The 236,833-nt window shown below is 43.2% G+C and overlaps 1 protein-coding gene across 6 annotated transcripts; it reads left to right on the plus strand.

The window, feature by feature from the left end:
* Window positions 1-10,774: 10,774 nt before the first annotated feature.
* LOC311517326 (uncharacterized protein) lies at window positions 10,775-160,422 on the plus strand. Of its 6 annotated transcripts, none has more exons than XR_014710663.1 (3): window positions 10,775-10,922; window positions 57,273-57,352; window positions 159,791-160,422. XR_014710663.1 is itself a non-coding variant. In XM_084622053.1 (3 exons), the coding sequence occupies exons 1-3, from the start codon at window positions 13,024-13,026 to the stop codon at window positions 159,952-159,954; spliced, it is 435 nt and encodes a 144-aa protein (XP_084478179.1). In that variant the 5' UTR covers window positions 13,005-13,023; the 3' UTR covers window positions 159,955-160,422. The 6 variants fall into 6 exon arrangements, 1 of the variants encoding a protein (XP_084478179.1); XR_014710665.1 differs by lacking the exon at window positions 10,775-10,922 and adding an exon at window positions 13,005-13,216; XM_084622053.1 differs by lacking the exons at window positions 10,775-10,922; window positions 57,273-57,352 and adding exons at window positions 13,005-13,216; window positions 94,421-94,498.
* The last annotated feature ends 76,411 nt before the right edge of the window (window positions 160,423-236,833 follow it).

The following is a 236,833-nucleotide window of genomic DNA, read 5'->3' on the forward strand; positions in this document are numbered from 1 at the left end:
ACTCAAGCAGCTCAATCTATTTAGCTTAACAAAAAGAAGGTTAAGGAGTGATTTGATTACAGACTGTAAGTACCTAAATGGAGAACATATATTTAATAATGGGTTCTTCAGTCTAACAATAAAAGTATAACACAACCCAATGGTGGAAGTTGAAGCTAGAGAAATTCAGACTGGAAATAAGTTGTAAATTTTTAACAGTCAGAGTAATTAACCATTGGAACAATTTGCCAAGGGTCTTGGTGAATTCACCATCACTGGTAATTTTTAAATCAAGTTTGGATATTTCTCTATACTCTAGGAAAAATTCTGGGGGGGGGGGGGGAGTTCTATGGCCAGTATTGTACAGGAGGTCAGACTCGATGATCACAGTGGTCCCTTCTGGCCTTGGAATCTATGAATCTATGGACCATTGCCGGTGGGTGTAGTTGGGAGGGTGCAAGGAGACTTTCCCCTTTGTTGCATATTCTGCACAAGGACCAGGAATAATCACAGTCTATTTCCTCCCTGTGCCCCAAAGAGGATGCAGCCATGTCCCCGAGCCCCTGTGCCAGCGAGCAAAGTTGACTGACTGCAGAGAGGGGAGCACACTGCTCCATCCCAAGGGGTGGGTTTGTGTATGCCCTGCATGTCAGGGAATTTGGGGAGGGATTGTGCCTTCTGGCTTTATTGCTTTTTGAACAACTCCCTTTGGAGCAGTGTGACTCTTCCTCAGTGACCTATTGTCAGTAAAGATCTCATGGCACTTTTGGCCGGAATAGATGGATTAGTTTGGTGACCTGGACAAATTCTTTCTCAAGTACTCGCAGAGGCAGCCTGTTTCTTGGATAGGTCACAGGACGGGGAGGCAGGAGACCTCCGAGCTCCTCCTCTGCCTTGCTGTGTGACCTTCAGCAAACTAACCTCTCTCTGCCTTATTTTCCCATAGGTGAAATGAAGATGATGATACTCAAAGTGCTTTGACACTTACTGATGCAAATGCTATAAGTGCTACGTGATATTAGCCTGCCTACCTCAACATTGTCATGGTGGTGTCACTCATAAAAGCTTTTCTTCCCCCAGGTGTTCCTTGGGACTCTCTCTCTGAAGCCCAGTGAGATACCAGGGCCAACTCTGCTCACTTTGAGCTCTCACATGATCACAACCTCAGGTGGTATTAGGAGGTTGAGGTGTTAAATTAAAGTCTTAGCTAGCATATACTGTGGCTCTCTTTGTCACAGAAAGAGAAATGATATAATGTGTCGGTGCTTCAGGCCAAACTTATCCCTGGTCATTCATCCTTTCATAACTTCAATGAAATTTCTTCAGGGGTGAATTTAGCTCCCAAATCTCCACTGTCCTCTATCCAGACTTTTCTCCTAGGATCAATTCAGTGCATGCTTCCCATTTTACCCTATTCATACTATTTAGTTTTATACAACTTTATGAAGAAATTCTCACTGCATTTTGCCCAGTAATTTTGTTGTCTTTTGGATAACGTTTGTGTATGCATGTGTTGTTTTTACCTATTCATGAAAACAAATCCAACCTAAACTACTCTGTTTGGGGGCCAACTTTTTGATTTACAGACAAAATAATTTCAAAATGTATTTTTAAACCACAGCTCCAAATGGTCCATAAATATGAGATAAACAGTTGTATCTAAACAGAGGGCAGAAGAAAAAGAGCATGAATGAATTAAAACACAGGTTAGTGAACACATCACTTTGATGTGCTCTCTTGATCCATAAAGATACCTTCCCTTTTCCTCAAATGGTAAAATTGGCTGCCAAATTAGGCAACCAGCTAATCTGATAACCTCTCTTTAGCAGGGTCTCTTTTTCCATGCAGCTGGCCATGTCAGGATGACATCTTCTGCAGTACTTGTTTCTAAACATTAGCATGCCACAAAAAGAACATGAAAAGAGAGAAAAGATGTCTAAGAGACTGTGACTTAGGAGATCTGGATTTGATTCCAGACTCTGTAACAGATTTTCCATGAGACTTTGGCCAAGTCACTTGGTGTCTCTGTGCCCCAATTCCTCACCTGTAATATGGGAATAATAACACTTCTTTTCACCTACCTTGTGTATTTAGATGATAAGCTCTCTGGGGCACAGACAGCCTCTTACTATGTATTTACACAATGCCTAGCACAATAGAGCCCCAATCTCAGCTGGAGAATTTGACCACTACTTTAATACAAAGAATAAATTATAATAATAAGGAAGAGTGATGCACACAATTTGGGAAAAGACTCTACTATTTTTTCCCTTAAAGTCCCTCACTGTTGGCAGGGCATTTTAATCCTGCCAGGAAATTTTACAAATGTCGGTGTCTGCAATTCTGCACAACATGAGTTAACTCCCAAATGGACACACATATCCCTGGCAATTCTGCACAGCATGAGTTAACTCCCAAATGGACACACATATCCCTGGCATACTTCTGAGTGGCTGGATGGCAACAAGGACTGAAAAGTAATCCTAGGAAGTAGTCATTTACAGAACTTGAAAGACTTGTTTATGTTTTTAGCCAGGACTGCCATTCTGCCAATCCACCTGGCTATCATCCATCAGCTACAGACAGTCAATCAACTTTGGATGAGAAACTTCTTTGGCATTGCTTACTACGTTGCTTTGGAGTGCCTCAGACCTATTTTGTTTTTATTAATCTTGTCAAAATGTCAAAGTCAGGTTCCCTGTTTACAAGCTCTGAATTGCTCAAAGTACATCGTCCATACAGTCTCTCACCCGTCCAGTGTTGGCAATGCAAATGCAACAGCCTGTACTTTTCCCCTTAAACATGGTCCTTCAACACAAGAAGTTAGATGAGTTGGTTATGAGTCCCCCAGGGGAGTTCGGAGGGATTAGGAGATGGAGGTGCCTGTGTTTTATATGGCTTTGATAAATGTTCTAAGTGAAAGAAGTTTGTCAGAAGTGAGCTAGTTTTGCAATCTAAATATCCGTGACCCTTTAAACATGAAAGTTTATAGCGTCAGTTTTTCCCTAGATGCTACAGTATATCTGGTGCTTTCCAAATAACCTTGTTTTGGGTTGACAGGCCCAATCCTGCATGGTGTTTATCACCCTAAATTCCCATGGGATGCTCCAGATCTTAAAATATCAGATCCTAAGACTGATCTTTGCATCTTTTTTTTTCTTGATTAAAAAATACAATTTCTGGTTCCAGCAAAGCAATACAGCTTAATTATCTGTGATATTAGTCTTCTCAGCTTACAGGAGATATTCTATATCCATGAAAGGGCCACTTCTTCTTGCTTAGGAATGCCACACTCCATCATGTTTGGGGACTAATTGATGGCGGCACAGAGTCATGTCAATCATTCTCACAGAAAATCTTGCAGAAGGGAAAAGCTCATTTTGCAAAACTTGACATGTTTCAACTGTCCTCTGTCCTGGGAAGCTGTGACTCTGAAAAAGATCGGGGGGTCATGGTGAATAATCAGCTGAACATGAGCTTCCAGTGTGACGCTGTGGCCACAAGAGCTAATGTGATCCTGGGACGCATAAACAGGGGGATCTGGCTTAGAGGGGTTATTTTACCTCTGTATCTGGCACTGGAATACTGTGTCCAGCTCTGGTGCCAACAATTCAAAAAGCTGTTAATAAATTGGAGAGGGTTTAAAGAAGAACTATGAGAATGATTAAAGGGATGGAAAACCTGCCTTATAGTAATAGACTCAAGGAGCTCAATCTATTTACCTTAACAAGAGATGGTTAAGGGGCGGACTTGATTATAGTCTGTAAGTACCTATATGGGGAACAAATATTTAATATTGGGCTCTTCAATCTAGCAAGAAAGGTATAACACAATTCAATGGCTAGAAGTTAAAGCTAGACAAATTCAGACTGGAAATAAGGTGTAAATATTTTAGCAGTGAGAGTTAACCACTGGAACAATTTGCCCAGGGTCATGGTGGATTCCCCATCAGTGACAATTTTTAAATCAAGATTGAATGTTTTTCTAACAGATCTTCTCTGGGAATTATTTTTGGGAAGTTCTATGGCCTGTGCTATACAGGAGGTCAGACTAGATGATCACAGTGGTCTCTTCTGGCCACAGAATCTATAAATCCATGAACATGTGGAAAACATGGTGTGACCAGATATTTGGAAAGCAAACCCTGAGATACCTGCCACCATAAATGGGATTGAAGTGAGAGCTGGGGATGGGCAAGTATTTTTCTTCTACCATAATGTCCCGGTCTTTTTTCCCAAATCCAAACTTTTCTTCTCCATCTCACTCTCCCAGTTACTTCTCTGTCCCACATAACGTACCTATTCCCCACTCCTCCCACCTTAAAAGACTACTAGGCTAGCTACTGGCTTCAGAGTAGCAGCCATGTTAGTCTGTATCAGCAAAAAGGATGAGGAGTACTTGCAGCACCTTAGAGACTAACAAATTTACTTAAGGTGCCACAAGTACTCCTCGTTCTTTAGGCTAGCTACTGTGGCTGTTTTGCTATGGTTTTTGCTGATGTCATTGCAACATCTCACTCATTTTCTGCTGTTTCTGGGGCTGGCTGGGCCTATGCTGGGCCCCAATGAACTGTCAATCTGCCTGCTGCTTTTTCTTTACACTTACAACTCTGCCATGCTCTGCATTGCTGGGCCTCCCAGGTTGCACTAGTAATCCGCAGTATGCGAGCCAGCCCAGTGCAGTGAAGAAGAGGTCAACAGGGAGAGAAGCAGAGCATTCAGACTCAATCCAGGCATAGCTGGTACCAAAATACGCAGAGAATTAATGGAAAGTTACAGCTGCAACAGAAGTGGGTGAGTGAAGGATGGAGTAGGGCATATGCAGAGGGTAACCAGACACCTCACCAGATCTACTGAAACTGAAACAAGTCCCTGGTGTCATTAAAACAATCAGATGCACTGAAACTATCCCCCAAAAGTGGGACATCATGGTTGCACCAGGAAAACCTAAGACATTACCATGTTGTTTGTGTGTGTGTGCCAGGAAACTGTTGATATAATTGAATAGTCACTGTCAAGAATACACCCAAATATTAATAGGGTATTGTCCTATTAAACCAATATGTTTCTACTCCCAGGCACTAGGCAAGAAAAATAAATTCAGCTGTTCCAGTTGTCAAAAATGTCAATGCTCCCAAAATCCACCCCTATTTGGGGGTTGGGGGGAAGAGGGGTTATTATCCCACTTTTTTCCTTTTAAATCCATTTTTATACAAAGAATGATGTGCCTATTTTTTCGCTACACTAGGGGAAGGAGGGAAGATTGCTAACAAAGTGTCCAAGAAACTCTGCCTTTAGAATGAGAGTTTGAAATAAAAACCCCAAAACAAAAGGCCAAATGCATTATATGTCTTTAGTTCTACTTTTTTATTTTAAAAAAAGTGTGTCTGGCCTTTTATGTGTTTTCTCAATTCTGTGTACGTACTTTAAACAGATGGTCTGAGCACAGTCAAAGTAGAAGGTGCTTTAATGAGTTGTAGCCTGCCGATTATATATAATGGAAACAGGGCATATTTCTTTGCAAAAGTTACCTAGACTACCTTCAGGTTGGTTTCTCTTTGCCATATTAGAATGGCTATAAGGTGAAAAGCTTTAAAAGCTGCCTTCAAATTATCATGACAAAGGAACAATAAACATAGGGCATATTTCATATCTCTCCCTGCCTGTTTTTCATTAGGCAGACAAGATTTTTTCAAAAGTCATTTTGCAAACCTTTGCTTTTCCTTGTAACCAAGCAGCAAGGGCAAAATACATGTAGTTTGTAATGTTTCACCCAGGCAACTTTAGATCTTGTTCACATGAGACCTGTATGTAGAAACATGAGTCAACTAGATCCTTTTCTTAAAAAGATAATGAACTGCTATCATTCAGCCTTTGTATTTCCCTGATTACTGCTTATTATGCTTTAGTGAGAGCCTGAGTTCTTCCTCAATATTTTTATCTCATAATAATGTGAATGTTAGGCATACTGGGCTGGATCTACCTGAGCACCTGCAACTCCCATTGACTTCACTGGGAACTGCAGATGCTCAGCACCTCTCAGGCCTGTTATGGTAGAAATACGAATACTCATTTTAGCTAAAATAAAATCCCTGACTGTGCAGGCAGACACCATGCTGCAGCAGCAACATCCACAGGCTGGGAACCAGGGAAAACGCCTGCTGCCGGGGAAACCCACTTCTGATCAACCTGCAGGGGTCTTTGCCGTGTTGCAAATGTTACGTCCTGCCCCAAGGCTCCAAGGTTTTCCCTAGAGGTCCTATCTGGCTGTAAGATAGGAAACTGAGGCATGACTTCACCCAATTGAGCCTTAATCAGTTTTCACCTTTATTTATTAATTTTCACTCACAATCATTGTCACTTACAGTTTCTGATTATATACATATGATAGATAATAAAATAGATAAGATGGAACAGATAGAGGCCCAAGTTACCTTATTCCAGGATAGTAGGAAGCTTTTCTCCACTTCATGATGGTTGTCTCCAGACAGGTATTCTCCAACTCTAGTCCAGCAGTTCCTTGAGACTGACACGAGGAGTCTGAGGACTTGAGACTGGCTAGGTGATGAGAGTGAGACTGGGATGGGGAGTTGGGGTGGAGAAAATACAGGCTTGGAGTGGACCAGGGACAGGTTGAAGCAGAAGAGGTCACTTGGAGAGGTGGGGGAAATGGGCAGAAGAGTCTGTGCCCATTACAGAACATTTCCATCCAGCACCTGGAATAGAACCCAAGATTGCTGAGTCTCACCATTCCTCTACTGTCTGCAAGTATCTGTGAAACCCACAGGCAAATCGAGTGTCTCATCCCCCTCTAGTGCTGGTCCGCAAACAAAGATGACAACCGACTAGTGCTATCACGTGACACTCCATTAGCTTAGGTGGTAGAAGTCTGTGTGATGGATCTAAAGGTTACAGTCTTTAATTCTATGATCATATATTATTTTCTTTCACAGGGTCCCTGCTTCGTTCAGTGCACTAGATGGACCTGCTATGAGGGAGAATCACAATTAAGTAGCACAAGAGATTTGTGTGTAGGATCCCTGTTGCAGAAGCTAAAAGACATGTAATGAATGAGGCAGGGAACTGCAGGAAGAGAAAGGATGGATTCATCATTAAGGCAGTTGAACACTGTTCTGGAGAATGAGATTCTATCCCTGCCTCTGCCACAGAATTCCTATGTGTTGCTAGTCAAGTCACTTAACCAGAGTTTTCATACATGGTCATTAATTGTGTATACCTCGTTTTCTGGGTGCCTGATTTGAGATTGTGGGGTCCGAATTGCAGAAGTGCTGAGCACTTACAGCCACAACTGAAGTCAATGGGAGCTGTGCTTTACACCCCTGAAGTAGTATATAATGCTAAGTACTCTGAAAAATCAGTTTGTGGGCATCTTACATTGGACACACAACATGAGTGAATATTTTTTACCTTAATTTTTCTGTGCCTCAGTTCCTCATCTGTAAAATGGGGATATCACCCCCTCATCTCACAGAGGCCTTGTGAAAATAAGTTAATGAATGCTTGAGAAGCTTTCAGATACTATCATGATGATCTCCATAGAAAAGTCCACAAGGAACTTAATTCTGTCTTCAGGGCAGGGCTGGAATAGTGTGCAGTGAATAAGGCCTGGGGCCACACATTGAACAATGAGGAGAAGACAAAATATTGAATAGCTGCTCATTCAGTGAGCATGGTCCATTCTGTACACTGAATGAGGCAGGGTGCTGTGGACAAAATACTATATGACCATATAATAATAATGTATATGGCACAAGAGCATCAAATTAAGGTTATACAGGCAACCTTAATTCTGCATTTCCTAACTTTTGAGTGCTTGCTTGACTTTGCAACATTAATAATGACCGTTTAATGTTATTTTTTGTGTGTGGCAAATAGATATTATATATTCTAGTTAAAGTCTCCTTACAATATTGCTTTGATTAACTATCTCAACCATGATGTTTGTAGCTATGTAGTTAACTATGACAGCAGGACTGAAATCAGGTAACTTTTAGGAAGTGCTCTAGAATCTGAAACTTCTCAGGTTTGGGGTCCATTTAGGGATAAAAGAGTGAAGAAAGAAAGAAGTCTTGAAACTTCTACAAATTTACTCCTACTCTTCTTTCCACCACTCACTAGGTCCCCTCACTCCCCCCACCCCACCCCCACCCCCACCCCCACTCCCACTCCATGTAAGGCTATTCATGGTGTTTCCCATATATTTCCCATACACTTCTCATTTGAGGCTTGATCGTGCACCATGCAGGCATGGTGCTGCACATGAGTACAAACTGAAAAGTGATGAGCGGGTAAAGAGGTACAGGGGAACCCAATTCTGCATCAATGAGAATGCTTCTCTGCAGCAGTCAAGTTACTTCTGCCTAGTGGAAATAGGAGTAAGCCTGAAGCATGGAACACAAAGCTTAATTCCTCATTAGCATGATCAGGATTGCACTTAAGCACTCATCTCCTCAGACATGCCCATTATCCACTCATACCCTCCTCTCTAGAGCTGTTCAGAGTTTTTCCTTGATGGTACTAGATGCCTCACCTCTGAATGATGGGAAGCACCCTCCTCTCACCTTGACCACAGAGCCGAGAGCTCTAGTTCCAGTGCTCTCTTAACACCTGTCAGCCTAGAAAGTGATAGACGAGATTCCAGAACAAGAACTACGAGGAGCCTGAGATCATTTCCCTATTTAAGCCTACCTAGAGTTTGGAAAAAATTATATGAAAAGCTGCAACTGTATCTCAGTGAGGCAGCCAAGCAACCTTTTGAAAACATCTGTACTTCAAACTAATGTAACATGTTCATTTCATCATCATTTTTCAAGTCTCCACAACAAACTACAAGGCCTTTCCTTTATTTCCCCAATTCCTTCCCTCGCAGCAAACAGACTAGTGCCAAGACATTTGGCCGGACGAACACCGCAGCTGAGTAGAAAAATTGAGACAATCATTTTAGACTCGGACAATTTACCTCAGTGTCACTGGTGTAATCTCAAGGAGAGTGGGATTTAATCTATTCTTCAGTATCGCCTCTTTCCAGATTACCTTAAAAGGCAAAGATATCTGCACATACTTGAGTCAGATCACAAAGTCCAGTTAACGCACAGTGAAGAGCCAGAATGTCACAAGCTACCATACAAATTACTTTAAGCTCTACAGGAACAGCTATCGACTATCATGCTATAGACATCACCTTAAATAAACTCCCTCTGCATTTGGCTAATTCCAAATAAAAATCATCTAAATGTAGGCTCTCCTGCTTGATTCTTGTAGCAGATAAATGGAATTCATCTGAGCTCAGTGCTGTTCACATTTTGCAGATGGAGGTACGGCACCAGTAGTGTCTCTAACCCTTACAGTAGGGGTTGTCTCCCACTGTTAAAGCCTTCCTTAAATATAACCATATTTAGAGATAGAGTAATTACACTGCAAAACTTCCCTTGTACCTTAACTGGTTACATGATTCCTAACTCCATGTCCATGACAGTGTGCTGTCCAACAGTTAGGGTGCTTGACCTCACCCTGGAGAAGGATGTATGTGAGTGATGCTTGTAGCAAGTTGTAGGTACATAGTTATAAAATACACCCCATGTTGTGCGAAAATTTTATCAGCATGAGTTGTGAATATTTGCAGTGCACATGATTTTGGATCAAAGTTGGTATTTAAATGTAAATCATTATCAGCAGATTCAATTCTCACTTTTAATTGGGGAAAGAAATTGTTTCTTTTCACACATTAGTTCCTACCAATCTGCAGCAAAGACAGGTGATTGATTCCCTTGCTACCCGGTTCCTGCCCACTTTGGATGATTCAGATGAGGGATGCTATCAACAGCTGTTGATGGACAATTATGTGAATCGGAAAAAATGAAATATCAGGGCAGAGACAGGCACTCTGAGTAATAAAAGAGGTTTCCCTTGCTGAGGAAATTACTCCCTTTCCATGCACGTCTTTGGAACGGACATTGTTAATTTGTCACTGCCTGAGGAACAAGGAGTACATCCCCCCTCTCCCCATGCCAATAGGAAAAAGCAGGTGGATAGTATCCAAAGGAGAAGCATAATGTTCTATTTCAAACTGAAGAGAAAAGAACACTATTTACAGGGAGGTTTCTCCACAATTTTTGTCAGGATGTGTTTTTAACTTGATCCAGCTGTCCAGCTACTTTGGACTTTAGAGAGCTGAGGAGAGTAAAGAAATAAGAATTTTGTTTTTAGGCTCTTAAGGGCCAAATTCTTTTTGTTTTTTTTGCTTCTTAAGGGCCCTGACTCTTCCTGTGTTGGGCTACCGAGGCAGCACAAAGCAGGCAGAAAAGGTGCCTTAAAGGGGCAGCCACGGATTCCCCCGACAGAGGGCAATCATTAGGTAGAGCTGGTTAGGTTGGCTCACCTAAGTTTGCTTAAAAGAAAACTTTCCCCTATTGTGTTTACTCCAAAAGCCTGAACATCCAGAAGATAATTGAACCATCTCTTACTGTGTCCAGTATGAACAGAAAAGGGGATTTGAAATCTTAATTATATTGGGATTTCTGAGCCTCTTGCTGGAGGCAGACATATTGGTGGGAAGGCAGACATATTGGCACCATATTTGACATCAACAGGAGGTCTGAAGACCCTATAGCAGGGAAGGGGCAGCGGCTAACTCACCATGACATTAGGGTAAACATTAACATAAAAACCTCAGTACTTAAGGAAAGCATTTAAACTGGAAATGTTTAAACTGACCTTATTAGGACTGTTAACCCTTTGGAGACAGTGGGCCGAATTCAGTCCTGAATAAGAAGAAAGCCAGCCAGAATGTTTTAAGCACCTAGCTAGAGACCGATCCAGGTGGCACTCACTCTGCAAGGAGGCTACGTCCATTTGGGTTTTGCCTCGATGATAAGAAGGCATGCCCCTTCGGTGGAGCTACACTCATTTACATCACGGCTGAATGTGAGTGTGCGGGTGTCTGTCTAACTAATTTATCCCTATTCAGTCATCTGACTGATAGCTTGGGAAGAGCCAGCAGTGCAAGAGTTAAGCCAGTATTAAAAGGACTGGGACTTTCTTACAGTCCCTCACTATCCTGTGGACTCCCCAGAGAGTTGGATGATGTCACTCTTTTGGCAACTCCGCAACTTGCACTGCACAAGGGGGATCCAGCCAGCAGCTCTCCTATTTATACCTTGCATGGGCTCCCCAGCTGCTTTCTGCATGGGAGTTAGATAACCATGCAGTACAAAAGGAATCTAAAAAGGGAATTCTCAATGTCACTGTTGAGCTAAGGGATGAAGTCAGAGGGCCCAGGACAGTACAACAGCAGCCCCTACCCTCACTAGCCCTGCTACAGTTACACAGCTGCCCGGATATCCAGCAGGGGAGTTGGCCAAGAGAGCTACGGTAGATGAACTTAACAAAGATGTACAGTAGTAGTGAACCCAGGTGTACAATGACCATCTGTTGCAATGACACTCTCTAGTCTTGCAGTTGCCAGTCGCACTCTAACAGAGTTTGCAATTGAGAATGATGCATCCGGGCACATGACCCTGTCCCTTATTGCCAATTATACTAACTGACAACCTGTTCATGTACAATTGCACTGCTAGTTAGAACAGCCAAAAAAGCATCTGGAGCAGCTTAAAGGAAAATTGCACCTCTCTGTTTCTGTGCCATATTCTGACCATTTACTGGTAAAATGCATTTCTGGCTCTATGACAACTGGAATTCTTTTCATTCAAAAATGCAAAATATAGATTTGAACTTTCAGTCTGTATGAGTAAAAAGACTGTACTGATAGCACTGAAAATTGAAGTAGAGTTTATCATTTAAAAGAAGAGGTTGCCCGGACACAAGGATTGGCCATCAGGAAATCCCGTTTCAATGCCTAGCTTTGCTACATATTTGCTGTGTGACCTTGGGCAAATCACTTAACCCCAGCTTCTGACCTGGGAAGTAGGGATAATGATCCTTTGTAGAGTACTTTTGAGGTTAACAGCTGGATAAGTACTAAGAATTATAATTATGACTCTCTCTGGCTAAGCCCTCTATACATAACAGCCAGCATGGCAGCATGCTGTTATTCTCTATTATTTCTCTCCTGATGAGCAACTACAAGGACTAATACTAGTGTTCCCTAAAAGTTCTTAGGTGTCTCTTTTATCTCCTGCAGCTTCTGTTGTGCACGCTCCACTTTTGGAACGTAGACCTGTTTGGAAGAGCGTTTGCATTTTGCTCTGATTGTTTGACTGACAGTCCTGGAGACTGAAGTCCTCTCTCCACAGAACAGGTATTCCCCAGCAGTAACAGGGCAGGTTTCCCTATACTGCCTTGCCAGCTTGTCTCCACCCCTGATGTGGAGGGGTCACCTTTACAAATGACAGCGTAGTTAGTCCAGCCTCCATGTCCATTGCCTATTCCATCCTGGACCTCTGCTGAGATTGCCAGCAATATTGCCAGTTGAGATAATAGTTTCTGTGCTGTGGAAACCGGTCCACTGGACTGAGTTAGCCTAAGGATTTTGGGTCACTACTGGATTTGGCCAAGTGACTTAAATGTAAAAGACTCTGTCACTCCTTACCAATTCCCTCAGCCATTCAGAGGTCTGTATTTACTGCTTATGTGGGTTTTCAAGTGGTGGATTGATAACTTACCATATATCGTGCACACAGGCACAGCAGTGGTTTTTATGCTTCCTGCAATAGGACTAGTGCTGTTCCCTTGCTCTAGCAATATTTTGGCTATTTATTGCCTATATAATAACACAAAGCACCCAGAAGAACAGAGCTTGCTGGATTTAGCCTCCTCTGATTTAACCCTGCCAGGGGAGACAGGCTTGGTGAGCAGAGCTCCTCAGACCTATGCTTTTGTCTTCTTTAAAATAAGGTTTCTGTCACCATTCAACACAGTGAACAGCAGAACACTGACTTATGCACTGCAGGCCTGTTTTCCTTGAGTTGGAATAATGGGTGAGCCATTAATGAATACTAACAGCAGGGCTGTTCTGTTTATACAGTTGGCAGAGCTGTGACTTGTGAGTGACAGAGCCCTACCTCAAATGGAAATTACCTACATTCTGCAGTTGAAATACTGCATTATGTGCGAAGGCTGCAGTGCTTGTTCCATGTCTCAAAACAAACTGCTGAACAATGACTCATGTGCTGGGTTGCGAATGGCTGGCTTCTTAGGGGGGCTATTTTTTGGGCAGCACACAGTATGGGAAAGCAGGATCACAGGATTTGCCATGCCAGGTAAGACCATTGGCCTATCAATTTAAGTATCCTGGGCCAGATCATCAGCTGGTGTAAAGTGGTATTGTTGACTTGGAATGGAATTATGCTAGCTGAGGAGATGAAGCCTTGCCTCCCATAGTGGCCAGTACTTTAGGGGAAGCCAAAATAACTCCATAATGCACCTAACTAATTATGTGGTGCTGCATATGGAAGAAAATTACAGTCACTAAGGCTACATCTTCACTATGCAGCACTGGCGATGGCAAGTAAGGTATATGTAGCTTCATGCTGCAGTAAAAAGCAGGCTGCACCCTCACTGTGGTGTGTAGCTACATATCAGTGACAGACTCCAGCGGCTGGGAGGCAGCAGGAAGAGTCTTCTGCAGCTCCCTGCTGCTAGAGCCTTTCACTGCAGTGAGGAAAGGCTCTGGCAGTGGTGAGGCTGTGGGGAAATCTCCCTGCCAGAGCTTTTCCCCACTGCCATAGACTTTCCCTGCTGTGTGGGGATAGGCTCTGCAGTAGGAAACTACCCAAGCTTTTCCCATTGCCACCCGCCTGCCAGAGCCTTTCCCTGCTCCAGCAGCAGGGAGCTGGTAGAAACTTTCCCTACTGCCTGGGTCTTTCCCTGTGGTGGAGCTAGGCTCTGCAGCAGGGAGCTACCCATGATTTTCCCATTGCCACCCCCTTGCCAGAGCCTTTCCCCACTGAGGGAGTCTTTTCCTACAGCAGGGAAAAGCTCCAGCAACAGGGAGGCAGTGGAACACTGTACTGCTAAACACAGCAGTGTAGACGGGGAGACATGGCTTGGGTGAGAAGAGAGCCGTGTAGGGTCTGTACTCAGGTGCATACACACCCCCTTCAGTCTTGTCTTTATTCTACTCACCTCTGCCGTGCCTCACCAGCCACACTGCTATTTATACTCATGCACAGAGGGCTATGTGCACGGAGGGCTACAGGCTGCTGAAAGAAGTGTGCAAAGTAGATGTGCCTTAAGTTAACACTGGGGGAACTCCAAACAAGTGGGCTTGTAAGGAAACATAGTAAAGGGGACTCAGAGGTGCAAGTATGCTAAGGGCTTTTGGTTTCTGTGCTTGTCATAAAAATAAAGGGAAGGGTAAACCCCTTTGAAATCCCTCCTGGCCAGGGGAAAGCTCCTCTCACCTGTAAAGGGTTAAGAAGCTAAAGGTAACCTCGCTGGCACCTGACCAAAATGACCAATGAGGAGACAAGATACTTTCAAAAGCTGGGAGGAGGGAGAGAAACAAAGGGTCTGTGTCTGTCTGTATGCTGCGCTTGCCAGGGACAGAACAGGAATGGAGTCTTAGAACTTTTAGTAAGTAATCTAGCTAGGTATGTGTTAGATTATGATTTCTTTAAATGGCTGAGAAAAGAATTGTGCTGAATAGAATAACTATTTCTGTCTGTGTATCTTTTTTGTAACTTAAGGTTTTGCCTAGAGGGGTTCTCTATGTTTTTGAATCTAATTACCCTGTAAGATATATACCATCCTGATTTTACAGGGGGGATTTCTTTATTTCTATTTACTTCTATTTTTTATTAAAAGTCTTCTTGTAAAACACTGAATGCTTTTTCATTGTTCTCAGATCCAAGGGTTTGGGTTTGTGGTCACCTATGCAAATTGGTGAGGCTTTTTATCCAACATTTCCCAGGAAAGGGGGGTGCAAGTGTTGGGAGGATTGTTCATTGTTCTTAAGATCCAAGGGTCTGGGTCTGTAGTCACCTAGGAAAATTGGTGAGGCTTTTTACCAAACCTTGTCCAGGAAGTGGGGTGCAAGGTTTTGGGAAGTATTTTGGGGGGAAGGACGCGTCCAAACAGCTCTTCCCCAGTAACCAGTATTAGTTTGGTGGTGGTAGCGGCCTGTCCAAGGTGTAATATTTTGTACCTTGGGGAAGTTTTGACCTAAGCTGGTAAAGATAAGCTTAGGAGGTTTTTCATGCAGGTCCCCACATCTGTACCCTAGAGTTCAGAGTGGGGGAGGAACCGTGACAGTGCTGCTCCTCTCCTCTTAAGTGCAAAACCACCACTCCCTTCACTGTGTAAGCATCTAAGTTTTCAGATTCGTGGAGGTGATGTTGTGGGCTCCTGGGCCTCTTGTGTTTGTAATATCAGCAATGAAACTGGCTCATCTCTTCTCTGAAGTGACAGAAAATCACAGCCCAAGGCTCTATCCACATTTGCACCCAATCAGAACTTGTGCAGCTTGGGGTGGGAGAGGCAAAGGTGGCTATAGTCTAAGCCACCTATTCACTTTCTCAGATCATGGAGCTGAACCAGCCCCTGGCTCAGTTTAGAGCTGCTTAGTGCCTGTTCTAATTTCTGTTGGCTTTAATGGTGTCCCAAGGGCAATTACACTGATGAGGAGAGCAGAACGCACTGTGTCAGGCACTGCCTCCTTATAATCAAGCCTAGCGGTTGGAACATGGGTCACGGCGAGGTGTAGGGTTGGGCCTGGCCCAAGGGAATCGAGATCCAGGAGTAGGCCAAGGTCAAAACTGAGATCAGAGTTCATAGACAGGGGAATCCTTAGCTGCCCTGATAGGTAGCGTCAAGGCAACGTGCGGCTCTCTGCTGACAGTGCCCATTTCAGTAGGCCTTAGCAAAAAACAGTTCATACCAGTGTTCTGACAGCACATTGAATTACAACATATTCAACCAATGAAACACGAGACAGACTCCTCACATCATCAAAACAAATAACCTTTGGTTAATCAGAGCCCAGGAGCACTAGACACATACCTAACACTGTGACTTTTTCACCTTTTTTTTTCCTGTGGAAAACTTTCATAGAATCATAGGGTTAGAAGGGACCTCAAGGGAATCTTGACCCATTTATCTCATAACACTTAAAAATCCCACCTCTGGTTTCATCTTGGGGACCAAAAGGAAGGACTCCAGGGACCACCTGTGTTCCATGGACATTAGTTTGAAAATGACTAGTCTAGCAATTCTTCCTTTGTGGCTTTTACAAATTAAGCCTTTCTTGGTGTCACATAAGCTATAGCAGGGAATCTCTTCCATACCTGTGATGAACAGCAGAGGAAGGATGCTGTCCTATGGTCCTGGTTTCAACAATGAGGAGCCCTCTGCTACCCTTACGGAGTACGGGAGGGTGGGGGTGGAGCGCAGAAGTTCCCTGAGAATGGGAGTGACTCCTTGCAAACACATAAATATTGTGTATTATTATTATTATTCTAGTCCTAGGTCTGTGGTGACTTCCAGAGGCTGTGTAACTTGAATGGGGGAGAGACATACCAGTTTAGTATTGATCTTTAATATTTGGATGCAAACTTTTTTTTCAAGTTTAACACTTGGGTTTTCTGTTCTTTTGCTTTAAACTTGGCCCAACCTTTCCTACAATCCCAAAAGGCAAGTCCAAGAAACATCACTGAACTATGATATCATATGGAAGCCCTGTGGCCTTGCTTCTTTATATGTGAATTTTTGGGATCCAACCAATTTAGTGTGGCATAAAAAAGTCCTGTAGGTTGTGGTGACATTTCTTTTCTGATAGGTTAACTAACATAAAGCAACCAAACAAACAGGATGTGTTCTTCAACAGATTACAAGGGAAACTTGCCCACAGGGGAAGTTTTGTCCTAACCCCCTATTGGCTAGAGGTGGTTTTATGCCCCAAAGCACCAGGGGTTCTCCCTTCCAAACTTTAAACAAGCAAAAAGTGCTGCTGGAAATAACTTGGATTACAACACCACCATACCAAGTGAAAAGCTCAGGGCACTCTTTCCCCAGTACCTAAAGAAAAGAAGAAGAAGAAAAATCCTGCCTGGATGCAAGGTCACAAATTCAAAATTCTGATTTCAGGATGATTAAACCTGTACCTAATCAAAAGCCCTTAAGTCAGATATGAAAGCAACATGTAGCTCGCTTTTCCTGTACAATACTGTAGCTGCCTTTTGATGCTGTTTTCGGGAACTTGCCAGTTCATTTTTGAACGTATTTGTGAGGCATCAACAGCCTCAAATTACAGCAGTCTGAACAGCACAGTAAATATTTACACAAACCTGCTTGTGATGGTTTGAGCTGACATGAGTTACCTTTTGTGCTGGAAAGGGAGTCTGTATTTACAGCCAACCAGCTAATGAACATGATCCCAGCCATGCCTTAATACAGACGGCTCTTTCAATGTTTGTGGCTTTCAAGTTACAGGGAGCATAAACTTTAATAGCCTTTGTTAGGAGGGTCACCTTCAATCCCCTCGATTTTGTTTACAATCAGTCTGTCTTTGAGCAGTAAATGGTCAACTAGCATTCAGCTGTTTGGCCTCCAGAAATGTGTCCTTGTAGGTTGTTTTGTTTTTGTTTTAAACAGCCATTTTTATTTTAAGTTTACAGTAAAGGCAATTCTGTGATATGGATTTTTTTAGTTCGGGTGACATTTCTCTAGCCCCCCCAGCCCTTCCAGCTACCTGACTGGCCTGTAGTCTGAGGTGCAGCTGACATGAAGACAGGCAAGAATGAAGAAGCACTGTAGTGGAATGAGAACAGCAGAGATGCTGTTGAGGACAGGAGTCACTCCGTAGACTAATGAAAAGGCACTGGTCCAAATGCAGCACAGACCAGCCTTAAGACCAGGTTTCCAGTCTGATTGATAGATCTGACTGGATTCCAGTTACTCAAAGGAAGAATACTGTAGAACTGGTGAATATGTTACAGATAGCCTTGTAGACCATTATGCAAATCTTCTGTGCTTAGCCAACAGTTAAATAGCTTCTAGTTGCCCCCCTCCTTTTGTGTGCTAACCTTGGCATACAAATAACTTGTGATAAATGAAGCTGAAGTGGACAAGTTAGAACATCAGTGGTTAAAATTTTGCTGATCAGTTATAACATGGAGAATTTTTGAAGTCCTGTGTCATGGTTGTAGTGGAAGCCTAGAAAGCTTTTTTCTTCTCCATCATAGCAACTATGAACTCCCAATTAGAGGTAACGCTCCAAGTTATAAGCAGCCTGGTGAATCAGGACTACCTCTACTCAGAGACAGAATCCACACTTTCTCACTGTGAGCAATATTTCCCCTCCATCACGGATGCAAAGGTCAGGTTTAGATTAGATTGTGTAGCGCCATGGTAGTAAAGCCTGTGTCAGGTGGAACCAAACACTGCATCTTTCCTAGATACATTTTCTATGGTTTTCTTCACTGAGATTCTGAAGATATTAGGAGTTCTGGGGCCTAGAGCCTTTGAGGTAGACCCATCTCCCTCACAACTAGTAAAATCCAGGCAGGTTTGTGTGTGGCTGGGCTAGGGGCAGTGATGGAAATTATTGACTTCCTACAAAAGGCAAAGTTGCCAGGTACTCAGGCTGTTCTTCGTCTCCTCAAGAAACAATCTCCTGACACTGAAAATCTCACCATTTACCGCCTTTTGTACTAGGCATTATACAAACTAGAGCTAAAAGACGATCCCTGCCCCATGTCTAACCTTCCATTTTGGGGAAGGGTATAAATATGTTTGCGACAACGCAGGTCTGGTATGAATTTAATTTCTCTGATTTCCTTAGTCTTTTTCAACCTGGCTTTTGGTCTGCGTATGCTCAGGGGACTGTGAGGGTCTAGCTGGTTGAAGATCTACTGATGGACTAAAGTCAGGTATCCATGTTGATTTATTTGCTCCTTCCAATCTCTCCCCAAGTTCCACATCTGCTGTAATGGCTATGAGGTGTCACTGGCAGAGCGGAGAGGTTGAGGTGGCAGAAGGAGACTATATGGCAAGATATTTTTTTTTTCCTTTTTCTAAATGACTCTCTTTATGTTGGGGGGGGGGGTTTCCTTTGGTTCACCTTGAAAACTTGCAACTGACTTTTATTTTTGAAGGCCCAGTTTGCGAAATCCCTGATATCTCAGCCTTCTCCGACTCTTGTTATTTTATGAGACTTTAGCGGAAGTTCAGTGGTGATCGAAAGATCAGAAAACATCGACTCTCCCTGCCATGGAATGCTTGTCAGTAACCCAGGCAGGCCCAGGCAGGCCTGCAGACATGTACCTGGGAGTTCTCCAAAGCTCTACTCAGCCCCCTTGCTCAGCCTCTCCCTCAGATTCATTCTTTTTTTATAGTTGTCGCGAGAGACATAAAAGGACCTCCCTGTTAATAGGAAATTCCCTTCCTGCCTCTATATAGAGTTATTACCCATGCACTGCTCTTACTGTTCCTGGCCTGTGGCTAAACAGGGATTTCCTTTTTTTTTTTTTTTTTTTAGACCATTCTAAAAGGAGATCTAGTTATAGAGATATTGGGCCCAATTCTGATTTATACTCAGGCCCCTTTATGCCACTCTGGCAATGTTAAAGGTCTTTAAAAGGGACAGATATTACCCCCTGAAAATGCTCCCTGTGTAGGGGCCCCTGAGTTAGTGTAGAACTGGCCTAGCAGCTCTATACCAGCTCTGCTCCCAGCCCCCCAGGTTGGGGGGCAGGGAATGAGGTCTGAGCATGCTGCATCATGTTATTCTGTTGTCCAGGGCCCATAATGGGTCATGGGAAGCTGACCATAAGTTAAAGCAGCCCTGAAGCTGCTCTCATTTACACCAGATGCCAGGCAGGGGCCTTGCTGCCCCAGATTATAAAGAGCAAAAAGGTGGAGAATCAGGTTAATATTTATTTACTAATTATTAAGATATGAGCTAAGTATTATTATTATTATTGCTATTACTTCTTAATATAATTGTTCAATGTATTACAAGCACTGGGAAGGAATCTACGCCAGGGCTGGGTTCTGCTTTCATTTAAGATAGTGTAAATTGGAAATAACTCAAGTACAATCAATGTTAAACTAGACAAGAGAGATAAGAATTGGTCTCAAATATCATGGACTCTTAAAACACTAGCCCAACTTTGAAGAAGATCAAGTTTTTTGGACTCCTTTAAATAATCTTCTGTATAAATCAGGAAAGAATTGCTCACAGAGTTTCTCCTACCCTTCAATCCAGCATCACCATGAAATTAGAAATTAGCCCCAATGGAGTAAACATTCTGAATCACTACAATGAAAATGCTGTGTTGATGGAGGTAGATTAGATAACATTCATGTCCCAATGTCTACTGCAGTTTCCACGGTATGCATCCGATGAAGTGAGCTGCAGGTCACGAAAGCTCATGCTGAAATAAATTGGTTAGTCTCTAAGGTGCCACAAGTACTCCTTTTCTTTATTCATGTCCCAGATGGCTTCAGATAAAAATAATATATTCTGATTAAGGCGCAATGAGACCATTTTTTAGGACATTTGGATAACTTTTGTAGATTTACAATGTAGATGCTCTTCCTTAAAAGCATCTGCATCTCAATTCCATATTTTATATATATAATCATACAGCCTGGATAGAGTGGTGGAGCTTGTATAATGCTATAAAACAATCACTCCCTTTTGGTTTTATGCAAACTTTGTGCCTAATTCTGCCTCTTTACATTGAATAGTACTTGTGCTGTGGAGGTTAGAGAGGGTCAGAGTGCAATCCTCATTCCCCTGAAGATCTGGAAGAGAGAAGATGTCACTGAGTCCCCTTTCTTTAGAAAGGGTGGATGGATTTCTCTCACTACTGTAAACAGTAGCGGGCTTAGGATGAGGAGCTCAACTATGTCCGGGAGAGAGAGACCTCATAATACTGTACCTGGATAGGCCATCTGTGTCTTGTCTCTGAAGGACCCCTGAGGAGGTATAAGAATTGAAACACTTTTGGTGCTCAGTCTCTGACAGGATTAGGCCCTTGACTGCCATTACAGTCAATGGAAGTTCAGAGCACTCTGCAGCTCACTGTGGGGGTCAGCAGCATCTCACACGATTGGGCTCATCAGCACATAAGGTTTAAGAAACAAAAAAACCCCAGATCTTATGTGCTTGGTGAGAACCCCAAAATGACCAAGATCAGCACTTTAAATTATCAAATCAAACTGGAGACCTAAGTGGAGACCTGAATTTTCTTGATTTTCAGCTATTTGAAAGAAGTCAAGAGAACCCCACACTGAGAATACTTCTGAACACAGAGCTGGGAAAAACATGAGTAAAGGGGGTAAATTGAACTCAGGACTGTACTTCAGAACAGCCGCTTGCAGCCATGCTGAATTATGTAACTCCAGGAAGGGATGTCACTTAAAATGGTGTTTTGGAGAGTGTTGTCACAGCAGTTCCATCACTTCTGAATGGCTGATGCACTGATACTATGTATGTAATATGACTTTTACAAAGCACTGATTTTATAATACCTTGGGCAACAAGGGTGCTACATAATATCAACGTTTATTCCATGCTATTCCTGGGATTATTACCATTGTAGAGGCCATTCTTCATGCATTGCCATTACAACATAGCAGCTCCTCTGTGTCTGGTTGGCATGCAAGTTAGCCAAGTATTGGGGGAACCAACAGGTAACCAGGCAACTCAAATATTTCAATATCTTGGCAATAATGCTTATCTGTTACATAGCACTTCTCATTCGTAGATCTCAAAGAATTTTAGAAAGACAGGTAAATGTTGTCTTACCTCTTTTGGAGAAGAGGCAAATGACTTACCTTGTCCCTGTCCCAGCTTTAGCTCTACATGGAGAACTAGTACCCACACAACAGTAAATGATGTCGAAGTCAGCTTGCTGCTTCTCTCCCTGGCATAGGAGCAAGGGCTTGTGTTTAAGATGCTTGTCTGAACCTTAGAGAAGCTGGATTCAGTTCCCAGCTCCTCTGTGGACTTCTTCTATGATGCTATGCAAATCACGTAGGGCCTGATTCTGCCAGCCCTACGGCTGAGTAGTTGATTACTCTGTGCGTAACTCTACCGACAGCAGAGCGCGTTCCTGCAGAGCAAAGTACTATTCAGTATGAGTGAGGGTGACCAAACTGGCCCTAAACCTCATTGGTCCTTAGCTGTAAAATTGGATCACTAATACTTCCCTATCTCCAAGTGTCACTGAGGATAAACTGATTCATATTTTGGAGGTGATGTGCACTGTTGAAAAGCCAATAGCTTCCCCAGCTCCAGGTCCTGGCAACCCCACCTGTTACAGCTCATGTGATCATTCAAATGGTGCCTGACTACTCAACCCAAAAAACTAGATGGATACTACTTTTAGAAGGCAGCATCTTATAGACCGTGGAACCTGCAGATAGGTGTTAGGGAGGAGGATTTTCCAGACGTGAGTGCATACTGGCAGCTGGGGCCACTGAGGGTATGTCTACACTGCAATTAAACACCCCCGGCTGGCCTGTGTCAGCTGGCTTGGGCTTGCACTGATGGGCTGTTTAACTGGGGTGTAGACATTTGGGCTGGAGCCAAATTCTGGGACCTTCCCACCTCACAGGGTCCCAGAGCCCAGGCTCCAGCCCAAGTCTGAATGTCTACACCACAGTTAAGCAGCCCTTGAGCCCAAGCCTTGTGAGCCCAAGTCAACTGACAAGGGCCAGCCGTGGATTTTTAATTTCAGTGTAGACATGAAGGGCCAGGGCAGTTGCAACCCATTGCTTGTGCCAAGAATGGCCTTGTGAGAGTTTATAGTTAGAGCTGTGCTTACCCTTTCCTCTCCCAGGCTGCAGGAGTTTGGTTTGTTTGGGGTATTTGAAGCAGCTCTTGCAGTATTTTCCCAGGTAATTGAATTAGGGGTGCTTAGACCAGGAAAGTTAATCTCCATAGTATTTCATTTGTTGGTTTGTGAAACTGAGAGCTTCTGACCATTGGCTTGGTCTCCTTTCAGTTGTTTTATTAAAGGGATGGTCTCCCTAGGATGCAGGGGATTGGTGAGGAGGAGAAGAATAACCTTGTGGGTAAGGCACTAGAGGGGGGCTTAAGTGATCTGCATTTAGTTCCTGACTCCTTGTGTGACTTCAGCAAAGTCATTTAACCTGCCTGTGCCTCAGTTTGCAGTCTGTGAGATAGGAATAATGATACTTCCTTTGTCCTGTCATGTCTATGTAGACTGGGGTAAGCTCTTTGGGGCACAAATGGTCTCTTACTGTTTGTGCAGCATCTGGCACAATGGAGGACAATGTCAGAGGGGCTGTCTGGGTGCTATTGCAACACAAATAATTAATAACTGGCTCAGTGTGGCAGACCTTTGCCCGGAGAATGATACTGCCTGAACTCCAGTATTGTAGTGCAGTGAACCACTCTGAGTTATAGATGAAAGGAGCAATCCAGTTCCCACTAAAGTTAATGGGATTATTTCCATTGACTTCAATGGAAGTGGGATCAGGAACTTGCTGAGCACAGGGGATTCCCTTCCTTTCCTGTCCCTCCCTCCCCCTTTTGACTTAGCCAGCAAAAATGCATTTTTATGATTTGGAAAAGTCCCAAGGCAGCACACTCTCCAGCTCTCCTACTGCCCTTGTAGCTCAGTGTACCATACTGGGGGAGGAAGAGGTCACTGTGCTGAGGGTGCCCTGGGCTGCTGACACATAAACCTCTGCAAATTTCCATCTGCACTCAGATCACAGAAAGGAACTTTGTAAAACAGGAAGTTAAGCAATGTGTGGAAATCTGCTTCCCCCACCCTCCTCCTCTACGGCTCTGGATAGTTTTGTTTCATTTATTCTCTGTGACCTCTCATTATTTCCTCAGAGAAACAACGGTATATGTGAAAATCCTTATGTTGGCCAAACGATATTCTGCCCTCAAATGGGAAGCAACAATGTGAGAGAGATGGTGGGCTTGATTCACATCTCAGACCAGTTTTACGTTGTTGTAGTTGCATTCCTTCAGTGGAGTTACTCCCAGTTTACACTGGGGTAGGTGCCAGCAGAATCTAGTGCTGGCTTTTTCTTTAACTCATTGCCACTCCCCCTTGTACAGGCCTGTGAAGCCACCCACTCTTTTAGGGTCTATTTAGGGCCGGAATGTGACCCGGGGGCAGGCAGAGGGGACGGGAGAGTCCCGCCCTGCTCATTGTAGAGCCATGTTCACACTTCCTGCATCATGGTTGTGGTGCTGGGGGAGATCAGGGACTGCATGCCCAGTACTCCCACCAAAGCAAGTGGCCAGAAAGGGCTGGGAAATGAGGGGAGCCTTGGCTCTGAATCCCTAGTATGCTGGTCAGAAGAGTAAGCTGCACCTGGAAAAGGACATAAATAAGTTACTTATCTCTGGGAGCAAAGAAAGAAACACTCTCTGAGGGTATGTCTACACTGCAATTAGACAACCGCAGCCAGCCCATGCCAGCTGACAGGCTAAGGGACTCAGGTTGAGGGGCTGCTTAATTGCAGTGTAGATGTTTGGGCTCGGGCTGAAACCTGGGCTCTAGGATCCTGTGAGGTGGGAGGATCCCAGAGCTCAGGCTGCAGCCTGAGCCTGAATGTCTACATCGCAATTAAACAGCCCTGCAAGTCTGAACCCCATGAGCCCAAATTAGCTGGCACAGGCCAGCCGCAGTGTCTAATTGCAGTGTAGACACCCTGAGTTCCCTCTCCATGATCCTCCTAGGGCAGCACAGCTGTGCACTATCCCATGTATAAGCTAACTCCAAAGGTGCCTGCTAGTTTTTGGTGTCTGGATGGATGCCCTGTGTCTGGCCCTGGTTTGGATTTATAGTTGAGCACTCGTTGAGATTGAGTTGGAAGTTTGGGTGCAGAGTAAATTTGAGGCCTGTTCAGATAAGGTCTTTTTTTAAACTGAACCAGTTCCCCCATTTTTCCTGTATACCCATAAAAGAAAGAGGGAATGGAAGGGAAAGCATCTCCCTGTAGCTGTCTCTGGATACAGATAACTGACTTGATGAGTTAAAGATACCGTAGGGGTTTGATTCCCCCACTGCCTTGCCCCTGGTGTGGTCATTCACACCTGTGCAGGGTGTAAAATGGTATACGTGACTGGAGAATTCTGATCTGATAGCAATTTATCTCAACTCTGAAGGAGGACCAATCACTACACAAGGTGCAAGTCAGACTTTAGATCTCCTAGCTAGAATGCGAAGTAATAGAAGCCCCTCTCCAGAGGACCAGTGACCGGGATCACTCAATGCCACTCTCACAGAGGGGATCGGGACTTCGAAGGTGAATCAGCCAGTTAGGAATCAGAAAATGTTTTCAGGAGCATTAGCTAAAGGGAGATGAAAGCTATTGTGAACATTGCCCTAGCTAGGAATACTGATAACCTCTTCTGGCCTTAAGAGAGCTCATCTCCATCCTAAAACATTCCTAGCAACAACTGAGTTTTTTCCATAGAGAGAGTCAGAGGATGACACACAAGAGGAAAGCAAACAAAAGATCAGGAAATGCTACATGTTAAATCAGGGATGTAGGAAAGGTGAGTCTAGAAAGGAAATAACTGAAGGGAAGAGGGACAAGCATCGAACTGTACGGACAGGGATAGACTGAACAGAAGAAGCAAAGAATGAAAGGGACAAAATAGGAAGAGCAAGAAATAAAATACAAGAGGGGGAACATGATGAGAGCTTTGAGCAGCTGCACTGGAGCAGTAGAGGATTGTTTGGGAACAGTGATAAAATGCCAGGTGTGATGTCTGTGGGGAAACAGATGAAGCTGCTCAACATAAATACGGGTTTAATATAAATGATAACGCTAGCAGTTAGCGGAGTTATTAGTCAAATGTGCAAGACAACTAGTCCATTGGGGGGAAGATTCAGGTTGTGTGTCTGGTAGTGGGTATAGAGAGGACAGCGTCAGCTTCAGCAGAGGGTATCATTGGCTAAACCATTGGTTATAATAGGCGTGTTATTTCTGAAAGTTTGCTTTCCAAATTCTATCCCACTTTAACTGTCAGTGCAGCAGGATTATTAGTTCACACCTAGACTAAGGCAGCTTTTCAAAATATTGAAGATGGGATGCTAATCAGAACCCAGTGCACAGGGCCCTGTTGGAACTGGAGGCTTGTGTATCCATGAAAGGAGAAAGGCACGAAAACAAAACACAAGACAGCCTCATTCTCTAGTGCCCTGCACCTTGTGTGGTCATTTGCACCAGGGCAAAATAAGTGTAAAACTCTACCATGCTGATTCAGCTGTGTTTTACACCCACTGTTCACTCACTTTGCACTGGTGTATATTACTGCACTAGAAGCAGAATAGTGGAGAATCAGACCCACATATCCTTTATTTTTAAAGCCTAGTGTCTCCTTCACGAATCCCAAATACATATACTCATGCTGCTGGTATCCTCAGTAGAATCTTCCACTAGAGATTTTCCTCATGCTCTCTTAATCCCATAGCAAATATTTTGCTAGCTAATCATTGCACACAGAACTACTGCCTAATATTTTGTAACTAATAAAACTCATTTTCACAGCTGTGCAACAGATGGGATTTAAATGAAGAGCGCAATTGCAGCATATGGCCACAGCCCTATGTTGGAGACAGAGCCCAGACCCACCATGCCGACGGGAGTTCTGGGAAACATTATGTTCCAGGCAGTGTTGAGATCCATGTGCTCTGCTGTCTTTGGAGAGGATGCAGCATCTGCTCCCCGCTGCACCCGCCAGTTCTGATGGCCAAGGGGTGTGTGTGCATTTGGAAGGAGCAGCAGCTCATGTAGTCCATAACAGCAGCAGCACATTCACCACGGTCTGACATTGGTCAGTAAGTGAGGAGCTATGAAATCTGCTTTCCTGCTCAACACTGACTGTTATCTCACCCTCCCAACACACCACTGCGCCATTTGTCTGCTTCATCCACTTGTCACATCCTGCCTGACGCAAAGAGTCAGCTCCTCAGCTGGTGCAAATCACCACAGCTGCATTGAAGTCAATTGAGCTAAGTCAATTTGCACTAGCTGAGGATCAGACCCCCCTCCCAACGGGATTGTCTCTGAGACTTGCAGGGGCCACTTTAGCTACACGCAGGCCTAGGCGGAGGGCGGCAGATTGGTGGTGGCAATGTTGGATGAGGTCGGGGAGGGGCGGGGCTGCCCAAGGAAGGGGAAGGCTGCCAGCTAGAGCTATCAGAACCAGGAAACACCCTCCTGGGCTGCCAGGGAAGTGCTTCTACCCCTTCCCCAGTTGCTCCCACCCCTGCTGCAAATACGTTTGCGGCCACAGCTTAGGCACTGAGCGGCTCAGGGCTGCTCCTGGCAGCACCACAAGCTCTCCGCCCCACCCGCTCCATGTCATCGCCCAGCCGGCACCCGCTGCTCTGTGCCCAGCCCCCACAGCCCGGCTGTCTGGGCAGCCCTTGGCCCCTGCCCTGGCTGCTGCTACATCACCGCTGCCACTTCCACTCCACCGTGTCTGGGCTCGGGACGCAGTGCCATTATGTGAGCTCCGAGCCTGACAACGAGGCGCGCGTTCAGAACGGTGCGAGGGTTGCTGGGGGGCCAGGCTGGAGGAGCAGAGTGTGGGGGGCTGGGTGGTGAGTGGGTGGGCTGGTATTGCTTAGTGCGGGGGGATGGTCATGTGGCGTGGGCTGTGGGTGCTGAGTGCAAGGGGCTGGGCAGGGGTTGTGGGCTGGGATGGGCTGGGGTTGCTTAGCGTGGGGGGCTGAGCAGGGGGTGCAGACTGTGGCTGCTGAATTCGGAGCCTGGCAAGGGGTGTGACCTGGGCTGAACTGGGGGTGCAGAGTGGGGAGGGTGGAGAGCAGGGAGCTGGGCAGGGGACAGGTGACGTGTGGCTGGACTGGGGGAGCCACATACATGGCTAGGCCAGGGATGCAGGGACTGAAGAGACCACCCCCCACACACACTCTGTCCAGTGGGAAGGAGCCTGCCACTCCCTGAGTGGAGGGGATCAGCCCCCACCCCCTGCAGCCCAAGTGACTTCATGCAGGGCATCAGGGGACCAGTCTGTCATTGAATCCACCATCCCACTGGTGGGCAGCTGAGTATGGGAACCACTACAGTCTCATATTCAGGGCCTGATTCTGTGGTCTTTACCTCACGCAAAAACCCTTTTGACTCTTATGCAAGGTTTGCAACCTTTTGTGCTAGGACTGCAACATTGTAGCCTCACTACTATTTTTAATTAAGTGCCTTTCACACTTTGGGTATGTCTACACTAAAAACGTAAGTCAACCTACCCTCCTTGGGTAAGTGGAGTGCGTCCTCACCAAGAGCTGTAGTGTAGACACTGACATAGACAAGCAGCCTTACGTTGACCTAACTGTGAAGTGGAGACCAGGCCTTAGACGAAAGTGATGTAAATTTCCTAGCAGAGATGTGTCCAAGCCACAAAGTTCAGATCTGGATCCAAATTTTCAACAAGGTCAGTGTGTTTGAATTTGGGGTTGTGGGCCAGACCCAGTCCTATTTCACTTACAACTAATAATAGCCACTGATTGCTTTCTTATGCTAAAGGCTAGACTGGGGGCTATTATTTAATCTCATTTTTCACAGTCTTAGGCCTGGTCTACACTGGTGGGGGGGAGCGATCTAAGATACGCAACTTCAGCTACGAGAATAGCATAGCTGAAGGCGACGTATCTTAGATCGACTTAGAATCACTTACTTCGCATCCTCGCAGCGTGGGATCAACGGCCGCTGCTGCCCCGTCGATTCTGCTTCTGCCTCTCACCTTGGTGGAGTTCTAGAGTCGACAGCAGAGTGATCGGGGATCAATTTATCGTGTCTACACTAGACACGATAAATCGATCCCTGATAGATCGAGCACTACCCGCCGATCCGGTGGGTAGTGTAGACGTGGCCTTAGTTCCCTCTGATCTTTGTAGCTTTTCAGTGGGTGAAGTTGCAGAGCCATTAGGCTCTTACTCCATTGAAGCCCCCAGTGTCTCGCGCATCACAACATTGTGATTCAAATCTTACAACACAAACGTAACTTTAATTTATGCTCCCAAACAGGCTTAATCCATCCCAGACATAGTTCATTGCTTACTTGCGCAGATCTCTGTGGACCACCCATTATGTGCCACTGTTTGCATGCAGTCTAAGCTATGCGTCAGTGTGGAAGTTTAATCAGAACTTCAGTAACATGGGCAGATCAAGAAGAACTAGCTGGAAGCTTCTTTCTGTCTTTCCAGAAGAGTTGCCAAGTGTTGAATTTTGTATTAATAGTAACTACCTCCTTGACACTTGAACTCAGCCTGCTTTAAACTGTACTTGTTTTAAACTGAAAGGCTGTATCTGTTTCCGGCCCAAGGCCCACAAGGTCTGTTAGGGTATGTCTACACTATGAAATTATGTCAAATTTATAGAAGTTGGTTTTTTAGAAATCATTTTTATATACTCGATTGTGTGTGTCCCCACACAAAATGCTCTAAGTGCATTAAGTGCATTAACTCGGCGGAGTGCTTCCACAGTACCGAGGCTAGCATCGACTTCCAGAGTGTTGCACTGTGGGTAGCTATCCCACAGTTCCTGCAGTCTCCGCTGCCCATTGGAATTCTGGGTTGAGATCCCAATGCCTGATGGGGCAAAAAACATTGTCACGGGTGGTTCTGCGTACATGTCATCAGGCCCTCCCTCCCTCTCTCCCTCTGTGAAAGCAACAGCAGACAATCGTTTCACACCTTTTTCCCTGAGTTACCTGTGCAGACGCCACACCATGGCAAGCATGGAGCCTGCTCAGATCACTTTGCCAATTAGGAGCACATTAAACACCACGTGCATTATCCAGCAGTATATGCAGCACCAGAACCTGGCAAAGTGAAACCGGGCGAGTAGGCGACGTCAGTGCAGTGACGAGAGTGATGAGGACATGGACACAGACTTCTCTCAAAGCACGGGCCCTGGCAATGCATGCATCATGGTGCTAATAGGGCAGGTTCATGTGGTGGAACGCTGATTCTGGGCCCGGGAAAGAAGCACAGACTGGTGGGACCGCATAGTGTTGCAGGTCTGGGACGATTCCCAGTGGCTGCAAAACTTTTACATGCGTAAGGGCACTTTCATGGAACTTTGTGACTTGCTTTCCCCTGCCTTGAAACGCATGAATACGAAGATGAGAGCAGCCCTCACAGTTGAGAAGCGAGTGGCAATAGCCCTGTGGAAGCTTGCAATGCCAGAAAGCTACCAGTCAGTCGGGAATCAATTTGGAGTGGGCAAATCTACTGTGGGGGCTGCTGTGATGCAAGTAGCCAACGCAATCAAAGATCTGCTGCTATCAAGGGTAGTGACCCTGGGAAATGTGCAGGTCATAGTGGATGGCTTTGCTGCAATGGGATTCCCTAACTGTGGTGGGGCCATAGACGGAACCCATATCCCTATCTTGGCACTGGAGCACCAAGCCGGCGACTACATAAACCGCAAGGGGTACTTTTCAATAGTGCTGCAAGCTCTGGTGGATCACAAGGGACGTTTCACCAACATCAATGTGGGATGGCCGGGAAAGGTGCATGATGCTCGCATCTTCAGGAACTCTGGTCTGTTTCAAAAGCTGCAGGAAGGGACTTTATTCCCAGACCAGAAAATAACCCTTGGGGATGTTGAAATGCCTATAGTTATCCTTGGGGACCCAGCCTACCCCTTAATGCCATGGCTCATGAAGCCGTACACAGGCAGCCTGGACAGTAGTCAGGAGCTGTTCAACTACAGGCTGAGCAAGTGCAGAATGGTGGTAGAATGTGCATTTGGATGTTTAAAGGGTCGCTGGCGCAGTTTACTGACTCGCTTAGACCTCAGCGAAACCAATATTCCGATGAAGTGAGCTGTAGCTCACGAAAGCTCATGCTCAAATAAATTGGTTAGTCTCTAAGGTTCCACAAGTACTCCTTTTCTTTTTGCAATATTCCCATTGTTATTACTGCTTGCTGTGTGCTCCAGTAAGACATAGACAAGCAGCCTTATGTTGAGAAGTAAGGGAGACGTTTATGGCGGGGTGGGAGGTTGAGGCAAAATCGCCTGACCACTGGTTATGTACAGCCAGACACCAGGGCAGTTAGAAGAGCCCAGGAGGGCGCGGTGTGCGTCAGAGAAGCTTTGAAAACCAGTTTCATGACTGGCCAGGGTACTGTGTGACACTTTTGTTTATTTCTCCTTGATGAAACCCCCCGCCCCTTGGTTCACTCTACTTCCCTGTAAGCTAACCACCCTCCCCTCCTCCCTTCGATCACCGTTTGCAGAGGCAATGAAGTCATTGTTGCTTCACATTCATGCATTCTTTATTAATTCATCACACAAATAGGGGGATAACTGCCAAGGTAACCCGGGAGGGGTGGTGAAGGAGAGAAGCACCAGGCGGGGTGATAGAGGAGGGAAGGACAAGGCCACACAGCACTTTAAAAGTTTAAAACTTTAAAACTTATTGAACGCCGGCCTTCTGTTGCTTGGGCAATCCTCTGGGGTGGAGTGGCTGGGTGGCTGGAGGCCCCCCCACCGCGTTCTTGGGCGTCTGGGTGAGGAGGCCATGGGACTTGGGGAGGAGGGCGGTTGGTTACACAGGGGCTGTAGCGGCGGTCTGTGCTCATGCTGCCTTTCCTGCAGCTCAACCATATGCTGGAGCGTATGAGTTTGATCCTCCAGCAGCCTCAGCATTGAATCCTGCCTCCTCTCATCATGCTGCCACCACCTTTCAGCTTCAGCCCTCTCTTCAGCCCACCACTTACTCTCCTCAGCCCGCCACCTCTCCTCCCTGTCATTTTGTGCTTTCCTGCACTCTGACATTGTCTGCCTCCACGCATTCGTCTGTGCTCTGTCAGTGTGGGAGGACAGCATGAGCTCAGAGAACATTTCATCGCAAGTGCATTTTTTCGCCTTCTAATCTTCACTAGCCTCTGGGAAGAAGAAGATCCTGTGATCCTTGAAACACATGCAGCTGGTGGAAAAAGAAAAAGGGACAGTGGTATTTAAAAAGACACATTTTACAGAACAATGGGTACACTCTTTCATGGTAAACCTTGCTGTTAACATTACATACATAGCACATGTGCTTTCGCTCCAAGGTCGCATTTTGCCTCCCTCCACCACATGGCTAGCCCCTCACCTCTCCGCCCTCCCCGTGGCTAACAGGGGGAAACATTTCTGTTCAGCCACAGGCAAACAGCCCAGCAGGAACGGGCACCTCTGAATGTCCCCTTAAGAAAAGCACCCTATTTCAACCAGGTGACCATGAATGATATCACTCTCCTGAGGATAACACAGAGAGATAAAGAACGATGTTGTTTGAATGCCAGCAAACATACACTGCAATGCTTTGTTGTACAATGATTCCTGAGTACGTGCTACTGGCCTGGTGTGGTAAAGTGTCCTACCATCGTGGACAGAATAAGGCTGCCCTCCCCAGAAACCTTTTTGGGAGTACATCCAGAAGAGCCGCAAATGCCAGGGCAAATTAATCATTAAACATGCTTGCTTTTAAACCATGTATAGTATTTTAAAAGGTACACTCCCCAGAGGTCCCTTCTCCGCCTGACGGGTCCGGGAGGCAGCCTTGGGTGGGTTCGGGGGGTACTGGCTCCAGGTCCAGGGTGAGAAACAGTTCCTGGCTGTCGGGAAAACAGGTTTCTCCGCTTGCTTGCTGTGAGCTATCTACAACTTCATCATTATCATCTTCCTCATCCCCAAAACTTGCTTTCGTGTTGCCTCCATCTTCATTGAAGGAGTCAAACAACACGGCTCGGGTAGTGGTGGCTGAACCCCCTAAAATGGCATGCAGCTCATCATAGAAGCAGCATGTTTGGGGCTCTGACCTGGAGCAGTCGTTTGCCTCTCTGGTTTTCCGGTAGGCTTGCCTCAGCTCCTTAAGTTTCATGCGGCACTGCTTCGGGTTCCTGTTATGGCCTCTGTCCTTCATGCCCTGGGAGATTTTGACAAAGGTTTTGGCATTTCGAAAACTGGAACGGAGTTCTGATAGCACGGATTCCTCTTCCCATCCAGCGATCAGATCCTGTACCTCCCGTTCGGTCCATGCTGGAGCTCTTTTGCGATTCTGGGACTCCATCATGGTCACCTCTGTTGATGAGCTCTGCACTCACCTGCAGCTTGACACGCTGGCCAAATTTAAATTCAAAAGTTCGCTGGCCTTTTCCTGTCTACCTGGCCAGTGCATCTGAGTTGAGAGTGCTGTCCAGAGCGGTCACAATGGAGCACTCTGGGATAGCTCCCAGAGTCCAATACTGTCTAACTGCGTCCACGGTACCCCAAATTCGACCTGGCAAGGCCAATTTCAGCGCTAATCCCTTTGTCGGGGGTGGAGTAAGGAAATCGATTTTAAGAGCCCTTTAAGTCGAAAAAAGGGCTTCGTCGTGCGGACGGGTGCAGGATTAAATCGATTTAACACTGCTAAATTCGACCTCAACTCCTAGTGTAGACCAGGGCTTAGTCACACTGGTCAGTCCAAAACTGACCACTGGCAAAGGTGTCACTGTCTTTGTTCCTAGGCTCCTAGGGGTCAGCTCATGTCAATGACGTTCCCTGCTGCATTGAAAAATTATTTCAAAGCTGAACTGGGGAATCATTATTGGGTGTCAGGGAGCCAAAGGCATAATTAGTAGGCTTCAAATTCTGGGCTGAGATCCCTGGTATGAGTGACTGACAGTACAGAACAACAGTACAGCCCGTGATGGGACAGCACAGTACAGTGACGCAACAGTACAGCAGTAAGCCAGTGATGGGACACTAGATGGGGAGGGCTCTGAGTTACTACAGAGAATTCTTTCCCAGGTGTCTAGCTGGTGGGCCTTGTGGACATGCTCAGGGTCTAACTTGCCATATTTGGGGTCGGGAAGGAGTTTTCCCCAGGTCAGATTGGCAGAGATCCTGGGTGTTTTATGCCTTCCTCTGCAAGATGGGGCACTTGCTCGTTTAAACTAGAATGGTGAAACTCTGTAACTGGACATTTTTAAATCATGATTTGAAGACTTCAGGAATTTAGCCAGAGGTTAGGGGTCTATTACAGGAAGGAGTTGGTCAGGTTCTGTGGCAGGAGGTCAGACTAGATGGTCTTAAAATCTACGAGAATGTATCTCACGAGTAATGAATAACCTTTAAAACATAAGTGAGGGCAAGTATCTGTTATTTTAATCCATTGTTTCAATCCCTTCCCAGCAGGGTATGTGGTTCCAGGCAGAACAGTGTTTTAGAAGTAAGTATTTATCCTTCACCCCACACTTCTTTTGTTGTTTGTCCTTTGTGCTAATTACAAATAAAATCATTAAGATCAGTCCTCCTATCCATACTCTTGTGCACTGCCCATTCCATTTGTGGGGAGAGGCAGAAATCAGATTACACAGTAAAGATCACAAAGATCAGATTAACAGGGAATCTATCTCTGCTAATATTTAAATCAACAAGCATTACAAAGCAAGTAATTAAAAACACAGAAAATCCTTCCAGCCATCTTAATCACAGCAGCTATAAAAGTCATTCTGCAGGACTGGAAGGATTCCTCCCAACTAAATATTGATCCCTGGACACATTCCATACTTAAGGCATTCAAATTTGAAAAAGTATATGGTTTGAAAAAACAAGAAGCCGAACATTTTTATACATTTTGACTACATGGTGGTCTGATTATGACTTTTTGAATGAAACAATATCCACTTCATACTGCAAGTATATGTTGTAGTATACGGCTGTGTGGCCCAATCCTATCCGGTGTGTATGTTTAGTACACATATTAAACAGGCAATAGATGATGGGAAGGTAATAAAGGCTTTATTGGTGAGTCTGGAAGGGCCACATTACCCTAGAGAGGCTGTGACACGACACCCTACAAATATTGTCCTGTAAATATGTTGTTTCGTCTACAACAGAAACAAAAAATGTGTTTCAACAACAAAGTGCTGGCACACTGTGGGTTGTATTATTCAGACTAAGTAATTGTAGCACAGTAGCACCGAGAAGTCCCCGACCCATTTTGCTGGGCACCTTCCACACACATAAGAAAAAGACAGTCCCTGCCCCAAAGAACCTGTGTATATGGACCCTTAGGTCTGTGGATGATCTGGGCAAAAACAGGCTGAGGAGTGGTTTTGCATAGATCATTAAAAAAAATTCTGTTTCACACAGTTTTGCCGCAAAACAAGCTAAAACTCAGGGGTTCTGACTGAGTTTTGTTCTGAGATCAAATATCAGTAGAATAACAATATTTAATCTCAAAACTTAATTGTCTATTCAGTAAATTTGTGTTTAAGTCTTAGGGGTCATCTTGTGAACAATATGTTTGAGTGCTGCAAAGCTACCAATGACATACATTGGTTAATTTTACTTCAATAATAGGTTTGTGCAGGTAAAGCACTCTTTCTGCATGTAAAAGCATGAACGATTTCAATGTATCCATTCAGTACAAGTGCTCAGGACATTCATTAAGGAAATCCTAAGAGCTGCACTGACAGTGGGAATTGGAGAATGTGATTATGGGCCTCCAGGAATATCTGGTGTTTGATTTGACATCAGCATTTGGGATTGCCAATGTTAGTTTGTATGTGCAATTGCCTATGGAGATGGAAGAATGTCAAATGTTCTTGGGCAATCATTGAATCACAGAAATGTAGGGCTGGAAGGGATCTTGAGGGGTCATCTAGTCCAGCCCCCCTGCACTGAGGCAGGACCAAGTATGTAGACAATGCCTGGCAAGTGTTCTTAAAAACTTCCAATGATGTGGATACTACAACCTCCCTTGGAAACCTGTTCCAGTGATTAGCTATCCTTATAGTTAGAAAACGTTTCCTAATATCTAACCTAAATCTCCTTTGCTGCAGATTAAGCCCATTACTTTTTGTCCTACCTTCGGTGGCCAGGGAGAATAATTGACCACCATCCTCTTCATAACAGCCCTTAATATATTTGAAGACTGTCATCAAGTCACCTCTCAGTCTTCTTTTCTCAAGACTACACATGACCAATTTTTAAACCTTTCCTCACAGGTCAGGTTTTCTAAATTTTTATCATTTGTGCAGCTCTCCTCTGGACACTCTCCAAGCTGTCCACATCTTTCTTAAAGTGTGGCGAACAGAACGGGACACTACTCCAGCTGACACCTCACCGGTGCTGAGTACAGTGAAACAATTGCCTCACGTATCTGAGGCCTGGTCTACACTACGAGGTTAGGTCGAATTTAGCCATGTTAGGTCAATTTTATAATGAATGCATCTACACAACCAACACCATTCCGCTGACCTAAAGGGCTCTTAAAATTGACTGCTGTACTCCTCCCCGATGAGGGGAGTAGCGCTAAAATCGACCTTCCTGAGTCGAATTTGGGATAGTGTAGATGCAGCGCTGTGCAATTCGATGGTATTGGCCTATGTGACCGCTCTGGACAGCACTTTCAACTCCGATGCACTAGCCAGGTACACAGGAAAAACCCTAGGAACTTTTGAATTTCATTTCCTGTTTGGTCAGCATGGTGAGCTCAGCAGAACAGGTGACCATGCAGTCCCAGAATTGCAAACGGGAGACACTGGATCTGATTGCAGTATGGGGAGAAGAATCTGTGCAGGCTGAACTCCAATCCAACAGAAAAAATGCTGATATATATGCCAAAATCGCACAGGACATGGGTGGAGAGAGGCTACACCAGGGACACACAGCAGTGCCACGTGGAAGTCAAGGAGCTCAGGCAAGCCTACCAAAAGACAAAGGAGGCAAACAGTCACTCCGGATCAGAGCCCCATACATGCTGCTTCTATGATCAGCTACATGGCATTCTACGGAGGCACCCGACCACTACCCCACCACTGTCTGTGAACACCTGCAAGGGGGGAGTCTCACACAACATGGAGGAGGATTTTGTGAATGAGGAAGAGGAGAGGAGGAGGAGGAAGAGGAGAATGCTCAGGAGGCAAGCGGGGAATCTGTTCTCCCCAGCAGCCAGGACCTTTTCCTCATCCCAGAGATAATATCCTCCCAGGGCCTATTGTTCCCTGACCCTGAAGGCAGAGAAGGCACCTCTGGTGAGTGCACATTTGCAATGACACTACAGGGGTTAAAAGCAATGGTGTTAAATGTTTAATTTACCCTGAACAATTGGGATGCATTCGCGGCCAGTACAGCTAATGGAAAAGTCTGTTAACGTGTCTGGGGATGGAGCAGGAATCCTCCAGGGACCTCTCCATGAAGCTTTCCTGGAGGTACTCTGAAAGCCTTTGCAGAAGGTTTCTGGGGAGGGCTGCCTTATTTCGTCCTCCAGGGTAGGACACTTTACCATGCCAAGCCAGTAGCAAGTGGTCTGGAATCACTGCAGCATGAAGCATAGCAGCAAATGGTCCTGGGTTTTGGTCGCTTTCATGCAACGTTCAGTCTTTATCTTTCTGTGTCAGCCTCAGGAGAGTGATATCATTCATGGTCACCTGGTTGAAACAGGGAAAGTTTTGTAACGGAACAGTAATCCCCTCTGTTTGGTGATCCCCGACACATTAGACCACGGGCATGCTGGGCTGTTTTCACTTGGCTAAAAGGGATCATCCTGGAGAATAGCCACACGGGGGAGGTAGGGGTGTGTTACATATCCAACCCAAAACCACAGCCCCTCCTTTTAAATGGCAAACACAACCGGCATTGGTTGCTAGGGGAAAGGAGGGCACTGCAGTTTGAAAGCATTCCCACATGCTGTTGTGCCTTTAATAATGTCTCTTTGAGAAACTGTTAATGCTCCTGAACTCCTTTTCTCCTAGATATTCTTCCGATGGGACCTTACCTACTAGTTTTCTGTGTTTGCTAAAGTCTGTTTTTTCAAAAATCCATTGTCCTTATTCTGCTGCTCTCATTCCTTCCTTTAATTAGAATAATTAAATCTAGTATTCATGTTCACTTTCACCCAAATTGCCTTCAACTCCTGTTAGTCAGAATCAAGTTTAAATGGCTGTCCCCCTGGTTACTGCCACACCTTTTGACACAGCAATTCTTGCTGGAATCACATTGCATGGTCAAGGAAACCAAAGCCCTCCCATCAATGTTATCTGCAGAGCTATGCATTCATCTCCAGGATGCGTGTGTTCCTGCTTGGATCCTTACCTTCAACAGGGAAATTCCACCAGTTGGTTATCTTTTACTATTCAGATTGTCTTTTCTCTCACATTTATAAACTCTTCTTCCCAATTTAGGCCCACTGGCTTGTCTGAACTGATATTGCAAAGGAATTCTAGTAGAACTGGGTTTACAATCCCTCTTGCATGAAATCACATTTTTCAGTGCTCAACCCTAAAATTGTAGTCCTTGCTAATAAATACATGGATCTATCTTAATTATTTGTGTATGCAAAATCCAATTCCTTTGGCCGTATGCTTGATAATTCCTCATACGAATGCCAAAGTTGGAGGTGGTATCAACCAAAACCAAGACCTGAAAAAAAAATTTCAGGAAGTTTGGATCCAGGTTTGGTTCTAAAATATTTGACTTGGATCCTCTCTATTGACCTTTGTTTGAGCTGATCATTACTGAGGGTCAAAGATAGTAACTGCATTGCCACTGATGACCTACAATAGGCATTGTTCAATTCTCGCTTAGTGGCACAATGACTAGCTGAATGTTCCAATGCCTCTTTTTGAAAGAAAGATGTTGCTTCAAGCCAAAGTGATAAAGATCCCTCCATTGCTGTTGGTAAAGGGAAACATCTTTGATTATTTTTCAGATTAAGCCTTTATAAAAATGTAATATCTCCATAGCCTGGATAAGCCCTTGCAAATGTTTAAATACTTATTTGAAAATACCTGACTCTTCTAAAGTCTTCTATCTTACTTCTGTTCCCCTATTTACCATGTCCCATCTTTCCAGCTAGAGTGCTCTCCCTTTTCCCAACCCCATTTACTACAACACTCTTTCATCCAAAATAGTACAGGACCTCAAAATCAGGTTTGGGATAAAGGGGAGTGTTACTGGGTATGTGATTCACATTGAACAATGTTTTAGAGGGAGTTGACCATTGAAATAGTTTGGATACACATGTGTTTTTCTGCATTTCTCTTCCTCAGCTCCCCAGTCTGCTCCTCACATCCATTCCCCTGTCTTCTACAAGTATTGCTAGATGGATCCTCCTGGTGAGGAGTGGATATCTTCCATTCGCCATTCCTCCACCTATTCTGCTTCCCTTTCTCCTTCCCACAACAATCTTCCCCCTCCTCAGCTGTTAATGGAAGGAATTACCTGTGTATAAGGTACTCTTCAAATCTCACCCTCTCTGTCTTCCTTCCTTCTGGAACATTTGTTTTTCCTGCCCTTAGCAATCAGGCTCCCTACATGCAGAACAGGGTTTTATAAATATTTAGCAGGTGATGTGTCAGAGTGCAGTGTGTTTACCGACCTAGGAGCTAGCAGTGAATTTGTAATAGTCACTGCTGCAGGTGCTATGTAGGAGCAGGTACACAGTATTGAATTCCAGCACAACTCTCTTCTAGAGGGTTTGCTTGTTCTTCTCAAATCTGTTTGTATGAGAAAAAGGCCATCTGTGAATTTTGGCACATATTGAGTTCAGGCCTTGATTCCTTTCTGCATGGAGGTTTTATCCAACCCAACGCAATAAATAACTGTCAGATTAAGCACAGCCGTGCAAATGTTACTGTACTTGCATTGTAAAAGCTCCCTTTTATGTGGGCGTCCTCTGAAATAAGGCAACCATTCCTTGGCCCTCGGTTACGCTCAGCCCTGTTCTAATCACCCTGTTTCGGATGTACAGCTTGCTGTGAAAAACAAATGACTGGAGCTATTAAATGCAGTCTTCTTGTGAGTGTGCCCAGCGGTCATATTGTAATAGCTATTACATTACACACAGTGGTTTGCCATAGACTGAGGAGGCAGGAACAGCAGATTTTTGACAAAAACACAAGCCCTGCACCTGCAACTCAGCCTAATATCATTTGTAGCTAGGAAATTCTTTCAGAAATGTTTGTAATGGTCTCCCAGGTGACTAGGCCCAGATTACCAGCTATGTGTGTGTGTCACCTTCCCCTGGGACATTAGAGGTCTGAAAATATTTCAGCGGCTTCTAATGCTGGAACAATCACTCAGTTCATACAGATGAGTCAGGGTGCAGCTGGTACACACGTGCACCAACCAAAATGTAGTCCTCTTGTTCCTCTGAGTATATCTACAGCCATCCTAGGAAGTTACATACAATTGGATCACTAAATTGGATGTTACATACAATGTGATCACTAAAAAGGCAGGCACAGTTAGACATCTATGAGTTATACTGGCATATTTTCACGTATGAGTGAGCCTGTCTAAACTGCATGCTTTGGTTCTGTGCACCAGTCACTGTAATGGTGAATGTAGATGTGCCTTGTAAATGGTCATCTCCATACATGGCTGGTGTGATTTTGTGTACAACTTAGGCGCACAAATCTGTGTGCAATTTATGTGCATTCCTAAAGCTGAGATTTGCAAAGAAGCCCAAGGAATTTGGACACATAGCTCCTGTTAAATTCCTTAGTCAGGTCTGAAAATCTTACCCTTGCATTTCTGAAAATCAATCCCACAGTGTCTGGCAAGGTGTTAGTCAGAAGCCTTACTGGGGAGCAAAGAATCCCTGCCAATAACCCTTAGAAATGATGATAAGAAATCCAATGGAGCGGGTATTCACCCATGAAAGCTTGTGCTCCAATACCTCTGTTAGTCTATAAGGTGCCACAGGACTCGTTGCCGCTTTTACAGACCCAGACTAACACGGCTACCCCTCTGATACAAGAAATTAGATGTTGCACAGGCTCACCAACCCCCCCGATCTGAGTAATCGCAAGCTGATGCCCCCATCCCAGCTCAGATAAAAAACAATAAACCAAAATACCTGTGTTGCAACTCAGGCGCAGCTTGAATTAGGTTGTAAATAACGTTCTAGTCAGAATCCATCATGGGTGGCTAGAGAGGCAAGCTGGTGCACGACTCCCGGGGCATTACAATGAAAGCTACATTGCTTATTGCTGTGAGCCAGATCTTGCAAGGTGCTGAGCACGTCCTGAGGGTGCTGAGCACATCCTCAGCTTCCTTTGAGACTTCAGTGTGCTCAGCACCAGGCCTCATCTCTGCACCATACAACATCAAGTTCATTTTAGGGTCATCATAGGAACCCAGAGATTTAATCTCAGGAAGCCCATGGCCCCTGGCTGTCTTGTGTAGCAAGGCTGCTGCTGTCACAGAGCTAAATAAATGAACAACCAAAGCAATGGTACCACATTAGGAAATAAAATTATGAAAATCCAGTGTCTGTAAAATAAAGAAAAATAAACTGTTGTCTAGATTTTAAAGAGGTCATAGATTTGTAACAGTGTTGTCTTCAAAATGGCTACAAATGCCTTGCTAATCATTCAATAGGGTTTTGAATGGGAAATGAATTAAATTATTATCAGCCAAATTCTGATCTAGGTTAAACTGGTGTAAGTCTGGAGTAACTCCATTGCTTTCAGTGCAGTTACTCTGAATTCACATTTTCATAACAGAAACACAAGAAATGTAACATGTTCATCTCGGTTTGTATAATACATAGTTAAGAACATAAGAACAGTCATACTACATCAGACCAAAGGTCCATCTAGCCCAGTATTCTGTCATCCAACAGTGGCCAGTGCCAGGTGCCCCAGAGGGAATGAACAGAACAGGTAATCATCAAGTGATCCATCCCCTCTTGCCCATTCCCAGCTTCTGGCAAACAGAGGCTAGGGACACCGTCCCTTTCCATCCTGACTAATAGCCATTAATGGACCTATCCTCCATGAACTTATCTATTTCTTTTTTTAACACTATTATAGTCGTGGCCATCACAACATCCTCTGGCAAGGAGTTCCACAGATTGCCTGTGATTGTATGAAAAAAATACTTCCTTTTGTTTGTTTTAAACCTGCTGCCTATTAATTTCATTTGGTGACCCCTAGTTCTTGTGTTATGAGTCTGTTAGTTGTCTGTACATAGTTCACGAAACTGTGTTGCAATTGGTTATTAACAAGGTGTTGTGTTTTATTTTTGTAATTTATGGTCAATTTCTCAGATGGAATAAATTGGGGGTAGCACCATTGCAGTCAATGGGACTACGTCAATTTATACCAGCTGAGAATCTGCCCTTCTGATTGGCTGTTCTGATAACAAAGAATTTGTTACTTTAAAACAATCTGCCTCAGTGTCTCCTATTTTAAAAAAGACACTTTCATAAGTATACAGCAAGAGAGATGATGTAAATACCTACAAAGACAGATGGCTGTTATAAAGAGGACAGTGATTAATTGTTCCCCATGTCCACTGGAGATAGGACAAGAAGTAATGGGCTTGAGCTCCAGTGCTAAAATAGGGATATGCGTTCCGTCTATGGCCCCACCACAGTTAGGGAATCCCATTGCAGCAAAGCCATCCACTATGACCTGCACATTTCCCAGGGTCACTACCCTTGATAGCAGCAGATCTTTGATTGCGTTGGCTACTTGCATCACAGCAGCCCCCACAGTAGATTTGCCCACTCCAAATTGATTCCCGACTGACCGGTAGCTGTCTGGCATTGCAAGCTTCCACAGGGCTATTGCCACTCGCTTCTCAACTGTGAGGGCTGCTCTCATCTTGGTATTCATGCACTTCAGGGCAGGGGAAAGCGAGTCACAAAGTTCCATGAAAGTGCACTTACGTATGCGAAAGTTTCGCAGCCACTGGAAATCGTCCCAGACCTGCAACACTATGCGGTCCCACCAGTCTGTGCTTCTTTCCCGGGCCCAGAATCGGCGTTCCACCGCATGAACCTGCCCCATTAGCACCATGATGCCCACATTGCCAGGGCCCGTGCTTTGAGAGAAGTCTGTGTCCATGTCCTGATCACTCTCGTCACCGCGCTGACGTCGCCTACTCGCCGGGTATCGCTTTGCCAGGTTCTGGTGCTGCATATACTGCTGGATAATGCGTGTGGTGTTTAATGTGCTCCTAATTGCCAAAGTGAGCTGAGCGGGCTCCATGCTTGCCGTGGTATGGCGTCTGCAGAGAAAAAAGGCGCTGAACAATTGTCTGCCGTTGCCCTGACGGAGGGAGGGGCGACTGACGACATGGCTTGCAGGGTTGGCTTACAGGGAATTAAAATCAACAAAGGGGGTGGCTTTACATCAAGGAGAAACAAAAACAACTGTCACACAGAATGGCCCCCTCAAGGATTGCACTCAAAACTCTGGGTTTAGCAGGCTAATGCTCAACCCACTAAGCTATCCCTCCCTCTTGTATTTCAGGCAGAACTTCATGGAGGGGAGGGGGGGAGCAAATGAATACAAAACTAATCTGATCTATATCTTGTTTTGATCCACTCCCTCTATTTTTTACATCTTTGGCTGGCAGCAGATGGTGCAGAAGGACTGCAAGCCAACCACATCTCTTGGCTGCTCGGCAGAAGATGGTACAATAGGACTGCTAGCCATCCTCATCTCCTGCCTGCCTGGCAAAAGATGGTACAATAGGACTGCTAGCCATCCACATCTCCTGCCTGCTCACCATAAAATGGTACAATAGGACTGCCTGCAGGACTAAAGAGAGTGACCTGGTCGAGTCACTCCTAATGTAGTCACTGCACCCATGTCTGCCCAGGCACTCCTGACCGATGCGGCCAGGAGCACCTCGGACAAGACGATGATGGCTACCAGTCCTATTGTACCGTCTGCTGCCACAAGGCAATGGGTTGCTGCTGCTGTGTAGCAATGCAGTACCACGTCTGCCAGCATCCAAGAGACATACGGTGACAGTGAGCTCAGCAGGCTCCAGCCTTGCCGTGGTATGGCGTCTGCACAGGTAACTCAGGAAAAAAGGCGCGAAATGATTGTCTGCCATTGCTTTCACAAAGGGAGAGAGGGAGGGAGGGCCTGATGACATGTACCCAGAACCACCTGCGACAATGTTTTTTGCCCCATCAGGCATTGGGATCTCAACCCAGAATTTCAATGGGGAGCGGAGACTGCGGGAACTGTGGGATAGCTACCCACAGTGCAACACTCCAGAAGTCGACGCTAGCCTCGGTACTGTGGAAGCACTGTGCCGAGTGAATGCACTTAATGCACTTAGAGCATTTTGTGTGGGGACACACACAATCGACTATTTAAAAACGATTTCTGCAAAACCGACTTCTATAAATTTGACCTAATTTCGTAGTGTAGACATACCTTAAGACACTCCAACCGGTCAGCTTTTTAGAAGCACATACTTTATTGGCGTTACCCAGCACTGACTGATTTATAAGTGACACCAAGTAAAAGAGATAAACATAGAGATACTTACAAGCAAATACAAGTGAAAACACGCTTATAAAAATCTAAAATTTAATCTAGCAAGATACAGTCATTGTTCAAGATAGTTTCTCTCTCCTACAGTCTCCTTTCCAGCTTTTACTGGCCAGGACCCATCACAGAGATGAAATCACTTGTTTTCTTTGTCTCCTAAGGTGAAGAATAAAGATGGAGTCTTTCTCTGTTCCTTATATCCCCAAAGGGATGCCTTTGTCTTTCAAGTCAGGAAGGCCTCCTGGGGATTCAGTCTCCTGTGTCTCTCTGGGGTGCAGGAGTCATGTTACTTCTTTGTCTCTGGAGTTCAGTACCAGGATAACCCCTGCTGGTTGAGCTCGGTGGCTTTGCTTACTGCTAATATGTAAATTGAGGTAAATCTGTATTCCTTTGTCAAGGACAGACATGTTTATCACCTTTACCTAAGCTAGGCTGTCTTGTCTTAAACGTGTTCCAGCAACGTCATACAGAGGGAATTCATAACTTCACATATAAGGTTAACACATGCATTTTATAATGATACTAATAACCAGCATGGTATTAGCTTTCATACGATACCTTACACACTGACTTTTGGATAAATAATGTGACAACAGAGTGTTGGGTGCAGTCACTGGTGGATTAGCCAGTGGGCCAATGGGGCCTGTGCACAGGGGCCCCAGCCAATTGGGGACCCCCAGAAAAATGGGCGCTCCCTTGCCTGGACGTGTTCTGCCCACATGCCTGGTGCTCCTACCAGAGGGTTGCCCCACTCCGCGTGCCCAGCTCTCCTGCTGAGGAGCGGGGGAAGCCCCCACGCCCTAACCCAGCTCCCCGGCAGGAGTGCCGTGGGGAGCGGGGGGGAAGCTCCTGCACCCTGACCCCATTTCCCCGGCAGGAGTGCCAGGTGGGTGGGAGAAGCCCCCACATCCCAATCCTACTCCCCAGCAGGAGTGCTGGGCAGGTGGATTTGTATGGGGCAAGCCCCCATGCCCCAACCCCATTTCCTCGGCAGGAGTACTGCGGGGGAGGCGGCAGGGGGACTACAGGCAGAAGGGGTGGGGAGGGGTCCCACTTGCTCTGGTCCAGGGCCCCAGAAACCCCTAATTCCCCTCTGGGTGCAGTAAATTGGTTGGGTCGGATAAGAGACAATGTACCCTATGCCAGTGGGCATTAGGGTTCTTGGGATCAAAGGGAGCTCATTTCCAAAGCATTGGCTACTGGAGCTTTTAGGTTGCTAATTCTGATCTCAGTGGATCATCAAAGATGCATGGGACAGATTCTGCCACTCTTATATGGGATACCGCCTTACTCCTATAGTAGTTCTGTTGTAATGAATTAGACTACTTTAGGCAGAAAGTGCTACTCACTGCGAGTAAGCGTGGCAGAATCTGGTCTAAAGTTATTTTAAATGCTATCTGACGTCAAGAACTAGGACTAGCAAGTATCTTAAAAGTACCTAGTCAAACTTTTAACATTTAAAGAGAATTTGATTGTAATCGAATATGCATCTTAAAACAGGCGTGATGTGTTCAGTCTTTTAGGTCCTGCTGTAAGAATATGGGTGGCTGCATTCTCCAAAAAATATAATTAACCCTGCATTATGATCATCGAGCTATTGACAAATAAAAGCATTTATAAGTCATTCCAAGGACTTCTTGTTAAGCAAAAGCTTGCAGTCTGACAATATTTTAGGACATGGAAGAAAGATGTCAATATACTTGGTCAATGGTCAATTTATATTTTATATTAGGAGACCTATTCAAGGAAATTCTCTTTCTTTTTCTCTATCATCTGCTTATATGACCTCCTCAATGAGCACTTTGAACCACCTGGCAGAATGTGTTTTATTTGGATTTAATATCAAGAAATTATGTGACACTTAAAACCAGATGTCCTGGGCCAGATTCTTAGCTGGCAGAAATCACCATAGCGCAGTTTCTGCCAGCTGAAGATCTGGCTCTGTTTAATCAGTTAATCAGTGCAATCGTTTTGATGGAAATGTGAGGTGGATTTGGGTTTTGCAAGTATGAGGCATTTAGCTTGGGTGCCTGGCTACATGATTTAATGGTGACATGTAAATGAAGGATAAAGGTATTTGTAGTGTCTTGAAGTAATCACATGATTCAGGATATATACTGGTTTCCCAAATGTGTCAGGGAAGAATCTTTTTTCCTCCACGTACATCATTGCATAATTGGTAAAATGCATTTTAGAAGATTTTCATCTCTTTGAAGCATTGGGTATTGTCCCTAAATTCTTAATCATGTGGCTGTGTAACCAAGACACAATCTGGGTTTCTTGCAGGAGCAGCAATGGCTTCATCAGAAGAGCTATAGAGGAAATCTTTACTGCTGGTCAGGTTCTGCTTTTTCTCAGCTAGAAGCTGCTTTTCCAAGATCACTGTCTTTCTGCATCAAACCACCAAGAGCTCCAAATCCTGACTTAAGAGTGACCTACATAGCAAAACACCAAACACAAATGGTTTGTGCCCTGTCCTACATATACATGAGGTATAAAGATGGACTCACAAATTATTTAAACGCTCACCTGCTTATCCTTACTGGAGGAACTTGGCAAGATCTTTGGAGGTCTTGATAGTGTAGCCCGAGCTGTAGCTTTACTTCCTTTCGATTATGGTAAGTAGGGCGAGTAGGGGATGTTGATTCGTAGGTTATGTAGACTTTGATGGTGTCTTGGCTATGCTGGTAGATACACAGGAAATGCAGGGTATCCAGTCACATGATTAGGGCTTTGTCAGTTGGCTAATACCCAGATTTCACAAAGCACTTGAGGATGTGCTTAACTTTAAGTATGTTTCCTTCTCAATGACTTCATGTGCAATCCAGGTTTCCTCTGGTCACACTTTCCCAGTCTCTAGATGATGCCTGAGTCAAATCCAGGAGTAGAGTCTCCGATGGAGCTTCCCTCACATAAATTGCCTCTCTTTACCAAAGGGCCTCTGGAAGGATGTGGTAGGGATAAGCTGGGGTATGAGGCCACCCTGAGGCATCCATCATAGAGTAGCCACCAGACTACAGATCTTGGACAAAGGCTTCTGAAGGGGAACCGATGTACAGGATCCTCAGGCCTACACCCGCATGTCCGGTTCTAATTGACCCCTGCCTAACCAATGCTGCAACCACTTTGTCACATTTAGGGGAGCTGGCTCCAGTTTGTTTAAGTTACTGATGATTTATTTAATTTGTTGATTATATATGGCTTAGCCGAATTTTAATAAAGTGCCACATCATTCAAGAAACAGTCTGGCAACTACATTCTGTCACAGTTCTGCACTGGTCAGAGATATCATTTATTTCCTAGAGTTTCCAGGTGGTGGCACCAGGCACTAATTGAACTCAGGGACACCAAGGCCATAGTTCTAGTCCCTGTAATGTTTGGTTTCAGAGTAGCAGCCGTGTTACCCTGTAATGTCATACCTTGGATTTGAGGGTGGTTAGTTACACATGACTCCCTGGGGCTTAAGTACTGTGTTGAGTAGGGATGATCTTAAGCATGCACTGAAAGTTAAGTGTGTGCTTAAATGCTTTGGTGAATTAGGGTCTAAATCCACAACCCTTGGTTGATAGGCACCACAGTGCAAATCTTAACAGAATAAAGCACATATACAAAGATAAACAGACAGTTGAAGGATCAGCATCCCCTCTGCCATACTCCTGGTTATAGCCTAATGCAACATCTCTATTCAAGTCTTCCAAAGATTTTGCCAAAGTCCTCTTGCAAAGAAGGAAATGAGATCCTGGTACTTCTAATGTAAAAAAAATAAGCCAAAAAGCTGTATTATTCATTATGTGTTTAAAATATTGAGAGTCCTTATACATAAAAAGATACAGTGATGCAGACAAAATATTTGTGGTTGGCAGTTCACTTTTAAGGGTGCGTTTACATTGCAATCAGAGGTGTCACTGCAGTACATGTAGACCTACCCAACCTAGCTTTAATCTAGGTAGCTCCAATAATAATAGTAGTAGTGAAGCTACAGCTACACTGCTATTGTTAGGTTTCAGAGTAGCAGCCGTGTTAGTCTGTATTCGCAAAAAGAAAAGGAGTACTTGTGGCACCTTAGAGACTAACCAATTTATTTGAGCATAAGCTTCCGTGAGCTACAGCTCACTTCATCGGATGCATACTGTGGAAAATGTAGAAGATCTTTTTATATACACACAAAGCATAGATAAGCTATTACCAGCAGGAGAGTGGGGTGGGAGGAGGTATTTTTTCATGCTTTGTGTGTATATAAAAAGATCTTCTACACTTTCCACAGTATGCCTCCGATGAAGTGAGCTGTAGCTCATGAAAGCTTATGCTCAAATAAATTGGTTAGTCTCTAAGGTGCCACAAGTCCTCCTTTTCTTACTGCTATTGTTGTTCAAACTAACTGGATGAATGTGGTTACAAGTGCCACAGTCACACCTATGATTGCAGGGTAGACATCATCCTGAGCGTATGTCTATCTAGCACCTAGACACCCACGGCTGGCCCATGCCAGCTGATTCAGGCTCGCGGGGCTCAGGTTCCGGGGCTGTTTCACTGCTGTATAGACTTTAGGGCTTGGACTGGAGGCCGAGCTCTGGGGTCCTCCCACCTCACAAGGTCCTAGAGCCCGAGCTCCAGCCCAAGCCTGAAAATCTACACAGCAGTGAAACAGCCCGACAGCGCAAACTCCATGAATCTGAGTCGGCTGGCACGGGCCAGCCACAGGCTTTTCTTTGCTGTGTAGACATACCCTAAGAATGCAATATTGATCCCGACACACCCTATTTTACCTGGGTTTTACAAAGGTATCAAAAAAGAGAGAGATCTTACATTCCAAATCATATGTCCTGCATTAACTCGGCATAATATGGTGAGTGAAGGATAGAATAGTAAGCTCAGGGCTTACCTGTATCCCCATGCTTTTCGTCAGACCTTGAATATTGTCTGAATGTAGCATTTTATGGAACAATTTCTTTTTGCATATGTGTGCGAGAGAGAGAAATCATGGAAAAGGGTGTTAAAAGGAAGAACGTAAACTGCAGTGGCTATTACAGGTCCTTAGTGCGTAATGTGTAAATTGATCCTTATAATAATATTTAAAATTATTATTTACCAATTACTTACATGATGATGGTGTTTATAATATAAAGTGATGCATTCAGCTGTTGTTGTACATAAACCCTTATGGATTAAAATAATTTATCTAAGATTAACAATGGAGGTTCAGGCCTCTGCCTGCTGATTAATAACCATCTGAGAGGAGCTGATGGCCCAAGGTGCAGCCAAGGACCATTAACCTCGGATTGTCATTAATCGCAGGAAGAATGTCCTGTACCAAGGTCATTATTGCTGTTATAAGATGCAAATGAAAAATAACATAGGTGTATGGATTTTTTTTTTTTTTTTGGTTATAGCTGATGCACATTCAATCGATGTGCATGGGGCATGACTAGAGAATTAATGACCTGTCCTGCATACGAACCAATCAGCTGGAGATTAAATCATCTTTCAACATTCCATTTAGTTTACACTCTAAATTAAATGAATGCTTGAGGCACTTTAAATAAAGTGCTTCTGTAATATCCAAACAAAACAGACAAGTGTTAATATTGTGTCAAGTAAATTTGACTTTCAGTGTTGAATTTGAGAAGTTTCTCAGTATTTCTTATGGAAAATATCAAATTTAAAAGTTATTTTATTTCTTTGCAGACTCTTGTGTCTCAATTTAGATGTTGCCCTGTTTGCTTAGCATCATAAGGTACATGTAACCAGGAAGGATAAGATAGACACAACTAGCCAGCAAAATATAAACCAGCATAAGAGGGAAAACTAAATTTAAGAAATAATGGATATGTTTTTTTAAAAGACAGGATATACGCAAACAAACAGAAAAATGTTTCAAAAGCAGCTTCAAATATTAAAGAGGAGGTAAGAGATTCCACATCATTCTTACAAGATTATCCCACGGGAACGATATGCAATATATATGGGTGTGTATATATGTTAAAGTCTGGAGTGCATCTACTGACTGGTATTTTATAAAGGTGTTGTTAGCCACTCCCTAGTTAAAGCTGCATTCATTATTTAGTCAAAATAGGGGTTAAATTCCTTTCTTAGGCATGAAAAGAAATGTTGATTAAAACCAAAATTCACCATTTATTCTCGACAATAAAAGTTTAATTTTGTGGAAACTACAAATTTGTAGTTTAGGAGTCCAAAGGATCTTAAAATTCCTCCTCTTTGAAATTCAGGACAGGAGTCTAACATATGAAATGTACTATTTCATGTTCAACTTACTGTAATACTGAGATGGACTACTTATTCTTTTACAGTGTTCACACAACCTTATAATGCTCCAGAATGTTTGCAGACAATGTGGAATAGACACTTTTCATAGGTGTGTGTCTGTCTTGTCTGCTTATCTGCTTCTACCTGAATCAGAGGCTGGCAGCTGGAGAGACTGCCTCATTTCCAGAAGTGGGGCCCCTGAGTCCCTGATTTTCCTGTGTGTTTCTCTAGATTATGAACTAGATGCTAGAAGTTACAACAAGCAGAATCAGGTGACCATCCAGCACCTCAGTATGTACCCACTGAAGGTGTGTAAATGAGAGCTGAGGACTGTCCAACACTACAGGGTCCGTGGGTATAGACCAAATAATTCTCCACGCAGACAGACTAGCTTCTCAACCTTCTATTGTCCTGAGGGTCATCCGGGCACTGCTTTTCTCCATCAGCTGCTCCCACACAACTGCTAGAGAGGTTCCTTATATTTGGGAAACAATATCTGCAGGAGCCTTGAATGCTGAGCTAGCCTCTTTCCCAGTCCCAGCGGGGTGCTGTTGTGTCACCCCAGCCTGACAATCTCATCCTGCAAAGGGGTCCTGCAGTTTCAAAGCTGGTGCTGCTGCCACAAATCTCAAACTACCTCTCTGCACCCACCCACCCACCCCCCACCTTTTCTTTAGTTGACAAGAATAAATGAATATTTCTGACGGTTTTTGGATTCTTTAAGATCTATGCCAGGCTGGGTCCACATCTGGACCACCCCTGGGATCTCTATGACATGCAGCACCTCTAACTTTGTCTTTAGTTCTCCCTCACAGAAACCAACATGACTATGTAAAAAATGTGACTATGTAAAAAATGTGCTAGCAACTGACTTCCATGGACCTATCTCTGCCCTTGAGCTGCAGAATGGGACCCAGTTTCTTAGCCAGGCACCCCTATTATATTTTTACCCTTTGGCCCCATCAATTCTGACCCACATTTGTTGACCAGGTCCAAATACTCACCAGGGTCAAGCAGCCTATCTAGCCTACACTGCTACAGTTTCAATAGCCTGTGGTGAACCAATTGCCTCTTCCCTACTGCAAAATCGCTCTGTTGATTGGCACTCTATAAATATGACACACAGACCAGGAAGCTCTGTACTTGAAGCTACAAGCAGCAATGAGTAGTACCCTCCCCAGATCCTTGATGTTGGCCATGTAGTAGGTGCATAAAACTAAAGAAATACTCTGATTATGCATCCAGAGGAGATGTAGCGCAATCAGTACTTACACTGTTGGGATAAACTTCATTGCACCAGCTACATAAAATCACGATGGAAGGCAGTGTTTTCCCAGAAGACTTGTCTACATAATTTATTTTCTTTGATTGTATTTATTTTTACAATCCAGTAACTTTAAGTAGTGGGGTCACTCTCCTGCACTGCTCTCATAGAATCATAGAATATCAGGGTTGGAAGGGACCTCAGGAGGTCATCTAGTCCAACACCCTGCTCAAAGCAGGACCAATCCCCAGCTTTTTGGCCCAGATCCCTAAATGGCCCCCTTAAGGATTCGACTCACAACCCTGGGTTTAGCAGGCCAATGCACAAACCACTGAGTTATCCCTCCCTGAGGGATGTGAATGGTGTTCTGGTTAGGTTACAGATAAAATTTTCAAAAGCATATGAGTGACTTAGGAGCTGATGTCCCATTTTCAAAAGTGACTGAGGCACTTAGGAGCTTAGGTCTATGAAAGTCAATGGGAGTAGGCTCCCACATAACTTAGGCACTTTGGAAATGTTTACCATATGATGTTACTCTACGTACAAGACAAAGTCATTGTAGAATTTAGAACAGCCTAGTACTGCCTTCTGAAGGATAAATGAGATAAGATTTAAGAATGGTCTGACTGGCGTAAAAAGGAAAAACATTGTCCTTTCACCTCTGATATTCCCTCCCAGCTTGATTCCAACTTATAGTTCTACATGAAATACTGTAGGTTAAGTGGTTTCAAATCCATCTCTTGTCAGCAGTAAAGGCCACACCACAAATCAACCACATGCACTCAGCTTCTCTTACACATCTGCTCCCAGTCGTTTGAACACCAGTCTAAGTTTACAATCCCCATTTTTGGAGGCAGGGAGAGTGGGATTGTTTCTTAGGGCTCAGAATTAGTAGGTTAGTTACTGAACAAACTATTGCAACTGTAATGTGACCCATGTACAATATTTTTAGATCTCTATAGGTCTCCCCAGGAAGCTTTTTGTTTGAGGTCACCTTCTTATAGTTTTATATGTTGTGTTTCCTGGTTTGGTGGATGAATGGTGGACTGGGCGCTGGTGGTAGATTAAGCTTTTATAATTTACTATGATGGTGGGTCCAAATAGAATTTGTGTCAAAGTTATCAGTGCCAGCTTTATAGAGCGTAACTGAGACAGAAGCTCACAATCCATCTCTTATTGTTCACATATGTTATAGAACTAAATCCAGGTCCATTCCTCTGGTGTGATTTCAAGAGGTCTGATCCTTTGCATCACAGCTATACAGTAAAGCTCTGGAGTCCATACATATCAATATAAGACTACCTGAAATTTTTAGTCAAATACATTCCAGTTTTCAAATGTCTGCTTAAGTTTCAGTATTCCATATTGGAAGGTTCAGACCAATACACATGGTAGGCACTGAAATACCTATTTTAAATAAATCCCAAATGAATGGCAGGTATGCAAGTGCGTGGGCACCTCAGTGCATTTCAGATCAGTCTACATAATTAAAAAAAAATCTGAACGACCAAAGGCAGAGGTGGGCCCCTGAGTTGGAAAACTGACTCACAAGACCAAATTCTGCCCTAATATGCATGCATGCAGCTCACATTGCACATGAAATGGAGGGCAGAATCTGGTCCATCATGTCTGACGGGGTATGTGTGTGTCTCTGTGTGTGTGTGTGTGTGTGTGTATGTGTGTCTGTGTGTGTGTTAGTCCTGTTACTTGACTTATAACTAAGACCTGGTTCCATTAAAAAGTCTTAGATTATGCCCCAGTTGTCTTTTATTATTACTGTGATGATCTGCTAAACAGGGGACTACAACTCCCATCAGGCCCCTCCTCACCACATTCTCCTTTCCTCTGGCCAGGTAATGGGAAGGTCCTAAGTACCAGGAAGTAGCTAGGCTCTACTTGTGAGGCAGCAGCTGCATGGCAAGCTAGGAGCTGCAGATAAGCTGGAAGCAAAGAGGAATCACACCCCCACCCCACCCCTGAAACCGTATGTAAAGCAGCGTGTGGAACAGGCTGTGGCTACTGGACGTTACAGACGGGTGCAGGTCACTGGACGTTACAGACGGGTGCAGGTCTGCACGGAGCTTATGGGGGAACACCAGCAGTTGCGCAGGGAGCTAGTGCAGAGGGGCCCCAAAGAGAGACACTAACTGAACCTGGCATGGAAATCTGCAAGTGCCTATTTACTTAAATAGAGACTGGACTAGAGAAGGCACCACAGGCATGAGCCCTTAAAAAGCCGTGACGCTCAGTTAGACTGTTCCAGGGGCCCAAATGGAACTGCTTTGCTCACGTGAACTGTAATTGTTTAAGCCTCTGTGCCCAGGGTATCTGCCACCTTTCCTTCCCCTGCCACCCTAATAATATATCCTTTCACTTAGCCATGTGTCTGAGTGGTTATTGGGACCCACCAGGGCCTGTACCTACAAGCCCTAGGCATGCTACTGGCACCTTAGGGCTTTGGTGTACTCCAGTCCAGAGCAACCCCAACAGTTACATTATTATTATTATTATTATTATTAAAATACATTACCTGCAAACATTCTGGAGCATTATAAGGTTGTGTGAACACAAAAAATGCATTGAGATGAGGCACCAGTTATCACATGTATCTCAGATATACAAACCAACATAGGGACAAATTCCCTGCTGGTGTAAATTGTCAGCACTCCGATGGAGTCAATGGAGCTGAGCCAATTTACACTAGCAGAGAATTTAGCTCATAGTATTTCAACATATGTTTATATTACAAGCATTATTAACTAAGCATCACACCTCCCTTTAAGGCAGATAATGGATATACTGAGATTGCGTCCCCCGCTGCTGAAACTCAGCCATATCTGGCGCTGAACACAGCAGCTGTTCAATAGTGCACAGCAAAATTCCTCAAGAGCTGGTAGGGAAAAAAATCAATTTTTTAAAATTTCAACAAAAATTCTTAATAAAAACATGTTGCTGGTTTTTTCAGCAAGCTTATAGATGGTTGAAATGTTTTGAAAATTCAAAAAATTTCATTACAATTTTTCAGCATTTGTTGACCAAAGGCTGCTAAAGGCTAATGTTCGGGTTCTGAATTACATACTTCCATGCCCAAGGTGAATTTTACCCATTCTAAAACAAGCGTTTGATATTGTTTTGTGAATTTGAGAAGATCAAAGACTTTTTACACTACAAGTATACAGAGTATTGCCTGTAACAGTGTGGGGGGGGGCGGTAATTTTAATTGTCTGTTTACTGGGTTTTTTTCTATATCAAGTACAGAATATAAAAATAATACTTTGACTTCTATAGTGCATGTGCCTAACAACACCTGTATGAGATGTGTAAATATTTATTATCCCTGTGTGAGACAATGTAGACCCTGCCAGAGGTTGATAGAACATGGGTGAATCCTCTCCATCTGGCTAGAAGAAAGACCATTGCTGCCTACCCTGAATACAAGGATTTACAGGGGAGTTGCACTGGCACAGCTGTGGGAAATTAATTTCCCCATCGTACCATGAGAGGACTGTACTGGTAAGAGTCATGGTTGAGGCTGGCAGTGAGAATCAGGGTCTCTAAGAAAGGGGCTAGGATGAGCCATGTGAGCCTTGAAACAAGCCACTCTTTAGACTTTCATTTTGAGCTTTGCCTAAGGGAAGAAACCCTGTTGTGTCTCATCCATAAAGAGGCAGGATGTTCTCTACCGTCAGAGACATGCAGAATCCGTTCCTGGTCTGTTTAGCTTGTCACAATCCTTGTTTGGAAAACTGAGTCACAGAGAGGCTAAGTGACTTATCCTTACACTGCCAGTCAGGGATGGACATGGGGATTCCGACTCTCCATTACCCTGTCCTCATGGAGTCCTTTACACTGGTGCAAAGTGGGTGTAAGATGCTACCATTCTGATGTGCACTTAGCTCTCCTTTTTTGCTTGTGTAAATAACCACCTGAGGTGCAAGGCAATGGAGAATCAGGCCAACAATCTCCTGGCTCGCACTCGTTTCTGTAAGCACTAGAAGAAGCTTTCTTCAATGACCCACAGAACTCTTGTATATAAATTACTTAAAATTGTGTATGTAGCTATCTACAGGCATAATCCAAAGCCTACTGAAGTCAGGAGGCATCCTTCCATTGATTTCAATGACCTTTGGATCAGGCCCTAACTGTATGGTATGAAGATGCAAACTCTCTGTTAACACTAAAGCAACCTAATATATAACATTTGTGTGAGCTCTCTGAGTGTAATCTTTGTTTGTTACAATAGTCCATGCTCAGTTTGTCCTGGTAGGTGGGGAGAGCACAAGGCATTCAACTCTCCTAAATGTTTCTTTCACATTAAGGCACCATTTTTTAACTCAGCACTGTTCTTGTTTTACAGGATTTTCCTCTTCTAAATAGCTGCACTTTTTCATGAACAGAAAGATATCTCCTTTTTTTAAACAAGTTAAAAAAGTCTGATTCATTCAGCAAAACTCATCTTTCCCCTGTCGCTCCCTCCAGCCACATGCCCCACCCCCACTAATTAAATATCTCAGCTTCCAGAGCCTTAGGACCTCAATGGTTCAATAACAGCCTGAGTCAATGTGTTACAAAGCTGCTTTTTAATTCATTCTTCATGCAAATGATATACAATTAGACCTGGTTAATCTGCATTCCTTTTGCAAACTCTATTGTTAATAGGATTTAAAAAAAAAAAAGACCTTCAGATTAGCAAATCAGTGGTACATACATGCTATCAGATCGGTTACTGCTTAAACCTTTTGGACGGCCAGACATATGGCTGAAGCAAGCAGGGATTATAACAAGGCTTTGAGAAGTGTACATTTTGATTCTTGGGACAACTGACTTTAGAAGCTTTTCACCCTGTTTTCCTACTGGCATTGCTTGCACCTCCTTAGATAAAGAAGGGGGAGAGGGAATTTCAGCTTGGGCCTCTTCGGCAGTGTAGGGGAAGGATGAAGACTTTAGGCTTTTGTGAGAGTGGTGGTGGGAGAGGGGGTTACACATGGGCATTCTTTCTGAGCTGAACTGGATTTTTAAACAAGTGAATGGACTGAAAATGGCAGATTGGAATGGGCAAAAATAAAGAACACTAATGAGATACATGGAAAAACAAATTCCCTGCTCAGGAATGCAGGACTTAATGGCGTACTACTATCTTCTATATCACGAAGCAAACTAGAGTACATTGAAACAGATGTTTAAGCTTTGTTTCTCAGTAATGTGCTATGATAAGTCTTTTAGGGAAAAATGCTCTTCCTGATTCTTAAGAGTGAATGGAATAGAAGGGCTCTGAGGCGTCCAGCTTCTTGGAGTGGTGGGAGAGAGGACCACATGGCATCCTTTTGAAGATTCCTCATGCTAGATTACTAAGAAAAGGTTGATGGGATTCTCCCTCCAGTTGGTACCACGAGAGGCTGTGGCAACTCCTTGGGAGATTCTTACCACTGGGTGGCGACAGTGTTAGAGTAATGAGACCATGGAAAGATCTATCAGAGGAAGGAGTATCATCCATGTACCCACATTCACTGTTGTCCTTCCTCTTTAATTTTCCAGTGCCCATTGTTTGTGAGAGGTGCCAGATTGACAAAGCTGGGGTTTGAAATCCTTTATCCACAGGACAGCAGCAAGGCAAGGTACTTCGACCTTTCCCTCTGTTCATTCAATGTGAGTCCATGCTCCCTGGCCACTTAGCTTTTAGCCCTTTTGTCAACAAGGGTGCCAGTTGTGGTGATGGCTTTTGTCCACTAGGAACTGGAATGAGATCACCAACTCTGTTCATTTGGGCCACCAGATGATATTGACTTTCAATCACTGCCAACCATGGCTAAATTTGCACCAGTGGCCAGGAGGCAAAACAGGTTCTGTATCCCAGTGTGAATGGCGCTGAGCAGTCCAGTCCCATTTTGCCACACCCGTCCAAATAAATACCCATGATTTAAGCACTAGCATATAACAGCCTTCTGCAGTTGAAAAGTGTTCTCTTAAAACAGGCATGGACCTTCCAGTGCTACATGACGGCTGCTGAGATGCCTTGACAGCTCCTCTCGCTTTGCCATTCCCCTGGTGTGATGCATAGCGATGAGAAGCACGCTCACAGGGAAGAGTTTGCATAAAATGTGATAACATGGAAATATGCCGGCATTCCTGAAAAGCATTCAGGCTGCATCAGCCAACAGAAATGGCTGCAGGCTTAGAAAGAGCACGCAGTGCTTCTCAGGTCTCATGGATTTGGCAGTCGTGTCTCGATCACACAGGAAGAACTCTGCTGTCTTGTGAATTGCTCGGTTTTCCCTTTTCCCCCCTTCCTTCTTTTAGCTCTCCGGTTAGAAGGTATAAAAGGGGTAGGTCTGACAGGGTGTTTCTGTTGATATGATCCCTTAATTATATGGAAAGATGTTAAGTTTAAAAATACAGCCATCTTAAGAACATAAGAACAGCCATACTGCTCAGACCAATAGTCCCAGCTAGTCCAGTATCCTGTCTTCCAACAGTGGACAGTGCCGGATGGTTCAGAAGGAATGAACAGAACAGGGCAATTATTGAGTGATCCATCCCCTGTGGTCCAGTCCCAGTATCTGGTAGTCAGAGGCTTAGGGTCACCCAGAGTGTGGAATTACATCCCTGATTTACTGCTTTAAGTACAGGGGTGAGTTTCCATCCCACCAAGCGTACCCTGGTTGCTGCTTAGTGCTGCACGGCACTGCCAGCCACTGAAATGACACACCAGCCTGGGGCAGAGCCAGAGACCAGCCTATCACCTCGGACATCACAGCAGTATTATTAGCAGCGGTAACAGAATTAACAGCAGCACCTACATGGCCCAACCAAGATCAGGACTCATTATGCTTGGTACTGTATAAATGTCCCTGCCCTGGAGAATTTACAGCCTAAATAGGAAACACAGACAAAGGATGGGGAAAGGAACAGAGGCACCTAGAGAGCAAGTGATTTACCCAAGCTTACAATAGGATAGCGACAGAACTAGGAATAGAGCCCATGTTTCCTGACTCCCCATGTTGTACCCTAACCACTAGACAATGCTACCGCTCAGTGGGCCCCATGGCTTCCCCACCTCCATCTCAGGCAGCACCTTTCCCTGCCCATTCACTCCCCATACTGTTCATTTTTGCATGAAATACAGCATGCTGGATTTATTTTTTAAAATGTAATTTCTTAAGCCATGTGTACCCTTGAAGCCCAATCCTGCTGCCTTTGGAGTCAGTGGGAAAACTGCCCTTCATAGACAGAGTACCAAAGTCTGAAGAACATAAAAATGGCCAGACTGGGTCAGCCCAATGGTCCATCTAGCCCATATCCTGTCCCACCTATTTCCCCCACATGAAACAATGATATTTAAAGCACATGGCAGGAGCCAGCACATTTTACATACATATCTATTAATATACTCAGCATAAATCTTGAGTCATCAAGGCCAGCACAGGAGACTTGATAGGAGCCCCAGGTCCACATCTAACTTCCTTATAAAATTACATTGTTCTAACATAGATAGATAGATAGATAGATAGATAGAGCACACAAACATTAACATATTTTAAAAATTATTAGAAACTGATAGTTTGACTAGCTGCATTTGATCAGCCTTGTGCTCATGTTGCAGTTATAACATGAAAGTGTCAGGTCCTCAGTTGGTGTCTGTGCTGATATATACCCGATGAGACTCTGGCCCCAAAGCTGTATTTTAAGACTCCCCAGACTCATCTGATGCTCAGGCTGCCATTTTGATACCTCAGGTACAAGTGTATTACATCATATGATGTATTAAAATAATGAACATTTTACACTTTGATAACGTGTAAAACGTATCACGCACACAGTCAGCTAGACACCTGGGTGCTTCGATCCTGCACTAATAGTGCCTGAGGCATGCCACTGATAGATAAATAGGGGCTGTTTCTTCCTGTGAGTCTGCACAGGTCATAGCCCAGTGCAGCCCTAAGCTCAGGTGGGACCTCTAGATGCTATTGTAATATGAAGAATGAATAGTAAAAGAACTCTACTTTAAATATATGTGGGTCTGGAATCTCATCCTGTATCTCAGCTCCTACAGGTGTATCCTTAGACTGTGGGCTGCATTGGCTGCAACTTGTACAGGAGTCAAAAGTGTAAGTTATGGCAGAATTCAGCCCAGCCAGATATACCATATGTAGTTCCAATAACTAGTAATTGCAAGGTCAAAAAATTTCTGCCCTAAATTACAAACCTTATGTATAAATCCAGAGTAATTCCACTAAAAAAAAGTGGAACTACTTTTGATTGTAACTGGAAGCAGAATCTGACTTATTCGTTCTAGTTACAATCACAAAGTTGATTCTCTAGATGTCCTAACCTTGTAACAAGACAGTGAAGCCTGAGGGTGCATGAGCAGAGATCTGAACTGTTTGAAATGTATTAATGCAAAGGTCAAGTAGGGTTATCTGAGGAGCTCAGAGGAATCAAGGATGTGTGAGGGCTTACATTACCTGGGGTGTGAATATTCCAGTATTCATAAAACCTGATTAACTTCTCGTCCACACCAGTTTTACATGAGTATAACTCCATTGCCTTTACTAGAGCTACTCCTGATCTATTGGTGTGAGAGGAGAATCAGGCCAATAAGGGTTATTTAAAAAACCCTTCAGATATAGAGAAAGGAGAATCCCATTATAGGTCTCTCCACCTCTCACTGCTTCTCGGGCCACATTTATGGCACTTAATGTCATTTTGGCTCGGAAATGCCAATCCACGATTTTCATTATGTTACATGCATTTTCAGTGCCATGGTTGTTAGGGAATGATGGGAAAGCTGTGTCCTCTCTCACTTCCTCTATAATATCAGATGGGCAGTGCAGTTCATGAAGTTGAGATAATTGGTAACAAAAATACAAAAGCTTTATGTATAATGATGGTGAAAGAGTAGTAATAATAGATAGCCTGGATTAGTGGTGGCAGAACCTCAAAAGGTTTGGAGGTTCAGTTCAGATTACTTAGCATTTCACGAGCTTGACTAAGTATCTCAGGTCTGCAAGCTTTGCTTGGGTATCTCATGTGAACAGGTTTTCTTCTGAGATGTTCATTATTTCTACAATAATTAATTCAAGCTCCTTTTCTTCACTTGCAACACTCTGCACAACTCTGTCCGAGTTCACATCTGGTTTTATTTCTGCATATTTATCCCTCCTCCTGAACATCTCTCCTGGAAGTCAATTGGATTAGTTATGGGAGTAACTTATTAGTATGTTTATGGCACTTCCACTCTTGCCACATGCACATGCTTAGGTCTTTAATAATAATAATAATAATAATTAATTAATAATTAATTAACAATATTTAATACATTTTTTACCTATTTTAGTTCCAGGTAGAAATGTTGCAAAACAGTCCTTGTTAAGAAATCTCAACCGTCCCAGCCAGAACCCCCAAGTGCAGAAACAGACAAAAATAGCAAATAATTCTTTGGAAAAAGTACGACAAACTTTGTAGACCCTCAGAAAAGGTTGGGTTGGGTTTGAATTTGGGGTGAAGTTTCAGATTGATGTTTGGCTTTATCTATATCAATTCACCAGTCCCTATTGAGGAAGGCTTTCCAGAGTCCAGAATGCCTGTTTTTATGAAGGTGGCACTTAGAAATGACTTTCCAGTATAATTCCAGATCAAGTTAGAAAATACCCATTTGGAGTCCAAATCTCCCTGCTGCAGATGCTGTGCTCCTCTTGCACCTCTGGTCTCTCTTTTGTCCTTATCTTTATTTACCACTGATCCTGCAATCCTTGACTCCAAACTCCAAAACTCTCATTGACCTTTATAAGATTTTTGCCTGAGCAAGGACATCAGGATCTGGCCCATACTGTGATAAAACAGAGCTGCTCAGTTCGCAACATAAAGAATGGGAGTGCTGGAAATGGATCATTAGTGGAAACCAATCTTGCAGCCAGACGCGACCTGAAATCATTCTTGCATGGGAATGTCTCCCAGAGCCCATCTCCTGCAATGTGTGCGCCATGCATGTCATCAGCTCTGTCACTTTTCTGCAGGGAATTACTAATGGGCTGGGATCTCTTCTTCTCCCCTCACTGCCCTTTCAAGCTGGTCACAGCCATCCTCATAAATCTGCCAGGATGCTGACAGCCAGACTGCAGGCTCACAGGGGCTCAGGGGACTTTGAGTGATATTCCTTCTGTTTCAGCTCTTCGCGAGACAGCCATTGATTTAGGAGGAAGAGTTTCCTTTTACTTGCTTGAATTAAACAAAACAAAAAAGGGGCAAGGGAGGAGGTCGGACAGTGCCACCATCGTCTTCTGTGTTGAAACTCGGCAAGTGCAGGAGGCTTCCCTGGAGAACGATACATTCTCTACACTGAAAGGAGCAAGCAAAGACCAAAGGGAGAAATATACCAGAGCACTCCACTATTTTCCCCTGGATTTGATGGCATGTGACACTGACTAAAAGCTTTGCCTTCATACAATGTCTTGCAAGGGAAGAACAATGTATTTAATTCAGACACATGTCCATAATGAACAGTCATAGCAGGTAAAGAAGTCTCAAGTCAAAACAAATTTTCTGTTGACCTTGGTCCTCTGAGGTTAATTTCAGCTAGGAATATCTGTAGCACTCTTACTGCACCATTGAGCCCTAATCGTTCAAGCATCCATAAGACATTATATCCGTTATATGGATGTTTTTAATGGCACTGTCTTATGCCGAAGGAAGGCAGCTTGATCTTATCTGAGGAACTATGGTAGGGCTGCTACGATAAAGCTGGGCTGAGCAAAAATGTTATGTACTGTTGAACACACATTACCTGGAAATCATAAATTGGGGTATCTGTAGGTGCTCCTTAACTCATTTCAGCTTGGAGATCCAAATATATTAATCCTAAGGGAAGCTGAGAAGATCAGTGGAATTGCAATGAGCTGTAGCTCACGAAAGCTTATGCTCAAATAAATTGGTTAGTCTCTAAGGTGCCACAAGTACTTCTTTTCTTTTTGCGAATACAGACTAACACGGCTGCTACTCTGAAACATATCCTGCTTTGTCATTCATAATAAGAGAGAGACAAAGTAGGTGAGGTATCAGAGTAGCAGCCGTGTTAGTCTGTATTCACAAAAAGAAAAGGAGTACTTGTGGCACCTTAGAGACTAACCAATTTATTTGAGCATAAGCTTTCGTGCTGTAGCTCACGAAAGCTTATGCTCAAATAAATTGGTTAGTCTCTAAGGTGCCACAAGTACTCCTTTTCTTTAGGTGAGGTAGTATCTTTTACTGGACCAACTTCTGTTGGTGGAAGATACAAGCTTTCAAGCTACCCAGAACTCTTCTTCAGGTCTGGGGAACGAAGCAGAGCATCTGAGCTAAATACAAGTTGGAACAGACTGTTAAGCAGAAGAGGTAACCCATGTTGGAGGTAGTCACTTGACATGAAGTGGGCAATTGGGGGTTAGATTGTTATGCACAAAGTGTTTGAAGTGGGCAGTTAAGGGTAGCAGGCAGTGTCATATGTTACAAATTATTGTAATGAACCATAAAACTAGCGTCCCTGTTAAGTCCATGATTTTGGTATCTAGCAGAGTTATGAATTTAAGTCCCCAGGCTCTGCTTTGGAAAGTATTGTACAGGTTTCCTTTGAGGAGAAGTACTGAAAGATCAGATAGGGAGTGAAGCATCAGAGGGGTAACCGTGTTCGTCTGGATCTGTAAAAGCGGCAAAGAGTCCTGTGGCACCTTATAAACTAACAGACGAAAGCTCATGCTCTAATACGTCTGTTAGTCTATAAGGTGCCACAGGACTCTTCGCTGCTTTTACAGATAGGGAGTGATCGCTTTATGAAAAGTGTTGTCAACAGGTAATAGGGTGTTTTTGTCTTTTATCAGTTTTCTATGTCAGTTCATTTGAGAGCATAGTGAGTGCCTGGTTTCATGCACACAGTTGTTATTGGGGCATGTAGTGCACTAGATGAGGTACATCACACATTCTGATAGGCATGTGCAGGACCCAGGGATCTTGAAAGGTGTGTTGTAGAGGGTATTGATCATTGTAGCAGTGGAGATATTTCTGCAGGTTTTGCATCTGTTGTTCTGGCAGGGTCTGGTTCTGCTTTGAGTTGGTGTGTCCTGGTCTGTGAGGAGCTGACATCAGATGATGAAATTAGCAAGGTTGGGGGTGTGAGGGGACTGTTTGAAGGCCAGAAGAGGAAGTTTGGGGAAAATTTCTTTTAGGATGTGGTTCCCATTAAATATAGATTGTAATTGTTTGATGTTACACTGTATGGATTCCAGTGTGGGGTGGTAGGTGACAACAAGAGGTGTGTGGTCAGTGTGTTGGGGGTTGGGTTTTTTTCAAATATTGAAGCAGGTTCTCCTGGGGTATTTGGGTGGCCCATTCCATGATCTGATCTACTTCTCTGGTGAAATGTCCTTGTTTCGTGAAGGCAGTTTTAAGTGTGTTTAAGTGAGTATTCTGGACTTTCTGTTTGGAGCAAATTCTGTGGTATCTGAGTGTTTGGCTGTAATTAACAGATGTTCTCGTGTGTCTGGGGTAGTTGCTGGATCGGTGGAGGTAAGTGTGGGTTTCTTGTATATAGCTGTTTATAGGGTTTCATGGTTTAAGCTAATCATGGTGTCCAGGAAGTTGATGCTGGTATGGGAGTACTCTAAAGAAAGTTTGATGGATGGGTGGTAGTTGCTGAAATTGTGATAGAAATCCATGAGGGAGTTTAAATCTTCTGTCCAGACGATGAAAATATCATCAATGTCTCTCAGGTATATAATTGGTTTGGTGGTGTATTTTTCCAGAAATTCTTCAAGGTGGCTGACGAAGAAGTTGGCATATTGAGGAGATATCCTAGTACCCATGGTTGTTCCCATGGTTTGGACAAAGTGTTTGTTATTAAATGTGAAGTTGTAGTAGGTGAGGATGAAATGGTTGAGTTTGGGGATCTGTTTTGGATGGATTTCCAGGAGTTGTGGATTATCTAGTATCTATTTGAGGCATGCAGCCATACTGTCGTGGTGAAGGATGTTGATTTATAGGGAGGTGACATCCATGGTGCCCAAGATGGCGTTCTGGGGGAGGTTACTAATGTTGTGGCGGTTCTGAAGGAAGTTGGTATTGTCTTGGAGGAAGCTGGCCCTTTGTGTGGTGAGTGGTTTAATGGTGGTTTCTATGACTCCTGATATTCCTTCAATAAAATTGTTTTGGCCAGACATTATGGGTCTGCTTGGGTTCCCTTGTTTGTGTATCTGGGGAAGTATGCAGAAGAGCCCTGGGGTGGCTTCATGGGGGTTGAAGTTCTAGAGTTTTTTGGGAAAGGTATCTTTAAATTCTTGCGTGAATTTTGGTATATGGTCTTCTTTGACTTCTTTATAGTAGGTGGTGTCAGAAAGTTGTGTGTTGGCTTCACTGATGTAGATATCATGATTAAGGACTACAATAGTGCTCCCTTTGTCTGCAGGCTTGGTCACTATCTGGTAATTGGATTTCAGGGACTATATAGCTATCCTCTCAGTGGTAGAGAGATTGTTGTGGATTAAGTGTTTATTCAGGATTTCATAGTCAATTTTTTCCTGAAGCAATCTATGTAATGATCCAGTGCGTAGTTTCATCCACTGGGGGGTGTCCAGTCAGATTATTCTTTTTTTCTTATGACTGTTGGTGGGGATGTGATGGCTGTGCGTGGTATTGTCTTTGTTGTAAAAGAATTCCCGGAGGCGAAGTTGGCGGAAGAATTCATCTAGTTCTCCACATGTTAGTATGGTATCAGGTTCTGTGGTGCAGCAGAAGTTCAGTTCCTTGGAGATACAGACACTTCAGTTCTGGTCAGGTCTAGTTTTGATAGGTTGAGGACACTGGCATGTCTTGTAGTGTCTGTGTGGTGGCTGAGGGTGTCTTGGTTTCTCCTGGGGGTAGTGTTCTGTTGGTTGTGGAGCTGTTGTAGTTGGTTCCACTTTTTATTTTTGTGTTGGATGGCTGTCATCAGGCATTTTTTATAGGTTTTTGAGTTTCCTGAATGATCTCTAGATAGGTTTCTTAATTTTTTTCCAGTGTGTGGAGCATGTGGTGATCTCTTGTTTGAGTATATAAGGTGTAGGAGACTGTTCCTCAGGTTTTCTGAGGTCCTTCTGCAGAGCTGTTCAGCATAGTATGAATTGTATGTAGTGGTCAGAGGGTTATAGATGGTAAGTCCTCTGGGGATGATGTTGTGTTTCTTGTATTTGCTCAGGAAGTAGATGTCACTGTTCAGTCTGGCTTCCTTCTTCTTCATGTTGTGAAGTTTGCATTCATAATAAGGGACATGCTGGATGAATCTCAGAAGGTTTGGAGGTTCCATTTGGATGGATGCTATCTGAATATCTCTCGGAATGCAAAATTTGGATGGAAATTGTGCAACAACTTGATGATAGAAAATACCTTAGAAACTGCCTATACCGCAGTGCTGAGAGCTTGAGTAATAAACAAGGGGAGTTGGAATTGTTCATTTATGGTCATAGATTGGACCAGGTTGATCTAACAGGAAACTATTAGGAAGATTCACATGAATGGAATGTTAAAATCAATGGCTCTACTCTATTTAGGAAGGATCCCCCACAAAAAGGGAGGGGAAAGGGCACTCTATGTCAAAAATGGCTTTATCTGTTTCCAAAGTACTGACAGCTCAGAAACAAGTGATTTTGAATGCTTAGGGATCAATTTCCTAATAGATAAAGCCCATTATGGGGTACTAATGGATGTCTGCTATAGACCACCACAGCACACTTGAGAACAGGAGGACCGCCTCCTTAAGTATCTGTCTATAATGGGTAGGAAAAAGAGTTGTGAGATCATGGGGAACTTCTATCTAAATGACATATGCTGGAGGTCTCTTGCTGTCAGTACTAAAACATACTCAAAATTTCTAAATATTATAGATGACAATTTCCTAACTCAAAAGTGTTACATTCAACATGTGGGTGGGAATTCTTCATTAGGCCTTGTCTTGACAGATAAGAGGAATTGATCATAGCACTAAAAATAAGTAGTTGTTTAGGTGCAAGTGATCATGACTTGTTACATACAAACGGAATAAAGTCCAAACCAGTTTATACGCACACACACAGAGAGAGAGAGAGAGAGAGAGTTTTAAAAGGGGCAGTTCCACCAGGCTGAAAACAATTATCATCCAAATAATCTGGGAGGAGCAATTTAAACAGAAAAATGTGAATGACTGTTGGGAACTGTTTAAGAATATGTTACTAACTGCCCAGAAAGCCACAATCAAGAAAGAAAGCTACATTGTTTCGTAATCCAACCTGGTTTAGAGGAGATGGGAAAGCAACTATAACATTTTAAAAAAAACATATTTAACTGTAACAGGGTGACCTGTCCCTTCAAGGGCCAGAGGCCTGAAGTTGAAGTTGGCCAGCTCCCTCCAATTAGCCCTACCTGCCACACCTGGGATGGAGCTTGCGGGTTTCATTAGTAGAATAAACTGGATATGGAGAAGCTAATTCCGCTATAAAGAGCAGCAGGAAGCTGCAGAGAGGGAGAGAGAGGCAGCCAGAGTGAAGCTGAAGTGGACCCCCACCCCCACCAGGAAAGACAGGGAGTTTGGATTTGATGAACATTTAGGAACTTTATTTTAGGAATAATTTTGTTATTTTAATTAATCCAGTCCCAAGGAGGGGTGTTGCTGAACCAGAGAAGAGTTTGTGTTGGTAGTTTGATTGAGAAAGATTGAGAAAAGTGGGGAAACTGAGGTAGGGCACCTGCAGAACAACCTCAGGCTAAGAGGGATGCTCAGGTGGTGACTGACCTGTTACAGTAACAAATGGGAAAACGACAACTTGATAGTGGTTAACATAAATTACAAGTTTGGAGGAAGATTGATAAGGGAAGCAAGAGGATACTCCTGGAATATTTTGTCCAGTTCTGGTGTTCACAAATCAAGAAGGATGAAAAAAAGGAGAGGGTTGAAAGAAGAGCAAGGAGAATTATTAGAAGTTGGAAAATATGCCTTATAGGCAGGGGTGCTGGAGCAATCTGTATAGTGGGGGTGCTGAGAACTATTGAACCAAACTGTAAACCCTGTATATGATGGAAACCACTTCAAGCTGGTGGAATGCCAGCACCTATGCTTATAGCAAAAGACTCAAGGAACTCAATCTATTTAGCTTATCAAAGAGAAGATTAAGGAGTGACTTGATCACAGTCTATAATTACCTACATCAGGAACAGAAATTGAAAATAGAGGGGGTCTTCAATCTAGCAGACAAAGGTATAACAAGATTCAATGGCTGGAAGTTGAACTAGACAAATGCAAATTCAAAATAGATTTTTAACAGTGAGGGTACTTAAAGTAACCATTTGAACAACTTTCCAAGGTTGTGGTGAATTCTCCATAACTGGAAATCTTTAAATCATAGTGGATGTTTTTCTAAAAGATATGCTCCAGTTCAAACAGAAATTAATTCAGCGAAGTCCTATGGCCTATAAAGGAAGTCAGACTAGATGATCACAATGGTTCCTTCTGGCCTTGGGATTTTGTAATCTCTAAAATATGCTGATTGATCAAGAGATTGATGTCTGGTACCTCCTGCTTCTTGTTAGACTGAAAATACAGTGAGAAAAGCCTGAGCTCAAGAAATGCAAAAATAAATAAAAATGAAAAAGAATGGCATAGGATTTAGAGGAAGGACAGTCTTGTGATTAAGGCCCTGGACTGGAAGTCAAAAGATTTGGGTTCAATTTTTACAGATTTAGGTAAGTCACCTAAATCGTCTCTGCCTCAGTTCTCCATTGTTAAAATGTCAATAATAACACTGCCTTTGTCTTTCTTTCTTAACGAGACCATAGTCTATTTTGGGCAGGAATGCTCTCCTACTATGAGTTTGTACAGCGCCAAGCACAATGAGGTCCTGCTCATGGTTGGGCCCTATAGGTGCTCTGTAATACTGCTACTACTAATAAAGTCTTTCCCTCCAGCCATGTGATGTTAAGATAGAAGTGGAAAAAAACACCCCGTGGGAATTTCAGTAGTTATTGAACAGATCCAAGATTATGACTTACGGGTTTGCAAAACTCTTGTAGTTGCAACTGAAGAAAGGGTTAGGTAATATAAAATGTGTCACAACACATAAAGCTTCATGACTTCATTTTGCTTCATTGTGCAGTTTGACTGCAGGTGGATACAAACTTCAGTTTTAGCAAGAATGCAAGGAAGTTAAACGTTTTCACCAAATTCTGACAATCCTGGCTTTTGGGAAAATATGTGAAATTCCATTACACTCAGTAATTTACAGGGACATAACTTTTAAAGACGTTTATTTTCTTGGTTGTGGAAGAGAAAGTGTGTGGGAATTCCTGACACTCACTAACATCCATTACATGGGAACACAACTGGAAGGATGCCACATTATATCAGCTTGCGGGGGTTCTACATGAGCAAAAGAGTTAACACAAATAGTTGCTGGAAAAGAAAATTAAAGGTAACCACTGTGTTTTGAGTGTGATACGTGCTCTTAGGCTAAATTGTATCACCCTCACACATGTTGAAAGGTAGTTTACTCTGTCCCATTGACACCAATGGGTCTACTCATGGAGTAAGTTACTGTTCAACATGAGCAGAGGAAAAGTGGCAAAGGCTGACCCTTAGAATCAAAGAATTGTTTTGGCTGGAAAGGGCTGCAGTTATATGATGGTCCAAGGGTTAAAGTTCCATGCAAGTGCAGCACGAAAGGAAAGGAAACTGGGGAAAGGCCAGCAACAGCACAATCCAAAACAGCAGCTTTTTATAAGGGTGAGCGCAAAACACCCAGGAAGGGCAGAATCTGGGTGTCCCTCCTTTTGATCCTATTCTCAAATGACAACATGATTAAAGACAAGAGTGAAAGAAAAGCCCTCCTGCAGGGGGCAAAGGGGAATCAAGCCACTAATGGAAACTGTCACAGAGGAGATAGAAAGTTTAAAGAAAACATGCCCCGCTCTCCCACGGGGGGTAGGGACTGCTGGTGAACCCAGTGCCAACAGAGACTGAACACAAAAACAGAGCTATAAAACAAGAAATAGAACAGAAGTTAAAAATAAGTGACACCTCCTCCTTTCGTAGCCATATGTACTGGGAAACCAAATAATACAAATTGGCAGCTCTGGGTAGGATTGTCACCAAAACCCCACAGGATTCTCCCAGGGATGATCCTGATTTTCATGGGTTAAAGAACCCTCAACTTATTTTAGGTATCATGTCATCATAATATCATGGTGAAGCCACTGGAAGTAAGGCATGATTCTATCACCCTTACACTGAGCTGTGCCTCACTCTGAGAGAAGTCACATTAACTGCAGTGAGAGTATTTGCAGAGTACAGTATTATTGAATATGAGTAAGGGTAGTAGAATCACTAAGGTCCATACTGATGTGTCTTCACTCTGGGCTAGAGTCTGCCACACTCACTCACACTGAGTAGTATCTTACTCCATGATTATTGCAGTTGATTCCAGTGTTATTCATCATGGAGCAAGGAACTGCTGAGTGCATGTGAATGTGATGGAAGCTTAACCTTCGCAATTTCATTGCCGCAGTATGGAATAATATTGCAGCGCAAAGTGAGGATTCAACATCAGGGCAGGAAGATACAAATGTTGTGTTATGCCATGACATCATTGTGCCATGACACGACCACACAGGGGGAATATAAAGACATGGTAGACTAAGATCTGGAAGACCCTACAGTACAAAGCTTCTCCTTTTAGATATTTTGAGTATAGGGGGTCTATATCAGCTTCTGTCTTCTCTTTCAGAGATGGGTGGCATGATAAAAGCACCTTAATGCTATATATAATGGCAGTAACATTAGCAATGCCTTCCACAGTAACAGCACTTACTCTCCTCTTTACCTCTCTTAGCACATAGGGCTGATGCTGAGATATGAAAAGGACAAGTTTGGTGTGTTAGCCAGAGAAAGTGATAGGGAGGGAACACTGCTGTTAAAATATACAAGCTGTAATTACTTAATACTTCTTTTCTGTGTCCATAACTTCTCTTTATCGTATGTTCTCTTTTCCTTTTCTCATCTCCCATTTCCTTCTCTGTCCTTTCCTTCTGTTCTCCATCTCCACATTTGCTCTCTCTTCTTTTCCTTCCATACTCAACACACTTCACTATTTCCCCTCCCTCCTTTGCTTATCCCTTCAATACCCAAAATGTTTCATTGATTTTAGGTCTTCTTGATGTTGGATCCGACATCAAGACGTTGCAGTAGTTGCAATGACTTGAAAAAATCCTTTCCATTTCCCTGAACAGGACTTTTGAACAGCTGAGATACAGAAAACCACTGAAGGATCCATCTCAGGTTCTACACAAGAACAAATGTGTCCTGGGACATGATATTTAGGCCAATATTTCCAAGTGTCTACTAATTTGGGGTCTCCAACTTGACACACCTTAAAGTGTCTCAAAGTGGGCACCTAAAAATGAAGGTACCCAAATGTAATAGACACTTGAAAATGTTGGGCTTGGAGTATTTTTCAGTTCTGTGTACATCTCCAGTAGAACTGGATGTATTTGTTGAAGTTACTAGAACTGAATTTCAGAGCCAAATTCTTCCCAGTTATACTCCACTGAGCCCAATCGCAATGAATGTAAACTAGGGCCTAGGACCTTAGAGTGTTAGTCTCCCAGTATTGGAGGCCCAGTTCTCTGATAATGCAATGCTATGCTAACTTGTTTTTTTCTTCAGTGGCTGGAAGGATCAGCTTGACCCAGATATCAGTGACAGCAGCAGCAATGACTAATACAGTGTGTTGATTTAAAAATCAGAGGAAATCTTCATTAAAGATGGAAGCAGTTTAAGATGGGAAGTCAATACTTATGTTTATAAATTTAACAACATTCTCACCTGTTGGGTCCCTATGGCTGCCTCGTCCTGCTCTTTCCCTTTCTGTAGAAGCAGGTTTGGAGAAGGAGGGGAAGGAGGTCATTTTGTAGCTCCTATATTTGATCTCTCTTTGCTGCTCTCCCTTTTTTCTCTTCTTACACTCTTCTTACCCTGGTCTCCCTCACACTCCACTTTACTGTCCCTTAGCATTCCTCCTCCTTCAACAAAAAGAAGGAATGTCCAACTTTATAATCACAGTATATAATATATGTATCAGCTGAGATTTCCAGAGCTATCTAAGGGATTTGGACATCCAGTTCCCATTAATTCAGTGTGTCCAAACCCCTAGGCAGCATTGAAAATAACTATTATTCTTACTTTATATCATAGCATCTAGGAGCCTGTCATAGACCAGGACCCCAGCACAGGGCACTGCACAAACAGAACAAAAAGACAGTCTCTGGCCCAAAGAGCTTGCAATCTAAGTTTTAGCCTCACAGTATAAAATACAAGGAGGACAATCGATTAGAATGGCCAAACAGTTTTTGGCCATCCTTAGAGAATGCCTATTTCATTTTTTGTTCTGGGCTGCCTGTGCAACCTCCATAATAGCTCGGTTCTTTCTGTGCATTTCTCAGAGAAGTCTCCACACATCACAGAGCCCTTAGCATCATTTCCATAAAACGTAGCAGTCTCAGTGCATATGACAAGCACTGAGTGACTGCAGAGGCTGACCTATGCTCTCACCACTGGAATGGTCTGTCTGATCAAGTTTGAGGCATACTGGCAGGGGGCTGCGTGAGAATTCCTGAGCTTCCTAACCTGTGGGCTAGCAGGATTAAACAGAGGACTTCTGTCTCCTGAGCTGTCAGCCCGGCACTTTTTACAAGCACCAAAGTCAGAGTTTAAAAAAAACAACTAAAAAGATGCTGCAATAAGCTGAATTTGAACTTTGACTGCTCTTACTCACGATACACCTCTCTTGCCTGTGATGCAGCACACCCCTCTATTTTCCAGCCAGGAGAAAGCAGCTTTCTGTGGTGAAAAAAGCACTCTGGGGTTGGTTCTCTCCTTTTCAGAGCTCTTACACCACTCTCGAATTTTCAGGCCCTCTGTATTTACAACTCTTCTCCAAACCCCTTTGTGACAGCCTTCTCAGACCTGCCTCTCACAGCAGTTTCCATAGAGACTCTCGAGATCTTTTGCCAAAGGGATTTAAATAGTGTCAACAAGTTGTCTTTTATTTTTAAGGCACTTTAGAAATGGAAGAAATATGGACCCACGAAAACAGGTATTTCTAGAATACCCAGTGTAGGTGGATAGATTTCCTGGCATTGTCTCTCAGATAGAAGTGTTAGTTCTTCCAACTGCAGAACACAGGAAAGTGTAAAGGTCTCATTTTGACTGGTGTTTCCTTCCATAAGGTGCTGTGAATAGGATTCTCTAGTTTCTAGCACACATTGAGTACTTGTGGCATTGGAGTTTGGCATCGACACCGAGCTATATGAAGTGATATTTGCCTCACTAATACCTTTTGGAGGTTGTTTTATTATTTCCTAAGCTCTTCAGTGAGAGCTTGCCTCTAAGGACATATGCATCAGAACCCACCCACCCCCTCTGGTAAATAATGAGACCTTCCATTGACAGGTGTGACCCTGTGGGTTGCTTTAACATATTTTTCAGCAATACAAAGAAGGGTGCGGCTGACTTGATGACAAAGGGGCAGGAGCAGTACATTGCATAAAGCCTGGGGAGCAAATTTGGACTTGCTCAGCAATTCACTAGTTGCACTTCAGAGCCATCTTACATGGTGCAGCCCTGTGTGCTCATGGTGAGAAGTTGCATAGGTATTAGACTAACCCCTCCACATACCCTCAGTTGTGTTATAGAAGACACGTGATGACCGCTAGAGTTGAGCAAATTTGTTTTAGTAAACAATGTATTTGACACATTTCACTTTTATTTCTCTTCAATTGTTCCTGCACCCACTTTGTGTTTTATGACTGTGTCTGTTATTCAAAGTTACCTGGTGAATGTTTCAGGCAAACAAATTTCAGCCCTTACATGGCTGGGAACTATATTCATTGCATGTATTCACTGTTGGTTGGTTGTTATAACTGCTTGCATGATTGGCTGCTACAGTCACACAGTATATTTCCAAATTGGATGAATGTATTAGTAATAAATAAGGAAGTGTGTGGTCTAATTAGTGGATCTTCCATTCTCTCAGGTAAGAGGATAGGAGCAGTCTGGGGTGTTAGGAGGAGCAAGGCTAGCAGACCATGCTAGGGATATCGTAGGCTAGTGGGACATTGTAGGCCGAAGTCAGAATTAAAATTAATTTTCCCTCATCACATTCACACTGATGTGGCATGTGCGTACATGGTCCCAAAGACAAAAGATTCAGCCATATCCTTGTCTGGCTTTTAAAATTGTCACTGTAGCAGAGATCTGGCCAGAGGGCTTGCACAGACTTAGCTGCAAAGGGTGGGGTCACATACCTTTGGTCATTTTATTTACCTGCACCAGTATCAGGACTATGACCTGGGGCTTGGGAACACAGTCCCTCCCTTTGGTGCTGTACTATTGTTAAGCAGGGTACAAATGTATTTCAGATGTCTACAAAGTGCATTTATTGAATGTACTGGTCTTGGCAGTTTTTTTCCACCCATGAACATTCACCCATCATTATTGTAGATGATTATTGTAGAATAAATTCCTTTTAGATACACATATGTTACAATTATCTAAGTCACAAAGCAGAAACGAAAACCCTTTAGGTCTGATTTTTTTTTTAGAGGGATCTTGATCAGTGTTTCTTTTTAATAACTGTGTCCGCATGTTTGCACCTACTGTTAATTGTGGACAACTGGGATTGAACTTGAAAGGTACCTTAGCAAAACCCCCAATTCCTTCATGCAAGATTGGCCAGGAAAAAACTCCACTGAATAAAATTATTTTTAAAGTACAGATTATTGCAAAATCCTACAAAAACCTGTTAATTCATCTTGTTTTCATTCTTCTTTCTGCCCTTCTCTTGAACTTTACATGGCTTTTTTTCCTCCACTTTTGTCAGTGATGGGAAATTTCTAATCTAGCATGCTGGATTCATCCCTATTTGAAAATGAAAAGGAAACACATTTGCACTGAGATACACTTAGAGGCATTTGTTACAGCCAAGACAGAGTATCAAAGTTCATCCCCCAGCAGAGAGACTTGTGGCGAGAGGTAACTGCATTTGTCCCCTTTCTCCTGGCTGCTAATTATGGCTGAGCAGGTCAAAGCTGTCAAATGTTGCCACATTTGCTTGAGCGGGAGCTACAAAAAACACCCCATACTTGGATTCAAGGGCAGCGCATCCCTTGTGTATTGTCTGAGTTGACCCTTTCACAAAATAACAGACATTGTGAAGTGAGGTCAGAAAGGTATCGAGCCAGCTGCTAGACACCCTTTAAACTGTGTAATTCTGTCTGGAGAAAGAGAAGTTATTTAAAGAATATGATAACATTTCAAATAAAGCTTCAAAATCTGGGCCGTCTTCTGGTCTGAGATCAGTTTTTCTGCTACTGTAACTCCATTGACTTCAATGAAATTGTTCCTGATTTTCATTTGAGCAAGTGAGAGCAAAATCAGACTTGGTGCATTTAGATTGAGTGTGCCGGATCTCCACTGGTGTTAATCAGCACAGCTCCATTGATTTCAATCAGAATATTCCTCAGAATAACTGTCTTGTTGAATTTGCATTTCATGCATGTTTGAGAAACTTAATTTGAAGTGTTGCTGAAGTGAACTTTGGGGGGCAAATTGTGTCTAGTGGCGCTAGCCTGTTCAAAGAAGGCACAGAAGATATAGGGCCGTGGTCCTGCCCTTTTCTGCACCAACCAGCTGGAGGGGACCCTCTTTAAGGGCGGTATGGTAACTGTACTGACTGGGAGTTCTCAAGGGCAAGGTGCCTCATGTGTAGGACTCTGCCTCTTGGCTACCAGCTGGCTCTTCCAGAGCTCCTGCAAGGCGGTAAGAGGTGTGCACTTATAGACAGCATCCAATGTGAGCCTTTGGCTACAGGTCACAATTACTCCCTTTGATGGCAGAACTTGGTAAATGTGAAATTAGTGTGATAAGAATATACAACAAGGTGAAAAGCTACTGAAAGAGCAGCTTTCAGAAGGAGATTGTGCTACTTGTATATTAGCTGGTCTTGCAAGGTTTCAGGATTCTTCCTCCAGCATTTTGTAAACCAGCCTTCCTAGTTCCAAATCCCAAAGTCCTTTGCAGAAATCCCATTTCCGTTGACAGGGCGGGGGAGTGTTTTATTAATTTACCTTATCCTCTTTAGTTTTGCTGAACTAGTGAGGGACCTGAGACAAAGAGCACCACAAATCCTGCCCCATGTACATGGTATGGTGTCATTTATGTCATGTCAAAAATCTAATGTTGGAATTTAGGATGCAGCTGCATTCCACTACCTTAGATTCCAGTAGAGAGGCAGTGAGAAGGCAAGTGCTGTGCTAAGTATACAGCAGTTATTTCTATAGGTTTTCGCCTTTTGGTGTTAAAAATGCCTGGAAGTTTTCCATATAAGCATAGCAGATAAGGGATTAAACTATATTTTACTCACATGCACATCACATAGAATCAGAGAACATAGAAGATTAGGATTGGAAGAGACCTCAGGAGGTCATCTAGTTCAACCCTTGCTCAAAGCAGGACCAACCCCAACTAAATCATCCCAGCCAGGACTTTGTCAAGCTGGGCCTTAAAAACTCCTAAGGATGGAGATTCCACCTCCTCCCTAGGTAACACATTCCAGTGCTTCATCACCCTCCTAGTGAAATAGTTTTTCCTAATATCCAACCTAGACCTCCCCTACTGCAACCTGAGAACATTGCTCCTTGTTCTGTCGTCTGCCACCACTGAGAACAGCCAAGCTCCATCCTCTTTGGAACCCTCCTTCAGGAAGTTGAAGGCTGCTATCAAATCCCACCTCACTCTTCTCTTCTGCAGACTAAATAACTCCAGTTCCCTCAGCCTCTCCTCATAAGTCATGTTCCCCAGACCCCTAATCATTTTTGTTGCCCTCCACTGGACTCTCTCCAATTTGTCCACATCCTTTCTGTAGTGGGGGTACCAAAACTGGACAAAGTACTCCAGATGTGGCCTCACCAGTGCTGAAAAGAGCGGAATAATCACTTCCCTCCATCTGTTGGCAATACTCCTACTAATGCAGCCTGTAGTGGGGCAGCTGCCTCACTCCAGTAAAACAGGGGTTAAAAGCAGCCATGCTAGGCTGATTGGGGAAGTTGCCACAGTTGTGGCCAGCTTAATTAGGGCCCAGTTGGCCCTGATAAGAGGGCTGTGGGCCAGAAGTTGGTGGAGTCTCCCTCTAGCCCTGGAGTGGGAAGGGCTAGCTGCCTGAGAGGAAGGTACCTGACCTAGAGCAGTGTTGAGGAACAGGGCAAGGGAGCTGGAGAGCTCCAGCCTGGTAAAATCCTTGGTGAAGGCCTAAAGAAGGTAATGGGGCTGCAGAGGTACAGTCTGGGGTTAGGCAGAGGAAGCTGGTCCGACCCCCTTGCCAGTGATGAGGGGCCATTACACTGCAGTTTGTCCCAGTGAGCGGGGGCTAGATGATGACTGGCAATAGCCACTGAGGCAATGTGGGGGTAGAGGGTTGGGGGTTCCCTTGGGAGGGGAGACCCAGACTGTGGGGTACTGCGGTGGGCACAACCCCAGGGTAAGGGGCACCGGGGTCCAGGAGGGACACGGGGGCTGTAAGGCAGGCAAGACACTGGCCTGTAGAGGGCGCGCTGGGCTGGAAGAGCTAATTCCCAAGATGACCGGCAGGAGGCGCCGCACCGCGGAGTCTCACTTCACTACACGGCCCAATACACCGTAAGCCTTCTTGGCAATAAGGGCACACTGTTGACTCATATCCAGCTTCTCATCCACTGTCACCCCTAGGTCCTTTTCTGCAATGCTGCCACTTAGCCAGTCAGTCCCCAGCCTGTAGCAGTGCATGGGATTCTTCTGTCCTAAGTGCAGGACTCTGCACTTGTCTTTGTTGAACCTCATCAGATTTCTTTTGGCTCAATCCTCCAATTTGTCTAGGTCACTCTGGACCCTATCCCTACCCTCCAGCATATCTACCTCTCTCCCCAGCTTAGTATCATCTGCAAACTTGCTGAGGGTGAAATCCATCCCATCATCCAGATCATTAATGAAGATGTTGAACAAAACCGGCCCCAGGACAGACCCTTGGGGCACTCCGCTTGATACCGGCTGCCAACTAGACATCGAACCATTGATCACTACCCGTTGAGCCCGACGATCTAGCCAGCTTTCTATCCACCTTATAGTCCATTCATCCAGCCCATACTACTTTAACTGGCTGGCAAGAATACTGTGGGAGACCATATCAAAAGCTTTGCTAAAGTCAAGGTATATCACATCCAGCACTTTCCCCATATCCACAGAGCCAATTATCTCATCATCAGGGTCGGCTCCAGGCACCAGCTTTCCAAGCAGGTGCCTGGGGCAGCATTCAGAACGAGGCAGCAGTCCGTGTCCCGCGGCGGCTTTTGGGCGGCAGCTCCGCCGCTCTTCTGGGGGCGGCGGCAATTCGGCGGTGCTCCAGTGCTGTTGCGGTGGTGGCAATTCAGCGGTGACTGCTTGGGGCGGCAAAATTGGTAGAGCCGCCCCTGCTCATCGTAGAAGGCAATCAGGTTGGTCATAGAATCATAGAACCATAGAATATCAGGGTTGGAAGGGACCCCAGGAGGTCATCTAGTCCAACCCCCTGCTTGAAGCAGGACCAATTCCCAGTTAAATCATCCCAGCCAGGGCTTTGTCAAGCCTGACCTTAAAAACCTCTAAGGAAGGAGATTCTACCACCTCCCTAGGTAACACATTCCAGTGTTTCACCACCCTCCTAGTGAAAAAGTTTTTCCTAATATCCAATCTAAACCTCCCCCACTGCAACTTGAGACCATTACTCCTTGTTCTGTCATCTATCACTGAGAATAGTCTAGAACCATCCTCTTTGGAATCCCCTTTCAGGTAGTTGAAAGCAGCTATCAAATCCCCCCTCATTCTTCTCTTCTGCAGGCTAAACAATCCCAGCTCCCTCAGCCTCTCCTCATAAGTCATCTGTTCTAGACCCCTAATCATTTTTGTTGCCCTTCGCTGGACTCTCTCCAATTTATCCACATCCTTCTTGTAGTGTGGGGCCCAAAACTGGACACAGTACTCCAGATGAGGCCTCACCAATGTCGAATAGAGGGGAACGATCACGTCCCTCGATCTGCTCGCTATGCCCCTACTTATACATTCCAAAATGCCATTGGCCTTCTTGGCAACAAGGGCACACTGCTGACTCATATCCAGCTTCTCGTACACTGTCACCCCTAGGTCCTTTTCCGCAGAACTGCTGCCTAGCCATTCGGTCCCTAGTCTGTAGCTGTGCATTGGGTTCTTCCGTCCTAAGTGCAGGACCCTGCACTTATCCTTATTGAACCTCATCAGATTTCTTTTGGCCCAATCCTCCAATTTGTCTAGGTCCTTCTGTATCCTATCCCTCCCCTCCAGCGTATCTACCACTCCTCCCAGTTTAGTATCATCCGCAAATTTGCTGAGAGTGCAATCCACACCATCCTCCAGATCATTTATGAAGATATTGAACAAAACTGGCCCCAGGACCGACCCTTGGGGCACTCCACTTGATACCGGCTGCCAACTAGACATGGAGCCATTGATCACTACCCGTTGAGCCCGACAATCTAGCCAGCTTTCAAGTCATGCGTGACTTGCCCTTGGTGAATCCATTTTGACTGTTCTTGATCACCTTCCTCTCCTCCAAGTGCTTCAAAATGGATTCCTTGAGGACCTGCTCCATGATTTTTCTGGGGATTGAGGTGAGGATGACCAGTCTGTAGTTCCCCAGATTCTCCTTCTTCTCTTTTTTTAAAGGTGGGCACTATATTTGCCTTTTTCCAGTCATCTGGAACCTCCCCTGATCACCACGAGTTGTCAAAGATAATGGCCAATGGTTCTGCAATCACATCAGCCAGTTCCCTCAGCACCCTCGGATACATTAGATCTGGACCCATGGACTTGTGCATGTCCAGCTTTTCTAAACAGTCCTTAACCTGTTCTTTCACCACTGAGGGCTGCTCACCTCCTCCCCAAACTGTGCTGCCCAGTGCAGCAGTCTGGGAGCTGACCTTTTCTGTGAAGACCGAGGCAAAAAAAGCATTGAGTACATCAGCTTTTTCCACATCATCTGTCACTAGGTTGCCTCCCCCATTCAGTAAGGGGCCCACACTTTCTCTGATCACCTTCTTGTTGCTAACATACCTGTAGAAACCCTTCTTCTTACCCTTCACATCCCTTGCTAGCTCCAATGCCAATTGTGCTTTGGCCTTCATGCTTACACCCCTGCATGCTCAAGCAATATTTTTGTACTCTTCCCTAGTCATCTGTCCGAATTGCCACTTCTTGTAAGCTTCCTTTTTGTGTTTAAACTCACCAAAGATTTCTCTGTTAAGCCAAGTTGGTCACCTGCCATATTTGCTATTCTTTCTGCACATCGGGATGGTTTGTTCCTGTGCCTTCAATAAGGCTTTTTTAAAATACAGCCAGCTCTCCTGGACTCCTTTCCCCCCCTCATATTAGCCTCCCAGGGGATCCCGCCCATCAGTTCCCTGAGGGAGTCAAAGTTTGCTTTTTCTGAAGTCCAGGGTCCGTATTCTGCTGCTCTTCTTTCTTGCTTTTGTCATGATCCTGAACTAGACCATCTCACGGTCACATACACACACTTTTCAGTGGCAGATATCACCATGGCATTCGTGACCACAATTGATACATTTTGACCAGTCAGCGGGCTAAGCTATGTACCATTAAATGTATATTGAGTCTTTCATCCATTGGTGGGAATTCGATACAAAGTTGTTTTGTTAACTAACAAGAATAAGGAATTTTAAACATGTTTTATTGTCAGCAGAAATAATGGATCTTTTAGTAAGGAAAAATATTTTGTAAAGAACTATTCAAACTGGATTTTGGAGCCATGTGGACCTCTTGCAATGGAACCACTTGAAGCATGGCCCAGGCTCACCAGGCTTGCAAAGCATTCACAATAAACATATAATAAACATGAATGCTTGGTAAGGGTTCTGACTCCACGCCCTGCTAAGGCAGGTGAATTCGGCCAAGTTGTACAGTCAATCCTGATAATAATGTGGAAAACGTTAGCCCTAATCTCTCCCTATCCCCCGCCTCACTATTTGCATCTCCCATCTGATCCCAATATATGAGGAACAAAGTTCGGGAGTGTAATTGATTACAGTCTTTTGCCAGATTAAATGATACACAGGAGCCTCTTGCAATGGGATGTTAATAGGGAAGTGACTTCCCATATGCGATGGCACATAAAGCTTTTAACTAAATCAGTGACTGAACTGCAAAAGCTGTCATTTAGAGATACCAAGTGGATTTGGGACACTCCCAGGAGGATTTAGGGACTACACACTAATTAAGGGATGGATTTTGCTGGCCATTGTGAGGGTGTGCAATGGGAGCCTACCGTTTTGCCTCACCCCTACCCTCCATGTAAAGGCCAGACAGAACTGCAGGTGAGCACAGGACTATTCTGTCCCTGTGCTCCCCTGTCATTTGGGATTGGGGCAGAGATGGAGCCATGGCTCCAAGACCCCTATACCAGCAGACTGACAGACAGCTGCACAAGAAAGGGGACATTTACCCCAAGCCTAGCAGTTCTAAACCCATCTAAGCCTCTTTGATCAAGAAATCTTGTCAGATGTGCTTTTGTATGCGATTTCCAGTTCTTCCTGGCATTGATGAGGGTCAGTAATAATGCAAGTATAGCCTTTGACATAGTATGTCACTGCTTCCACTTCCCTGGCTGAGACCAGAAAGTCTGAAGACTTATTGAAAAAAGTCAATGAACTTTTTCAGACCTCATCAAAAGTTCTGTTCAAGTCTGTTCCAAAGTTTGGGAGGAGGTTTGGGTTGGTTTTCATTTTATCTGAACCAATTGGGGAATCCGTAGTTAGACAAACTCAATATCTGACAAGTTACTTGGGTTTGTTTCTGTCCAGTGCCAGGAAATCCTATGAGATGATGGTGTGGGGGGTGTTCTCTTGGTGTTTTCCACTTACCCTTGCACAGCTCTTTCTGTTTTTCTATATGAATTGGGTGACAGTAACAGAGAAAATAGCTTGAGAACTCCCATGAGATTTCCCAAGGCAATCACATCTGTCGCTAAACACTCGGTGCCATTCTCTACAGGGATCTGCAGGGGAGGCTAAAGCAGCATGACTGGTCTGAGAAGTTGGCCTGGAAAGTTCCCAGACCTCAGTATATCTTTTTTTCAAAAGTAGCTTCTCTCCTTGATAAGAAAGGACATCCCCTTTTCTCTGGACTGCTGCTCAGATACTGCAGGTGACTTGCAGCTATTGGAGAACTCAGCAGCTGCAACAGGGCTTTCAAAACAGGATCCGATCAGATATTCACCTCGCTGGATCTTGTCATCTAAAGGGCCCAACTGTAAGCCGCTTTGAACATGTGTTTACCTTTCTAGTCAAGCTATGTTCACACAGGGCCAAGTCCAGAGGTGCCAAGCTTTTTACATTGTGTAAAACTTTCAAAAACACTTCAGTGCCTGAAGAGCCTAAAGTCCCATTTTCTACAGAGACTTGGGCACTTTGGAAGAGAAAAAGAGGCTATTTCAGTCTCCTCAGAAGAATAAGTTCAAAGAGCCAAATCCTCAGGTCTTTTCTCAGTTTCTACTCAGGCCTTCTGCACTTTTGCTTAATTGAGAAAGGGCCTCAGGATTTTCTCCCTTCAGCATCTGTATCTCTTCCAAAGTTAAAAACAAAATCCCAGGCTGCAGATTCCTTCATTGTTTTCTGACCGGCTTCTATTTTGCCTACCCAATTATACAACCAGCAGGGCTGAAGCGTATTTTAAAAAACATCCTCAGCTGTTTATGCTCACAGATTCCGTCCTGTGCAAATAAAGTTTTCTTTGGCCTGGTTTTTAATTTGTTGTGTTTCTTTCTCCCTTTGGAAGGAATGAGGCACAAAAATGAGTTGTCTGTGTGTAGCGGAGAGCAGAATGCAGGCAGCCTATTTTTTTAAAAAAAGTCCTATTGGGGAGGCCCCATTGGTTAAAGGCTACGGCACAGTCACTCTGAAGTGAGGGTTTAATGAAGTAGCCTGTGAGAGAATGGAGGGGATGGTCCCCGCTGCACAGATGGCTCTTTGTCACCGCTGACACCTGCCATCTGCTTGTTTGTCTAAATGATGTCGGAGGGGGCATCGTGAGCTCCCAATCTGCTACACTGCCTCCACCAGCTTCCAGTGACCCCCTGACCCCTGTGTCAGACAGGTCCAGAGAGTTTGTTCTTTCAGCTCAGTGGGTTCTTCCTTCTCCATGTTTACAGCCTCTTCCCAGCCACTGACATTCACAGCAGCACAGTTCTGCCAGTAACAGCAGCAGCTGCCTTTGGCCTGCACTAGTTTGGTTTCCCCATACACCAGGGTCCAGTTTATAGATTGCTGATCTATAAATCTCATCTTCATGCATATGAAAAGAGCGGGACAGAGAGAGATTAACCTTTACAGACAAGAAAGAGGTACAGAAGTTTACATTGCCAAACAGCAAATTAAATCTTTAAGGAATATTATTTACAAGCCTATTTTCCCTCCCAAGTTTACAGCTTTTTCCAATGAAATTAGAAAGCCAAATTATCTCTGGTGTAATTCCACTGATATCAATAGAGTTAGACCAGGGATGATTTTGGCCTCCGATATTTAACACTGGTTTTGAATTTCATCTGGTGTGAATGTGGGTGGCTTTTTAACGATATATCAGCTGTAGTATTAGGAGAGCTAAGAGAGAGATTTTTTTAAAGGCACAAATAGGAGTTCAGGATCTAACTCTCAGTGATATGGGTGCCTAGTGGCCTTTTGTCCCTTTAAAATCACCCTCTTAAATAAAACATAGTAATATTTGTAATGGCGTTTTTCAAAATATCTTTGCACAGGACTATCTTTTTAATATCTGATAAGCCGTTGGATTTGCATACATCTGTGAACGATATTCTACCTTTCAGATAATTTTTGGAACAATAAACATACCCTATATATTTAACACAGTTCTGTAATACATAAAAGAACGTCACAGTTTAGCGTCAGATGAACAAATCTTTGTTGGCTGATAATCATATTTTCCTGAGTTTACAAAAAAGTGATATGCTTTTTATTTTCACCTCAAATAGTTTGAACAAGTCAGAGGCAGAATTTACAGAAAGAACAACATTGTTTTGCCCTGGAAATGTCCTGTTTCTGGTTTGGACAAATTCACCCACATTTATGCTTTTGCCCTACGGAAAAAAATGAAGTTTTATTGCTTCTCATTCAAAAGAAACTAAGTTTGCTGTTATAAATGTTGAGAGTTTGGGAAGAGAAATAATACATCATAACCGCAATAATTAATATTCATTATGTGCTTAAGGGGACTTACGCACATAACCGTATGTTACACATGAACACTCATGAAGTGAAAAAATAGTCATTTTGCACAGCTCTAATGAAGTCAAGAACAGAGATGCAAAGTACTGTAGGTTCAAAGTGGTCCTGAATGAGAGGAGTTTAGAATGGGATTGGGGGCTGATGTTTCTATGTGCTTTACTTGGCCCCCTGTTTTTAATTCCTCTCTTTAAAACTACAAATGGCTTTCCCTCAGGTGTGTAGTTTTTGCAGGTCACCTTTGTTTTCTGTTCTGGGAGCTGGTAGAAAAAATGCATGGTAACAAAACAAAACAAAAAAGGCTGACAAAAACTACTGCAGTCAATTTCTAAATCTGTTCTAAAAAAATCAAAGTCTAAATTTCAAGAGGTTTCAGATCACAAAAAAGATTAAAGACCTGAAAGATTTAAAGTTAACAAAATGTTTCTAGTCAGTTTGGTGCTGATGAAAAGTATCAGATGGGCAGCTCTGGAGACTGTCCCCACCCCCCACTATCTATAGATACATTTATTCCCAAGGCACATTACCCTGTCACTGTGCCTCACTCCTGGCACAACAACAGCAATGGGCCAGAGGATATTTCACTCTCCAAGCCAGTTTTAGATCTTGGCCTCTCTGCCAACAAATTTGCCAATTAGTGCCAGCTGTGATGGAGTTTTTGTGATGCAGACACCTGTTCACTGGGAATGGGACTGAGATGAAACGTTTGACTTGTAAAATTAAGTCAAATCCAAGGTGCCATTGAATTTAGCATTAAAAAACATCTAAATCTTATAAAAATCTGCATTGTGATGCCCTCTCTCTCTTAGAAACAAATTAACTGATTTGATTATTTTTAGGGGCGGGGGAATGATGAGCCCTGTCCTGTAGGCCTTATTCTAGCTGAACTTCTATTAATTTGACTTTGAAATTTGCCGGAGTAAAATGCAAAAGTAACTTAATGGTTTCTGGGATTCTGTAAACCAGTATCAGACCGAGGTAACGGAGAAAAAGCTGAGGTATAGATCCTTAGCCCTAGGGGCTTATTGTGCAAATGCCAACAGACCCTTAACCAGAGCAGTGCTATACAGGACAGGAGCTGCTAAAATACTGGACTGTTTTCTACTTTTTTTCCACTAGGTGCTACATATGTATGTCACTGGCCTTTGACCCTCTCTCCCCCTGCCCCCTTTATAACTTCACGGCTTGAGAGCTCCCAAAGCACAGTCACTACAATTCCCGACAAAGGACAGCATAGCATTCCCTTCAGAAGCCACTGGTGCCACAGTCATACTCTGCCTAAGGGAGTCACCGTTGAGCAAAGTGAGATGCTCCCAGCTCTTCCCCCAGAGAAGCTGAGCGCACTGTCTCCTCAGTGTCTTTAATAACACTGAAAGGCAGTGGGCTATGCAAGAGCAAACAGAGCATGGGGAATCCTAAGCAGCCTGGGAAATTTTCCAAAGGCCATCAGAGATACATGGGATGAAATCCTCTCCTCAGTGAAGTCAGTGGGAGTTTGGCCACAGACTTCAATGGGGGCAGGATTTCTCCCACACTGTATCGTTGTAAAAGGGAAACATTACCTGACAGGACATTGGTGAGTCAGTGCATGAAGAAACTCCTTTTTCATGTATGTATTTTGTTCAACTGTCAGGGCTGTAGCTAGCCATTTAAAATCTATACATCCTCAGGCTGATCTGTCATCTCACTCTGCAATGGATCTGTACTCTTCTAATGTAGGCAAACAGTCTGATCACTCTTATAGCTAACACAGCAGGTGCAGCTAGCCAGAGAGATCTAGCACTGGGCTAATAAAAGGCCTGTTGTAAAACAAAAGAAACCCATAAGTGTTGTATCTTTTATTTTTTCCTCTGGACGCTAACATTTTTGTGTCATGATGTAGCTGACATCTGCCTGCCTAAACCAAACCTGCAAGGCAGCAAAGGGACTCAGAACTGTGTGGCAATGCAAGGACCCTTCAAACAAATGCTGTCCTAGCACCAGAGGAATAAGTTGCACTTACCATGCACAGTAAGTGACAGTAAATTCCAGCTGCCTCTGCCTCAGTGGGGTGAAGTATACCTTCCCTTAATTCTTCTCTAATAGAACCTGTGTTCGTTGTCGAATTGCATGCTGTTTTGTTTCTTATGATTTCTTGGCCAAAGAATGGCTTTTAATCTTTTCACTGTAAGTGGGAAAACTACAGAAAGATAAATCCCCCTATCTTGCATCCAGCAGCAGGCCGCTGTGGTTTCCCATTTAAGAATTGAGAGGTTTGAAAAATATAATACCAATCTTATGGTAATGGAGCTGGCATTTGAAAATCAGTTATATCATCTAGCCAGCATCCATTTTGGCCGGCATGAAAAATCAGCTGTAGGACAGGTGTCAGTCAAACACTAATGGAACATGCTCTCTCACCCTCCAAATAACGGTTAAGCCCAAGGAAGTGAAATAAACAAATATTCTGGAATCAGAGACCAACCACTGACAGGGCATGTGATGACAAGTCACACGATTTTTCTACATCAACCAAAGTAATAGTTCACACTGAGAGATTTTGGGTCCAACTTAACACTGCTATGTGCCTTATGTAGTCATTCATACCGACGCCAAGCAGTTGTGAATTACTTCCTAACTGGAAGGATGGTGTTTTCCACCCACTTTGCTATGCTGTAATTGACTACCCAAGGAGCAGGGCAATGGTGAATCAGGCCCCTTTTGGTCAAAACACCGGCCTGGAACTCAGGAGACTTGCATTCAATTCCTAGCTCTGTCACAGGAGGGCTGTGGCCATATTGCCAACCCCAACATTCAAAAATCATGAGATTGGTCCCAAAAAACTCATGAGATTGACTTGAAACAACCTAAACAATTTTAAAATGAGCAAGTTGGGATTCTTTTTATTTGTCTTTTGGATTTTGAAACTTGGGCCACTTTTTCAAGCTTTTCTCCACAACCATAAGGGCTAGAAATTTTGTTTCAAAATGAAAACAGAGATTCTCAACAGAATCTCTTCTCTCCAGGAGTTGGGGCTTTAATTAAAACACCAAATATAATGAAACAGGAGACAACACTATGAGAAATGGCAACCCTAAGTGTGACCTTCAGTAAGTCACATGGAGCCAGCTGTTCAAAAGAGATCAGAACCCAGCCTCTCCCATGTAAGCGCCTAAATGAAAGGGCCAGGTTTTCAAAAGTGCTTCGCACTCAGTGCTCTCTGTGTAATAATATTGTCAGTGGCAGTAGATAGGTTGCTGAGCACCCTGAAAGCCCAGCAGTTTCACTTAGGTGCCTAAATGGGAGATACTGAGTGCTGAATTCTTTTGAAAATCTGGCCTTTTCATCTTACTGTGTCTCAGTTTCCTAAAACCAGTAGCACAAAGCTGCCATAGGTGGTCTGAGGTGGGAGGAGGGGCCACACTGTATGTATGTAAGTAAAAAGCTTACTTACTTATTAAAGTATACATGAAGTCTATTGTAGCAATAGCTTAGAGTGCTAATCCTGCCAATGTGATGCACTAGGATACATATTCCTGTGCTTGTACTGAGCACCACTGATTGTGCTCAGTACAAGCACAGGAATATGTATCCTAGTGCACAGAGGTTACTACATATGTCCTACGAAACTGTCTACCCTATAGTGCCTGATGATTCAACTAATCTGTGTGGGCCATGATAGAGTCTCTTCTTATTTTTGTTTTACAGAGCAGAACAGTTCATGTGCCCATCCCTCTCTGTCCCTCTCACCACTTCTTGCACTGTGCTCACCAGGATATGTTTAAATTTAAAAAGGAATTGAATACATATTTTAAGCCCTTTTCAGTCTTGCTAAGATGATAAGAAGTGAATTACAGAAGTATCTTGTGATAGCATGAAATACTTCATGACTGGGAATTTTTGTGAACCTGAACTCACAAAGCCATGTGATTTCCCCGTGAAATGATTTGATGGGGATTTTTGCTGTTGTTGTTGTTCTTTAGAGTGACACCCTTTCTGAGCTTGATTTGAAAATGTTTAGAATAAAAAATTAAAGGAAACTGAAGATGCTAACATAAGTGGGGAGGTTTCATTATGGTTAATGTCAGTTAGTAAAGGCTCACCACCACTGTTAGTAAAGACTCACCAACACTTTACAATCAGTTAATTTCTTTAGCCACTCCTCTAGCTCTGTCTCCACCGCTCCACCCAGGACTCATTGACGCTGAATGAAAAGGCATTGTAACAAACCATTGGTCAGTACTATTGTTACTGCTATTATTACTATTAGTTTCAAAAGTGCTTAAGTAACTTAGGAGCCCACGTCTTATTTTTAAAAATGATTTAAGTACTTAGGAGCCTAAGTCTCATTAAAAGTCAATGGGATTTAGGCTCCTAAGTAACAGGTGTTTTTGAAAATTATGCACGTCTTTCAACACTCTAATAATCTCCTTTGATTGATGGCCCTTAAGGAAAAAATACTGTCCCTTAATTTAATTATGTCACATTGTTCCCATATTATAGAATTATAGAAATGTAGGGTGGGAAGGGACCTCGAGAGGTCAGCTAATCCTACCCCCGCCCCCCCACACACTGAGGCAGGACCAAGTAAACCTAGCTCATCCCTGACAAATGTTTGTCTAACCTGCCCTTAAAAACCGCCAGTGATGGGGATTCCACAACTGCCCTAAGTAACTTGTTCCAGTGTTTATGAGACAGGGTAAAAAAAATAAGGATTGATGAGTTTTCACAGTGCCCTTCATAATTTTGGTAATTAAAGAGACTCAAGTCTCTTTAATCTTTTCCAAAATACTCTTAGCTTTTGCAAACAGTGTTTAGCTATTTTTGAAAATGGAAAACATTTTGATTTCCTGGATAGTGTCCAATTTTTGATGAAGATGTTTCTCTCATTTTCCATACATCAAGCTTTGGATTTTATTTATCATTTTTACTTGTTGGGGTTTTTTTCTCCCCTTCTTTGGTTTTGTTTGTCACTTTTTGGAGGGTTGGGGGTTTTTTCCTCTGCCAGTTGTGATTGGTTTCTCTTTGTCATCCGCTGGTATTTTTTCAAAACTGGATGTTTTTGAAAATGAAATGTTCTAATTTTGAAATGAACCAGTTTCATTTTCTGAAAAGGAAAAAAGTCAATTAAAAAACTTCAGCAGCAAAATCAGACCATTTAATCCATGAGAATAACAAAACCATCTTCACAAATTTTATTAAAATAATGTTTTAAAAGATCAACCAGCTCTAATCATTTGTACATTGGTCGAGTTGTGTGTTGGTTAGATATGGTCCAGTAGTTAGGCTCCTATCCTGGGACTTAGGAGAGCTGCATTCAATTTCACGCTCTGCCACACATTTCCTGGGTGACCTTAGGCAAGTCAGTAAATTTCTCTGGGCCAAATTTTCAAAGGTATGCAAGTGCCTAAAGATGCAGATAGGTGCCTTGAAATCACTGGGAGTGAGGTATCTAACCGTCTTATGTGCTTTTGAAAATCCTAGTAGGCACCTATCTGTATCTCTAGGCCCCTGCATGCCTTTGAAAATCTGGTCCTTTATGGCTCAGTTCCCCATCTGTCACCTCACAGAATGTAAGTAACCTTCAGAGATTGTGAAATGCTCAGATACTATGGCAATGAGGGCCATACACATACCTGAAAGTCAATTTCCATCTCAATTAATATGTGCTTTCATCTATGCATTGGTAGGTTTACATTGTAGCAGATCTTGAATTTAGGTTTACTGATAATTTGTTAATCCGCAGGATTTGTGGGGATTTTTATTATTTAATTGTTTTCTTTTTAAATTAACATAAAACAAACAATAGTTACTATGATATTTTTTTTATCCGAGCTAATCTCAGAGCCAATGACATGAGTTTACTGCATTATGAATATGTCAAATATACAACATATTTGTGTGGTTTATTCAAAAATCAATGACAGGGTAAATTGTAGGTTGTATTATTCTACCTTTCTTAGAATATACTTTTGCACTAAAAAATACTACTTTAAGAAACATATTGCTGAGTTGTGTTTGTATCACTACTACGTTAGTGCCTCTCCCTGAATTCCCAAAGCGAAACCAGACCATTGTGAAAGAAACACACTGGGCCATATGTTCCACAAATTCTAATGCACAATGGCATCTAAAATGCTGTGGATGCGGGAGTAAAATTTCATTGTTATTGGGATAGATCGTCTCTTGGAGATCTGTGTGCAGAGACGTCCTCTGTGCAAGGATGTCCCATTTCCACGCCAATCTCTGAGGCACAACGAGGCTCTAAGTTATTGGGGCAGACCCTCTGCTGGTATAAACTGGTGCCGCGCTATCGGCTTCAATGGAATTACATCAGTTTATATCTGTTAAGAATCTGGCTCATTATTTTTATTATCTGTTTTATCACAGGCATTTTTGCAGCACCCATCACTAGAGTAAGTTGTTATTATTTATTTTTCATTTGTATTACTATGATGCCCGGGAGCCTTAGTCAAGGACCAGGATCTCCTAGTGCTCCGTGCTGCACAAACAGCTGATCCCTGCCCCAAAAGACTTACAATCTAAATATAAGACAATAGACAACAGAGGGATACACACAGACAGAAGAGCAAAAGGAAACTAAGAGACAATGTTGGTCAGCATGATAAATAGTGGTCTCAACACACAACAGCCTAATTGTTGTCAAGTCGTTTGTAGGCATCACGACAAAGGAGAGTTTTAAGGAGGGCATTGAAGGAGAAAAATGAAGTGGCTTTGGGGAAGTTTATGAGGCGCTCCTTCCTCCCAAGTGTACAAGGCAATGTGGAAGAAAGCATAAAGGTGCTTATTTGAAAATTTAACCAGTGGCCAATGGAAGCTGGCATCATGGGCTGATTGGAGGTGGGAGACGACATCTCAACAGTGAATGAAAGATGATAGGTGGAGTTGGGATAGGCTATGAAATGCCTTGAAGGTGACCACAAGAGGCTTATGTTTGATGTGATAGAGAAGGGGGAGCCAGGGAGGGATGAAAAGAGAGGGGTGACATGGTCAAAGCAACAGGCCAGGAAAACGACGTTTGCAGCACTATTCTGAATGGCTGAGAGTGGGGCAAGACAGCATTTGTCAAAGCTGGAGAAAAGGATAATTGAAACGCAGGATGATCAGAGCCTGAACAAGAGATTCAGCAATGTAGATGGATAGGAAGGTGCTCTGCAGGGAGAATGTGCAAGAGATAGACAAAGTCTGAATGTGAAGGCATAGAGAGAGGTCTGAGCTGAAGATGATGCCCAGGTTTTGGGTCTGAGCAACAGGCAGGATGGCAGTGTTGTCCACAGTGTTCCAGAAAGGAGGTAAATACAGAAGTGCACGTCACATAGTTTAAGTTACAAATGCCCTAAAACAAGATTTCCCAAGCTTAGGGCCATATTGTGAACCCTGTGCTCACACTTTGTAGCTTACTCCACAACTAGGTCCATTCCCTTCAGTGGGACTAGTCCTGTAAATACTATTCCAATGTAAGAGAGAGGGAAATCCTCATAATGCCTGAAGCCCCGGCAACTTTAGAGGACAGAGAAGAGAAAAATATTGCAATTAGGCAGGCTGGCCCTAGAGCCAAAAGTCAGTTATAGACAATGAAGTGCAACTTATCGTACTTTGTGCATATGGCCAGCCAGGTGCCCAGACATATTTCTGGTGGGAGGAATTCCAGGGGTGAGCACTTGCGACTGAGAACACCCTGCCCTCGTCTCCAGCAAGTCCTGCCTTTGGGGAAGTTAGCTTATGTGGTCTGGACAAATGTAGTTCCTGTAGTGGGTCAGAAGGAAAGAGAAATGGTCTCTGAGGTAGCTTGGCCATTCTGAGCCTGGTAGCTGGTTGGCAGCCTACACAGAGTAGAAATCACTGATATAATTTAATGTCTCTGGCATTAAAATTAATGTCTGCTGGCCCACAGCAGAAGGTGTAATTTAAGTTCTCTGCAGAAGCCTGTCCACAAAATGTGGTGTTTTCAGATGAAGCCACTAAGCTCCTTATTAATTAGCACTTTTCCTCCATTGAGCTCAAAGCACGTCCCAAAGGCAGGCAAACCCAAATTCCCCCTTTTTACAGATGTGGAAACTGAAGTACAGAGGGGTGAAGTGTGCCTTGACTCCTGCTCCCATGCCTTATCTTCTAGCCCACCCACCCAGCCTCATCGTAAGGGCTTAATACAACAAGTCACTTGGCAACTGCCTGGCACATGAAAAATGTGACATCCACCCATGATTTGCCTCATCTTTCTCATGCCGTCTTCTCGTTGAGTTCTGTTATAAATCTTTCCCACATTTCCCTCATCGCCAAGGTTGGAGTTGCCATCCTGGACTGTTAATTGGCTAGGATTTCAGTCATGTGGCGAGGCACACACATATGTCGTATAACATGAACCATCTGCACATGCTTTAATTAACAGATCTCAAGCGTCTCTTGCTTCCATTGAATAGAACTTCCCCCACCCTCCTCAGCAAGCCTGTCCTATACAACTCTTATGGCTCCCCTCCCACCCTGAAATTCTTAACCACAGCTATAAAGTGTAGACCCCCCAGCTCTTCACAGCAGCATTGGTGCAGGCCTCTGTAGTGAGCGAAAAAGCAGCTGAACAGGGCTCCTTCCAAATGTTTATGGCAATAAGGACCTACAGGATAGGTTCCATTTGCAATATATAACAGGGGCTTGTTTTTGCATAGACCAGATTTTATTGTCTTTCATGTTATAGCATCTGAAACAATCTCGTAGAATCTTTCTATCTATCTGCACAGAGATACATACACACAAGCAAGTACCTATCTACACTGCAGCAAGACCTGCTCCTTCCTGAGCCTTGCTTAGTTCTCTAGCTGCATGCATGTTTCCCCTTTCACTACTTGAAGGCCAAAGGCATTCTGTTCCCTGTCTTCCCCAAACATTTTCACTGAGAAACATGCTACTTTAAACCAGAAGTTGGCTGTAGGGGTAGCACTTCAGCGAAGCTACACAGATTGACACTAGCTGAGAATTTGGCCTAATGCGATTGCACTAGCATAAAACTGGTGTACCACAGGGGTAAGCCAGGCCTTATATTCTCATTGCTCTCCTAGGGTATGATTCTCCTCTCGCACTAGTTTTATATTTGAATGGAGTTGCTCTTTCAGTGGCATTATTTGAATTAACTCCTGTTGTAGGAGGGGAATGAGACACCTAACATCGAAAAAAAAAAATTGGGATCTAGATGAAGGTGAGCTGTGTTTGCTAACACAAGATGGCATCTGGAAGAATGGATTAAAGTGGTGTCTGCACCAGCTATTGTTTGTGGGTGTAAAACTCATTTTCAGCAAAACTGTACGCTGCCCACCAGCTGGCCTAGAGGAGGGACGTTTGCACTGGTGTCTCGACATCAGTGTAGTAACACATGTGCTCCATACTGTACCAGCACAAAGCAGGGCTCTTACCGGTGTGACTTACCTTGTTCTAAGTTGCTTAAGGTAAGTTGCACCAGTGAAGGCATTTCCAGTCAAACTTTATGTGCCAGAACCTCAGCTGGTGTAAATGACCATAGCTCCACTGAATTCATTTACTCTGGTTTACAGCAGGTGAGATCTGACCTTCTGTGCCAGTTTCTGCTCCCAGTTATGGTGGTGTAAATCTGGAGTAGATGACGTTACCCTGAATTTTGACTTGTGTAAATTAGAGCAGAATTTGGCCTTCCGTGCCCGGGGAAGGACTTTCTCATTGGAAGGCATACACCTTTGGAACTCACTCCCCTGTAGAGCCCAAGACTAGTGGCCTACAGGACATGATGCAAGAGGCAGTTCTTAGCTTTTTACTAACAGTTTTATTGTGTTTCTATTTTTATGTTTTAAAATCTCTCTCTAAAGTGCCCACTTTACCAGGCAATAGACCTTATTCTTCTTATGTTTAATTTGCCTTGCTTTACAATGGGTTTATAATTAATTGTTTGGTGCTAAAGGGGCACCCAGTCCTTCCCACCACTAGCAATGGAGCATGCACCATAAAAACCCTAGTTGTCATGCAATAGACTAACACAACCCTTGTTCTATAGTTATAGGAAAACTGATAGAATCCACTGCAAAGCTTCATGCAAAGGCACACTTATACCATTTTAAAGGTTGGATCCTGCAGACCTTTTTTGTGTAAAAATCCCACTGACTTCAATGCACAAAAGAACTACAGGATGGGGTCCAAGACTGTATAAATCTGTATTTTGACTGGGTTTTGAGTTTTATTTTATTTTACAAGTGGATTTTTTTAACCTCATAAACCATCATGCATTGATCTTGAGTGTAATGCCTCAGATGTTCAGATGCAGATCTTTAAATTGTAACCAGGCTTTATTTCAGATGTGCAGCTTCAAACTGCAAATTGCAAAAGGCGCTACTTGCAAGATGCTTCTTCTGCAAACCATGGTGACCCTGCAAGTAAGTCAGCTTGTGAGTGAAATGTACCATTGCGCAGCTGCTTCCTATCCCCCCCCGCCCCGACATCACAACCAACAAAATTCACTTCTTACTGCATTTCATGTACATTATATAGATGTTTTTATCACATGTTCCTGGCTACAGGAACTGCTACAGAATTTTGATTCTGTAGGCCAACACATCCTATCCCTATGGAAGGTTAGGTGGACTAGAGTATTGTACCATTTCCTATGGCTATAATATAATTAAATCCTGTACAGACTAAACATGAACCTCTATGTTGAATTTATTTTCCTGCCATACCGGGAATGGAAATGTGACTCTGCATTGAAATACTTAGGACCTCATTCTGCTTTCCCAGTGGTTTTACCCAGGAGTAACTCCATTGACTTGAACAGAGTTACTTCTGATTTGCATCAGTTTCAGATCAGGATCAGGACCTTAATAAGCATGAGCATAAGACCCGATACCTCAGCATAATGCCATTCTTTATATAGGTCACACTTTAGCTGGATGTTATCATCCAAATATAGATGTGTATTTTTAACAACTGAGAAGCAGGGCTCAGTGGCGCAGTGGGTTAATACACAGTTTAACTACTCGTGACTTTGGGCCTCACATAAGAGTTGGAACAAGTGCCAATGCAGGGACAGAGCTAACCCTATTCAGGGGTTGCTAGTTTGGCCCATGGCTCAGGATAAGGCAGCCCCACGCACACATGCCCATCGCAGAATGCCTCCCTGGCTGGGAACCCCTGTGGGGGAGGAGAGAGCAGAAGGAACGCTGTGTTGCTTGCAGAGGGCCAGGATATTCCCAGGGGGACCCAATAGATTGTTTTGTGATGGTCCTCATCAAATGATCAGAGCTTTCCCACTGTTCAGGAAAACTCGCATCTGGTGGTTGGGATTTGGGTGCACCCCTACTCTGCAGCTCTTCGGTCCGATAACCGTAGTGTTGCCAGCTCCTGCAAATTTTATATTTGGTGTTTTTCATAAAGCCCCAGCTCCTGGAGTCCTGTGATTAGATGAGTATCTCAGCTTTCAAAGAAAAGTATGTTTATAGCCCTACCAATTGCAGAGAAAAGCTTGAAAATGTGTCCCAAGTGCACCCCAAAGGTGCAGAAACCAGACAGCAAATAAAAAGATCCCCAAAATATTACTTTTTTAAAAAAAACTCATGATTTGTAAACCAACCTCAGAATTTGGGATAAGGGGCTGATATATGATTTTTGAATGCTTGGAGCTGACAATACTGAAAGTGGTCTAGAAATCTCCTGAAAACAAGCTCCTTCAAGGTGTGTCCAGTAGAGAAGAACCTCAGTAATTCACTTGACTGAGAGGGAGGCCTGTTGCAAAGGCACTGGTGTTTGCAAATTAACTTTGAAGCAAAGAAACCCAGCTGAAACAGCAATCATCATGCATCCCAGAATGTGCTTCACACATTAGCTTAGTTCTGATTATTCATGATAATCCTTTATAGGCTAATAAGAAATGCTCCATAATATCTATGTTGATAGAAATCATGAAATCTCAGTAAGACTGAGCCCTCACCTGAGCACAGTGAGATTAAACCTCTGCAGAGTTGGAGGGAGAGACTCTCCTTTTGTGTGTGGGGGGGAGAAGTTGGGCTGGGTTGGGTGAGCAAAGCGCAAAGGAGTGGGCTTCTCCTGAACGCCCTGTTTTACTCTGTGGCTGAAATACCGCAGCATTTCTGCTTCCAGCACTCACTGAAGCCAGGAGCCACTGACAATAAAGTGGGAGGAGGGGAAAGCCTGTAAACTCAAAGAAGCCTGGGACTTTAGAGTTAGTTCAGTGAGTTTTCGGTGAAGATCTGCTCCACTTCGCCTATCCCTACCTCAAAAGCTGCAACGCCTGGCAACACTGATGCAATTGCCCAACAATTGTTGTACACAAAGCCATCTGAGAGGGGCCAGCGTCCTCAGCTCCCATTGACTTCAGTGGGAGTGGAGAGCGCTCAGCACCTGGCAGGATCAGACCCTGTCATGTTGTGATTGTCTACCATCATTATACAGCACAAACAGCTGGCGCTTTACCAGATGAGCTGGGGTGCCAAGCAAATGCTTTCAGCTGGTTAAACCTGCTGTAAAAAGAGTCCCTTTGAAATTTACTGTAGCATTAAAAGGGGGTTTAGTCTAGCATGCCTTTGGAAACTGCTCAGCTGCAGAGTTTATGCTTTTCAGCATCTCCCTGGCATTTAAACAGGAATGAACTCTTGAAAGAAGAAGAGTCAATAATTTGCCAACGTTCATCACAGGAGTTACACTTATATATCTCCACACTCCTGCCCCATGCGTGTAGGCACCTGCCTGCTTGGCACTGCGCCATTGCTTACAATGGATCTAGGTGCAGCTACAGAAAAGATTCTTGAAATAACAAGTGGCTTTAACCCCTAAAGGAAGCTAAGCTAAGACGCAAAGGTAGATGGTTCATTTGCCGATTAATTCCACACATCCTCTCTCCATGCAGCATATCACTCCAGTTGGTGCTTTTAAACTAAATTTTCCTGTTGGATGCATTTGCAGGGCTGAAGTCAATGAGAGCCCTGCACTCATTTTGCCCTAATTAATGTATAAACATTCTACTCAGAAACCTGAGTCCCTAGGTCCCGGTCTGGTAAACACAGGATACATTCTGAAAATCACCATTTACAGTCATCCTGCAGCTGAGTTTTTGTGTCTAGTGCTCTCTCTCCAGTGAGGTTTCAAGGGCGACGCAGAAATCTGGAGTGAAGCAGAAGATTTGTTTTAAAATAAATGCTTTGTTTTGCTCGGTGTTCCTTGTAATTCCCCAATCTGCATGCGCAGAAGCTGTGCCTTATTGTCAAAGGTGCCTCTGATTTATAACCCCTACTGAAAACTAGAGCAACTCAGCATCATGGTTCCCCATGTCAGCCTGTATGTTGGGAGAGATTCATTGGATTGAGAACATGAGTCTGGTAATCCCTCGTGTCCGCTCTCCATTTTATTTGGATGTTTTTTGTCATATTTGACCCTGGTGTTGGCTCTAGGGTTTTTATAGGTTTGTGCAAACTGAGCTAACCCAGGAGATAATTATTGAGGCACACAGCTGAGCAGGATTCTAACCAGGAATAGACATTGATATGCATAATAAAAATATCCTCAATTCCACTAGCCAGGATAAAAGCTTATGAAGATCGTATGCTAATTATAGCACTGAGCTGCAGCCCAAAGATCTAGTTCTGTGGGCTGCACATCCCCTGAAAATGCTCACTGGGGGCACCAGTTCAGCAAACTGGGAAGCACAGGTTTAGCTTTAGGCATATGCTTAGGTCCCATTGAGTGGCACCTGCTTGAAGTTAAGCATATGCTTAAGCACTCTGCTGAATGAAGGGTTTGGAACAATGCTGGGAGCTAGCAATGAATGTGTTCTAATTTAAGCACAGTTCCAATTGATCATTGCCTAGCTTATAATTTAAGGCACAGCCCCAGTTAAGGAGCAATACTGAGTCACGCCGTGCCAGAGGACACTGGGGAGTCTTCCAGAACTCCCCAGCATGCAAGAGCTTGCCTGCTACTATACTCCAGTATGGGTTACCACTTATTCCTCCTGCCACACTGGTCCTGCTCCATGGGCTGGTGAGGATAGCAGCAGGTCTGTGCGCCCAATTCTTCCCTTCCCCTTTTGGGATACCATGCACAACTGAGGGAGCAGTTTGTGCTGGGACTGCAGTTCTCTCAGGCCTGTAGGCAGGCTGGACAAAGTGTGTGCAAGGACACTTCTTTTAGCCATCCCCTGCGGTGCACAGGCAGAATCAGGACCATTAATGGCCCTCAAAGGGCATTTGCTAGGGGTTCCTAGCTCAGATGGCACTGAGTGTGGTGAAGGGTAGATATGGCCCCAAGGAATCTCAACTTTTACCCTAATCAGTAATTCAGCACCGAGAGGGAATGTACCTGCCTGATCTAGAATGAAACAGTTAACAGCAAATAGATAAGAAACCCACCAAGGCAGGACACAGTGTTATTTATTTCTACTGGAAGGAACAGGGCATAATTTTGGCCATGGTAAAATAATAAAGAATAATACTTGTGACATTTTGTTATTTCAATACGCAATATGTGTTATGTAGCAGAAAACACAAAAAATAGCAGCAGAGCCAAAATATTAGCTGATGTATTAAACTACAAAACCAGCAAGAACATTACATGTACAAGATGGGCTTGTCCTAAGGCACGAATTCATCTCTCTTATAAACTCACTGAAGTCAGTGAAGATACAATGTAGAAAACTTGGCCCTAATTATCCCAGACTTTTTGTAATATGAAAGATAATGTGTCCTAGTGAATTGTGCCTGCATCTGAAAGCCAGGAAACTGGTATTCTCATGCCAGGTCGGCCACTGACATTGGCTTTCAGCAAGTCACTTAACTGCTCAGTTTCTTCATCTGTAAACACAGAATTAAGGTACTTGCATCCCAAGGGCCAGATCCTCAGCTAGCATAAACTAGCATAGGTCCAATGGAGCTACGCTAATTTGCACCAGGTGAAGATTGCTGCCTGTGAGGCTTCATTAGTTTATGTTTGCAGAGTGCTAGGGAGCATTGTTACATGGGAGAAATCTGAAGAGCTCTGTGAAAATGTGTCCACATATTTGTCCTCCAAAGTTCTCACTGAATGTCCGTCAGCTTCTCTGCCTTGTCCTTCCTCAGGAAAACATCTTCCTCGTAATAAATCATGTAAAGGTTTAGCCCTTCCCTCCACACTCCTGTTCCAACTTTCACCCTCCCTTCCCATTCCTCAAAAAAAAAAAAAAACCTGCCGGAAACATTAAAACCCATTTTAAATCATTATTTACTTTCCCAAGCAAGAGAAACACGATCAAATTAAGAGGACAGGAACAGAAAGGGAAGGCAGGACAGGAGCCCCAAAGGAAATAATTTTCTTACTCTTTCCCTCTCCCGGATCTCTCCAAAAAGCACTGCATAAACTTTCAATCTAAGCAGCCAGCTTTCCTCTCTGATGCATATGCCATTCAGGTTTATTCTATACAGGAATTACAGTATTTAGATAGAGAGATACACAGAGAGAAATATAAACAATTTGTGACAGACAGATAGATAGATATTTAACAATAGGAATTTCATTTCATTTCATTGTACACATTTAATTTCATTATATAATTAATTAAGCCAGTCAAATATTTGAAAACTATGTAATTCATGCAAAGGAGCCACATCTGTTTAACAAAACAACCCTGACACACCACCAGTTATTGCTCTGTTACAAAACCCTTTTGATTTTTTTTATGCTGATGTGCAAATGACCCAGCAGCACCCAGTAGCTAATTATAGTTATCACAAGATGAAACTGTGATTAGCTCAAAGTACCTTTTTTTGTCAATCCCAAAGGGGACAGGGACACATTTGCAGTAGAAATGATGCCCCTGGAGTGACAAGAGTGGTTGGTGTAATTCAACTGAGCATGCTCCTAGAAAACACTTGCTGTCAGTACATCGCTCTCATGCACACACCAGCTGTCTCCATTTGGAAAGGACAGTCCTCATTTTTTAAAAGCAAAATATTGACAAGTGTTCCAATCTGTCCCCCCCAAAAAGCTCTCCTCTGCCTGTGTGCTTTAATGCCATTAAAATGTGTGACTCTGATGCTCCCTCCAAATGTCTCCGTGAATAGCTGTCAAATGTTGGCATGTATTGCTGTCTATGCTCTAAGAAGCAGACTAACACCAGGCACTTCCATTGATTGACTTTAAAGTCAAACACACATGGTTCCGTATTAGGGTTTTGCGGGAGGCCTGTCTCGCACAGCTCAGCATCCAACAATTTGGATGTGCTGTCTGAAGCTTCTTGGAACTACGCAGTTTTCTTGAAGAAATAAAAATGTACATCTCAAGAGAACAGGCTTCCCAGCCCTTCTTGGTGTCTGTCAAGGCCAACATCCTTGCTCTGGGTATTAGGATGCAATAGTCCTGACTCTTTGCTTTTTTCCCATGGATGTGATTCCAGTGACTTCAGCAGAGTTACTCTTGGGTTTTACTCATGCACAGGAGGGGAGAACTGGACCCACTGAGTTTCACTTCTGGCTGGATACCAATTAAAACCACAACTTATACCAAACATTTCAGAGCTTTAAAAAGTTTCCTTTGAAATTCAAGTTCTGGAAACGAGGAAAGGATTTGGGAGCAAGAGGATTTCTCCTAATCAGTTTGCCCAGTCCTTGTTTCAAATACAAGTGCCTATGCTTTACCAAGAATTTCCTGGCAATGACTCATGATGCTTATAACCTGCTCTATCAATTTGCTTCTGTTCTGTCCTCAGGCCATTTGTGGCTGACTCCCATTTTTCCATGTCTTGCATAAACTGTCATTGTTATTTGTTATTTTCCTATTTACAAAAAGTTTCACTCATCTATTCAGGGAGCAGACACAATGCTATGTTGACCAATCATGTACCACAAACAACGAACTGTTTCAGAGTAGCAGCCATGTTAGTCTGTATCCTCAAAAAGAACAGGAGAACTTGTGGCACCTCAGAGACTAACAAATTTATTTGAGCATAAGCTTTCGTAGGCTAAAACCCACTTCATCAGATGCATGCAGTGGAAAATACAGTAGGAAGATATATATATATATATCTTATATATATATACAGAGAACATGAAACAATGAGTGTTATCATACACACTATAATGACAGTGATCAGTTAAGGTGAGCTATTACCAGCAGGAAAGAGAGAAAAAAAAACAAAAAAAAACCAACCTTTTGTAGTAATAATCAAGATGGGCCATTTCCAACAGTTGACAAGAACGTGTGAGGAACAGTAGGGGGAAAAATAAACATGGGGAAATAGTTTTACTTTGTGTAATGACACATCCACTCCCAGTCTTTATTCAAGCCTAAGTTAATGGTGTCCAGTTTGCAAATTAATTCCAATTCAGCAGTCTCTTGCTGGAGTCTGTTTTTGAAGGGTTTTTTTTTGTAATATTGCCACTTTTAGGTCTGTAATCGAGTGACCAGGGAGGCTGAAGTGTTCTCCGACTGGTTTTTGAATGTTATAATTCTTGACGTCTGATTTGTGTCCATTTATTCTTTTACGTAGAGACTGTCCAGTTTGGCCAATGTACATGGCAGAGGGGCATGCTAATCCTGAAGTGGCTAAGAGATCAAGTTGCATCTATGCCATAAACTGAAATGTTGTCACATAATCTGCTTAGGTGAGAACTTGCAAATAATGAACACATGAGCAGAAATCAGGATTGGCTGGTGAACGAGTCACAAACATAAAAAATAAACAAAAATGTCCCTAGATATTTGCAGTGAATAATTTGACCAGCCCCACTGTCATCTGCAATAAGGAAGGAGCTTCTGTCTTGCTGGAGCTGTACATTCTCAGATTCGCCCCTTACTGCTAGCAAAAAGGAAACCCAGAGAGAGGAGAATTTGACAATGTTGAATGAGCACATATGACAGTGCATTGTTATGTGTAAGGAAAGGCTGAATTGTAGACCCCACACTGAATCTGGCAGGCATCAGCTGCTCTATTTGCATTGCAAAAGCTGCCAGGATTTCAGGGAAATGGAGCCCATTTGAGCATATGACTACCCACAAGCTACTGACAAAAGCCAGTGGTTCACCAACATCGCTATAGAGGAATACAAATAAGCCTTTTCTCCTTCAAGATGGAATATAAACCCAGACCAGTAAGGACCTCAGAGAGAGAAGAGGAGCTGAAGAGGAACAAATGGGGGTATCCTCCTTTGCTCTGTATGGGGAACATGTCTGCAGAAGGCTCTTTTGTACTTTGAGTTCAGGCTGCCCAAGGAAAACCTTTCAATGGCGGTTTGGAGAGTGAAAGGGTCTGAAGAAGTGCAGGACATTTTTTATATCTAAATATTGGCCTGAACCAGAGTCTGCAGTCTCTGGACATTTTGGATCACGTTTTTTGATCCAGGATCATTTCTTGTTTTATTGTAATCTGGTAGAAATGGCGCACACCTCCCTGGCACCTGAACTGCTCCCTAGCTGTGCATACTCCTTTGTCCAGCTACCATTGCTAAGTACTGTCCCAGTACTTTGTAATTTTATGGTGGTCTGTGTTCTGGTCTCCTGGTGGCATAAACAGGCTGGAAAACAGCCATTTCTGGCCAGTTTAGCATTCCCCCAGCATGGGAGTGAGCTTAGTTCACATAAAGCTGTCAAACTGGCTTTTATGCCAGCCCTTCCCACACAGCATCAGGTGCATGTCAGGGGCAAGAAGGGGGTGTGGCTGCACTTTGGCAGTAGCTCCAGCTGGTGGACAACTCCTTCGGCACTGTGGCCAGGTAGCATAATTTAGAACAGCCCCAAGGTCTTCAAACCTACACCACACCAGAACTCGGGCTGAGGCCAGTGTCGATGTACAGTGATAATACAGGAATCATAACCAGCTTCTTTACACCTCTCCTGCTCTCCTGTGCCAACCAGATCTCCACACAGATGGGAATTTGGGCCTTCATTACTGCATTTTTATAAAAGATCAACAGAATTGTTGACAGAAACAATTATTGTCTTACAAAACTATTACAAAGAGTGTGAAAAATACAGACACTACAGGAATAGAGCAGAACCGGGCCCTGAAATAACTCTGATGTTCGTTTTTTAACCTCAGACCAGAAGTGTTTCAACTAAACTAACAAATCATCCCAGGGGCTTGGAACAATATAATGCTAGTCAGAATGGGGCAGCTCCTCAGCTGGCAGGAACTGACATCGTTCTGTGGAAGTAGGTGGAGCTCTGACAATTGACGCCAGCTAAAGGTCTTCCCCCAGTGAGTAATCCAAGGTCCCCTCAGGGTGGAGAATCCTAGAGGAAAATTGCGATTAGCGATTTTTGCACACCAGTCTCGCAAAACAAAAGAGACACAAAATTCACAGCGAGATGCCGGCAGCGAAGTCATGCACAGAGCATCCTCTTCACAGCTTTGTAATTTTATATGCGATATGGTGACTTGGAGAGGAAAAGCAAGTAAGTGGGATACTCTTCCCTTCCCCCATGTATACGAAGCTCCCATTAGCAGGGATAAGGCTCTCTGTGTCCATGCAAAGGAGAAGAATGGAGCCTATAAAAGCATATTGTGTAACTACTGAACTTACTGGTAAGCTACATGCAAAGTGAAATGAGACAGAATTTGCTTCATAAATCTGAAATGAATTTTCTGTTCTATTTTATTTTAATCATGCCACCAAGAAGAACTCTTGCTGGCTTGCTCGCTCACTGTCTTTTCAGAGGTGTCCCAGATGCAAGCAGACAGCATAAGAAGTCTTCACGTTAAGGCTGTCAATCATAACATCACCACACGCATACATAAAAAAAAGTTACAGTATTTCTTCCAATAACTACTCATGGAAGAGTAGTTACTGGAAGAAGATCCTTTATATACCCTCAAGGCACCACCCTTTATTAAATTAATTTTGTCCCTTTGTATCTCTTTTTTTATTACCCTTTAAAAAAAACAAATCCTAATTATTCTTTAGTGCTAAAAGGACTAAACTAGTTCTTGCCAGTTCTTTTACAAGAAGGTCTAAGCTTTAATTTTTTGACAATTATGATAGTTCCCCATAACACTTAGGCCCTGACTGTAACTTGCAATTTAGCACATGGCATTTGTCTCAGATCGTAGGCTGTATGTCAGACAGGATTCTATCTAAATATATTCCATACAAAATGTATTATATACATAGCTCTATATAAAGACATCTACAGTACAGACAGTTCACTATATCTGCTGAATTGTGTATATATGTAAAGTCCTTGGTCAGGAATTAATCAGCTTCTTTCAGAGAGGACAGAATGATCTAAATGTACCTTCCTGATCTTCAGAAAGGAAGCCCTGGGTGGAGACTTAATCACATGTCATTGTATGTTATGCATTCATAAAAAAGATGAACAATTATGGCACTTGAAGGAAACCTATCATCAACTGAGAGGAAAAGACTATTTTTCTGAAGCATTTTAATTCAGTCTTTTATAACTAAATGACTACTTAAATCTTAAAACGCTAATCATTGCCATTTGCTTCCTAAAATACCCTTCTCCCTTTATCCATATTTAGAACAGAAAACATGATGCTCTCGAAATGTTTCTGGTTCTCTGCAAGGGTAAAGGTATTTTTTCCCCTTATATCCCAAGTGTACACTGTGAATGTAAAACAGCTCCTCTCCTCTTTTAACTCCTTCAGGGCTGCCAGCCCACATGTCCTACATTCATTTTCATCCAGTTTATTCATTTATTTTTTATTTATTGTCTTTGGACCAATGCCACCAATCATCTTACACAACCTGATCTCAAAAATGGGAAGACCCTGTCCCTGCTGGGGATCAGGGAGTAATGAGATAGGGGTTGACAAGAGTGAGAAAGCAGGAAATTAGGAAATCTAGGGAAATTACTTCTTTTTTTTTCTTCCTATCTTTGTTTCGATAGGGTGGGTGAAACCCCTCTTTAAGGGCTGCAGCTGTACTATGCCATCCAAATCATTATCCCTTCCCAATAGCATTGTCTTCTTCCTGTCTACATTGCGCATCAGCCACTCAATCTGATCCGAAGCCTAGTCTCAGCTAGGAAGAGGGCAAGCTGAGATGCCACATCTTTTCATTCTAATGAAAAAGTGAGACATACATCTGAGTATCCTCCGCATCAAGGTGACACCACAGCCAGGTCACCTCACTTTCTCACCTCGCTATCTTTTCATTCATGCTGAATAGGACGGATGAGTCTGACAAAGCAGAGTCTTGGGGAATTCTGCACAAGACATCCCTCCAGCAAATAAGCAATTGCTCAGAACAGCCCTTTGTAATCTCAGAAGAAAGAACAGAACAGCAATGACATCCATTCTGCTAGGGACCTTAGGCAAGACGCCAAAACCGTGCAGTCAACAGATTATAGATGTGTCTAAACACAGGCACATCTTTAAAGACATGCACCCTAGGTTATTCTTACGTATCTGTATTGTGGTAGAGCCTAGAGGATCCAACTGAGAAAGGGCCCCATTGTGCAAGGCAGCGTCAGAGACAGTCCCCCCTGCCCCAAAGAGTGCACAGTCTAAATTGAGAACACAGACAATGGGTGCAAAGGGAAAGAGAGTCCCAGTGAGATGAAGTGACTTGCCTGAGTAGATATACCCATATCAATCTATTAGAAATAAACACTCGGGGCTAGATTCACTAGGGGTACTGGGATGTCTAACTGCCCCTTTACGTACCAAAGGCCAATATTTAGGCAATACTGGCTCTCCCAAAACCACTGCTCAGTTGCCCCTTTACCCTAGGCACCGACATTCCATAAGTGCTTACATTTCCTCCAATAAAGTCCCCAGGCACCTACCTTTCTGCTGGAGGGCATGTGCAAATCCACCTAAGTCTTGACGATGAGGACAAGCTACTCAGCACCTAACTCACACCTACGCCATGGCTGGTTTCACAAGCTAGGCACTTCCCTGCTGATCTCACCCCTGGGAACTGATCTGGGGATTCACCTAACTCCAGGAGAGGGTTCGTGGCTGCGAATCCCAAGAGGAAGGGGGGGACTCACTCCCACGGAAGGGCGGTGCTTAGGCCGCACCCCACTCCGCAGCATTTCCTATTGGCTAGCTTAGCAGGTTGGTTCCTGCAAATCCATTTTTAGGCCCCTAACTCTACCCACGCATTGTACATTGAGCCTGGGTTCCTAACCTGGAGCTGTGAATTTCTCTAGGCAGTAGGGCGTATAGATGTTAGACACTGCAACATCTAAGGGTATGTCTACACTGCAGTTAAAAACTCGCAGCTGGCCCGTGCCAGCTGACTCAGGCTCTTGGGGTTCAAGATAAGGGGCTGTTTAATTGTGGTGTAGACGTTCAGAGCTAGGCTGGAGCCAGGGCTCTAGGATCGTGAGAGATGGGAGGGTCCCAGAGTTCAGACTGCAGCTTGAGCCCAAATGTCTACACCGTAATTAAACAGCTCCTTAGCCCAAGACCCGTGAGCCCGGCACAGGCCAGCTGTGGATGTCTAATTGCAGTGTAGACAAACCCCAATCCCCCTTGAATCCAGCCCAAGGTGCAAAATGCTAATCCTTCTCTGGATTTTTAATAGCCCAAATTTCAGGGATGTTTGGGCATGTAGTGCTGGTTTGGCACATTCTGAGAGAGAGAGAGACCACTTGCAAAATTCAGGTCCAGATTTCAAACACCCTGGAAGTTCAGAGGTCTTGGCATCTGGAGTTTTGTTTGGAACCGTTTATTATACATACACATGTTCATAGTGGGAAGAAGCTACCACTGCAGCCAGTCATGGACTCAGCATAATGTCTGAATAGAGAAACTAGCTGCCCCTTACTCCTGAAGAATGTGACAGAATTCCTGACTTGTGTGAAAGACCCCATCAAGATAATGTAAAAGATTCTGCAGTAGCTAAACATTGGTTGAATCTGAATTTAAGGAACGAGGTTTACTGCTTCACCTCCGTCTTTGCTTCACCCCCTGGCCCTGTGCCATGGGATTTCTCCTGGGGGACAGGAGGACAGTATGTGCCATGGAACAACTCGGTGCCAACCAGACGGAAAAGGCTGCTCTGCTGAACTCAGGCCTGAGGGCACTCATGATGAGACTCTGTTGGCTTTAGGACACTGAAACAACAGCTCTGTCCAGAACCCAAGCTTCCCACTCACCCCCGGCACCAAACCATCAAAAACAACTTCTGTATTCTTTGACCAGTCTCCCGCTTTGATGTAAAGGGCCAGATCTTCAGTCCTGGCCCTGCTGCATGAAGTGCCGCTAAGGTACGGAGAGGGGAGGAGAGTGTGTGAAAGCAGCTTTTATGAGTCCCCAGGGTTGCCAGATCCCAGGCTGACAATGAGGCACAAATTAAAGCAGCCTCAGTGCTGCATTAGACCTGCATCAGCCAGGGATTGCTACTCCCCCCAACACCAGTCTTATGCCTCCTAGAGATCTCCCATGCCAGGGGAGTCCTCGGGTAGCAGGGAAAGCCAGCTTTCCAGCTGCATCATGCTGCCAGAGTAGCACAACGTATCCACCGCAGGGGCTAGGACTTGGCCCATAGACTGTGGCTTATGAAAGATTTTGGTAGCATTAAGTTAAAACAACAACTGCAGCTACAGTAAACTTTAATGCACAGCGTGTGAATGAACAGATCCCATATACAAGAATGGTGTCTCCTTTGATGTGAATTCAGTTCGTAAAATGAAGGGGCTTTGATCCATATCTCTGTATGGATCTGTTCACTGGCCAGCTTAAGGAGCAGTATTGCTGAGCATAAGAACCTCTCTCTCCGCACACTCCAGCTAATAGTTTGGATCCTCTATGTGCCACAGACCCTGCAATTCAAAACACAGAGAAATCAAAATGAGCTCTGTCTTCTTGCCCATCTAAGGTTGTTTTTTCATCCAGGTTAAGGTTCCCCTTCTGGTCTGGCACAGCCAAAGCTAACCTGACGACCACCTTCCCAGCTGAGCAAGGGGAAAATGTCTGTCCCAGCCTGTCCCTGAAGAGTTAATGCTCAGTTTAAGATTGGAAGGCAGGGCTCAGGAGGATATGGGTGGGATACCGTGGCAGTGAGGAAACCCTTGGTCGCAGCTTATTCAAAGAGGAAATGGGCACAGATTCTAAGGAAATTGGTTTGTGTTCCTGAGTAATGGGAGAGCGGGGGACACCACTGACGGTCCAGCCCTTTCCCATGGTTACAAGCCACCTTTGCTGCTGCAGCAGCTAAATCAGGAGAGAGAAGCAGTGACTGAGCTATTTCCAGGTTCCATCATTTCTAAATCTTCATATTTATTGAAATCAAAACTAAAATGGAGCTGGGACATTTCCTGTTAGGGGAAGGGAGGTTCAGGAAATCCATCACACTCACTGGAAGCTGTTTGGGGCAGGGAGTGCTGGCCAAAACTACTGACTTTTAGCAATTTGAGGCACCAACTATTTAGGGAAGGGGGCAAGGAGATTTTTAAAAAGTACGACTACTACTTGACCCTTTTCATTTCAGAGCACTTTACAAAGGAAAATGTTGCTGACTCCATTTTACACACAGGTAAACTGAGGCACAGATCTTGGAAGCCAAGCCTCCTGACTGGCTTCATGAGCAACCTAGCCACTGACCAAAGTACACAATCTGGCCCTATGTGATGATTGCATATTCTTAATGGATATGTCTGACTCATTTTAAGGGATTAAATGTAACCTGCAAATTCTTGGAACAGGGCAGGGAAGAGGCCTGGAGCTCCCAAGGAAATATTTTGCTGAAAACAAAACTCTCAAAGCCTTTCAAGTGCAGAGCACTGAAAATAGATTTCAGCCCCAAAGGGAGGGGAATGAGAAGAGTTGGGAGGTGGGAGAGAGAGAGATCAAACAATTGACAACAGCCCTGGGGAGAAAGGGGGCACAAAGGTTGCCAAAGATTTTTTAAATCCATTTCCTGCAGGAACAGGAGAGCCAATTTGTTGCAGCGGAGTCTGAGCAGGGAGCTCTGCTCTGCAAGAGATACTCCAAACACAGCCCTTCGTTACCCACTGCTGCAGCCTTCAAAACAGGAAGTGTTGCCAGAGCATTAATGTATCTCTTAATTGCTGTCCTTCGGTTGCCATGAAAAATGTTTAGGACTAGATTTAATTCTCCCCACCCCCACCACCTCTGTTTGCAAACGAGATTTGGGGTTGATTTGTTTTTTAACTTTCAGATCAGTTAACTCCTTCCCTACTTTAATGAAAGATCTGTGTGCTGCCGAAAGGGCCCTGCCTCTGGCCCAGAGTGGGAGTGGAATTCTTTGGGATTTCTCCTTGTCATTATTCTCCCTTGCTCTCCTTATTGTGTTCAGTGTCTCAAGTTCTCCTCCCCACCCTCAGTTTACTTTAACCAGATGTCTTTCTTGTTCATAACAAGCTGCATGTTTGCCCTGGCAGAGGGATCTTGTATTGTATTTTGTTTTGCCTTTTTGTAAAAAAAATGTGTTTTAAAAATTTTTAAAGAGCCTGAGAAACAATAGCAGATGTGATGAAGTTACAATTAACTGGATAATTCATTTAATTCACGTATTGCATTTTAGTTTTGAATTTCTTTGCAACGCATCGTGTGCATATGTGAGCAGGATGGGTATGAACTGAGGGAAAGATGCTGAGAAAGCAAAATACCAGTTTGAGGCGGGATGACAGGGAATGTCAAGCAATACAAGGACAAAGCTTGTGAAATGTTAGCAGATCTCCTGGCCAGTAGGGTGGGAGGGTAAGAGGGGCTAGCTTGTTTTAGCCAGGGCCAACTGTGCACGGTGATTTATACAGCAGTTAGGGTTAATCACTGCCGTGGGATTCTCTTTCACTGAGTGCAGTAGAAGATGGAGGCTTTTGAGGCTTTGGGATAGGACACTGGGTGGGAAGCCAGGAGACTTGGTTCTTCTCCTGGCTTTGCTGTGTGGCCTCAGGAAAGTCACTTCACCTTTTTGTGCCTATATTTCCCCTCCCATCCTTTGTCAGCCTTGTCTATTTGAGGCCAGACTGTGATGGCCCGTTTTTCACTGGCTACCCCTCTACAGAATTGCTGTGTTTGCCCTGCCTTTGCAAAACCTGCCCCCTCTGCTGGAGCTGTGGAGGAGGACATCCCCAGCATCACTCCTCAGGAACCTCACTGCTATATACTGGGTCTTAGACGTTGCCATCACAACCCAGGCAAACCTGCCATTTCTGGCTGTGATTATTGTGCCATGGGCATGGAGCCCATCCAAGCTGCAAAATACTGGCAGAGCTCTGTGCCCACTGAGCAGGAGGGTCAGAATCAGGCCCTTACTGTTTACAGTACTCTGCCTCTGAGCTAAACAGGGCCTGAAGGTCTTCTGGTTTATAACAGCCCTGGCTGTTATCATTTTTGTGTGAAGAAGCTCCCCCCTGTCTTCAGTGGAAGTTCAGCTTGCAGACCAATGATGTGATATGGGCCATTTAAAATATATGTTGCATGTATATATGGCGTCTTCCGTCTAGGCATTTCAAAGGATTTTGCAAGGGCTAGTGAACTGAGCTCCCCAACACCCTCAAAACAGGTACAGACCATCAAAGGCTTGTCTACATGATGCCTTGGTATGCACTGGAGGGGTGTAAATTCTAATGTGCCGTAGCCTGTCATTCGGTAACTGGCCCATGTATGTGGACCCAGCTGGCACGTTCTGTGCATGTTAATGTAGAACTGTTTGAAATGGGACTACGTTAAAGCACACCATCGAACTTGTAGTGAGTGCCAGCAGGGTCTGCATGGGCCAATTAGTGCGCAACACACGAGAGTGCTTAAGAATTTACACCCCTGCTAGTGCAGACTAAGGAACCATGTAGATAAGCCCTTAGTGAACAAAATATTAAGAACAGCAAAATATTTAGGGATGATTTTCATAAACTGGCTTTATTTTTGATCAGAGCAAATAACTTCCGGTGTAATTTTATGCCTGTATTTATGTGTGTTTATGAGCTTGGTTTGCACATTTAACTGAGGATTTAGGTGTCTAAAAGACCTTAATTGTGGGCTCAAATAAATGTGGATGCACAACTGTTTGTTCCTGCAATTTTCCACCCACAAAAATGGAGTTACTGTTAAAGCTAATTGAGAATCTGGCTCCTAGCAGCTTTTTGACCCACCACCACAGACATAAATAAACCTTAGAGCAGGTTGGAAACTCTGGGACAAGTTGGACCTGATGCAGTTGGGAGTTCCATGCAGGCAGTCCCCTGCATCTGCATCAAGCCCCATTGACTTCTGTACTAGGCCAGGAGGCTGCCCACAGAGAGCTCCGGATCGGGGTCTTGGCTCTCAATTGTTCCAATGTAAACAAGAGCAGGATTTGGCCATCTATTCTGAAGGCATTTTGGAAGAAACGTGAGCTGAATTGCCTTTAGTGAATTCCTACCAGGAGAGCTGCTTATCTTTTGTGCGCCGTGGTTTCTAGCTATTTAAAACACATCCAAAAATCTTTGCATTGTAAAAATGGAGGTTTTGCTTTAAATCTGCACTTCAAATCCATACTCCCAAATCATTACTCCAACACTTCCATTCCCCAAGAATTAGAATAAATGATATTGCTAATTACAGTGTACTGCAGAGTATATTTTAACTCTAAAACTATTCTAAACTGAAATGTCATCTGGAATGACACAGTCAGTCATCATCACCCAAGGCAAGGTTTTGAAGCCAGACTTAGAAGGATCCAAATTTCCTACTTTTTTCTTTTCTTTTCTTTTTCTTTAGCAGCAGCAGAGGGGAGAGAATTGAACTATTTAGTCTTGAAGACTGCTGGGGATGGGAACCCACGGAGATTCTGGTTCATGCTTGACTAAAAGATTATGGTCAAAATGCAACATCACTAGTAGAACTCCATGAAGGAAATTAAACCAATAATAAAGTCTTTAAAAAGATGTTTAAAAGAAAAATGCATCAAATCTAAAAACCAAATGAAGATTAACACCACATTCTTCTGTTTATTTCTCTTCCCTTTTCAACAGTATTCAGTTTCTTTTCTCATTTTCTCCCAAATTGGGGACCACAGTGCTGCCAAATTTTGCGATTTTTATCATAAATCTTGAAACATTTGGAGCATTTCTTGATACCACAGCCCCAAGAGTCATGTGATTAGTGGAGAATATCTGCATGTATTTTTTTAAAAAGTAAGTTTCTAGCCCTCAGGATTGTGGAGAAATCTTGGAGACATGAATTGAGGGCACCCTACAGGTTCAAAACCCAAAGGAAAGTTATTTTTTAAAGATCTCATGATTTTTAAGCCAATCTCTTGATTTTTGGGACCTGACTCAGGATTTTTGAATGATTGGGGTTGGCAATACTGGGATCATTAGACTTAGCCAGAATTGAGTTACTGAATCTTCTGATATGTGTGCAAGGTGTCTCTCAACCGAATATAGGATTCAACTAGAAGCAGGGCCTACTCTAGGCACCAGCAAAACAAGCAGGTGTTTGGGGCAGTACATTTCTAGGGGCAGCATTCCGGCGCCGGCCATGCCGCCCCTAGGAATGTGCCCCCGCTGCCCCAGCTCGCCTCCGCCTGCTCCCCTGAGTGCACCGCCGCCTCTCCACTTCTCCCTCCCTCCCTCCCAGGCTTGCCGCACGCCAAACAGCTGTTTGGCGTGGCAAGCCTGAGAGGGAGGGAAGGAGGAAAAGCCGTGTGGCGGTGCGCTCGGGGGAGGCGGCAGTGGTGGAGCGGAGGTGAGGTGGGGCGGGGAGCAGTTCCTCTACCCCCCCCCAGTTACTTCCTGTGCCTTCCCTCCCTGCTCACCTCCGCTCCGCCTGCTCCCCTGAACGCGCTGCCTCTCCCTCGCCTGAGAGGGAGGGGGGAGAAGCCAAGCGGCGGCATGTTCAGGGGAGCAGGCGGAGTGGAGGTGAGGTAGGGCTGGGGGTTGCGAGGGGGGGAGCCACAGGAACCAGTGTGGCGGGGGAAATGCAGCACACAGAGGGAAGGAGGTGGGGCCGAGGATTTGGGGAAAGGGCATGGAAAAAAAAGCGGGCGCGGCCCAAAAAAGTTTTGCTTGGGGCGGCAAAAATCCTAGAATGGGCCCTGACTAGAAGCCAATGTAACACTAAGATTAGGGCTATTGTGTTTACAAAACACCCAGAAGTATCACTTTGAAAACAGCAGTGCTCTTGGGAGAGTGGCACTGCATTACGAGTAATCAATACTGACCAATGCTAGGTGGTCAATCCCCCAAACTGCTGCTTTGGACAAGAGTGTTTTCAGGAACTGATATTATTGTAGCTAACACAATGTAGGGCTCTGAGTATAAAAAATGTGTCCTACCCTGAAGTCCGTAGTCGAAACAATGGCACCTGAACATTTCCAAACTGGTTTTCTTCATCTCCATGGACAACCTTCCTTAAATGTTAAAAAGGCCACAGGGTACCAGTAGAACAAGCATCCATTCCTCTAGTATTTACAGACAGGCCAAGTAAAACCATTCTTAAGTGACCTAGGGAAGGAGAAAAAGCAGTTGCCTAATTGAGGTGGCTTTCTAATAAAGGAGCAGGTGTGTACTCGGTGCATTTGAGGATACTTTGTGATGGTTTCTTAAGGTGGAAGGGTGTCTAATGTTACTAAGATAACAGACTTTAAAATCATGATGTTTTAGGTACAGAAAAGTTATTTTAGATCATTTATAGAGCTTTTATGGCTTCCCCTGAGCCCCATACAATTAGACTTGTGGTAACTGTGGGTATGTCTACACTGCAATTAAACACCCACAGGTGGCCCATGTCAGCTGACTCGGGCTTGAGCTACTGGGTTGTAAAATTTCAGATTAGACATTTTGTCTCATTTCTGCAAGGGGGGGAAGATCCATGAGCCCAGGCTTCAGCCTGAGCCCAAATGTTTACACTGCAATTTTACAGCCCCGCAGCCGAAGCCCCACGAGCCTGAGTCAGCTGACACAAGCCAACTGCAGGTGTTTAATTGCAGTGTGGACATACTCTAAAGCACCTGGCTTTACAGTCAGAAAGATATGAAAAATAGTCCCCAAATGTTTTTTCAAAAACCTCTCTAAACATCTCTAAATTAGTTTTTCTGTCAAATCTGTAGCATATGTAGAATACACAATAATGGGGCATAAGGGTTTTATTGGCATGGATTTGGTATGGCTGCATTACTGAAAAGTTGCAAAGGTTTCAGACCTTAAACCTGTCCCTGTTCCAGGACTGAATACTGCCCCTCTGACAACCCAAGCTGGCGAAATTCCATGCTTGGGAAGAAAGAAGGAAACATTTCCTCTGACAGGTTGATTTACAAAAAAAAAATAAAAGAATGGCAGCTGTTTGAAGATGAGCAGAGTTTTGGACTGTTCAAAGCAGTCCTATTAGAAATGGCTAAGCAAGTAGAGTGCAGCTAATGCTGGCCAAAGATGCATTATAGATGCAGTCATCACAAGGTTATCACTTTCACATATATGCTGTGTATATGTATGAGATGTCACACACAAATACAAAGGGGCCAAATTTTACTCTCATTTACATGCTTTTGGAGCCCCACTGATAGAGCCCTGCAAATCTGCGGATATCCGCGGACCACGTTTGGGGATCGCAGATCAGATATGAATACAAATTTCGTATCCGCGCAGGGCTCTACCCTTTGAAATCATTAGTGCTATGCACATGTAACTGCAAGAAAAAATGACCTGGTATGCATCTATTTCAAAATTTAAACTCTTGGGTGTAGGGACCAAGTCTTCTTTTGTACAGCTTGGAGAACCCAGTTGGCACTCAATAAATAATAAGTAACAACATATTCTATATATTTATAATGTGCACAGATAACCAGATATGATTATTTCATGGATACAGCAATATATTTAATTTCTTGTCTGGGTATTTTTTTTACTTTCCAGACAGTCTGAATTCTCTCAGGCATTTTCCTCTCTAAGCCCTGCTGTGTTGAGGATGCTTCAGTGAGCTGAGTCAATAAGGAAGGTACCATCAGAAAGGATGGCAATGTCCCAGAAACCCCCCTCTCTAAAATGAAATCTCTATTTGTTATCATTGCCAGTTAAATATTCCTGTTTTCCATCAGCAAGTGATAGCAGCATGAGGTTCCCTTTGAGCTCTGGGACAAAACCGTCATGGGAAGTGTCAACCTGGGACAAGGCAGTGATCTAAGATGGCTGGTTTTCCTTCCTTCTCCTCCCCCTTGCCCTGAAAAATCATTCTAGTCTCATCTCACAAAAGCTTTGCAGCTGTGAGCTGTCCTAGAGTTTGCTTGAATTTTCAGGGACAGTCAATCCACTTCTTAAACAATTTTTCAGGTTCCCAGGACCTCCTTGTTTTATTTAAAAGGCTGCTTTTTATTACTTGAAAGAAAATAAAAATCATTTCAAATCCCCTGACCTGTGAAGTTAAGAAAAAGGTTAAAACCTACTGTTCCTCCATCCTCTATTTCAATCCATTAGAGGAGGAGGGGGTCCATGGCTATTTGACCTTTCAGGAAATTGAAGTATCTTTTCTGCCGACTCTTTCATTGGTCCCAGAGGGTCATTGATGAGATCAGGCTTAAAACAAGGGAGCAAAGAAAAGTTATGATTTTTTTTATAGGAGGAGATGGGGGAGGGAGACAGAAAACAGAACAGCAGTATCTTGGAGCTCTAGGATTGCCAGCATTAATATAACCTATACTGATGTATCCTCTGAAGGCCAATGGGGCAAGATCCTCAGCCAGTGCAAATCAGGGCATCTCCACTGAAGTTGATGGATCTATGTCAATTTAGCTGACAATCCAGCCCTAAACATGAAGATCTGGTCTTTTTTTGTGGGGCGGGGGGAATATTACCTGCAAAAGGCAGGATCGAGGCAAAGAAAGGAAGCAAAATAATAAAGATGTGGCAATATTCTTTGAGGACCAGATTCTTTACTCAGACTGAATAGCATCTTGCTTGGGGTTTGACTGTGACTTTAGGTACAGCCTTGAGCAAGGGGTGGTGCATCAACTGCACCAACCAGGAGCAGCCCCAGGAGGCATTTTGACACACCTGATTTATAGTTTCTTCCCTAAGTCTTCCTTGTACCAGCAGGGTGATAACTTACTTCTGGACTATACCAACGATACATTACTCCTTACCCAGTACTACCTCAGCTATTCTTAGCCAGTGAGAAGGCGGTGGAGCCAACGCTCTGCCTATTTGCTGCCCCTCCCTCTCCACTCCTCACCCACTTTCTCCAAGAGGAGAAGAAATAATTGTCTACGGGTCTGCTCCTAAGATCGATGCAGTCCATGCAGAGATCAAGGGGAATTCTTGTCCCCTCTTTTTCCCTAGCATGGGTGTGTAATCTGAGTCCTAATCTAACCCCCCAGGACTAGTGCCATTGGTCTCAAAGGGCTGTTCCTGAAAGAAGATATTATTCAGAGTGAGGAAGGGGTTTTCCATCTGGCCCCACAATAGTAAAAAATAGGGGTCAGATTTTCCCAATGTTTCAGGGGTAGTCCCATTTTCTCCCAGGGAACGATTGCCATGGTAAGGTCCTACACACCAGGAGAAAAGAGTATCAAAATTTGACCATCAGTAACGTGTGGGTCAGAAATGTGTAAAGATGCCACCTAATCTGGTGAAATAAGTACTACCACTGAGACCAGAGAGATACAGGGGAAGACTCTGTTCAAAGAGCGACAATACCTGAAGCATTATTAAATATTATTATTATGAAATGTTGAGAAAGTCTGTGCCCCCAAAGAACTTATAGTCTGTATAACAACACCTAATCTGCCAAGTGCACTCCTGTAGCATCTAAACCATCTCATTTTAATGTTGCAGTTCTTCTTCTCCCATGAACTTTCCTCTTGTCTAGACTTTACAAATATTGTGGCTCTGACTCTGGACTATGATTGCCTTCTACTGGCTGAGTGGGCCTGATAAATCAATTTTGATGGCCCAGTGAGAACCACCATTGATTTGGAGTCTTTTAGTTTCTGGGATGATGGGCATGGGAGTGGTTGGTAATGGTTTGTCCCCCTCTTCTCCTTTGTCAGTTGAATACAAGAATTTCTCTCCAGTCACAGCATGATCATGAAGGTGGCTACTTGAAGCAGACGGGTAAATGGCTATGGTTGTATAACCAGACAGGATGTTTTTTAGCTGCATTTGACAGTCTTGTTTAAATGGAAGAATCTTAACAGCCCAATTGACTTGGAATTCCTAACAACAGCTCCTCCTCCGCCTTCTCCTAGGTAAAGATTGAATCCAAAAGCAAGTGTAATTAGCAATGGCCATGGCAGTTCTGTGGATTTATTTATTGGGGAGTGTCAAGCTGATGTACAAGTCCTTGTGCTGGAGTCACATCATTTTTAATCTACTCAATTCACTGTAATTTCCACTGGCCTGGATCCCAGGGACATAACTCCATTCCGGAAATCAGGCTTCCTGGAGCTACAGCCTTTTGTAGCGCTACCATGTTCCTGCACCATTAATAAAGGCCTCTTTTTTGAGAAAATGTAACAGAAATACAGAGGGGTAACCTTACAATTCTACTGGCCACCTGTGGGGCATGATTGTTTGCAAAATGGTGATGCTAGCCGTGTGGAAATGAGTTGTCTTGGGCAAATATTTTGGGAGGAGCATGTCTGTTGTGAAGGACTGGCTAGCAATGAAAATGGAAACATTTGAAATTGTGCACATTCCAAAGCAAATTGCACTTCCATATGCACTTGTGCACTATGCTTCCCTGCATTCACACTACTAGATATGCACACGCCCATACCCAGTTGGCTAGTTTATCCGTATTATTGCGTGTCCAAACAGTATCTTTTTGGGTGGTTTTTTTCCTTCAACTTAATTTGATTTTTTCCTCCAAAATCCAAACCAGAAATCCAGCGAGCAATGCACACCACACTACTGCTGGGATGGAAATGTGTTTGCCCATCCTGTGAGAATATTCAAGATTAAAAAAAAAAATCCTTCCCAAATGGGAACAAAAAGTCAAACTTTTGGAAATGTTCATGAACCAACAAAATGAAAAAGAAATCATTTGGGTAAATGAAAATGTTTTTTTTTTTTCATTATTTGGAAACATTTTGTTTCAATTTTGACCTTTTAAATCCTTTTTTTAGTCTTCACTTACTAAAATTTCCAAATGAAAAACCATTTTAACTTGAATATTCAAATTTTTCCCGTTTGAAAATGTTGAAATGGAATGTTTTCACGATCTCCAGACTTTTTTCCCAAGACATTTTCCAGCTCAGGAGATTTGTCTAAGCCAAATCTGTTTCACAAATAGTTTTGGTTTCAACAAATTGGCAAAAGAACAGTTTGTCTGAAAATTTCCGACCCGCCCTAGTACACAATAACATGTCAAACACAGAGGCACGTTAGAAAAAAATGAGCTGCAATTCCCTGGGAGGTCACTAGGTGGCGTGTGGCTATGAACTATAAGGATGTTCTAGTTGGAATGAATACAATAGAGAGAAGTCAATACCAAAGAAATAATAACATTTATCTATTGCCAGTATAACATTTCATTCTACTAATCCATTTGAGTGGACACCACAGAAAGAATTAGGACTCTGTAAAATTCTTTCCACCCTGCAAAGTGAATTCAATTGAATAACAATGAGTTCCTGTAAAAAGGACCCTCCCTTTTTTGCGGGACAGAAGGATTTTAAAGAGCCAGGACTGTTCATCACACACCTTGATCTGTAAGACTGTCTGAAAAAAAACTGTTTACTTCTCCTGCTCTCCCAGTTAGGAGCTCAGTACTCTTGTTTTTCCTTGGCATCCCTCTCCACAACTTAGAACTCACTTCAGATCTTCCAATAAAAAAGGTCCTCTGCCACCCACCAGTGCAACATTATCAGTGCAGGTAGAAAAATGTCTGTCAAAAATATATTTGGCGTAAAAACAGAAAAACACAGTTTGCAAAAATGTTTGCAATTTGTCTTGCATGTTTTGGTCAGCTCTAACCATGGCGCGGTGTGGTGCCGTCCACTGAAGTGAATGGTAAAACTCCCACTGACGTCAGTGCAAGCAGAGTTAGGCCACAGTAATTATTATGAAAATTCCACACTATAAATACAGTATGAGAGGTGAGTTACTAAGAGTGAGAGACAAACTTATTTACTCCAGCTGTATCATTAAAAAGTTGTTCAGGCCTGGTACCAAGCACATTAATAACTATCCCAGATTCCCAAAGCCTTCTGTCCTCTCGCTGTCTCCCCCTCTAGCCTGCTCCCCTGCCTGAACTCTTCTGTCAGCAATTGCCCCACCCTGCATATTTAAAGCTCCTTTCCCCAAATATGACAAGGCACTATGGGGCACACAAAAACCTGGAGTGTCCCAGGATCATGTTATCTGATGTGCAGAGCAATTCTCTATTTCTCTCCCTCTCTCAAACATATGAGTGGATTTTAATGTCCAAAGAGTCAGCAGTTCACAAACAGTCTGAATGGTGCTTATGTGAATTTATGGGAACCTCTCTGGTTTGGAAATTTTGCTGGGCCAGGCTTTCTCATGAGTATACCACACTTTCAGTTTAGCTGAAAATACCACAAGAATAACCTTTCTCATGGTATTTCAGTATTTATATTCTGGTTCCTGTCCAACCCTAAATCAGGAAGTGCAGAAGCGTGAGAAAATTTTATAAAAAGAAAAAAAAAGTTTAATGATGGTTTTTGCTTCTCAGAAAAGTTTCTGTTCGGTTCAAGCCTGAGGCAAAGATTTGGGCCTGTTTCTATTTATTCCAACAGGTTCACCCATTCTTAGTTACTACCAGGTGGAAGTGCCATACAGTTGCTAGAGCACAAGTGTGCAAGTCAGGAGAACGCTTGCTGTTGACTCCTGCTCTGCCAATACTTGTGCGACTTTGGTTAAGTCTCTTAACGACTCTGTGCCTCAGTGTGTAAATGAATATAATACTATTTACCCTCCTTTGGAAAAAGCTTTGAGATTCTATTTACCCTCCTTTGGAAAAAGTTTTGAGAAAGATGCCGTGCAAGAGCAAAGTATTGTAGTAATTAGTACACAATACAATGTATTTTGACACTAAAAAGTGAGTGTAAGTTCGTGTATATGTGTTTCTTTAAACAGCGGAACACATTTTCAGTGATTTAGGATCTGATGTAATGACCACGCAGTGTTAACAGGAATAAAACACTTTAATCAGTAGAATGAAGCAATGTAATTCATAACACACACGGCAAGAAGATCTGTTGCATGAGACGGTGCCATTTTGGGGTACCACAACCACAGTTTTAACTACAGAAATTAAATCACAAATGCTTTAAAAATACAGCATTTCAACTTTTCAAATTGGTTACACCAGTGAACATGCAGTGGAAGGGAACAGACGTGCATGGGTGTCCCTGAGAGCATAAAGTGTCCTGCAGTACCGATATCACAGGGGATAATATGGGAGAAGACAAAAGCCTAGGCTGAGTTCGCATGGCTGGCAGATAGAAAAAATAGCTTTTTACTTGTGACCCAAACACATCGGAGATGGAAATTATTGAGAGACAATAAGCATGGAGCCCCATAATGCTATTTTTACAGCCCAGTGTTAGAGTACAGCCACACTTTAAAAGACGCAGTCATCTATCTAAACGTTTGAGAGTATCTGATCTAAATGACTTTTTATAAAGGGGACTTGAGCAGGGTAGTATGCTGTTCTCAGAACTCCAAGGCACTGCGTTTACAACTCAGTGGGCCAGATACCCCAGTCTGCTACCCCGATTGTGCTACTACACAGTGACCCACTCAAATGAATGTGCCTTGCTTGCACTCCAGGGTATGTCTGCACTGCAACCAGAGGGGTGACTGCAGCACACGTAGAGAGACTCAAGCTAGCTTTGATCTAACTAGCTCAAATAAGAATAGCAGCACAAGTGGCAGCATGGGCTGTACGGTACTGTCCAGGACCCTGGATATGTATTCAAGCAGCTAGACCATGCTGCCACAGCTTTGCTGCTATTATTACTCAAGCTAGCTAGATCAAAGCTAACTGGGGTATGTCTATATGTGCTGCGGTCACATTACTGACTGCAGTGTAGACGTAACTCCAGGGCCTGTACCTTGCCATGATGTTGTTTAATTACAAGCCTAATTAAACAGGTGCATTAAAAAGTTATGGTCTTTTTGTTCCTCGTTGCCTTATTTTCTATGGCAGTCTGTAAAAAGTCACTTGTAAAAAGAAATGCAACTTGTTACAGTAACCTCATGCCATTCAGGACGTTATTGCACAGATTTCTTACAATTGGAGATTTGCTCCCTGACATGCATAGGTAAGGATTGCAATACAACATGTGCCTATGTCCAGCTAAAAGCTTGTTTCTTAGATATAGGATTCACAAACCCTATATGAAGAATTTGGGGGGGGGGAATTAATTTAGCATAAATTAATTAATTACAAATAATAAAGGAAAGTTGTCAATCTTTTATGTGCACTTTAATGGGAAGACCTACCCATTCAGGTGGCTAGCCTAGATTAATACAATTCTTCTCATTCTAGCTGGTGAACTAAATGCTGATTCACTTGAAAGAGAACTTGCTTAACTTTCTACTGTTTACATAGCAGTGGACTGACAGGTTGAACGTGCTTCCAAATCCCTTCTGTAGAAAACCATGTTGAACAAACTACTAAGGACTGACAGCCACGAGAGTGACTTCTTCTACGTGTTATTTATTATTTGTATTTCAGTACAGCCTAGAGTCCAGTGCCCCAGGGTGCAAAGCACTGTACAAACACCTAACAGAGATGATCCCTGATGAGCTTTCTATCTTAGAAAGAAAAGGAGTACTTGTGGCACCTTAGAGACTAACCAATTTATTTGAGCATAAGCTTTCGTGAGCTACAGCTCACTTCATTGGATGCACTGAAAAAAGGAAAGGGTGCTGCAAAAACTGATACTCAAGCTAGCCAGCTTATGCTCAAATAAATTGGTTAGTCTCTAAGGTGCCACAAGTACTCCTTTTCTTTTTGCAAATACAAACTAACACGGCTGTTACTCTGAAACCTTTCTATCTTAGATGTGATTAGTTCAGTTCTCTTCATCCCCCACTCCCAGTTCAGCAAAGCATTTAAGCACATGCTTAACTTCAAACAAGTGCTTGAGTTCCAAGGACTTCAAAGGAATTTATGCACATGCTCAAAGTTAAGCATGTGATTCAGTGCTTTGCTGAATAAGGATGGACTGCTGAACAGGGGGCCATCATCAGTTCTGTGTCCCACAGCCACTTAATTTTTCAAACATCCACTTGAACTGCAAGATTTGGCCCAACATTTGAAAACCAACGAGGGTTCTGCATACAAAGTGGTGACTTGTTCTGGTTAGCTTTCTCTTTCCCCGTTACATTTCATTTTACCCACTTCCGCTTTCCTTGTTTCAGCCAGTTCTGGAAATAGAAGTGCTGGAGCACCCTGAGAGAGGCTGTATTCTGCCCCAACCCAGCTGGCAGCAGTAACGACTGAAAAACCTCACAAAAAGGGTGGCTTTGGAGCAGTTTCCAGTGAATGTCTCAGACTCACGAGGTTCCAATATTACAGAGAAGCACCTATTTTGGATGCCTATCTGAACTGAACATCAGCATTTTTTGAATGCCTCATTAAGATCAGCTGGCTAGCTTGAGTATCACAGTTTTTGCAGCACCCTTTCCTTTTTTCAGTTCATTTGGGGCCAGCTAGAGGAGATTTTACACTGGTGAGTTGACTTCAAAGGGACTATTCCCATGAGTAAATGCTCACCAGCATGGACGCTACAATTTGGCCCTTGTTGTTTCCTGGGTGTTTCATTAGGACTTGTTAAATCACAGTAGAAACACTAAGTTTGCCAACATTCTAATTTCTGAAAACCAGACCCTGCCTCCACCCCCTCTTTCCTGAGGCGCTGTCCCTCCTCTTTCCCCGAGGCCCATCCCCTGCTCCGCCTCCTTCCTGGAGGTCAGGCCCCCCCACTCACTCTTCTTCCCCATTTCCCCCATTGCTCCCTGCTCTCCTCCCTTCCTCATTACTCAATCCTTTCCACCTCCTTCCCCGCCAGCTGGGCTCCCTCTGCTCCGGGGCTCGGATGCGAACTACTGCCTGACATGCAGCCTGCTGCCAGCCTGCCCAAGAGATCCAGGTAGTAGGTTGCCCTGGCTGAGCAGGGTCTGGCACAGGGTTGATGACTCAGCACCTTTCCTCCCTCTCCCGCCGCCTGTGGTAACCCGATTTTTTGTGTCCAGTCAGATGTACTGACCGGACACTGTACAGTTTCCCTTTCAACCAGACTTTCTAGTCGAAAACCAGACACCTGGCAACCCTAAGAAACACTCAGGACAAAACAATGTGGGACCAGTCAAATATTTTCTTTTTTATGAAGAACATTTCCCAATAAGGGAGACCAAGGATCTTCACAACAGTGAGACCCTTAACCTCGTAACACTTTATTTTCGGTAGTAGCTTTAAATGTCTTTTCTCACAACTTCTTACCAATGCTTTGTAGAGCAATAGGAAACTAACAAGCCATAAGGAATGCGTAAGGCCAGTCCTTGGCCCATCCTGTACCCTAACAATACAGCCTGATTCCTGCAGTGGTTATTTTAGTACCAGACGATGAACTACTTCCTCAAGATGAAAAGACTCAAATACCAGTACCCTCATAAACAGGATCTTGGTATATGGAGAATAATCAGACAATTTAGACTGCATGAGGCTCATGCAGACACAGACAAAACCACACACAAACACGTCGGCTAGTGAGATAAACAACACAGTTCTTAAGAGAAATTACCCAATTGAGATTATTCTTTCATGGAAAAGAAGGTGACGATTTCCTCTGGGCTTCTTGCTCTGTACTGTATTCGCAAAATACTCTGTTCTGTATTTCCATGGTATGCATCCGATGAAGTGAGCTGTAGCTCACGAAAGCTCATGCTCAAATAAATTGGTTAGTCTCTAAGGTGCCACAAGTCCTCCTTTTCTTTTTGCTCTGTACTGTCACCAGCTTTATCAGTTGGAACATGTCCTACCAACCTTTCTAACCTGCAGAGTAAGGGTATATCTACACTGCAATTAAAAACCCACATCTGGCCCCGTGCCAGCTGACTCAGGCTTATTGGGCTCCGGCTAAGGGGCTGTTTAACTGCTGTGTAGACATTCGCACTCAGACTGGAGCCCAGTCTCTAGAGGACTCTGCGAGGTGCGGGGGTCCCAGAGCTCAGGCTACAGCCTGAGCTGGAACATCTTCACTGCAATTAAACAGCCCCTTAACCTGAGCCTTGCAAGCCCAAGTCAGCTGGCATGGGCCAGCCCCAGGTTTTTAATGTCGATATATCCTAAGAATGCAGATAAACATGGCAAGAGATTATGTAGCTTCTGACGTCAGCACCTGATGCTTTGCTTGCTTTGTACCTTGAAGGTTGGTCTGCCTTATATATAAAGGTGGGGGGCGGGGTGGAGGGGGACACAGAGAGAGGAGTGTGAGTCACAAAGAAGTGCAATGATGCATGTTTGAATAGTGAAAAGGATAAAATGTGTACTTTTTAGGAATTTAGACATTACTTCTTAAACATTCCCTTTGCTGCTGCCTAGAGTCAGTGCTCCACTCTCTTTATTATACCCAGTGATTACTAGAAATATTTTTAGACATATAGGTCCAGCTCCTCAAAAGTATTTAGGTGCCTAACTGCCACAATAAAAGTTATAAGAGTGGGTCCCAGCTCCCTACAAGTATGTAGTCTGGATTTTGAATGGCCGAATTTGTATGCAACAGGGACCCAAACAAATTTGAAATCTGTGGCAAATCACCATCTGAGAGCTCATTTCACTGATCAGGGTGTCCTGATCTGACAGTAATATCACAGACACCCGCTCTTTCAACAGGCCCTGTGCCTGGCCCTTCAAAACTGACTGCTTCCACATCTCTGTTAGATGTGACGCAGTGCTAAAACTGCTTACTAACTGGGTAAATGACACCTTGGCCATCCCTAGTTCTTGTGGCATTGACGTACTCTGCTAAGTTCAACTTTTGAGAGCCTAGAAATGACATCAGAAAACATCAAGAATCTTAAATTATACATAAAGATGAGGGAAAATACAGAACTATAGGACTGCACTCTCTGGAGAAGAGACTGTTAAGAGGCCTGGTGCTTATCAAGATACAAAAGGGGACAGTGAGAGTTCCCACATGAACACTCTCTTTTAGCCATTTAAGACACCCCAGCACTCAGGGCCCCCTAGGAAGAAGTCCCAGTTAATAAGAGAATCTGGAGGAGCAGAACGTGCAGTTGTTTTTATTCATAACTAAGGGCAGCAGTAGAGGCAAATAGCAAAGCCATATTACAAGCAGAAAATGGAGCCAAATTCATCTGTGGTTTAACACCACTGAAGTCATTTGAGATACTCCAAGAATGAATTTGGCCCAAGATCTGTGTCAGAAAGGGAAATTATTACTGGTGGGTATAGCCATGACTTTGGTGTTGGGTTGGATAATGCTCTTCTCATTAGTCATGGACAAAGCTCAAAAGCTTTGGAGATTTGGATAAGCACCCAAAACCTAGGAACTAGCCACACCACTTCAGTTTGCAGAATTGGGTTGGAAATCTCCCAGGACCATTCTTTCTTGTGTTTACTTAGGTATTTTAGCCTTTCTGATTCTAGGGCAGAGAAACAATCATGAAAATAACAAAAAAAACAAACCAACAAACAAAAGACATTTTCAGTGCTTTCTCAAGCCTCAGGAAAGGGTCAGGTCAAGTTTATTTTGTGCTTTGGCTGAAGGTTTGAGTTGGGCAGGGATGGGGACTTATTTCTTATTTTATCCAAACAATTTTTTTTCTGGACTTCTTTTTCATGTGCCTGTTGTCTTTAGAATGCTATCATTCCATCCTGATGTATTTCTCATTGACCAAGGGGTCATCACACCAGACTTCCTCCAAGTTACAATTGCCATTCACGCTACAACCCGTCCTCAATGAGAGCTAGCTTGATCAATTATCAGTAATCAACCATTCTTTGAAGCGTTCCCCCCCACCACCACCACCCAGATCCAAACTATGTATGAGAAGCTGGAAAACTAATGGATGTGGTCTAGCTATCGCAGTTCTTGGTTGTGTTTTTCCCATAAATGCAAAGCAAAAATTTAATTCTTACGCTATGGAACTTTTTTCAGAAGAAAGAAAGAAAGAATAGGATGTCCACATGACACAGAACAGAGACTCACTGTAACAGTCTGCATGTGAATTAAAACATGGAAAGGCAGCTGCCCCTGTAGTAGGCAGAAAGGGCCAGATTCATTGTCGCCCTGTGTCCCCTGGCATCCTCCCTCGTTGAACGACACCTGCACAGGGTGCCTTTGCACCACCCCTACAGAAGCCCGTAGCACAGCCGGCATTCTATGGAGAGCCAGGAGCATGCAGAAATGTGACTGGAGCAGTCCTGGGCTTTGGCAATTCCCTACCACCACAAAGGCACATGGGGGCTATAGTAGTGGAGGTTGGGGCACAACTAGCCTCCAACGAAGGCTGAACTGGCCCACACCAGTCCTGGAAGTTAGAGGCACAAGCCATCTCCCCACAGCCCCAGCACCAGCCCTAGCATTGGTTCAGGGAAGAATTCCCAAGAGGGACTCTGCATTTAACGGTGCAGCGCATGCAAAATAAAATGGCATTTCTTTCAGTTACATAACTGCATACACCACAAATATAGGAAACAAACCGTCCGTGGTGCCACTCTGGTAACCAAGCAAAAGCTTAGATGCCTTTATCCAGAGACAACCCATACCTGCTGATAGTGTGTGGGGGGACAGAGTAAGGGCAGCGGCTTCAGCAGATGTTACTGAGCATGCTCAGTCCGTGTGAGCATGCTCAGTCCAAGCCAAGCAGCAAACCGAGGGAGGGCATGTCACCGCCGCATACCACTCCCACTGCATCACCTCTGCCTTTATCATTCTCCTGAGGTTGATTTCTCACCGTGTTGACTAGAAAATGCCTGCCATGTTCTAAAGATTTCATTTGATCTGAATATAGACTGGCATTGCCAGCAGTATTTGTGTGCAAGCTGCTAGCCTACCATATGCAACCTCACTCTGTCATCAATAACAGCAGTGGCCCTGTGGATAAAATAATATGTGATCCATGTAATTAAGGACTATATTATAATGCATCTCACAAAGGGCCCAAATTAATGTTGCACAGTCAACATCAATTCTGGCATTTTCTAACTTCTGAGTGCTTGATTTTGCAACCTTAATAGTGTTTGTTGCTGTAGCATGTTATGTATATTATATATAACTTATTACTTCAGAGGAAGCTTCTAACTAGGCTGGTAAAAAATACATTCCTGCATATGCAGTGTTGTTTTGTAAGAGCAAGACACAGTCAGCTCCCATTCTGCAGAATGTCCTACAAGCCTCCCGCTGTCTTGTGTATGTTTGAGCTGGATAGCTTGCCCTTGCCCTTCCCTGCCAGCAAAAACTCTGTTCTCCACTTCTGTGTTCTCTCACTCTCTGTGTCTTAGCCAATAATTAGCAAAGAAAAACAATAAAAATATAGAGAGTGCTTTTCTGATTCTTCCAACAGCCCCTGGCAGCCACACTCCCAGCTTACACACTAGACACTCCCTATGGTGCCACCCAAACCACGCATCTTGGCTTCTCCTTCTGCTCCCCCACCCACTCTCCATGCACAACTCTGATGAAACAAAGCTAAAGGCAGGAGCACATGCAACTTTCCTCTCCTGCGATATGTGTGAAGCTTATAAACTGGGTAGTGCTGCATTTCCCTCTTGGCAGAGACAGGAAGTCTGCAAACGGTCCGTGGTGTCACAGTGTCTCACAACATAGGATCCTGCCTAGCAGGATTTATGACTTTGTTTGCCCTCTCCAGAAGAGTTGCAAGTCAGTGAAGACTGGAAATGTTCATCAATTTATGTTTTCTTTTTTGTGGGTTGTTAGGGCAGGGTTTGATGGGGGATTTTGCAGTAAATTTAGTGCTTGTGAATGAAGCAACTTTAATAACCCTGAAGGTTCAAGGACTTTGGCCACAGAACAGATATGACATGGGCAGCAGCAGTATAAGCTTCTTCACTGCCCCACACATGACCTGGAAGGACCACTTCTAGAGTTAAGAAGGTAGCTCAGTCTCTATCTTCTCTCAGTCCTTTGCCTCTCTGGTGAGACTGACTACAATGGGTGCAATTATAACGGTGGCTACAGAGATCCTGTCCAAGAAGAACCAGCTGAGACATCAAATCACTGTACATATATTACCAAGCAACAATCAGCTGGTAATGACTTTTGGTCAGTCCTCAGCTAGGCCAGATATAAACCAGTGCTCCAAGTGGCCCTAGAGAGAAAGGCTCCATACTATATTACCAACCTGTGAACACTGAGCCCTCTGATTGGATGGTTTTACTGATGTTATATGCCTCTTGTGTATAATGTCCCTGCCCCATGACATCAGAAGGCAAATATGTGTAATGCGTGAGAAGTCATAATAGGAAAACATGTCTAGATGTCAAGCCTGCATTTTCATGAGGACAGGATTTATAGAACCTCCTGGTTATAGACAGATTAGAGATAGTGTCACCATGAGAATTGCTTTTATTATTATTATTATTAATAATAATAATAATAATAATATTTGTATTACCGTACAGCCTAGGAGCCCTAGTCATGGACCAGGACCCCATTGTGCAAGGTGCTGTACAAACTTAGCAGCATTTTATTTCAGCTTCTGGTCCTGGCCAGGGTTTGTGAGCATTGATAGCTGTGTCAGGGGAGGGAAATAGTTACCAAACTTTCTGGAACTCCAGAAAGATTCAGCTACAGTTTTGCAAGAAGGCTTGGATCATTCCTTATTTTATCTAAACTGCTTTGCCATCCCTAATGTACAATATAGCATACCTTCACCAAGCTGCTACGCATTTCTCTCATGTTACTGCCATATCCTTATCAGATTAGCAAGATCAAACTTGCTTGAGAGCTGCATTGCAACTCAGCTACTCTCACCGTGAACACTGGTAATATTAACCCCTCAAACGCCATCCACTTGATTCTTCACTTCATTGTTTTGCTTCCATTCTGGGGGAGGCAGGGATAGATCTCTGCTTTGAAATACAGTTTTAAATTATTTGTTCTTTCCTACTTCTTATTTTTGAAACAGAACATTTATCAGTAAAAAATGGAAGAATCTGTCCACGCCATCAGGAAGCTCAGTGTCTCATGCTAGTTGTTTTTAGGATTTTAAAACACTCATCTCTAGACTCCTTATAATGGTTCTTGCACAATATATCCAAGTATGAATTGAATTCTTAACAAACTAAGGGACAAACCCACACACCAGTGCTCAACCTGAATACCTGGGTTGAGTGATGGGGGAGGAACTCTCCCCATGCTGCAGAATAGCTGAAGAACTCTGTGAAGGCTGCTTTGGCCTGCTGGCTGACCTAGCTCTCTGTACCCCCACCACAGCGTGGAAGACAGGAATATCCATGCAGTGATGGATCCTCTGGCATCACGCTGGTTCATTCTCCCGCCCTATTGACCTCTTAAGCAATGCTGCACAGGGATACAATGTGGAATAGAGTTCTGTATTATGCAAGGAGCACATGTCCCCTCCAGCCCACCCTTGGCCACTGAAACCAAACTAGCTCTGCTGCCAGCCAACCCTCCACAGCTCTTTCAGCAGGGACAGAATTTGCCTTGATATGACATTTCAAAGACAACTGTCCAGGGACAATGGCTCTCAGACTGTGGGCCATAGGCCAGTAGGAATTCACAGGGCCTTTTCTAGTAATCCACAAGACCATGAGAATAAGCACAGACCACCACATGGAAGGGGGAGGACTGGGAGATGGGAAGGTGAGCTGCTCAACTAGAGATCTCTTTCCAATAAATGATCCAGTAAATGCAGTGTCTGAGGACCAGTGACCTGGTCATCATCTGGTGAAAATCAACAAAACACCAGTGAAGCTACACTGATTTACACCAACTCAAGATTTGGCCCTCAGGTTTAGGAGAATAAATGTTTACTTTACATTCAAATTTTGGAGTGTATTACAACTACAGAGGGGAGAATAAACCAGCAGCCATACGTACCCACAGGGGGAACAAATATTTGATAACGGGCTCTTCATTCTAGCAGACAAAGGTATAACAAGACCCAATGGTTAGAAGCTGAAGCTAGACAAATTCCAACTGGAAATAAGGCATACATTTTTAACAGGGAGGTAATTAACCACCAGAACAATTTGCAAAGCATCATGGTGGATTCTCTATCACTGGCAATTTTTAAATCAAGATCCGATGTTTTTCTAAAAGACATGCTGTAGGAATGATTTGTGGGGAAGTTCTCTGGCCTGTGCTAAGCAGGAGGTAAGACTGGATGATCACAATGGCCACTCCTGGCCATGGAATCCATGAATCTAGATGTTGCCTTCCACAACTACACCCCAAGAGGCGTCAGCAGGAGTTCCATGCTTGAAGTAGGGCATATTAAGCTTTGGTTGCATCTCTTTATCTTGGTTGCAGAACAGCACTGAGCAGAAAAGGTAAGTGGGGGGACTAGTTCTGATAAGTAAGAACTGACCCAAATTTTCACCTGAACTCAAACTGATTCTTTTCTGTGGTCCAGAAAAATTCCTTTATTATTTCGTTTCAGTATTTTTGTCTTCTCCTGCACATCCTGATTTCAACAGGGACAGGAAATGAAGTTCCAAAACACCGCAACAGAGGCTATTCTCATGGTCCTGTATTTCCAATCTGGCCAGAACCAGGGACTATTGGCATTCCTGTCCTCACGTGATTTCTGACCTGGTTTCAAGAAGATTCACCTAATATGCTTCAGGTGGTTTATTTAAACCCTCCTGAGGTTTGCTCATCACTAGCTATGAGCTGGCGTGACTCTCCCTAGATGACTTAAAGCACCTCGAAGCCAGAAAGGTCATATTTGCTGTGTACTATTTAATACAGTCCTGCTTGGTTTCTCATGACTGTATTCTAAATTGCCAGAATGAAAGAAATCTGGAGTGAAATGAAAGGACACGTTTATTTTTTATATTTATGACAGCAATAAATTCCCCTAAGGTAATGCCCTTTGCAATTAATATAGAGAGTACCAAGTGTGGCTGGGTAATGGATATTTTATGAATGCAGCTTGCCTTGAGCGACTGATTGCTTAATTATGATGTAAAAGATTGAAGCATATAAAGGAGTTATGATAAGAAAGTACAGAAATCATTAAGGGCTATGAGTGGTGTATGATTATATGTCCGTTTCAATAAGCTAGCAGCTAAACGATAATGGCTTGCATCTTCTGTGCACAGCCTCTTGCTTAAAAGCACAATTCCATAAAATTTCTTATTGTATCACATTTTCTGCTTATCCAGGACAAAAGGAGCCCTGTGCGCTACTTTGTAGTTTATCTTTAGGCCAGACCGGGGGGGAGGGGGGGGTTTGTCTTTGTATATTTCTGTTTCCGCGGATAATATTTTTCTTGCTGGAAGAAGGTAAAGGGTGTATGCAGGGAACTGTTTCCTCTAGGTCCTAGTGCACTTCCGATGTTAACCTCCTGTCGGCCTTTCAGCCATGAGAAAAAGGCAGTCGAGCTGCAATTTCACAATGGGAAAGTGCCAACACCGTGTTTTCTTTCTCCTGCTACTTTCCAGCCCTGCCTTGCTTTGTCTAATTCAGTGTGACCACATATCTTAAATGAAAGGAATTAATAAACAAGAAGCAAAAAGAAAAATGAAATGGATGGGTCAGTTACTACTTAGTGATGTTTCCCTGGGTGTTCATATTTAGCTACTCACTCCACTGTTATCAATAATAAATGTACACATCATCTCAGTGCTTCAAGGAGAATGTTCTCACACTGGCCTGTTGTGTGCCCGATCCTTAAACAGCCAAAACTCCCATGGAAAACTGGGACTAAAAGGCTAAATTCATCCTTGGTGTAAACAGTACTGAAATCAATGAAGTCATACAAGGGATGAATCTGAGCACAGGCACGAGATCCTCAACTTCTGTAAATAGACATAGCTCCATTTAATTTCTGGGCCTGCATGGTTTTCTCCATGAAAGATACCATGGTTAGCCTCTTCAATCAAGGAAACTAATAATTTACTCACAGATACTATAGGCCTCATTCTTATTTACTTTAAGGCTATTTTACATCCCTCTGGCAATGATATGGGGCCTCGAAGTGGGTGTAAATGTCATTTGGACCCACCTGAGGGCCTCTTTACACTGCCAAAGAGACGTAAAGTGGCCTTAGTGAAAATAAGAATCAGGCTCCAAGAAATAACAGTCAGGGGAAATTGTATCCTTGAAACATTCTTTATATTATAGGGAAAGTACCTACCCCTTTGCCCATATATACCATGTTTCTGACATGCTTTGCATGGATGGTAATCGCTCGTATTTGCAGCTTGATTTTAAGACAGCGCTGTTGATACTTAAAACCCTTATCATAGAGGGACATGACAGTATTGAAAATCTTATTGGGTCTGGGTCTCTGCTGCCTTGCCCTTATGTAGCCATTTAAACTAGCATGTAGTGGGCATATAATGCTGCCATGATCTGGCAGCATTTTACATCTACTTTGCACTCTCTTTGCACAGTTGCAAATGACTGCATAAGATCCAGGGTCACGGAATCATAGAATTTTAGGACAGGAAGGAACCCCATTCCCTTTCAACCTGGCAGACATCTACTTTCCGATGCCAGCCACCAGGAGTGGGGAAGAGGCAGGACTGGGTCATGGATAGATTGGACCAGGAGTGGTGGAAGCTCCCTAAAAGTGTGTGGGGGGGTCACCAGCACCTCCCCGCCCCCACACTGCCCCTTCCCCCTGAGGCCCTGCCCTCACGCCACCCCTTCTCCGCGAGACCTCGCCCTCATACCGCACATTCCCACCGAGGCCCCACCCCCAGTCACTCCTCTCCGCCTCTTCCCCACATCGCTTGCCCTGTTCTGGCGCCCCTGGGCCGGGAGGTGACAGTGTTATACAGACAAAACAGCACAGTATTGTTTCAGGGGACAAGACAAGATGTCACGTTTATTATAACACAATTTGATTTATGACCAATAACTAATATCTAATACCTATGCATATACACACACACACCCCAAATGTTCTGCAGCTGCTGTATAGTTACCATTCCTGAAAGTAGCTTGAGTTCGTGGCTTGGGTTCGTAGCTTGTGGCGGCTAACTTGCCAGGAAAGCCGGGCACAAGGAAGAGCTGGGTCTCTGTTGGGCATGCACCAATGCCCTTCCATGTTGGCAGCAGAATGCTACCTTTCAGAGTCTTCCATCTCACCCATCCTTTTTGTAGGCTTTAGTTTGAATCCAGAGTCTGTAAGTCTTGCTGTTTCACGCTGCCTCTGGGTCCGGTGTGATTGATCACCCTTCCATTGCAGACATGACTTTCAGCCTGGGACCTGGCTTTGATGTTTCTTCAATTGTACTTTTGTTCTTTTCTTTTTAGGGTGGACTCTTCTTGCTTTGTCCAGGCTGTTGTCTGCATCTTCAGCCATTGGTGTTTACACTTTATTTCATCAGGACAGGCTGGGGCTGGACGTTGATTCCATCATCCATGCATACCTCATTCACAAATCTAAACTAACCTAATAAGATTACAGCAGGATTTTGCAAAACTGAAGGTTGCAGCAAGCTTTTACAAAATGGAGTGAGCATTTTAAAATGGAGTTTGGAACAAGTTAAAATGGAGTTTGAGTTACAATATGGACAAGTGTAAGGAATGACAAACAGTGAGCAGAAGTTACAATGTTGAAACAGTGTAAATTTCAGCGATTTAAGCAGGAATTGGATTGAAAGTGAAACTCAATTAGCCAGTTATTGGGGTAACCGGTTTTATGAATGAATGTTGTTTCATTCATAAAATTTTGCTTATGAAGTTATATTGATAAAGTGAACAATTATAAACCATTTCATTGATCAGTTCTACAACAGAAGGGTCACACTTGAGGGGAATGGTCAGAGGAGTCTGTGTCCCCTACAGCACATTCCTCTCCTGAGCCTGGACTGGAACCCAAGATTCCTGGGTCTCACCATTCTTCTGATGTCAGCAAATATCACACTAGTTATGTGTGGGTCTCATCCCACTCTAGTGCTAGTCTACCACTACTGCTATGAGTTACTCCATTAGGTCAAGTGGCAGAGGTCTGTGTGTGGATCTAAAGGTTGAGGTCTCAGCATGATGCCACATGAGGGAATTTCTGTTTATCTGTTTGCTTTTTAGAGCCCTAGGAAATTACACTCCAATAAAACTACATGGAAAGAAAATTATTAATGTTGCAAAGTCAAGCCCTTAGAAGTCCGGAAATGCAGAATTAAGGTTGCCTGTGCAACCTTTATCCAGCCTGTTTGTGCATCTTTAATTACATGATCACATCCTATTTATCTTATTAATTGTTCAGCCCTGCTGCATCATGGCAAACATGATTGTGACAGAGTCCAGAAGACCTCCTTGTTTTCCAGCCAGCAAGGAGTCAATTCCCTGCTTAGACCTCAAGATGTGTACATGGTGGAGTAACAAGTCGGGGCAGAGGATTGATGGCTAGTTGGACTCTCAGAGAGGAAACTATAATAATCACTCTCTAGAAAGGAAGAAGGCCTTGATAAAGGTTTGCTCTGCATGAAGTTAGCAAAGAGCTGATCTATACACCATTCTGGGAATTTCTGTCTGCTTTCTACCTGTTATGTAGAACCATTCTTTTTATTTTCTTACAATCAATGCACTCTAAAATCTCAAGAATCCAACCTAGAAGAGGGCAGCTTGCTGAGTGGAAAGCTCTTCCTTTGCTATTGAACCAGTTGATCCACTACACCCACTTATACTGTTTGTTTTTATTTTTATATCTCCCTAGTATTTATTTTTCTTGAGGCAAGATTTTGGTGGGGATTTGTTTCATTACACTCCCATTGTAGCAAAGTCATAGTCAACCTCAAACCCTTATGGCATCTAATATTATATTATCAGGTTGTCAGAAATAGATGATACATGTCTCTGTTGACATTACTGGTGTCCACTCCATTAAGCTGTCTCTTTTCTGTCTAGCTTTTTGCATGGCCATACAAAGGAGCAGATGGCAGTGGGCATTCCCCTTTTTGTGGCTATGTCTCATCATATGCTTTCTTAATACCCAAGGGTGTAGGTGAGTGATGCGCACAGAGGCATTGGAACGTGTAAATGTATGACTCATCCAGAACCCCTTATCTGGGCTAGCACCTCCCAAGAAGACTCATGTTTCAAATCATTTCACTGGTCTCACTGAGATGAGACGAGCATTCGTTCAACATAACATAAGACCATAAGCATGGCCACACTGGGTCAGACCAAAGGTCCATCTAGCCCAGTATCCTGTCTTCTGACAGTGGCCAATGCCAGGTGCCCCAGAGGGAATGAACAGAACAGGTGATCATCAAATGATCCATCCCCTGTGAATGCTTCATCTAGGTATTCTATGGGTGACCTAGATAAAGCTGCGGGACTAAAATCTTTCCAAATATTGCTAGATATATTACACAGACTTCTTTCAGCGACATTTGCCAGAGGTGTTTATATCTGTGACACTGTATTAGATGAGTCTTATGTCCAGAAGGGAGTTCTCCCTGTCCCACTGAACTGCAGTCTGCTCGAGATGTTTTCTAGGATCCCAGGTACAGCAACATTTCACTAAAGTTGTGACAACTGGGCCAAAGTTTATTCAACTAAAGAAGAGGCAGAAGCATGCTGTTCCCAGACAGGGGATGGGAGAAATATGGCACTACTGTACTAAGGAATAAATGGTGAGAGGCAGCATGCTTGATTTGTTTTAAAATAGTACACAGGACTTACTTGACCTTGTGTCAATTTCTAAAAATGGGTCTGGCTGATGCTGCAGATTTCCGGAGTGGATGTGGAAATAAAGGAACTGTCCTATACACATTATCAGGGTTTCCAAAGGCTCAGGACTGATTTATTTATTTGGGCTAAGCGTTCAATTTTGTAAATCTAGTGGTAATGAAAGAGATCACAGAAATTCCAGTGTTTGCTCCCTGGGTGTAGACAGAGGAGCTGTCAGTTCTGCAGCGGGGAAAAAATAGCTAGACTTTGCAACTTTATCTGAATCCTGTTGAGAGACACTGAGAGGTTAGATAGATGGGCAGCTATTTAAGGAATGGAAGAGCTTATGGCCGCAAATGTTATATCTAAAAGGCTAATTTACAGGGACAAGAGACAGGCTGATGGATCCAGTGAAATATGGGATCCATTTCTAAGAAAGATGAAGGGTACATAGTATAAAACCATTTAGGGGGACAGAACAGTTTATTTAGGGAGAGTAATCATATGTTAGTAAGAAACAGGCACCATCAAAGTCTCAGTCACATTAACTGTGGCCAGCCAAGTTGCGTACAAAAGTAAACTGAATGCTGACCTGTTACAAACTTATAACTTGCATTGTGAATATAGGGAGCCAATTTCTAGTCTTAAGGTATCTCTACACTGCAAAGTAAGACCAGGGTTAGTGGGGCTTGAGTCAGCTGACTGGTGTTAGAGAACCTGGGGCTTGAGCCTCTACACAAATTCTAAACTCTACATTAACAGTTTTCTAACCTGGACTTGAACCTGGGGCTTTGGCACCCACACTGTTGCATGCAGACCCAAGACAAACCAACCATACTGCCCTCCTGAAATGTGGTTGCTCTAGCCCTTTGAACATGATGCACTGTGGGAAAACTTTACTGCCCACTCTGCACGTTAGAGGAAGTTTGAACTGCCTGCCAACACAGCTGGCCGGGGAGTCATTTAAGTCTGCGCACTTCCAGCTACTGGAGCCAGCAACATGGAGGAGGTGCCTTTTGAAGAACTTGCTTGCACTTTCACACTTGTGTCAGAAAATGGACAGTGCTTCCGTGAGACGTTGAGCTCTGTTCTCCTCCCTTAGCCACTGTTCCTGTTCCAAGTGCCAGTTCCCTCACTGAAACCCTGTCCTCCAGCTGTGTGCCACGTGCCAGCCTTTCCTCCTGCCTCTCAGCATGCCATTGCTCCAGCCTTATATCCCTCTGCTGCTGGTACTGGACCTGCTGGTCTGCTCTGGACCACAACTTCTTCACCAAAATGCTTCCTCTTGGAATGGTCTGGGAAGATACGTTGGGGCAGGGGTCAAGTTCTGGATGTACAGCAGCCAGTGGAGGTCGAGGGGCCTGCAGTAGGAAAAGAAACAGGATTATTGTCCAAAATAGCTCAGTGGAGGAGCACAGAATTAATTCTTGTGGAATCTCAAGGACATAAAACGTTACATTTCAAAACTGAACCAAAATATATTGTGATAGGGATGCTTCAGTCCAGAGAGGGTCCCTGGACGCAGCCTGGTTAATCACAGCTATAGAAGTGCAGAAACAATGGTAAGTTTAAAATTATAAGCTTTTTCTGTTTTATAAAAATTGCGTAACTACTTGCAGTGGGAGTGGTGGGGGAGCGGTGAGTGCTACAAGAGGCTTTTTCTATCATTTCAGGCCTTTCACATTTTGGAGGACATAACTGTTCTGCTGGTGCCCTATTGGCAAAGGCGGGTGTTACTCCAAGCTGCCATGGGAAACCTCCAGTGTATGCAACTGAAGCATTCCAATGGATAGTGACTGCACAGCACATCTATGAGTGGAGTGGGCTGGTCAGCTACCGAAGTGGCCCCGGAAAATATACCCTTCCCTGCAATGTGACTACCTATCTGGAGTTCCAGCTTCAGGAAAAGTTTGCAGCTATCACCTGGGATTGGAAATGAACAGGATGTTGTGTTAGCATCCACATGGTTTACCCTGTTATGGCCACATGCAAACACGAGGAAATCCAGAGCCTTCCTGCTCCCCACCCACAGCACATTTCTGGACAAAAGCTGACATCCCAGTCATACTTGGGACAAATGATTTTGTCACCTGTGGACTGTCTGGACTACCTGTAACTGAAAGAGACCAGATTTGGAAATGGAACACATTTTCCCAAATACACACACTGAGTTCACTCCATAGACTGTTGAGTGATTACAGAGCGGCAAACTGAAAGCCATTTTGTTTGAGCATAAGCTTTCGTGAGCTACAGCTCACTTCATCGGATGCATAAATTGGTTAGTCTCTTAGGTGCCACAAGTCCTCCTTTTCTTTTTGCGAATGCAGACTAACACGGCTGCTACTCTGAAACCTGAAAGCCATTATTACTTTAAGGAAAACAGGAATGACTCTAGCAAACATCTGTGCCTTTTCAGTAAAAATATTCTTTAAAGCTGTTCTTTATTGTTTGCAATTCTCCATCACCATCTTGAACTTGACGTGGTGGAGAAGAGAGGGGATGCCACAATCCACCATTAGCTGGTGCATGCAGGTAGCCGGGGTTTCTCATAACTTTTGCATTGGTTCTTAAAGCGGAAACCCCTCCTATTACTGTAGTAACAAACTTTACCCTGGAGTCAGAAACTTACCGGGCTCAGAGGAGGTTTCTGGTTTCTCTGGGTTTTTTGCAGGCTCAGCTGCAGAGTGTTCCTTGGGCAAACAACTCCTCTGAGTATGGACCCAGGATTTGCTGTTGATCCTGTTCCACAACCTACTCTAGGACCAATTTTGGAAGCAGAGTCACTTCATACTCCTCATGTGCAGCCTGCTGCTGGCTCCCATCATTCCTCATTCTGGATTCAGGGGACAGCAGGGCACCATCCCAGCTGACCAGGTCGTCATGCATCATGGATGGCTCTGTGCTGGGTGCAGTGCCTGGCACCTGGTCAAACTCCTCATAAAACGGGCATGAAGTCAGCCCAAGATGCAGTGCTGGTCCCTGGTCTTCCAGTACTTGTTTTTCAGCCTCCTATTCCACTCCCCGCACAGGTCACCAGTCAAGACAATTTGCAGCACTGCCAGCTATCTACTGGGACACATGGTCATCCTGGGGACTTTTGCTAAAGTCCACAGTTCTACTGGTTTTGCACCAGAGAGTCACCAAAATTTGGCTGTGCTTCTGTGACCATGAAGAAGCACACTTTGCCAAAAGCGTGTTCTCTTTGGTCTTGATTTCAACCACAGGAGGCTCTCTGATGTGCGTTTGCAGATCAATAGTCAGAAGACACAGGAAGGATTAACGCTGGCTCACTGAGCTGCTGCTGTACACCAACGGGGAGATAGGAGGTTTCCATTTTTAGTTGAGTAGATTGGAGATTTTTGGGAGAGAGAGACAAAGGATGTTGGCCCATGGGATGGTGGGATACTTTTGGTGGACTCCCAGGACATGAGTTAAGTAGGGCTGTGTCTATACTACTGTGTCTACACTGTATATACAGCATAGTGTATATTTGCAGTGTCTCTACTGCAAAGCAATATAGTACGGCAACATCAGCACTCTGCTGGCAAGAAGAAAAGGCTGTGGTGGCTTGTGTACAGATCAAACCACCGATGAGAACTCTTGACATGTGTATAGTCTCCCTCATGCCACTGGCTCATTTCAACCAATAGAGATGAAGCATGCAAATTAACTGGAGAGGAAGGGTAATGATTGGTTGAGTTATCAGATGTCACAATGATGCAGCTTCAACCTTAATGATTACTCTTAAGAGCTACCTGAGCTAATGACATGGCCCTGACTCTAATCATAACAGTTAGGTAGAGCAGTCATTGATAGTTTATTTTAACTATAATCTAATTTATTCAGATGCAGCCTACGTGTGAGATTACAGTGAGATTCAATTATATATGGAAAGTGTAAAGAGTCTGTGCAATTTTTTTATTAAGATCAAGGCACAATAAATGATGAGACATGTGCTGAATTCAGAAAGCGATCATTTGCAAATGTTTATTCGGGAAAAGTAAGAGAGTATTTCATCCAGCAAATGACCTAGAAAATCCGTTTGTCCCCTGAAGAACAGTTGATAAATTGGTTAGTCTCTAAGGTGCCACAAGTACTCCTTTTCTTTACAGGAAGTTTAGTCCTCCTGCCCGAAGTGCAAATCTCAACTCAGCCTCAACTGTGGAGGTACCACTGGCCAAATACACCACTTCATTGAGCTGAAATATTACTTTGGGGGAGGATGCTTCCTTTAAGATCCTTTGGTTTTGACTGTTTTCCTGCTGTTGTGCCCTTTTCCCCACATCACCAAGCAAGGGCCCCACATCTCAGCAAACGATCTTATGGCAAGGAACTCCAGAGGAACTCTCTCAGAAGCCTGCCACTGCCTCTCACTCATGTAGCCAGAAGTTATTACTTGATTCATTACAGAAAATTTCTTTCCCTTTGGGCTGTTCATGCTGGATCCACAGCCCTTTCTGCCCGTGCTAGTCCTGCAAGCAAAGAACTGATTTTAAGATTAAAACTCAGACGTTCACGAATGGCAGCCATGTCGTGCCACAGCTTCTGAGGTCTGCCAAGTTCATATACTCTGTCATGAAGTATATAGTTAGGAATTCTTCATTCAAGCCGTGTCTACACTATGGGGACTAGAGCTGCATACCTTTGGCACCGTAGCGCTGCTGGCATCACACCGTAGTGCAGATGCAGTCTACAGCAACGGAAGGGGTTTTTTTCTGCCAGCATAGGAACACCTCCACAAGCAACAGTAGCTAGGTCAATGGACACATTCGGCCGCCAGCCTAGCTGTGTCTACACTGGGGGTTAGTTGGGAATAGCTACAGCGCTTGAGGTGAAGATTATGTTGACCTAAATGTTAAGTGCACACCAGGTCTAAGTCGCCTTCACGGATGACTCGTTGACATAGCCTTGCCATGGATATAACATGGCTGTGCCTCAAAGCTTAGAAGGGCTGAAATATGTGATGGTTTGAAGGCAGGATTGGAGAAAGTGCTGGCAGTTCAAGATATTACTCTACAAGACTCACACGATCCACTTCAGCTACCTTACCACTGTGTTTCAGTGCAGAAAGAGCTCTCCCACATGAAGCAGGAGTTGAGGATTGCAATGTGCCCAAAGACGGCAGACGGAACCTCCAACAGACTAACGCGAATGCCTGGCTCACCGGCAGAGTTCTGCTGATGTTGTGTGCAGATGAATTACAAGCACCCACATGAATTTCCTTAACAAACAGACACCCTTTTTATCAAATGTAGAAGAGATTTCACAGTGTGAGCAATCCAAACAGCAGCCAACATGCTTCTCATTAGCTGCTCAAAGACTGCTCTATTACATAGCACTAAATCTAGCTGATTTGACTGAAGTCGGGCGCAGGCTGGAATATTAGTTGCCACAAATGTATCATCTTTTACTGATCCCAGACTCGGCCATTCAGAACACAGCCACTCACCTGGACTGCAGTTTAGCCCATATACTGTGATGCAATTAACCCTTTAATTGCTGCAACTCACCCATCTAAATCCTTCCCCAATCAGGATTGCAGCAAGAAGTTTTAAAAGCTCTCCATTTAGGGTACAAAACAGCCTAAACATCAATGATTATAGGTGAAGATTATGTTGACCTAAATGAAGGACATTCTGGCTATTTCTGAATGGCTGCCTTAGCAGCATGAGGTGAAACCATAGTAGAAATGTGGGCACAACTGCCTGATGTTATTGATTCCAGTCAACAAACGGAGCAGTGTAATCTGTCTGCTTTTGTTCCGTTCACTTGGTGGTGTGTTCTCATTAGCCCCCCATGGATAGTCAACCTGTCAGGAGGTCTGCACTCCAACTGCCTGACCTCTGACTTCAACTCATTCTTCCACAAATTAATTTCCCAAATTGACAAATTAAAGTGCACAGAATGCCTAAGGTCGCTAAATCACACTGGGTTCTGGTAAATGTCAACCAGCATTGGAAGAAAAAGAGGAGGGTCTGAGGTCGGGGAGGGGGGGTAGAAAGAAAAACAAAATGCATTAATTGGAAAGAAATGAAAGAAAAATTGACATCTATATCTCTGATTTGACGACCTCACTGTTGGTTTGTCTCATTAAAAATAGATTTTGACAAATCAAAGCAAATGGACCAGGACAAAGCTAATTCCCGCTTGGGAAGGATGTCTTGAGAAGTGGGCATGACTGTGCAGTTTACCTTGTCCTTGGACAATGATGGGCCCTATGCGTAAGGGCTGAAGCACTAGGGAAGAAATGCTTCTCCTAGGACCCCTGCTTCTATGTGGTTGGTTAGGGTTTATAGATTGGAAGAGTTAAGTGAGAAAATTTGGACTAGATTCTTGTACAGTTCCTCACACTGCCTAGTATCTTACTTCTGTGAATACACCATTTGAGATCAATGGGAGTACTTATAGAGTGAGATACTACACAGCCAGAGTATCAGGATCTAGTCACAGAATCATACGGTTGGAAGGGACCTCAGGAGGTCATCTAGTCCCACCCCCTGCTCAAAGCAGGACCAATCCCCAATTTTTGCCCCAGATCCCTAAATGGCCCCCTCAAGGATTGAACTCACAACCCTGGGTTTAGCAGGCCAATGCTCAAACCACTGAGCTATCCCTCCCCCAGAAGTCCCAGAGTACACTACAGGGTGGCATATAGCTGTAACACCCCAGGAGCACCCCCCAGAAGGTATGGTGGCTCTGTGAACCACAGTTCTCTCTCTGCTTCCCCTTTGCTACAAGGCAGTTATAATATACTTCTGGTCTAGACCAGCAGTAAATTGGTACTTCTGTGCTCTGGCCAGTGAATGGGGGGAGGTAGAGTCAAGGCTCTGCCCATTCCCCACCTCTCTCCAATCACCTGCTCTGGGGAAGGAGCTAGTAAATGAGCAGCTCCATTTATTCCTTCAGAGCCAAATGTAGTAGGAAGAGAGCCTGAGACATAAGCCCTTGTATCAGAGGCCTAGTATGAGACAGGACCTGTTCACAAAATCTGGCAAGAACAGGGCTGATATTGCAGAAATACACATTCCTAAGAAGTGCTAAGCACAGAGTACTCACACAAACAGATCCTGATATTAAGTGGTACCAGAACATCCCAAAATCAAGGATGGTACAAAAACATTCCCCAAGGAACACACTGACCCCTCCTAAAAGATAAGGTCAGGATGTCAGTACGTAATAGAGATGTTTTGATTGAACTAACATGTACAAGGTGATAACTAGCCATGTCAAGGGGCAGTAACTAACTATGTCAGAGGCAGTACATAACTTGTTTGTATCAGGGTATAAAGATATATCTCACAGGGAGTATCTTTGTCCAGCTGAGGGGGGAATGAAAAGTCCCACCATTAGAACATAAGACTGGCCATACTGGGTCAGACCAAAGGTCCATCCAGTCCAGTATCCTGTGTACCGACAGTGGCCAATGCCAGGTGCCCCAGAGGGAGTGAACCTATCAGGTAATGATCAAGAGATCTCTCTCCTGCCATCCATCTCCACCCTCTGACAAACAGAGGCTAGGGACACCATTCCTTACCCATCCTGGCTAATAACCATTAAAGGACTTAACCTCCATGAATTTATTCAGTTCTCTTTTAAACCCTGTTATAGTCCTAGCCTTCACAACCTCCTCAGGCAATCAGTTCCACAGGTTGACTGTGTGCTGTGTGAAGAAGAACTTCCTTTTATTTGTTTTAAACCTGCTGCCCATTAATTTCATTTGGTGACCCCTAGTTCTTATATTATGGGAACAAGTAAATAACTTTTCCTTATTCACTTTCTCCACACCACTCATGATTTTATGTACCTCTATCATATCCCGCCTTAGTCTCCACTTTTCCAAACTGAAAAGTCCTAGCCTCTTTAATCTCTCCTCATATGTGACCGGTTCCAAACCCCTAATCATTTTAGTTGCTCGTCTCTGAACCTTTTCTAATGCCAGTATATCTTTTTTGAGATGAGGAGACCACATCTGTACACAGTATTCAAGATGTGGGCATATCATGGATTTATATAATGGTAATAAGATATTCTTCATCTTATTCTCTATCCCTTTTTTCTTTTCACGGAGCTGCGTCCATTGTCATGGGCATACATGTCTTAGTGTCCTCGTAGAGTCTGCCAGATGCTATTACTGTGCTTTGTCGACAATAAACCTGGCCTGACGCCTTCATACCTTAACAGATCTTGTGGTCAATGGGCAGTTCACTCGAGGTCTGCTGTGCCAGCTGTCTGCACAGAGCTGGGGCAGCACACAGGGAGAACACACACATGCAGCCAAACATCTGACCACACCAAGATCCAGATGGCACATGTAGGAGTGTCAGGAAGTGGGGATTTGTGCTCCCCAGACAGATGTGTAATGCAAGTAACAGTGTAGCACAGGGGATCAAATTCTGCCACCCTTATGCATGTACTCAGCATGAGTAAGTGTCATAGAATCTGACCCAGAATTGATGAAAACAACACAAGCAATGGAGATGGAAACCCCTGGACAGGCATGGTTGTACAATGATCAGCTCAATATGGGACTTTTTTTAAATTGTGAAATTCATTTCCATGCAACTGATTAGTTTTACATAGTGTTAGCTGGCACTATGGGGCCAGACTGGGTTCAATATAATATCATTTACCCACTGGCACTTCCTGGTGTCACAAAATACCCCCACAGGAAATCATGTATCCTGAGCTGCCTGATGTCACAGAAAGTGCAAGGACCTGATTCTTATCTCCGTTACATGCATATAAATCAGAAGTAAATAGTGTAACACACAAGTGTACTGACAGTGCAAGTGAGATCAGATTCAGGTCCCAAAATTCAGAGATGCATAGGTTTTAAGACCAGAAGAAACCGTTACGATCATCTCCTGAATCATGCAAGCCATGGAATTTCACCCAGTGATTCCTGCATCAAGCCCATAACTTCTGGCTCAACAAGTGTGGATGGTGGGTTCAGTATATGGACTAATTTAATTTAAAATGTCTTGTCAAGGCTGGACAACATGGGTGATACTCATCCCTCATTTATTCCCACTGGCTTTAACTGAATTGCACCAAGGATTAATTTTGCCCTACATAGCTTATTAATACTCTGCATCAGTAACACTGCATAAAAGCAAAGCACATCTGGGACATCAGAAAGATAAAGATGAACAAGAGCAATGGGAATTTAAAAATGCACTGAGACAGAACTTGGTTTTATATTGTAATGATGATACTCAGGGTATCACAAGGGTATTTTATATAGCACTGAATCATGATGGAAGTGCAATGACTGCTGACACACATGAAAGTGGAGTGTTATCTGCTAAGCAGTACCTTTCGCCTGGGCAGCCGCCACAGAGGGAAAGTCTTAGTTTATGCCTTTTTGAAGGAGTAGCATGGTACAGTATCATCAGTCTTCCCACACTCCTGCCCCCCGTGCAGTTGTGAAGTGACAGCATTTGACACAATATGGGTCCAAGCCCAAGAATGGTACTGTGATGTTGCACTCTATATGATTTTATAAAAATATGCCTATGAGTGTGAATATAATGTAACTAGAATATGCTTCATGCAAAAGGTCTCTTGTAAGATATCATTACAAAGCTTATAATCTACTGAGTGTGGTCATCCTATTTGTATAAATGTATCACTCTTGTATCTGAAACTAGAAATATGAAATAAAACTCTGAGGTCCTATCGTAGTTATGCAAAGTGTGGGCCATTAATGGTGGTTTGGACCCCATTGGGAGTTGGGCATCTGAGTGTCAAAGGCAGGAACACTTCTTCAGTTACTTTCAGCTAAGTCTGCAGCTTTGGGGCACATGGTTCAGACCCCGGGTCTGTGTTGGAACAGGCTGGTGTGTCTGGCTGAGCAAGACAGGGTGCTGGAGTCCCAAGCTGGCAGGGAAAGCAGGGGCAGAAGTAGTCTTGGCACATCAGTTGGCAGTCCCAAGGGGGTTTCTGTGAGCCAACCCGTCACAGGTACCTGGTCTTGAACTGACAGGGCTATTAACTACTGGTATCTACTGTTTCTTAATTAAGGGCTAGAATGTGGCTTTGCCACAAACTCTCTATATGTAGCAATGCCACCCCAGAGGAAGCACAGGGAAAGTGTCTAAGAGGCATAATTCCCTCTCTGCTTCCCTTTTGCTCCAGGAAAGTAGTAATCTGCTGCTTATCTATATCAACAGCACCTCTGTACCTGCTTATCTGTACTGGCTGGTGCCTAGTGGATGAACCCAAGGGATGATGCCCACATACCTTGTGCAGGGGGAGGAGCAGTCTATGTACAATGCTCACCTTACTCCTGTGCACCCAGATCCAAGGACAGGGTGGCCTCCACATTACCATAAGAGGGATTCTTCCTGACAGCAGATTGAGTCATAGGTAGTCATGCCCAGTGGTTGGCGTGGGAATCATGCCTAGTAGTTGGAATCCAAATGCCAGAGCCAAGAGTTGAGGCAGAGTCTGAGTCAGGAGTCAGAGCTGAAGGTTGGAACCAAAATATGGGGTGGATCTTCAGGGACTTCGGTAATTGCAGTGTTACCAGGTTGATTCATTTCTCAGTCTTGAAAGGGCCCAGATATTGGTGGTCCAGTATGGCCAAGAGGTGAGTAGATTTCACATTATGGGTGGACAGCCAGACTTTGTCTCCTATGCAAGGTCGAGGGCAGCCTGGTGGTCCCAGTCAGAATGACGTTTATACACTTCCTTGGCTGCTTGTAAGTGCTCTTCGAGTTCCTGGTGAACCTGGTGGAGATGGGTAGCTATGTCAGTGACAACTGGTACTGGATAGTTTGTGAGGATATCCGGAAGAAAGCAAGGGTAAAAACTGTAGTTGGCAAAAACTGGCATTGCTGGGTAGAGACAATTGTGAATGAGTAGAGGCAATGAGTGGCATTATTGTAAGCAAATGGAACACATGGGAGCAGAGACAACCAGTTGTCTTGGTAATAGTTCAAGAAGCAGTGCAAATATTGTTCAAGAATCCGGTTGACCTGCTCCGCCTCTCCATTAGTGTGTGGATGGTAGGCAGTTGAGAGGAGGGGCTCAATCTTCAGAAGTTTTACAAATGCCTGCCAGAACCGGGAAACGAACTGACACCACGGTCCAACAAGATGCCTGATGGCAATCCCTGGAGCTGAAAAATGTTTTCCAGAAAGAGACAAGCCATTTCCTGAGCAGTAGGGATGGTACGGCAGGGAACGAAGTGTGACATTTTGGTTAAGAGGTCAACCACAACTAGGATTGTTGTATATCCCTGGGAAGGCAGCAGCTCCACAGTAAAGTTAACGGAAATGGTAGCCGATGGTTGAGGTGGAATGGGCATGGGCTGGAGAAGGCCAAACAGTTTTGAGCAGGGACATTTGGTCCAGGCACACAAGTCACAGGATCTTATGTAGCTCCTGACTGAAGTGCGCAAGCCTGACCACCAGAAACTTCTTGTGATTAGGCTCCAGGTCTTGAGGTGGCCAAAGTTCAGCCTTGGTTACCCCTTTGGGACATAGATACAATCCTTATGGTAGAGGACTCCTCTTGGAACCTACACCTGGGGGCATCAGGGTTCTCCAGAGTCTGGTGGATCTGAGCAGCTAAGGGGTCATTGGGTCCATTAGGCTGTTGTCTACTGTCCCTGTGGGGGAGCGCCCTGTACCTGCAGTGTAATGACCGATATTGATGGCAGGGGAATATTGGCTGGGGAGGAATCCATACTAGCCACTGATCTGGACCCCTTGTCAGCCTAGTTCCCCTCTGTTTACTTTGGGCTGCTCAAACTGTCAGTGGACTGGGTCATAGACAGTCAGGCTAGTGGCTGGAGTGGGAGTCAGGCCTAGTGGCTGGAGTGGGAGTCAGGCCTAGAGGCCGGAGTCCAAGGCTGAGTCAGAGTCAGGAGTCAGAGCCAAGGATTGGAACTAGATTACCAGGAGTGAGGAAAGGCAGAAGTAGGGCTGGTTCTGAGGCAGGGGCAAGGCTGGAACAGGATGGGAACAAGGCTGGGTGCAGGGCAGAATCTGAGCTAGAGCAGTGGAAGAGCAGAGCAGGAGCAGGGTTTGGAGAGATGAGCACAAGGAGACAGAGTCTGTGGGCATGTGTATTGAGCAGCCAGCAAGCTATTGCTGCTGTAAGGTTTAAAAACCAGCCTGCTGGCTTCTTCAGCCAGTCAGGCAGGGTGATCCATCAGGCGGCCTCGCTGGCTGCTTAGGGCACCAGAAGTACTCAGCAGGCACAGCTGAGGGCCTTACTCCTGACACTTCCTTCCCTTTATTCCCACCTCGCACATATAGCTCAAGTCAGAATTTAATCCTCAACTGGGAAGGAGAGAGGTGAGGACTGTAACATTAGCTTTAATAGGGTGTGGCCAGATTCTATCACTTTTACTCACACTAAGTCACACCTTACTCTCCCAATAGCCCCATTGAAAAGAATGGCATTATTCATGGAGTGAGGTGCTACTCCTGGTTAAAGTTGCAGAACTGGGTTTAGTGGTTGCAATCTGCAATTGGATTACAGGTCTGAGCTTGTTATTTTCTCAATATAACATTATATCACCATGTAACACATACATGACAGAGGCCTACAAATAGGAAAAGTTAATCTACCTTTGTTGCTTATAAGAACATCCTTCCAATGAGTTATGTCTTCACTGGATTGCAATGTAGTGCTATTCTCTAGTCATTGGCAAGCAGGGAATTGAAGTTTAACTCCTTCCTGCATTAAGACAAAAATATACTTTTGTTTAATGTGGGTTTGTATTCCCACTAATCTTCTCAGTCCTACTTTATCACAGAAGAGCTAGGGAAGGTACTTACTAGCTAAGGGGACTAGAAATGAGATAGAGAGTCTTGTATCTTTAGGTTCCCGGTTTATATTTAACCCAGGTTTGTAGTTACCCAAAAGTTACCATCTGATGGCTGTGGTGTGACATTTGTTTGGTGGTCCAGCTCAGCCGGAAGCGAACAGATGTCTACATCATGAAAAAGCATAGCACACTTGGCACCGTTGTCAGTCTAAGCAGGGAGGCCGAAGAGACGGTCTGAGCTGCCTTCTCTCTCTCCTCAAGATACTCATCACAGGTCAGGGTTCAGGTAGCATACTGGAGAAATTAGCATTGTCCCGCTGCACGCTATACCTCTGTTGTGGCTAAATGCAGGCCTTAAGCCTCCAAGATAGCACCATTCACCAGTGTTAAAATCACTTTGGACTACACTCCGTAGCTTTATTCACACAACTCATGCAGAATAGTACCTTACTCCACAAATAGCCCCATTGAAGTCAATGGGAGCACTCAAGGAGTGTGGTGCTAAGAAACCACAGTAAAGGTGTCAGAATGTGGGCCTTTAAATCATAACTGACTAGATTATGATATTAAGCCCAGCCCTGAGCAAAGGGTGGTGCATCAGCTGTGCCAACCCAAGGGTGGCTCAAGGAGTCACTGTGACCCACAGACATACCTCTGGGTCACTATTCCTCCTTGGCTGCCTTCTTGCTCACAGAGGAGTAGTTATTTATTACTGCCCTGTACCAACAGTAAATTACTACACCACCCACTCCACCGTACTGACTCAGCTACTCTGGCCAGCGAGTAAGGGGATGGAGCCAAGACACCACCCATTCCCTGCCCGTCCCCCACTCCAGGGAAGTAGTAAAACAGGGAAGTAGTCCCTCTTACTCTTATATGCCTGGACCTAAGCTCTGGGTAGCCCACGTAGTCACATAAGGGGAATTCTTACTCTCTTTCACAGGCATGTAGTCTGAGTCATGATCTAGTCCAAAGTAAATATCTAGGTAACCCTTTGTGGTAGGATAATTTAGATATGAAATGGTGCATATCTCCTTTAAGCCGTTTGCTTTATTTTCCCTCCCTGTTCCCAATAGGTAGAATACAGCACTACAGCAAAGTATCGTTCTGAGTGTTTTCTTATTTTTTTCCACCTAACATTTCGTGTTATACCCTGCATTAATTATCCAGTACCTCCAACATCCAGCATTTCAGCTCACAAAATTTGCTCCTCCAAAATAATCATGTCAACAAAAATGTCTTAATGTTACTTTTTAGACCACTAATTGATTCTGCTACCCTGATATCCACTTGCAAGGCATTCCAGAGCCTAGGAACATTAACAAGCAAATGCTCTGGCACCAGCTGTCTTAAGCCTAACTCTAGTCTCCACCAAAAGGCTGGCATTAGATGTCTTCTCATTTTACATGTTTTCATTTTTACAACATTCCATAGTTTTGAAGCTACTGTAGGTCGGGTAAAGAGTGGATCTGGTGACCTAAAAATTGAATCTTACTTCAGTCTCTTCTTTTTGGGAGAAGGCGGGAGGTGACAATAATGGAGAAAAATTCTTTAATATGAAATTATATGCATAAGCTTCTGTAGAGTACAATGGGTACATGACATGGATTCATCTCACAAGATGTGTATGAATCACTGGGGTAACAAGATTTATTTCCTTCCCCCAGGACTCTAAACTAAGAAACTAGGAAAATAAGGTATGTTTAGCTAACATAGTAGCTAAAATATATTAATTAACATTTATAAACACTACTTAGCACCGAGTATAGACAAAGACAGAGGTGTTTAAAAACATGATAGCTAAAGTTGATTAGACCAGATAACATGTTTTTACGCACCACTTTCTTCATCATAAGTGTTAATCAGTGTCTAAATCATATTAGCTAGCACATTTGCTAAACTCGTCTAATTTTCCCAGGCTAGAAGGGCCCAAGAGGGCCTAGAATAGCAGTGCAATTTTTAAAGCATTGCACTGACCATTCTGAAACATGCATTCAAAACACTAACCCTTAATCTTAACATGTAATTCTTCCACGGTTTCCTTGCTGTGTTAGGTTGCAGCAGTAGTCTCATGAGTGCCAGCGTTCCCTCCGAGTGTACCTGATACATTGGTAAGGATTTCAGATGAGTGTTTTGCACCAAGTATTTGGTATGTTACCAAAGTTGTTAAACAAACACAATTGAAACTCCTAGTGCCACTATCTAGCACTCACATGTAATTCCTCATTACTTTCAGTGACTTCAAATAGAAATTCATCCCCACTCTACAACCCTGTGTTTTTTTCTGTAAAGCATGTAGTTTGCACATTAAGGTAAATACTACAAACCACAAAGAGAAATAAGAAAAATCCCCTAGTTCACATTATTGGCTAGATCCTAGATACTGTAATTTATACCAGTATAAATCTGGCGTAACCCCATTAGCTTCTGGGTGCTACTCCAGATTTTATACTGGTGTAAATGAGATCAGAATCACTTTAGAGCAGACTGCCAGTCACAATCTCTAATGTATGTTACATGTGGGATATACTGTTTTCAGGGCCATAAACTAAACAATAAAAATCAAGTCAAAAAAAAAAAAAACCACCAGAAAGTTAGAAAAGAAGGAAATGTCATTTATATTAACCAAAGATTTGTACTTCAAGTAACCCAGAAAATTTGTCAGTCTTACATGCATAGCCAAGAAAATCAACCGTAGACCCCAGAAATTATGCTACATATCATATAACCCACTGGCATGTTAATACCCTTTCCTTTTTAAATCTTTGGTCTCCCTTTGGAGTCTACCCTTTAAGTGAGGATCAGACTGACATGTTGCAGGCTCAGCTTTCTTTCGGAGCTGGCAAGTCATCCAGGAAGGAATGGGTAGGATGTCAATCTTAGGGGGATATGCAGAAAATCCCAAACCGGAATCTGCACATCGTCTCTTTACAGTGAGATATAATAAATTAATATCTCACACTCACAGGGCAAGATCCTCATTGATTTCAGTGGCGATATGCTAAAGACCTATGTTGATTTATATGAGGCGAGGTTCTAGTCCATAATACTGAAGACTTAGGCCCTGACTAACTCTGGACCAGATTCTTTCTTTCTTTCTTTCTTTCTTTCTTTCTTTCTTTCTTTCTTTCTTTCTTTCTTTCTTTCTTTCTTTCTTTCAGCAGCGATCATCATAGTACCTAAGTGCCAAAGTCAACAGTATTACTCTGGGTTTACACCAGTATAACAGATCACAATCTGCCCTATATGCACAGCAATTAGTACTGAACAACCTCTTCATACTCTTTGCAAAAGTGCAAACCCAGAGAAACTTGCTAAAGGGACAGTCACTTCCAGGCATGACTATTTCTCTGTCCCCCTGAGTCCATTGTGTACCTGTTTGTAAATCGTAAGTACGTGAATTATTTCACATGAATCCGGTAACGGCAAATAACTTCTTAAAAGACAATCTGCAAAAACCTCACTGTAAAATTCAGTGGAGAAAAATAATCAGAAATCAACAGAACATGGGAAAGGAGGTGGCAGCTTCAATGGACATGTTAGGGCTGGTCTAAACAGGGAAATTTACCAGTATAATTATACCACTGTAGTTATAGAGGTATAATTCCCCATGGGGACACTTATGGGCTTTGGAAATGGTATAAGCTAAACTGGGAAAAGGCATTCTTAGTCCAGAATCAGAGCATCCACACAGGGAGTTATACCCTTATAACTATAGTGGTATAATTGTGTTGGTATAATTGTGCTGGTAAATTCTCCTGTGTAGACCAACCCTTAGCACAGAAGCCTGGGACTGGAGGGGTATGAAGAATTAATTACCCTCTCCCATCTAGAAGTGGTTGGTCTAGCTCAGAGCTGAGACATACTGGTAGTGCAGTATGGAGAACCTTGCACCATCACTTGACCATGCTATTGTTGTTCTGTAGATGAATACAGAGCTTTGATCTTCAGTCCTGTATCACTGACATGCACTAAATTCATTCAAGAAAAATTACCAATAAGTTAACAGGGTCTGATTAAACTGAATCAGGCTATTAGGAGTTGACCCGGCAGTCCTTCATTACCCAAAACCTCTATCATAACATATCAATTACATTGAGTTTGCCATTAGTCCTAAGCTTAAGCCACTATCATGGCCTGAATAGCCACAGCAGTACTAGAGGGACGTGAAGTGCACAGCAAGAATGGCAGCGGCTGGAGACATTCTGCCTGCAGAGGGAAGCAGAATGTCTCCTGCCGTGGAGGGGAACATCTTTTGCACCTCTTGAGTTTGAGGTGTAGCATACACTGCAATCTGGGTTGATTGCTTTCCATAAAGTGGTGCAGAAAGGGATGGGGGCATGGCTTTGTCATGTTCCAAAGCCCTCTGGATTTTTTGTCCCACTGATGACATAAGCATGTTAACACCCCTCTTCCCACCCTCACACTTCCCCATAAAGCCTGCCACAATATGGATCTTAGTGACTTACACAGCAATGATGTAATTGCAATGGCAAATGCTAGTTTTGCAAGGGGTGAACCTTATAAGGTTAATAAAAAGTGGAGAATCTGGGAAACTACCTACTTCCTATGTTTATGTCATGATCTGTTTATACATGCATCCAAGTTCTTTTCACTGTAAACTGACAGGAAAAGTAGCCTATCGCTGACACTTTGCTGGAAAGGAACACAAGCACTACGAACTGTGGATAGCTTTAAATTAACAGGGCAGACAAGGGGGTGTGGAAAATTGTGTGGGACGGGCTCTTCTCTCTTCCCCAAATCTTGGCTGACAAAAGTCATTTCTCTTAAATAACTGTCTGCATCACTTACTCTATTTGGGTATTTTACTCGGACACTGAGGGCCTCGTTGTCCCATTTGGGGAGCAATGCACATGTGTTCATCACAGTACAAGGGTGCACCCAGCCTTCTCAAAGCAGAAGGTCAAACTTACACAAAGATATACTCCTGTGCTTCCATTATGAACAAGGCAGTGGTGGAAGAAAAGGTGTGAAGATCCATGGGCAGAGTTGTTGACTTTTTTACTCCACTGAAGAAATGGAGGTGGCCTCTTATCAATGAGACATGACTAAAGCCTAATCCCTTCCTCAGTATCCTCCCCTCCAGAAAGCAGAAAGTGAGCAGTTATAACTCTGATACGTGACTTTAACTTGTACCTTTTCCCCTCTAAGCATGGGGCCATGAGGTATTTTCCAACAAGCCCAGTCTCTTGCTAAATGATGGAGAGCTCTGCTGCTTCCAATCAACAAGTCCCAAAGGCCCTGTCAATATCAGGTCTCGAAGTGTATTTGCTGAAGAGGGTTGAAACACTTTTATGTCACATCTATCCCTGCCACCTTACCAGGGTTGGACCTGTGTTAGCCTGAACCATTTTAAAGCCACATATAAAACCACTTCAGCAACCATAGCCCACCGCTACCACAGTGATTAAAAACAATAGATAGATAGATAGATAGATAGATAGATAGATAGATAGATAGATAGATAGATAGATAGATAGATTCAAGCAACGGTTGAAATGTCTTCTTCCATTCACTAGAAGTTTCTTCATCAAACACACACAACCCCCCTGTACTTGAAATCTCATTAAAGGATTATGTTTTTCCAAATAACACATAAATGAATACTAAAAATGTTTACCTAAACCTCTTCTACTTGTGACTTGGGCCCACATTGTCCTTTCCCTTTACAGACACAGAGGGATGCTGACCAGGCAGATTTAACTAGGGGGCACAAAAGATTATGAGGAATCCCCACATCCATAGCATTGTTTCCCCACTCCATGGATCTCTGGAAGATCTTCTGAGGGAGGAAGCTTGTGGAGTTCACTTGTAAAGTGAGGTACCACTTTGGTCGCAGCTTAGATGGCGTGGAGCTAGGACTCACAAGCGGAGCAACAATTGGAACAGGAGGTGATAAGCCTCTGAAGCACTAGCTCTTGGAACAGCAGCTGCTGTTGTATTTTCTAAGACAGCTGAAACAGCTGGTAAGCTGTGAACTGGGCTTGTTGCTATTAAAACAGCCATATCAAGAAGACCCCTATCTTCCCTCTCTTGTGCAGAAGTGGCCACCAGTGATTTCAAGCTTTAGCAGAACCAGGGAGGAATGGTAAGAGAGAAAAAGCTTTGAGAAATTGCACTTCTGTGGGTTTCAGGGTGGATGAACCAAGAGTGGAGCCATTTTCTGAGGTATACGCTGCTCCCTGAGAAGCATGCTTCAGTTATTGTTGACTGAAAAGCTCTCAAGAGTCATTTTGCCATTGATAAGTCACCCCATGCCTGCAGAAAATCTGCCTGTTTGAAAGGTACACTGGATATATAGTTCCTGCTAGGGAGGCGCTCCTGATGTGAGGGTGTACAGAGAAGTTGCATTGTGGGGTAATCCTGCCATGGGACAGGAGAGTCCCTCACATCAAATTGCACCCTGCTTCTTCCATCCCTCTCCAAATTCCTTCCTCTTGAGAAGATTGTCAGGAGACATGAGATCCGCTGGTAGTTTCCTGGGCTCCATGCACCCTTTCTTGGGGTGTTTTCACTGGGGGGAGGGCGACAGACAATCTGGTCCATGGTACTTTTTTGTGCTGTGAGCCCAATCAGTGTTGATTTGTGTTTGTGAAGAGCTTCAGATTTCAATCAGGAAATTTTCATTTTCAGAGTTTATTAGGGATGGCTCTGGGACACATGCCTCACCCTAAAAAGAAAAGAAAAGCTTGGGGTGGGGTGGAGATGAGTCCCCCCGATGCTTAGAAATCTGCACTGTTTTTGATTTTTAAAACAAATGTTTAACAAATGTAACTGTGATAATTAGGAACATGTCAGATGCTCATGTTTCCTGTTCAAATTTCCGTTTTTATTTCTGAAGTTCAAGTACATCTTGATTGCAGTAGATAAAAGTAAGCAAGTACAAAAGAGGTGTAAGGAGGAGAGATGGGGAGAGCACAGAACAGAACTGAAAACTAGCATCACTGCAAAACGTAGTGGGGCTCTGTTAAATAATGGGGCTGACTCGACAGCTCCCCCTTCCCCAGGAGAAACTGATTACGTTTAAGAACCTGGTTCCCATTTACACTATCAGGCCATTTTGCACTGCTCTGGCAGCCCCAGGTTGCAGTCACTTTTTAATGGATTAATTTCTGATTGCTAGGAGGATGATGAGTATTTTCATGGCCCTGCCTCAACTCTCCACTTCCCTCCCCCTCCCCAGTTGTATTTAACAAGGATATTATTTTTATTCAAGCATTAAATAATACAAAAACTAGAGCTTGCTGTAAGTCACAGCTTGCAAATGTCTGCTTTGCCCCCTGGCCTGCAGGTCTCTGCAGCCACACGCCACTATGACAACTGCTCCACACAGGGGCTGCGAGAGGCAGCTAATCAGTCCTGCCTCTCCCCTCTCTTCTATTCACAAAGGAGGAAGTTTGTGTGTGGAAGCGAACTACTCGCACACAAAGTGGTGTGTGCACAACACCCTAACACACCAGCTTCGCCACCACTCACAGCGACATAATTACACGTGTAGGAGGATGTCGTTCTAACCCCTTCGCACCCTGTCGGAAATGGCAAGCCACAATACAGTTAGTTGCCGTTTGTCAATCCGGGGTTTGTTCAGCTGTTCCTCTGTGTAGCTGAGAGTAGCCAGCCATATGGAACGAAAGGAACATACTGACTAGTTAATCTAATGTTATTTTATTCCCTGGAAAGCAACTGGAGTTTGTGAATTGGTTCAATTAACCCAACCTGACTATCCAGAGAGAGCCTGTTTGTTTGTTTGTTTGTTTGTTTGTTTATGGGGGTTGTGAACATGTTTAACCTGAGAGAGACCATCTCTGCAAAATGTAAGTATAGAAATTATGAGAAACATAAAAATCCCCCAAAAGAGAAGTTAATTATCTAGTGTTACAAGATACCACTTTAGAGGTTTCAGAAATGTGGCTACCTTTCTTTCTGTGATGACCGGTATGTGTGTTGCATTCCTGATTATTGCTTCCTGCTCCCTGTTCCTTCCTGGTTCCTGCTCCCTGAACTCAGTGGTCCAGTTCCTGTGTGTATGTGTACACAGGGTTGGGTGTTTGCAGTTACTCAGGGTGTGCTTTTACATACCTGCCATTTGGACTGTTTTGTTCAGTCTGTTGCTGATTTAACTGGTTCATGGTTATTACACGTTTTGATTGACCACCTACCTGCATTTCTGCCTTTGAATTTCCTTGTGTTTTGGGATTGCTGTTCTGGGAGGCATTGGAGTGTAACATTATAGCAATGAGTGCTTCGATTCTGTACCCCATGCTGACTTCATATCCTTCAGCTGTTGACTGACAATATTTGATTCAGAATTTTCAGAAATATGTACAGATCATGCAACTCTCTGATGCTGCTAGGTTACCCTTGCTGCTGAACTGCTTGGGCTGTGATGGCATTGATATTTGTGATGGCCTTCAGTTGCCCAAGTCCTTCGTTGTTGGAGCTGTGCAGCACCTCATCAAGTATTTTGGGACTGGAGTTTCTCTTCTGCTTAAGAGAAAAACATTTTTTCAAGCTTGCCATCAGTCCAACAAAGCCATGAGTTTGCATGTCGTTTTCAGCAGCTGGCCCAGGACTGTGAATTTGGGGATGGTATGATGATCATGCTCAGGGATGTTTTTGTGACTGGCATAGCCAATGACCACCTGGGCGAACGGTTACTGGCTGAAGTTGCTAGAACTCTAACTTCGGGTGCCGCGGTTGCTAAGAGTGAGGCATTTGCGAGGGCTCGGCTGAAAGGGGTTCTGTATCCCAGACTGCTGCTACCTTTGTAGCTACACTTACACTGTCAATTACTGCTCCTGCTTCCATCACCCAGAGTCACGTGACACAACCTACTCCCGCTCTACAGCCTCAGCAGCAAAAGTTGCCAGCTCCTCACTCTTTCCGCTGTGGTAGTTTGGGTCACTGTCTACCCAACTAGAACTGTAAGGTACCAAGCTTGTGGGAAGGAAGAACCCTTGAGGTTAGTGGGCCACGGTACACTGGTTCACAATGATGAGAGGCCTGAATGTTAAGCCTTTAAATGTGGAGCCGCATGAGATTACCTTTAGACGCTGATGTTTCCTTTAGTACAATATTCTCATGTGGCGAGATGCTGGAACTGGTATCCTGTATCGTAGACATTAATAGTACACTGCTGAAGTGCATGGTAGATACATGTGCTGAGGGTAACGTTCTCCCTTCTGGGTTTGTTCATAATCTGGACATTTGTCCAGCTGCAGTGATTATACAAGATTGGAATTTGTAAGCTTTACAGACAGTGGGTGAAGCTGTATGCTCTTTGCTCTACAAAGGCATAGCCTTGACTACAAAGTTTGACATTGTTAAAGGTGCCGCTGCGAATGCTGTTCCATTATTGTCCTACAATCTGTGCTTACAGCTTGATATTATGCATGAATTCACACCAGATATCTCAGGTGTGATTATGTCAACAGATCATTCGGAGACACCATTATTTATTTAATGGTGATGGTGTCTGCACATGAAATATGTATACTCTCTGCAATTGGATTCAAACACCAAACTCTTTGCACTATCTGCCTGTTGTGTACCTCCTGCACCAGTGGATAAGATCCAAGAAGAACTGGTATCATTTGGGTGGTGGAAGAGTATCATTGGGTGGATAATGGTATCATCTGGGTGGTGGAAGGGCCTACATATTGGAGCTCTCCCCCCGCCCACTGATCATACACAAGACGAATGGTGACATTTGGCTGTGCACAGATTTTAGAGCACTGAATAAATATGTGAAACGTGAGCAGTTTCAGTTGCCAACCTTCAAAGAGGTGACATGTCAGGTAAGTGGAGCCCAGCTTTTCTGTGTGTTGGATTACCGATCTGGTTATTGGCAAATACCTGTGGCAGAAAGTTCTCTGTTTTTACTGACTTTCAGCTAGCCATTTGGGAGGTACTGCTATCAATGACTCCCCTTTGGGTTAGTTTCTGCTCCTGAGGTATTTCAGAGGGTGATCTCTCAGCTCCTTGATAATATCCAGGGTGCATTTTTCTATTTGGGTGACATTCTGATCTTTGCAAGGACCCTTCCTGAGCATAATACTATTCTGGACCAGATGCCAACCTGACTCTAACAAGCTGGCATAAAGTTGAATGCAGCCAAGTGCAGTTTTGCAAAAGATGTTGTAGCATTTCTAGGGCATTCTCTGTTGGTTGATAGTATGAAACTGACACCTGAATTACCATCGCCTCTCCATCCTCCACACAGAGGTTGGCGCACATAGCTCAGAGGGATTCTATGGTGAACATAGGAACTGGCGTAATGGATCAGACTAATGGTTCCTTTAACCCTGATTTCACTGGGGCTGTGAGTGCTCGGCATCTCTGAAAATCAAGCCACTTGGATATGTCTAAATATGGATTTAGATACCTAACCCAAGTTTGGAAATTTTATCCCTTCGGGGTACGTCTACATTGTGAAGAAAAACGCATGGTGCCGAGTCTCAGAGCCCAGGTCAATTGACTTGGGTTCATGGGGCTCAGGCTGTGGGGCTAAAAATAGCAGTGTAGACATTCAGGTTCAGGCGGGAGCCTGGACTCTGAAACTGGGCAAGGGGGGAGGGTCTTGGAGCTCAGGCTTCAGCCCATGAAGGAACATCTACACTGCTATTTTAAGCCCCACAGCCCAAGACTCGAGAGTCTAACTCTGCGACTCAGTTCTGTCGGTTTGTCTGTGCAGTGCAGACATACTCTAAGATGCAAACATTTAAACTGTCTAAAAAACCCTCAAAACCTTGGAATAATCTTATCCTACAAGGCACTACAAACCATGACAAAACATTTTCTCCAGGATATCCTAATACTATATGGTAAATAACTAAAGAGAGCACTCAGGTGTTCCCCAGAGAATGACTTGAAAAACTGACTCCATATTGAGCTAGAAGAAGGACTAAAGAGAACTGGTCCTGAAACAAAACTGCGGAATCACAACAATGGGCCATTAAAACCTGGAATCTAATTTTGTGACTTGAGCCTATCACCATTAAAAATGGATTTTTCCTTGTCAACTCTTTTAAACCTACAATATTACTACTAATGATAATTGATATTTTCTGACATTTTTCTACTTTTCCCTTCCTTTTTTTTCCCAGAAAAACTTTGCTAGATTATTATTAAATTTATTGTCATTAGTACATTAATCAATTTCCAAGAGTGAGAATAATGCAGATTTGTTATTCATTTTATTCTAGAAAGCCCAGTTCAGATGCTGCAGCATTTGGTTTTCAGTGGAGACGCCTGCTGCTTGTTGCCTAAAATTGAGCTGACAGGAGATCAAGTGTCTCGCCCAAGATCACCCAACAAGCCAGTGGCTCAGATGGGATTACAGCAATTCAAGATACTTTGTGGCTCATAGTCCATTCTTGTAAGCACCAGACCACATGGCTCCCCATCAAAATATGATCTGGTGGGATAAAAATATCCACTATTATTTAATTCTAGACCAACTGGAATACGGTCTACTAATAACTAAGGCTGTTTCTGCCATATCCACTGCAGTAGGTCATACAGGCCTTCTGTCATGCCACTGATAAATTTCTACATGCTGATTCTAGAAAAGATTGGAGCTGTTGCTATACAAAATAGTTAAAGATCAAAACTTGCAGGGTAAGCAAACGCTTAGATAACCCTACATCACCATGCAATCAGCACATTCAATAATGTGAAACAGACCAATCATTCCAGTTCTAATCATACAACTAATCTTCTACTCTACAAACATTATGAGCAAATGTACACAACTCTAACGAGTTTGATGTATTCTGGGATTACATTCCTTAAAAACAAATTTTATACAAATTTAATAAACAATATATGAAATCAACAGTGTGCATTCAGTAGTGTGTTTTTATTGCAGAACAAAGCAAGTGGGTAAAGTTAAGTTTGGGTAGATGACATAAACTGAGTGAGAATGAAGGAGGATTTTAAGGCACTTGCAAACCGATCAGTTCCTTTAACTAGAATTTTTAAAATGTGTGTACACGGGGTGGTCTTTTGTTTTGTTTTGCCTTGTTTTTCTTAATACATAGAACTTTAGTAAAGGAATTGTCTTTGTTGTTGTTGAAGTAGACTCCACTAACACATATTTTTAGACTGAACTCTTCCATAAAGTCTTTTGTCTGGAACTAAAATATTAAATGCCATGAAGGACTAGTGAGGTATTCATTAACTTTACAATGCAGTTACTGCATCTTCAGCAAGCATTCTTCATTGTTGATGTGCCATTGTTTAATATCCAGGGTTCAATAGCATTCGGATTTAAAGGAAAGCAAAAGTCTAGGGACAGAACTCTGGTGTGCCAAAAGTACTTGACCACAGAAACAACTGATGTCATGACGTTTATATATATTTCACAAAGATCTTTAAAAGGTGCATTGATCATAACTGTAATGCACCCCACATATCACGGCAGTGACTTTCTGGAAATCATGGATAGTCATGTCAACAAGAAGGTTAAAAAAATTAAAAAGGTATCATCCTGTCCAGAGGGATTTTACAGGAAATGTGCATTATGGAAGCAGGAATGAGTGAACCTCCTTCACTGGACCTGAGGGTGCTCATGATCTCTGAAAATCAAGCCACTTACTTAGCTGCCCGAATATGGATTTATGAATGGAATTTTCAAAGGTGCCTAGGGGAATTAGGAGCAAACGGCCACTTGACTTTCAGCTTTCTTAGGCACTTTTGAAAATGCCACACTAGGAGCCCAACTTTAGGTGTCCCCTTTTCTCTCTGTGCTTCAATTTCCTTGTCCAAAGAGGAATGACAATACTTGCTTGCTTCACAGGGGTTGTTGGGAGGGTAGCTTCAAGTTTGTAAAGAAGGTGATATAGAAGCACAAAGCATTATTAATTATTATTATTATTATTCCTGGGGTGAGGGTATTGTCCATCACATGAATAAAATCCTGCACTTTTCAGGTGTCGCTGCTTGAACATATTATGCAATTTGGGATTGTCCGTTCTTTCGGATTTAAGTTAAGGTATTATTGATGAGGTTTTCAAAGGCATTCTCATCATGGAAGAATTACATACAACACATACACACATTAACAGAAGCTGTGATTGCATATAGTGCCCTGCACACCAGGAAGAAAATCTACCTTATTATGTCATCACCTTAGACATGAGATTAAAGTAGTTTGGTGTTCAAACATGGAAGCCATCGATTTCTTTCGCCCCATCAGAGTTCCACACACTCCAGTGACAGGGAAGATATGTGATGTGCAAAATGTCATAACTGGGCCTTCATTAGCTTCATTTTGCTGACAGCACTCCCTGGGCTTTCGTGTTCGATGCAGTTTGGAAGTTGTTGTTGCTAACATAACAAAGTGGTATAAGCATATAAATAAAATATATGCACAAACTAAATGTGCACAGAAACAGTGGGGAATATGTACACATACAGAAGGGACATTGAATGATTCAGACACTAGGGCATTCAAGAAAGCGAAATGTAGTGTGTTGGGTGAAGGACACTGCTGGGAACTTTGCTACACAAAAATGTCATGTACCGTTACATACCCTTCCAGTACCTTCAAACCCTATGATGTCATTCATAGGTGTTCTAGCAAAGTTCTGGGTTCCTACGTGCCTGAAAACAGGTTGGGGTGTAGTATTGCTAACAGAATGCAGACAGCAATATCTGTTAAAGTGTAGGTGTCTTGGCATTTAGCCACCAATCCCATGACGCGGTGTGCCTCAGTTTCCCCTTCCACACAGCAGTGTATGACTGTTATGCTTTTGCTGCTGTGCCAAGCTCTAAGCCTGTTTACAGGTATTAGCTGAGAAGCATCAAGTTTGTGGTACTGTCTTGTTACCACCACGAGCATGTACAAAAGTTTTTTTCACAAATCAGGTATGTCACACATCTTCAAAGCATTTGTTATTAACATCAACTCCTTTGTCTTGACCCATAGATGAAGCAGCAAAAGACACAAGAGTAACAGCCAACAGGGAGACTACAGCGGGTCATACTGAAAGGTGAACTGTCAGGCTGGAGGGAGGTTACCAGTGGAGTTCCTCAGGGATCGGTTTTGGGACAAATCTTATTTAATCTTTCTATTACTGACCTCGGCACAAAAAGTGGGAGTGTGCTAATAAAGTTTGCGGATGATACAAAGCTGGGAGGTATTGCCAATTTAGAGAAGGACCGGGATATCATACAGGAGGATCTGGATGACCTTGTAAACTGGAGTAATAGTAACAGGATGAGAAGTGTAAGGTCAGGCATTTAGGGATTAATAACAAGAATTTTAGTTATAAGCTGGGGACACATCAATTATAAGTAACAGAGGAGGAGAAGGACCTTGGAGTATTGGTTGATCACAGGATGACGATATCTGGCTGGTGAGTCTTGCCCATATGCTCAGCGTTCAGCTGATTGCCATATTTGGAGTCAGGAAGGAATTTTCCTCCAGGGCAGATTTGAAGAGGCCCTGGGGGTTTTTCTCCTTCCTCTGCAGCGTGGGGCACGGGTCACTTGCTGGAGGATTCTCTGCATCTTGAAGCAGTGATGAGCTGCCAAAATCTTAACAACGGGTTCCCTCCTCACTCCACGAGGGGATCGTTGCCCACTCCCACCCCCCAGGACTCCTGTCCCATCCAACCCCCTGAGTTCCTTTAAGCCCCCCTCCAAGATCCCTGCCCCATCCACCCCCCTCCCCTGTCCCCTGACTGCCCCCATCAGGAAGGAATTTTCCTCCAGGGCAGATTGGAAGAGGCCCTGGGGGTTTTTCTCCTTCCTCTGCAGCGTGGGGCACGGGTCACTTGCTGGAGGATTCTCTGCATCTTGAAGCAGTGATGAGCTGCCAAAATCTTAACAACGGGTTCCCTCCTCACTCCACGAGGGGATCGTTGCCCACTCCCACCCCCCAGGACTCCTGTCCCATCCAACCCCCTGAGTTCCTTTAAGCCCCCCTCCAAGATCCCTGCCCCATCCACCCCCCTCCCCTGTCCCCTGACTGCCCCCATCAGGAAGGAATTTTCCTCCAGGGCAGATTGGAAGAGGCCCTGGGGGTTTTTCTCCTTCCTCTGCAGCGTGGGGCACGGGTCACTTGCTGGAGGATTCTCTGCACCTTGAAGCAGTGATGAGCTGCCAAAATCTTAACAACGGGTTCCCTCCTCACTCCACGAGGGGATCGTTGCCCACTCCCACCCCCCAGGACTCCTGTCCCATCCAACCCCCTGAGTTCCTTTAAGCCCCCCTCCAAGATCCCTGCCCCATCCACCCCCCTCCCCTGTCCCCTGACTGCCCCCATCAGGAAGGAATTTTCCTCCAGGGCAGATTGGAAGAGGCCCTGGGGGTTTTTCTCCTTCCTCTGCAGCGTGGGGCACGGGTCACTTGCTGGAGGATTCTCTGCACCTTGAAGCAGTGATGAGCTGCCAAAATCTTAACAACGGGTTCCCTCCTCACTCCACGAGGGGATCGTTGCCCACTCCCACCCCCCAGGACTCCTGCCCCATCCAACCCCCTGAGTTCCTTTAAGCCCCCCTCCAAGATCCCTGCCCCATCCACCCCCCTCCCCTGTCCCCTGACTGCCCCCAGAACCGGGCAGGAGGGTCTCGTGGGCCACCGTAGTGGGTGCCCACCCCACCCCTAAGAGCCAGAGGCACCTGCTGGGGGGCAAGGTGGGGAGTCCCGGGCTTACCTGGGGCAGCTCCCAGGAAGCATCCGGCAAGTCCCTCTGGCTCCTAGGGGCGGGGGAGCATAGCTGGGGGGGAGCAGGGGAGCAGCCGCTCCCCCACTGATCACATCAAAAGTGGCACCTTAGGCGCCGACTCCCTGGGTGCTCCGGGGCTGGTGCACCCATGGGGAAAATTTGGTGGGTGCAGAGCACCCATAGGCAGCTCCCTCAGCCCGGCCCCAGCTCACCTCCACTCCGCCTTCTCCCCTGAACCCATCACCCCACTCTGCTTCTCTGCACTCCCCCGCCCCCCCGGCTTCCTGCAAATCAGCTGTTCGGCAGGAAGCCTGGGAGGGCTAAGAAGCAGGCCGCGGCTTCCCGCTCAGGCCAAGGGTGGCGGAGGTGAGCTGGGGCGGGGAGTGGTTCCCCTGCACGCCCCCTCCCCCTCCCCCCGGGTTATCTGCTGCTCCTCGCACCCCAGCTCACCTCCGCCTCCCTGGGCCTGAGTGGGAAGCCGCCGCTTGCTTCTCAGCCTGGCCCGGCTTCCCGTGCGAACAGCTGATTCGCAGGAAGCCGGAGGGGGGGAGGGGGGCAGAGAAGCAGGGTGGGGCGGCGCGTTCAGGGGAGGAGGCGGAGGCGGACCGGAAGCGAGCTGGGGCCGGGGGTGGGGCGGGGAGCTGTCGATGGGTGCTCTGCACCCACCAAATTTTCCCCTTGGGTGCTCCAGGGCTGGAGCACCCATGGAGTCGGCGCCTAAGGCATCACTTTTGGCCAGTTAAATTTAGAAGCCCTTTTAGAACTGGTTCTCCCTCGCGGAACAACCGGTTCTAAAAGGGCTTCTAAATTTAACAACCGGTTCTAGCGAACCAGCTCCAGCTCACCACTGCCTTGAAGTCTTTAAACCATGATTTGAGGACTTCAGTAGCTCAGACATAGGTGAGAGGTTTATCGCAGGAGTGGGTGGGTGAGATTCTGTGGCCTGCGTTGTGCAGGAGGTCGGACTAGACGATCATGATGGTCCCTTCTGACCTTAGAATCTATGAATCACGGACAGACTTTGTTCACACAGCCTGGCTTGCCCAGTGTCCACTGCATTTCCCAGTCCCTTTGTGTACCATGGTAGGTGCTCAGATACAGGTTCTTCTGCCTTTTTGGAGAAGGCTCTCAATTCAGGCATGTGTTTGAGGATTTGGCGAGGAACGGGCGCACTGCAACCATGCCTGCCCTCGGCCCCTCCCTCTGGACTCTCTTTGTATTGGGCCCCACTCACTTGTGAAGCTTCCCAAATGCAAAGTTTTTCTTCCTCCTGCCTTGAAAAGACAGTTTTATCTCTTACACGCATAGCAGGAACAACATCTTTTAATGGAGTGCCTTGGACTGGCAAAATCCCCTCAGCCACCCCACTCTCTGTTTCCAAAAGGTCAGCTAGGTGGACTCTCCCCTCCAGGAGATCTGATCCCCAGTCTTCCCTCAAAACCTGATCCACAGGTGAGGGGTCTGGCATTTCAGATGCAGATCCTTCACTCTGCTCCTGGGGAAAAGCCTTCCTACAAAAGGTGGGCAGACCCTCCTGTCCCCCTTCACCTTAGAATCATAGAATCATAGAATATCAGGGTGGGAAGGGACCCCAGAAGGTCATCTAGTCCAACCCCCTGCTCGAAGCAGGACCAATTCCCAGTTAAATCATCCCAGCCAGGGCTTTGTCAAGCCTGACCTTAAAAACCTCTAAGGAAGGAGATTCTACCACCTCCCTAGGTAACGCATTCCAGTGTTTCACCACCCTCTTAGTGAAAAAGTTTTTCCTAATATCCAAACTAAACCTCCCCCACTGCAACTTGAGACCATTACTCCTCGTTCTGTCATCGGCTACCATTGAGAACAGTCTAGAGCCATCCTCTTTGGAACCCCCTTTCAGGTAGTTGAAAGCAGCTATCAAATCCCCCCTCATTCTTCTCTTCTGCAGACTAAACAATCCCAGTTCCCTCAGCCTCTCCTCATAAGTCGTGTTCCAGACCCCTAATCATTTTTGTTGCCCTTCGCTGGACTCTCTCCAATTTATCCACATCCTTCTTGTAGTGTGGGGCCCAAAACTGGACACAGTACTCCAGATGAGGCCTCACCAATGTCGAATAGAGGGGAACGATCACGTCCCTCGATCTGCTCGCTATGCCCCTACTTATACATCCCAAAATGCCATTGGCCTTCTTGGCAACAAGGGCACACTGCTGACTCATATCCAGCTTCTCGTCCACTGTCACCCCTAGGTCCTTTTCCGCAGAACTGCTGCCTAGCCATTCGGTCCCTAGTCTGTAGCTGTGCATTGGGTTCTTCCGTCCTAAGTGCAGGGTTATCCTTATTGAACCTCATCAGATTTCTTTTGGCCCAATCCTCCAATTTGTCTAGGTCCTTCTGTATCCTATCCCTCCCCTCCAGCGTATCTACCACTCCTCCCAGTTTAGTATCATCCGCAAATTTGCTGAGAGTGCAATCCACACCATCCTCCAGATCATTTATGAAGATATTGAACAAAACCGGCCCCAGGACCGACCCTTGGGGCACTCCACTTGATACCGGCTGCCAACTAGACATGGAGCCATTGATCACTACCCGTTGAGCCCGACAATCTAGCCAGCTTTCTACCCACCTTATAGTGCATTCATCCAGCCCATACTTCCTTAACTTGCTGACAAGAATACTGTGGGAGACCGTGTCAAAAGCTTTGCTAAAATCAAGAAACAATACATCCACTGCTTTCCCTTCATCCACAGAACCAGTAATCTCGTCATAAAAGGCGATTAGATTAGTCAGGCATGACCTTCCCTTGGTGAATCCATGCTGGCTGTTCCTGATCACTTTCCTCTCATGCAAGTGCATCAGGATTGACTCTTTGAGGACCTGCTCCATGATTTTTCCAGGGTCTGAGGTGAGGCTGACTGGCCTGTAGTTCCCAGGATCCTCCTTCTTCCCTTTTTTAAAGATTGGCACTACATTAGCCTTTTTCCAGTCATCCGGGACTTCCCCGGTTCGCCACGAGTTTTCAAAGATAATGGCCAATGGCTCTGCAATCACAGCCGCCAATTCCTTCAGCACTCTCGGATGCAACTCGTCCGGCCCCATGGACTTGTGCACGTCCAGCTTTTCTAAATAGTCCCTAACCACCTCTATCTCCACAGAGGGCTGGCCATCTCTTCCCCATTTTGTGATGCCCAGCGCAGCAGTCTGGGAGCTGACCTTGTTAGTGAAAACAGAGGCAAAAAAAGCATTGAGTACATTAGCTTTTTCCACACCTCTGTCACTAGGTTGCCTCCCTCATTCAGTAAGGGGCCCACACTTTCCTTGGCTTTCTTCTTGTTGCCAACATACCTGAAGAAACCCTTCTTGTTACTCTTAACATCTCTGGCTAGCTGCAGCTCCAGGTGCGATTTGGCCCTCCTGATATCATTCCTACATGCCCGAGCAATATTTTTATACTCTTCCCTGGTCATATGTCCAACCTTCCACTTCTTGTAAGCTTCTTTTTTATGTTTAAGATCCGCTAGGATTTCACCATTAAGCCAAGCTGGTCGCCTGCCATATTTACTATTCTTTCGACTCATTGGGATGGTTTGTCCCTGTAACCTCAACAGGGATTCCTTGAAATACAGCCAGCTCTCCTGGACTCCTTTCCCCTTCAAGTTAGTCCCCCAGGGGATCCTGGCCATCCGTTCCCTGAGGGAGTCGAAGTCTGCTTTCCTGAAGTCCAGGGTCCATATCCTGCTGCTTACCTTTCTTCCCTGCGTCAGGATCCTGAACTCAACCAACTCATGGTCACTGCCTCCCAGATTCCCATCCACTTTTGCTTCCCCTACTAATTCTACCCGGTTTGTGAGCAGCAGGTCAAGAAAAGCTCCCCCCTAGTTGGCTCCTCTAGCACTTGCACCAGGAAATTGTCCCCTACGCTTTCCAAAAACTTCCTGGATTGTCTATGCACCGCTGTATTGCTCTCCCAGCAGATATCAGGAAAATTAAAGTCACCCATGAGAATCAGGGCATGCGATCTAGTAGCTTCCATGAGCTGCCGGAAGAAAGCCTCATCTACCTCATCCCCCTGGTCCGGTGGTCTATAGCAGACTCCCACCACTACATCACTCTTGTTGCACACACTTCTAAACTTAATCCAGAGACACTCAGGTTTTTCTGCAGTTTCGTACCGGAGCTCTGAGCAGTCATACTGCTCCCTTACATACAGTGCTACTCCCCCACCTTTTCTGCACTGCCTGTCCTTCCTGAACAGTTTATAACCATCCATGACAGTACTCCAGTCATGTGAGTTATCCCACCAAGTCTCTGTTATTCCGATCACGTCATAGTTCCTTGACATCACCAGGACCTCCAGTTCTCCCTGCTTGTTTCCAAGGCTTTGTGCATTTGTATATAAGCACTTGAGCCTTCCGCCTGGACTTCCCTCTCTGGGCTTCCCTTTGAGGCAGACACTCCTATGTCCTCCAAAAGGGAATGTGACCCTGATCTAGTTGTGGGCTCACAGCTACCAGCTATGACAGACCCTTCACTGGCCGGCAAAATCCCCCTGCTTTCCCTCAGGTTGGGCTTGCTTCCAGCTACAGAGTCCTTGGGGTCTGTTCCCACCACAGCAGTTACCAGGACCCCAACTTCCACCTTCAGGATACACGTCTCTGTGCACCTCTTCCACTCCATTACAGCCAGTTCATGCTTTTGAGTCTCAATCTGTGCTTGTCCCTGGGCCTCAATTTCTTTGTCTTTTAAGTCCAAGGTTTGCTGGTGGGCAGCCTTTTGTGGTTCAATTTGAGCCTGTTTCTGGGCCTCAAGTTCTTTGTTTTTTAAGTCCAGGGCTTGCTGGCTCCCTCTTTCCTTCTTAGCAATTTGCAACCTGTGCAGTTCTAGCTTCTTTTGAGCTTCACTCTCACCTATTTTGCTAATTTTCTGCCTCCATTTTTCTTACCCAAAATAAGCAAAAAGAAAATAACAAACCAGTAACCACTTTGTCTGTTCTCCAGCCACCACACTCAAAACTCACTTAAAATCATTACCAGTGTTTCAAAGCAAACAGCTGTGCACAGATCCTGCCGACTATGGCAGTGTGACAGCTTTGGACACAGAGACCCCCTTGGGACTGTCACCTGATGTGCTGGAATTACCTCTGAGCCCGTTTTCCACTGCCAGCTTGGGACTCTAGAACCCTGCCTTGTTGAGCCAGACACACTAGCCTGCTACAACACAGACCCTGGTCTGGTCCACGCCCCCAAAGCTGCAGGCTTTAACCAAAAACTGCTCAGCAAGTTACTTATTTCCAGCACCCAGACACCCAATTCCCAATGGGATCCAAATCCTAAATAAATCCGTTTTACTCTGTATAAAGCTTATACAGGGTAAACTCAAACTGTCTGCCCTCTATAACACTGATAGAGAGATATGCACAGCTGTTTGCCCCCCCCCCACTAGTGCCTAGTGCCCCCAGGTATTAATCACTTACTCTGGGTTTGTTAATAAACAAAAGTGATTTTATTAAGTATAAAAAGTAGGATTTAAGTGGTTTCAAGTGATAACAGACAGAACAAAGTAAGTTATCAAGCAAAATAAAACAAAACACGCAAGTCTAAGCCTAATACATTTAAGAAACTGAATACAGGTAAATCTCACCCTCAGAGATGTTCCAATAAACTTCTTTCACAGACTAGACTCTTTCTTAGTCTGGGCCCAATCCTTTCCCCTGTTATAGTCCTTGTGAGTTCCAGCTCAGGTGGTAAGTAGGGGATATCTCATGACTGGGAGCCCCCTTTGTTCTGTTCCACCCCCCTTTTATATCTTTAGCACAAGGCGTGAATCCTTTGTCTTTCTCTGGGTTCACACCCTTCCTTCTAAATGGAAAAGCACCAGGCTTAAAATGGATTCCAGTATTATGTGACATGTTCACATATTCTGTGAGACTTCTTTACTCACTGGCTGGCACCCACATATACAAGTAAACAGAGCCATTTACAACCAATTGTCCTAATTAATGGGAGCCATCAAGATTCCAAGCCACTATTAATGGCCCACACTTTGTATAGTTACAATAGGACTTCAGAGTAATACTTCATATTTCTAGCTTCAGATACAATAATTATACATTCATACAAATAGCATGAACACACTCAGTAGATTATAAGCTTTGTAATGGTACCTTACAAGAGACCTTTTCCATAAAGCATATTCCAGTTACATTATTATTTACATTCATAAGCATATTTCCATAAACATATGGAGTGCAACATCACAACAGTATTGTTGTATTAAAGCAAGTTCCAATAAAGAAAAGTCTGGCTAAAAGACTTTAATGGCAATGAGAACCACTTTAATTCCTAGAGTAGGGCTTGGGAAAGTGGGCACCAGATATCTGAGCCAGATCCTTAGCTGCTGGAAATCAGTGTTGCTCTCTCTAAGTCAGCTGATTTACACCAGCCGAGGATGCCACCAGGATTTCAAACCACCCTCCTCACTTCAACCACAAAAGGTCAGAACCGGCAGGACTACAGAGAGCCTTTCTCCAGTCCCCATGCTTTCCCTGATGATAAAGTCATCCTTTTTTTATGTATTTCAGGAACCCATTAAGTAATTATAGACACACTCTGAAGTTAAACTAAACAAATGGCCATTAACTGCCTTTTCTGAATACCAAGAAAAATAAGGGTTGGGGAACAATTGACGGAAGTGCACCAAACAGAAACTCTTGCATTAATTATCATCATTCATTCTGGGGTAGACGAAGAGAGGGGAACAACTACACTTTAAAAATGGACACCCTCCCTCCTTCCCCTCCTCCCCCACACACACACACACTTTAAGGTCTTATCCTACTGCTATTGTTCTCATTGGGAGCTTTGCCATTGACTTCAGTTGGAGCAGGATCGGGCCTTTAATTCCCATTTCCTCTTGGCTGAATGAACTGCAGCATATGCCAATGAGAGCTAAATGAAGGACTCCTGTTTCCAGAGCACTGGCAGCAGCTTTTAACTCATAAACTCGAGGTAATTGACATTACAAACAGGCTTTGCCCACGGGGACCCTGAATTAGTCAATGATTGTGCTTTAATGAGTAGGAAGAGAGGAAAAAATCCTTCAAAACTGCTGTAGAACAGTCTCAGAAAAGCTCTTTCCCTTTTCCAGGCAGGCAGTGATTAAAGTCTATGCACGAAAAACAGCAAGGAAGGATGTCTTGCTGAAAATGCTTTTCTTCCTGACTTTGCGGTGAAAAAGATAAGCAGAAAGAAAAACAAAATGGTCATTGACACCTGCAAAGGATGGCACCAGCCGAATTACAGATTTTCCCAATAAAAAGCAAAGCCACTCTTCAGTGAAATAGGTTAAGATTCCATATTTGTTAAGTGTTTATGTACACAAAAAACACATGTATAGCCAACTGGGGGCCTGAGGGCGAGCGTTTAATGCAACCGAGGGGCAGGGACTGCAGTAAATGTTCGAGCGCTAATGTTATATAAGGGAAGATTGATGAGGTTGGGGGTTCATTTGACATAGTCTCACCCCTCCTACTCCTTCTCCCAGCATACATGAGAGAAGAAATGCAGATTTCCAAAGGGATTCTGATCGGGCAGGTCCTTCTTTTGAAAACTAAATAGAGGGCTGCAGACCCTGAGATCAGTTGGATTTGTGCACATGCATTGGATGGGGAAATAAGACTTTTAGCCATATATTGAGAGGAGAATAGAGCCATTTAAAAATAAGCTTGTGTTCATTTTTATAAAGAGCTAGTTTATTTATTTATTTATTTATTTGTATTGCTGTAGCCTAGAAGCCCCAGTCTTGGACCAGCACCCCATTGTGCTAGGTGCTGTACAAGCACAATAAAAAGACAGTCTCTGTCCCAAAGAGTTTATGTTATAAGACAGGAGACAACGGGTGGATACAGACAGTCAGTCCGTATTGGTCTGACTGATAAGCTGAGGTCTCAGCGCACCTGCAATCTAACTGTTGTCAAGTTTGTCTATTTAGATCATAAACTCTTTGGCTGGAGACTGTCTCTTGGTACATGTTGGTACAGCACCTAACACAATGGGGCCCTGATCTTGTCTGAGACATATGGGTGCTATACTAACAATAAATAATACCATCAAAGAAGGAGAAGACCAGTGAGAGCCTGGAATAAAGCTGGAAAAGGAATGTGGGTGAGTGAGTGAAAGAGAGAGAAGCAGTGCAATGAATCTCATGTCACAGTTATAAAGTGCAACACTGTAATGGTATGGTATAATGCTATATAGCTATTCCTAACCATTTTTATCTTGAATAATCCCTGCCATATCTCAGTGCATCTCATTCATGGTGACGGCGACACTGGCTGGGAGAAACACGCTTGTATGTGCCTCAGGCACTCTCATAACTGATGCCTGTCTAATGATGGCTCCTGATCAATAGCATGCGGAAAGTCAGTGAGGCCAGGGTTACATCTAATCTAGCTTTCCTGTCTGGTGGGGTTTAACAGTTCTCATCACTGAGGGCAAGCCCTTGGCCAAATCAGGCCAGAGCCAGAAGTCACATCATCAATTTGAGTCTCTAACGCTACATAACCTGGCCACATTGAGGGCAGGAGAACATTAAAGCATTGTGCCCTAGTGTTCCAAGGTATTGCACAAACTGCCCTGGGATTCACACTGTTTGCTGTTCATGGTGAAACAGTGAAAAACATTTAAGTACATGGGGCCCTATCCTGCACCCATTGAAATTAATAGCAAAATTCACATTGACTTCAATAGGAAGAGAATCAGCCCCATCTTTTTAGGGTAGTCGTTGAGCTCGTATAGAAGTATAGCTATTCTGCGGCACTGGAAACAGAAGGCCTCTATTGTACACACAAGACAGTCACTGAGAGTAGTCGGTCACAGTGCCAACTCTAGTCTTTGTGGCAGAACTGCCCTGTTCATTTGAGGTAATAGGGACCAATTTAACATCATATCCTTGGTAGCATTGTACAGATTCTGAGAAGTGTGTTGAACTTGCGTGTGGCAAGGAAGGGGAGAATTTAACAAATCATGGAATATTGTCTACTAAATATTGCACTTGCTTGAACAGAAACCTTAACGTCATTTTGCTTGGGACCGCAAGCTGACCTCAGACCTTATTCCTAAATGTGAAAAATCAATGCCTTAACCACTAAGCCACCCAGCTGACTAGAATATCTTCTCCATCTTAATGCAAAAGGAAAGCTAAAACCAGACTGCTCTGGGAGATATGCCAGATCAGAACATACCGCATGTATTCCACAACGGGCAGGGTAACGTGCCACACCGGTGACTGGCAGTTACAGGCAGGCACTGATATTTACAAACTATGCTTCAGTGACAGGAGTCTTTGTGCTGACAGCATTTTTGGGGGGTAAACTGAAGGTGTGTTTCCAGCATTGTTACTTGTCACGCAGCCGGTGCCTTTATGCTCCCTATTGAGAGGGGAAGGCAGAGACTAAGAATTTCCAGTCTAAATTATTTTGCAGCAGAAGCATTTGTAAGTCAGCCACTGAAATGTTGGACACCCATCTTGTTGATTTACTCTCCCTTATTTTTCACCAAGAGCTGTGTCATTAGAGAAGTAAACTGAAAATGACAGCCATACAGACACAGATTTTTTTCCAATCGTATTTCTATTGCTCTCTTCAGAGTCTATGATCACTGCAGTCCCATGAGAAGCGGTGAAATTGCATGTGTTCTGAGATAGGAGTTTTCAGTTACTTGATGCCAGAATCCACACACTGGAAGTCTTCACTAGCACATTCTATCCAAGGATCTAGCAGGGGGTTGTGCTAAGGCTTCATCGTCTTGTTCCTGAACAAGCCATGGGGCCATGTCCTGCCCTTAATCTGAAAACTCCCCATTGATCTCAACAGGAATTGTGCCACTGACTGGCTGTAGTATACTGCAAGTAGGATGTTGTCAGTGGTACTAATTCTTTTGGTTATTGGCTGAAAGTCTGCACAATTTTTGAGAGAAATGGCTTATTGAGAGGACAGGAAGGATGGTCTCATGCTTAACACTCAGGCTGGAGACTTAGGAGACCTGTGTTCTATTTCTGGTTCTGCCATGGATTTACAACGTGAGGGTTGGCAAATCATATGGTAACTCCTCTGAGTCTCAGGTTCCTAATCTGTAAAATGGGGTTAATAATGTTTATCTACCTCAGTGTTAGGTCTTGTGAGGATTAATTCCTTAATGTATGCATAGTGGTTTGAGACCCTCACATGACTAATAGACATGGAAAGTAGCATTACTAAGGGGGAAATATTAGGCCCTCCCCCCAGTGCAACATAAGTAGGGTGACCAGATGTCCCGATTTTATAAGGACAGTCCCGATATTCGGGGCTTTTTTCTTATATAGGCACCTATTACCCCCCACCCCTATCCCAACTTTCACACTTTCTATCTGGTCACGCTAAACAAAAGGATCACATGACAGTAGGCAAAAGTCAGCAGCCATCTTACCTTTGGTGACTAGCTGGGGAACAGTCTGAAAAGTTGTGATTCATTAAAAATGTGTTTCAGAAATACTATGTGGTCCTCTGCTTAAAGATGACTGAGCACATCAAAGAAGCCGTCTCTATGGGCGTGAGTCTCCCAAACTCCTGTTTCAGAAGAGACAGACTGGTGCAGTTCTAAGCTATATCTGCAAGCACCCCAAAGTTAAATAATCATAGAGCCGAAGTGTTATCATGCCTGAATGTCCTTGTGCCCGTAAGCATAGCATAACGCTTGGCTAAGGATAGGGGCCCCAGCTGAAAATGAGCTCCTCACTTGTTGCATCAGGGCCCATCAGGTGGGTGCTGTGACCTAACGGTCAGAGCCCAGAGTAAAGTCCGGGTCATGGTAATGAATTGAGCCAAGGGCCACAGCCAGAGTCGGAGTCAGAAGCCTCACCAAGGGTACGCCAGTGCTGGAGTCAGAGTTGTGCTAGTGATCAGGCCACAGTCAGAGCTAGAAGCTACTCCCAGAGCTAAACCGGAGTCAGAGCCAGAAGTCACAACGGAGTCAGAGTTATGGCAAAGGTAAAGCCAGAGTCGATAACTGGAGTTTAGGGCATGGGAGCAGGAACAAGGCATCACAGCAGGAATGAGGAGCAGGCACCTGGTGAGGAGGCAGGAGCTTGGTCTCAAAGGTCTGGCCAGCAAAAGGTCTAGTAACTAGTTACTCAGACAGAGAGTGTGGCGAGAACAGAAAGTTTTGTGCTAAAAGGCATCCAATCAACAATCTGCTGCTAGTCAGCTGATCCTGCTGAGTCAGTGGGTGTAGCCCTTGTTTAAGGGATCTCAGTAGGTGCAGTTTCCTTGCCTGATCTTGCAGCTTGGCAGCACAGACGGTAATACTCTTTGTTGGCCACCCTGTGGGCCTGGGTTTGGGAGCAGTGGCCTCTGAGAGGTCATACAGTTCTTTCTCTGGGGATTTGTGCATCAGCAAACGATTACATCCGCAAATTTTTAAAAATGAAATGAGCCACTCAATAAGAAGGAGGGAGGCCACCAGCAGTAGGCCGAAAGGCACAGAATGGAGCAGTTAGCTTTCTGATTCCACAGTCCTGGGAATGTTGTAAATACCTACCTAGATAACATGAGAGAAAGAGACCAGGTCAGATCGCAGAGAATACTATAGTGCTGTTATGTTTGCATATAATAAATCAGTTTTATATTTATATAGTGCCATTCATCCCAGAGTGCTTGAAAGTTATACACAGTACCAGACACAGCACATCTGGAATTGCAGCTGCCCCCCACCTACATACACACAAGGTGGAGAGCAGCAGCCAAATTGTGCACACCACACCACACCAGTTCAGGGAAAGGGAAATCTGACCAGAAACAAACATCTATTTTTGATAAGACGTGCCATGGGATCTTTGACTGCACTGCAGACAGCACCTGTAGGGTCTCTTCTGAAAAACCTGCAACATTCTCAGAATAATGAATGGCAAGAGTCAACTTTGCCAGGATGTGGCACCAGGGTACACCGAACTTCTCTCTAGAGCCCTAACCCATCCCCTCAGCTGATTACTAGGTTTCTGGGTTTTTTTAAACCATTAAGCACAAATGATTAGAGGAAAAATGAGGGCACTAACTGAAAGGACAGAAAAGTAAACTTTCAGAGACAGTTAAAAGGAAAAACCACTAAGTGGTTAGTGTCATTACTCTAATATTTATGGGTTATATGAAAATGTAAAGGTCACAAATCTAGGCTAGAATTTCTAAACATGGGAAGCTAAAGTTAGGCACCAAAAGCCATATTTAGTCACCTAAAGAATAGTCGGATTTTCCAGAGCTACCGTGTGACCTCAGCCCCAGCTGAAGTCAATGGGAGGTGTATGGGCTCAGCACCTCTGAAAATCAGGCAATTTATTTCATATGGTTTTAGGCCTGAGTATGGTTTTAGGTGCCCAGCTTTAGACATCCAAGTTTGGAAATGTTATTTTTCCCCTGGTATTCAGAGAACTAAAAGGAGAGGCAAATAGAAAGTAAGAGGGAGTTTGAGCGGTTTGACCCTTGGTTCCCGGCCTGGAGATGGTTTATCAGTAATACAGAGTGTAAAAAAATGATACAGACACTAGAGAAAAAGAGAGCAGCTTAAACAAAGAACCTTCTGCTCAATTAGCCAAGCCAATGTGACCATATTATCCAGCCGTTACATCAGCCAGGACATGCATGTGCTGCCTGCTAAAATAACTACTGTTCTGAAAGATGAAATGAATAATTCCTTTGTCCATAACAAAAGGCCAAGTGTCTATTTTTTTTAAACAAAGTGACCTGTTGAGAGTTTAGGATTCACCTCTGAACACTCCGGGGAAAGGGAGTTGGATTTAACCAAACCAGCTAACGAATAGAATTATCCCCAAAAAAGGGTTTAGGCTTATTTTGTCAAACACAGTGGTTTGAATGATTTTTCGTCTTGGCATAAGGACAAGGGCAGCTTGGAGAGTGCTGGTGTAACCCACATACCTCCTGGGTGTGTGGTGCTCTGTCCCCTCTAGTGGCACTGAGACCAGTTAGAGCTTAATAAATCTGCTACAGCCTTACCTAAGAGTCATGTGCTTTTTAGCTCATGCAGTAGAAGCTCGCTGCATTGAGGCCTCGGGTTCAATCCTGCCTGCCGCCAACCAGGGTCTGTTGGCATTACACTGGTGCTAAAAAACAGTATAACACCGGCTTTTCATTGGTTCCACAGAAAGTAAACAATACAAATTGTGTTTCAGGAACTTGACAATATCAAGTTGCTGTTTTACGCTAGGATCAAACTTTGGTTAGTTAATTAATTACTCATATTTATTTGTAATGTCCAAGGTGGTGCAGGAGACAGACAGACTTGTACAAGCAATCCTATATCTGAGAGCATTGTTCACTTTCTAATTTTCACTCTGTACCTCTCTAAACACAATCTGTAAGAAACATACTATATAAAAAAGGGGCCCAGCCTTGCAGCTCTTACACATGGGAGCAGATTATGTGTAATAGTTAGGGCTACACAAACTGTATATTTATATCTAAGGATATTTTATTAGTTTGTTATTATCTGCTTGTATTACGGTAGCACCTAGAGACTTCAACCAAGTTCAAAGTCCCATTGTGCTATACACTGTACAAATGCAGTAAGAGACCGTCCTAACCCCAAAGCACAAGCTAAGCAGACAAAGGAAGTGTCATTATCCTTTTACAGATAGAGATCTGATGCCCAGGGCTAGTATGTGACTTACCCAAGGTTGCATAGGAAGTCTGTGGCACAGCCAGGAAGTGATCCAGGATATCTTGACTCCCAGTCCAGTGCCTTAATTACAAGACCATCCTTCCTTTTATGAGGATTCTTCTAATGTTACCCAAACCATATTGTGCTGAGTGCCTTCCACTCCTGTGCCTCCTGTGGGAGTTGGTGGGTGCTCAGAACCCCGCAGGATTGGGCCCCTGGATTTAATCCTCCTCTTCCTCCACCCAGGGCAAACACACACATTTCTGTCTGACGGCATTCAAGCCAGAAAGCTTTGAAGTGTTCTCTTGTGATCAGTTTCATTTTTAGTTCTGCTCTAGGACAGCACAAGCAGAATCTTTCCCAGGAACCCTCAGTGGGAGATGCAGGATTGACGCAGCGTGACAGTGAACACTTCCAGGAGCAGCATACCTTCATCTTGTCTCAGAAAGAAATAATCCCTCACACATTGACAAGCCATTAAGATTTCTTTTACTTTCAACTCTTTTTCTTACTCCAAAAATATTAGAGTGCTAAAAGGAGCCTTCTAATTAATTGTTCTACACATTACTATGGTCTGCAATTTTCAAAAGAGCCTAAGGGAGTTAGATACCTAAATACCTTTGAAATGGAATGGAAAGTAGGAACTTATCTCCCTTTGGAGCCTTTGTGAATCCTAGCCATGGGGCTTGTGATGTAAAAAGCTGAATGAAAATTTGGGTAGATCAATCAGCTCACTGAGTTCTACCCTCAGTAAAGCTAGAGCAGATACAAGGGATTTGCTTTTAAGTGTTGGACATTTGTTTGGTAGGGTTTAGGGAAGATTCCTAGGGTCCATGGATATTAGATTTCCCTAGATTTTCCCATATACTTTTACAGCATAAGTCCCATGCCCCCAGTTGTAGCTCTGGCCCAGGAGTGGACTGCCATGCTGTATTTGGTGTTCCTCTCCTGTCACTGGGAAAGTTACAATTGTTGCACTATTTAGGAGGCTGTCCTTGGTTTGGGGTCACAGCAGTTCTGAGGGGAGAATAGTGACCAGTTCTGGAGAAGGTTTCTACCAGCATGACCAGTGCTGAGCCAGTCTTCCCACTGGAGATGCAGGGCTGTTATCTTTACTAGTGCTTCTTCTTGTCAGAAGCCCTGGCTGCCATTGAGCAGAGGCTTGTTATCATGGCCTCAGGAACTGTTGTTCAGAATTTGACTGGTGCTGGTGCTTTACTTTGTGACATTCTGTCTTTGTAGGAGTTTCAGTTTCTCCCGCAAATTCCCTATTGGGACACTGCTCTTCAGAGGTGTTCCCGTGTTTTCCTGAGGTAGAGAATTGGTCTCAGGGAAATGGGGAAGAAATGCTTTCTAACGCATGGCACTTGTGTCTGCCTTGACCATCCAACTCTGAGTGGATGTAGAAGAGCAGAGCCCAGTAGCACAAATATCCCACGCAGTATATATCTGTGACACTGGAGAAGATGGAAATGGGAACCACTTCAGTGACCAAAGCTTTCAACGTAAAATGATTTTCTTCTCCCCTGATTCTCATGTCTAGCAGTGAACATTAAGGGGTATTTACCTTAAAGCATAGGTACTGGTCGTTCACAGAGAGCAGATACCAGAGTTACAAGATTACATGGATTAATGGTCTCAGGCAGCATGGCAAATGGTGTCTTCCCCCATGGCAGTAACAAAAGCTAAGGCAGGGTGGTTGTTCTCAGATCAGGGAAAGGTCACATATGGTCTGACCCTGCCAGGTGCTGAGCTTCCTCAACTCCCATTGAAGTTCAATACTTTGCCACTTCAGACCACACTGAGCCAGCACCACTTTTCACCAGGCAAAGTGAAACTTTTCTAAAATGAAATGTTTCACAGTATCTTCTCAGATATAATGTTTGAGTATTGCTCCTTATGGTTCCTACAGTGCTACACCTGCTTCTTATTTACATGATTTAATCTTTTAAATACTTCTGATTTACTGTGATCACATGATGTTCAATTCATAATTTGTTGCTTCATCATGCCTTTCTTTTTGTGTTTTCTCGTGCCTTTGCCCTTGCAGCCCCTCTCGGGTGGAGTGGTGCCTCTCCAGACGAATATTCACGTGGCCAGCTCTGTGCATGTTGTTTTAAATTCAAACTGAAGACTTAGCCCTTTGATCGTTAAATTTGTTTTGGCTTTGTTACCCTGCCACCTGATTTTAGACTCAGCTCTCCTTGCACAGTGCTCAGCTAAGTAAGGAATGGAGCTCTGTACATAACTACATTAAAAATGAGAATCGTGCATGTCATTTAAAGTTTTGAAACAGAGATAATTCAGAGAAATAAATAATTAGAAGGGAAAAAAATCAGTCCAGACATAATGCCAAAGGGAAAAGACACAAAAATAATTGTCCTTCGAGCTGAGCTGGAATTTGGCAAACGTCATCTTTCAAGCCGGCTGCGCTTTGTCTTCTCTTAAGATCTCTGTTAAGGTCTGATTGTCAACTTCCTAATTCCCTTGTCATTTCTCATAATTTATTATGACAAGCTGGGGGGGTTAAACTGGACACCAAGCTATGATGAATTAAGTTTGCATCTTTCAAGCCTTAGTGGAAGAAAATGGAGACTAATTGGTGCTCCTTCGCAATATACTCTGTAGCTCCCAGCAGTCTAAGTATGATGTAACTCACTAATCCACCCACCCACCCCCTGCAATGCATGTCTGTGCAATATCAATGCTATCACGTATTTGGTTTTCACAGCTGCTTGACTATGCTGAACAACAGCACTCCAATGATTATACTGTGTATGGTAACATCAGACTCTCGAAAATTAAAGTAGAAACTATTCATAGCAGAAGTCCTTTTTTCATTGAGTTCCAAAGTATCGTCTATTGTAGCTTGCCCTCTTGAATGGTTGGAATGGCAAAGGAAAAGCAAGTATCATGATAGTTTGGTGCAGTAGTTTAATGAGTGTGCCCACGTTGGTCAGATTTTCAAAAGTGTTCAGTACTCATCAGCTCCCACTGAGAACAATGGGAATTGGTGGGTGTTAAGCACTTCTTGGAAATCCTATTATATTTATGCAGAACTAATCACTGGAGTAGCTAGGCACTGAGATATGGACTACTTTCTTAGCTATAAGGCTTCGTAACTCTCAGGTCAGGTACTTGAAACCCCTCTACAAAATATCCAAGCAAAGGGTTGGCTTAATTGATTGGAACTCTGCGTTTCCTCTTTGCAGAAAAGACAGGCGTGTCTATGCAGTCGAAGGGTGAATAGGACCATTCAAGGGTTCCACTGTCAGTCTGAGTCGGTAGGGAGTTATTTTCAACACTAATTAAATTAAATATTTATTTTGGTGGAAAGACTGTAAAGAATAAAAAAAATGCGGAGAGGCTTTCTATCACACCGCATGGCATGTGGACCAACTGCACCTGTCTCTGGGTGGCTGCTCATCACTCAGAGATAAAAAGTTTTACAAACTGATTTCCTCCAGTCAGAAACCAGCTGGCTATCAAACTATGATACAGGCTAAATTATACAGTGCAATCAATCCGACCCCCACTGAAGCCACTGTTCACTTAGGGATAGATTTTTAAAGGTATTTAGGCACCTAAAGATCCAGATACATTCCTCATGGGATTTTCAAAAGCACTGACATGCTTAACTCCTATTGAAACCAATGGGAATTATGTACTTAGGTGCCTATTGGGATTTTCAAAAGCCTCTCTCTGCATCTTCAGGTGCTTAAATACCTTTAAAAATCTGGTCCCTAGGGCCTGATGTAAAGCCCAAGGAAGTCAATGGAAAGACTTCCAACTCCCATTGACTTCCATGTGCTTTGGATTGGGACCTTAATGAGAGCACAGCTGATCCCAGTTAAGAATAACCATAGATCAAAATATTCCCTTTGTTACTCTTGTGCACCCCTTTGAAGTCAGTGTGGTTGCAGGTCTGTAACAGAGGACCATCACAAATCTATCTTCTAAATGAGTCAGAATACAGCCAGTCAGTAATGATGGGAAAGCCAGTTTTTAGATTGGGATAACCAGAGTGTCCTCAAACCAACTCTTAGATTAGTAAAATGCATATTTAGTTACTTAATTGCCCGCGTGTCCAAATATAGCATTTGGGCATCTGACACAGTACCCACATTTGAAAATTGGGCCCACAGTGAGCAACTATGGCTCTCTTGAACCAGAATCCCTCAGTTTACTTTGCACCTATTATAGTCTATTATAACTACTTTTAAATCCACTATAATCTTCCAGAAAGTGATGCAACAGAACTTTGCCACAGGGTTAATGTCTTGTGAAGCAAAAAATACACAGGACCTCTCTAATTGAAAAGCCAATCCCAAACTGCAGGGTTATATTTATGGACATATACTGATTGGCTGGAGGATTTTTCTAGTAAAAAGAACTCATGTCTCTTTATGTGTTGAATAATTCCCAGGTCCAGTAGCTGAATGATGCTGGGGCAGGGTGCACCAGCATTACTTGGTCCCCAGTACACAAAAAATTAACATCTTAATTCTGTCCTCATGTACAACTTCACTTGCACAGGTACTCAGGAAAAATATTATATGAAGGGCTGCTGGACAGATATATGGAGGTGAGGGCAATACCTATGGAAAGGCAGGGCTTAGTGCTCAAGTGCTCAGGGCTCGGTGAATATATTTTTTATATCAGTTTTGCTTATGGTCACTCATTTTAATTTATGCTGGTTGGGACTTGCTCTTGCGGATTGCTGTGCTGTTATTTCTGATGAGTTACCCCAGCATCTTATAGACTTGCCCTCATTCTACAAAAGCTTATATTGTATATTTATTTAGATTCATAAACCACAGAAAACAGAAGCTCAGACCTCAAGCTTTGGGTGTCCTTTATAAAAACTGAAATTCACAAAAATCACATTAACTTGCTTGGATCTCCTGCCCAGACAATCATCCTCAGATCTGGCCCCAAAGTTATATTATACCACGCCAATAAATAACTACAGCCAAGCCTCATCTCAATCTTCTCCCAAAGGCCTGAGAAAATGGATGAGATTTTCAACAGGTGTCCAGAAGGTTAACAAATCTGGACTCTGTGGGTACATCTACACAGCAAAAAGAACCCCGTGGCTGCAAATCTTAGCGCCTGGGACAAGTTACTCAGGCTTGCAGGGTGCAAGCTGCAAGGCTGAAAATAGCAGTGTAGATGCTCAGGCTGGAGCCCAGGCTCTGAAACTTGGCAAGGTGGGAAGGTCTTGGAGCCTGAAGTCCAGCTCTGGCCTAAATGTCTACACTGATATTTTTAGCCCTGCAGCTCAAGCCATGCAAGCCCAAGTCAGTTGACCAGGGCTCTGAGACTTGCTGTCACAGGGTTTTGGTTTTTGTTTTTTTGCTGTGTAGACATACCCTGGCAGACCAAGGTGAGGAAAGCAAATTTCAGAGTCAAGAGACCTTCATGGGAAACACTCTGGACTAGGTTAGGCTTCTGAATGGTCTCAAGGCATGCTACCGATTTAGGCCATTGCAGGGATTTACCCTGGGGATGACAGAGACCTGAATAAACAAAGCAAAGACCACATCTGACACAAAAGGGCACAGTCTCCTAACTGAGCACAAAGGGCAAAGAGTGCTCTTCAACACAGTTGCTCCCTGGGAATTCAATAGTGCCCTGGTGTCTAATAACATCTTTCAAACCTCATTCACAAACAATGGCTGCATGCACACCATAACTGGTGGAAGTGATATAATTCTACCCTATTCCTCTGATTGTGACCTGCAACCTGTTGTCATCATCTCTGTTTTGTCTGGAGTGAGCCCCAGCCAGACAGCCCTCATCCAAGCCCAAGTCTCATGAAGACATTAGGTCATCTATTCCACTGCACTAGCAGGATTGGCTGCAGTGGAAATACACAGCTATCACCTATATCTCCTGACTAACCCTCCTATCAAACAAGAGAGGGGACAGAGTGGAACTTTGTGGTACCCAGCATGAGAGACCTGGGAGTGGATAAACAGTTGCCCATAATCGTGCTCTGGTCCATGGTTTCAGGTTTCCTCATGAACATTTTACATGGCCCTAGTTCTTATAGCTTGTTTTTATTAAAAATCCCACTGCTAAAAATCACAGTAGGGCTGTTAGCCTCAGTGCCTAGGCCATATTTCAATGTGGGTTATTATTATTCTGCCTATGTGTCCACTAACTGTCGGGCACCTTTTTGTGGCTGCATCTGGGGATTAGCTGCACTCAGGTCCAGCGCTCCTTTCCACACCCCTTGGTGTCTCTCTCTCTCTTTCTGCAACTCAGGGTGCTCTATGTTCGTGACTTGGCCCTCCAGCCAGGTCACTATAGTCCTCCCCTTCCAGGGTCCCAAAGTTACACTGGACGACCATCCTAGGCACGCCTCTGCTCCACTGCCAGGTCTGTGCCACTTCTCCCAGTGGCTGGTGGAGGAACCTGGGCCTATCCACTACTCTCAGTTCCAGCCCAGGAATCCTACAACCAGCAGCCAAGAATTGCACAGTCCCAAACCTTGCTGCAGTTTCCCTGAACTGCTCCTATTTTGTCTCAATCAGGCTCTTTCTCCACCCTCCTCTGGATATGCCCTTTCCTCAAGGCCAGGAGCCCAGGGTTTCCATTCTACCCCTGGTTTCTTCCTGTCCCTCTCTACAGCTACAGAGTGAAGGCAGGCCTCCATTCTGCATCCCCCTTCTGCTACCAGCTTCCTGGCTTTATCATAGCCCTGCCTGTTCCTTTTCAGCAGGGCTCTATTCCCAGTCAGGGTTTGCCAAGAGGCCTTTTGCTGATTTCATAGCCCACTGGATCTGCCAGTTGGTCTCACTCTTACCATTAATTATATTTTGTAAAATTTATCTTTAAAGTTTCCATTTTCTACTTCTCAACAAAACCTAGCTTTTCTGCTTTGGAGGTGGCAGTCAGGGAGTGGGTTGTAACTCCTTGACTCTCAGGATCTATTCCATTCTAAACCCCATCGCTGGTTACAGTAGCCTGGGGACTTCTCTAATTTACACCAGCAAACTATGGTACCTAAAGAGCCATACACCAACTGAGCACAGCATGCTCCACCCATGCCTCTTCCTACCCTGATATGCCCCATATACCAGGGCCTAGTGGGGGTGGCATAGAGCCCAGCTATGCCTGAGGAATTCTCATCCGGTCAGATCAGGATGTTTTCCAGCTCACCATGTACATTTCTAATGAATATTGGAAAATAGAAATAAATAAATACCCCTTAACTGGTCACAAAGAGAGGCAGCTAAGAGGGGAGTTTTAAAGCTAAATAAATGTTAACAGTGAGGGTAATTAACCAATGCAACAACTGCCAAGGGTTGTGGTAGAGTCTCCATCACTGGCAACATTTAAATCAAGATGGGATGTTTTTCTAAAAGATCTGCTCTAGCTCAAACAGGAAATATTCTAGGGATGTTCTCTGGCCTATGTAATACAGAAGGTCAGACTAGATAATCACATTGGTCCCTTCTGGCCTTGAACTCTATGAATCAATGAACTATATAGAACATGTAATACTTAGTCTTTCATGTTTTTTAACCTTATGGCTCTATATAAAATGTTATTGCCCACCTATTTCATTTTCCTTTTTTATTTCTTCTTCTTTTTTTCTTTTTTTAATTTTTGCTATTGCATTAGCTACTCCCTTTAAAAAAAACCTCTGGAACCTGACCAAACTCCTTCAAAGTGTTTATAGCATTAGAAACCAGGAGGACGAGTTCAGTTTTAGAAACTCATGTGCTCAAAGCAGGTAATGTATGTATGTGTTTGTGTGTGTGTGTGTGTGTGTGTGTGTGTGAGAGAGAGAGAGAGAGAGAGAGAGAGAGAGAGAGAGAGAGAGAGAGAGAGAGAGAGAGAGAGAGAGAATGTGTGTGTCCTTAGTATAATTAGAAAATTTAATTGGATGGAGGTTGGGTCATTTTTTCCCCGTTAGAGCTGGCTGCAATAAACAGACTTTTCTCTTTCCCTTTCATCCTTCACTAGTTTGTAGTTCTGCATCTGCTCTGCTGGCATTGTCTCCACTAACGGCCATACTGATCAGGAAGCCAGAGCCAGGAGGCAAATGAAGGGACTGCATTGATACCACTGATCACTCAGCCCCGCATAACTGGCAACTGTTTCTTTCTTTTACCTCTGGAGATGAGCTGAACAGATTGTGTAAAATTTGGTTGCTTCCAATAAACAAGGATACTGTACCACTGTGAGCCTTTTGCTACCTGATACCAATGGGGTAGATTAGGATTACATATTTACCACACCAAACAAAGGCAAAAATTTCCATGGAAGCGAACAAATTCATTTATTTCAAGGAACATTTGTGTGAGAGAACTACAGATTAAATACACTATTCCTCTCTCTCTCTCTCTCTCTCTCTCTCTCTCTCTCTCTCTCTCTCTCTCTCTCTCTCTCTCTCTCTCTCTCTCTCTCTCTCTCTCTCTCTCTCTCTCTCTCTCTCTCTCTCAGGGTGGGGATAGCAGGCATACGTACCAGTACTGTACATCTCCCAACCTATTGTCCAGTGTTCCAGGTGGCAAGAGAGTGGTCAAATCTATGTAAATTGCACAATTCCCCTAGGACAATCCTTACATTGGAAGCTCCTCAGAACAGAGACCATTCCGCTTCCGTGTTTGGAAAGTGCACGACTGTTAATAATAATAAGTCAGACATTCCGAAGACAGGGAGACGGGATGCTTCTCCTGTGCCTGTTGCCCCGAGCCCAGTGCTGTGTCTCCGATGCTCCCAGCACACAAGCCACTGTTATGAAGGAGGCATAGACACCCACATCCAGGAAGAGTGGCCAGAAGGAAACTGACCTCAGTTGGGTAATCCCCTCCAAAAAGCATGAGTGCTGAGTGAGCATACATTAAAGCATCTCCCAGCAGTTTTAACTTAAAGTGTACAACAGTGCATTGTGTCCAGACCCCTTATCAAGGAAATGGTACATTCCGGGGTGGGGGGGTGCCTGTGGGTGTGTGAGCTTGCACATACGTGTGTGTATCAATGTGCATGCACTTACAGGAGATGGGTGTAGAGGAGAGTATCTGCGGAATACTTCTGCACATCATTCCACCTTGCTGATGATTTGTTATTCTCCTGAGATGTGCCAGTCACCTACTGGTGACATTTGTCATATCCACAATACAATGTTATGCATCTTTTCCTTTCTGGATTAGCACAGGGTGCTGTGGTGCCTTCCTCGATAGGCCTTGTTACTGAGTTCTGTACTATTTCCTCCTGTAACCACTGAGTCTGCCCCGTTTGCATAGCCTTTTAGAATGTTTCCGATATCATCCATATACTCCTATATAGGTGAGCTAAACACGGGGGATGATGAAAAAGTGAACACTACATCCCTGCACATTCTAATATAAATGATTTCTCTATGTGAATTTTTAAGGTGAAGGGGACAACTAGGCCCCCAACATATAATTTTTCTTGCACCCAGGTGGATCAGATACAGGCACAAGCATTTCATGCTCAGCATATCCTTCAATCTCTCTCTCTCTCCCTTACAACATTACAGAGTCAGCCTGCGATCAAGTTCAGCTAACTTGAATGTATATCATTTCCAAGTTGAAGTCTAATCCACAGCCTTGTCCCCAATGAGATGCTCAGTTTACCAACCCTGTAACTAAAGCTCATTGTTACAGCCATAATAATCAAATGTATCATTATTCTAATGGATACTTTTGGTCAACATTTCCCATTTTTTTAAAAGCCCTTCCTAAACCAGGGCTTAAATGCAGCTGGAGCTGCCAGGAGCAGAGCGCCAGTAAATATTTTCAAACCCACAGGGCAGAATGCCCAAGCCCCAGTGCCACCCGTGGGGCTGAAGTCCCAAGCCCTGGCACCCCCAGGGGGACTAAAGCCGTGAGCCTTGGTGCCTCCTGCAGGGCAGAAACCCTGAGCCCCTGGACTCTGCGAAATGCTGTGGAGAATTTAAGACCTGCCTTAAACCTTCTGTATTTGTTAGGTGACAATCAGGCTTCCTATGCCATTCAGCCTTTATTAGAGCTTTTTGGGTTCCATACAGATGTGGGGGCAATTGAATTATATTTCCCCTGGCAAGATTAAAAACCTGTGCACGTCTATGAAAGAGTAATATCCTGAATGGTGAACTAAAGATCAATGTTATCCAGATCAGCATTTACATGGAAAATGCTTCACATGAAAAATCTACTGTCCTTTCTACAGATAATGGGAACATCCTGTTACATTTGATAGAACAATTTATGTCGATAGATATACAGTTATATAGGTAGATATACACATGGGATATAAACCCTCCTGGTTCAGGCATAAGACAGCTACTGACTAACATGATTTAAGAAGCTTCCTCTGTGGATAGTTATTCCATAATTGTCCATTATGAGGTTTCTAACACCTTCCTCTGAAGCATCGGACACTGGCCATTGTCAGAAACAGGATACTGGATTAGATGGACCACCAGTCTGATACAATGTGGCAACGCCTATGTTCTTTTAGTAACAGTTTTAACCTAATTGTTTAGTAGTAATAATGTCCCATACCATCCTGTGGCCTCATCATTCTCTTAGTTTTACCCCTGACTGAAATGTTGAGCCTGATTCTCCATTGCCCTGCACTTTGTGGAGTCATTTACACCTATGCAAAGTGAGTACAAAACATTACCATTCTGATCCGGTAGCATTTCAGACATAGTTGGTACTCACTTTGCAGTGATAGAAATGACTCCACAAGGTTCAGGGCAATGGAGAGAATCAGGCCCACTGTTTCTGTCTCTTCAGCCACATTTATTTAATTGGCATTATAGAGATTTTTCTATAGTGAGGGACAGATACAGTCTTCAAAGCCATGGCGGACTCAGCTCCCATTAACGTCAATAATAATACTTTCCCACTCGCCTTATGTACCTGCACAGGGAAGCAAGCTTCTGGGATACTGCACACAGTCATAATTCCTGTGCCAGCCCCATCAATCTTTCCAGAAGTGGACCAAATGGGGAGATAACTTGTCACCCAACCTCCCCTCCTAGCACCTTGGTGCCTGGTCCTCCATTTAGTGCTTGAAATTCCACCAGAATTTTCCACATCGTGAAAGAAGGGCTAAGTCACTGGATGGGGACTCAGGAGACATGTGGTTTAATACCTGGCTAAGCCACAGGCTTCTAAGTGACTTTGACTGAGTCATTTAATCTCTCTGTGCCTCAGCTTCCAATTCTGTAAAATGGGGCTAACAACATTTCTGTCCGTGTCGCCCATCATTATAGCATCTGAGCACCTCACAGTCTTTAAGGGATTTACTTTCACAATACCCAGGAGAGGTAGGGAAGTGTTATTATCTCCATTGTATAGATAGGGAAGTGAGACACGGGCCGATTGTATGACTTGCCCGCACAGGAAGTCTGCGGTCGAGCAGGAAATTGAGCCCTGATCCCTGGAAGCCCAGGCTGGTGCCCAAACTACTGCCTGATGCTTCCTCTCTTCCCAAGCTCACAGGCGTGTAGTGAGAGTGAATTCATAAAGGTGCACCTGGTCCTAAAATACTGTGGTTCTGGGGGCCACAGACGCAGGGGCTTCATTTGCTATTGGGCAAGGGGAGCAGTTGCCTTGGTTCCCTTCACCAGCCTTTTCATAGGTCTGTATGCTCCACTTCTGCCACACCCCGACTTTGCAGGACATAACATGATCACATATAATGTTCTATCTGCTGACACACCTTGCCCTCCCCCCACTGAGAATTTTTCTGAAATAATGCCCCTGCATAGAGATACACCGCATTTGTATCACTGTCAGATTTTGCACACGAGGATGTTCCTCACAAGAGCATTTATTTAACAGCCAGTGTGGCATCATCACTGCATGTGCACTCATTACATTTTCAAAAAGGATACTATGTTACTTGCAGGTCACTGGCATAATTGCAGTAAAAGCTTTCCCCTGGACTCCACTCACAAATAGTTCTGCTTCATTTGTCATTGCTCCATAGACAGAATGAGCCCCCTGTTTCAACCTACAGGATGATAACCAGCCATATCCGTGTATTACAGTTGGAGGATTCTCTCCTTCCCTCCTCAAAGGACCTACATGGCAACTTGCAACTTTCACTCTGGTTAGCAGGAATGGCTGAGGGTGCCTCTCCTGTTCCTTCAATCAGCCAAAATAATGACAATGCATGGCTGTTCTAGGGTCTGAGGCTGCACCGCTTATTTGAACCAAGCCTTTAAAAAAATTTGTATATAGCTCTCAAAGCACTTTACAAATAATGTAAATTTTACAGAGGGAGAAAAGATCACACAGCAACTCAATAGCAGAACACTGGTCTCCTGATTCTCTGTCCACTGCTTCATTCAGTGCACCACATTTCCTGCTTCCAATTATGCTTACAGCAATAAGACAACGTGGTAGCAAATACAGCTGAGTTCTGTCTACACTACTGCTCCTCCGTTGCTACCACAGGTGGGAGGGGCCCTCGATAGGTGCTACCACAGGTGGTAAATTGCAGGTTCTCATTCTGCACCTGAAAAGGCAGGTATGTAGTGCTCTCCAAGATCTCAAAGCAAGACCAGGAGTTCAGATACAATGCCTGAGAGCTGAAGCTTTTGGGGGGTTGATCCAAAGCCTGATGAAGTCAATGGAAATCTTTCCATTGACTTCAATGGGCTTTGGATTGGGTCCTTGGAAAATAAACAGGGAACTTCTATCTCTGAAGCTGTCAATCCAACACCTTTCATCAGCACTAAATTAATTTAAACCTAATTTACTAAGGAAACATTGATCTAACCTTGTACCGATTATTTAGTTTACACAACACTGTATATATAGTGTCATGTTAGTTAGCATTTACAGGCACACAATATAGGTGCTAGAATGTACACGGTGATTGTTACACACATAACAGGTCACACTTTATATTCAGGTTCACATTTATAAATAGTTAATAAATGACTAGAAGACGTACTGATAAATGGTTACTCAATTGTTATAGATTAGCATAGAGTGCAATGGTTCAACAAGTTGCTTATAACCTTAGGTTATAAACATCAATTACACCTTCTACTGATGTGCTTGTAACTCGTACTATTCATGTGTGGAGCATACACATAATATTTCTTAACTATTTATAAAGCATTCATAAGTGGAACCTTAATATACATAGTGTAACTCCTTAAAATCCATATCTGCTTTCCTCTTTCTTTTAATCTAGTCAAGGCAGTCTTGATTCTGTCACTGTATCCATGATTCTGATGGGGTTTTCTATAGATATTAAAATGCCATCTAGAGTTTGGAGTCGTTAATTGATTTAGCTCTACAACCTGAGGCTCCTATTGGTCCATGCTTTTTCTCTTTTAAACTATTGTTTGGTTGCAAGATTTGTTAACATCGCATACTGCCAAAAGAGTGGAGTCACATGACTGATTGATTTATTTTCCTAGACTTCTTGAGCAGGTCTTTAATAGCTGCCCATGATTCAGAATGCAGCTAGCAGAGGACTTGCTTTCTCCAGATGTTTCTAAAGTCAGCCAAAATGGCAACACAGGGCCAGATCCTAGGTAGCTGAAGTCAGTGTGAGTCTTTTCTTTGACTTCAGCAGGCTTTGGATCAAGTCCACGGTCCCCTGACTCCACTGGTTGAGGAACTCACTATCAATTGCAATGAAGAGTAGTCCAGTGTTTGAGTCTCTGTAATGCAGAATTAAAAGTTGCTCATTCTGTAAAGCAATTTTTAAATTTCATTTAGAAACTTGCTAGTTTTGATTTGTAACAACAGTAAAGCAGTCTCGGCTGCTTGCAAGAAGAGTGCTATAGAAAATAAAGATTATATTGCATTGCTTCTATGACATATTTACCTTCATTACAAGTGTGAAATGCTCATTATCACAATTATTTTAGGTTTGAATGAAAGATGTGCCTTACTGCCTTGGCAGGCAGTAAGTTAACGTGTATATGAGCATAGGCCACCTGTTCACTCTAAGGGGAGCAAGTATTTGGAACCTGAATGTTAATTAAGTGCAACATTTCAGGTACTTCACCTTCAAGTTTTTGTGAGCCAGTAAGTTTCCTCCATATCTTTTGTTCTTTAAGGAAAGTAGGGCAACTTTGCCATGTTATGTTGCAGACCTGAGTTTAAAAAGGATCTCTCAGAAACTCCTGCTCCCTTATACAATGAGGACCAAAGGAAAGATGTGGAAATGAAAATATTAGTCTCCAGAAAGGAGAATTCCAGCATGCAGCCCGCTCTGCCCGTATATTAGGAAGGGCCCAGAGAAATAAGAAAGATATAGCATATGTTGCTGCTAACAACGGGGCATGAGATGGTGGGTGAAGATGGGGGCTGGAGACGGAGAAAAACAATCTAAGAGGAAGAAAGGACTAACGAAAGGTTTTTAGATATGCATCAGACATTTTGCAAGTGGACTGGTACTGGCATTATAGATTGGACACCGAAACTGTCTTATTACCTAGAAACATAAATGAACAGAAGGTATTCAAACTCAGCAATCCATAAACAGAAATGGATAAAACTTGAGGTTTTATTTCTCTCTAAAGCTTAGGAAAAAATTGAACAGCTCAGTAGTATTGTATTTAAATTATTCAAATTATTGAAATTTTCTCTCATGTTTTTATTATTATTATTTATTATTTACTTAAAGGCTTGGATGAAAACTGAGATCCAATTAACTGAGGAATATTTATCAGAACTATTTTATTAATTTTTCTGATCAGATTACTTGGCCACTTTACCTATGTTTCAGTTAATATTGATTGATGTTTAAGTTAATTCAGCTTCAATACTTTGCATTAAAAATGTGTGGCACCAGAGTTTAATGTAATTTCCATTTTCAACACAGAGCTTAACCTTTTTGTATCCACTGAGTCCTTTAATCTTTGTCGTCTCAAAAGTAATAACTATTTATTCTATCAAACTAGAGTCCTTGATATTGTTTATCTAAAGCAAAGGGACATTTTATATTTAAGAGCATGAAATCTTTCCACATTGCACACACAATTTTAAACACTCAAATAAGGAAATTAAATATTGAGTGGTATAGAATAGATTTAACCTTATTAATCTAACAGCAATTGAAACACAGGACTTCCCCTGAGGCCCTGGATTAATGACAAGCTAGGTGGAGCTGGTGACATAAAGCATAGCCAAATGCCATTAACCCCAGCCAGTCATTATTTAATCCTGTAGGAAATGTCCTGTGCAAAATTCGTTACTGCTTTTACAAAATGAAAAGAAATAACAGACATATGGAGTTGGTGTGTGGATTACACCATGTCAGCCGGTATGTGTAGGGCATTTTTAAAGAATTAATGCCCTGCATATTAGCCAATCAGATTGCCTGCATCACCTCACAACATTCCACTCATCTTACAACCTCTCCTACAATCGAAGCTGACCGGTGGACACATAATTAAAATGAATTAATGATCTGAAGCAGAAACTGTGTTTAATGAAGCCTCTCTCAGGCTTCTGAGCTGATGCCAAGGCTGTTTGCCTACAAACATTTACCAACCTTTTGTGCATAAAGGGCTTGGCCACCTGTTCTGTCCTCTCTTTAATTTCCCCTTCGCCCCCCACTCCCTCACCCCAAGCCTAAAGGTAGCAATATCAGGTTAGACCTGCAGTTTCTGCACTGCTCAGACTTCTTGGAAGGGTTGGTTAGTTCTAACAGAGATTAGACCGATCTGCCAGTTAGTATTTGTTTCAACCTCTCTCTTTTTTAACTTCAGCAGTTGTTCACTTCCTGGATGTAAACTCATAACTAAAGCCTGCTGCCCTTTTTATCATGAGAAGTAATTTCCCAGTTCAAGTTTCCCGCCAAAACCCTTTCCATTTGTTCAGTCAAAAACTATAGATCCTGTAAGCCACCTATATTGCTTTCAGCTACAAATAGATGCTCTAAAAACCCCAGGAATGAGCAATAATAATAATAACAACAACAATAATTAATAAAATAAGGGACTTCTTGTGCTCTCATTGAAGTCAATGGGAGTTTTTTGATTTACTTCAGTGGAGACAGGGTAAGACCTTAAAAAGACAAGTGTTAGCATAAAAAAGAGAGAAAATAAAAGAAAATAGGGAAAGATTGCAGAGCTATAAAGGAAATCAACAGGCAAAGGTTAAATAGCAAACAAACACATGCACACACAAATATAGCACCAGTTTGTGGAGCCCTTACTCACACTGGTAGTCCCAATGCCTCTACTCCTATGAGTAAGTGTTCACCAATGTGAGTAAGGGCTCCAAAATCTGTCCCTTTGGAAAGAATGAAGAAAATGCCTCACATTTCATCTCCCCCCACTCCATTGTTTATACCTTATCTAATACTGAACCTAGTCCCGTGAGGTGCTGAGCATCCCATGCTAGGTGCCTTTCCCTTCCCAGCCCTACATGCCCATTCCCCAGGAATGAATCTTGGACCCTCTGGGATTCTGGGAAGGAAAGGATGGTGCTAAGTATGTGAATGAGTCCTCTCCTCCACAAGGTCTGGTGCAGTTATGCATGGAGGGCCCCTCAGTGGGCAAATTTGGAAGAACTGCTGTGGCTTTAACATGTGATACTCTAATTTGTAGTAGGTGGAGTTTAAGTTAATGGAATATATAGTTGTAACATTTGATATGCCACGAAAGTTCCTATATAAGGACCCAGTTCTGCAATCCGCGGGATGTATTTGCACTACAGAGACTATACCAGCATAGGTACATTGTTGTAGCTATGCCAGCATAACCCCATAGTGAAGACACAGCCTACACTCACAGAAGGGATTTTTCCGTCACTGTAGGAATGCCACCTCCCTGAGCAATGGTTGCTATGTCAACAGAAGCATTCTTCCATTGACTCAGCTGAGTCTACATGAGGGGTTAGGATGGGATAGCTACATCTGTCGGGGTGAGGGTTTTTCACTTTTCACTGCCAAGCCTTACACTGAGTAGCAGTTGGTACTTGATATGCAAGTAAGGACTGCTGGAGCAGGTCCTGTAACTGACATACATGAATTCTGCATTGCTGGTGATGGAGGAGGCTCTAAAACAGGCCCAATTGCTCTTTTCTATCTCTGCCTTCTATGATTCTACAGTCAGCTGTAAAGCATTTAGTTGTACTTTTCTGGGAATGGCACGACACAAAGCAAAACGGCATGGTATTACAAGGTTAAAACATGCCCATCTAACCGTACCCAAACATTCACAACTGATTGTTCTTTCGTAGATAGACTGCTTCTTCTAACTCTGACATGTACAATGTTTTTTGGCCTCCCACCCAATGAAGCACAGGGTGAGATAGGGTGACCAGACAGCAAATGTGAAAATTGGGACAGGGGTGGGGGGTAATAGGAGCCTATATAAGAAAAAGCCCCAAATTTCGGGACTGTCCCTATAAAATCAGAACATCTGATCACCCTAGGGTGAGAGGATGTACATCCAAAAGCTAGAATACATTTGAAAATCTCAGTTACAGGCTGTAATAGAGCTGAACTGAATATCAACATGTACAGGAAAGAATCGTGTACAACTGAACTAGGGGGAAGGTGGGTGGGTAACATAAACATTCACGCGTGAACATATTAGATGACTCTCTCATTTCACAGTGTCTTGAATGCAAAGTATTTATACGATCATTTCCATTTATTTTCCCAAGAGGGTGCTGGGACTGGCATGGTTGTCAGAGGAGTGTGAGAAGATGCCAGCACAGGCAAGCAGTTTCCAAGGCAGAACTACAGCAATGCTTAATATTGTATTAATGTGAGTGCTGGCCATCTGGCCATTAGGGACAAGCTGCTGCCAGGGTGTCTCTCTTTTTCCATCTCATTTCAGGAGCTCTGGAGCCTAGGACAGAGACCCCCAGGGAGATTCTGGCTAAAGATCACTCCAGCATCCACTCAGATGTCTTAGAGAAAAGGACACAGAACTGATAAGGAAGGAGAATGTGCTCACACCCACACAGAGAAAAACAAGAGAGAGCATAACACTCAAACAGGGGGTTAGAGACAGAAAGAAAATGAGAGCAGCTGAATAAGGGAATGGTTTAAATAAATAAGGGGGAGGAAATGGGCAAAGAAAAAGAAAAACAAGAGACACAGCACATGATTCAAAGAAGTAAAGAGGCTGAATTGAGAAGGAACAGGGAAAAAAAGGAGAGACAATAAAGGCTTCAGTGAGAATAAACTATGAAAATTAAGGATGAGTGTCAAAGACAAGAGGCTGAATTCGTTAAGAGAGGATTGTGGTAGACTGTGAACCTTACTCTGTGAATATTACTCATGTTGAATAGCACCTTATACTATGCGTCCACTGAAGTCAAAAGGTTTACATATGAAGTAAGGTACTACTCAATGTGAGTAAGGGTGCCACAATCTGACCCTTGCTAATTAAACGCCATTCCTTTTTCATTATTCATAAAGGACGTTTAGCATAATGCCTGGGATTTTTTTTTAATCTATAGAAAACTCATAGAAGGTATAAAAATAGAGTCACACTTTTGTGTAGTTATGAGCAGCTTTCCAGAAATACCGGCAAATGTAAAAGTTCACTGATCTATCTGAAAACTGGAAAGAAGACAGAGGGTTTCCAATTTTTCTCTAAAGGAAATATAAACTATCTACCTATTATTCTGTTCCTAAATCTAGTCTAATGAGGAAGAAAATCTCAGGGGAGAGAGAGAGAGTTTTAACAAAATCACAGCTCTTGTGATCTCATTCCCTGTGTAAATTGCTCAAGAACTGGCACAACATAATACATTGCATAAACATTATTATTTTCCCATATTCTGACTACAATGCTTTCCTGCACAGGCCAGCTTCCCACTGGTGCAAATTATTTCAGCCACCTTAGGATGCCAATATGCCTTGAGGCACAGCCTTGCCGTGGGTTTAGGAAAAATCAGAATCAGGTAAGAAAACTGACCCCATGGCAGAGTGAGTATGTTGGTAGTTTGGGTGTACATCTATGTACATTGGGCGTCCAGAATTTGGAGCATTATCTAAATGATGACTGGTGATAGGTGAACCTCAACAGGTTAGGAGTCTCATTTCAGTTTAGATAAAGTTTCAATATTTACATATAGCTTATCTGGACTTGGATGAACCTTTTTGATCTGCAAACTGATCTGGAAGTCTAATGAGAATAGGATTTCTCTGTATATTTCTCAGACTTCCTGGTTTTACCTAATGTGTGTCTGATTATAGTTGAGTATTGTTTTAGAAAGAGATGGGTCTGAAACAAAACACTGGACCTTCACCTCAAACTTAACAGTCCAGCCCATTTCTGTACCAGGCCAAACTGGAAGTCCAAGCCTGAATACCACTGAAATTTGGGGAATTTCAGATTTGGATGGCGAAACTTGTCTGAACTCCATAGGTTGCACTCATCTCTATCTTCAAACCATGTGGATTCCAAAACTCTTTCCATAAACTGATCTGTGCAACCACACATTTTATAATACCAAATGGCAGACTAATGGGAAATCTGAGCATCCATCTTTACACAATGATACTTACTAAAACAGGCAATACGTGTACAGAAGGCCAAACGACCAGAATATATGGAGGAACCTTTAAGCAATAGTGCCAGAGAAACCAATTATTCTAAGCTTTATCAGGGGGTGGAGGTGGAGAGAATTCTGTTTATATCCCAAGTACCAATTAAATATAGGACAGCAGAAATGTCTAATGTCCGTAATTAATTACATCCAACTGCTAATTAAGAAATGTCATAGAGTTACTCTGGATATACTCCATTGTAACCAAGATCAGAAGCTAGGGTTGAATCCTGCATTTGTCACACAAGTAGACCTTATTCACTCTAGCAGTCTCATTGAAGTCAATGGGGTTGCTTGCACAAATAAGAGTGACTTCCCTGGGCAGGGCTCTGTAGGATTGTGTCCCTAATGATGTTCTTTGTGGTTTTTTAGAAACGATTTTAGCTATTCCTAGAAAAGCGGCACTATCATAGCTCTCCATAACAGTGATGTTGTCTGCATATAACACGTACTGTATTATGCAAAAGAATGCTGAAGCATTACAAAGTCTGGGGCAGGCAGCAGGAAAGGTCATCTCTCAGGGATATCCAAGAGTTACTGAACCTAGGGAGATGGTATTGCAAGAAGGTCTGACAAATCCCAAACTATGTGGGGGAGGAGAGCTGTGATGGTGAGTAACCCTCTGGTGTACATGAAGTGCACATATGTGCTGTATCACACTTTTTTTTTCATCCTTACATTTAAATGAGATTGTGTTACACTTTGCGTCCAAGAATCAGTGTGCACATTCTTTAAAAATACCCAGTCAAGTAGTGAAACTGAGGTTTCACTGAGAAAAAAATACCAAAACATGATAATACCTATATTAATGTGGTTATGAGCTTAATAATTTCAGCGGAAAGAGGTTTATCTGTATTTAAACAGTCCCCTTGCTGTGTTGGGAACCGCAGCACAATAACATTGTGCTGGTGCTTGAGAACAAGAAAGTGAAGCATGCATAGGCATTCAGATACTACAGAGATGAGTGTGCCATGAAATCGTAGACAGATAAGAGAAGAGAGAGAGAGAAACTGACAAAGGCAAAATTAATCAGTCTGGTTTCACTGTGCTGGAATAATAATTTTTTTAATGATGAAAAGGAAATTAGAATTTTTCAAGCTTTAATAATCTAAAGTGGGATTGGTAACATTGGTGAAGATTTGTATTAAATCTATATGATTTCTGTTATGAAAGAGTTTCTATAAGACTAGTTAGGCAAAGCAAGTGAGAAAATACTGTAGGAAGGGGAACAATCCTGCATTCTCTCCTCAGGGAAGAACAAGATTACCTAAAATGTCTTTTCAATTTCTGATTTCTAAGATTCATCCTCTCTTTCTTACATCTTTCAAGCAGAGCTGGCCCCAAAATTGAATAGAAATGTGTATTGAAATGTTTTTTTAAATAATTGTAGAAAGCTTATGTTTACCAAAAAAACAGTTTTAAGTAATAAACATAGTTTTTAGTAAATAAAAAAAATTCAAAAACAATTTGGGTAAAAATATTAGAGAACATTTGGCAAAATAATAGAAAATTTGAATAGTGATACATTTTTGCAAAAAAAATTTTTTTTATTTTAAAAAAGGCCATTTTTAATTAAATTAACTTTTAGTGTGAACATTTTTGACCTGCCCTTAGGGTTTTGGTTTGGGGCAGGAAATGTCTGTCTTAGCTGCATCTTCATGCAAGGATTTGACAGCTCATATATGATGACATCTTAGTTCCCTGCTATCTCAAACAACCATGTATCAGGAAACAATTTGCTAAGGGGGAGGGATATTAGTTATGAATTAGGTGTCAGCATGTCTTTTTGAGTGTTCTCACCACATTGGATTACAGAGACCAGGGAAGCTGTTTCATATACTGATGTATGAGACATTAGAGTTCTTAGAAGAATACCCTGTGCAAGAGGCCAGCACAAGGCCTATGTTACCACTTGAGCTCTCAGAATAGAGTGTAAGTGGGAATCAAATGGTGCAAGGACCTTGTGTGCTGGGCCCTCTGCACAGGGAGGAATTTCACCCAATGAGACTAGAGGTGGCAGAATTAAGTCCAAAAGAAATGATCAAATTAAATAACATAGGGTCAAATTCAGGCCAGCCCCTACTCAGATGGATAAGGGAAGAGAAGGCAAAGTGTTTCTTTCTCAATGCTGTGCAGAGACCGATCAGGATCATGTAAGGGATTACAGTTTGTTTTCCCTCATGGTGCCCCCGTGTATGCTAGCTCTTCAAAAAAGGGATGGAGCGGGCAGAGTCATGACCCTACCCCCACCCTCTCACCTCCATATTGCACCCCAGAGCAGGCCTGGAGCAGAGAGCACACTGCACTGCACCCTCTCCTTGAGTGGCAGACTACTGCTCTGGAGTGCACACCCCAGGAGGAATTCTCATTATCCAGTCAGAATTCTTCCCGAGGGCTCCAGCCACAATACAGTCCCCACTGCATTTTCTCCAGCACGTCTGAGGGCACCACGGGTAGAGTGTGGCTCATGAAATGTAAGAACTCAATCACGCAGTTGTCTCCAATATATAGTTACTTTCATCATACAGCAGCTTGTGTTCTCGTAGATTAGATGGGTAGATACGTCTCCTACAATATTTGAACTTTAGCGTAAAGAAAAAAGGCATTGAGGTGAAAGCACAAGAAGTAGAACAGAGAGGAGGAAGCAGGGGGTTAAATAAGGGCATGAGCCTGCTTCTGTAGAAATGGAAGGTTTGCAACTTTCTGTGTAGGTTCCTTGACACAGAAGTTAAAACAAAAGAACTTCCTATTGGGTGGAAAGATTGATCCTAGACTTAGCAGGAAAACAAATGTAGGGGATTCAAAAGTCACCTTCTGTAGCTGGAAATTACTGGCTTGCCCTGAAGACATTACTCAGGAGGACAGTGAAGTCGATAGGACTTTTCCATGAATAAGCACTGTAGCATTTGGCCCCAAATAGAAACCCAGGGCCCAGTCCTGCTCCCAGTGAAATCAGTGGCAAAGCTCCCTTTGATTTCAGTGATGCCAGGTCAGGCTCACAACTTCTGGGACAATTCTGGATAATTTCTGCAGTAAACTTTCACATTGAAATCCATACCAAGGCTACCACTCTCTAGATTCACTCTATGTACTCTGTGATTCTGATTTCCACTGTTCAGAAAAAGAAGAAAAGAGGAGAGATGGATGATAGAGGCAGACACATCATTTTGTGTTCTTTTGTTAAGGAGGAAAGGTATTCTTATTGGATTTAGTGTCATATAATATGTTTTGTACCAAAAAAAATCAATCCAAGATTTAAACATAAATAAGACCTTATATGTAAAATGCGCTTTGATAGTAGGGGCCCAATTTTGTCATGTGATGAGTGTTTTCTGAGAGTCTGAGTTCAATGGGAGCTGAAGGTTCTCATTACCTTGCTAGATCAGCCTTTGCCTAGGTTTCTGCTTAAAGTTACTAGGGAGCTTTCTCCCCTTTTAGGTTTGTTTTTGTTTTTTAACCAAGTGCCAATTAGACGGGTTTTAAGTAAGGCTGGAGTACTTTTTGTTCAAATGAGAAATTTTTAGTCCCTTGAAGTGTAATGGATTTTAAACAGAAATTCTCTCCTGCTGTGCATTGATCAGCTATTGATTAGTGAGGGTTTGAACTAAATTATCACTCCAAATAAAAGGCCTTCAGGATGAAGGAACTGAGCTGAGTGCAGTGAAAAGTATATGAAAAGTAAGCCAACCTTTTGTGGTGGGATCGAAAAGCCCTGGTCACTCTTGAGGGAAAAAAATGTTAATTGAAAAATTCCTTAAATAGGTAACAGCTCTGGAAGTCTGCTTTACATAAAAGGTATGAAATCCCAATCAGCCGATAGGAGAGAAAAGGAACCTTCAGTTCAAGTGGGAGTTTTCTCTCTCTAATGGTGCTGATTAATTTCCCATTCATGGATGACATAGAGTGATGGAAAGGAGTCTGTTCAGAAGAAAGGACTAATGACAACTGGACCTGTGTAACCTGAGGGAAGTTTGAATTAATTGGCTCCTTGACACAGAAAGTTAAAACAAAAGAACTTCCTATTGGGTGGAAAGATTTATCCCAGACCTAGCAGGAAAACAAATATATTGGCTTGATTCAGCTTCAAAAGCCTGGCTCATTTTTTATTTTATACTTTCAGATCACTGCTCCAAACTTTACAAAATGGGCAGTGCAACATAACTGAAATATGTTGACCACGTTCCAAAAGCTATTAATAAAAAAAAATAAATGTTCTCAAACAATTCTTTTTCTTTCCAACCTGGAAATGAAAACTATGGTTGATGTTTTATTTTCAGAGGAGGGCCTAATACAGGTGCCCCAGTCCATATTTAAGAATTTAAATCAGTGGCCTGATCTGTGGAGGTGCTGAGCACCTGCAGGTATCATTGACTTCAATGTGAGTTGCAGTTGCTTAGTATCTCTGAAAATCAGGCCAGAGCTTTTAGGTGACTGACTTTAGACAACCACGTTTGAAAAGTTTGGCCCATGTCTAATACAAATAGTGATTAAATGCCCAGGAAATAAATTTGAAAGTGAGATGATTGAAGTGTGTAAGGACTTTCATGGGGAGAAAATACTGGGTACTAAAGGACTCTTTAATCTAGCCCAGTGGCTCCCAGATTTAACAACGTGTGAATCCCTTTCACTAAAATGTCAAGTCTCGCGAATCCCCTCCTCAAAATGAATATTTCCAGGGATTTTCTCCTTTACCTGAATATAAATTATAACAGCAGTGATCTTGGAAATATAAAATGTGTTTTATGACATGCTTATTACCCACTATTAATTATTATTTATCATGACTGTATTTTTATTACATCATGAAAACAGCAACACGCTTCCAAGATCTCACTTCCGTAGCTTGTATCACTTTGAATAAGCCTGTTCTAAGACAAGGCTCTTACGTTTCATCAAGGAGTATCAGATGTGAAACAGCATGAAGGTTTTTAAGAAGCCAACTCAAAGAGTTCCTCCTACACAAGCATTCAGGTCTTGAGCAGTCCAGGCAAACAACGCATGTTACAACAAAGCTTAAACTTGTTCTTCATAATAATTTTAAAAACAATACCAGCTGCCTATTTAATTTTAAAAACAGCAAAAAATATCCACCTCCCTTTCCATTTCTTATAAGGAGTCTTGAATTTAAATCTCCTCAGTCTGCTAGATATGCTTGCTTTGATCAGCTTAACTCTTGGAAGTCCAGGGGCTCTGGGCTGCTGGCCCCGTGCTGCCTGGGGTCCCTAGGAACAGCTCTGTCCGCCATTAGGGAATTTTTTCCCTGAGAACCCCCTGAACACCCAGGAGTTCACGAACCCCAGTTTGGGAACCACTGATCTAGCATAAAAAGGCCTAGTAAGAATCAATGGCTGGAAGTTACAGACAGACAAATTCAAATTTGAAATAAGGCACACATTTTTATCAGTGAGGGTGATTAACCATTGGAACAAATTACTGAGGGAGGTGCTGAATTATCCATCTCTTGATGTCTTCAGATCAAGGCTGGATGCCTTTCTGGAAGACATGCTCCAGTCAAACACAAATTATTGAACTCAACTTGGGATAACTGGGTGCAATTTAATGGCCTGTATTATACAGGAGATTAGATTAGATGATTGAATGGTCCCTTCTGGCCTTAAATGCTAAGAATCTGTGTTGTTTAAAGAAGCATGTCCTTTCATTTATTTTAGGCTTTTTGCCTTTTAGTTGAGAGTATCCCTCCTTTAATGTATTCTGAGCAGGGTAAATATTTAGGAGCATTAAACTGGTGTATTCTCCTTTTGAAGCACATGCATCTATTTCTGTTAGATCATTATGTACAAGAATAAACTGGAGAAGAGCAGCCCAATCTTGCTCCCACTAAAGTCAATAGGAATCAATTGGGTTGTATCAGGCCCTGGACCCTGAAAACTATGACTCTGACAGTGCAGAAGATAACAATCTGGAAAAAAAAGAAAACAAGCACTCGAAAAAGGACTGACAATACTTTTCACGCACTCCCAAAATATCTGCTTCATTTCTGTCTGTCGAGGTTTATTTCTCCAACAAGCAGATTAACAAATTAGCTACTGTATTTCTAATCTCTAGTTTATCCTTGGAGTACGATAAACCCAAAATCTTTAGTCAGTGATGACAAGGACCAATTTTAGAATAAGAACCAAAAGAAAAAGCTCCTAGAGTTGGTGTAAAACTCTGTCAGCCACACAGCAAATTAAGAGTCAAGAAACTACTATCTGAGATCATGTCTACTGCTGTGATTATGGAATGTGGTTTTAAAGATAAAAATTGGACTAGTGTGTGGGATTTCCTGCCAGCTCTGTAGCCAACCAGGATTTTGTGGGGCAGAGAGGTCTATTCCTCCTGTCTGCCCATCCCCTAACCAGTCAGGTCTCTGGGACAGTGCTGGCCTTCACATCACTGCTGATGACATGAGGAATGGGGCTCCATACAAAGTCTAAGAGCGGAGTCTGAAGAAAGACTGAGTGCAAGGTAGACAGGCTGGTCTGAGTCCATGACTAGAGGGCGAGAAGCAGGAGAAGCTGTCTGTAGCGGGCTATCTTTTGGGTAGTGGATGAGCAACAACGGCATCTTCTGCAAAGAGGTGCAAACAACCTAACAAACCTTTCTGTAGGAACTTCCCCAGGACACAAAATAAGAAGCTGCATTATAAATAATATTGTGTGTTAGCTAATGATAACTTAGGTACCAAGCCACGCTTACATCATATATGAGGACATATGAGAAGTGCCTATCAGGACATGAATTGATCAGGAGAGCAGCCACCAAACAATTGATTTATAAGAAGAACAAGGGATCCAAGAAGTTGGGCCATGCAAAGGCACGTGTTTAATAGGGATATGGCCAGCTCTACTTAGTTATTTTAAATGGTCCCCAAGACACTTGGGCAGAATACTTTTCCCCCTTGAGGAGAGGGGAAGTCCCCTGTGTCTCTTTCAGAGCCCTAACAGGCCCTATATCTTATATATCAAAGCCTACATCGTGACCACCTTCCCTTCAAACTTTAGAGCCTGTCAACTTCACTCCTCACTGCGCAACTAGTGGAGAGATTCAAAGCACTTTCCAAACAAGCAGAGCACAATTTCGCCCAGACTGTTTATGCCTCACAACATCCATGTGAGGTAGGTATGGTAACACTATCTCTATTTTACAGATGGGGAACCTAAGGCACAGAGAGGGTAAATAACCTGCCCAAGGTCAGCAAGTCAGTGTCACAACCAAGACTAGAAGCCAGGCCCCCAATTCCCATTCCATTGTCCCATCCACCAGAAAATGCTGCCTCTCTAGGATCAGTAAAAAGAAAAGGAGTACTAGTGGTACCTTAGAGACTAACCAATTTATTTGAGCATGAGCTTTTGTGAGCTACAGCTCACTTCATTGGTTAGTCTCCAAGGTGCCACTAGTACTCCTTTTCCTTTTGCGAGTATAGACTAACACGGCTGCCACTCTGAAATCTAGGATCAGTATTATTGCACTTTGATGATGATCCCTTCTACCAAATATGCTGGCATTTTAGAAATGTCAATGAGAATGTCTTTTTCATTTTTGAAAAATGAAAGCGAGAATATTGAAGTGTCCTCCCACAAAAGGATCTTTGTCTAACTGGAGCCAAAGATTTGGACCCACTCAAGACAAAATGAAGGACCCTCACACAAAACACACGTCTGAAAAGGGATAGGTTATGTCACTCTTTAAAATATATTGTTCATTTATGTCCCTTAATGGTTTTATTGAATTAGACCAAATTCACTGTGTAATGTACATAAGAGAGCTCATTCTAGCTTTTTTTTTTTTTTTTTTTTTAATCCAGGGGAGCAGTTTTATTCACATCAGGATTTCCTTCTGGGCCCTTAAGATGGCATAAAGATGGGAACTATAAGATAAATGTCCTAAGCAATAAATGGAAGATGAAAGGTGACAAAATATGTTCAAGCCAATAATAAACAGAGAGCATTTGTCTAGTAAGTGAAAACAACCCACTGGGCACAATTGTGTGACAGAGTCTGCAGTCATTTTCAACTGAGACTTTCTAAATTTCCTGTTCAGGATTGGCTGGCTTATTAATTATTTAAACACAAATTGAATTAACAAAATATTCAACATATGTCCTTTTAAAGTCTCTTAAATCTAACAGCATCACACGGGAGATCTGTGCAGCCGTGTTCTTTGAAGTGGGAAGGGGAGGGGAGGTATTGGGATGACTGGGTAAGTAAAACATAACCTGAAGGTGGTCGATTTAAAGCTGTGTTAGTGGCCTGAACTTTCAATTCCCAAAGGGAAAGGATGATTAATGCCACTACCAAATGTATACCCATACCTGACCCTGATCTCATCAAATCCTGCTGCCACCATCTGCTGTTTTTAATTCCTCTGCAATATTTGTATTTGCTACCTCCCTGCTACAAAGAAAGGGAGAAAAATGTCCCCTTCTTATGAATGGTGTGATCTGGTTGTACTGGCTGAACACTGGCCAGGAGGCATCTGTTGCTTATAGTCCTGACAGCATCTGCTACTATTTCTCACTTTTCCCAGCATGCTGTGAGATATGGTTTCTCCCAAAGGTGGCCTTTGTATGCACCATTGTCAATTCCATCATTGTCTGCCACAGCCTGTTCCCACGATGCAGTGGTAGTTATTACCACACTGCAAAACCTTTCTTGCTGGCTATCCGTAATCTAAGATATTGTGTGATTGAGTTATGCAGTTAACCCTTTGCCTATGCATCAAGCCACTAAAATAAAAAAGAAATTGGACAGACCATTTTGGAAAGAAAATTTGGGGGGCTGACGATTGATGGAAACATGAAACAGATTTTGTTTTTAAAATAATGATGGTTTGGCATTAGTAAAGTCCATGTTTTAAAATAAATAAATAAATAAAGCAAAAATGTTCTAACTAGCTGTTTTAATTCATTAAAAAAAAAATCCTATAAAGGATGCATTGTTTTTTTTTTTTTTACTGATTCCTGATACGGCTATTAAGCATTGTAACAAAATGTGTGTGAATGCTATTATTTATGTGTCTGATCTTTAAATACCCTCTGCTAGTGGGATACAGACTGAGGCTTCTGATGGACATAGGCGTCCCAAGCTGTCATCTTGCCTTGTCCTTCTGTCAAACAGTTAGTGTGTCAAGCGCTTCTCCTGGGAACTTTTAGACTAAGAGACTGTAAGTGCAGAAAGGCCCAGTCTCCAGAGAGCTACTTTTAACTCATGACAATATCCTTGGTGTCAGCTCAGAATAGCCCACTATGGGGCAGGAAGAAAGAAGGCACAACAGATGTTACTAGTAAAACCACATTCACAGATCTGTAAAGTTATTGCCCCTATGCACCTACTGACCAAAAAGCTACTGAAAAGATGACCAGATTCCTAGAACTTCAATTTTAGTCAATTTTGCTCACATAAATCTCATTACATAGAATCAGTACAATTAAAATTGACATCACATCTTTCACATGGGTATGCCCCTCCTACTCCTTCTGGTTCAGTTGTTATAGTTTGTCCTTTGAAGAGATATATCGTTCCCTTTAAAAATATTTATTCCTAAAATAGGAAGTACATAAGAGTGAGGTTTGACCTCCCCAAACTCTATCTTATGCCCTCTCTCCTTTTTTTAAAAAAAGTAATTACACAGGGCCAGACTGTGAGCCACTTATAGACTCATACCTTCCTTCACAAATACTCCCAGAGATTTCAATTAGAACTACTTGTGCAATAAAATACTACTTAGAGTGAGCAAGGGGTTGATGCTATGGTGCCTAATTATTGTGGGGTGACTTTCTCCACTCTATAAAATCCTTAAACAGGAAATATCATGGGGCATGTCTAAAATGCTTCAGAACCAACAAAAAGAAATATAAGAGTTGTGAGAAATGTTACAAAATGAAACCCTCCTTGAACTTGCACTGGGACCCAGTTCATCCCTTCTCATGCTTGATTTCTGATTGTCACTGAGGAGCATCAAAAGGTGCACGCAGGGCACAGTCTGAAAGGAGAAAAGTCACCACAGGATTCAAAATACCTCATCTTGCTACAATATACATAGGACAGGACCCCGGGTATTTCCACTGCTCGTCTCATCTGAGGTATATATATTTGGTTCCTTGGGAAAGGACCTGAGGTTTTTGGTTGCAACTTGCTTCATGTCTTGTGATTCCTGTTTTCAGCAGGAACCTGTATTTTTTTTATTTTTTTTTACTGTGTTTTCATCCCCAGATGACAACAGCAGTGCAGCCACTTTGGAAACCTGATGAGGACCAGGGGCGAGAATGCATGAGACCTGCAGCCAAACTGAAGGTGACATAAACAGGGTAGTAAAGAGTTGGGGGTGGAAGTAGGCTTCCTTCACTCTCATAATGCCTGCACTGGTGTCACAATAAAAGGTGTATGTGTGGGCAAAGATTATAAAGGAGAGTTACTGTACAAACACACTATACTCTTTGGTTCTGATTCTTCATTACCTCACATCATGGACAGTCATTTAAACCTGTGCAAAGTGAGTGTAAAACATTACCACCGACATAAGCAAGTGGGGAATTCTAATTTGGTACCATTTTACACTCAAGCTGCACAGCTGTAAGGCTGTGGAAAATCAGGCCCTTCATAGACTAAATTGAATATAAAGAGACACGTTCCTCTCATGATATTAGATAAAAATTCTTCTATTGAGCTGCTATTGGTTCAGGCCAGTAATGTTAAATTACTAAATCTCAGAGTGGGTTCCCTCTCTGTTCTCCAAAACCATCCCTGAGGTGTTGCCAGAGACAGTGGCTCGTAGGAGGGAAACCGATAGTAGTATGGCTCAGTTGAAGCCATACTACCATTAAGGCATGGTGGGATGGGAAAATTAGGATGCAACACAGAGTCCAAGGAGTCAGTCCTCTGTGCAGGAGACCCTCAGCCCCTTGTAGATACCTAAGATTCATGTAGAGATCGAGTGGGATCCACAAATTCCAAGAAACTGAGCACCTTGGCAAGAGTGTAAACAGACAGTGTTCCCAGTGCCTCGGTAGAATTGTAGAAACGTGGTAACGTAACCCACTTTTGTAAAACACCTAAGGATCCAGGTGAAAAGTGGATCCACAGACAAAAAGGTGCTAGGTGCTAAGATTAACCCACCCAGGGGACAAACTGACCCTTGACAGATCTCTTGAGGTGAGTCAGGCTGTCCAAATGACCCAAGCTGTTGCGTTGAAGCTGAAGATTCCTCTGGAGTTTGGTGTGCAGATCCAACTGCTAACAACCTGTCTGCTTTTTCTGAGATGACTGCTCATTGATGCAATGCAGAGTGCACTGAATCAATTTCCACTCTAGTGTGGATAGTATTCCTGGGTTTTTATATTGACATTTTTTCACAGACAATACTGACCTTCTCCTATCCATTTTGTATGCAGTGAGGCAAAGGCCAGATAAATGAATGCTACTGCGAAAGGGTTTGTTCGGTTACTGAACTATCATTGAGGATACAATTGATGGGCCAGACTCAGACCTGGAGTAAGGAAGCACAACTGCACTGACTTCAATAGAGAGATGTATGCTCACACCAGGTCTGAATTTTTCCCTTTGAGTGGTGACAGCCTCTACTAGACAGTTTTTCCTTAGTCCATCTCAGACTAATATTCTAAGCATTATGGGCCAGATTCTGCTACCCTTCCTCACTTTGAATAGCACTCATTTCCCCATGTAGTCCTACTGAAGTCAATGGAACAGCTCATGGAGTTCATAGTAGGCAGGATTTGGCCCTATGATGGTAACAGGCCCAATCCACAAAAGCATTTAAGCACATAATTAACTTTCAGTATGTGAGTAGCCTCACTGAAATCAATGGAGCTATTCATATGCTCAGTACTAAGCACATGCACAAATGCTTTGCTCGATCAGGGCCTACAAGAGTATATTTCACAGCAAGCAGCAATGTAATATTTTTGTGTTTTGTTTGGCAGTAGAAACAGATATAGACAAGATACTGTTGACACAGGTTACACCTTTCTTTCAAGGCAACTTGGACCGAGGTCTGCTGAGTCTTCCTCTCACTCGGACATTGTTTTCAGCAGCTCCATGCTCTAGCCAGACAAAAATCCTACAAACGTGTGCATGCAGTGTTCAGTTACAAATGTGACCGGGAGCTGTTTTAGATCAAGCATTGCACTGAAAAGAAAAGGATGTACAAAGAGCTTTTCGCAAAATTGTTAAGGCTCCCATTGTACAAAAGTGAAATTACCATAAAACCACATTGCGGCGTGAGTGGCGTTTATTTCCGTCAGGAAGCTAGTTCAGCCACACACACAAGAGAAGGCTGAGCATGATGGCTGAAGGCAAAGTGTTATGGTTTACCCAGGGTCAGGCCAGGGGAGAGAGTCTGCATGAAGGACAGTGAAACGTCACCAGCCTAATTCAAAAGTATTATCTTCTTTTTTTTTGCTGCAGAAGTCGACCATTACTAAGTACGCTCTCTTTCTCTCTTTCTCTCGTTAACAGGAAACTTTAACCTGATCGTGTGCCATGATGGTTTTCCCCCAACTGGGGAATTTTCACAAGACAATGCTGGGTGTCAGGCATTGTTAGCAAGCCAAGCACTGTTTGCGGAACAAAAACAGACTCTTCGGGATTTAGTGAATTTTTGTCCTTTGGCAGTTTTCTTTACCTCTGAGAACTTTTTATTATTATTGTTCTGTTTCCTGCTAAGGAAGCAGCATGTGGTCTTCATCAGACCTGGCCTCAGGTCCTTAGCACTGCAGTGACCCTCCTTTGTCATTCCTTTGCATTTTTAATTGTGCTGATTTTCTCTCCCTCCCCGCACACACTTCCCCCACCATCCCCCTTCAGGGGTGGGGGTGCTGGGGGAAGAGAAAGAGTTTTGCTAGGTTGTTGTTTTTCCCAGGGCTTCCCCGGCAACAACTCAAACATGGTCTCAGCCAATCAGAAAGGTTTTCAAAGGTCAGGTTGAATCAGGAAAGGAGGGGGTGGGGCTCATGCATTGTGCTCTATGGCAGGTGACCACTATGTGAGAACAAAGAATGGGTCAGGGCTGGAGCCAGATCCCTTTTCTCAGGCCCATGTTCTCCACTCCTCACAATCTGTCTAAATTTAACTTGCCATTGAGGGCCTCGGCTGCAGAAAACAGCTTTATGTCGACTAATCCAGGCAGAAGTAAGAGTAGACACAGAGACAGGTTTGAAGGCGGGGAAACTGCTATTCTGCTCCCTTTTTTTTTTTTTTTTTTAGTTCCCCTCTGCCTCCAATGAAAAGTTTTCTGAACAAAAAAAAATTGGTGACAAGATTAATCAGCCCGTGGAGCTGAAACACATGCTTGACTTAAACAACCTCTTTGCTGTTATTAACAACTGCTCTAGCTTTTCTCTTGTTATGCTAATGTTACAGATTAGAGTAAAATCTATTCCTTCTCTGCTGAACAGGCCGATTGATAGAGGCTGATCTATTTTTTTCTCCCCTTTTAATTCTTTTTTCTTTTTTTCCTCCAGGCGCAAGTGTTTTCGGCAGCAAGAACAACAGAAGGTGTAAAAACAAAACTGCACACAAAAGTGACTAGCCCTCACGTACGCCAAAATCCCTAATACATACAAATATATATCAGGCTCAGCTATTGCCTTGAAATAATGTTCTGGGTGTTGTAACACAGGCTGGCAACAAAAGACAGGAAATGCAGAGTAGCAGCCAATGTCCTACCTTTAACTCATTTATTTAACCTGCAGACACACAACAGTAAATGGGTTAAAGGAAACCTGCCGGGATTCGCTTTAATAACTCAGCTGAATGAAAACGTGTTGAAGAACTCAGCACTGTTTTAGGGCTCTATCTAGTGCAATGTACTAGAGACCAACATATGTTTCCGGGCTCTTAAGAGTTAGGGATGAAGGAGCTGATCCGGCTCCCAATTAAGTCAATAGGACATTCTGCTCACTGGGAGCAGGATTGGTCCCAAAGCCAGGGCTTTCAATTTTGTCTTTTGTTAGTTTCTGTCACAACCCTGATGTTATTTAAATGTTACTTTTTTATTTAATTTCCTCTGTCTTTTCCTTCAACCAAAAAGGAAAGGAAAGAGAGAAATATTTTATGGATAGCTACAAAACTTGGATTTTTTTTTAACCTAAGAGACCATAACATTGAGTAGTATTTTGTAGTGTTGCCAACCCTCCAGGATGGGCCTGGAGTCTCCAGGAATTAAAGATTAATCTTTCATTAAAGATTATGTTATGTGATGAAATCTCCGGAATACATCCAACCAAAATTGGCAACCCTCGTATTTTGGCTTTTTCAAAACCATGATGTGTGTGACACATTTATTAATTTATATGTACAGCATGCATACATTTGCACTTTCACATACCCTCCACACCAGAATTGCTCTGACAGAAATAAGTGGAAACATAAAGGGCCCGATCCTGCAAACACTTTCTTACATAAGGAGCCCATAATCAAACACATTCTCAGCCTGCTCCTGTTGACATCTAAGTGAATATGTTTCAGTAGAGCAGGAGCAGGTCCAATCATATAATCTCAATGACATCAGTGGGACTGAGTAAGAATACTCATAAAAGGGTTGCACTCATCTAGCCCTGTATTACCAAGCATACCATACCATTAAAATGCCTATAATGTACTTCAATTGGTTATATTATACGTACTATATTATTCAGCTATGTGGCTGTCAAGATAACATTGATTGATTTATGTCAATGGACTTTAAGCACATGTTTCAATTTGACCATATGCACGCACACACACACACAAAAGAGCTTTGAAAGTCAGGAAGGTCATGATCAGGTTGCACAAATAATCTTAATCCTGAGCCTATGATAATGCCCAGTGATATACCTATAATTCCTTTCCATCCAATTACTGTATCGCCAAACTACCTTTCCTCACCCACATCCAGATGAGGCTATAGAACCTCAGCTACCAAACCCAATATAAAGAATCATAGCTACCTCCATGTCAGAAGTACATTGTTTTGGCTTTAGATGATCCTGAAAATACCATCAAACTACCATATGCAGCTCTATAAATCTCATCTCCGTTACATATGGGCCACGAATCCCAGCACAAATTCTCCTGTTGATCGCAAAAATAAATCAACAGTTAGCCTTATGACCCTGCACACACAGACTGAAATAGACCCATAGCAAGTTAAGCATCTCGACATGGCACTCCTTAAAGGAAAATTGCATTTATTAGTTAAAATATCTTAGTTGGCTAAATAAATAGTTATCAGATAGCATAGCGCTCAACATCCTAAACAGCCACTGTGATACAATGCAGAAAAAATGTCTAAAATGTGTGACACATTTTGTGTATAAAATGAAGCCTTATTTGTCAATCAAACTACCTAGGTTCTTATAACTGTTGTAGCAGAGTGCCTAATAAAGTGATTAACTTCCCATGTCTCCTGGTTTTTCTTCTGTATTTCCCCTCCTCTTTTTCCTTGTATATAGGAACATAGGACTTGCCAGACTGGGTCAAACCCAAGGTCCATCTAGCCCAAAAACCTGTCTCTGATATTGGCTTCCACCAGATGTTTCAGAGGATGGTGCACAAGACCATGAAGTAGGCAGTCATGACACAATCTGTCGTCCCCCCCTGGCATCTCCTCCTAACCCCCAATAACTGGAAATTAGTTTAAGACATGACACATGATGGTTTATATAGAAGTGTGGTGACTTAGCCCTCTGCTACATTTGTTCCCAACAGCTGGTACATATACCAATCATTTGTAACTGGCATCCTAGGCTTCTCTTTACCTTAACAATGATCCCTTTCGCTGGGTCACATTACAATACATCATAATGGCTAGGCCACTTCAACCTGCTCCAGTCTTGCAATTCTCAAAATTGGAGAAGCTTAGATTGCAATGACTTTTGGAGCACACACAGTTAAATGGGCGTCAATAATGGAGGGTAGGACAGCCTGGATCTTAGGGCTGGTCTACCCTTAACAATTAGATCACCTAGCTATGTTGCTCAGGGCTGTGAAAATATTCATGCCCTGAGCTCTGTAGTTAGTTCAACTTAACCCCTGGTGTAGATGTGGCTAGGTCAATGAAGAATTCTTCTGTCAACCTAGCTACCACCTCTTGGAGAGATGGACTAACTACAACCATGGAAAAACCCCTTCTGTCAATGCAGGAGGGATCTAACTACAGGTGTTTCAGATAAATTGGTTGCCCAAAAATGATTGGGAGCAACTCTTCCACAATACCTATGACTTCATTAATGAGCAGTGGGAGTGCTGTCATATTATAGACTGATCAGTTCCTCAGATGCCACTCCCATGCACAGACACAAGAGTGCCCTTGGACTCGGTCAGATGTCATCAGCATAGGCCACTTTCCCTACATGGCACATGTAAGATGGCATTATTTCTTGTACCAGTTTAGCCATGGGGATGGAGGATGTTGGAAGATGTTGCCAAATCTCTGAGTCTAAACTCTGTGAGAACAGTGCCCCAAGATCAGGATTAGGTGCTGTGGGAACCAATATCGATAAAACCCTACAGAGATTTGGTGCCAAAAGATTTAGTGAAAATACTGCCCAAACAGATGAACCAATGAGTTTTTAAAGAGAGTCACCACATTATTTGATAACCACTAATGTTGACAATTAATCCAATAACTATAATACCTAAAGGAGTGTAGTACAAAGGGCAGAAGCCAACTATTCTCATAAGCCAAGGATGATAGAACAAAAAATGGATTTACAATGCATCAGAGAATATCAAAAACTATTTAGACAAAATATTAATAAAATTTTTGTGGACCTGACCTACTGCAATTCACTGCTGTGTTACTCCAGTGTTATGTGGTGTAACTACTGAACTGAATAGTGTTACATCATTGTACAACTGGAATAGTGTAGTGGTGAATCAGGGCCATTAGGCATCAGAATATTTAAGCAACAGAACAGATTATTAAAGGAGATAATGAAATCATTTAATTAGTGATATGCAAGCTGGCTGATTGAGACTCTTGTTTCAGTTCCCAAGGATTAATAAGATTCTTTTTTCTTTTCTTTTTTTTTGGTTCATATAATGTTTTGACATCATGTAGTGTCTTTGTTTTGTGTAGGTATAGCCTTAGGCAGCAGTTACACCTAAGAAATGACTCAGTCAGAGAGACTTAATGCAAACATAAACCGATTTTGCTGATGATATGAGCAGTTTCTGAGAAGACTTGCACCACACCTAACAATAAGCCTTTCTCCAAGTTTTAACTAATAACACACTGGCCTTACTGTCATGCTCTGCCTCTGCTGTCACCCCTCTACTAAGTGTTGGTAGATTTTTGGGTCCTTCCAAGTCAATTTCCTGTTGGTGGAGAAATCAATGACAGAGAGTCTGGATATTTTTGTAGTGTAGCTTGTTTCATTTACACTATATACACCAGTCCTTAAACAGAGGTGCTCAAGCAGCACAGAGGCAAACCCTCTTTCAGGAGTCTCAGCAAAAACATCATTGCCCAATTCCCAGGGAGTAATTCTGTCTCAAGAGTTGACTTTAGTTAGGCAGATTAAAGCAGAGAACAAATTCTCTTGATGCTTGCAGTAGCTCTCCCCAGTAAGATATCCATCACAAAAAAAACACTGCAGTATTTCTTCAGAGACTAAATAGTGCTCACATACTAAGGAAAAGGACTTGTAATATTATGTCTAAGAACACCTTCCGGAAACCCTGACCATAACCATATTAAAGAATCTAACCTATGAGAAAAAACAGTATGAGCTAGCAGTCCCAGAACAGAGTGGGAGTCAGGAACTCCTAATTTCTGATACCAGTTGTAACAAGGACTTTCTTCATGGTATCAGGCACCCATACCCAACTAATCTCCCCTCCTTTACAGCACAGTTGTAATGATTGTTTAGAAAGGGCTAGATCATGACTGGTTCTACCTGGAAGCACAAGAATATGGGCAACCACAGCACCGGAGCAGGCCTGTAAAATATTGTCGGCCAGAAAGACCAATTATTGTTCACCACCCTTGTGCACAGGGCCTGCCTAAGGATCTGGGGGAAGGTTCATGAGATGATTTTATGGGATACACCCCAAGCTTAACTGACTTATTCTACAGAGAGAGTGTGGAAGCGGAGTTCAGACGCTTGTCCCTTTCAACCCTAAAGTATGCTGGTTTGGGTTATCGAGGATATCAACATAAGGAAAAGAGCTAAAAGCCTATTTCCTCTTAAAATGAAAGCTCATAGGGCCCAAAGGCTGTCTCTGGTAGCAATGTGCCCACCCTAGCCTATTCCAGCTCTTCTGTGGTAAGAGCTGTAGGATCAGGCCTTGTATCTGCAGTCTTTGAAGGGTTAAATGAAAGACTCATATTGTTAAGATGCACTGTATATAGATCTGCTTGCAGATTTGGTTCCTCCCACTGGCTGCTTCTGATCTTCCACCATAGCCCATGCGTTGGCAGTGCAACTCTGGCCGACATTACAAAGAAGCAATTATCTCAAAGAAATTAGTTATTACTAGCAATTCATATGGTAATGATAGTGGTGGGGATGATGATGATACCCAAGTGTATTACCGTTCTAACTGTAGTAATAATGATACTAATCTATGTTTCAGGGGGGGGATTACAGGTTTAATCATAATGAAACGTTTATCACGGATAATGAATTTCCAAAATTGTGTCTGAAGGAGAATACAGTCCCTTGGAAAATGCATTATTCTGAATGCTTGACAATTACATTGATTTAAGTGGTTGAGCACCATATTTGCACTATTCATCTAGGAGCAGGGGGAAATGTACCACTTTTATTTAAAGAACAGGAGTACTTGTGGCACCTTAGAGACTACGGTGCCACAAGTATTCCTGTTCTTTTTGCGGATACAGACTAACACGGCTGCTACTCTGAAACCACTTTTATTTAGATATTCTTTAATACCTTTAAAAAAATTGGGGTGGATTTAGCAGTCCTGAAAGTGAGAGACATCACAGAGTCCTCAATAGTTTTTAACCTGTGAAAGGACATAAGAGGTTACTCCTGGGTTTAATTAGTTTAATTTTAGTTTTGCTTGTGAGAGAAAAAAGGGAAAATGTCCTGTTATTAAAGAGGAACTAACGGAACTAAAGTCATCTTGGAAAACTAATTCAGGATAGCACTTAAACACATGCTTAACTTTAACCTTATGTTTAAGTCCCATTGACTTCCATTGGATTTAACCACAAATGCAAATGCTGTGCAGAATAGGGAGGCTTCAATGAATAAAAGCCCAAATGAAGATGACCTGGTATAGTATGTTATCACTAAAACGTTCATGAAACTTAGTACATTTTTCTAAGCAAGAGTTAAAAGTTTAATTTAATTCTTATAGAGACAGGCTGGAAAAAAAAGGAGAAGGGATGTGATGGGGGAGAGGAAATAGAAGAGCTGCCCAGATGGGTATAGAAATTTTAATATTTTGAAGTCTGAAAAATATAGCATCCCCAAAAGAAGAAATAGGTAAGTGCTACAAATATATCTCTATTACTATGCTTAAAACTTTTCCTTCTGTTCATTGAGTGTTCAAATACCAGTGAGACATTCCTGGTCTTGTTGATGCTCATATGCTTTTTGGATTGATTTAAAAGCAGACTCTGCTTTGCTTCACAAAGTCCCCTCCAAAATCTATCAGGCTGCAGAAAGGCTGAAGTCAATACATGCCGTTGAAAGATAAATCTTTTGTAACACAAAGGAGAGAGTGACTAATAGATTATTGGGGCCATAACAAAAACTCAACTGACCCCCATATGGTGCATTGCAATTAAAAGAGCAGGGGATGGATTGATAATTTTTTGGGAGGGGGAAAAAGAACAAGAACTTTAGACAAGGAAATGAGTGAACTGGAGACAGAAGTGATGTGTGACCATACACAAAATAGAACTCATTCCCTCTGAGCCATTAATCTCTGGGTCACTGTTTCCAGTAACCCAGGTGGACTGTGAACAAAAATCATTTTCACCCAATAGCTGTTTGCTGGCCTATGTGAAATGAGCTGGTCATATTAGTCCACTTCCCAGTTAATAACTGTCCCCATCATCCAGACCATCACTACAAGTGGCAATTACCAAACTACCCTCTCATCCTCTTGAACTGATACCTCTAGTTACGTGTTGAGGGGCCAATGTAAGGACACTATGGGGAATCTTGCACTGTCATTGCCCATGCTATATCTTCTCTGTGGACAATCAGAGAACTTCAGAGGTCCAAAGAAGTCAGTCTAGCACCTCTCATAGCAAAATGCTGGCAAATGTCTTGCAGAATAAATAAAACCTAAGACCTCAATCCTGCCATTGGCTTGGTGAGAGTGGACTCTTATGCCTGTTTGCACTCCCATTGGTCAATGGAGCTCTATGTAAGCACAGAAGTCTGTCTATATAAAGTAACTTGTGGGATTAGGGCCTACCATTATAATTCTGCCTATAAAATATGAGCATAGAGGACCAAATCCAACTTCTATTAAAGTCAATGGAATGACTCCCATCCAAGCTAAAAAAAAAAAGAACATTTAATAGTATTTTCAGCCAGTTTCATTTTTAATGAAACAGGCTCATGGGGGGAAAAAAGGCCACTGCCTGAGAAAGCAAGTAGAGTCTAGATGTTCATATAATAGAGGAAGAAATAAAAGATGCGTTTGGAGAGGTTAATAAAGGCTGATGCCCTGGAGAGGACAGCTTTAATTATGAATTTTATCAAAGTTTCCAGAAGCAGCTGATACCTTCCCTATTAGAGACTCTCCATTATTTGTTAAGAGTCAGGCACCCTGCCCCCATCAACAGACACATAGGAGTGTAGATATTGCCATGCTGGGTCAAGCCAAAGGTTCATCTAGCCTAGTATCCTGTCTTTGACAGTAGTCAGTACCAGATGCCTCAGCCAAAGGTGCAAGAACCTAGGCTCAGTCTTAACCCTATAGCTGAAAACAACAAGGAAAGGGCCACTGTTGGGTGAAAGCTATAGGATCCAGATGGGTAACTGTGGAGTGGCATCTCACAAGCTGGGAAATTTCAGCCATTCTGGGATGCACCTGGAAGTGCAACTGAGTAACATCCTATCAAGGAGTCACAAAACTGAGAAACCTATGCAGCAACTGGATCTCCTGACACTGGGTGGGTGCAGATAGCTCCAGCATTTACATGAAAAAGCCTCTTTCCACAGCCCAACCCAAGTAAACCTAAAGTTTGGGAGATGGGGTGTTATGGGCTACAGCTTGAGCACCTCCCTTCTCATTGGGGCCTAGAGGCAGAGGCAAGGAAAAAACAAGTGGTTCTGTGAAACAGCAGATCCTTGATCCCACCCATAAGTGCTTAAATTGGTCTGAAAAAAGGTGGGGTGGTGGAGTCTATAATAATCGGGAAGCAGATGCTTTGGTAAAACAGTGCTTAAAGTCCACCCCTCAATGTCCCAGGTCAGTTTTGGGGGGTCAGGTCTGCAGTCCCCACCCCTACCCTGACCACCACCACACACCGCACACCACACTTTAAGCACTGTCCAGCCGTTCCTTTCATTATTATTATTATTTGTCTTATGGTAGCACCTAGCGGCCCCAGCTGAGCTCAGGGGCCCTGTGTGCTAGGCAGCACCATACAAAGATACAGTAAAAGGCAGTCACAGCCCCAAACTGCTTACAATCTAAATAGACAAGACAGTCTAATGGTAAGAGGGGAAACAGAAGCACAGAGAGGAGAAATGACTTAACAAGGTCACACAACAGGTCAAGAACCAAGGACAGAACCCTAATTGCCTTAGTCCCAGTTCATTGCCTAGCCACTGGACCATAGACCCTCTCTCTTGGCCCATTTCTCTAAGCTACTAAATTTGGGGGGAAATCTGATATTTCTATATAGAAGAAACATCGTTTAGACTTCCTTTGACAAGGGTGATCACCCAGCTCATTGTCAGGGGAAGGATTTCTGTATCTACTTGGAAACCTTGAGTAGCTTTTATACAGACCTTAACTAGTACCAGTGTTAGATTCGTGCTTTGTGAAGACAAGATTACATTTTAGCCCAGTATCTGAAGGGACAATAAATATTCAGAATATATTCAAATCTTTAAATCTGGAGGGGAGTTGCCATGTTCCCACTGGCTAAAAAGGCCAGTAAACAGATACAGAGGTATACACTGTTGCAAGTAAGGTTCCAGCCTAAACCTGAGTTTAAGTATTCAGGTGAGCGGACAGAACTGTACAGAAGAGCAGTTTGAAAACTGCTAGTGAGAAACATTATGACCAATAGACTGGTTAGGATTTTGTTTGTCTTTCTCACTCTTTGAAATCTTCCTTCTATATTTAATCAGAGGGAAGCATTTTTAAGGCGCTCCAAATGGGTACTTGCTTGCAATTCTTCAGTACACAGTACTCCGATGGAAGTGAATGTCAAATGCAAGTCCTTTCTCTCCTTTTATGTGTGGCTCTCTTAAAAGTTCCAAACAAATCTATCTGAGCCAGTATTTCGGGCTAACTAATATTCCTGTTCTTCTGTAGGTGACTGTGCTGCTTACTGTGATTCCTTCTTGTTCAGAAAGATACTTTGATTCAGTATCATATCTAACACCAATATGAAACACAGGGCTGTTAATGATCAATAGACAGAAAGTCACAATCAGGAAAACCCACTGAAATTAAAATGCCACAAATGTAAAAGTGATAAAAAGAAAAACTTTTTACACCAATATGAAATTGGTCTGTGGAACTCACTGCCACATGATTTTATGGAACAAAAATCTTAGGAGTCAGGGAAGGGTTATAAATTCTATTAATAATAGGAATAGCATTCATGTGAATAATAAGAATATCATCTGTGATTACAGTAACAAAGATACAGATTTATAAGCTATATCAACCTTCATCCTTTAGGATACAAGTCAAAAACTGATTACCCAGATCAGGCAGAAACCATCACCAGATGAGAGTAAATGTCCATTATTACAGTATTATTATCATTGTTGTTGTAGTAGTGCGTAGGAGCCCTAGTCAAGGACCAAGACCATATTGTGCTGGGCGCTGTACAATCATAGAACAAAAGGACAGTCCCTGCCCCAAAATGATTACAAGCATTTTGGAGATTTTACACCATCTTCTGAATCATTGGTATTGGTCCCTGTCAGTGATGGGATACTGGATTAGATGGACCACAGGCAGAAGTGCCCAGTCTCAGTTAGAAACAGAAGAATTTCCATACTGGATCAGACTGATGATCCATCTAATCCAGTATCCCATCTCCAACAGGGGTCACTACCAGATGATTTAGAGGAAGACGTGAAGCCCTCATAAAAGATAATTATGCAGTAACATGTCTAGAGAGGATTTTTTTTCCCCAGCCACTGGTAATTACTGTGACACTTTGAACTGTACAGAATTTGAGTGAGTCACAATAAATTTTTGTGACTTTTAAGTTACAGCTTTTTTCTAATTAGGATTTACATGAGACCACCTAGTTCATTAAAACAAAACGAAAGCCAGATTCAAACCCAGGCTTTCCGAGGAAACAATGCATGAATTCACTGTCTCTATACTTAAAGTCTTCAAAGACTTTTACGTAAAATCCTTTTCCGCTCTGGAGCTCAGCATGAGTCTGGCTGCAGGGAGCTTTTGTGTGGTGGCCTGTCAGCTTACATCTCAAACAGTGATATTCAACTAATTGTAAGTGTGCATTCCTCCAGTTGTATGCTGTGCACTGCTACTCAGGCAATGCACACTTCACACTGGCTGCATGATTCCGCCCACCTATTACAAAATACAATATCTATTTTTGGTTACTTGCAATTTTTGAGAAATGACAGACCAGGGCAAGGAGGCTTACCTCTATTCCTGATGCATCTAGGAGGACTTTGGTACAAAAAGTTTTAGTTCACCCTCACCTACTGCATATGTGCCAGAAATAGCAGAAATCATTTGACTGTACCTCCTTCAATAAAGAGAACTAATCTGAGAGCGCAGTATGAGGAATATATTTGCCTGCTGACTTTGATTTTATGTGCTGTAGATAACTATGCCATCAAGCCATGTTATGTGCATCTGAATATCAGAATCAGCTAGAAAAAAAGGAATAGGAACAAAAAAGAGGAATAACTCATATTTAAAGGCCCTATCTGACCCAAAATAGCCTCTGTTAGTGCTAATCCTCAGAAGCTTGTTGGGCTTTGAAAGGTCAATAGCCAGGCAAGCTTAATGTATTCATTATGCAAAACTGTTTGACTTACACTTTTCATGATTGTATTTGAGCTACAAATTGTTGTTCATAGCAAGTATTCAACTGATTATTCAGAAGTCACAATCTGAGCTTTATGACTGTTCAACATCGCATGATTTATCTTCTGTTCCCTGATTGGATGAGCAAGCCTTATCAATTATTTCTGTTTCCACCCAAAATGAATTTTGTTTTATCACTAAATTGAATTAGTTTCTTTGTTAAACTAACATTGGTTAAGCTCAACTGTCTGTCCGTACAAACATTTGTATGAGCAAAATATCGGTTGCATGAATGTTTGCAAATATGCTGAATCAAAAATCATATTCTAATTCAGTGAACTGTTCATGAACACGCTTATAAGCTTTTCAGATAGCATTGATGCAAAGCACTGCAGCTCCAGAGCTGCAGTACAAAGGCAGCACAGGTTGTAATGCTTGAAATCATTGCCACCTGAAAGTGGTTTGGTTGGCCTACGTGACAAGAGACCATATCCCAATCCATCTTCAAAAACAGCATCTCTGTTGGCTATCTAAACAGAGAGACTAATGATGTGATGGCTATAGAGACTAAACTGCCCTCTTTTGGAGGTAATCCCTCCAGTACAGGGTTAGCCTCTACTTAGATCACCAACAAGGATGCAAATTGTGAAGACTTCGGTCTCAGGGCTGTGATTCTGTCATGCTTAAAAATTCAGAGAAAAAAAACCCCTGAACTTATCAGTTCATAATTTCATATTGATCCCTTTGAACTTCAAATCCCTCCTTAAGACTCACCTCTACCATAATACCTACAAAATAATGACATCAGACGATGGCTAGGCAGATGGTGATCTGAGACGTCTATTATAATTCAGAAAAAACATGCTCATTCTGTCATCTGCCCACACCCAACCCCATCCTCTTCCCCCACTCCCCAGCATTTGTCATCTACCTATTGTGTCTTCTCACAACTGTAGACTGAAAGCTCTTTGCAGCAGAGACTAACTCACCAGTACTTGCAGTCTGGGGTTTTCTCTCTCCTTTCAGGACTCACAATATGGCCAGCCCCAAAAAGATAAAATCATAAGTCAGACCTCAAAAAATCATGAAATTGGCTTAAAAATCACAAGATTTTTTTTAAATAAAAAAAGTCATCTCTTTTTATTTGCCTTCTGACTTCTGAATCTTTAGGATTTATGTTTTCAACCTTTTATCTGTAACCATGAGGGCTAGAAATTAATTCTTTTTTTTTTTTAATGAAAGCTGAGATTCTCACATAATCATATGACTCCAAGAATGGGACTTTGTGAAAACCATCAAATATTACAAATCTTGCAATAAAGTTGTAACAGTAGGCTACACTAGATTTTCCCACTGTTGTGTGACCAGAAACTCAACATACTCCATTTGCTTAAGCAGAGAACTGAACTAGAGACTGACCTCCTACCTGGAAGTCACACACTCTTACTCCTATAACATATCCTGGTCCACTCTGGGAACTGGCTGACCTATGTGTTTAACTTATCTCCAAAGAGACTATGTTTTTACTGTGTATTTGTACAGTGCTTTGCACAATGTGGCCCTGATCCTTGATGGGGATTTGTAGGTGCTACCGTTATGTAAATAATATCAATGAAAATAATAATTGGTTAGTCACTAGCACATCTGTCAGACTGGTATTCACCTACAGAGTCTGCAGTCTCCAGCTAACTAGATGGATATTGAATAGGGTGACCAGATGTCCCGTTTTTAAAGGGACAGTCCTGGTTTTGGGGACTTTTTCTTATATAGGTGCCTATTACCCCACCCCCAACCCCCCACCCCCTCTCTTGTTTTTCCACAGTTGCTATCTGGTCACCCTAATACTGAATAACCTTCTAGTGGTGACCAACCTGTTTTTAAGAACTCCTGTGCAGGCAGAAATGTTTCTGTTCCTTCAGATCCACTGCTGGCCCTCCTTGCGGATTCAGCCAGTATCGCCCAGTGGATCAACAACTAAGGTGCCACAAGTCCTCCTTTTCTTTCTGCGAATTCAGACTAATACGGCTGCTACTCTGAAACCTGGTATCAACAGTGTTTCAATAAGGTGGAAATCATACTGGAAGAGAACAACAATTTAAATAAACAGTTCTGCCTGCTCCCAAAGAATTCATTGCCCATAAGACTTTTAAGCTCCCTGGAAACAGACCCTGCAACTTACTCTGCCCTGATCATGCAACACATTTTTTCAAAGCCCCTTCATTTGAAGTCACTGACCATGCTGGATGTTGTAGATTGTGTGATCCCTTAAGTAGGGTCCGTAACATGGATTAAGTTTCCACTCTCAAAAGCTCAGAGTGTAACTGTGATCCTGCTACTACAACCATATAGTAGGTTTTGGAGGCAGTGGTGTTTGGGATTCAAAAACAGAAACAGTTCCAGGACTAAATGTGGTCCTCATTCCTGGCCCCCATTTTGACCCCAGTCCAAAGTCCACTGAAGTCAATGGAAAGACTCCCCTTGATTCCAGTGGGCTTTGGATCAGGTCTTCTCTGTGGGAGGAAAGTGTCACCTGAACTGCTGCCCTTCACTCCATAATTCTAACTTGCCAATCCATGGTGGTAGTATCCAAACTATACTTGCAGGAGAATTTGATGGAAGGAGGCCCAGTTGCCCCTGTTAAATAAAAAAATGAAATATATATCTCTGAGAGAGGGTGAGTATTGGAAGAGCACAGAATGGAAGTATTGTTAAGAATACTTTGCACTTACATGGGACCTTTCATCAAAGGATCTGAAAGCAATATACAGATATTGATTAATTAAGCATCACAACAGCCCACAAAGTAGGAAAGTGTTATTAAACCTATTTTACAGATGGGGAAACTGTAGTTAAGCAAGATACCCAAAATCTCACAGTCATTCATTGACAACACTGGGAATGGAATCCAGGAGTCTCAGCTCCCAGTCCCCTGCTCTAACTACTAGACCACATTTCCCTATTGGTAAATGTTTATAGTTTGTACCCAGAGTAAACTTTTACTGTAGCTATTTTAGGCATTGATATGATACAAGTAAGAGTAGTCCTCATAACTATCTACAGAAATGATCATAAAGTAGAAATTCTTTTTCACTGAATGAAACATTATCATCGATCTTCAGCCTAGCTGATTAAGGCGGGAAGGGACAGAAAGATGCTATATCTTCTGTCCTTTCATAGTAGCCGTGTAACAGTCTCATGAGTTTTGCTGCTACATTAAATTATATACTTTATTGTATGGTGTTTTTATAAATTAAGGGATTGATCCAAAGCCCATTGAAGACAAGGAGACCATGGCTAGGCCCTTCTGATGTTGTTTCAAAATGTATTGAACTTTTCTGATCAGGTAAATATCCCCTTTGTGCAGAGAGCCAGTACAATCTCAATGCACCACTTCAGTTCCAATGAAGCCCTGTTTTGAGGACTCAAATGGTACATCGGCCTTGTGCTAGTCTTCTGCAAGGGGATGATACCCACCTTTACAAAGGTATGTGCGATGCTGTAGCAAATTGAAGATGACTAGGGTAAAGACACCTTCAGCTCTCCTACATTTGCCTTGAACAGCTCAGCCTTTTTTACATTCCCATTTCCTAGTAAAGATTATTAAAATTAGCTAATGCTAGATTACAGCGACTCAGATGGATCCTGACCCTGTGTTCTGGAGAGGGTTTGTGTTTCTGAAAATGGCATCTTCAGGAAAGGTAAGGCCCCCTTGCTTCAGCAGAGAGTCTAGGCTTATTCTACCTTAGGTGGTGGTCCCATCGCACCCTGTGCATCAAGAAGCCTCATGTGCATGCAGCCAGTCTCTAATAACACTGCCATATGAACCATGATGGTTTGGTGGGAGGGCAATTACGAGTGGAGAAGGAACTGAAGGGCGTCAATACTGAGTGATAAGGGAAATGGATGGGTTCTCCCATCTTTCTTTACATAGGGTCTCATTAAACCTAAGGCGGGCCTGCAGTTCTTCCAAATTTCTAGCAGCTGCTATACCTTAGTCCTGTTCCAATGCATAGGAAGGCCCAAGTTTCAAACCACTGCCACCACACAGACCTCTACTTCAATGCAAAGGAACCCCAAATTTTTGACTGCCAACAACCTCTAGCATGAAAGGCTCTTCAATCTTCTGGCTACCTGCAGCTGTACTGATGCTCTGAAGTGAAGGACTCCCCAAATTTCTGACTTTAACCATTACTACCATCTATCTCCATGACCAAAGACCTGTATTTCTCCTTGATCACAGCCACAACTAGCTTCAGAACATTCTTGATAATAGGACAAAGTAATATCTCCAAGAAGGCTATTTACCTTGTCTATACCCCCCGTGCAGTAATTGAAATCTACTATAAGTGCACAGCAGAAAAAAGTAATATTCTATATAAGTTCACAACACCAAGGGACTGATTTTCCTGTCATTTACACCTGTTTATCTCAGGAGTTGAGTTACATGATGTAAAGCTAGCACAACTAGAGAATCATGCTCCAAATATCTACCTGTGCACTCAAACTGTACATGCTTAAGTAACATGCTCTGTAGGCCGGATTCTCAGGTGGGGCGAAGTGGCGTAACTCTATGAGTTATAACAATTTAAGAACAAAAAAACTGCCATGCTGGGTCAGACCAATGGTCCATCAAGCCCAGTATCCTGTCTCTGACAGTAGCCAATACCAGAGCTTCGGAGGAAGTGTACAGAACGGGGCAATTTTGGAGAGATCCACCCTTGTCTTCCCCTCTTGGGTTCTGGCAGTCAGAAGTTTAGGATCACCCCAAGCATGAAGTTATGTCCCTGACCACCTTGGCTAATAGCTGTTGATGAACCTATCCTCCATCACAGGTTAAATGTGCATTGTGTGACAAAGTACTTCCTCTTGTTTGTATTAAACTGCTGCCTACTAATTTCATCAGGTGACCCCAGTTCTTGTATTCTGAGAAAGGGTAGATAACACTTCTCTATTCACTTTCTCCACACCATTCATGATTTCATAGCGCTCTATCATATCCCCCCTTAATCATCTCTTTTCTAAGATGAACAGCCCTAACGGTTTAGTCCTCTCATATGGAAGTCATTCTATACCCTTGATCACCTTTGTTCCCCTTCTTTGAACTTTTTCCAGTTCCACTGTATCCTTTTTGAGATGGGGTGACCAGAACTGAACACAGTATTCAAGGTGTGGGTGCAGCATGGATTTGCATAGTGGCATTATAATATTTTCTGCCTTATTTTCTATCCCTTTCCTAATAGTTCCTAACATTCTGTTAGCCTTTCTGACTACTGCTGCACACTGAGGTAAAGTTTTCAGAGAACTATCCACGAAGACTCTAAGATCTCTTTCTTGAGTGGTTACAGCTAATTTAGAACCCATCATTATATATGGTTTTTAATATATTTTATATGTTTTAGGATATATTGGTTTTTCCAATGTGCATTATTTTGCACCCTCATCTTCCTCCCTGCAGTGCTTGAGGCACTGCACAAGCACATTAAAACACAGTACAGTTAAAAACAACAGTGATTAATAAAGCAAGGCAATATTATTAGCAAATGCACAAAAAGTACAATAAAGATGGGAAAAGTTGAAAATATAAAATAGGGAGATTAAGCAGAGATGTATAAGTCAAAAAAGAAAAAAATGGCAAAAGGGCTTAGGTAGGCATCACACATTTTAGCAATTTAATAGCCTCAGGGTCAGCAGTATGGAGCCTGGAAAGTCCTCCTGACTGATGATCACAAGATGAGCAGCCATTTCAGTAGGTGTGCAGCATCCTCATCCACACTGCAGCTACACAGAGGGCTGCAGGAGCTATTAGTCTGAGGTGCAGCACAAGGCCATTAACCCTCAGCCCCTCCTTAATCGCCCGGAAATGACCTCGCTGAGGTCATTATTGCTATTAAGATGGAAAGCGTTGTGTAAGAGCTAAGTATTATTATGAGATGAGAACTAAAAGAGGGAAAGTGTGAAGATTTTTTTGGTTGTAAATAGGTGACTCTGTTTGATCTGTTTCTTAAAGATTCCACATTCCAGGTGAATGAACACTGAGTTGTTTTAAACCACTTCACCCCCTGCTACAATCAGAAGTCGCTGATTTTGCAACTTGATTTGCACAGGGATTTTTTTTTCTTTCTGAATACTGTTTATTTAAGTAATTGTCGGCTCTTTTCCTGTCCTTTTTTGACCCCAGGAAACAACTTTTTTTTTTTTTTTGGAATATGTTTCCATTCTGGGACTTCTATTATCTACTGAATAGAGCTGCATGTACTTCCGTGGAAAGACCCAGAAGAGAGAGAGTTGAATTTACTCTTGAACTAAAGTCAACTTACCTTCCATGATAGACCCCAAAAAGTCAGCTCTTAAAGCAACGCATTTAAAAGACAGTTAAAAAATCTTCCCTTAAACCATCGGAATAAAACCAGAATGGAATTAATTAAATTAAAGGAAGGGATTTTACAATTTGGAGGAAAGAATTCATGCCATTGTTTTCTGACATTTACTCAACATGATTTACCTAAAAAAGGAAGGAGGGGGAAAGGAAGAGAGGAGGGCAAACCAGAGCAGAAGGGAAAAAATCTTTAGGGGCAGTAAAACACTGCTGCGCAGGATGAAGGAACAAAAGGAGGGCTTTATGCCTGTCTTTTGATATTTTCCGACTCAGCAAAAAAATCCATTGTGTGGCATGAAAAAAAATAAGTTAGAGGCTTCGTGTGTGAAAGCAACTGCTTATCCATTGTTTAATAGGGGCTAATGAAATGTCACCATTTCCCCATTATGTAAGGTGTCATTTTTGTTACAGTCACCTTGGTCAAAGTTCTCACTTTCACTTTTCAAAAGAGGGGAATACTGGTAGATGGTGTTTCTTGTTACCCCCACTGTCTACCCATACCGAAACAAATACTTCTGTTAGGAAATATCAGTGCTGACCAGATGTCACTGACTTTTTTTCTTGTCCTACTGCATGTGTCCCTTAACAGCTGGCAAGAATATCAGCTCAAATTATTCCCCACAAGCACAGTCTTTCTGTTTGTCTCCAGATAAAGGGATTTGAAATCCTCCTTGTCAGAAAGGGATGCTGAAAACTGTGGAATGGATTGCCGCTGACAAAAGAAATACTTCTTTAATATAATTAACTAATCTGCAATAATCGCCATAGTGATCAGAAGTAATTAATGGCAAAAACAGCCAGGGGATCGGTTTGACATCTAATGTCCCCAGGAAATTTCTTAGCCAAGAACATTCTCTTAGATCCACTGTTGAGGGGCTCACTAATAGAGCTAACAAATCCTTAATCATACAAATACTTTTGATTTTGGTCACGTCACCTGAAAAGAAAAATCTTGGACGCGCTTACAGATAAGGGATGTTGTGGAAGCAGTGGTGAGGATAGAATGCATTGGCATAAGTCATGATCTTCTGTTGCTATGGTGCTTACCCATGTGTTTATACCCCCTTGTGTTGTAATCTCTTTAGATCTCACAGGTGAAGCAAGGTCAGGCCTACTCTATACTTGAATAGAAGCCCTCCAAGGAAAGCCCAGGTGTTACAGGCTGCCTGACATGACACTGGTGATTGAATATGTGGCACTGTTCCCACTGAGCCAATGTTGGAACTGAGCTGCTGGAGATACCATCTTATGCATTATGCATAACAGAATCCCTGGCTGTTTGTGGTTATTAAAGATCTTATAGTTCTTGTCACAAATTTCAGCTTCACTCATTAAATTCTGCCTACCTATATTCCCACTGTACTTACAATTATATATGTTGTTCTCCACTTCCTCTCCTCCAAACTGTTGTGTAATACTAGTGGTGCAGAATGACAGCTGTGTTCTTCCCCAGAGACAGCTGCATTTCAATGGTGGGTACGTTGTCCTTCTACAGACAAAGAGTTTTGGGAGGTCTCTTTGGTTATTACTACTATTATTATCATATTAATGAAAAATTAAGATTCATCTAGAGATGGGCTTGGATCTGAAAACTCCCAGTCTTTGGGGAAGTCAGTCTGAAGTCTTCTGCTCAGTCCTATCTCGGAGTGGTATCAGATCAATGGTTCATCTAATACAATATCCTGTCTTTGACAATGGTCAGTATTAGATGCTTCAGAGGAAGGTGCAAGGAACTCCATTATGAATTACTATGTAGTAACCTACCCATGGTATATAAATTAACACATATAACATGCTCCACGTAGTCAGTGGCTGGTTTATGTCCTGACATAGGAAGGTTTACATTCCTTTATATTTTTTTTATCCTCACTAATGTAACTGTAGCCATGCTCATTATCAATATAAACATCTAATCCTTTTATAAACCCTGCTAAGGTCTTGGAATTATATCCATGATATTCTGAGGCAGTAAATGGCCCAGGTTAGTTAATAACGCATTGTGTAAAGAACTATTTCCACTTTAAAAGTATTGCCTTTCAATTTTATTTAATTTCCCCTTATTTTTTGTACAGTATTATGAGACGATAAATAGGAGCACCCTATTCTCTGTACCATTCGTTGTTTAATTTACCATTACCATGTTCCCTCTTATTTGTGACCTCTCAGTACCAAGCAGTCCCAGTCTTTTCAATTTCTATTCATACAGAAGTCTTTCCATACCTGTGTTCATTTGCATTGCCCGCCTCTCGACCTCTTCAGCTAGATATTTTTTGAAATGCAGAAAGCAGAACTGACAATGGTATGCCACCAATTTAGAGAGGTAGAACAGTGTAGTGAATAAGACTCTGAACTAAGAGCCGGGAGACCTCTGCTCTGTGTGACTTTGAGCAAGTTACCTAACCTCTCCGGGTATGGCTAGATTATAATCAGAAGTGTGATTGCAGCTTGGCTAGGCAGACTAGTGCTAGCTTTAATCCAACCAGCATGGCTAAAAATCTCAGTGAAGACAGTGGCACGAGTAGCACATGAATACCTATCCTGGGTACTAAAGCTTGTACCACTACATCTTCGCTGCTATTTTTAGCCACATGACCTAAACTAAAGCTTGATCACATTTTCGATTGCACTGTTGACATGCCCTCTGGATGAATTCCTGGACCCACTGAAGTCAGTCAGAGTTTTGACATTGATTTCAGTAGGGCTAGGATTTCACCCTCTGTGTCTCAGTTTTTCCACTCGTAAAAAAATGGTGATGGTGATACTTGCCCTCTTTTGTAAAGTAGTTTAAGCTTTATATATAGACGAAAAGTGCTAGATAAAGACTAATTTGAATTATTATCCTATTTTCAGTATTATTTTCTATTCCATTCTTTATACACACCACCATTTTGTTTGCTTCTTTGCCATCTTCTGGACACTGAGTAGATATTTTTACTGAGCTGTCCTAGATTAATTATTAAAAATGAATAAATCACTGAAAAACAGCACTGGTTCACTGCATTGCCAGCTTTTTACCGTGATATTTAATCTTGTCATTTTTGCACCCACACCTGCACGTTGGGTCGCTAGTTGTATCACAACCAATATGTCATAACAGAACCTCTGAAGGAGGTGAGATGGAATACTGTTTCTTTAAAATCCAAAGAAACATGGTCATGTGCATAAAATCTGAGTTCAGAACATTTAGATTTTGCTAAAGTTTTGCTGCCCTGAACCCCAAATGTTAATTTGGCATAGCAATTTTGACTTAGAAATACTAACTGATTTCTTCATTAAAAAACTAGTAAAACACATTCCCTGAATATCTGACAATGGAACACTACTGAAAACTTTTTGATTCCCCCAACAGAAAACCTACTTAAAAAAAGAAGAGTCATGAATCAGTAACAGCTGCTCCCAGCACCTGTTATTTATTCCCGTCACTAACACTTCCTATAACATTTCTGAAAAAAATGGGTATCTTTCCCATATGAATGCACCAAGTTCTTTGGTACATCAATGGCATTTGGTGGTTAAATTTGATCTACAAGGTGCATTTACAGACTGCCACTTGATGGAATTTTGCAGTTATTTTGCAAATAAGATTCCTTCCCTCTCATCCCTGGATTATTTTTCTCTTCATCTAAAAACACCTTTAAAACAAGGAGACACCATACCTCTTGTTATACATGTATAATGTACCTATTTCTGAATGTGTACTTGCAACTAAGTCTTAAAGACATACACACTAATTGTATATAGAATATACATGAGTCTAAAAGGCCTTGCAATGTGTCAGATTAAGAGAAGGAGGGCGGTCCAGTGGTTAGAGAACTATCCTGGGACATGGGAGACCCACATATAATTACTGGTGCTGCCACAGACTCTGTGTGGGACCATAAGTAATTCATTTAGGGCCAGATTTGTTTAATCTATTTATTTATTTAGGAAGTGTTAGCAGATCATTGCAACAGGGAGCATAAATTTATCAGAGCATGAACTTTCGTGAGCTACAGCTCACTTCATCGGATGCATGTAGTGTTGCACGTAGTATGGTACATTAATATAATCCTCAGATCTCACTATTTAACAGAGAGTCACCATATTGCAGAGGGAGCCTCTTTACACTACCCAGGATATGTTGAAAGGTTTTTAGGCACCTCACCTCTGTGAGATAGCAGAGTGCTGTTATCTCCATTGTTCAGATAGGAATCTGAGTCTCAGAGAGACTAAGGGACAGGTTTTTTTAAAGGATGCAGAGAGTTGCCTAGTGAAATTTTCAAAAGTTCCTAGCATCTAAGGTTCTTCTGGAAATCTCACTGGGCACCTCTCTGTGCCTTTAGGCACAAAGGACCTTTAAAAATCTGGCCCTTCGTCTCACTATGCCTCAATTCCCTAACTGTAAAATGAAGATAATAGCACTTTGCTACCTCACAGGGGATTTGTGAGGATAAATACATTAAAGATATTGAGGTGTTCAGATACTATAGTGATGGTGGCCATAAAATTACCTTAGAGAGATAGATATCACATGCTGATAAGTGTGCGGGAGAGGTTATATCCATGTGATAAATTGCAGGGCCATGAGCTAAATGTATAATGTGCAATTGATTGCCTCAGCAACACTAATTCATCACTCCCCAACCTGCCCCTTCTGAGAGATATTCTAATTTTCTAAACCTATTAGCAACTTCTGATAACCACCAGCTTTTATATTCAGCCTGTCACAAGAATGTTTCATTCTTTTGTCCCAATGAGGAATTCCACCCCCTCCAAAATAATAATATAATAATAATGTTATTATGCTGGTCAGAGGCATAGGGAGCTAACATTCAGTCCTAGACCAGTCCTAGGTTTGAGGTCTGATAGCTTGTCACCAGGATGGGTCAGGAATGAGAGCTTTATACCCTTAAGAAAGAGAGACTCACAGCTTTCAATGGGACACAAAGTATTTTCTTCTAGCCCCGGAAGGTCATGAGATATAAGATTTAAAAGCTGTGAGATAAAATCATAGAATCATAGAACTCGAAAGAACCTCGAGACGTCATCTAGTCCAGTCCCCTGCATTCATAGCAAGACTAAGTATTATCTAGACCATTCCTGACAGGTATTTGTCTAACCTGCTCTTAATGTTCATGTCTAGAAAAACTATAGGTCATTTCTAGAGGTTTTTTTAATGTGCTTGTTATTTTGCCTTCCCTCTGACCCCCATAGTGTTCAGTTCATGCTAACTACCTATATAACTCAAGGTTAAACAAAGTAATCTGAAAACCTGGGGAATACTTTAAAGTGATTGCCTATTGGAGATGGTCCTTGTTCAAGTTTCACTGTATATATATCATTTTTATATGTAAGCATTTCAGAAACACATGAATCTGCTCAACTCTTAACAATCTTGTGTCTGTCATTTGGATTCATTCCAATTTGATTAAACAGATGCTGCCAACTTAAACGTCGTATGTCGCAAACAAATATCTTTACATATATTACTAATGAAATGCTAGATTATTAAAAGTGAGAGAATTTTAAACAGTCAGTATCTTGTCATTATTTATGTACTTCATTTACTTTTTCCATTTCTCTGAGCTTGGATAATGGATCAAGGCTGTGTTTATTGTCAGTTTCACTTTCAGATCTGGAGTCGGTTTCAAACATTGCAAGGTAATGTTTGTTTATTTTAAAACAACTGTTTTCACTGATATTTTTTTAAGCTTGTGGAAACATTTCCTCTAGTCTTAGGTTTTATAAAAACTTGTTTTTACAAAATATTTACCTCAGGCCAAATTTAAGAGGACATTGTGCCTTTAATATAGACAGTTAAACAATGCTATGTAGGGCATTTATCAGAAGGAAATGTCAGCAAAACTTGATAGTATGGTAATTAGATAACCCAGATAAATCTGCTGAGTTCTGGATGCTCACAACTGCTAGCCTAGATAACACTTCCTGAAGAGAATTAGAAGGACCCTTACACAGCATGATACATTTGGTATAATTCAGGTTCCATTGCTTTTGCTTTCCTTGGACTTGCAGAGGGAAGGGAAACTAAGATCCAGCCTAGCACAAGCATTCTGTGAAGTGTTTCCCTATTGCTTGCTGCTCTGAACAGAGCAGCTAATTTTCACTGACAACATCGGCTATCCACTTTTTTCAAAGAAGCTCAGAATCAGATCAGCAGCTGTGCCAAATTGTCACAGTTACTGGACAATGAACAATTCCACAATCACTTTGATTTAAAATAAATTAAGGTAAAAGCAGTCTGTAACAAAAAGTCTGAGGGGATAACATCTGTCAGTCAGGTGACCTTTGTAAACAGATGTATTGTATATAGGAGCAATCTCTTAAAGGAGTCTCGAAAAGGAAAACATTGAAGTGAGAGCCAGGTTATTTTGTGATAAGTACCTTTAAGGCCTGGTTCTCAGTTTGACTAAAGCCCCTCTACACAGTTCTGGCAAGAGTTTTAGTGTAAATGAGAATCAGGCCTTTGACTTTCATGGTTGCTGAAGAAGACCTGAAGGGATTGTTAATAATAAAACATGGGCCTGGTTCAAGGGGTCTGATTCTCTATGGCCTTGGTAATCATTTATACCAGTGCAAAGTGGATATAAAACATTACCGGTTAGTTGCACCCATTTTGCACAAGTATAAATAGAGCTGGTCAAAACAAGGAACACATTTTTCTTGAAATTTGTGTGAAAAAATGTGTCCTTTTTTCATCCAAAAATTTTGAAACTGGAAATGTTTTGACCAATTTTAGGTGTAAATGATTGCACGAGGTGCAAGGTAAGGGAGAATCAGAAACAAGGACAACTCTGCTGCTAGGGAAGAATAAAAAAATATGGCATTATTGGCCACAGTGTTTGGCTCAAATGGCAGCCTATGCTGGAGGGTGGCCCTTGCCACTGGGTTTGAGGAAATTGGCTAGAAAGTTGATATTACCAGTGCTCACTAAGCGTGACCTACGGGTAAAGTGGAGACAATTCAGTATTGCCAGCTTTTGTGATTTCATCATGAGTCTCACAAGATTGGTGAGGGGCAAGGAAGGTTAATGTTTCATGATGACCTCCCTATTCCTGGCTTCAAAACTCATGAAATTTCTCTTATTCAAAATGGCCACCATCTCTCATTACTTTCAATATGTCTGAAACCAACCTTCCTTCAGCCAATATGATCACCATTCCCTACAAGCTTTGCATGTAGATCTGAGACTGCCCCTAGCAAAGAGGGTGCAAGTGATTAGGAGATGATAATGAAAGCAGCCAGTGAGGATGCCCTCATTTTTGCAGATGCATTTCAGGTTGAACTTGGAACCTGAAATTCTCACACACAATGAAAGTAGGCAGCTTCCCCCAAAGGCTCAAAAAACAAAAGGTAATTTATTAGATAGATAGATAGATAGATAGATAGATAGATAGATAGATAGATAGATAGATAGATAGATAGATAGATAGATAGATAGATAGATAGATCAGTGCAATTTGTACCAATATAACTGCTCCCACAGTAGAGGTTGTACCAGCATAACTATGTTAGTAAAAACTCACACCTCTAACTAACACTAATGTTGGTACAAATACTGCATAAACCGCACTTTCATGTAAACAATAACATGTGTTTTGCATAGCTCCTCCCAGTTGGCAGGATGATAAATACTATAGGCCTTGCCTACACTAGATTGTGTTTAAATTGTGCTAGTTAAGGCATTGTGACAATACAAGATTTGCTAATGCAGACAAACAATCAGTGGGATTGCCAGTGTCTTTCAGTTTAGAATTAATGTTTGTGTACTTTCCGAATCTTTTACTTTTTCTTTCACTTTTTGTCCCAAACCAAGATCAGTCTGTATCTCTGCCTGCAGGATGCATTCTAAATAGAACAACAGTATTCTTGGAGGGGAGTCTGCTATAATCACATTGTGCACTTATTTGACAGTATATTGTATGTATATCCTCTGCAGAATGATGTATGCTTCCATTTTGTCATGGAATGTTATTCCATCCAAGAACCATGAAGTGATTTGCAAAGGCAGGTTGTCATCTTGCAGATGGGCAAATTGAAATACAGGGCTTTTTTTATGTTCCCCCACACCATAGCATCAGAGCACCTCCCAAACATTCATACAACTATCCTCACAACACTACTATGAGGTAGGGAAGTATTATTATCCCCCATTTTACTGAGGCAGAGCGAGATTAAGTGACACAGGTCCAAGGTCCCTCAGGAAGTCTGAGGGGAGAGCTGGAAATAGAATGCAGTTCTTCTGAATCCCACTGCAGTGCCTTCACCACACGACCATACTTCCCCTCCCAAGGTTGCACATGAAGTCTGTGGTAGAGCCAAGAATAGAACCCCAGTTTCCTGATGCCCAGACCATCCTCCCTCCCTGTGTGCAACGTAAACACAATCCCTCTTTAAACAACTTTTAAAACTATTTTTTGCAATTAAAACTAGGACACACTCTCCATGCCCAAGACTTAATATATTTTCTATTGCTGTTGATGCTCACTGTTTACAAAATCTCTTAAACTAACAAGGTGGTGCATACTTCTCTGCTGATTAATCATATTGTGTCAGTGCCCTTCACTTTTGAACACTTTTGAACTTATTAGTACTAACCCTGTTAAATATGTAGGGGGCTGAGGCCCCTGAATATCACCATGTCTCATAAAGAAATTGCATCTAGAGTCACCCAAGCTGGTACATAAAGTAAAATATACCTTCCTGCACTAACTAATCCCCCAGGGGAAATTAATCCTGAGAGAGGGCAGTTAAACTTGCTTCCACTTATCTCTCCTTTCAGCTTTGTCACCTGGCGGGAGCAGCTTTATGTTG

Source organism: Lepidochelys olivacea (assembly GCF_965140295.1).
Source record: "Lepidochelys olivacea isolate rLepOli2 genome assembly, chromosome: 3".
Taxonomy (NCBI): Eukaryota; Metazoa; Chordata; order Testudines; family Cheloniidae; genus Lepidochelys; species Lepidochelys olivacea.

Coding starts and splice junctions, on each gene's coding strand:
- LOC311517326 (XM_084622053.1), top strand. CDS start 13,024: ATGGAAATTACCTACATTCTGCAGTTGAAATACTGCATTATGTGCGAA. Junction 13,217..94,420: donor CACAGGATTTGCCATGCCAG/GTAAGACCATTG, acceptor GCTTTATTTCAG/ATGTGCAGCTTCAAACTGCA. Junction 94,499..159,790: donor AAACCATGGTGACCCTGCAA/GTAAGTCAGCTT, acceptor ATTTTATTCTAG/AAAGCCCAGTTCAGATGCTG.